The sequence below is a fragment of the Oreochromis aureus genome, linkage group 12 (assembly GCF_013358895.1).
Source record: "Oreochromis aureus strain Israel breed Guangdong linkage group 12, ZZ_aureus, whole genome shotgun sequence".
NCBI classification, from domain to species: domain Eukaryota; kingdom Metazoa; phylum Chordata; class Actinopteri; order Cichliformes; family Cichlidae; genus Oreochromis; species Oreochromis aureus.
The window spans coordinates 36,334,432-36,622,789 of NC_052953.1; the positions used below are offsets into that span (position 1 = coordinate 36,334,432).

General features: G+C 43.0%; 8 protein-coding genes across 15 annotated transcripts in view; 4 read left to right on the plus strand and 4 right to left on the minus strand.

Annotated features, from left to right (window-relative positions):
* Positions 1–11,258: 11,258 nt before the first annotated feature.
* On the minus strand, positions 11,259–35,010 carry ccdc125 (coiled-coil domain containing 125). Of its 2 annotated transcripts, none has more exons than XM_039620269.1 (12): positions 34,796–35,010; positions 30,123–30,391; positions 29,649–29,707; positions 29,479–29,565; positions 27,874–27,951; positions 24,033–24,118; positions 23,870–23,952; positions 23,680–23,792; positions 22,429–22,533; positions 13,958–14,108; positions 12,571–12,689; positions 11,259–12,218 (listed from the first exon to the last, which is right to left on the minus strand). In XM_039620269.1, the coding sequence occupies exons 2-12, from the start codon at positions 30,373–30,375 to the stop codon at positions 11,994–11,996; spliced, it is 1,359 nt and encodes a 452-aa protein (XP_039476203.1). In that variant the 5' UTR covers positions 30,376–30,391; positions 34,796–35,010; the 3' UTR covers positions 11,259–11,993. The 2 variants fall into 2 exon arrangements, with proteins under 2 accessions (XP_039476203.1, XP_039476202.1); XM_039620268.1 differs by having other exon boundaries at positions 30,123–30,396.
* Positions 35,011–36,989: 1,979 nt separating this feature from the next.
* Positions 36,990–61,495, minus strand: rad17 (RAD17 checkpoint clamp loader component). Of its 2 annotated transcripts, none has more exons than XM_031730405.2 (17): positions 61,354–61,495; positions 60,991–61,094; positions 60,192–60,401; positions 58,226–58,297; positions 57,828–57,963; positions 53,487–53,623; positions 52,020–52,072; positions 50,554–50,679; positions 49,304–49,373; positions 49,104–49,224; positions 48,844–49,020; positions 45,835–45,938; positions 45,597–45,743; positions 42,406–42,534; positions 39,441–39,561; positions 38,257–38,314; positions 36,990–37,640 (listed from the first exon to the last, which is right to left on the minus strand). In XM_031730405.2, the coding sequence occupies exons 2-17, from the start codon at positions 61,030–61,032 to the stop codon at positions 37,451–37,453; spliced, it is 1,893 nt and encodes a 630-aa protein (XP_031586265.1). In that variant the 5' UTR covers positions 61,033–61,094; positions 61,354–61,495; the 3' UTR covers positions 36,990–37,450. The 2 variants fall into 2 exon arrangements, with proteins under 2 accessions (XP_031586265.1, XP_031586264.1); XM_031730404.2 differs by having other exon boundaries at positions 60,991–61,097.
* Positions 61,496–61,499: 4 nt separating this feature from the next.
* ak6 (adenylate kinase 6) lies at positions 61,500–68,028 on the plus strand. Its single transcript, XM_031730407.2, has 6 exons — positions 61,500–61,615; positions 61,693–61,767; positions 63,176–63,268; positions 63,954–64,012; positions 64,887–65,032; positions 66,703–68,028. The coding sequence occupies exons 2-6, from the start codon at positions 61,731–61,733 to the stop codon at positions 66,890–66,892; spliced, it is 525 nt and encodes a 174-aa protein (XP_031586267.1). The 5' UTR covers positions 61,500–61,615; positions 61,693–61,730; the 3' UTR covers positions 66,893–68,028.
* A 135-nt stretch (positions 68,029–68,163) lies between these two features.
* Positions 68,164–113,494, plus strand: ydjc (YdjC chitooligosaccharide deacetylase homolog). 5 transcript variants are annotated; one of them, XM_039620986.1, is made up of 7 exons: positions 68,164–68,264; positions 91,675–91,755; positions 102,174–102,349; positions 108,026–108,185; positions 109,715–109,814; positions 110,430–110,607; positions 112,438–113,494. In XM_039620986.1, the coding sequence occupies exons 3-7, from the start codon at positions 102,186–102,188 to the stop codon at positions 112,766–112,768; spliced, it is 933 nt and encodes a 310-aa protein (XP_039476920.1). In that variant the 5' UTR covers positions 68,164–68,264; positions 91,675–91,755; positions 102,174–102,185; the 3' UTR covers positions 112,769–113,494. The 5 variants fall into 5 exon arrangements, with proteins under 5 accessions (XP_039476920.1, XP_039476919.1, XP_039476922.1 ...); XM_039620985.1 differs by lacking the exon at positions 91,675–91,755 and adding an exon at positions 76,915–77,154 and having other exon boundaries at positions 68,179–68,264; XM_039620987.1 differs by lacking the exon at positions 68,164–68,264 and adding an exon at positions 68,785–69,135.
* Positions 113,495–134,306: 20,812 nt separating this feature from the next.
* Positions 134,307–140,536, minus strand: ube2l3b (ubiquitin-conjugating enzyme E2L 3b). Of its 2 annotated transcripts, none has more exons than XM_031740058.2 (4): positions 140,385–140,536; positions 138,497–138,592; positions 138,228–138,414; positions 134,307–135,663 (listed from the first exon to the last, which is right to left on the minus strand). In XM_031740058.2, exons 1-4 carry the CDS (start codon positions 140,409–140,411, stop codon positions 135,509–135,511), a joined length of 465 nt encoding a protein of 154 aa, XP_031595918.1. In that variant the 5' UTR covers positions 140,412–140,536; the 3' UTR covers positions 134,307–135,508. The 2 variants fall into 2 exon arrangements, with proteins under 2 accessions (XP_031595918.1, XP_039476513.1); XM_039620579.1 differs by lacking the exon at positions 140,385–140,536 and adding an exon at positions 140,327–140,362.
* Positions 140,537–143,611: 3,075 nt separating this feature from the next.
* On the plus strand, positions 143,612–165,220 carry pias2 (protein inhibitor of activated STAT, 2). The gene is made up of 14 exons (XM_031740056.2): positions 143,612–143,857; positions 149,020–149,185; positions 153,337–153,424; positions 153,512–153,562; positions 154,574–154,664; positions 154,750–154,884; positions 155,510–155,615; positions 156,133–156,206; positions 156,978–157,138; positions 159,303–159,436; positions 160,131–160,314; positions 160,454–160,590; positions 160,670–160,707; positions 163,358–165,220. Exons 2-14 carry the CDS (start codon positions 149,074–149,076, stop codon positions 163,577–163,579), a joined length of 1,533 nt encoding a protein of 510 aa, XP_031595916.1. The 5' UTR covers positions 143,612–143,857; positions 149,020–149,073; the 3' UTR covers positions 163,580–165,220.
* A 26,712-nt stretch (positions 165,221–191,932) lies between these two features.
* arid3c (AT rich interactive domain 3C (BRIGHT-like)) lies at positions 191,933–253,953 on the minus strand. The gene is made up of 8 exons (XM_031740055.2): positions 253,461–253,953; positions 252,667–253,260; positions 239,602–239,674; positions 214,337–214,520; positions 213,467–213,711; positions 196,232–196,480; positions 194,329–194,418; positions 191,933–192,115 (listed from the first exon to the last, which is right to left on the minus strand). The coding sequence occupies exons 1-8, from the start codon at positions 253,497–253,499 to the stop codon at positions 191,949–191,951; spliced, it is 1,641 nt and encodes a 546-aa protein (XP_031595915.1). The 5' UTR covers positions 253,500–253,953; the 3' UTR covers positions 191,933–191,948.
* Positions 253,954–277,438: 23,485 nt separating this feature from the next.
* ptar1 (protein prenyltransferase alpha subunit repeat containing 1) overlaps positions 277,439–288,358 on the plus strand; it is a 16,638-nt gene continuing 5,718 nt past the window's right edge. Inside the window, exons 1-5 of the mRNA XM_031740060.2 lie at positions 277,439–277,594; positions 282,337–282,506; positions 282,750–282,816; positions 285,788–285,892; positions 287,411–287,654. Of these exons, the coding sequence (XP_031595920.1) occupies positions 277,509–277,594; positions 282,337–282,506; positions 282,750–282,816; positions 285,788–285,892; positions 287,411–287,654 (672 nt within the window). The 5' untranslated portion in view covers positions 277,439–277,508. The remainder of the gene's footprint in view (positions 277,595–282,336; positions 282,507–282,749; positions 282,817–285,787; positions 285,893–287,410; positions 287,655–288,358) is intronic.

The window sequence follows — 288,358 nt, forward strand, 5'->3', positions numbered from 1 at the left end:
CTCAAAGGTCGTGGGTTCAATCCCACCTTGGTCAACATTTTTTTTCACTACAAATTTATACACTATCACAGACCTGTAATTTATATTGCTAATTTTTTTCACTACAAATGAGTAGTGCAAAAACATACTATGTCTGCAACATCACAGTATATCTGTTATGTTATAGTATTACTACTAAATCACAGTATTTCTGCCAATTCAAGGAGGCTGACTGTTACTAAGTGCATCAGTGTACATAGGTCATCTCTTGTGTTGGAGTGCCCTCTTGTGGCGCCTTTTGGGTAGTGCCTTAGTAAACGTGAACACTGCAAAGAAGTGGTATCAGACTGGTTTGTAGTGGAGGAATTTGTTGCCAGTTTCTTTCATCTTTAATCCGTATTCATGTTGTAATGTAGTAGTACCACAATATGGCAGAAACACTATGTTTTGGCACAAATACGTAAAAACGCCTGCACCTGTTTTGGCGGGAAAAAGTACACAGCCTCTCTGATTGGTGGATTCAAATTCAGCAGCTCCCAGGCTGCTTGACTGACCTAGAAAGTTTCTTCTCTCTCCCTCTGTGTGTGTGTGTGTGTGTGTGTGTGTGTGTGTGTGTGTGTGTGTGAGAGAGAGAGAGAGAGAGAGAAAGCCTTTTCATGGGATGATCTCATTGTAAGATTCAAATTCAATATATTTAGACTGGTTGACTGAATTGGATCTTGTGTGTGTGTGTGTGTGTGTGTGTGTGTGTGTGTGTGTGTGTGTGAGAGAGAGAGAGAGAGAGAGAGAGAGAGAGAGAAAGCCTTTTTATGGGATGATCTCATTGTAAGATTTAAATTCAATATATTTAGACTGGTTGAATGAATTGGATCTTGTGTGTGTGTGTGTGAGTGTGTGTGTGTGTGTGTGTGACAGAGAGAGAGAGAGAGAGAGAGAGAGAGAGAAAGCCTTTTATGGGATGATCTCATTGTAAGATTTAAATTCAATATATTTAGACTGGTTGAATGAATTGGATCTTGTGTGTGTGTGTGTGTGTGTGTGTGTGTGTGTGAGAGAGAGAGAGAGAGAGAGAGAGAGAGAAAGCCTTTTCATGGGATGATCTCATTGTAAGATTCAAATTCAATATATTTAGACTGGTTGAATGAATTGGATCTTGTGTGTGCGTGTGTGTGTGTGTGTGTGTGTGTGTGTGTGAGAGAGAGAGAGAGAGAGAAAGCCTTTTTATGGGATGATCTCATTGTAAGATTTAAATTCAATATATTTAGACTGGTTGATTGAATTGGATCTTGTGTGTGTGTGTGTGTGTGTGTGTGTGTGTGTGTGTGTGTGTGTGTGAGAGAGAGAGAGAGAGAGAGAGAGAGAGAGAAAGCCTTTTATGGGATGATCTCATTGTAAGATTTAAATTCAATATATTTAGACTGGTTGACTGAATTGGATCTTGTGTGTGTGTGTGTGTGTGTGTGTGTGTGTGTGTGTGTGTGTGACAGAGAGAGAGAGAGAGAGAGAGAGAGAGAGAGAGAAAGCCTTTTATGGGAGCATCTCATTGTAAGATTCAAATTCAATATATTTAGACTGGTTGACTGAATTGGATCTTGTGTGTGTCTCTCTCTGTGCATGTGTGTTTCCATATGTGTCCATATTTGTGATTGTGCGGCTGTTATAATTTTTTTTGCCGATTTTTTTCATTTAACAAGTACATTTGAAGGATCCTTAGCATGTACAGCATTTTTTCAGCTGTCCATTTTGCTTTTCCAATTTTTCTGTTTAAGTTGTTACTATTGCGCTAAATCATAGCATTTCTGCTGTTTTATAAGATTTGTGCTAAATATGGTATTTCTGATTAATTATAGTTTTCTACCAAATCACAGTATTACTACTAAAACATAGTATTTCTGCCAAATCTTGATAGTTCTGCTATGTTATTGTACTTGTAATTAATTATAGTATTTGTGCCAAAGCATAGTATTTCTGCCAAATCTTAGTATTATTGCTAAATCATAGTATTTGAGCAAAATCATAGTATTTGAGCAAATTCATTCTTTTTGTGCCATAGCATAGTATATTTGCTGAATCACAGCATTTCTGCTATGTTGTAGTATTTGTCCTAAATCACAGTATTTGTGCAATGTTTAGGTATTTTTGGTTAAATAAAGTATCCCTGTAATCTTGTACCATGTTTGCTAAATTCCTGTATTTCTGAGAAGATATCATGTTTCTGCTAAGTTACAATATTTCTGCTAAGTTCTGCTAGGTTATTTTATTTCTGCCAAGTATTATGTTTTCTTTACATTATTGTAGTTCTGCTAAGTATTTACATTTTTGCTAAGTTCTTATGCTTCTGCAAAGTTATTACAATTTTTTGCTATTTTTCAGCTTTTTCAGCTAATTTTAGCAGACAGCTTCAGCGTTACAGCATCCACACTGCATTTTCGCAGGAAATGCAAATTTTTCTAGTTTTAATTGTATTTTCAATCACAAAACACTGATGATAGATAGATACAGACATATCCCCACCCTGTGTGTGTCCTCGAGTCACAACAGGTAAATACGTCTTTATTTCAGACCTTTTCTTCACGTCATCCACTTGTTCCTTCAGACCTGATACTTTGAACCTATTTTCTCATGCACCGCCTTCTGATGCTGCTATACTTTTCTGTTGAGTGGGATTAAGGCAGTCACCCCAGCCCAGCCACTGGAGGCTGCCTCTCAGTGTACATGGGCCCAGCTTACATGTGTTGGAGAGTCTTCGGGCCCTTGGCACGGCCTGCAGCCTGTTTGGTGCTTAGGGCCTGTCCGTGTGCTGTCCTTTACACCAACCTTTTCTAGCTACTGGTAATTTTTCTTGATGTCAGCCACCAACTGTTTTTGTCGATGGTACGTCCCATGGAAAGGGTTGGTGGTCTGTGTACATCCTCTTCCTGTTCCTTATCACGTCTGTAAGCCGAGTCATTACTGGCTCAGCTCCAGCCTCCAGGCCTGTGGCACTAACACACACTAATTACTGATTATCACCCTTCCCTTTTTCTGAATGACATCACAGCGTCCTCACTCTAGCTCCTAGTGACGCGGATCAGTGGGTCAGTCTCTCTCTCACTGCTTGTATACAGCTTAATGTCACCCATGTAGAGGAGGTGGCTGATGGGAACTCCACTCCTAAATCTGTATCCAGTCTTAGTGATGAGTTGGCCTGGGTGCTTGAGGCGTATGCAGAACAGCAGCTGGGACTTTATGTTCCACACATGATGGTGACTTCTGTAACTGCCTTGGAGTTGTTGTCGTCCACAGTAGATGTTATTAGCATACACAGTGCCAAACACATGACCAACACACCAAGTACGAAAGAATATTTTGCATCAGGTTACATTCACTATGGGCATCCCTGTAATAACCACAGCAGCAGGATTATTAAAAACCAACGTACTGTTGAAGCAGAGGATGGCAGTGGGTGGTGGCACTCAAAGGCCAACTGCTAGAATAAATCCTTTTGGGAGCAGGGGTACCACACCCGACGTCATGACATCTGTGAGTGTCACTTTGGACACATGAGTCAAACATCAGTGAGGTGGAACAGCTCACAGCTTACTGTTACTGAGGCAAAAACACAGCTAACAAAAAGGATTTTAATGCTCAAATAATAAATGCAAATTTATTGCAGTTTTCTCCCGGATAGTCAGATAGGAACGTCCTCGTCTTTAACTCGACTGTCCAACATGCAACATTTAACCAAAAGCCAACTTCTGTGTGGGCACAGTTCTCGAAGTGTCTCCATGTGGGATCAATAATGACGTTCACTCAGCTGGAAAATTCATTCATGTCACATGGAGACAGGATTTTAGACCGGCTCAACTAACTTGTCATTTCAGTTTAATCTTTAATCTGGAGATTCAGACACTGGTGAACATCAGTCGCATATGCACATTTATTTTATTTACATTTAAATTTTAACAGGTATGCTTTAGTATGTGATCAGTTTGAATGTGGTTAAATCCATTTGAATATTAAATATACAAATCTTAAACAGACCAGGAAATATTCCCAATTCAACTGCATTTGTGTCAAATAATCACTTTTAGATTATATTTTAAAATCTATGTCCTATGTACAAATATTAGAGCACAGAGGTTAGACAGTTTTAGAAACCAACTGAACGAATGACATTATTTACTGTCCTTTTTGCATGTTGCTTCTGGTGTTTATTCCAACATTAAACTGTACACACATGCTCTGCGTGCATATTTCACTTATTATTTATTATCAAAATTATTCTTCAAGGACCCAAATGTTGCTACGCGTCAATTATCACCATTGAATCAGTGACAGAGGTTTCTTTCAGCATACAGCACTGTTTGCTAGTCATGTTTACAAGTGATAATAGTGAAACCTTGATGCGTGCTTTCAGAGTCAGATCCAGTAAATCACAGCTGACCTTTATGTTTACCTGTGTTTTAGCTGCTTTTAGTAAAGTGCTATAGTAGAAGAAGCACTGCAACTCTCACCGAGCTGCTCAGGACTGATGCTGAAGGTTTCTGGAAGCTGTCCAACCAACCAGCTTATTAACGTTTAAAAAACAACAACCTTAATTAGTCTTCAGCTTCATTTAAGGACTCGTACGTGTTTGTCCCATTTTCAAGTCTTTAAAGCAGACACACACAGTTCATTTGAGCTGTGAACAATAGGTCAGCCTGTGTTTTAGAGTCAAAGGACATTTAAATAATATTTTCTGCAGCTTGTTTGTCGTTTATTAAAACAAATGCAGTTTTAATTTCACTCTGTAAATACGAAGCTGTTATTCTTTGTGACACTGCTGTATGAAAAACAACAAGTAGATATTACTACAACACAAAAAACTCGGAATTTAAAAATATTGGAAAAACTAATTGTTACGTATAGCTGTGTGTGTGTGTGTGTGTGTGTGTGTGTGTGTGTGTGTGTGTGTGTTTTCAATTCCCAGTCATTACCACAGAAGCTGCTGCAGAGACGAATCATTTCATCTTCTTCCTACATGGAGAAAATTCAAGAGAGATGCCTCCGAGGGGAATGTTTCAAATCCACTCAAACATCCTCCGGTGCATTAGACGATAAACATGTGGCAACCATTTCTTTTCTCTCACACGCAGAGTTACAGCACATCCCAGGCGTGGGGCGCTACTGCCCCCTCTCGCTTAAATGTGTTAGTGCAGCATTGCCTGCAAAGGTGAGCAATTTGCTGATGAACAAACAGCATGAACATAAACTGCAGCCTCCCTGTGTGTGCATGCACTCGGTTTCTCTAATTACTGTTTATTAGTTTTCTTGCCTGAGCTAGCCTGAAAACATCAACAGCAGGATACACCAAGGAAGGTACTGACCAATCACAAACAACCTGAAACTCCATTAAACGAATAACCAACAGAGCATGCTGTGTGTGTGTGTGTGTGTGTGTGTGTGTGTGTGTGTGTGTGTGTGTGTGTCTGTGTGTGTGTGAGAGAGAGATTTTCAAGCTTAGCTCAATTAAATAATCTCATCAAGATGTTCATAACATAACACATCAGGACTGCTGTATACATGTCAGCTTTTACTGATGTTGTTTGTTTTATCGATGTTGTTCATAACAACTAGTTTGACAACAGTTTAATAACATTAAGTTACACGAATCTGTGACAGAGAAGCACATTTCAAACATCTCTGCTGCTGTATGTACAGACAGTACACACACACACACACACCATCAGCACATACACTACAGGTCAAAACATGTCCTCATGTTGTTCCCCTGTGACTGAGGTTACACCTCGGCTGGTTCTGTGGAGAACAGCTGGTTTATTCTGCTGCCTTCGAGCTCTCTGCCTCTTCCAGCAGCTGACCGAGGCTGTGGGTCTTTGGCACGGCCTCAGGTATGGACAGCTTGCTCTACTCCTTGGGCACGTCTTCCTGCAGCTCTGATAGTTGGCTAACTTCCCTCCTTCTCCATGGACTGCTCATCTTGTAGCCGAGCATCTCCCTGGTCACTGCTACCGAGCTGTAGATCAGCTGGTTGGTTCAGTGATGGTCGCAGTAGATATTGTCCATAATACTGCGTTCACATGTCCTAGCAGACATTAAGTGGGTACCCAGTGTGGTACCAATCTTGTGTGGGGGTTATGACATCTCCCCCTGACCTTTTGTCCTGGCTCCCCCTTGCTGTAGTCTGTGCTACTTAATTCAGACAATGTCTGGATAATAATAAATAATAAATAACCTCCGGGTTAGCTTATTTGTCTGTCAGGAGGGATTTTCCAATTTTAATTTTCCAAGTTTATGTACTTTTCTAAGGATAACATCAACAAAATGTACCCGAAAAAATAATGTAAAAGAGATTATTTCACCAAAAAAAGAAAAGAAAATACTACTAATGTAACCAGAACATTCATAGATGTCTAATGTAACAGATCTTTAGTATAATATACTAAAGATTACTATAATATGAACATGACTATAATATTAAAATAATGAACATTAGTATAATATTCACCTGTTTCTATAGCAGCAACAGCAATCAGCAGTATGTATGGGGGTTCGGGTGGGGGGTGTTTTGGTAGTCCTGTCCTAACACACACACCCTCATCTCATTCATCTGTTTGCAGAGAGGTCAGGACTCGGTGGAACTGTTTTATTTACTGGACCTCTCTGCTGTTCCTATTGATTTATTAATCACTCCAGCAATGAACTAACAGTTACTGACCTTTCATAGTCCCTGGTTACCCTCACCCCCCACCCCAGCCCCAAACCAGCTGAATCGATCATTTAATGGAACATCAAGGCCACACAGATTATATGTCAGCGTTTTGTCATGCTTGCCCCATATCCAGATTGGTCAATACATTGACCTTCGCTAAGAAGTGCGTAAACAACAACAGGCAGGGACGAATTCCATCATAACCTTTTAGGCCTATTTAGACTGTGGGCTAATGGGTGGTGGGGGTGGGGGGGTACTCAAATATACTCCAGATATCTGTACGGTGGTGATGGTCACAATTACAATACAGTCAGACTGCGTTTAAAACAGGAAGTCAGCATTACTTCCTGAGATCATGGCTTCTGAATGCAGGCCCAGTTTCATACATATCACAGTTGTTAAGGCAAAGATATTGGATAGAATACTAAAGCATATGCAGTATCCTTATATGTACATAGAAAAAGGACCAAACAGATGGTAAATACAGACTTATTTCTTATATTTGCTGAATTTCTAATAACTTAAAAGGCTTCAGGATTTTTGTCCTTAAAAACATCAACTCCACATCACAGCTTGCGTGACATGAACAGTCTAAAGTCAGGTGGTAACCCCAGCTCACTGTACCCTGAAAGAGTAAAGGAGGCCAGCTGGAGCGCACTGTGCAGTACAATAGCTGCTTTGACATTGTGGAGGTTGCAATATTGTCCTGATTACTGCAGGCATGAACGGATGAACAAGAAAAAGAGGAAGGCCTGGAAACAAAACAACAATGTGGCTTCATCGTAGCCCAAGAACACCACGCTGGCCCCATCAGCTGGCCAGTGTCAGAAAGCACCGGCTTCCTCAATGGATGTCAGTCACTGCACCACTAATAGCAGATGACATGGAACATAATGCAGCAACTAGGAGAAGGAGTAATGGCTCATGAATTCAGCAGCCCTGAAGCAGGGATCTGTCAAAACTCAGCAGTGCATTGTGGGTTAATGTGTTTCATACACCTCCCCTCACCCTTTAGCCATCGCAGTACGCCACTCATGCGTGTGTATGCGAGCAAACGTGTCTATATGTAATGCCACGTCCCACCATGTCGCGGCTGCAGCCCGTCTGTGTATCCAGCCATGCTAAAAACCATTTTCTTTTTAATTAATCACGCCAATAATACGAAGCAGCTTTGGTCAGAGTCCAGCCGTGAGGCTTAAGCGCCAATCAATGGTGCCGTTTTGAAAGCCCAGGGAGTGTCAATATTTTACAAAGTGCAAAACATGAAAGTCCTGGAGGCTCGGGGTGCCCCACATACAGTGCCCTGGGGATGCAGGCGGCCCATAAAGCTCCTGACTGCATCTCTGCTTTTGTTCCCGTGCAGAGGAGGGCAGGAGGCTGGCTCTGCGACCCACAGCTACAGCCTGTCATTACGGGAAAGTTCATTTCTCACAAATACACGACAAAAGTCATTTTAATACAGGAATCCACATCGAGAATGTGGGATCTGGGATGTTAGATTTGGAAACATTAACAGACATTAGCAACATGTTGAAGTGCAGCCATGACCTCCGATCCATGAGTCTATTAAAAATGTGGACATGGGGAGAAAACACTCTCATAGTTTCAATTTTAGTCACATCACAAATACGGGCCCAGTGAAACAGGACCCCACGTCAGGAACTGTTACTGCAATAATTCTGCATACTTTATAATATGGATGAACTAATACTTACTTTAAAATGTAAAAGTACTGTGTTCATGTGTTTATATGTGTAAAATCATATCATACAACTGACTGTCCCAAAAATCTGAACAGAATGAGGAAAAAGGCTTTTAGATACGCTGTTTCCTGGGATAATGTTACTGTGGAGGAGTTTAAGTCCACCTTAAAGGAACGAGGAAGAACTCTGTTAGTCAGTGTGAATGTTTCTAATGTCTCTTAATGATCTGTTATTGTGTATTGTCACGTTTGTATGTGGTGCAAGTGTTTTTGAGTTTTGCTGCCATGATGTCAGGTCTCTGTTAGAAATGAGATTTTTACCAGGATAAAAGAAGGACCAATGAAAGAATTTTAAAGATGAACTTGGTTCATTTCAAAGGGAAACATGTTATTATAAGTGTGTAGCAGATGGTTCAATAGAGGATAAAACGAAGTGACATGATTATTTTCACAGTTGTTTTTTAAACAGGGTATTTTTGTTGTTTTGTCTTGGATGTTTTCAGTTACAAATAAACGAATAAATAGAAATAATAATGACTAAATGTTGCAACATGCTGATTTTCTTTCACTTAGAAGTTGTCATTTTACAGCGTGTTTGTTCCATAGCATTACCTCCTATTGCAATTCAATTCTCATTCCATTTATTTGGTTGCTGTCAGTCCAATTCCCAGAATGCCTGCAATCAGTGATGCTTAGCGCTCCAAGGCTGTGGGCCAGCCTCTGTGGAAAGCTTTGCCATTATCTAAAGCTAATGGGGCAGACACAGGAGGTGGAAATGACACAGTACAGGAGTTCAGATGCTAGCTATCACTTCAGGAAGTAGTCACAGGCTGATTAAAGAATCCAGTCACTGTTATTGTCACTGGTGAACTGTGATGACTGACATTCGTCTTATTGGCTTCATTTGCTGAAGCAGCAGCTGGAACTTCGAGCAAAGAGTAAAGAAAAACATTTATTTTATTGATTTACTTTGTACACAAACAAGTCTTGTGCTGTGAATGTATCAGAGACATACACATACACACATACATATATTTATACACATAACATCTTTTGCACAAGGTTCATATCACCATGTGTGAAAGATGTTTGGTTCTAACCCATGAAAGGTTTTTTATGTACTTCTGTGATTCTTTCTCTGTTCAAATCATTTTATTACAGATTTGGAGATTACAGGTTACACTGCTCGTTCTCCAATTCTTCAAAGTTTTACTTTAACAGTAATTAATTTCAAAGCTGAGACATTTTCTCTGAAATTCACTCCACCGCGCTCTTTGTGAAGACATGCATACTTCATACAAATGTAAAAACAGGGAACTTCACGTTTAAATGGTTAAAATCCACAAAGTCGGTTTGTACTGGTGTATACTGAACTATGTGCAAGTCGATATCAGCAAAACTGAGAAAGCAGTGAAGCAGTTTGAGAAATGATGAGAAATCCAGGCTGTAACTCCTGAGAAGAGATAGTGTGGTATAAATGTAAATTTAAAAAACAATGAAAAGGAGGGAGAGTCAGCTGGTACTCTGGTGTAGTGACGGGTACCTCAAAGTATGTGGCACCATGATGAGGTACTAAACAACATGTTCATGCTGTCATGAACAAACGTGTGGTTGAGTATCACATAGTTCACTTATCATTTTTGGAAACTATAATAAAAACATTTTGACTGTTTTTTAGTTTAGAAATCCACCATATAAACGATTTGCATTAAATTAAACAATAATGTCGATATCTCTGGGTTACAGTTCTGATATTTTGTAAAGATGAACAAAAATGTCCATCAGCACTAAAATAACACAGTGTTAGCTCAATGACACAAAGCTGGAACCTGCAGGTACCACAGCCATGAATGCACAGAAACACACGACTCACACACACACACTGCCCTCTGCTGGTTACTTCCTGAGCTGCAGTTTGCAGGATTTGTAGGAATAACAGCAGTTTCAGGTTAAACGACAGATGTAATCTTCCAGATTAAAAATATAAAACCTGTCCTTCACCTGAACAGGTGATCCAGCAACCCAAACACGTGTTTTAGACTGTAGGAATAACAATCAGTCAAAGTCCAGATCTCATCTGCCAATCATAATCGAGTTTTCATGTATGTTCATTTTACTTGTTTGTTTTCAGTGCTTTAACCTACACTGATCAGGTTTGAACCACCTGCCTCATATTGTGTGGGTGCCTCTCTGTAGCTGCCTGTCCTGACGAGGCATGGACCAGACTAGATCTGTAGTTCAGGGATGCTCGACTGGATCCTGGATGTGGGGACTTTGGAAGCCAAGCCAACACCTCGAGCTTGTTGACACATGGTCTGTACAACAATGCTTAAGTAGTTGGTGAGTGTCAAAATAACATCATAGCAGGACTGAGTGTTTCCCAGCAGACCTTTGTCTGTCAGCAGAGAAGCCACAGATGCAAAAACTGTATGGACAACAGTACAGAGCTTACATGTCACACCTACAGCAGCTATGTGTGCCATTACACTCCTGGCATGTTGTTTTTATGCATGCCAGGAGAGCTCACCGAGTCACTGACACAGCAACGTTCACACAGTATGCATCGCAGCACTCGCTGAACCTGCTCTGTAACTTCCTGCATGCTGTCATTTCATGACTGTGCGGTTCCACTTTCACTCTGCAATTACACAACTTACAGCTGATTAGAGAACATTTAGGAGGAAGAAATTTCACAAAGCCCCTGATCATGGATCAAACCTGGATCGTGGCTCAAGAGTTGGCAGTTCGCCTTGTAATCGGAAGGTTGCCGGTTCGAGCCCCGGCTTGGACAGTCTCGATCGTTGTGTCCTTGGGCAAGACACTTCACCCGTTGCCTACTGGTGGCGCCATTGTCCGGCAGCCTCGCCTCTGTCAGTGCGCCCCAGGGCGGCTACAATGTAGCTGCCATCACCAGTGTGTGAATGGGTGGATGACTGGATGTGTAAAGCGCTTTGGGGTCCTTAGGAACTAGTAAAGCGCTATACAAATACAGGCCATTTACCATCATCCTCAAATTCAGTGAGAAAGACTCTAGAATGAAATATAAAGGCAGAGGGCGTGGCTAAGATCTGGAATGGAATACCTGAATTCAAAGGCAACGAGGTAGCCCAGTACTTTTGTCTATCTTAGTCCATAGCTCTATGAGGCTGACTGCATAATCAGACTGCCTGCCTGCCTGGGATGGCATAGCTTTGCTTAGGAGACATTAACGTCGCTCTGGGCCGTCGCTAGCCTTGGTTTCAAATGCTTGCAAAGAGCTGATGTTGTGTTATGTGTTGCATAAGCAATTGATTTTACAGACTAAGATAAAATTATAATATTGGATAAACATGCAATACAACATATAATGCAACTCCAGCCATTAGAGGACTGGGGTATATTCTGGACAGGTCACAATTTAGAATCACAAATAAACCTCACAGTCACAGTTTTGGACTTCAGAATAAAGCTCGAGTGCTCAGACAGAACCCTCAGTGTATTTCCTCATGTGGGGAGATCAGGACGGCTGAAGCTCTGGTAATTAGCCAGTATCTTACTGCTAGTCTTTGATGAGCCTCACACACCCTCTGATTCTGTCCTGGACTCGGAGAGATGTGGTGGACTCTGGAGTTTGCACTCTCATGGCACTTGAACCTCAGGTTCTGATGTCTCAGATGTTTTCCGAGACTGGCTCTGGTTCCCCAGTGGACCTTGGGGTTGCCTCTGTTGAATCCTGGGTTCTGGTGGGTCCTGCAGCTGGCAGCTGGAACCCAGATGCAACTGTCTCTGGAGCTCCTCAGCGCTGTGGGCTAGCATGATGCTCACCTTCCTCTGGTGGGCCAGGGCCTCCTCCTTGTCGTTCAGCTACACCAGAAAACACAGTATTAAAAGTAAAATAACATTTGTTACAAAGGCCCACCCACAGAGACACCAACCAGCTTGTTGCACATCACTTTGTTGCAGACAGTTGGTCACTAGTGGACTTTTGTTGTTGTCAGGTTACAGCTGAGCATTTGTATTTATTTTTAAAATGTGAAAATTGGAGTTTTTCTATAAATTAACATTTCTTGATGATACCGTTCTATCACAGAGAAATATTTTTGCCAGACGAAGCTGAGCAGTGGTGACTACAGAGGCAGTGTCCCAGATAAAGCCAAAGGGCCTCGATCTCTTTCTTTCTCGCGATAATGCTGAAGATATTAGACGAGATACTAACCAAGTCCAGCAGCTTGTAGAGAGTCTCTAAATGTTCATCAGGCATTTTCATCTCCAGACCAGAGGGAAGCAATGCCTTCAGCCTCTTACTTACACTTATTAAAGAACTCTTGTTGGCACCTGTAGAGAAAACGGATTAAGAAGCATCTGTAACATGATTTGTTTACATCGTTTTCACTTTGCAGTGCAAACTTGCATTTCCTGTGCCAGCTTCCTTTAGCTTTGATGTCCGAACAGACAAATGAAGACAAGTGAGCGTAACGTCCACTGTCCTCTGCATAATTACTGACTTTGAAAACAAACTGCTTCCATCAGTGAGACTGTGTCTGATTTGTCCAAAGTTTTTCCACGAAAAAATCAACATTTTCATTGAATGGAGGTCAAATTTGCGTGGCTTCATTACACAAGTTAGTTTTTGCTTTCCCACCAGCGGCGCATCAGTGGCAGCTTCTTTTCTGAGCTTTTTAGGGTTTTTAAGTGTTTGTCTTTGTACTTCTTTGGTACCTTGTTAAAGTATTTGTGCACTATTTTTTACTTTATTTTTTGTATTTTATTTTTCACCTTTGCTGCTGTAATAGGGAATTTCCCCAGTGTCAGATTTAATAAAGTCTATGTGTATCTTTAGTTATTGTAGCCAGCTTATTCTGTGTGGGTCAGGGGAGAGTTGTTTCTCTGAGCTGCTGTGTGAACACCTAATAAAGGGCAAATTCAAACAATGCTCAACATACTTCCCACAACACTGTCTGGAATTATGGTGACCTGTGCTCTCAGAAATTACAATCTTCAATTATGAAACTCGACTGTAATTTGAAAAAGAAAGAACATTTGTGTTTGGTTGGTAGATCTACATCTGTAAAACCCTGACACAGCTACTTTACCAACACCAAGCAGCTTATCCTGTTGTTTCTTGGTTTGGATCATATAAATCTGAAGAAACAAGCCTCATTAGCATTTTAACAGTTTATTCATTTAATAATTAAGGGCCTTGTGTGGGCCCCACCTTCCTGTCTACTCTACACCACCCATTTTTGGGCAAAAAACCTCAAAATTAAATCTTTAAAAAAATATGAGATGAATTCCTTGGGGTGGCTGTAGCTCAGGCGTCTACTGATCGGAAGGTTGGTGGTTCGATTCCTGGCTTCCCCTAGTCTGCATGCCAAGTATCCTTGGGCAAGATACAAACCCCAAATTGCTCTCCGATGGACCCATCAGAGTATGAATGTGTGTGTGAATGTTAGCGTGCGAATGGGTGTGAATGGGTGAATGCACAAGTTGTGTAAAGCGCTTTGAGTCCTCAGAAGAGTAGAAAAGCGCTATATAAGAACCAGAACCAGTCCAAAAGCAAACGATCCGGTTAGTGTAGGATGTTATGTTGACAGCAGACTTGCCTTCAGCTTTAGAGTGATTGGATTTCTTAATATTGGCCTCGGCTACAAGCAGGAACTCCTCACTTCGCTTCCTCAGCTGTTGTTCAAAGGCGATGCGAAAAGCGTCTGCAACCATCAAGGCCTCTTCTTTCCTTAAACGCTGAGCATCCAGCTGTAAAACATACAAACACTAACATTTCATGCCATGGTAAACATTACAGTGGACACAGATGTGTATGTGGTCCACAGGGCTTCACCTGTTTCACATTGTTTCATATTTCCAAAATGGAGTATTTTATAATAATTAATAAAATAATTACACATTTAAATGAAGAATAATCAATCCTGCACACAATATTCCAAAGTGATAAAAGTTTTGTTATGATTTAATGTTGTCAGTGTTTTGTTTTATGTTATGTTTAAGGATTTGTTCTCGTTTCCTGTTTTATTGTGAAGGTCTGCGTCTCATGTGAGTGTGTTCAGTTTTACCTCTGTCTCGTCTTGTTGATTATTCCCAGCTGTGTTCCCCACCTGTGTGCAATCTCCCTGTGTTTCCCTGTGTGTATTTAAGTCGCGTCCTCTGTCTTTGTAGTTTTTTGGGCTGGTCCGTCTGTGTATCCACCATGTCTCATCCGTGTGTTTCCCTGCTGCCAACCGTCATCTGTTTTCTGCTCGTGGTTATTTGTGTTCAGGTTTGTGTTTCTGTTCAGGGTCAGTTTAGTTTTCCCAGTATAGTTTAGTTCTCCTTTCACCATTTTGTCCATCTCTTTTGTTGTGTTTGCCTTAGTGGCACCAGCCATTTTTTAGCCAACCTGGTTGTCCAGTTTAAGATAAAGCCTCTTCTCATCCCACAATCCAGTATCCATCTTCTTTTATGTTGCGGCTATGAGCCGGGTCGTAACAGTTTGCTCAAAATTCTTGCAAATGTATTACAAATAACAAAAAATATAACATGTACATAAGTATTCATTACACTGAGATATAAATAAAGCACTAAAGGTGAATGCTATATATTTTCAAACAGCCTACACCAAAGTATAAATCCAGCACAAAGATGGAGTGAACAGCTATGACCCAAAGGAAGCAGCTAACGAGGAATTACACTTGATGTGCCGAGAACACAGAAGACTGTAGGCTGAGGACAAACTGAGGCAATCCTGGGAATGCTGTATGTCAGTGGTCCCCAAACTACGGCTCGCGGGCCGGACACAGGCCGCCTCCACATTTGACCCAGCCTCCTGAGCAATATTAGAGACACATTATTATTTTTTTCAGTCTGGCCACGCAATCGACACTAATGCACCCATAGAACACTGGGGTGTAGTGGGCCTGCCCGACTGAATCCCTGGAAATGTTTCCTCATGTCAATAAAGCTCATTTGATTTGAATTGTGAACCACGCTAAAAAAAAAAAAATTGCCACTACGACCTCACTTTGCCCAGAACATGAACGTGAGAACCAAATGGGACAGACAAAAAAAAAAAAAAAAAAAAAAAAAAAAAAAAAAAAAAGAATGCAGTGTATTTAACCTGCAGTGGACACACGATTATTTTTTTGTTCAATGCAAAGAAAAGGCTGTTTGTCTCATCTGTCAAGAGATGGTGGCGGCATTCAAAGAATACAATCTGCGCCGACATTGTGAATGCTGTCACAAAGACAAGTATGATAGCTTGTGAGGCCAAATGCGAACAGACAAAATCTCAAAGCTAAAAAGTGGACTGTTAGCTCAGCAGGCTAAACTCAGCTGAACCAGTCATCAGTTCGGGCCAGCTTTCGTGTTGCTCAACTGATAGCAAGCTGCGGTAAACTTTTCAGTGAAGGAGAGTTTGTCAAGAAATGTTTGAATGTTGTCGTGGAGGAGGTGTGTCCCGATAAGAAAGATGTCTTTAATGCTTTGAGTCTGTCGGCGAGCACAATCACCAGACGCGTGGAAGAAATAGGGGGTAATGTATATGCCCAGCTGCAGCAGAAGACGAAAGAATTTGACTTTTTTTCATCAGCACTGGATGAGAGCACGGACGTGCAGGACACAGCGCAGCTTCTTATTTTTATTCGTGGAGTTAGCGCAAACTTTGAGATGTGCGAGGAGCTGGCAGCCCTCCAAAGACTGAAAGGCACTACGACGGGGAGGATATTTTCGACAAAGTATGTCAAACAATGGAAGAGTTGGATCTGGACTGGGCAAAGCTCACGACTGACGGGGCTCCTTGTATGGTGGGCGCATCTCGGGGCCTAATAGGACGCATGAACCGCAAGACGGAAGAACGGGGTCTCACCGCCCCGCTACAAGTCCACTGCATAACACTGTATTCACCAGCAAGCGCTTTGCTGCAAAGTGTTGAAGTGGGATTCTGTCATGAAGGTTGTGGTATCATGCATAAACTTCATCAGAGCAAATGGACCTAAACACAGGCAGGTCCAACAATTCCTGTCTGAACTGGAGTCTGCGTACGGAGATGTGCTGTACTACACAGAGGTCCGATGGTTGAGCCGCAGCAGAGTTTTGAGGCGTTTTTACGAGCTGCTACCCGAAATTAACGCATTTCTTCATTCAAAAGGCAAAACGGTCCCAGAGCTGATCGACCCAGAATGGAAGTGACACCTCGCATTTTTAACAGACGTGACAGAAATGCTGAACGGCCTTAACTTGCAGCTACAAGGCCAGGGGAAACTCATTTGCGACATGTATTCCCACATAAAAGCATTTGAGTTGAAACTAGCGCTGCTTTTGGAACAAGTGAAAAAGCACAACTTCAGCCATCTCCCTGCTACCCAAAACCTTTCTGCAGAGAACCCAGCAGTCCGTTCCCAGCTGAAAAGTGTGTGGAAGCACTGGAAATGCCAAGGCAGAGTTTGTGTGCGATTCCGTCAATTACATGTTCATGCAAAAGAAATCTGTCTTTTCCAAAACCCCTTTGTTGCCGACATCGATGAAGCCCAGCCAGTTTGAGCTGGCTGAGTTACAGAACTGTGATGTTCTGAAAGACGCATTCAAGCCCAACAGTCTCGTTGACTTCTCTGCCGCCCTCCCAAATGACACGTACCCTAACATAAAAAAAACACACAATGAAGATGTCCACACTTTTTGGCAGCACGTATATCTGCGAGCAAACCTTTTCACGCATGAAACTCCTGAAAACTCTGATGAGGTCAAGATTGCCAGATGAACATCTGCATCAGTATTTGAGACTGGCTGTGACTAGAATGGACATTCAACTTCTCACCGGCCAGATGCAGGCCCACAGTTCACACTGATGAACATACAGTACATAGGTAAGCTCACTTTTGTGACTTGAATTGAGTCATTCTGAGTATAAACAAATATAATCATGAGAAAATCTACTGGGATAAAATCCATCTCTACAACCATACTGGTATTGAAATGTATTGTGCTGTGTAGGTGCTGTATCACTTAGTTGGGTTTCTCAGCCTGCTTGCTTTGTGGTTTTCAGAGGGAAGTTGATGAGAGAGAGCAAACAGTGGTGTCTACTAGGCTAGCCTACTGGAACCTACAAAACTGGATTATAAGGAAAGAACACAAGAACTTTGAGAGACTGCTCATATGAGTCATTTAAGAGATTCTGCTCTGACAACTGAAGCTTAACTTTTACCTAAGATTGTGCACAGGACAACAGAAACTTTATTTCTGTGAAGAACCCAGAGAGGGTTATTTGATTATTTATTGATTTCATAAATAGTGTTATTAAGTATTTCCTGAGTTAATTTTTTCTGTGAAGAACCCAGAGAGGGTTATTTGATCTCGGAAAGGGTTATTAATATTTGGTTATGTGTGGCTTTCTGGAAAACAATAAATGTTTACATTTCGGCAAACCTGCGATCGTCACACTTTTTCTGTTACAAACTGACCCTGGCCCCCTATCAGAGAAGGGAAAAGTTATGTGGCCCTCACTGGAAAAAGTTTGGGGACCCCTGCTGTATGTGAAAGGCAGTGATCCTGAACACGGTGCACCAAGTGCAAGAGAAACTATTTAATGACCAGTGTTGGGGAGTAACGGAGTACATGTACCGCCGTTACGTATTTAAAATACAAAATATGAGTAAGTTACTTTGCTGAAATAAAGGGATTACACGGCGGTATTTTCCTGTTTCATATGTTCGGCTATGCCCTCTCTATTCTTGGTCTCCACGCCCCAAACAAAACACGCATTAATAGAATAGAATAGAATAGAATAGAATAGAATAGAATAGAATAGAATAGAATAGAATTCAACTTTATTGTCATTGCACATGTCACAGGTACAGGGCAACGAAATGCAGTTTGCATCCATCCAGAAAGTGCTTTAGTCGTGATATAGATATATTACAATATAAATTAGCAATAATAGAGATGTGTAAGTATATTACAGAAATGGGTCTATTATGGTATGTTATAATGTACACAGTGTGAAGTATGTTATGAATATTCTATAACTATAAGTATGTACAGGCTGTAGTGAGTACAAGCTATGTACAGGCTATGAACAGGATATAAATATGAAATAAAAACTATACAGAAATCTGAGATATACAGTTATACAGAATGTGAACTATGTAAGTTATAAACAGTTGTGGGATTAAAAATTATCGTATGTACAGAATGATTATCTACACAGAACTATACAGTAGTGGTAAAGTGCTAGTGGTTGTGGGTGTGTGTATGTTCAGTCCATGAGTTTAACGTGGGTCAGATGTCAGGAGGCAGAGTTCAGGAGTCTGATAGCTGTGGGAAGAAGCTGTTCCGGTACCTGGTGGTCTTAGTCCGGAGGCTCCTGTAGCGCCTCCCAGAGGGCAGGAGGGTGAAGAGTCTATGTGATGGGTGACTGGGGTCTCTGATGATTTTCCCAGCCCTTTTCAGACACCGCTTCCTGTAGATGTCCTTTATGGCAGGAAGTGGTGCTCCGGCGATGCGCTGGGCAGTTTTCACGACCCTCTGCAACGCCTTCCGGTCCGAGGCAGAGCAGTTCCCGCACCAGACTGTTATACAGTTGGTCAGGATGCTCTCGATGGTGCAGCGATAGAAGTTCACCAGGATGTATGAGGACAGGTGGTTCTTCCTCAGAGTCCTCAAGAAGAAGAGGCGCTGGTGAGCCTTCTTGACCAGCTTGGAGCAGTTGGTCGTCCAGGTGAGATCTCGGAGATGTGGACTCCCAGGAACTTGAAGCTGCTCACACGCCCACAGCCGTCCCCTTAATGTGGATGGGTGGATGTGGGTCAGCATTCCTCCTGTAGTCCACGATGAGCTCCTTAGTCTTCTCGGTGTTAAGCAGCAGGTTGTTTGTGTCGCACCACTCAGCCAGACGATCCACCTCCTCCCTGTAGGCGGCCTCATCGTTGTCACTGATGAGGCCAATCACCGTGGTGTCATCTGCAAACTTAATGATGGTGTTGGAACCATCAGCAGGTCTGCAGTCGTGGGTGAAGAGGGAGTAGAGGAAAGGGCTCATCACACAGCCCTGTGGTACACCGGTGTTCATTGTGATGGTAGATGAGCAGCGGTTATCCAGCCGGACATGTTGGGGCGGTTGGTCAGGAAGTCCAGTAACCATTTGCAGATGAGGGAACTGATGCCCAGGTCTGTCAGTTTCCTGATGAGTTGTGAGGGTGGATTGTGTTGAATGCTGAACTGAAGTCTATAAACAGCATTCTGGCGAGGTGTTGTTGTTGTCCAGGTGTGAGAGGACAGAGTGCAGTGCGATGGAGACTGCATCCTCTGTGCTCCTGTTCTGGCGGTATGCAAATTGGTGGGGTCCAGGGTGGGGGAGACAGGATTTGAAGTGTGCTAAGACCAGCTGCTCTAAGCACTTAGTGATGATGGGGTGAGGGCTACTGGGCGGTAGTCATTGAGGCTAGATGGGTTGGAGTTTTGGGTATCGGGACGATGGAGGTGGATTTGAAGCAGGCGGTACCACAGCGTGGAGCCAAGGACAGGTTGAATATGTCTGTGAGCACTCCTGCAAGCCCCAGAACACGCTCTGAGAACACGCCTGGGATACCATCAGGACCTGCAGCCTTGTGGACATTGATCCTGCTCAGCACCGCTCCTACATCGGTGGGGGAGAGAGTCAGAGGTTGGTGGTCTGGCGTCATGTCTGTTATGGTTGTGGTTGTGGGGTTCCCTCGCTCAAAACGAGCATAAAAGTTGTTGAGCTCGTTGAGGAAGGAGGCATCAGAGGATGTGGGGAGGGTTTGGTGGTCCTGTAGTCTGTAATGGTCTGGAGTCCTTGCCACATGCGTCGGGGTTGGAGTTGGAGAAGTGTTCTTCTACCTTCTTTTTGTAATGGTGTTTGGCTTTTTGATGCCCTTCTTTAGATTAGCCCTGGCTGTACTGTAGGCGTGTGCATCTCCTGACCTAAAGGCGGTGTTGCGGGCCTTCAGGAGGAGACGAACATTCCAGTCTGTGTTTTTAAATCTGTCCTGGAGCACTGCGTCTGTCCCCTCTGGCCACACTTTAATTGTCCTCACAGCAGGTTTCACACGTTGGATGAGTGGTGAATACCTAGGTGTGAGGAACAGGAGAGATGGTCCGATTGTCCAATGTGGGGAGGGTGTTGCTTTGTAGGCTCCAGCCAGGTTGGAATAAACATGGTCTAAAGTCTTGTCTCCTCTGGTGTGGCAGGAGACATGTTGGTGGAATCTGGGAGGACTGTCTTTAAGTTGGTGTGGTTGAAGTCGCCAGCAACAATAAAAGCAGCCTCGGGTGTTTATTCTGGTGTTTGTTTATGGCTGCAGAAAGTTCTTTCATGGCCAACCTAGCATTAGCGTCAGGGGATATATACTGCAGTGAGTATGATCAAGTGAGTTCTCTGGGGAGATAATAAGGTCTGCATTTGACCATTAAAAACTCCGCATTAGGTGAGCAGTGACTCTCAGTAGTAGTGGAGTTCATGCACCAAGCATTGTTAATATAAATGCACAAACCTCCACCTCTGGTCTTGCCGAGTCATCTGCTAGCCTGTCGGCTCGGTGTGTGTGGCGCCCTGCTAACTCGATAGCATTGTCCGGCAGCTGTTGTTCAACCATGTTTCGTGAAAAACATGACATTTGAGTCCATAATCCGTCTGTTGTTAGTGATGGAGAGCCGTATCTCATCCATTTTGTTTGCCAGAGAACGGACATTGGCGAGGAAAATACTGGGTAAAGGCAGCCGATGTGGTGTTAGCTTTAGCTTAGCCCGTAGCCCGTAGCCCTCCGCGCCTACCTCGCCTTTGTTTACGTTCTCGGCACCGTCTGCGTGCACTTCCGCCCGGCCGGGGAGAGTGGGCAGCCTCCGGTGTTCTGGAGATCTCTGGGATGAGTCGGAGATCGGCGATAAAACTGTTGGAGTTATGAGTCCAGATGTCCAGAATCTCTTGTCTGCTGTAGGTCAGCAACGCACAGCAATTCTGGATGAATAATCCGGTTAAAAGTAGATAAAAAACCGCTAAATAGCAGATTCTGGAGAGACACTGAGCCTCGCGTTGTTCACGCGCCGCCATCTTGGTCTAATGCCAAGAGGCTCTAATGCCTGTGTCTCAATCTCGCGGCCCATGTCACCTCTACTTGTCGGGCATAAACCGGTCCGTGAGGCAAAAAAGGTTGGGGACCGCTGATCTAAGAGGGTGTGTTTGAACCATCCTGAGATGAACTGAAGTCTGTTGGCTAAGAAGTAGTGTTGAAAGTTATGCAGATCTAGTCCTCCTTCGTCCTTGGTCCTTTGTAGTGTTTTAAATCTGATACACAGGGGTTTATCTTTCCAAAGGAATGTAGAAATATACGAATCCAGAGATCTGAACCAGTCTGGTGATGGTTTACTTGGGATCATTGAAAATAAATAATTGATTCTTGGCAAGACCATCATTTTTATTGCACCGACCCTTTCCATGACTGATATGGGTAGAGATTTCCATCTAGCCAGGTTGTCTTCTACTTTCTTTAGAAGTGGGATGTGGTTTAATTTAGTTAAATCTGCAAGCTTAGGAGAGACATTAATGCCTAAATATTTAATATATCCAGATTACAGTGGGGTAGAAGAAGAATTATGGAAGGAGCAATTAACTGGAAGAACTGTAGATTTTGACCAGTTTATTGAATAATCTGAAACTCTTTTTCAAGAGTTTATTAATGTAATTATCTCAGAGTGGTTTGTGAAAGCAACACATCATCTGCACAGAGACTGACTTTATGTTCTACATTCTTGCAGCTTATGCCCTTAATTACTGCAGCCTGTCTGATTGCTGCTGCTAGTGGTTGGATAAAAACTGCAAACAGTGAAGGGGAGAGTGGGCATCCCTGCCTGGAGCCCCTCAGGAGACAGAAGCTGGAGGATGTTTGGTCATTTGTTCTGATACAAGCTGTTGGGGAATTATATTTTTAGCCAGTTCCAAAACCAATATTTGATTATTCAGAATTTTTTAATTCATGAATCAAATTGAATCGATGCATAGACGATAATAACTGATCCGAATAGAAAAAAAAGTTGGAACTTGGTGCAGTGATAGTTACATGACGTTTACCTCCTGTTGTAACTGGACCAACTGCTTCCTGCTGGCAGCAGCAGTCCGACTACATGGACACGGTTCAGTATCAAACACACACTGGCAGGCTCCCAGTACAGTCAACTGGAAAACAGAGATTAGAAAGGATACTACTGAGTACAAGTGCAAGTTAATGATAATTGTTTTGATATATACTTTACTGTAGTAAATGCCATTAATTATATGCTATTCTTTGCATTTGATTTTCAATATCTATAACTATGACAGTGACAGATGCTGTAACCAATAACCAGGCACTAATACCTTTAACCACACTGTGTTAATAGTTTTAAACATGTTTGGACCCAGGGGGGGGGGTAACCCAGCTGTGGCAGAGTGGTTCAGGGAGTGATCACACACCAGCTCCTAATAAAATATTCCTCTTATTTAGTGAAACACCTGGAAACTGCTCAGCCTGGTTAGCTGTTGTATGTGTACAGGACAGGGATAGCTCAGTAGGTAGAGTGGTGGCCCCATGATCCGAAGGTCAGGGGTTCGAATCCACTGAATGGCTACCCTGAGGTACCCCTGAGCAAGGTACTGTTCCCCAGGGCTGCTTAGTGGCTGCCCACTGCTTCACTGAGTGAATGGGTCAAATGCAAAGAGAATCATTTCCCCACGGGGATCAATAAAGTATACATTATCATTATTATTATTACAGAGGTCTATCTGTGGTAGTGTAGTCTCCTGCCACAGTTACATTTATAACAGCCTAACTTTGCTCATACTGTTTGTTATTTTATCATTATTCACTGCATAACAACTTACTTGTTCTATTTGATCTTATTTATTGCTTTAAAGCATTAAGTGAGGGGCTACAAACTTTATTTTATCATAGCTGTTCAAGACAAACGACAACTTTCAGTGTAACAATACATACAATCATACAATACATACAATCAGTAAATAAGCTTCAGGTAAACAGTGTGAAGGTCTTACTGTTTCTGATATGGCGTTTGCGCTTGCATGGTGTGGATTCCTCAATAATGGCTTATGTTGTCCAAGTATTTAAAATATTACCTGTGCTACCCCTCACCCTCCTAGTAGACACACCTATGGTATCATTTCAAATCACCTCATTCTCGAGTCATTGTATTCACAAACTTTTCAGATAATTTGACCTTGAGGTCGAGGTCACCGAGATTCTAACTGCTCCTAGATTCTTAGTGTTGCTGAGAATGACAGCGTGCCATTCCACCCAGCGACCTCCACACCCCCGTCGTTTCTCACCTCGAGAACACCTGACTCGGTGTCTAGGCTGTACTGAGGTTTGGTGGCTTGGTAAATTCTCTGCTCCTTCACATTCAGCATGGAGAGAAGTTCCAAGTACTGTCGCTTCAAGGCTGCAGACAGACACATGTTAACCCTCTGCATTAAATATAATGCAGCATCTACATGTGTTGGCCTTGGACTCATTTACCAGAGTTTTCTGCTCGGAGCTGCTGGCTCTCACTCTCCATTTCCTGCAACTTGTCAGTCAGAATCTTGTTCTCACTTGACATTCTGATCATAACAACAGCAGCGTTAGGGTTATAATACAGTTAAGAGACCAGAGACAGAAGTGTATGCAGAGTAAATCTGACCGGTTGTACTTGTGCTCCCAGGACTGCTCAGATTTCTTCATCTGAGCCTGAGAGAAGCTGAGCTCCCACTGCAAACTGTTCACCTCCTGCAAGTGATGAAAGATTTATCTGCAATTTCTTATCAGTTTTCAAATTTACAGTCTTATTGCCTACATTTCATACACTTTCTGATACTATGATGTTGTCAGTGTCTGTTACAATAAACACATTAACTCTGTTGTCTCCTTGACTCGGTTTCATGCTTGCTTTGACAACCTAAAAATCCCCTCAGAGTGCAATTCCCATTTAACTAACATGGAGATTTTAACAAACGTTGGATTGCTAGTACACTGTTGAAAAAAGGAACACTTCAGATGTCAGTAGGGGAAAAACATCATGCTGATATCTATACTGACATGGAGTGAATAATGTGTTAAGAATGAAAGGATTAACATCATTTGATGAAAATGAAATTCAACCTGTAGAGGGCAGATTTCAAAGACAGCTCAAAAATCAAAGTAAAAAAATGATGCAGCAGGATAGTCTGAAATTTCATTGAGCAACTCAAAATAGTACTCAGTATTTTGTTTGGCTCTCAGGTGCTTTGTGCATGCCCAATGACATCCAGGCATGCTCCTAATGAGATGATGGATGGTGTCCTGCAGCATCTCCTCCAGACCAGGGCCTCACTAAAAGAGTAGTCTGAGATGATACCTGGTGATGCTGGATGAACTGAAACAATGTCCCAGAGGTGTTCTACTAAATTTAGGCCAAGCGAGCGTGGGTGCCAGTCAATGGTATCAGTTCCTTCATCCTCCAGGAACTGTCTGCACACTCTCAGCACATGAGGTCGGACATCGTCATGCACCAGGAGGAACCCAGGAATCATTGCACCAGCATATGACAATGTCTGTGGATGCAAGGATTTCATCCCAGCACCTAATGGCAGGGTGTTGCTGCCTGGCTTGCAGAGGTCTGTGTACTCCTCCATGGATATTCCTCCCTGACTGACACACCACCAAACCAGTCATGCTGAACAATGTTACATAAACATATCATTCTCCATTGCTTCTGTCACATGTGCTCAGGGTGAACTTCCTCTCATCTGTAAAAACCACAGGCCGCCAGTGCTGGACCTTTTAGTTCTGGTGTTCTATGATAAATGCCAAGCAGATTCTACGGTGCCAGGCAGTCAGCTACTAGATCAGCGGTCCCCAACCTTTTATGTACCACGGACCAGTTTATGTCCGACAGTATTCTCACAGACCGGCCTTTCAGGTGTCGCGGATAAATACAACAAAATAAAACCAATACTGGTACCAGAAAAAGAAGATTTATTAATAACACACGGGAAAAGACCCAGGGAAACCAAGTTCATGATAAAAACGATGAAAACCCTGAAAACCATACATTTCACATCCGAGCCTCAACTCTTTCCTGGTACCAAACGACTCACAGACAGGTACCGGTCCGTGGCCTGGGGGTTGGGGACCGCTGCACTAGAGGACGTCATGAAGTTTGGTCCTCATTGTTATTATTATTAGTAAGAATGTAAGATTCAAACCGACACATTCGATTGAAGATTCTGGGTCTTTTGTGGCAGCATCTTTTAATCTTTTTGACACCCCAGTTATGCTGAGGAGTTTCTATGCCCCTGTCTGGGATGACTATAAATTTGCTTTTTACTTACCAACCCTAGATGTTTTTTCTTGGTGGAAATTTCCCCTTTTTTCAGATAAATGATACCCCTGATATTTTGAGAGGCATTTTATGGGAGGCTTGTAAGGCATATCTGAGGGAGCAGGCCATCTGTTTTCCCTCTCACCAGAAAAAAGGTCAACACAGACAAAACAACTAGGCTTTTGAATCAACCATTGGAAATGTACACACAATATGCCAAAAGCTCCCTTGATAACATAACCTCTGGGATCCCTGAGAGGCACAAACCCCTCCACTACTCCATGTACAGTTAAGCCCATAATTATTCATACCCCTGCCGAATTTTGACTTAAAGTTACTTTTGTTCAACAAGCAAGTTCTTTTTTGAGCAGAAATGACACAGGTGTCTCCCCAAAGATAATAAGACGATGTACAAGAGGCATCATTGTGGAAAAAAATATTTCTCAGGTTTTATTTATATTTTAGCAAAAGTATCATGTCCAGAATTATTCATACCCTTCTCAATAATCAATAGAAAAAGCCTTTATTGGCTATTACAGCAATCAAACGCTTCCTATAATTGCAGACCAGCTTTTGCATGTCTCCACAGGCATTTTTGCCCATTCATCTTTAGCAATGAGCTCCAAATCTTTCAGGTTGGAGGGTCTTCTTGCCATCACCCTGATCTTTAGCTCCCTCCACAGATTCTCAATTGGATTCAAGTCAGGACTCTGGCTAGGCCACTGCAAAACGTTAATGTTGTTGTCTGCTAACCATTTCTTCACCACGTTTGCTGTATGTTTTGGGTCATTGTCGTGCTAAAATGTCCACTGGTTCCCAAGGCCAAGTTTTTCTGCAGACTGCCTGATGTTGTTGTTGAGAATCTTCATGTATTGCTCTTTTTCATGGTGCTGTTTACTGTGATTAGGTTCCCTGGTCCATTGGCTGAAAAACACCCCCAAAGCATTAGGTTCCCACCACCATGTTTGACAGTGGGGATGGTGTTCTTTGGGTTGAAGGCTTCTCCATTTTATGCCAAATGAAGGAAACATCATTGTGACCAAATAATTCAATTTGTGTTTCATCTGACCATAACACTGAAGACCAGAAACCTTCTTCTTTGTCCAGATGAGCATTTGCAAAGGCCAAATGAGCTTTGGCATGCCTTAGAAGTGCCTGGAGAAGTGGCGTTTTCCTTGGTCTGCATCCGTGGAACCCAACAGTGTCCGTTGGACTGTCTGCCTTGAGACATTGCCACCAGCAGAGCCCAGATTCACCAGAATGGCCTTGGTGGTGATCCTTGGATTCTTTTTCACCTCTCTCACTATTCTCCTGGCCAGCACAGGTTTCACTTTTGGCTTCCGACAACGTCCTCTGAGATTTTCCACTGTGCGGAACATCTTGTATTTTTAATAATACTTTGCACTGTAGCCACTGGAACTTGAAAACATTTGGATATGGCCTTGTAGCCCATTCCTCACTTGTGAGCAGCCACAATGCACAGCTGCAGGTCCTCACTGAGTTCCTTTGTCTTAGCCATGAATGTCCACAGACCACCTGCAGAGGGCTGCTGTTTTTCACCTGTTGAGTTGATTAAAACAGCTATTTCCAATTAATCAGGGTAATTAGGATGCTTTAGAACAGCTTTGACTATTTGGAATGGTATGGAACTTTGGATTTTCCCAGAGACTGTGACAGTTTGTAAAGGGTATGAATAATTCTGGACATGATACTTTTTGCTCAAATGTAAATAAAAGCTGAGAAATATTTTTTTCCACAATGATGCGTCTTGTACATCATCTTATTATCTTTTGTGAGACGCCTGTGTCATTTCCAGTCAAAAAATAACTTGCTAGTTGAATAAAAGTAACTTTAAGTCAAAATTTGCCAGGGGTATGAATAATTATGGGCTTAACTATATCTATTTTGTGGTCTTTCCCTGCCTGCAACCTTCATACCAGCTGAAATTGCTCAGCATTCAACTGTAAATGGAGAAATATCTTTTTACACCACTAACTCTTCTGGAAGAGTTGTGTTTATGTTAAACAGGAATAGGTTAGTTGGTTCATGAATGCTGAGCAGGAAAGAAGAATTTTAGCACTAATAGATCGATTCCTTACAACCTTATCTGAGTTTCTTCTATTTGTTTTTATTTATGTACTTTTAATTGAGTTGCTTTTATAAAAACCAGAAATGACGTTACCTTCTCGAGTGCTTTGGCTTTCTCCTCAGTTTTCTGCAGCACACTTTTAGTGTGACTTGTAGCTTTGTCAAGAATGGCCTGTGAACAATACACACAATAGTTTTCAGTCATCAACTGATTTCTGTGGGATTTAATGCAGTTTATAACTACAGAAACTAGTTTCAGTTTGACTAAAGGAAAATGTTTTTACGCCTCATGAAACGTACGGGTCAGTCTTACATTAAATGCATTACATGCACATACTTTTTAATCAGTGGTGTTCTATGAGGGCACACAAGGCAGGCACTGCTTGTACAATGAAATTTAAAATAATTTAATTCAAAGTCAATCCTTCCCCCTTAATTTCAAACACAGGAGCCATAAAGTTTCTCTAATTGCGTTTGGTTATTCTGGATAAATCTGTGGGCTTAAATAAGTGTTTATATTTGTTTCTCTCTCTCTCTTCTCCAATGACAGTACTTCAATAATTACTTCCTCCAAACCATCAATGTGTGTTTTAAAGGAACTGTGATGCACTGGTTTGAATTCTGTCTAATAGACTCCAGTTTTTGTATATTAATCGTGAGTCTTCACACAGGAATGGTAATCATCTGTGCAAACAGATGACACAAACGAGTTAAACTACCAACATGTCTTAAAGACATAAAGGCATGGATGTCCCAAGATTTCCTTCTTCTAAATTCAGACAAAAATTTGCAGACTGGCAGATCCAGGGCCAACTTCAAGCCAATAGCACAAGTAGCCATGAAGTTCGGGATTTAGCAAGGAGATGCTCTGTCCCCACTGCTGTTCTGCATAGGCCTGAACCCCTCACTAAGATCACCAACAAGACTCGTCTACATGGATGACATCAAGCAGTGTTCCAGAAGTGAACGAGAGGTCGATTCACTGATCCATACCAGTACGATCTAAAGCTATGATATCGAATGTCATTCAGACTGGAGAAGTGTAGTTGGATTGTAACGAAGAGAGGGAAAGTAGTCAGAACCAAGGGGATTGTGATACTTAATATCTTACAATTCCCCTGCTCAAGAAGACACTTCACAGCATCGACAGGCCAATGGATGGGGGAGTGTACTATAAAATTTTGGACGAGAACCTCCTTCCCAAGCCCGAACACTATAGATCAGTCAAAGATGGATCATCTAGCATGATAATGACCTCAAACATTTTGCCAAGGCAACAATAGAATGGCTACAGAAGAAGCATATTAAGGTCATGGAGTGGTCTAGCCAGTCTACAGGCCTCAATGCTACAGAACAACCTATGAAGGAAGCTGAAGCTTCAAGTTGCCACCCAGTAGCCAAGAAACCTAAAGGATTCAGAGAGTTTCTGTAAAGTGGGCCAGAATCCCTTCTAACATATGTGCAAACCTGGAGACCAACAACAAGAAATGTCTTAATGCTGTTCTTGACAACAGGGTTTCTCCCCAAATACTAAGTCATGTTCTCCTTTAGAATCAAATTTTTATTTCATTCCATTTTCTTTTTATAATTTATATTAAAACTTAGTTCAATCTGGTGTAATGTCTTGCCAAAAGTCCTAAAAGTAAATATTGTTAATAGAGTCCAAAGAAGTTAACCCAGCTACTATAAGTTGCTCTACCTTGCCTTGCAGAATCTTCAGAGCTTCATATTTTCCTTCAAAGTAACGGTGTGCTACATCAAGCTCACAGCATAGTGCATCTATCATCTGCCAACAAAGAAGCAGCACTTGTTAGTTTCCAGGCTACAATTAAGTTAACATTAGTTACATTAGCTATACTTTTCTCCTACCTTAGTTGCTTCCTGTAGTCTTTCCTTGAGTTCACCTTTAGACAGGTCAACGAGTGAGCCTACACAATCACAGAAGACGCTCTTTTATCAAGACAACATTGTCAGTGTAGTCAAAGACGTTCAAACTGAGCAGATGCTGCAGAACCCAAACTAGCTAGCGTAACAGTGTAACTAGTGTCATATGATAACATCTGAAACACTATGTAAAATATTTTTTAAAAAGCCAGAGATATGAGTCATAGAGACAAGATGTTTAAAAAACTGCTAAGTTGACTGAAGACAGAATGACAAGATTTCAGATGTTCTTTGTATTTCATTGCTGATCCAAAACGCTTCTTCATGTCCAACTGAAGAAATCCAAGGAGTTTAAATTGTTAGCTAGTTATAAATAAAAATGATGAAATGTGCTGATATGGTGTATATTCTTTGGTGTCCTCTGTACAACAGTAAGAAACACACATTAGAAACTCTTACCAAAGTGTGAAAGCTCCCGCTGGGCTCTCTGCTGTGTCTCTGCAGTTTTTATTGTAGGTATCCAGACGGCCTCTCCTGCTCGACTGCTGCACTGCAGCGGGTCTGTTCTGAGCAGCCGACTCTCTGAGCGACCGCTCACTCTTTCACTCTTCATCCTAGTGGAGCTGAGTGCTGTTGTGACTCCTATCCCATCACCCAGGTCCCCATCCACCATATCATCGTTCAGGCTGCAGTCCTCACTGAGCTCCTCCATCTGAAAAAGGTCCCCACTAAACTGGACACAGGCCACATACTGGTTTCACCACAGGTAGTTATGTAAACACAAGTATTTAAATACTGCTTATAGACAAGTAGCCAGTCCTTAGATATTTCTACGTACACCAAGTCTGAGTACAGAAGTCTGGATGGGATTTTTATGATTTTTGCCTGAATGTGTAGAAATTTTTTATTTGCATTTTTTCTTGTTTCATTGTAAATGAGGTACATGTAATCATTATAATATAACATTAAAATGCATGCCACTCTATTGATAAGAAGCTCCAGGAACATGAAATACAGCCTCGTTTTCTGTTCAATGAAGTAGATGAGTATAACACGGACAGTTGTTACAAAATAACACATTGCACTTGTTACAGTAATGGGTGTAACTACAGCTGAAAGTAACATGTTCACAGATGGAAGCAGGTTCACTCTGAGACAGATGTGGAAGGAGGAGCCACTTTATGCTGCCTGTAACATCGTTCAGCATGACTGGTTTGGCAGTGAGTCAGTGATGGCCTGGGGATATGTCCACGGAGGGACACAGACCTCTACAGGCTAGCCAATTCAATTCAGTTTTATTTATATAGCGCCAAATCACAACAGCAGTCGTCTCAAGGCGCTTTATATTGTACAGTAGATACAAGCCAGTAGCACCCTGACTGTCATTAGGTATCGGGATGAACTCCTTGGACCTGCTGTCCAAGGTGCACTGATGAAGTGGGTCGAGGGTTCCTCTTGGTGCACGACGATGGTCAACATGAAGTATCCAGGCAGTTCTTAGAGCAGGGGTGTCCAACTCCAGGCCTGGAGGGCCGGTGTCCTGCAGGTTTTAGATCTCACCCTGGGTCAACGCACCTGAATCACATGACTAGTTCGTTATCAGGCTTCTGGAGAACTTCAGGACATGTTGAGGAGGTCATTCAGCCATTTAATCAGCTGTGTTGGATCAAGGACACATCTAAAACCTGCAGGACACCGGCCCTCGAGGCCTGGACTTGGCATGCATACAAGCACATGAGTGACATCAAGACCCATCGAGATCTGATGTGTTTCAACATGTTGCTTTATTTTTTTAACTGTATAGTAGATACTTATAATTGTGCCTATGATGAAGTGCTTTTTCAAAGTCTCCATTCCACATACAGCACAGAGTCAAACACCATCACAGATACAAATGCTGGCAAATACACTGAATGTGACACATCAAACACATGCAGACAGAAAATGTGACACTGCACTGTGAGGGTGGATGAAGAAAGGAACATAATACATACAGAAAACAACAGTGTTAGGATTTATCAGAAATGATTTTTTAAAAGGAGATTTGTGCTACTCTCCCCAGATAAATATGGCATCTGTGTCTTAATCCTCAGAGCCCTTTGCACAGTGCACACAGACTTGTATCTGAAGCTATAAGAAACATCTTCCTTCATCATCCTCTCATTTATACACACTGCCCTGCTGTTTTCACAGGGAAACAGCAACCTGAGCTTACAGCAGATTATTCTGGAAAGGCTGACATCACTCCCTCATCAGGTCTGCTGATTTTCGAGCTGATCATTTTTCCTCTTGGCAGAAAGCTGCTTATCACTGAAGTGAACTGGCTGCATCTTTGTCAGTAAATTATTATTATTGTTGGTAGATCACCCTGTGATTGCAGCACCGCAATAACTTTGAGGCAAAATCTGTCAGCAGTTTGTAGCTTAAAATGGAAACTGCAGCGCAATTGAACAGCCAGGGACATATGCATGGCTGCTGCGTGTGCTTTTAACACCACCCTGTACAGCAGGCTTCTTCAAAATGTCCAACTTGGGCAAACAGACCAACATCTGCCTCTGGATGAAGCACTTCCTGACTAACAGTCTGGATGATCACCAATCACTCCCCCACTCTAACACTGGAGCCCACAAGGTTGTGTATTAAGCCCTTTCCTGTACACACATGACTGCACCCCATCACATAGTAATGGTGTAATGTCAGTGTAATGGTCAGATTTGCTGATGACACAACAGTGGTGAGGCTGATCAGCACAAACAATGAGTCTGCCTACAGGGAGGAAGTGCAACACAGCTGCAGTATGGTTTAAAGACAATAACCTTACACTCAATATGTGTTGTGTACTAAGCCCACTATTCTACTCCCTCTACACATCTGACTGCAGTCCCACCCACCCAGATAACATCACTGTCAAATTTGCTGATGACAAAACGGTGGTGGGGCTGATCACAGGGGGAAAGGAGGCGGCCTACATGAAACTGGGAGAATGGTGTGCATTACACAACCTGGCACTTAACATCACCAAGACCAAGGAACTCATCCTGGACTTCAGGCTGTGTCCCCCTGCACATAAACGGTGAATGTGTAGAGCAAGTGGAGTCCTTCAAATTCCTTGGCGTCCACATCTCTGCAGACCTCTCCTGGTCAGCTAACACCACGGCGCTAGTCAAGAAGACCCAGCAGCAGCTACACTTCCTAAGGGTGCTCAGGAAGGAGCAACTAAACCCCCCGCTGCTGGTGACCTTCTACAGGTCCACCATCGAGAGCCTGCTGACCTATGCAGTGACAGTGTGGCACACCAGCTGCACAGAGGCAGACAGGAAGAGACTGCAGAGGGTGGTGAACACAGCACAAAGAATCATCGGCTGCCCCTTCCCTCCTTCTCTGCCATTTATAACTCCCGTTGTCTCAGCAGGGCCAGAAACATCCTGCCCTCCTTACCCACCCCGGCTACCATCTTTTTAACCCACTGCCCTCTGGCAGGCGCTTCAGATCCATGTGGGCCAGAACAGACTGAGGGACAGCTTCTTCCCCAAAGCTATCACCATACTCAACCTTGCACCTGAAATATCTCTGAACTCATGTCTGTGTTTTAGACTGTCGGTGCTCAAACTGTGTCACTCTTGTACTGTGTATTTATATTATTCTTACGGTTATTTTATTATATAGTTTCTTATAATGTGCTAGCATATGTGCACTTTTATGGAGCTGCTTTTTAATCTTGTTATACTACGTACAATGACAAGAAAGGCTTTCAACCTCCACTCCTGTCTCGATACCCACCAGTTTGCTTACAGAGCAAATCAGCCTACAGAGGATACCATCACCATCAGCCTTCACAGAGCACTGAGCCATCTGGAGAACAGGAAGAGCTCCATGAGGATGCTCCTCGTGGACTACAGTTTAGCGTTTAACACTAAAATCCCAGAAATCAACAAACTGGACCACCAGAACATCCCCTCTGCCAACTTCTCCTGGACCAACTGGCCCCAGTCAGTCACACCTGTGACTGTACTCCAACCCACCCAGCCAACGTCATCACTAAGTATACCGATGATACCACCATGGTTGGTCTCATCTCTAACAGAGATCAGACAGTGTACAGGGCAGAGGTAGCGACTTTGTCCTGCTGCTGCTCAGAAAACCACCTGAAACTGAACATCCAACGAAAGAACTCATCATGGACCTCAGGAGGCAAAGACGAGACCACTCCCTCTCATTATAAATGGAAAACAGGTGGAAACTGTCTCCACCTTCAGATTTCTCGGCACCTACATCGCCACCAACCTCACAGCAGTTGCACTTCCTCCGTGTCCTGAGGAAGAAAAACCTGGACCAGGAGCTGCTGCTGGCCTTCCACCACTCCTCAGTGGAGAGCGTGCCTTCCTCCTGCCTGGGTGTTTGGTACAGAGGGGCCAATACAGAGAACAAGAAGGCAGCGCAGAGGCTCATTAACACTGACCAAAATCAGTGGCTGCCCTCTGCTACCCCTTGAGGTCATCATCAGCTCCTCCTGTCTCAGGAAAACTAGGGCCGTTACAGGTGACCCCTCGCATCCCACTCACCACCTGTTTGATCCCCTGCCCTCCAGACGGCACCTCAGGTCAATCAGGGGCCACACCTCCAAACGCCCAAACAGCCTAACTCACACAGGACGACTCCTGAACAGTTTTTACTCCGCAGCCACATCCACACTGAACTCAGAAACTACTACTTGACTGTTTTTTAATATTAATACATAGTCTTATTTATTTCTTTATTATGTGCAATATGTATCAATGCTACTTTCTAATTATTACCCCTGCATACATTTATATTCCTTTGTTGTATTTAAACTGTTGAGTCTGTATTTCATCTCATCTTTTTCGTTGCTCATCTTGAAATCACGTTGGCCAGATAGCCGCTTTTATTTTGAAATCACTTCTCTTCCTGCAGCACGTGGGGGCTAGCTTGACTACATTACTTTAAGTGGAGGCTAACAAAAGTATCATACAGCAGAGACTAGATTAAACACACAAAGCAAAAGAATACAAATAATTATTAGAAGACACGTGACAGAAACAACGTGCATTAAAGATATGAAGTGTTTTTAAAATGTCAACATTTATTCGGTTTTCTGAATAACTTCCTCTTACCTGCAAGCCTGAGACAAAGGTAAGCCTTTGAGTCTGCTCCGACCCGGATGAAGATCTGTTTTAATGAAACTTTAGTTTCAGAGTGAAACCTGCGAAGTTAGAGCGGGGACGGAAAAAAGAAAGTCAAAATACACATTAAGAAGTCCAAAAACAGCTTTTCGCCCAGCAGCGAGCAACCGCGTCTGAAACCTCCAGCACAGTGGAAGCGCCAACACGAAACTACTTCCGGTGTATCAGATTAACTGGTTTTTATATTAACTGGTAATGTTTGCCTACATATTCCAGTCTTCTTTCATCGTTTTTAAAGAGTAGTCGCATGAAGATTAAATACCTCACCACAGAAATAAAAGCTGCACTCTCAAGTTTATTTGTGTTAACCAGCATTATTATCATGCATTGTTTATTATAAGTCTACACATTGATACCTTAAAAACACCTCTGAATATAATATGATCCATTTACAGAAGTCAATCAATTAATTTCTCATCTTAATTTACATGATTTTCACGGTTGAGGCAACACACAGCTCTGCTCAGGAGAAGCAACGTGTTGCTGCTGTGCACTGAAGTTTCTACCCTAATGTAGAATCAGCATAAAGAAAGAAGTTGTTATTAAAAGAAATATTATTCTTCTCTAACAGTTTTCACTGTTGAGTGTATCAGATGGCTGTGTGTCAGACTCTCTGTTGATTGTGCAGTAAAAATATTGCTAGAGATATTGTTATAGACTTCTTTAAAGGGGGGGGGCGGGCACTGTAGATAATCTGCCTAAGAATTTTTCTTCATATACATTTTTCTTTCTTTGCTTCCTCTACAATAACAGGCATAACAACATGAGTTAAGAGTAAACTGTACCCAGAGACGCGAGGACCAAACTAACATCCCAGTTAGTTGTTTCCCTGTAAATGGTGCTGATATGGCGTTTTTCTACTAGAACACTCCTCACTCACCAATTCAAATAGAAGCACCTTTTCTAACATTGTCACACATTCAGTCCCATTAATGCACCAGAGAGCAATTTGGGGTTAGTATCTTGGAGACTGGAGTAGCCGAGGATCAAACCACCGGCCTTCACATTGGTAGGTGACCTGACCCAGCTCCTTGTGCTGAACTTACCAACAATCATCATTAGATCTGAACAGGTCACATTTGCAAATGAAGTTTAATGAACACCCACCATTATTTGTAAAAAAGATACAGAAAAAAGTTTTATTTAAAACAAAACACTTTTTCACAAATATTAAAGTCTGTGGTTGCAACTGACGTTTTTTCTGATGAATCAGCCAGTAAACTCCAATGATGACCTGGCTCCACTTCCTCTCATCATATAAAAACAAAGCCAAAGTTTCCCGTGTGTGGCAGCTGCCATGTTGCACTTTTGGACCCTGTTAGGTCATCCATGTTTTCATAAACCTTTTTCCAAGACTTTCCATGGCCCGATCCATTGGGCCCTCAGTGTGGGGAAGTATCGCTGTGCGGTTCTGTGATCACTGAGGAACTGACCTCTCAGCCCATTGTTCATTCAGTGGTGCTAGTTTCAGTCATTGCGCACATGTCTTGTTTCTAAGGTTGGAAACAATCAGCTGACACTGAAGAAGTCACCTGATGATGATGAAACATTTCTCCCATTGAAACGTCCACATAAACAGAATCAACCTTTGGATTTCTTTACCTGGATGATTGAGCATCAAGACGTCTCCTAGTTCTATCCAACACAACCTGAATAAATCAAAGTGCAGCACTTCTGTCATTTCTCTACAACAAATGTACTAACAGGTAATCAGATGTAGCACTCAGCGCTGGATTCTTCAGCCTACGATAAACATGACATGAAAATACATCGACGTAAAGGCACATCCATGATGCTAATAGCACCGTGTGACTGACAGTGTTGCTCAGGTGAAACAGGTACTGTTGACAGGTGTGTAGGATGATCACAGAAGTTTGTGATACTGCACATTATACTGTGTTTTTATACCTGCAGATGTTTCTGTAATAGTTCATATTCGCTTTCAACACTATCACACTCTAGTTGTTTCATTCACGTAGTCAACTTTATGATGGAGTAGTTTAGTGTGTTGGTCCACTTGTAGACAATGAGTCACCATCAGCAGATGGAGCATGTTACAGAGCGTCACTAGAAACTGTTGAGTAAATATTGAAAGAAGGTGTGTGTGTCCAACAATAAGACCACATTCATTTTCTTACATTTATTCATACACTTGATCCTTTACTAAACACAGACTGTAATGGGGAACAGTCATTGGTCCTGAACAGTCAGGTTAGCCCAGGGTGAACAGTCACTCAGCAAAACCAATAAATAATAAGTTTAACTGACAGAACCAAATAATTTAGCTTCACTTGGAGAGATTTTTAGAATTATTCTAAAGATGAATGATCCTCAGGATTATCAGCCTGTGTAAAACTACAGGATGACATGCAGGCTCTGTGGGACAAACGTTTGTGCAGATGATGATACCCCAGAGGCAGAAATACTCATCAACAGACTGTGGAAGGAGCTGGGTCTGCTGGGAGTCACGCTTGGGGCCACGGTGGGTTTGTGACTTAGAAAAGTACCAACTTTAACAACTTATTCACAAAGCAGAGAACTTCCTCTAGAACACACAAACGTATCAGTGGATACAGTACAGAGGGCTCAGTCACTGATGTATTCCTCTATGATCAGGTCTTCGTCCTCTAGGAGGACTTGATTTAAGGTGGGCTGGGGTTGGCTGGCTGGCAGACCCTCCTCAGCACCACCTGCCTCTTTCACCTCCTTCTCCTCCTCCTCACTGTCCATTTCCAGCTCGCCTGATTCTTTGTCTGTCAGAGCCTCTGGTTTTAATCTGGACACACAAGAACAAACCAAAGGTCAGAGGTCAAAGATCAGGTTAAAACGTAAGGTCACTGACGCAGGACACCACTATGATGTGTTAAAGTATCCACAGTAACAGCCAACAGGAGCACAACCAGAACTTTAAAGAAACAAAAGAAGAAAACTCTTAAAACATGTACGTTTGTAACAATAGCAAATATGAATACTGCAGTAGCTGTAGTAGTACTGACATAACAAAGTTCTGTTAGCATTATTATTGTTTTGTCAGAATACATTGTTACTTTGTTAAAAAAAACAGCAAAACAGAAACACTTGTTCTTCCGTCTCATCACAGCTCATCACAGTTATGATGACCTCAGCTTGTTGTAGCTACACAAACAGAGCTGATAAAACAAGCGCACCACGTCCAACCTACAGACATGTTCCAGGAAACTAAAGGAAGAACAGCACCAGCAACAAGGACCAAACAGTCACCGAGGAATAGACAGCTGGAAAAGAAAAAAACAGTCATCCAACCCTCAGTCTAATTACTCCTGTTCTACCTGCTCCCCTACAACTGTATAGTGACAATAAAGACATTCTGTTCGGTTCTATTCTATTTGACAGTAAACAATAGTGTGTGGTACCTGCTGGAGAATCTTCTCAGTGACATCTGCCCCACATCCTGGATAAATGTTATTTGGTCTGTAGGAACAGAGCAGCACAGACATGGGCATGAGTCCACACAGCTGTGCTCAGTGTGACGGCACAAAGGCTCATTAACATTATGCCAGGTATGTGAGTGATACCTAAATTCACTGCAACAACTACGACTGAGTCAACATGTCATTCTCACAGTGACGATGCTCAGCCTGCCACAGACTGACTCCGCTGTGTCAAACAGCTCTGTAAGGGGGCTACACAGCTGTGCTGTCTGTGTCACACTGTGCACTCTGTGAGAACATCAGTAATCATTTTTACACGAGTCACAAAAACAATTAAATAAATCATATTGAGTTATGGATACAGTGATGTGATGTATTAAAGGTGCTCAGCACACCAGCCCAGCAGTGTCTGAGAGCAGTGAGCTGATGAGCTAACAGCTAACAGTGGAGTTACTCCAGAAACAACAACACTTTAGAAACGAGAGCCGTCTTTGTAAAGGTGGAAACAACAAACCTGCTTTGCCCTTTAAGGCAAAAACTACAACCAGCCCAGCTGAACATCACTGCTGCACCTCTCTATGACTGGAACTGAGCAGTGGCACGGATGTAAAGCAGGGCTTTAAGCAGCTGGTTAAAAAGATCGAACAACATCCCAGGAAGGATATTTGTTCACTGTCAACGTGCTCAGGTAACAATACTGTGAAGTTCCTTCAGTTATTGTTAAACTGAAGCGTTATACTGAAAGGTTCCAGTGAAAACAGGACCCAGGTTTGACTAACGCTGTGTCACTACTATTACACTACATGTGTCACTGCTATGCTCTGGAAAATATTGACAGCACTTCATGTGTTGCACATTTTCTCATGTTCCAGCCTTATTCCATCATTCTGCACAGCACGTATGATAAAGGGAAACGTGCTTGAAACTGTGAGTGAATTTAATCCATTTTAAAACTGGAACCTGACAAACTGTGGAACAACTGGAGCGCTGTCAGTATTGTTTGGATCCTCTGAGTGATGCTGCAGAGTCACACTTCTACTGAGATGCTGTGACATCAGTGACAACAGCTCATTTTGTTGGCACAAACGACCATCTGTCTGCAAACTCCACTCCTTAATAAAACAGGTTTTCCCTGAAAGTACCCCCCGTGTACCCGTGGGCCTTACCTTGGTTCCTCATAGGGTTGGTGAGTTTGGCCAAGTATGGAAGCAGCTCAGTCTGCAGGCTGACCGGAGTCAGGCAAAAGCTCCGGAACAAGGACTGGGCAGCCACACAGTTCTCCCAGTGCTGCCAGGGACAACAGCAGAGTTAACACACCATCACTGGTCACTATCTGCAGTTTGGAATGATTCGCATCGAACTGCATCACCTAAAAAAATACACTCTTATTGTACAGGAGCAATGATCCGAATTAGAAACATGACTATGACGTTCCAAACTTTACAGGGAATTGAAGCTGTGTGTGGCTGAGAGGTTGTTTCAGAGAGAGCCATTGCAGGACTGTAAGGGAGCGAGTGTTTGGTGGGTGAAGCCAAACTGTCCAACTGAAAACTGTACATGGACTGACAGATTTGAGGGACCACAAATTCTGCTCAACTGATGGCAGTGAGCTTTGGGAAGAGCTGGGCTCCATTACGTCTCCACCTCACTGCAGCAGCCACAGAGGGCTTTCAGCACCATCGTCCTGAAGCGAGGGTAAGGCGGCTGAATTTGTTGTTGTTCTTGAAAAAGGAAAACTGTGACATCTCTGATGAGTGCATCCAGGCGCTGGCCTTTTTGGGACCACCGTTGCCACGGCACCGTGAAGTGAAAAAGAAAGAGGGAGACGCCGTGCAGCTGTGCCTTCATAGACCCAGGCCATGCCCACACCTCCACCCACTCGCTGCATGTCTGTCCAGGTCACTGGGCACCAGCCAGCATGCTGACATTTAAAATCCCCTGCAGCCAGCTCCACAGGTAGCAGCCCGAAGTCAGACAGGATCACAGTATCCAAAACCCACTTGCCTAGAAAACACATCCCACCTACTGCCACTCAGGGTCCCCCAGAGGAAGAGGACGACCTAGCATCTTCTACAAGAGAAGTGCCTCAGCGGTGTCCAGCCACATGACATCTGGTCAAACATGTGCCGCCCATGCCTGCATAGGCTGCACATCCCCTGGACTGCAACACCCCGCTCCGCCACAAGAGGGAGCCAAACACCTTCTACTGTGGCATTGGGTCATCTCTCACCAAGAATACAGAGACGGTAGGATCATGTTGCACTCCAGTGGGTTGGGAGGACCTCCCACTTACAATCTGTAATCACCCCTCCATTAATTTAACATAGTGGTTTTCTCCCTTTCTAGAGGAGAACTGGAAGGAACTCTGCACCAACAAATATCCTCCTTGTTATCAAAGAGAGCGATACAAGAAACAACCCGAGAGCAGACCAACGCCGCTCGTATTCAGCATCTCAGGTCATGGTGGTGAAAAGAGAGCACACCAGGGCGTGGATTACCTGATGGCTCTGGTTCTGACAATGAACTACCAAAGAGTGTCCTGGAGCTAACCCAGACCATCTCCTTCATAGCAAGCTCTCTAAATTTCTCCCACTCAGAGGACACCTGCAGATACTGGGCTTAATAGCATCTTCACTGGCAGTCGTCCCACTAGACAGACTGCAGCAAGAGCTGCCATCAAGCCTTTATGATAAGTCACAGTGAGTCTTTCACACTGATGTGGAGAAGTTTAGGCCAACTGTTCTTTACAGAATCGTTTGAATTCAGCCACATTGGAGGGTTGTTAAGCATGAACAGCCTGTTTAGGTTCATGTTGATGGGATTTAGGTCTTTTTAAAAAAAAAAACTGAAGGTCCTGGAGTGTCTTCGTCAGTCATTTAGAGGTGAACCTGCTGGTTTGTTTCTGACTGTTTTGGGGAATAACCCGAGTCTATCTGGTAGAGAGCAGATTTCATGTTTCATTAATTACAGTAAGTCATGCCGGTCCTGAAGCAGCAAAGCACACCGCCACCATGTTTGACTGGTGTGATGATGTTTTTATGAAATGCCATGTTAGTGCTACACCAGCTGTAACTCAAACCTTTCAAAATAAATTGAACTCTTCAGAATATTTTTCCAGACGTTTCGTTGTCACTGTGGTCTTTGGGCAAATGGGGGGCAAATACTTTTCCACACAGGGCCAGATATGGTTTGGATGGTTTATTGTTCCCATTCCTACCAACAGCTTTGAGCTGAGCTGCAGTGATGGCTGACATCATGTTACTCTGTGACAAATCCCTCTTACTGAGCCTGGTGCAGCCATCAATGGACTGCTTCTAAATCCAGGACACTAACCAATGGTTTTTAAACTGATTCCCAAGAAGTTCTACAGAAACGTATGTTTGTTATGTTCCTGATGTCAAAAATGTGATCATCAGAGGACTTTAAACAAAAACAGGGTCTGCCCTGCTGTTCAGACAGACTAAAATATGTCTCCCTATGATTCAGTTAGAACGTACTCCTCCTGCTTGGATGCACTTTCATCAAAATGTTTACATTTGTTAGTTTGGAGAGACGAGCTATTTGAAAGAAGAGCTGTGGATCTATGACTTGTGGGTAAAATTACGGCTGCAAAATATGGGCTCAGCAGCAGATGAAGAGGAAGGATGAACTCTATCATTTCTCCTACTGTAAGTGCCAAATTCCAACACACACTCATTATAATCTCTGACTAAAGCTGACATGAAGCACAAACTTAAACTGGAACACTGTCTTGTATCAACTTTGAATGGTGCCTATAGCTGAAAACATGTAGAAGCATTTAGAGTCGCGTCATGAACCTCCATGAAAATACTCTGACAGATTTTACTGACACAAGCTGAATCGTTTAAATAGTACAAAAGTTAGAAATGAGAAAAGTCACAGCACAAAAAGAAGCTGATGAGTGAGTGAAGTTTGGGAGTAGATGTTGAACTAGTTACTGATAACTACAGAATACATTTCATGAAGACAGTCCAGTGTAAATTCATGCTACTCATTTGAAATGTCACAGATAATAAAGTAACACTAAATGTTTCATGGTGAACGAGTTTAGTCCTGCAGAGAACAGCTGAGCTCCACTGATGCTGTGACCATCTGATCTCAGTCACTCACCTTCTTGTTGACGAGCAGCCAGCTGGGTTTGTGCAGGGCTCTAAAGCCAACAGACACCTGCTGAGAGTTGGAGTGAAGGAGGCCTCTCGTGGCCACTGAAGACCCATAATCCCCCAAAACGCTGCGATTCTGGAAACAGTACAGACAGCCATTCATACAGGTGACACAGATACAGCATACCAATACAAATAAAGACAGTTCACCAGTACACTACAGATTACTTACAGCTCTGCTGTAGCAACAAAAACAGAACAGTTTCCACTCTTGGACCTGAGAGCAGGTGTAATCCCCTCTTACTGAGGGTTAGGGGAGGTTGGATTTGCCATTGTGACCTCGCCTGTTGGTTGTGTGCTTTTTACCATCACCATCATCCTCTTGGTGTTTTAAAACATAATGTGAGAACCAAAGGATGGACCTGAGGACCAGTGTTTGCTCCTTGGCATGTCTATCTTTCTGAAGTAAATTACTAAACTAATTTACTTCTTCTAACTAACTTTGTGTTGTGTTTAATACAAATTAACCAGCTGAGGCCATAAAATCATCCAGACAGCATTTAGTGAGGTTACAAAGCTTCTTTACAGCCTTTATCTTTCTGCAGTCAGAGTCGCACTCTGCCGACTTTCAGGTTGTGTGGTTGTCGTCATGGCAACGTGTCCAAGCGTCCTGCAATGGAATTAATATGGAACACGAACGCTACAAAAAAGGTGAACGTTGAATCAAGGATACACCTGCTGCTCAGTCTGTGGGTTTCGTCACACTCGGGAAAAAATTAAAACTCGGGCAGTTTTAATTTTTGTAAACGAGAGGTTCTCATTACTCGTCAACTGACGCTACTGACCAGCCAATCAGTGGCATGCAGTCTGATGATGTCACATTTTACTACCTGCTCAGGTTCTAAAAAAAAGACCTGGTAACAGGTACAGTGACCTAATGGAAAACCCTGAAGAATGTGGTGAACCATGCCGAGTCGATCGAGTAGTTACTCTAGGAAAAGGGCCTTTAGGTGAAGAGATATGGGTTCTTCCCGTGGTTTTCTGTAATATGAACAGTCCAGATTATTGGACCCAAGATGTTCACAGTTAAACTCCAGCAGAGACGATAGAGGGATCAAACCGCTGCCCAAACTGTGAACCTGCAGAGTGTATGGAGCCTGATGGCTTGTGGGTAGAGATGGTCCCTGAATCTGCTGGTGTGGATTCTCCTGTAGCTCCTGCCTGACAGCAGGTGGATGGTTTGGGTGGCTGGGATCAAAAAGGATCTATTGGGCCTTCCTCCCACAGCGCTGCCTGCAGAGGTCCTGGATGGCTGGTAGCTCAGACCTGGTGAAATACCAGGTGAAATACCAATACTTTGCTGGTGCATCGACAGAAGTTGGTGTGTACTCTGGAGACCATGCTAAATCTCAGCCGACGCAGAAACAACAACTGCTGTTTCACTGTTTTTGTGACCACATCCACGTGATGTGATATGGTCAGATCCTCACTCATGTTAATCCCCAGGAACCATCCGACTCTCTCCACCTCTGTCCCCTCAGTGTAAATGGGGGTGTGCCCTCCACCCTGCAGTTTTCTGTAGTCCACAATGAGCTCCTTGGTCTTGCTGACGTTGAGCAGCAGGTTGTTGTCCTGACACCACGATGCCAGGGCACTCACCTCTGCTCTGTAAGCACACTCATCTCCACCTGGTGTGTGGCCGCACACAGGGCTGATTGTCAGGTTAGCCCTAAGTCAACAAGAAGCTTCTGGTAGGAGAAGATGTGGCACTGCCGATCCGTGATCTGTCTGTCAGGAAGTCCAGGATCCAGGTGCATAAGGAGTCATTGATGTGCAGATTCCAAAGTTTGATGCTGAGCCTGGATGAAATCATAGTACTGAAAGCAGAGCTGTAGCCAATAAACAGCATGTGTGTTCTTATGGTCCAGGTGGGAGAGGGCCGTGTGCAGAGCGACTGATCTGTTTGGCCTGTAGGCAAACTTTAAAGGACTGAGTGTAGCGGAGAGTGAAGATGTGAGCTTTGACTATACGCTCAAAGCACCTCATAATGATGGCGGCAAGCGCTACTGGGCGATAGCTCACATTAGGTTTCTGGGGGATGATGGTCCATCAAATGAGGGGACTACAGACAAAAGCAGTGATATGTCTGTGAAGACAGCTGCCAGTTCATGAGCGCATGCTTTGAAAGCACGGTGTTATCTGGCCCGGAGCTTCCTTTGTAGGTGCGTGGGAACACAATCAGGATGTTATGGTTGAGCGATGGAACGTCTACCTGCTGGGAGAACACTGGCAGAACTTTCTTTAGTTTGGCTTTGTTGAAGTCGCCCGTCACAGTGAAAGAACCTTTAGGGTGTAGTGCTTCCTGCCGGTCGATGACATCATACAGCTCGTCACGTGGCAGCGTTGTGTCGGTGTGGGAGGGAATATAAACAGCAGTACAGAACACAGCTGTAAACTCTCTGGTCAAGTGTCCAAGATCAAACTGTACATCCAAACACCATCGCTTGGTCATTGTGCACACGTGCATACTCCTCTCCACGTCCCCCACACCTTCCTGTCCTCGCAGTGAGTGGAGAGGCCCGCAGGAACAACAGCCAAGGCAGAGACTGAGGAAATAAGCCATGTCTCTGTAAAAATAAAGACATCCAACTTGTTTTCCAAAGTTTGGACTTTAGCTAGAAGAATGCTGGGAAGTGCTGTCTGTTCATCAGCCATCAGGCTCTTCCCCTGTTCTCCAGGCGTCATTTCCAATCACGTAGCCAAGACAAGCCTCCATTCCAGTCTGCTGGTGTGGTCCCAGATTGTGAACGCTGTGGGCTGTCTAAGAGTCTGTCTGTCGTAGGTGATCAGTGCATCACGTTTCCAAATGACTAAAAAAAAAATAGTGTTAAAAACATACGAAAAATGCAAAAATGAGGAGGACGCCAACTAACGGCCACCATCCTCACCAACACCATGTTATTCATTCATTTAGTTCACTTTTGAACTCAGCACACAGCACAGAGATGAGCACATCTTCGGGTTCTCTCTCACTATCTGATCTCTGTACTGCCCACTGGCCAGGACTCCAAGGATCAGGGACTGGGACTGGTTAGAGTCAGTCCTGAGCTCCTGCATCGGGCTGCTGGTTCCTCACATTGACATGTTACAATAATATGAAATTCCAACCACAGAAATAAGAATGATGTTAGGACTGACCATCCAATCAGCAGTGAGAAGGTCAGCATCAGACAGATACTCGCTGGCTCTTTCCACATCCTCCACCTCACAGAAGAAGTCCAGGTAGTTCTGATGAAGGTACAGGCTGAAGAACTCTCCAGACATGTGAGAACGCTCAACAACCAGCTGACAAGAAAAGAAAAGACCAAAGGAAACTTCACCAGACTGTTTATGCTCCTGTAAGTAAAGATAAATCAATACAACAGCTGATCAGCACCTCAGGGTCAACTAGTAAGGCTGCTCTGTGATGATGCAGCAGGTGGGATGGTAGACCACGCCCACAACCACCCTCAGCTCCGTCAGCACGTTCATGTTTCTCTCCTGTCAATGACAATCAAAGGCACAGTGCACTAGCAAAAGTATTCACATGCTCATTCCTGCAGAAGACTGTATAAAGAGATGAAACAGCAGGTGGACTGACAGAAAGCATGCTCTCCTAATTACACACAGAAAACCACGGTTCTTGTTCTTCATTAATAACATGTTTCAAACTGACTGAGCAGATTTAGATTCTTGCGATTTATTAAGCAAAGTCCGAGCGGTCTGTGACTGAAGTCACAAGCAGCCAGTGGTAAAGTCAGGCTGTCAGACAATGCTCTGTGATTACGCATATCCTAAAATCCTCTCGTGATATTCCTCCTCCTGTGTTTCACAGCTAGAATCAGGTCCTGGTTTCACGGTACTGTGCCTCTTCTCCTCGAAACATAATGTTCTGCATAATCTATTTTTTCTTACATTAAACATTAACGTGTGCCTCCCTCTCGTTCTGTACATCTCCCTCTTGATTGTACATATTTCTCCTGTTTGCCATTTATTCCTGCTGTCTATCATTTATATTTTATTCCAGAACAGTTGGTGGAGCACCTACAATCTCATTGTAAATGTACAATGACAATAAAGAACTATTCTATTCTGTTCTGTTCTGTGGTAGGACCTGGTACTACTCATCACTGATGCGAGAACAACCTCAGGTTTGTCTTCAGCACTGATGAGCCAAGCTCTCCTTTAAACTTAATCAATGACTTCATGAAGTTCTTCTAATAAAATGTTAAAAAAGATTCAAAGCACGGTCCGGACCGTACACCACCAGGACCCAAACAAAGGGAAGGGTTGGGGGCTTATGTACTCCAGGACTGGTGTCCTTACAGCAGACTTAGAGGCCATGTCCATTCAGCGCAAGCCTATTTATCTACCTTTGAGACAGTCAGGGACTAATGGTAGCCATAGTTACCATAGTAACCATAGTTTACATCCTCTCCAATGCTAACGTTAGCTCAGCACTCAACCACCTCCAACTTATCATCAGCAGACAGCTGAGGGAGCACCCAGCAAGCGTCCATATTGTTGCTGGGGTCTTTAATAATGTTGGAAATCTGCACGCCCCTAAACTCCACCAACATGTTAACTGTCCTACCAAGAGGGGACAGGACACTGGACCATGTGTACAGTAATCTCAGGCCTCTCTCTGCTCCTCATCCCTGCCTTCACCACCCTCAGGAGCCCCTCCACCCTCCGGCTCATTAAAACATGTCCAGATGATGCTCTCCTCAGGACTGTTTCATCTTCACACTCAGTCTGTGCTGTGTAGACAATGTGACAGTGACCAACACTATCCAGATTTTTCCAAACCAAAAACCTGGATGATGAGAGAAGTCCAGGCTCAGAACTGTAACTCAGCCTTCGGTCTGAGGGACAGCTTCATGTACAGCACAGCCAGAGCCAACCTGAGGAGGGGGCATCAAACAGGCCGAGGAGGCCTGCAGGGGGAGGACAGAGGGCTCCTTCACAGACAACAACCCCCACCGGGTCTTCACAGGCATCCAGGCCTTCTCCAACTTCCAAGGCCAATGCCCCCCAACCCCCGACCGCAGCCTCACACTAGCAGAGGAGCTCACCTGCTTCTTTACCTGGTTTGAGACCACCCCTCCCACACAGCCCCAGCCCTCCCAGTTGGTCCAGATATTACTGAACTGGGCCAACTTCAGATCCCTCTGCCACCTGCTCTTGGATCTAAGATAAGTCAGAGTTGGCCCTCACCGTCACTCAGCACTGGATCCCTGCAGGGCTGCGTTCTCAGCTCCCTACTGTTCACTAAAGTTAGTCACAGAGTTCCACACCAATTATATTAAAAATAGAACAACAAACTATGGCAGAACATAAGCAGGTGGACAAAATCATTGTCAGCATGCTTGTTTTATTTTAGTGCACATGCCATCCAACAGCATCCCAGCAGAGGAGCTGACAGCGTGAGCTCAGAGCCGGCAAGTTGAATGTGTTCTTCAACACTGCAGTGAACGCTCAGCTCCCGCCCCACACCGAGTTACCTGTAGTCAGCCTGCAATCCACAGCCACACCACTCCCTCTCCACACTGCACCTCCTGTCAAAACCCTGACACCCCTCCCACACCTGTCACTTTCACTCACGACCATGTTTAGAGACAAATGAGAAGACTCAGGCAAGTCCACGGGACCAGATCAGGTGAGTCTCCGAGTCCTCAAGGCCTGTGCCCCTGTGCGGGTCTGTAGGCAACCCCACAGGTTGAGGGTCATGACTGCCAACACCCTCAAACTGATCCACAAGGCCAGTAACACTGTGGGCATGGAGCTGGACCTTCTTAAGGTGGTGTCGGAGATAAGGACAGAGCTGGACAGTACCTCCCACCCTTTACTATCTCTGCATGTGCTACAGAGGAAATATGGTACAGTATGATACACCTCAATGTATACATTTAATCTGTGTAACATACTGGGATTTTGATAATTACTACTCTTTGTATCTATTATTTTGTTATATTCTATAACTTTGTAATATATCATATTATTTAATAGTTTATTTAGTGACTGTCTTGGAGGAGCTGTGACCTCATCATCTCCTCAGGGTTTGATTAAATGATTTTAATGTTTTGTAAATGTTGTTGTGACTGAGGACTGGCTCACACCGACTGATCTAGTATCTACCTAAAATTATACAGCGGGGCCTCTAAATGACCCTTAACTGAAAATGTGACTCCCAGCCACTGTTACACCCTGCTCCACCCTGCTCCACCCTGCTCAGTGGGAGAGTCAGTGGGTTAAAGACATAAAAAAGAAAATAGTGGGTGTTTATTAGCTGAGTTTGTTCACTTGGATAAATGTGTTAGTTTTGACAAAGATCAGACATTTTGCTCTTGCCACTGCAAAGATGACAAAAACAGCGAAGAGGAAGTTGGAAGTGGGTGCGACTAACGTTTGCAGTGCAGGATCTTTCCCAGTGCTCTGAACAGGAAGAGAGAAGCATCCTTCCCTCCAATGGCAAGCTCCTCTTCCTGTTTGGACTTCTTCTTCCTTTGACTTGTTGTGGAACCAGCTCTGCACAGTGACCTGTCCTTCTTTGTCCTCCATAAACCCGTTTCCACTGACGTGCCTGAGAAGTTTCAGTGAGAATAAACTGAATCATTAAGATCAAAAGTCATTTCCAGTAAATTTAACATGTATTTGTATACTTACAGCTATCAGTGGACAAACAGGAGAACTGGAGGCTGTTGATGGCACTGCGAATATCTCCTGAGCTTCCTGAACACAGCGTTTCCAACAGCGTCTGGTCTGGGACGCACACGCTTCTACAACTCTGCTTAGAACAGCACACAGATACAATGCAGACAACAAACAGAGACGTATACAAATGAATGTGAACAGAGTCGTCTCACCTTTGCTGCCTCCTGGGTTGAAATGCAAGTGAGAACCTTCATCATTGCAGTTGGAGCCACTGGATTAAAGCTGGAACACACACACACACACACACACACACACCGATGTTCAGGAGAAGTCAGTGTGAAATGGAATCATAACACAAACATGTACAACGCTGTTACACAAACAGCTCTCTGAGATGCACACTGTGTAATTTGTGGAGAACATTGTGTTACACAGTCACGATCGACTCTTTCAGGCCTGAATTCAAACATTAAAGCTGCAGGCAGCGATGAAAGCTCTCCTACGCCACGGTGCACGTGTGGACACAGGTCAGCAGAGTCATGTGGTCACGTGGTTGTTTTCACAATAGCACGCTAACTGAGTGCTGCGTGGTTTACATACTAAACATCTATGCACACTGATGTGTATCACCTGTGGAACCCCAGCTAAAATCATACGTAATTTTACGTATGCTGCACGATTATACATACATACAACTGTATGCATATTTAATGTTGCCACTAGGTGGCGCCTTAATGTGAGCTCATATTGGTACATAGATGCCTCCAGAGTCAGACTCCCAGTAAGCATATAAAGGTCTGCGCCTTCCTGGCTGCTTCGCCCACACTGGGAAGTCTGGTCTGCGGTTCAGGGGCTCATAGGTGTCCACAGGCCCACTGGGTGGGGCCTCCAGGTGAGAGAGCAGCTGCTGCTTTGTGCAATTTGTCCCAGATCCAGACCAGTCTGTCTTGTCCCTTTACTGTGTGTCTGTTGTAACCGAGTGGACGACTGGTGTTGGGACACAGTCTGCAGATGGGCCAAAGTCTTGGGTCATCAGTGGGTGGGGGGGTTAAGTGTGAGTGACTGAGTAACTGAGCAAATGGCCTTTGTGTGTGTAGCTGGGTCTGGGCCTGGGTCTGGGCCTGGGGTTTGCCCCCCCCCATGTGTTCACTGCTGCCCCTCCCTGGGATGCCTATAGGTGGCCTCCCGCCCCATCTTTTCCTGCTGCAATGGGCGCGCAGATGTCACTGAGACGTGTGGTCTGATTTCATTGCACTGTGCATCCACATGTTAATCTTCCCAAGTTTCATTTCAGGGTCTGAATGCATAATTAGCTGCTCATTTAATAAATCGAGCTCTGACTACACAATGTTCACAACTACAAACTCAGTGAAACCAAGATCTGAAGATCCCTAGGACTAAAGTGTATGTAACAGCTGGTTATCAAATCATTTTCACAGTTTGCAGTGGCAGTTTCCAGAACCTGATGCTGCTAATGCCCAGCTCCTCCTGGATGTCTTTGGGAAAAAGAAAGCGTGAACTGCTGTCTCCACTCAGGCTGTCTGACACTATGAACACCAGGGGGCACTGACTGGTCCTCACAAAACCCCTGAAAGACACACAAGGACAGAGTCTGAGAGCAGGAATCACACAGCACTGCTTTGGTGACAGAAAACAAACTTTACAGTGCAGTCGGTGTACAGAGCACTGCCATGCAGCAAGGCTTCAATCAGGCCAACCTCTTCCTAAATGTAAACTGGTACTGGTGTAACTAAGTATTTACCCTGTAATCCTACCTTCAACACTGTATGTTCAAAGAAATCATTAAAAGGACAGAAGCAGATTCTTGTTTGCTGTGTGAAAACAAATGAACTGTGAAAAACTGCAGGTATAATAAAAAGAAAGCACACTTTCTGTCAGCACTACGAGGGATGTGACTTGACTTTTTCAGAGTATTTAATACCATCAGGCCAGCCCTCGTGGGTGAAAAGCTGACAGTGATGCAGGTGGATGCCTCTCTCGTGTCCTGGGTTGTTGATCACCTGACAGACAGACCACAATATGTGCGTCTGACAGCGTGGTCAGTACCACAGACACACCACGAGGGACCGTCCTCTGTCTGTACAAGCCCTCCATCTAGAGCACAAGTACACACTGCAATACACGCACACCCTAGTGTCACATCCTCTACTGAGAAAGTAAGTCAAAATGATATGAGGGGCACCTCAATGTCAATGTTGTCTATATTCAAAGGAAGAGATTTTAGGCAGAAGAAATACCAAAGGTGATGTGCAGAGCTGCAGTGACTACAGGGAGATAAAGACTGGACCCTGAACACGCTGAGACAGAGCTCTGCAGATGTGATCTTTGATGTGAGAGTGTTGATGCAGAAGTAGAGAAGGTCAGAAGGTCAGTGTGTCTTTGTGTTGTTTACATGATGCTCTGGATTCATGTTGGTAGCACAGATACTCACTGGTAGGTTCAGCACTGGCTCTCATCCTGGTTCACCTGAGTTTAAAAAGCCTCAGCAGTGGCTTTGTAACCTTTTCTAGACTGATGAACATCAACGACTTTGTTTTTCAGCAGGTTCTTCTCATTGTGGCACGATGATGATGATGATGATGTTCTACTTCAGTGACCTTATGATTCATCAGGTCTGTCAATAATCACACCTCGATGTTGAAGCTGAACTCAGCTGTCATATTAATGCGGTTAATCACAGTTAATCCATGATTTAACCAGTGGGGGCGATTCCTTCCTCTACAGTGTGTGTAATGTGTTTGGATAGTTTTCACCCCTAATAAATAAAATCATCATTTAAAAACTGCAGGTTGTATTTATTTGTTGATGTCTCTGTCCAACATGAAAATGTGTTTGATGATGTAAAACATGTAAAGCTAACAAATGCGTTGTCATGGCACTGCATAGAGCCCCGTGATCAGGTCTTACCTCAGGATCTCATGCAGGGCTCCGGGCTGCCTGTAGAACTGGTTTGGCAGATCCTGAAGAGGCACACGTGAGTATAAATGTACGCATGTTAAACACCTGCTTTACACCACTATATAGTTTATATGCCACAGTTAATAACAATAATGATAATAATAATAATAATGGATTGCATATATAGCGCTTTACAGTTCCATTATTCATTCACTCTCACATTCACACACTGGTGGAGGCAGCTACAGTTGTAGCCACAGCTGCCCTGGGGCAGACTGACAGAGGCGAGGCTGCCATATCGCGCCATCGGTCCCTCTGGCCAACACCAGTAGGTGGTAGGTAAAGTGTCTTGCCCAAGGACACAACAACCAAGACAGACAGAGCTGGGGATCGAACCAGCAACCTTCCAGTTACAAGATGAGCTTCCCAGCCCCCTGAACCACAGTTGCCCGAGTTAGGCAATATTGCCTTAAAGTAAAAGAAAGCCACAACATTAAAAATGAAAACAACATGACACAGATCACCAGGGATAATATGCAGCACTGTGTTGTCTATGGGACCTTTCATTTAGTGGCTGAGCCCATGTGGGCTCCACGAGTCCGTCTGCAGACATCGACTGTGGTGTCTCCATCTCTGCTGAAGTGCAGCATTGAGCTCAAACAGCGATCTGCTGTTTGACTCGTCCACGTGTCAGACGTGTCTTACACTGCACATGTCCTCAAACACTTTGGCCCAACACTCATTAAAGAAACAATGCAACTCGAATGAAGCGTTTCTGGCGGAGCGTTGTGTGCCAGAGTCGAGTGTTTGTGTAACGTTTGTGTTGTAACGGCTGCTCGTGTCTCTGTGAGTCTTTGTTATGTGGTGCACCGCGGGGAGTCTGATGTTGACTGAGAGTGTCTGATGGCTCTTTTTGTTTCTCATTAGTAACTTCTCTCCTTACTCTTTCACACGACTCATGGTTAGGTGGTAGAAGAGCTTTGTGGTGTTGGTGTCTGTACTGGGACCAGTTAGCTGCACTGTACAGTTTTCTGTTTTCATAACTGAACCGTGTCCATGTTATAGACTTCTATTTAGGAACGAGCTCCTCAATTTGTTAGTGACCACTGCAAACTGTCAGTGAAAACCTACAGTAGTGAACTGTAAACTGTGCTGTGTGACAGCACAAAAGCAATTCCAGAGCATAACATGATACGATGTATCGTCTTATTGCGCAGCCCTGTTTTCACACCAGAGTAGTTTTGTTAAATATGTTACATGTACTGAGCAGTCCACTGAAAGAACAGATGCCTTCGAAATCACCATGAATAACGAGGGATTTCTAACGCTGCCTTCCAGCCCTAAGCTATGAGGAAAGGAAGCAACAATCAAACTGAAATACAGACCATAATATCTTCCCACAGCTGTACAGTCGTATTGAAATGAACAGCAGTGAAACACTGAGCTAAACACTGGAGCAGTCGTTATGTGTCATACCTCCACTAGGATGAGCTTGCTGTGTGTGACTCCTCCATCACCTGCCATCTTCAGGCAGTTGTATTTGTTGGCTCTGAGAAGGAAATCCTGGAACTGTGACGACTGAGAGCTGGAGGAGAAGCCGTTCATTCGCCACTCTAGTAAAAGTTTAGAGTATTAGAGACGAGAAGGAGAAGCCTGTATGCTACAGTGTAGGCACCGTGGTCTTCTGTTAGTACTGGGATGGTTACAAGAACAACACTGTCACTAGGCCCCCACACTGAGGAGTAATCACCTCCACATATGAGAACACAGACTCTGCATGCAAGACTTTTGGTATGATGTGCTATCTGGTTAACATTTATAGACTTCCTGATGAGCAGCAGTTTGCTCAGTGCAGATAAAAACACACATGCAGAGCAAGATAGTCTAACTTTGCTCTCCATCTGGTACATCTCACATTTGCCAAAATGTACACAAGTAAGGAAATAAGGAGATGTGTCTTTGGTCAGTTACTTTGTTGTTGTAATGCTTGTATAAATCTGATACAGCTGGAAAGCCTGTTTATGTCGCTTTAAATGGTGCCGATGGTGTTATAAGGAACACACGTTTGTGGGTTAAGCAGGATAGCAGAGTATGTGGATTGCACACATGGAAAAGTTTCCAAATCTCTGCCAATTCCAAACAGCTTATCCTGCTATTGACTTTTGTTTAGTGCAGTTTATTGGATTGGACGATGGAAGTCTGAAGAAACGAGGCATATCAACAACTGACAATTTATTAAACACACAGGCAGCATGTGGAAGACCCATACACAGCTACAGCAGCCTGGGACCTGCCTCTGTGCTGGTCACACACTGCTCCACTCCATGCTCACAGGTGCTGTTACTCAGGCACCAATCCTGGGGCACCTGGGGCAGAATAAGCCATTTGGCTGACAGAGAAGATTTGGCAAGTCTAAGTTGGAACCCATAGATGTATTTTCCTAACAAATGAGGCCCCATGTAAGCCCCAATAAACAGGCTTTCCAACAGTAATAACACACCGAACACATTTATTTCTTCATTGTGCCAGTTTAGACAGAAACTGGTTATTATCCAGAAATGATCTGACTTATTTTATACTTGTTAAATGAATTTGCATTAGTCAGGGTTCATACACCTTTTTCAGGGTCAAATTCAAGCACTTTTTAAGCACTTTCAAGGTCCCTTTTCAAGCTTTTCCAGCACATAAAGTGTTTGTGCTAATAACATCATGTACAGTCAGACAGGCATGGAGAACAGCACTGACTGGGAGGCTTTGAATAGATCACATAGTTCAATTCAACATATAAGACTTTAAGAATACACAAGCATCTACTTAAAATTATTTATTTAATCTATCATCTATGATATTATTATGTACAATTTAATGTATTTTGTTCATCTCCCTTAAATAAACAGGCAGCCTTAAAGTATGAAATATTCATATACAAATACATATAAATGTGTGTACTGTCTGAGTGGCTGATAGTGCCCCACAGGCCTCAGTGTGAGCTTGAAGACATTTATAATGTTTAAGTAGTTTAATGTGTCGGTGCTGACCATAAACACATTTTGATTGAAAGCCGGGGAACTTTGGTAGCACAGAAACGAGTGGCTATTCTTTGTGACCATATGGATCACTCATATCACCATTATTTCACCCAAAGGCACCAAGTTAATACTCAAAAAAGCTGCAGCAATACACACAAATATAAACAGTACTTGGTGACAACTTTGCTTTCAGCCTTTAGCCCTCTGGGGTCCAGGGTATAATTGACCGTTTTTGACTATTTTTGATTTGGCCTCTATATTTCACCTTTAAAAACTGTTTATCTTGCCAATCTGTTATTTTCTCATTCTGACAGACTGTATCAGCACAATTTATCTAAATTCAGACAAAATTTAAAATACAAGTAGAAAAAAAGTGATATTTTTGACTGTAAAAACCACAAACATGCCTAACGAATCATTTTCATAACTTGAAATGCAAATACAAATTGGACATTTTTAAAAAATATGCACCAGTTTTGCAAACAACAAAGTTATCTGGTACTATTTACCTAAAAATGCAGCCAAGGCTCAGACGTTTTTCATATAACCATTTCAAACTATTTACAGAACAATCAGGTGTTCTGCATCAAATAAGAAGGCACACAAATTATTTATGCAACTCCAAAATATAGTTTGTGTCCACTATAAGACAGATGAGAACAGCACAGGGATAAACCTGCAGGTCTGACAGCAGGTGTGTCACTCAGCGTTTACACTGCAACCTGCCTTTGGTGGCTTTAAGGCAGCAACTGTGACGTTCACTAGTAGAACTGACACACAAACCACAACGACGACTACACCACACACTAAGTACACAAGGCAACACACTAACTTGAGACTCCAAACACTGTAAACGTCACAAATCTACCACGTATCAAAACTCTCTCTCTCTCTCTTTCGCTCACTCCTAAAACTCCCCCCTCTTCCCAACAACCAAATGCCACATGTTGCCATATCATTTTTTGATTGGTGGACATGGTACATTTTTCCACCAATAGGGAAGGAGTGTTTTTTCTTTTTCTTTTTTTCACTCCCAAGCGGAGAGTGTTTGCTAGCGCTGTCTGTAGAAAACACCGTTTTTACTGTTTCAGAAACAAACATCATGTGTATTTTTTAATCATAACTCTGGTTTTACGTGGCCTATCACCACAATTTAAAAACTGGTATATAGTTGGAAGTCCGCACTTTCGACCCAAGTTGAAACTGAGACATCTGACCCCAGAGGGTTAATCAGAAAGCCTTAAGTTAGCTAGTTCGTGACAACAGCTGTGTGCAGATCAACAGTGGATAATATATCGAGTGCGGAGAGAGTATGAGCGTGCAGCGTTTAAAGCGTGGAAGTACTGACCTTACTTTGAGTTTGAGTCCATAAAAAGTGACAAAAACATTAGTGTCCACTGTTCACTGCGTGGGAAGAAAACTTCTTTTTAAACCCCTAAACTTCCAAGCAAGCAGCGAGTGCGCTACGACGTAATGTGAAATTCACAGAGAAACTCCCGGATTCTTCCACTGACCGCTGCGGCACACCTGCACCAGGGTAAACCTCCGCCTACCCCAGTCCTGCTTTACAGGTGAAAATAGAGCAACAGGACCGCTAGTCTTTGATTTTATTTATTTTCTGCTGTGTTTTACTTTCATCTATTTGAAAGAGTGAGTGTAAACACAAAACATATTTTATTTTATGTGCTGGAATGTGCAGAAAATAGGTTTAAGTGTTAAACAAATTTCTTCCAGTCAGAGAATGTTGCATATAATTTAATTTTTGCTTGATGCATAAAGTTAAAAGATTAAAACTAATAAAACAAGTTTTAAAAAGAGACTTTTCCATTTGATTACATTTTGTATGATGGATTATGCAGAAAAAGTAGAATTGGGCTGAAAGATCTATCGCTTTATCACCTATTCAGGTTGTAAATCATGTTTTTAAAAAGTAACTAAGTAACTAAGTAATTAATTACTTTTGAAAATAAGTAATCAGTAAAGTAACGGGATTACTTTTTGGGGGAAGTAATCAGTAATTAGTAACTGACTACTTTTTTCAAGTAACTTGACCAACACTACTGCTAAGTAATGTTAGCTAAGGTCACAGCATATTCCATAAATCTCCATGCCATAACTAACTGTATAATAGCGCTGCCATACTGCATCACACTCAGTGCATTTCAATCATTTCTCCAGTGAGTTTAATAGCTAGCAAAATAATCATAATTTTAAAAAATAGCATGTGTAACGTTCGCGTACTGGAAAATTATTTACTAGCACTCACCTATCATGCGACAGGAGAGCGCAAACTCCGCCATTGTTGTTTTCCATCAAACACTCATTAAAACAGCAGCCTACAGGTATGTTAGCGCACTCATCCCTGACTGTCCGAGGGAGGGGCGGGGTCACACGTTGAAACAGACAGAGGTGCGAGGCAGCCCAGGCGGGGAAATTTTGCTTTTTTTTTTTTTTTTTGCATTTTGAGACTCATTTTATTTCTCTATCTGATAAGAAAACTATTCACCACAAATAGTTATTTGTACAGTTACACTTTCAAGCACTTTTAAGCACCACATCTGAAATTCAAGCACTTTTCAAACCTTTAAAAGACAATATTAAAATTCAAGCATTTTCAAGGATTTCAAGCACCCGTACGAACCCTGATTAGTAAGCACAGGTGAGGGCAGTACACTGAAGTTTAGTCATCAGACTTCAATGAATTTCTACAGGTAACATCTTCATGCTGATGACTGTCCCACTGACACATGTAAGGATAACACAGGTGGACAGACAGATGTTTCCTCACCATGACTGCTGCTGTATGCTTCTAGGTTTGTGGGACTAATCCATTCCTGAACCCTGAGGCCCATCTCCAGGGACAGCACACGGACTGTGGCCGTCTTTCCACAGCCCGACGGCCCCGTCAGCAGCAAAATACCACTCTGTAGATGAAAAGCTCAAACTGAATCTTCAACTTTACAGCCTCCCCACACAACAGGGCCTAAAATGATCAGAACTCAGGCTGTGGCTGAGCCACATGTCTACACAGGGAAGGTCTGGTTTTCCACCAGATCACTTATTTTCTTTTTGTCAGGGAGGATGGAGTATTGTTATCTCTGTTACTCAAAGCAAAATCAGACTCAGAGCATAAACTGCTTGAACTTGATTACTTCACTCAGTATAAGAATGCAAAAACGTAGTTACCTTTGTGTTGGTGTGAACCCTGATCCACTTCTCAACTTCCTCAATCTTCTTCTTGTGGACAGCTAGTTCAGCCTACACAGATGGACACACTGTAGCATAAACCGCTCAGTACACAGTCAGCATTAATACCTCATCACAAACACAGGACGTGATCGTTCATCTTCCACACAAACACAATCAAACCTTCAACCTGCAACAACTGATAATAAACATTAATACAGATTTAGTCTCACAAGGCCTTTAAACTTCAAATGAACTTCTCCCAAGTGCTGATTGGCCAAACCTACAAACATACTGTTCAAAAAAATGAAAGGAACACACTGAAAACATCAGATCTCAATGGAGAGAAATGATCCTGGAGATCTACACTGACTGTGTAACGTGTTAGGAATTAAAGGAAGTCAAAATCAGTCTATAGACACCCCAAAGTCAAAGTGCATGTGACAGGCTAGTTTGTAATGGCCCTTGTAGGCAAACCTGACAATGTCACAGCATGCTCTTAGTGAGATGGGAGATGAGTGGTGGGAGATCTCCTCAGACAGGGCATCACTCAGCTCATGGACAGCTGCTAGCTGGGAGCATCAGGTGGAACAAAAGCATAATGTCCCAGAGGTGTTTCTATTGGATTTGTGTCATTTAGCATAGTCAATACTACGACTTTCTTCATCCTCCAGGAGCAACTGCATACTCTCACCATATCAGGCACCAAGAGGAGCCCACTGCACCAGCATACAGTCTGACCATAGGTCCAAGGGTTTCAGCCCAGCACCTAATGACAGTCAGGGTGCTGTTGCTTACCCTGCAGAGGTCTGTACGTCCCTCCATGGGTATACCTCCTCAGACCACCGCTGAACCACCAGCAAACCAGTCATGCTGAACAACTTTACAGGGATGTTCTCCACAGGTTCTCGAGACCCATCATGTCTACCACATGTGCTTTCAGCTCTGAGCCTGCTCTCATCTTTGAAAATGACATGGCATCAGAGGTGGACCTGCCAATTCTGGAACTCAATGGTAAATGCCAATCAGGCTTCACGGTGCCAGGCAGTGAGCACAGGGTCCACTAGAGGACACCGGGGGCTCAGTTAACCCTCAGAAGTCTAATTCTGATTGTTTGGTCAGAGACATTCACACCAGTGGTCTGCTGGAGGTCATTTTGTAGCTCTGACAATGCTCATAGATACTGGCCCTGCTGATGGGTTAAGGCCCTTTTCGGCCTTGTCCAGCTCTCCTAGAAGAACTGCCAGTCTCCTGGAGTCTCCTCCAGCTGTGCTGGGAGATGCAGCAATGGTAATGTATTGATGTGCCATCCTGGAGCATGACTACCTGTACAGCCTCTGTAGGGTCCAGGTGTCCCCTCATGTTATCGGTTGACACAACGACCCCAGAAAAATGCAAAACTAGTGAAAAAACAAAAAAGATGAGGAGGTAACTATCAGGGACCTCCACCTGTAAAACCACTCCCGTTTTGGGAGTTGTCTCTGTTGTTGCCCCTCTGGCACACCTGTTACTAATTTCACTAACACCAAAGCAGTTGAAACTGATCAACAGATCAAAATTTACTGTCCTGATGCTTTATTCCGATTAAAAAGTGTGTCTTTCTGTGACTGGACTCTGTTCCAGTCTAAAGTTACCCCTGGTGAGAGGCGACCAGCATCACTGGGTACACTCGTACCCCCTGAGTTCTGCACCTGCATGCTGGAGTTTTCCCCAGTGTATAACAGTGGTGCTTCACTACACCTCCTGGTCAGGGAATGGCTCTTGTGGGTCCTGTGTGCCAAATGACAGCTCAGAGCAGCTTTCTTGGAGACCCTGAGTGGGTAATAGAAGGTGTCCCATCTGGGGACTCCAGTGTGCTATGCAGGGCCTTAAAAGCTCATGACAGCATGCCAGACTTGAACCTGAGCTGTTGTTGGTGGACTGTGTTGCGAAGGGCAGTTTGTACATGACAAGCAAAGATGCTGACCTGTGAGCGGGGTGAGTATTTCTCCACCCAGGGCTCATTCTGGTCCAGTTGAGACGACTCTTTCAGCAGGTAGGAGGCGCTAGCCTCTCTTTTCCTCTTCTTCTTCATTTCAGCCTTGGAGCATAAAACAGGGTTGCCTTTTCTTCTTCCAGAAAGAGAAGAGCATTCCTCTCTCAAATCAATAAAGGACGGATCCACCCAATGGTTTGCCTGTTATATATATGAAGTACAAAAAATACATAATTTATTGATGCAAAACATGACAAAAGAGGTACTTGGCTGCTCTGTGCTTAATGGAGAGCTAGTACCTCAATATAATGGTACGTGAATTAGGTCGGGGAAAAATTACATTCCTAAATAAACATGTGAGATGTATTAGGTGATACCTGAACAGGTATCCATGCAGTCCTCTGACATACTAAATACAGAACATTTGACAATTTGCTGGTCTTAAGTATTTGAAGTGTGTATTAGCACATCAGAGTGATTATTGTACGATCCTAAATAACGGTTGGATCAGTGCTGGTTGGGCTGTATGAAAGAAGTATCAGAGTTTTATGAAGTTTAGTTAAATAAATATATTTAAACCAAACAGAAATCAACACTGAAACTCTACTCTGAACACTCCTCATCCAAACAACGTCATATGGACGTGGATTATGTAAATGGGAGTACTTTGTAATAAAGTAACTGTTTCTATTCTTCCTGTTTGCACAGTAGTTTGTGACCCCACTGATCCCGGGCTCCCCCCCTTCAAATCCGAAATTCAGTCACTCAGCTTAAGTATTGTGTTACTTACCCTGCGCTCAGTAGCTTTATCTGCCACAGAAAGCTTGTTCATCCTTAAAGCTGCTGTTTCCCATAGAGAACAGTATATTAATGAAGGACTGGAGACCTGAAGAACTGCTGGCGACGAAACGAGAGAGAAAACACAGCCCGTAAATATGGCAGTACTCGGATAACAACATCTTTAACTCACTGCCTCTGTTAGTTAAGTCGCATCAAGCGGACTCCAGGAACTCTGCCGAGTGTCAAACTCATAACAAACGTCTCTCAGAACCAGGCTACTGTTGTTTAGCTAATTACACATTTTACAGTTTATATTCTGACTGCAGCTTCTGTGATGCTAATATAATATCGCTTTACCGCGTAGGAAACGCACCTGGGTTTTCAGAGATTCGCACTCTTGTCCGGGTACAATGAAACTTCAGTTTAAATCAATCACAGATATGTTTCAGCGCTACCACACACTTCGTGCGGAGCTGTAAAATTTAAACTCCGACAACTAATTTTCTAACTGTCGCTAACTGACTGTTCACTGACGTAATATTGACGTAAAGCTTCAGTTTACGGCAGTGGAATCAGTCCGGTTATAGCGTACAACAAAACAAAGTTTTACATCGAATTGGTTCCCAGTTTTCCAGGTTTGTTTGTTAACTTTGGCCGTTACTGGTCTGACTGGAATGACATGGAGGAATAACAGCACTGGTCTGACTTTCAGGTGTCGATCATCAAACACGTGTCTGCTGCGAGCGAGCTATGAAGACGAAGAAGCAACCAAACATTCTGCTAACAGGTTTTGTACATTTGTATACCTGATTACTCTCTGCAGGTTACTCCACTCTAAATGTGAAGCCTGCGCTGTGGTTAAATGTGGGGTAGTTAGTAGGTGTTCAACATGTTTGTAATGATGGGAGGTGAGTCCATGTGATCTGATTTCAGCCATCACGTCCTGTGAAGCTGCAGCTGCGATAATAACGATGATAAAAAATGGTGTACAGTGTATTTACGCCGGATGCTGTTAGATATGTACCTGTCCCACGCACACAGAGGGGTGACATGATGAACAACCCGAGTAATTATGTCGCGGGGTATACTTTTGGAGCGTTTGCCCCTTGGACCCAAGTGTCACCACACCAAAGTTATTCTGACTGATTATACGGTGAAACGTTTCTGTTCGCGTGGAACTGCTGTCTCCCACAATGATAGAGCCTCCGTGCACACAGGGGGAGGATGGGGATGAAGTGAGTGCTGTGCTGTGGCGTATTTTGGAGCAGGGCATCAGATTGTGCTTAGTCTTAGAGTGAATGCCAGAGCACACTGAAGGTGTTCCAGCAGCCAAGTCCATTTAGCATCTATTATTTATCTTTACTGTGCTCTTTACTATAGTTCCACCTTTAAACATGTGAGTAACCTACTAACCCGTTATATACAGTTGGGGTCAAAGGTACAACAACCATGGGCATTAATGTCCATGGGGGGGGGGGGGCTCGTGTGGACCTGATTGACCTGAGGCACCAACCACGGGGCAGCGGGGTGCGAGGGCTCACCTCGGATGGCCCTGGTTTTCCTGAGACAGGAGGATCTGGCGATGGTCTCCAGGGGTGGCAGAGGGCAGCCAGTGACTTTTTTGGTCAGTGTTAATAATCCTCTGTGCAGACTTCCTGTTCTCAGTAGTGGGTCTCAGTAGGAGAGCAACACGCTCCACTGAGGAGCAGTAGAAGGCCAGCAGCAGCTCCTGGTCCAGGTTCTTCTTCCTGAGGACACGGAGGAAGTGTAGCTGCTTCTGGGCCGCCTTCACCAGGGTGATGGGTCCAGCTGAGATCAGCTGAGATGTTGGTCCCCAGAAACCTGAAGGTGTTCTCCATTTCTAATGAGAGGGGAGTGGACCTGTCTGTGCCTCCTGACATCAGTTATGAGTTAAATGGGTAAAACAGATGTATGGTCAACAGAAGATTAAAATATCATCACCATCACTACTTTATAGCCTTGTGTCACAGCAGAGATGGTTCACAGCAGCTGAAATCTCCCAGTAGCACCACTATCACTGTATTTCTTACTCCTACTGAATTATTAAATGTCAGGTGGGTAGTTGAAGAACAAAACTGAGCATTTTTACTGCAGAATGAATCGGATGCTCATCACCAGATGGGATAAAGTCAAATCTTTGAATTTGAATTCAGCTGTTAATCTTCTTCCTACAGGGACTCCCGGAGTTGGAAAAACCACTCTAGGAAAGGAGCTGGCCCAGCGCACAGGGCTGACCTATGTCAACATAGGAGACCTGGCCCAGGAAGGTAAAGGAACTTTGGGAACTAATGGACATTAAGACAGAAACATCTAGCATGTTGGGGACAAAGTGTTCCTGATCATTCTGAGAATAAAGTCAGAATTTTGGGATTAAATTAAATACTGTTTTGACATAACTGTGGAGATGACAGCTGTCACAGCTGCCGTGCCCTCCACAGAATTCCTCTGGTAGATGAGTGAAACAGACTGATCTGATTGTTTCTTCTGATATCACATACATGATTTGTGTTCCACGAGGGTGGAGCCATCAACATCCTGGCATGTTGCCCCATTCTGTCAGTCTGCCCCAGGGCAGCTGTGGCTACAACTGTAGCTTGCCTCCACCAGTGTGTGAATGGGTGGATGACTGGGTATGTAAAGCGCTTTGGGGTCCTTAGGCGGGGCTAGTAAAAGCGCTATACAAATACAGGCCATTTACCATTTTACCATTTACCATTTGTACCCGTCCACTCTGACCAGGTGCAGCTGTCTGCACCATCTTTTCCACTTACAGTACACTGTGTCTGTGACCTAAAGCAGAAATCATGTTCTCATTACAATTATTACACTTTCCCTAACTCATCTACACTAAGTGATTTAGACGGCACAGCCAATGATTCTGTTGATGGTCCTGCTTTCAATCACACTGAATCTGAACTCTGTATATGAAACATGGATATTTTTTTTCCCCAGGACAACTGTTTGATGGCTATGATGAAGAGTACCAGTGCCCCATTTTGGATGAGGACAGGGTGAGTGAACTTCCACACCGGACTGTAGAGCAGAGAAATACAAAGATGTCTGAGGCAGAGAGATTATATTTAACTAGAACTTAACTAACATTTATATTCACCCCTTCTCCACTACGTGGCTCAGCTCAGCTCGCTGTGGTTTGATCTTTTTCCATCAGGGGGCAGTACCTGCTACCTGGTACTTTTTCAAAGAGCATGCCACCAGTTACCCAGTCAGTGACATCACTTGATGAGTCATGAGAGCGACTCCTTCATGAAAATCAAAACTGCCATTTCTTTAAAATGCCCAACAATGAGCACAAACACAGCACTGTGGTCCCTGAGTCTGACAACAGTCCACAGACCAGCTGCAGGGAGGTTTTTGAAAGAGAAAATTATCAGATTTGTGAGCTGAAGGTAATAACTGTGCATAAATGATCAGTATTTACTCAGGTTTGGATGGATGCATTTGTAAAATAGTTTGTGTGGTCAGATTGCTTCTTATTTGTGTGTGGATGGGAGCGTGTGTGTGCATGTGTACATCTTAGTTTACACCTGTGGAGCACATTGTAAGCATCTGCAACCCTTTGGAGGCAAATTTCTCTCCATCATTAAAACAGGGGAAGAAAGAGGGCCTCTGAAACTGTTCACAGCTGTTAGATGTGTTTATTAAATATCATTATTACAACAAATGATAAGTGTCTGGATATTTTGCCACAGTAGACTTTGATGGTTTCCCCTCTCAGAGCCCACCTCTCCACTAAGTTGATGGATTTGTTTATTATTTCTAGCAGAATTTTGCTACTTGCAGACAAAACAAACGTTTTGCTAACAGTGCAGGTAGACTGAGGGAGAGTATCGAGTGTCAGTGTTGGAGCTCGTTGGTGTTCCGCAGGTGGTGGATGAGCTGGATGAAAAGATGAGTGAAGGAGGCGTGATCGTGGACTATCACGGCTGTGACCTGTTCCCCGAGCGCTGGTTCGACATCGTTTTTGTCCTGCGCACAGACAACACCCAGCTGTATACTCGACTGGAGGCCAGGTAACAACACCTGGGTTTGTTTCTGCTTACAGAGCATTCATCACAGCGCTGTCATGTTACAGGCTTACTCCACAGTGGACTACAATCAGTGTTCACATAAGACCTCATAATGACAAAGTAACAAAAGCTGAAATTCTTGCAGATTTATTAAAAATAAAAAACAAATATAACATGTACATAAGTCTTTGCTCAAAACGTTGTTGAGTCACCTTTGGCAGTATGAGTATGATGCTACGAGCCTGGCGTGTCTATTTCTGGGCATTTCTCCCAGTTTTCTTTGCAGAGCCTCTCGAGCTCCATCAGCTTTATCAGGTCTGTGCAGAGATGTTCAGTGGGGCTCACTGGGCTCCAGATGGGTCACTCAATGACAGCATGGTCCCAAAGTCACTCCTTTGTTATCTTGGCTGTGTGGTTCACTCGTTGTTTCATCAGACCAGACACTTCAGTCTGAGTCCTTCAGGTGACACTTGGCCAATTCCCGGTGGGCTGTCATGTACCTTTAACCAAGGAGCAGCTTCTGTCTGGCCACTTCAGGGCTGATTGAAGGTTATCCTCTCTCCACAAAGCCGTGCCGGAGCTCTGTCAGAGGGATCGTCGGGTTCTTGGTCACCTCCCTGACTAAGCCCTTTCTGAATGAATCGCTCAGATTGGAAGAGTCCCGCTGGTTCATTTGTTGGTTGGTGCAGATACAGTCCTCTCTGAGGTCTCAGACAGTTCCTTAGACTCCATGGACTGGTTTGTGCTCTGACGTGTACTGTCACCTATGGACCTTATATAGACAGGTGTGTTTCCATGTCCAGTCAACTGGATTTCAAACAGGTGGATTCAGCCAACTTACAGAAACATCTGACAGATGATCAGTGGAAACAGGATGACTGTGATTACTTATCTACATGTTTTTGTTTTTAATACATTTGAAAGAATTTAAAGCAAAGCCTTTTCACTCTGGGGGTACTCTCTGCAGAATTACAGGTGCAAAGGGAATCTGAATAGTTTTGAAATGAGGCTGCAACATGACAGCGTTTGATTTGGAGGGAAATACATTTGTTGCTGAAGTGAAAACTATGAGATTTATGATTCATGAATTAATCATAGTTAAATAATGTGATAGTTCCTCGCTACAGTGTTAGCCTCCAGTACACTACACTGGTTTTGTCATTTAATTATTACGTAGCATATGGCAGCTATTAACAGTTTTAATTTAAAACGGTGCTTTTCAAGTTGTGACACAGTCTGCTTGGACAAACACATGATGCCTCTGTGGCTGGGAGCTAAGACACATGGCCGGAGATTTATTTAGAGATTTTCATGGAGAAAGGGTTAGGCTGACTGCAGCTCCAAGCTCTAACGAGCCTCAGCACCTCCTGCATACAGACGAGAGCAGAGCTGTCACTGCTTGTGGTAAATCTAGCTCTATCATAGGCAACACAGTCATTCTCTACTACTGGATAATGACTGTGAACATGTGGCTGAGCCATGCAGGTTCCAGAAATAGCAAGTGCCGTGAGACTTGTCTTTGTTTGTCTTTCTGTAAGAAAGCTGTAAAATGAGAACTTCCTGGAACTTGTCTGCAGCCACCGTGTCTGGTTTCCTGTCTCTTTGTGTTTGAGTGATAATTCATCGTTTTAACCATTAAACAAAGTTGTCCCTGTCGTCTTTGTGACTGAAAGGGGCTACACGGGAAAAAAGCTGCAGGACAATGTGCAATGTGAGATCTTCCAGACCATCTATGAGGAAGCCATGGAGGCCTACAGTAAGGAGATTGTCCACCAACTTCCCAGCAACACTCCTGAGGACATGGAGCACAACCTGGAGCAGATAGTGCAGTGGACTGAACAGTGGATGAAGGACCATAACTAGGAGGTGACCTCATTGGGTCAAAAGAGTCAACAATTAAAACCTGAATTGTATCATTTCTGAATCTGTGTTTACTGTCATATTGAGCAAAGGTTTTGAATTTGTTTGTATTTTGTTTCCAATGAACCCGACTTTCTTGTAATTGGTCTTCAGCAATAGTTCGACGGACTTTCAAGGTGTCTCGTTGGACAGTGCCTGCTTTTTCACTCAGTTTTTATCCAGTCCTTGTACAGTTTTCAGAAGGCATGTTGTTTAGCTGCATAACACTGACCTATGAATCAATCATCACCTAACTGAATGAATGAATCAGTGTTGTCTAGATTTAGATGGAAATCTATAACAGACACTGGCAAATAAACCATTGTAATTGGATCTTTAGGCATTTTGCTTCTAGCCACACAGTTTGTTCCCATGTTGTTAGTTCAATCTGTGATAAAGGCCAAAGAAAGCAGCGTTTGACGTAGGTACTCAACCATTTGTGAAGTTCTCCAAGGAAAGATAACCAGCCCACCAGGATTCCTCTGCCCATAGACACCCCAGAGAAGCCTGGCCTCTGTGGCCTGATCCCACAGAACAGCTACTGGAGCACAAGCAGCTGAAAGCTATAGACTGTCTGAAAGCATGCTGGGTTGTATAGGGGCAGACCAGTCCAAGTGCTGATCCCTGTCCACCACCCAAATAAACTACAGTGGACATGTGAACATCACAAGTCAGCGTGGTGGGATATGAATGGCTGCTTGGATAAGTTTACCTGGAGTAGCGACAGCATCGGGACATATTATGGGGAAAAGCAAGGCAGTGAAGATGGTACCACCATGCTTCCTTTGGGTAATATTCTGCTCTAATACTTGTAAGGTTTCACCTGCTAAACATCTCACTGGAAAGACCATGTGCAGTTACCCTGGTCTGACTGAGCATCTCTAGGTGGCGTTGTTTAAAGACCATCTCCATTTCTGCTGTTGCCTTTGTAACATTCAGATTGTCAAACTATTTAGCATCATGTGAAGACTTGTATTACAGCCTGAAGCGTTTTATTTTCTCATTGCTGGAGTGTTCCCACTGTTAATGTAGGCCTGTTTAAACCTGTGTATTAAATGTAATAGTTGTTCTCACAGGATTAAAAGGAAATCATGTTTTTATGACGTGTTTACATTTTTACGTTGCTTTACATCGGAGGGTATTTTTTTTAACGCACTGAGTTTTTCCCACTTCCAGGCGTATCTCCGGTTTCTCCAGCAGGGGGCGACGTATTTTCAGTAAAGTCTACCGGTCTATAGAAACTCATTACTACTAGCTTACTAGTCGGAAGTACAGTGTTGTTCCACCGTGCGTGGGGCTTTCGGACTTACATGAACGCCCGTGTGTAACACAATGGGTAAGATTCATTTTGTATTGTCATATAATAGGATTCTATGTGCTCGTGTTGTACTGTACACTGGGCGGTGACACTAGCAAACAGAGAAGCCGTTTATCCCGCAGTCACGATGACGTCTTAGATGTGTGGTGTTAGTATGCTTGGCCGGACAGGAGACAGCTGGCGTGTGTCCCGTCTCTGTACCTGATGGCGTTTTAAAATACTGACTCTGTAACAGACACACAGCAGTGACTGGGGCTGGAGCTCTCCCACGGTGACCCACGGTGAAACTCATTTTAGTCGCGGGTGATTTATTCGTCCTGCCGGTGCAGTAGATTCCTCTCCCAGTCGTGAGCACCAGGTTACAGGCTGGTGTGTGATGATTCACTTACCGTAAATTTTATGGTCACGCAAATGTGCCCGCCCACTTACACGTTTCCCTTCGAACAGGACCGGGATTAACGCTTACGTCATAGCTACGTCGTAAACGCAAATCCCTCCCCCATCGCAAATATTTGATTGGCCTGTACGGTAATTTTCCGTCATTTCCGGTAGCACTGAGAGCATCAGCATCGTTAGCCTGCGGTGTGTTTTTGGATTAGCGTAAGATTAATGTTTATCGGTCGAATCACATTTGAAACGGATTTTTGTGACCAACCTACCTTAATAGTATGAACCAGTCACAGCTGAGCATCCAGGCGGCGGGTCCCACGTAACGTCAGGGCCCGTGTTGATTGGTCCGCGTCCGACAAACGTCATTCACCAACCAGTGTGACTGTAGCAGCTGTGCTGCAGTCTGCCGGTGGATAACTCGGCTAGCTGATAACTATGAGCGTAACAGCACTGTGAGAGGACAAGGAGCTGCTGCTGCTGGGACAGGGCACGAACTCAGGTCGGTGAATTCAACGCCGTGCATAGTTCCTCTATCGGAGTATGTGCACAGGGGATGGTGGGAAACCATGGTTACAAGGGGAAGCATCCCAATAAAACACCTGAGGCAAAAGTACAGACATTATTTACTGAAGTAAAAGTACAGATCCTAGTGCTAAAATACTCCAGTACTGGTTGAACAGTATTTTCTTGGCCTCCATCAGTAACACGCTGCACTGTCTATATTCAAGAAATATTAAATCATTACAAAATACGAAAGGTAACGTACTTTTAAATATATGAATTATATTATTTACACTGTAAAATTTTAAGCTCTAAAATGTTCATATACCACTGTCCTGGTTCTGTTATTTTTGTACTTACAGTTTATTGTAACAAAGACTCAAGTCCAACAACAGAAAACCAAACATGCTGTGCTCTGACACAGTGATCCAGGCTCTGCAGGCTCTCAGTCGGGCAACACTTTACCAGCTTCCACACTACTGTCATGAACACAGTGTTGTTCAGTACCTTAGGATGATTGTAGTAGGTGTAGTGCATAGATCATTCATCAGCAGTTCTTAGGAGAACTCCACAAAGTCGCTCTGAATGACTTTCACAGGCTGGTAATGAACTGGGTCGCTCACATGGATCATCTCAGACTCATCCTGAATGAATGAGAGAGAGTGATCACAAATGAATCAGCTATTTCAGATGATGATTTTGTGACTAATAATCATCATCTTCATCAGAAAGGTGGCTTACAGTAGTCGTGACCCAGAGAATTCTGCATATTGACATAATATCTGTATGTGTCACCCAGTGTGTGGGAATTTTGTTTGACAGCACTGCTGCAGGGAGGCTGACACACCGGAGCCCGTACTGGGTCCTGACTGAGTTGTTGTTGTTGGTGTGTGTTCAGCTGAAAAGCTGCAGCTGCGTGTAAAAGAACGACAACCGGAATAAAAGTGTGTTTAAAATTGTTAGTGTGGTCAGGTCTGCCATGGGTTTGTTACTATGACTTATTTGAGTTTTTTGAAGTTATAGCATAAGAGAAATCAGTAACTCAATCATAAGAAAAAAATCTTAGTTAAAGACATTGCAGTGCTGTAGCTTTGACACCTTGCCTGTGACAGATGAAGGTGACAGAATTATACCAGTGGAGGGTGGGCTTAAGTGTATTCTGAATAATTACCTGTAATAATAAGACCTTAGTCCAAAATGTCTCAGCTCATATCTACAAATAGAGAAGAGTGCGTCAAAGTTAATGGAATAAAATCAAGCTTTCAAAATTGTGTGGGAGTTCCACAGGGGTCCATTTTAGGACTGTTGCTTTTCTGTTTCTACATCAGTGACTTATGGACAGTTGTAAAGGTGTCCAGTGTCAGATGTATGCAGATGATGCTATTACATATGTATCTGCAAAGACTCCACAACAGGCAGCAGAGCTGAACAGAGGTGGTGGGAGTGTCTCAGTGGTTCAACGATCACTCTTTGACTCTGAACTGTAACAAAATAGCCTCAGTGTGTTTTACAATCCAGTGTAAAGTCTGGAATAACTTTTCCATTGAGATAGATCAGAGAGAAATCCAAAAGGTGGATGAGTTTGAATATCTGGGTATCATCTTGGATTCATGCCATGATTCTGTCTCATCCCTCATACTGTGTCACTGTTTGGAGTCGATCTGCTTTCAAACCTCTGATGCTGCTGTATAAACAGCACTGAACGTTTTAGACAGAAACCAGTGAAGTGGCACCTTTGGAAAATCTCACTCCGATGGCTTAAGGATCTCTTACGCTTTGATAATTTGGGGGATTTCTTTAAAACTGACTTGTAAATGCATTAATAGCCTTGTGTCAAGGAGTGCAGTGTGGCAGGCAGGAGTAGGACCCAAAATGCAGGCGCTCAGACTCAAGGTGTAAACTCAAAGTCACAACTTTATTGGCTGGCAGGGAAAAAGGCATACAAACTAAACTAAACTGGGAAATAACAAACTAAGACTCACAGGAAGATCCACACAGCAAGAGGGACGACGCAACACTGACTCAGAGAAACACAGGGTTTAAATACACTGGGAAGTAACGAGGGGAATGAGACACAGAAGGAGAGCACAGCTGGGAGAAATCAGGACTGACGAGACGAGGGAGCAAAGTAGAATACACTCACAAGAGACATGGGGCGTTTATCAGTATGCGTACTTGTGCGTACTTGCGTTCTCGTGTACTCGTGATACGTCATCAGTCGGAGACCAAGTACTGTTCCAATTGGCACGCATCACGCCGAGAACGCGAAAAAGTCCCGGATGTGTTCTCGATCCGCCCATTTTATCGAGCATGCATCGGTGTAGACTTGGGACAGCTATATATCCCAGAATGCATTTCGTCCAAAACTCAACAGCGGACCGGCACATCGCCCCCGCTCGCGGTCTTCTCACTACTCAGGTTAAAGAAACCCCAGCAGCTGTCTATAGTATTGAGTGTCCACTAGAATAGAAATAAAAGCGTTCTAACATCTCACCTGCTTGTTTTTATTAAGGTATGTACACGTATGTACATGTACACTATTTTTATTAATAGAGGTTTCACTACTGAGGTTAAAAATGATATATAAGTCACGTAGATCACTTCTAAATGTTAATGTTTGGTTTATTTCAGTGTTTTATTTGTTCCTGAGTAAACCGGTTTGGCTGTGATTAAAGTTAAGCTTCATAACATGTTACTCACAGTTACATTAGGAGGGGACGGCAGTAAAAACTCCGGACCTGTGACATCATCACGCACGCTGGTGTTCCGACTGTACAAATCACGAGTCCGTGCTCGCGTGCCGAGAATTGAGAAAACGCCCACGAGTCCGTGCTCGCGTTCTTGGCGGGTACGTACTCCCGTGCGTTCTCGGCGAGTACGTACTCACCGAGCACGCGAGTACGTACTCACGTACTTGGGCATTGATAAACGGCCATGGACCTACAAAGTAAAACAGGAAGTAGCACAGACGCAAACTAGACTAGGGGAGACAGAGCAACTAAGAAACACAGAACAACAACAAAGAGACACAGAGGGCAGCTATTAAATACTCAGAGAACTAAAGAGAATACAAGAAAGCCAAACTAAGACACTAGACTAAAGAATAAACTGGGGGAACAAAGGGAACTAAAATCATAATACAAAACTCAGAGACACAAGAAACTCAAAACACTGGGTCACCGACCCAGGACCGTGACACCTTGTCCCAGAGTTAGTGAGCAGAATCATTCTAAAAGTCAGCAGCAGTACAGGAGCTGGAACCAGAGGATCATGGAGACTGCAAACTACCAAAGTACAACACATTATTTGGTCAATCAGTTTACCATCTGCATACACATCATAACAGATCCTACAGTTTTTCATTCCCAGGTGGAACAAAAACAGGTCTGTGGACACTGATGTAAATCAGCCTGCTTTGCTGTGGCTAGATAACGTGCCATTTCTAACATGCATGTGTGTGTGTGTGTAGCCTCATTAGATTGATCTTTGCTGTATTCCTTTAAAAACGTCCAACCAGGGACTGTGTTTGCAGATGTGCTGATTGCAGATTTCCCCAACACTATAAACAGTTCATATGCATAATCGAAACTAGGACAACCGGCGAACAATGGCCTTGGGAACAATGGGAGTTTTAACTCCTTAACATGTTCCACCCTCTTTTTAAAGGGACCAAAAGTAATTGGACATTTGACATTGGTAGATGTGGGCAATTCCTTCATTATGTCATTATCATGTAAGCAGATAAAAGGCCTGGAGTTGATCTGAGGTGTTGTGCTTGCATGCTGTCAAAGGAGCTCTCCATGCAGGTGAAACAAGCCATCATTAAGCTGCGAAACAGGAGAAGAGACCAAAAACAATCTGAGAAAGTAATACAACAGTGCCAAATATACAGTTTGGCATATCCTGAGAAAGAAACTGACCATGAGCACCACAGCCACTGTGCAGTAGTCACTGGTCCATCCATCCATCCATCCATTCGCTTCCGCTTATCCTTTCCAGGGTCGCGGGGGGCGCTGGAGCCTATCCCAGCTGTCATAGGGCGAGAGGCGGGGTACACCCTGGACAGGTCGCCAGTCTGTCGCAGGGCCAACACACAGGGACAGACAACCATTCACACTCACATTCACTCACACATTCACACCTAGTGACAATTTGGATTATCCAATTAACCTATCCCCTCACTGGTCTTTACTTTAAATCCATCACGTTATGGCAAACTGACGTGTTTATCCTGCACTGACCTGTAGTGCAGCGTTTTCATGCACACTTTAAATAACACAAAGTTAGTAAGCTGTGTCTCAGTTTGTTTTGCAGCATGTTTCACAATATGAAGAACATAATGTCACATGTACACATCCAATATCTGATTTAAAAACATAAGTGCTTACATGTAAGCTTTCAATTTCCAGTTTATCTGAACAGTCTTTGCCTTTAAATATAAGCTCTCTTCTTCCTGTCCCGGCTTTCTTATCTTTCTCCATCTCTGAGTGAAGTTAGCTCTCTTTCTTTTTTCTCCCAGCGAGATTCAGCAGCTGGACCTTTTGCTGCAACACACTGTGTATAAAACTGCACACAAAAAGTTTGTGTGTTTGCTGTGTTTGTTGAGCTGATAGAAACATTGCATTTAAAATTGCATGCCAATTAAAAAAACATCCCTGCCTATACAGTGGCTTGCAAAAGTATTCGGCCCCCTTGAACTTCTCCACATTTTGTCACATTACAGCCACAAACATGAATCAGTTTTATTGGAATTCCAGGTGAAAGACCAATACAAAGTGGTGTACACGTGAGAAGTGGAACGGAAATCATACATGATTCCAAACATTTTTTACAAATAAATAACTGCAAAGTGGGGTGTGCGTAATTATTCAGCCCCCTGAGTCAATACTTTGTAGAACCACCTTTTGCTGCGATTCCAGCTGCCAGTCTTTTAGGGTATGTCTCTACCAGCTTTGCACATCTACAGACTGAAATCCTTGCCCATTCTTCTTTGCAAAACAGCTCCAGCTCAGTCAGATTAGATGGACAGCGTTTGTGAACAGCAGTTTTCAGATCTTGCCACAGATTCTGGATTGGATTTAGATCTGGACTTTGACTGGGCCATTCTAACACATGGATATGTTTTGTTTTAAACCGTTCCATTGTTGCCCTGGCTTTATGTTTAGGGTCGTTGTCCTGCTGGAAGGTGAACCTCCGCCCCAGTCTCAAGTCTTTTGCAGACTCCAAGAGGTTTTCTTCCAAGATTGCCCTGTATTTGGCTCCATCCATCTTCCCATCAACTCTGACCAGCTTCCCTGTCCCTGCTGAAGAGAAGCACCCCCAGAGCATGATGCTGCCACCACCATATTTGACAGTGGGGATGGTGTGTTCAGAGTGATGCGCAGTGTTAGTTTTCCGCCACACATAGCGTTTTGCATTTCGGCCAAAAAGTTCCATTTTGGTCTCATCTGACCAGAGCACCTTTCTTCCACATGTTTGCTGTGTCCCCACATGGCTTGTGGCAAACTGCAAACGGATTTCTTATGGTTTTCTGTTAACAATGGCTTTCTTCTTGCCACTCTTCCATAAAGGCCAACTTTGTGCAGTGCACGACTAATAGTTGTCCTATGGACAGATTCCCCCACCTGAGCTGTAGATCTCTGCAGCTCGTCCGGAGTCACCATGGGCCTCTTGGCTGCATTTCTGATCAGCGCTCTCCTTGTTCGGCCTGTGAGTTTAGGTGGACGGCCTTGTCTTGGTAGGTTTACAGTTGTGCCATACTCCTTCCATTTCTGAATGATGGCTTGAACAGTGCTCCGTGGGATGTTCAAGGCTTGGGAAATCTTTTTGTAGCCTGAGCCTGCTTTAAATTTCTCAGTAACTTTATCCCTGACCTGTCTGCTGTGTTCTTTGGACTTCATGGTGTTGTTGCTCCCTATACTTTGTATTGGTCTTTCACCTGGAATTCCAATAAAATTGATTCATGTTTCTGGCTGTAATGTGACAAAATGTGGAAAAGTTCAAGGGGGCCGAATACTTTTGCAAGCCACTGTATGCGCACTCATTTTTTGTAGATGCTGAAGTACACCAACCACAATGTATGAACATCTGCAGCTGTGCCACAAACCTCACTGACCCACCCCAACCTTGACTATAGATCTATGTTTTTCCTCTTTCATCCCTTTTTTGGAACACCCCTGATGATTGTTACACTAACAGTATTACCTTTAATGTGTTACTGTTTGATGTTTGAACAGCGACATGAAATAATAACTCACCTCATGTTTTGTCCAGATATTTGTTTTAAAATGTAGGGCGTAAAAGTAAAAACTACTAAAGTAAAGTATGATACCTGAAAATTATACTTTTTATGTCTATCCTTGTCTGTCATTTATACACATTCAGACAGGACTCGAACCACCAACCTTGTGGCTGTAGCTGAGGTGGTTCGATCCCTGGCTGCCCCGGTCTACATGCCAGATATCCTTGGATAAGATACTAACCCCAAGCTGTCCTCCGATGCAGCCATCTGAGTGTGAACGTGAATGTTTGATAGAAAACATACAAAGAAGTGCTTGTATGAATGGGTGTGAAGGGGTGATTGAGGCATGTTGTATAAAGCAGAAGAATCAGTCCGTTTACCATTTGAACACACAATACAGTCTAAGTATTAAATCTGAATACTGAATGCAGAATTACATGGGAAAAAACGTGTTAACTAAATAGGACATGATGTGGCTGGAAAGACAGATGTCATAAGATGGAAAGGGCACAGAATCCAGCGCGATTAAATGGGAATGAAATGCTGGCTGATGTACCCTACCAGTCAAAAGTTTGGACACACCTACTCATTCAGTGATTTTTCTTTATTTTTACTACTTTCTACATCATAGACACAAACTGAAGACATCAAATATATGAAGCCAGATATATGGAATTATGTATCTGTCAAGAGATGTAGTCTAAGACACTTCTTCAGCTTCGAATCAGAGAGGAGAAACACACACTGCAGTTAGTTACTTGCGAGCAAGGGCAGCCACAGAGTACTCGCACAGAAGTGAGGGCTCTGAGACTCGCACCCTGCCACTGCCCTGCTCTTTATTTATACATCATTGGGTGCGTGTGTGTGTGTGTGTGTATGTGTGTGTGGGGGGGGGTCAGAGTGTGACCCCATAAAAACTTCCCTAAACCTGCTGGTCTGGAAGTCCAACAGTTCATCTAAACAAAAAGGCACTTAGCCTAAAACAGACATATATACGTTTATCCTATCATAAAACAATAAGAGAAGGTATGCCCTTTTCCCATCCTCGCAGGATGTGGGTTTGAATGCCAGAACACTCTGGAATGCACACAAAGCCTTTTGCAGCCTACTAAAGATCACACATCCTATCACTACACAATCGATTATACACCTCTAAGCATATATGGAAACTTGTATCATTAAAAGATTATACTGACTACTAAGTACAATTTCCCATTGACAGTATCAAAGAAAAAAAATCATAAATAACTCTAAATATGTCTTATATTTAAGATTCCTGAAAGTAGACACCCTTTGCTTTGTTGACAGCGCTTCAAACCCTCAGCCTTTTCTCAGTGAGCTTCATGATGTAGTCACCTGAAATGGTTTCACCTCACAGGTGGGCCTGTGAGGTGGTGGAATTTCTTGCTTTCTTAATGAGGTTGGGACCATCAGTTGTGTTGTGCAGAAGTCATGATGGGACACAGCTGACAGCTGTATTTGACATCCCATCTGGTTTGCATTTAGTTGGACCATCATTTATTTTATTTTTGACAGGACAATGAGTCCAAACACACCTGCAGGCTGTGTGAGGGCTATTTGACCAAGAAGGAGAGTGATGGAGTGCTGCACCAGATGGCCTGGCCTCCACAGTCACCTGATCTAAACCCAGTGGAGATGGTTTGGGATGACCTGATATGCTCCTCGACTGTCCAAAGAAAAAAAAGAGAGAGACAGACAGAACTTTATATACAGTGAATGAGTATATACAAGGAGGACATTATGTGCAGCAAGTGGGTGAGTTATGTACATTATATAAATAGAAATAAAATAAGATAAAACAATCTGGAAATTTACAGCTTGTGTACATTGCGTGAGGAGGGTGTTAAAGTGTCTTGTGCTATAGTGAGGCCAGAAGGATTCAGGATGATGAGAATGAGGTAATGAGTCCTGTCTCAGTCACTTAAGGATGATGGGGGGGCTGATTCAACACACAAATGGCCTGAGGATAAAAACTCCTCTTGAGCCTCTCTGTTCTTGTTCGGATGGTGTGGAACCTTCTGCCTGATTTCAGAAGCTGGAACAGTTCATTGCTGGGATGGGATGGGTCCTTCAAAATCTGAGTTGCTCTAGTCCAGCATCTCCTGACGTAAATGTCCTGTAGGGAAGGGAGAGCAGTCCTGCAGAAGCGTTCTGCCATACAGATCACTCTCTGAAGAGCTTTTTTATCCTTGACACAGCTGTTTCCATACCAGAATGTGATGTTCTGTGTGAGGATGCTCTCCACAGCACCTGTATAGAAAGTCCTGAGGATCTCTGGAGAGACCCTGAACTTCCTCAGTTGTCGTAGGTGGTACAGGCGCTGCCTAGCCTTTTTGGTCTGGACCTGAATGTGGGCAGACCATGTCAGGTCTGAGGAGATGTGGACACCGAGATACTTGAAGGACTGCACACTCTCCACTGGAGCTCCATTAATGATAATGGGCTTGTAGTCTCTGTGCTGACTCCTTCTGAAGTCCACCACCAGCTCCTTTGTCTTGTCGACGTTCAGCTGGAGATGGTTGTCCCGGCACCACGATACCAGATTCTTCACTTCATCCATGTAGGCCGCCTCATTGTTGTTGGAGATGGCGCCCAACACCACTGTGTCGTCACCAAACTTCACGATGGTATTGGAGCCGTGGGTGGCCACTCAGTCTGAAGTGTAGAGGGAGTAGAGCAGTGGCGAGAGGACACACCCCTGTGGCGCTCCCGTGCTGATGGTGTTGCTGTCGGAGACACAGCTACACACCTTCACCACCTGAGTTCTTCCAGTGTGGAAGTCCAACAGCCATGCACACAGATGGCTGTTGAGTCCCAGATCCCTCAGCTTTGTGAACAGTCTACCATGAACTATTGTGTTGAACGCTGAACTGTAATCAACAAACAGCATTCTCACATAGTTACCCTGTTTCTTGTCCACGTGGCTGAGGGTGGTGGCAGGACGTGGGCGATGGTGTCCTCCGTGGATCTGTTGGGTCGGTAGGCGAACTGGAGCGGATCTGTGGTGTTTGGGATGGAAGAGGGGATGGTTTTCTTCAACAGCCTCTCGAACACCTTCATAACCACCGAGGTCGGTGCAACTGGCCGGTAGTCATTCAGGCACGAGGGCTTGTTGTTCTTGGGGACAGTGATGATGGTAGATCTCTTGAAGCATGTGGGGACCACAGACTTCGCCAGGGACTGGTTGAAAATCGAAGTGAACACACCTGCTAGCTGGTTAGCACAGCACCGCAGCAGACGGCCGGTGATGCCGTCTGGCCCCGCCGCTTTCCTTGTGCTCACTCTCCTCAGCGCCGCTCGGACGTTGTGCTCTGCAATGCTGATCGCCGGTCCCTCTCTGATGATGTCACCGTCCTCAGTTGTCAGGCAGTCGTTAGAATTAGCCGCCTGGCTAACCTCGAAACGGGCGTAGAACTGGTTCAGCTCGTTGGAGAATGTAGAGTCAGCATTGGTCGGCGCAGTGTCCCTGGCTTTGTAATCTGTGATTGTGCGTAGTCCGTGCCACATGCTCCGTGTGTCACCCCGGCTGAAGTGAGACTCCACTCGCTCCCGGTACCGGCGTTTGGCATCCCTCACCGCGTGCCGCACATCCGTATTAGGCCGCTTTGTAGGCGCTCATATCACCAGTGTCGAGACCCGCATTGTAGGTGGCAGTCCTGGCGTTCACTGCAGTGTGGATCGATCTGTCCACCCACGGTTTCTGGTTCGGGAACGTCACGACTGTCGCAGTGGGGATGATCTCATCTAGCATGTTTACGAAGCTTACCGCTACATCCGTAAACTCATTGATGTCGACTGCGCATGCTCTGAACATGTCCCAGTCTAAGTAGTTGAGCGCGTCCTGTAGCGTAGCTTCTGATTGGGACGACCAGCATTTCACCTCCCTCGTAGTTACTTCATCCCTCCGAATGTGTTGTTTATACTCCGGGATGAGGAAAATGGCGTTGTGGTCAGACTTCCCAAAGGCCGGGTGTGAAACAGCCTTGTAGCCCTGCTTGTATGGCGTGTAGCAATGGTCCAGTATCCTATCTCCCCTCGTCAGACACGTGACATGTTGGTGAAAGGTCGGCATGACTTGTCCGAGGTTTGCTTTATTAAAGTCTCCTACTACAATGAGGGCTGAGCCCAGATCCCTGTTTTGAAAGGCACTCAGCACATCATGTAGTTCGGATAGAGCCATACCAGTGTCCGCTTGGGGTGGGATGTAGACCACTGTAGCGATTACCGAGGTGAACTCACGGGGCAGGTAGAAAGGGTGACACTTAATGCTCAGGTATTCCAGATGTGGCGAGCAGCCGGTGGAGAGAGTAGAAATGCTCCTGAGGTCACACCACTTTCTGTTTACCATGAAACACACTCCTCCACCTTTTGTTTTGTTCGACTCTGCCGTTCTGTCCGCACGGAGCACGAAGAATGAATCTGACGGAGTTATGGCACACTGTAAAATCTAATTAGTTTCCAGAACTCAAAAAAATTATGGAAACTCGTTGCCTCAAAAAAATTGAGTAAAGCTTAGCTAAAAATGACTAAGTTAGGACAACTTATTTACTTTGAGTACTCTGTACAAGCTCATTTGTTCCCAGAACTCAAAAAAATTGGATCAAGTTTACGTAAGATGACCAAGTTAGGGCAACTTACTCATTTTGAGTACACTGTACAGCCTTGTTAGTTCCCAGAACTCAAAAAAATTATGGAAACTCGTTGCCTCAAAAAAACTAAGTAAAACTTACTTAAGATGACTGTTAGGACAACTTATACATTGCAAGTCTGCAGTATTAACAATAACTTGATATTTCTGACTGTACAATACTAATTGTTTACCTACTGACAAACATGTTAAGTTCAACTAAATGAAAAAACAATTTGTGGTAACATGAATATGATTAAAAATAATTAACAACACTTTTTGTAATGATGTTAAAATGAGCCCAACTTTTATTTTCAAACACAACAAAGTATAACAGCCAACATACTGGACACTGTTCTGCTGAACAACAAACAATTATATTGCCATCACTGTTATAATCTTACAATGAAACAAAGTCTCAGATGTAATTATTCTGAAAATAAGTTTAGGCCCACCACAGTTTGTTTTGTACTTACATTACTTATATAATCAAAATAAAATATTTATTGTTCTGTCACAAGTGCAGTCTCTAATTTAAACAACACATTTGTTTTCCATTCCAACACATGAGCTGGAATGTTGTATTATTTTAAGGATGCTTGTTTCCAGTCCAGGCATTACTGCCTGAATGACTGTCATGGATCGAGGTGATCCAAATGTAGGTGCAGAAGAAAGTCTTTAACTTCCCTTAAGTACAGTGGCAGTGGATGTGGGTTGGAGATGCAATGAACTTGAACCTGCAGGCGACCATCTTCACTGACCACACCATCTGTGACACTCTCCTGGTGTCCTGCATGCAAACAATCATATTTTTTGGAACATGAACTTAATTGCTTTCTTAAAACATTTTTTTCTGCATTTGGTATAGAACAGACTCCAATTTAGACGATCCCAGGCTCCCTCCCCACCGGAGAGGTGACATTCAATGTCCCAAATTGTCAGTCTGCATAGCCCTGACCACCACCCAACACACAATAATGTCATGAAAGCATCATTTTAAAAAAGGGCTATGCAAACATGGCCAATAACTTTCATTCTAATGATGTGCAAAATGATTTTGGGCACAAAACAGATTTTGCTGTTAGAAAACTTGCAGACTTCACTATATACAGTGTAGACCCTCTAAACTAAGTTTGGGGGATGTGATCTTTCAAGAAATGCAGACCAAACTGTTGTTGTTTGTTTACTTACACAACATGTCTTGTAGAATTAACTGTGGTCACCAGCAACAGCATAGTGCAGTCATATCTCAAGTCTAACTAGAAAAATTTGCATTTCCTGCGAAAATGCAGTGTGGATGCTTTAAAGCTGAAGCTGTCTGCTGAAAAAAGCTGAAAAGTTGCAGAAATTGTAAAAACTTTGCAGAAGCAAAGGAACTTTTCTAAAATGTAATAACTTAGCAGAACTGTAATATCTTAGAGGAAACATAATACTTGGCAGAAATACAATAGCATAGCAGAACTTAGCAGAAATATTGTAACTTACCAGAAACATGATAACTTCTCAAAAATACAAGAATTTAGGAGAAATAGTATAAGATAACAGAAAGAATATATTTAGCCAAACATTCTTAAACATTACAGAAATACTATGATTTAGAAAAACAGTACAACATAGCAGAAATGCTGTGATTTACCAGAGACACTGTAATATACTATGAACATTGTAATTTTATATAAATACTATGTTTTAGCAAAAATACTCCAGTTTAGCACAAATATTATAATATAGCAGAAACACTATTCTATAGCAGAAATGCTATATTTAGAAAGAAAAATATAATATAGTAGAAATACTATGATTTAGCAGAAATCCTACAATATAGCTTAATAACAATGATTTAGAACAGATACTATGATTGAGCAGAATAGTAATAACTTAAGTGAAAATATTGGAAAGGTAAAATGATAAGCTAAATAAAAAGGAACATGGTTAAGTTCGCTCAAAACGAATTTTTGTTCACCTGTGAAAAAATAAAATAAAAATACATTTAGAAAAAAAAAATAAGAACAGCCAACAGATACACAAAATCAAATATGGATACACACACACACACACACACACACACACACACAGCAGCAGCAGCAGCAAGTGAGCAGGGGCTGTTAACAGCATGTTTCTAGGTCAGTAAAACAGCTGTGAGCTTCTCAATTTGAATCCACCAATCAGAGAGGCTGTGTGCTTTTTCCCGCCAAAACTGGTGCACCAAGTGCAGGCTTTTACACATGCAGCACAGAGAGAGACAGGATTTTTGCAGTGTATTTCTCATAGTGAGGACTCCCCTCAAACAAACAGCCATAAATTCCTAACCGTAGGGGCTAAAACAGTCATTCTTAGACCGTTTTGTTCAGAAGACATGGGGGAATCTTGAAATGTTGACCATTTAAAATACAAATATGAAATATTAAAGATATATGACATAGATGATTGGTTGTCTCAGAAGCCATGAATGCCCCAATATGCAAATTTGAATGTGCCAGGCCTCAGATATGATTGGTTGTCTTAGAAGCCATGAATGCCCCGATATGCAAATTTGAATGTGCCAGGCCTCAGATATGATTGGCTGGCTGGGAAGCTATGAAGGCCCCAATATGCAAATTTGAATGTGCCAGGCCTCAGATATGATTGGCTGGCTGGGAAGCCATGAAGCCAACAATATGCAAATTTGAATGTGCAAGCCCTTAGATATGATTGGTTGTCTTAGAAGCCATATAAAAAGCAATAAAACTGTACTATGATTTGGTAGAAAAACTATAATTAATCAAAAATACTATATTTGGCAGAAATACTATTTTTTAGCAGAAAAACTATATTTAGCACAAATCTTATAAAATGGCAGAAATACTATAATTAAGCAGAAATACTATATTAAGTACAAATCCTATAAAATGGCAGAAATAGTATGATTACTGAAATAAAAATAAATACTGAAAAGCAGCAGAAATGCTATGACTTAGCACAATAGTAATAACTTAAATAGAAAAATTGGAAAGTAAATGGACAGCTGAAAAAATCCTGAACATGCTAAGGGTCCCTCAAATGTAATTGTGAAACGAAAGAAAATCAGCAAAAAAAAGTATAACAGTCACACAATCACAAATATGTACACATATGGAAACACACATGCACAGAGAGACACACACAGGATCAAATTCAGTCAACCAGTCTAAATATATTGAATTTAAATCATACAATAAGATGCTCCCATAAAAAGGCTCTCTCGCCCTCTAATTCTCTTTCTCTCTGTCACACACACACACACACACACACACACACACACACACAGAGCAGCAGCACCAGCAAGTGAACAGGGCCTGTTAACAACATGTTTCTAGGTCAGTCAAACAGCTGTGGGCTTCTCAATTTGAATCCACCAATCAGACAGGCTGTGTTGTTTTTCCCGCCAAAACTGCTGCACCAAGTGCAGGCTTTTACACATGCAGCACAGAGAGAGACAGGATTTTTGCAGTCTATTTCTCATAGTGAGGACTCCCCTCAAACAAACAGCCATAAATTCCTAACCGTAGGGGCTAAAACGGTCATTCTTAGACCGTTTTGTTCAGAAGAGATGTAGGAATCATGAAATGTTGACCATTTAAAATAAGAATATGAAATATTATAGATATATGACATAGATTATTGGTTGTCTTAGAAGCCATGAATGCCCCAATATGCAAATTTGAATGTGTCAGGCCTCAGATATGATTGGCTGGATGGGAAGCCATGAGGGCCCTGATATGTAAATTTGAATATTACACTCCTCACAGAGGATTAACTCCCTGGGGAGCTGGCAGAAATATATAGAAATACTATGGTTACCCAGAAATACTGCATTTATTAGAAATACTATGTTTTAGCACAAATACTTTAAAATTGCAGAAATACTGTAATTAAGCAGAAATACTATATGAAGTACAAATCCTATAAAAAAAACAGAAATACTGTACTATGATTTGGTAGAAAAACTATAATTCATCAAAAATTGTATATTTTTTAGCAGAAATACTAATTTCTGCACAAATCTTATAAAATAGCAGAAATAGTATGATTTAGCAGAAATGCTGTATTTAGCACAAATCTCATAAAATAGCAGAAAAAGTATGATTTAGCAGAAATGCTGTATTTAGCACAAATCTCATAAAAAAGCAGAAATGGTATGATTTAGCAGAAATGCAGTATTTAGCACAAATCTTGTAAAATAGCAGAAATAGTATGATTTAGCAGAAATGCTGTTTTTAGCACAAATCTCATAAAATAGCAGAAATAGTATGATTTAGCAGAAATGCTGTATTTAGCACAAATCTCATAAAACAGCAGAAATAGTATGATTTAGCAGAAATGCTGTATTTAGCACAAATCTCATAAAACAGCAGAAATAGTATGATTTAGCAGAAATGCTGTATTTAGCACAAATCTCATAAAATAGCAGAAATAGTATGATTTAGCAGAAATGCTGTATTTAGCACAAATCTCATAAAACAGCAGAAATAGTATGATTTAGCAGAAATGCTGTATTTAGCACAAATCTCATAAAACAGCAGAAATAGTATGATTTAGCAGAAATGCTGTATTTAGCACAAATCTCATAAAATAGCAGAAAAAGTATGATTTAGCAGAAATGCTGTATTTAGCACAAATCTTATAAAATAGCAGAAATAGTATGATTTAGCAGAAATGCTGTATTTAGCACAAATCTTATAAAATAGCAGAAATAGTATGATTTAGCAGAAATGCTGTATTTAGCACAAATGCTGAAAAGTAGCAGCAATGCTATGACGTAGCACAATAGTAATAACTTAAATAGAAAAATTGGAAAAGCAAAATCGACAGCTGAACAAATGCTGAACATGCTAAGGGTCCCTCAAATGTAATTGTTAAATGAAAAAAAATCTGTAAAAAAACGTATAACAGTCACACAATCACAAAGATGGACAAATATAGAAACACACAAGCACAGAGAGACACACACAGGATCAAATTCAGTCAACCAGTCTAAATATATTGAATTTAAATCATACATTAAGATGCTCCCATAAAAAGGCTCTCTCTCTCTCTCTCTCTGCGTCACACACACACACACACACACACACACACACACACACACAGGGAGAGAAAATCAAATTTCTAGGTCAGTCAAGCAGCCTGGGAGCTGCTAAATTTGAATCCACCAATCAGAGAGGCTGTGTACTTTTTCCCGCCAAAACAGGTGCACCTGTTTTTACACACACGCAGCACAGAGACAGGATTTGTGCTGTCTATTTTTCATAGTCAGGATTCCCCTCAAACAAATGGCTATAATTTCCTAACCGTAGGGGCTAGAACAGTCATTCTTACACCGTTTTGTTCAGAAGAGATGGGGGAATCTTCAAGTGTTGACAATTTATCATTAAAATATGAATTATTGAAGATATTTAACTTCTAATGCACCATAACTGAGTAGAGGCGAAGAGAAAACTGCCCTGACTTGCCCTCGAACAAAGCTTTGTAACTCTAAATCTATTTGGAGTATCGATATCATTCTTTCACTGTAAGAGACAGCAGGCTTTGGTGAACAGTCATGGAAATTTTCAGGTCTCTGTGGGAATCCAAAAAAAAGATATGACGAGAGAAATTTCCAGAGTTTGAAATCTGAAGAAATCTGAGCGAAGGACGAATTTCCTACCCTCAAACAAGTGTAACTCATCTCAGAACGGTAATAGGTGAGAAAAAAATTCTTGAATTGTGAGCGTCAGGAGCGTCTGAAGATATACTGGGACAAGCCTCATGTTTTACCTTCGCTTCGTTAAGGAGATATGACAATTCGAAAATGCCTCTCATGACAGAAATCAAGCGGTGATTTTGAACAAACTCTTCATTGACTTTGTATGGAGACTTTTCCGACCTTGTGTTGGTCTGAGGAGATTTGGCAAAATTCTATAAATCCCACAACAATGACAGTGACATTTTCTGAAAGCCAGCAAAAATACCTACGTTTTGATGTATAATTTGTGGGGGTTGAGTGAAAATTGAGCAAGTAGCAAGAAGTTGTTCGGACATGAAGAGAAGACTGCGAAACTTACAGTGGCTCACTGAAAGCCAAGTGCATAGCAACCATAACAACGCATGTATTTTGTGAAAAATCACAATTTTGCAACTGAAAACTTAAAAAGGGATAAGATGAAAATGGTAACAGATATGAAAAAGCTGAATCATACATGAATAGCCCAATAATTTATGAACATTTTAAAGTTTGAATGGTTGTTCTAGGTGAAAGTATGAGGAAGTAGTTAAGTTTCAGAAACAGGCAAGTTTTAGCAGAATTTTGGAAGTTTTCCATTCATTTCAATAGGACAAAAAAAAGCATAAAAAGCTTAATATTTTAAAAAGTATAATAGCAAAAAATACCAAAAGTCATAGCCGGAATTAGCAGAAATAGCAGAATAGTTTAAAATTTGAACGGCAAAAATCGGCTGAAAATTGTGGAAGTAGATAAGGTCCAAAAAACGTACGGAAGCAACTATAAGAATAAAGTATAAAGTATAAAGAACTAGAAAAATTTGCATTTCCTGCGAAAATGCTGTGTGGATGCCTTAACGCTGAAGCTGTCTGCTGAAAAGCTGAAAAAGATGAAAAGTTGCAAAAAGTTGTATGGTGGTGAAAAAAAAAATTTCACCCTAAGCAGGATTCAAACCTGGCCCTCCTGGTCTCAAGGCAGCTACTCATCTCACTGAGCCAAACTCATTCTCACAAACAAGAGGTGGACAGACTGACCATTCTGCTGAAATTAGCAGAAGCTGCTGAGAATTGTGCTGATAAGAGGCGAAAAGGATGAAAATTTTGCAGAAAAGAGGTGAATCAGCAGAATTTCTGCAGAAAAGAGGTAAAGAAGCAGAAAGTTGCGCTGAAAAGAGATGAATCAGCAGAATTTCTGCTCAAAAGAGGTTTTTTTCTGAAAACAGCTGAGATTTGTGGTAATAACAGGTGAAAAGGCTGAAAATTTTGCAGAAGAGGTGAATAAGCAGAATTTGGGCTGAAAAGAGGTGAAAATTCTGCTGAAAAGAGTTCAATCAGCAGAATTTCTGCTGAAAAGAGTTCTGCAGAACTCTTTTCAGAATTCTGCTGAAAAGATGTTTTTGCTGAAAATAGCTGAAAAAGCTGGGATTTGTGCTGAAAAGTGGTGAAAAAACTGAAAATTTTGCTGAAAAGGGGTGAAAAAGCTGAAATTGAGTTGAAAAAGTTTAACTGTTAACTGAAAGAAATGTTGCCATAAGCGGGATTTGAACCCGGGCCTCCCAGTCTGAGAACGGATGCTCATCTCACTGAGCTAAAACACAGGTCAACACGGCAAGGAAAATCAGTGACGCCACTGATGATATGGCAGAAATGGGCAAAAAATATTGCAAAAAAAATTCAATATCTCAAAAAGTATAGAAGTTATGAGCACCAAAAGTCATAGCCGGCATTAGCAGAAATAGCAGAATTTTTTAAAGTTTGAATGGCGAAAATCGGATAAAAACTGTGGGAGTAGTTAAGTGCCGAAAAACGTACGGAAGCAACTAGTAAATAGTGGAATAAAGAATAAAGAGAAACAGGAACTCAATAGTGTGGAAGCCCTTTTAGGGCATCCACACAATAAAGAGAAACAGGAACTCAATAGTGTGGATGCTTAAAGCATCCACACAATAACAGAAGACAGGAAAAGATCAGTAAACTTCCCCAAACCAAAGCACAAATAAAACAATAAGTAAAACAGGCTGATCTAAAGTATGATTAAAGTTCAGCCTGATTAATATAAATGTCACTGACAGTTGCTAATATATTGGAAAACCAAAATACTTACTGAGGTCTTTCTGTCCAACAGCAGGAGTGCTGGTCCCGAGCCTCAAAGACAGTAAGAAGCAAGCAGAGGGAGAAAAAACAGAACATTTTTCAGAAACTGATTTGATCCTTAATGGCTGTGCAATCATTGTAACATAGAGTTTGCTTATGTTGTTAAATAAAGGCTAGATTTGACATTAATAGATGCCACAGATGTTCTAAAGCTGCCACAAAGCATGAAAAAAAAATGGACGTCTCCGGCGTCGGAACATTTTTGCAAATATGTGATGTCTTGATAAATCGAGCAGATATTTGAAATTTACACAGCTACATTCTCGCCTGAAAACATCTTAAAAGTTTATTATGTGACCCAGAAAAAGTAATAAGTTTTTCAGCGGCACTCCTCCGCCATTGCTCGCTTACAAGTACGCACAGGCTCCGACAACCGTGGCCGACAAATGCGATCCTCCTTTTCCCCAGACTACCCTTTCTGGGTCACAAAATAACCTTTTAAGATATTTTCAGGCGACAATGTAGCTGTGTAATGCTCAAATATCTACTTAATTTATCAAAATATCACATATTTGCAAAAGTGCTTCCACGTTTTCAGAGAGCTCTGTTATCCACACCCCACACCTACCCCACCCCTAACGGTTGCACCTCCCGAAGAATTTTGTCTGGGCTCTTATCTCACTTATTTATTTCAAACAATCAACAGAAAATCTCACCACATAGTTTTATGTAAGGTTTTTAAGGCTGTGGTGTTAATTTTTAAGTAACATGAGCCCAGCAACAGCAGCAACGCTAGGCTAATACTAACTAGCTAGCAAGATTTTAAACCTGGTGCTAAACTAAGAGAAGCCACAAAATCAGTTTGAATAAGAGTAAACATTTACTCACCAAGTCAGTGTATCAGGTAAAGATCCACAGCAATGACAACAATAATATCTTGAGCTGACGCTTCTCCAGGTTTGCTCAACATATTCCATAAAAATGCACCGTGAACATGCGGACTGATCCGAGAAGGGAGGAGGACGGTAGTGACGTGGCATTTTCAAAACACATCTTTCATCCTTCCGCACTGAGAAGCAAAACTTCCAGCTTACTTAGTTTTTCTAAGTTAAGACAACTCAAATAAATGGAGTTTATCAGCGTTTTTGCATAAAAAGTACTGGTAACGTATTTAAATCGAGTTCTGATAACAAATTGATAAAAATTGAGTTCAGCCTATTTATTATTTTTAATTAAACACAATATTACATTTTACAGTGCACGGTGGGGGTCAGCCATGTGTCTGTGAAGCACAGCATGTTGCAGTCCCTCATGTCACGTTTGGAAGGTAACTCTTGCCCTCAGATCATCTAGTTTGTTCTCCAACGATTGTACATTAGCCAGCAGGATACTGGGCAGTGGTGCGCGGTGCGCCTGCTGTCTCAGTCTGTTCCGAACGCAAATCCGAAAACTAGAAGTTCCTGGAATGTATAACAAGGTAATAAACAAGTAAAAAGCTAAAAAGGTGCATAGTCTGTGCGGAGCGGTCAGGAAGGCGTCTGGACGTGGCTGTGCCATCTTGTGATCTGTGACATCTTGTGACAAATAAAGAATCTTGAATCTTGAATCTTGAATGAGATGGAGCGCAGAGTGAAGGCCAAAGGCCCAAGAAGTGTGTCTCTGGGAACTCCTTCAAGACTGTTGGAAAACCATTTCAGGTGACGACCTCATGAAGCTCAGAGAGAGAATGCCAAGAGTGTGCAAAGCAGTAATCAAAGCAAAGGGTGGATATTTAGAAGAATCTAAAATATCAAACATGTTTTGAGTTATTTCACACTTTTTTGTTTACCACATAATTCCATATGTGTTCATTCATTCAGTTTTGAGGCCTATAGTGAGAATCTACAATGTAAACAGTCGTGAAAATAAAGAAAAACCATTAAATCAGAAGCTGTGTCCACACTTTGACTGGTAGTGTATATTAAATATTAGCCTGTAGTCGGTATTCATTAGTGACTTGGTCTTATGAAACAGAACCATTAGTTTTTTGCTTTTAATAAAATCTGATATGTTAAATATATGCTAAAATCTGTGTTTAAAATATAAAGTATGTAGTAATGTATAGAGCAGGGCAATATGACCAAAAATATTTATCACGATATACATTTGAAAATTTGCGATAACAATATTACTGACGATATAATTGACACTAGACAAAATACTTTACAACTCCACAACTTTATTAGTGCAAAAAAACCCCATCAATGTATTTTCACTTAAACAAGCGGCTGTTTTTTATGTGCATTAAAATTATATAAAAATGCAACAGTGCAAATTCCTTGCTGACAGTTTAACCAAAAGGCATTTCCAGTGGAAATTGGCCGACATATCCTCAGCATAACCATGTATAATATCCACAAAACTTAAAAAGAGGTTATACACACACAATACGGTAATATTATGTTGAAGCACAGTACGTATCACTCCGCGAGGCTCCTGCCTACGTTAGCCGTAATGCTCCGACAATCCATCAAGCGGTGCGGCTTCGTAGCTTAACAAAGTCGTACTAAAACATTTGACAGATTTTCGAGTGCCGTGTACCACATAAAATCGTTTCGAGGTCAGTAAACACAACCAGAATTCATACCCAGAATTCATACATAAGGCACGCGGGATTATAAGGGACACTGTCGATTTTCAGAAAAATCAAAGGACTGATTTTAAGTGTGCCATATTTTCCAAACAACACGGTAATAACGACGGCCCGCTAGCATGCGCTACCAAAAATAGTGCTTTGTTGTGTATCTGATGGACGAAAGCTAAACCAGTTCCACACCACTGAAGTTGCAGCATTTTTACAAACCAATTCTGGTTCATCCATTTCATTCAACGATCCACTTTTGCTCTTCTCATTCTGCGTCGCCGCCATGTGCGTATGTAAACATAGGCACTGCGCATGCGCGTTTTACCCATATTCTATCGCGATAATTCATTTTCCTATCGTTGCCCAAAATTACACCGGTATTACCGTGAACGGTATGATATGGCCCAGCCCTAGTAATGTAGTAATACTAATCATCACATCAAAAAATTTGCAACATAGATAGTAGGGCTGTTCGATATAACGATATATATCGGATGACGATATAAAAATGTCTATCATTTCATTTTACGCTATCGTTTGTTTCGTGGTGTCGCAAAATAAACTGTTTACGGCAATATTTTTTCATTGTTTTGATGGTCACTGTAGTGGCTATATTAATTTCTTAATTTCTCTCTCTCTCTCTTATATTTAATATAACCACACTACGGACGGACAAGCGCACGACAACGTTGCGGTTAGCAACAACGACGGTAACACCATTGCGTGTCCGCTTGTTTATGTTCCACATAAACCTTTCACAATAAAGCTCAAGATCCTGTTGAGACTTTTCAAAATAAACTCAATCACGTGAAAGATGCAGAGTATTTACGGATGAGAAGCAAAAAAGAGCCGCCAGGTGCTAAAAAATAAACCTTAGACTCAAACGTTAGAACAGGCTTTTCCCCGCAGCACGCCGTGTAATAAATACTCACAAAGAAAATGGCGGCCGTTACCACTTATGTCTAAAAATGTATAGTTTCATGCATCTGTTAAAATACTCGACTCCAGGTACATGACGCGCAGCTGGAAACACTTCCCGCAAGTCGAGCTGCCCGAGATTCACAGAATTTACAGAAAATGTTACATTTTTGTGATTTATATCGTTATCGGACGATAGATGTCTTAATATCGGGATATGAGATTTTGGTCATATCGCACAGCCCTAATAGATAGAGTTTGTTTGATACATCCTGATTGCATTATTTGTAACAACCAGGACAGAAGCGAGGAAGGAGGAGAGTAGAGGAAATTAAGAGTGCAGCAGATTGATGAGACACCAGGTGAAGGTGAAGAAGAGGTGAGTACCCAAAAGACCAAACACAGGTAACAGAGTTTAAAATGGCCATTTTGGCAGAATAGAAGCAGATACATTGAGACCAGAGCTGGTAAAGTTTAAATATGCATATAACTACTTCATCAAGTTTTATGCTGCTGCTTAAAATAATAAATAGTAACAAAGCTGAAGAACTCTTACTGCACTGATAGTTAATCTTAGTATCATTCTGTGCGAGGGCCAGACCTGGCACGGGGGCCTGCATGCACCAACCCACAACCCTGGTGACACCCCAGCCATGACCCAGAACCCAAACTCCCAGGCCCAGCCAGAACACCAAGTCCGCAAGCCTGTCCTGGACTCATTCAGGATCTTCATCCTTGGTCCTTTGTAGCATTTTTAAGATAATACACAGGTTTATTTTTCAAAGCAATTTAGAAATGTTTGGTGATGGTTTACTCGGGATTATTGAGAATAAATAATTGATTCTGAAATTTCTACCTAAGTACATTAATGAAGTATTTGTACTTTGTTGCTCCCCCCGGTAAATGCCACTATTCTCTTAGTGAGTCTTTATTACATACCGTGCTGCAGGGAAAAGCCTGTTCTCACCTTTGAATATATTTTGAATAGACAGCTCTTTTTTGCTTCTCATTTGTAAACTCTCTCCAGCCGACACATGAAAACAACAACACAAAGTAGTCACTACAGAGCAAGGTTTAGCCTATTCAGAGGCTGACTGTCTGGCGGATACTCGATGGCACAGCTGGTCCTTTTTTACTGCTGTTGTTGAAGTAGATGACAATCAGGTATGTGCAGCTAAAGAATGGGAAATCCAGTCCTCCATCCAAAGGGGAGGAAAGTACCTGCGGTGTGATCAAGTTGGAGGAGCAAGAGGAACTCAAAACAAACCAGCCCTCACTATGACATAAGTGCTGTTAAATAGAGCAAGGAATTTTTAATGCAGCTTTTATAAACATCCTTATTTCATTTGGATTCTTACATTATTTTACTTTGCCCGAGGAATGTTGGGGAAACCTGCAGTCAGCTGAGACTGAAGAAGTCACCTGGTTGGGTGACAAAATGTTTCTCCCACTGAAAACGTCCAGATGAACAGAATCAACCTTTTGGGATTTAGTTACCTGGATGATTGAGCATGCATCAAGATATTTTACTTTGCCCACAGAAACAAAATTATTTTACAAATACCAAAACTACCATGGAAATAAATGATTAGCTCCTCTGAGAGCAAGCCCAGCCCATTCTTCTTTGGTAAATCTCTCAAGCTTCTCTGGCATGGACTTTGCTCTTCAGTTCACCCCATAGATCTTCAATAGGAGGGCTTTGTGGAGCCCAGACAGTAATGTTCACTTTGGACTTGTAGAGGAAGTTTTTCATCAGGAGTGTCATATTTTTTGGGATGTTGTCATGTTGAAAGACAAAACAATGACCTAGATGTAGTTTTGCTGCTGACTTTTAAGGTTTTCTGTCACATATTTTGATTCCTTCCATCTTGATAAGATTCCCAGTTTGTCAGTCTATTCCTGTTTAGGATTCTTGTAATTTTCATCTTTGAGACTACAATTCCCAATTTGGCGAAGTCATTCACTACTGTCTTTTGGGGTCTTTAAACCTATCTCTCAGTAGTTTGTTCAGTACTTTCAGCTCTCTTTGAATTTCTTGATGATCCTTCTCCCTCCAGCTTTTGGCACTTGGAAAAGTTGTGATAACTTCGTATATCCATTTCCTGCTTTGTGAAAATCAGCAATCAGTGTGTGTGTCAGGGAGCTGATAATATTTACCCACTGAGTTTTTTTTTGTTTTTGTTTTTTTATTCTGATATTATGTACAAATAGAAATAGAATAGAATAGAACAGAAATATCCTTTGTTGTTCCTCATTGGGGAGATTCATGTGTTCCAGCAGCAAAGATAGACAGATGGAGTATGCAGGGTCACACAAAAGTCCAGAATATAACATAAAAAACAAGAAATAAGAGACCGTACAGTGCAAATTTACAACATAAGAAAATAAATGAATAAATATGTAATTTATGATTAATTTAAAAATAATTCGTGTGTTATACAAAAAACGAATATAATTAGAATGTGAAAGTGTTGAAAAACTTTCATTATGGGTTAATACATTTGTCCTCATTTGTTCCAGTGTGATATCATGTCAGTTTAGGAGTTTAGTGAAAATTCTAAAACCTGTCATCATGCAAGCTTAGACTAACGTTCATAAATACCATTGTATTCACTGTAGTTGTAGATATTGAAATCAAACATCTACAATATAGCTAATAATATATAATTGCTATAATATAGCAAGGCAATCAATAAATTATGGTCTACCAATGTCACAAATCTGTTATTAAAGTTAAAGTCTTGAGTAGCAGTAAAGCTGCTGTTGATTATTGTGATTCAATTCAATTCAATAAATTCATTTCAGTTTTATTTATACAGCGCCAAATCACAACAACAGTCACCTCAAGGCGCTTTATATTGTACAGTAGATCGCACAATAATAAATACAGAGAAAAACCCAACAATCATATGACCCCCTATGAGCAAGCACTTTGGCGACAGTGGGAAGGAAAAACTCCCTTTTAACAGGAAGAAACCTCCGGCAGAACCAGGCTCAGGGAGGGGCGGGGCCATCTGCTGCGACCGGTTGGGGTGAGAGAAGGAAGACAGGATAAAGACATGCTGTGGAAGAGAGACAGAGATTAATAACAAGGATGATTCAATGCAGAGAGGTCTGTTAACACATAGTGAGTGAGAAAGGTGACTGGAAAGGAAAAACTCAATGCATCATGGGAATCCCCGGCAGCCTACGTCTATTGCAGCATAACTAAGGGAGGATTCAGGGTCACCTGGTCCAGCCCTAACTATATGCTTTAGCAAAAAGGAAAGTTTGAAGCCTAATCTTGAAAGTAGAGATAGTGTCTGTCTCCTGAATCCAAACTGGAAGCTGGTTCCACAGAAGAGGGGCCTGAAAACTGAAGGCTCTGCCTCCCATTCTACTTTTAAATACTCTAGGAACAACAAGTAGGCCTGCAGTGCAAGAGCGAAGTGCTCTAATAGGGTGATATGGTACTACAAGGTCATTAAGATAAGATGGGGCCTGATTATTTAAGACCTTGTATGTGAGGAGCAGGATTTTGAATTCAATTCTGGATTTAACGGGAAGCCAATGAAGGGAAGCCAAAACAGGAGAAATCTGCTCTCTCTTTCTAGTCCCTGTCAGGACTCTTGCTGCAGCATTTTGGATGAGCTGAAGGCTTTTCAGCGAGTTTTTAGGACATCCTGATAATAATGAATTACAGTAGTCCAGCCTGGAAGTAATAAATGCATGAACTAGTTTTTCAGCGTCACTCTGAGACAGGATATTTCTAATTTTAGAGATGTTGTACAAATGGAAGAAAGCAGTCTTACATATTTGTTTAATATGTGCATTGAAGGACATGTCCTGGTCAAAAATGACTCCAAGGTTCCTCACAGTGTTACTGGAGGCCAAGGTAATGCCATCCAGAGTAAGAATCTGCTTAGATACCATATTTCTAAGATTTTCAGGGCCGAGTACAATAACCTCAGTTTGATCTGAATTAAGAAGCAGAAAGTTAGCGGCCATCCAGGTCTTTATGTCTTTAAGACATTCCTGCAGTTTAACTAATTGGTGTGTGTTACCTGGCTTCATGGATAGATAGAGCTGCGTGTCATCTGCATAGCAGTGAAAATGTATGCTGTGTTTTCTAATGATGCTGCCTAAAGGATAAATGTCTAACGTCCACATGGCCTATACATGTAGTGAACTGTAACAGTGTTCATTGTGTGCATTTGACCTTTACTTAGCTTTAACTTAGAAAAACACATTAAGACATTAACAAAATCAGCTTACTATCACCTCAAGAATATTTCAAGGATAAAAGATCTGATGTCTCAACAGGACCTGGAAAAACTAGTCCATGCATTCATCTTTAGCAGGCTTGATTACTGTAACAGCATCTTTACAGGTCTACCTAAAAAATCAGTCAGACAACTACAGCTCATTCAGAACTCTGCTGCTCGAGTCCTCACTAAGACCAAAAAAGTGGACCACATCAGTCCAGCTCTGAGGTCTTTACACTGGCTGCCTGTCCGTCAGAGGATAGACTTTAAAGTTCTGATGCTGGTCTATAAAGCTCTGAATGGTTTAGGACCAAAATACATCAGTGACCTCCTGACCCAGTATGAACCTTCCAGATCCCTCAGGTCATCTGGATCCGGTCTGTTATCAGTCCCCAGAGTCAGAACCAGACACGGAGAAGCTGCATTCAGCTTTTATGCTCCATATATCTGGAACAAACTCCCAGAAAGCCTCAGATCAGCTGAAACACTCAGTTTATTTAAATCCAGGTTGAAGACTCACCTATTCTCAGCTGCATTTGAATAAAGCACCAAATCCACACTTAAGTTTAAATTTCAAAACCTACTTTTTAACTACTGATTTTATCTACTGTTCTGATTTTATCTACTGTTTTGATATTTGATTTTATATACTGTTTTGTTTGTTTGTGTGTTTGTTTGTTTGTTTGTTTGTTTGTTTGTTTGTTTGTTTGTTTGTTTGCTTGTTTTAATCAAATTTAAATCATGCTTTTTATTTGTTTTTGTTTTTAATGTCTCTGTAAAGCACTTTGAATCACCTTGTTGTTGAATTGTGCTATATAAATAAACTTGCCTTGCCTTTAACACAGTGGACACACCTCATACCAGCTGCCATGCATGGTAGTGAATTTCAGCTGTTATGAGACTTGTCGTCTTTTTCTTTTGGCTGCTCCCGTCAGGAGTGACCACAGCAGATCAGTTGCTATCATCTAACCCCATCTCTAGTATATTCATCTGTCAGACCAAGCCCTGCATGTCTTCTTTCACTACATGTATAAACCTTCTCTGTGGTCTTCCTCTTTCCCCCTCCCTGGCAGCTCCATCTTTAAATGTAATGGTATCTTGGCTGAGAGATGTAGAACTTGTGTTTGAATGTCTGGATCAGCACGTGAGGGAGTTTCTTTCTGTCTTTCACAGGAGCTTTTCAGTTGCTTCTGCCAATTTAGTTCATGTTCACACTTGCATTCATCCTGAATAACTCTGTGCCCTTTTCATCTTCATCTTTCAACTTCAGTTTTCCCCACTGTGAGAAATCTGGGTGTCACCTTTTATCAGGCGTTCAGTTTGGAAAAACATGTTGGTTAGCTTTTACAAACTTAAATACACTGTGTCTCAAAGTGAAATCAAAGTGATTGTACATACCTTTATTTCATTACACATTGATTATTGTAGTTCATTTGCCTGAGCAGGTCATCCCTGGATCACTTACCAGTGTTTCAGTATTCTGCTGTGAGGCTTACCACTGGGTCCCCTTAAGGTGGACAGATTATGTCTTCCTGCCTCCACATAAAGTTTGGGGCTCAGTTTAAAAGTGTGCTGATCATTTTGAGACCCTCCATGATCAGATGCCTCCATATATCAGTGAGCTGCTACATCCATATGTGCCAGCTAGATCTCTGAGGTCTGCTGATCATTGTTGGCTGTACCTCGATCCAGAAGACAAAATGAGACTGCCCTTTGGAGGTTGTGGCCCCCAACTTCTTCTATTGGACCAAACATCTGTGGACACTACTGTTACCATTTAAAAAGAAACTTATGACCTACCTGTGCAGGCTTTGCTTATAATTCAGGAATAATGGTAAACATGAACCTGTAGAGCAGAATATTGTTGGGTTAATAGACACGGGGGCTAAGATTAACAGGAGTGTTGTTCTGGGTGGTTTTTTTGGCTTGTTTGTTTTTTCAAACTTGATCTAAATAGTAAACACACCTTAGATGTTTGTTAAGGTGTTACTGTTTGGTTTCTAGGTGGCTCCTGTGTTTGCCCAGGTAGATCAGATAATTTTACACTGTAAAAACCAGCAGCTCCGTCTGGCTCATCATGCTCTGTACTTACCTGCATGGACTGAAGCTGTTCATATTAGAAAGCAGCCCCAAACTGAAGATCCAGAGACACTGAGAGACAGAGCGTAGTAACTCAGCAAAGAAGTAAGTGAAAGATTTTCCAGCACTTCTGACAGGGGATTTCTTTAAATCACCCTGCCGTTCTTCAGTTGAGACGTCTGAGTCAGAAAACACACAAACACTGCAGAAGTTTTTCACTCGCGAGGGGCAGTCATAGAACGCACGAACTGCGCCCCACGACTGCCTGCGACATTTATTTATACAAGATTGTCTGTATTGTGTGTGTGTGTGTGTGTGTGTGTGTGTGTGTGTGTGTGTGTGTGTGTGTGTTTGTTACATAGATAACATCATCACTCCAGTAGCGGGACTTTCCCTTTTCTACATCTAAATGTTCTCTGAAGACAGGAAGCGGTTAGTAGCTGCATCGGTTCATCACACAAGTTACTAGGTAAAAAGTCATTTAAACATGTGCTTAATAAGAATATAAAAAGATACATTTCATATAGCTGATCATATTATACAATATTCTCTTAACATTCCCTCCTGTTGATCATGAAATGAAATGTACAATTCATCAGTGAGTAACTACTTGTTTCTCACATTTTCAGTTACTACATCATTAGTTACACTTCATCTTCATCTGAAAAATAGGAAAAGAAGTCTTCATCGGTTTTGGTACATCTGCGTATGCTGTGAATGACAAACTAATCATCTGTGAAATTACAGCTTTAAACAAAGAATAACATACGTAAAGAAAGGCAAAATAAAATCAAGAAAAATTCAATGACGATCAACAGTCTCTTTAAAACTTGTTAAAGTTCAGGGCTTCTTCCTGGATCAGGATGTTGATGATGTTGTGCACCTTACAAAAGTCATTAGATCAGATTTGGTGCACTTGTTCCAGGGTGTTTCCCATACATGGCTGTGTTAATATGCTCGGCATGTGCGAGCAAACATAACAGTCTTTCTCTGTGGTTTTGTTAAACACATATCTGTATCAGTCACCTTTCATCCAAGGATGGATGTGATCTTGTGTCATGTCCATTAGGTGTAAGTTGTCGTGCGTCCATCTTCTCTGTCTGCCTTGTGGCTCGGCTGCTATTGGCATCAGCTGGGATCCTGTAAGGGTGAGCTTTTGTAGTCAAGGTAACCAGCAGGGTTCCCCTTCACATTGTTGCACATAGGTCCATCACACCTACACCTGGCTGCCCTAAAGTTGATCGGATGGAGATTAGAGTGCGGGCTCACCCCACGGGACCCAATCGCACTGCTCCCCTCACCCGAAGCAACCAAGCGTAAGTGAGGCTTCCTAATGTGCTTCCTCCTTGGTGTCGGGGCTTCTCGGGACCTCAACCTTTTTGCAGTGGCTCTGATGTATCCAGGAGGGTCTCTCTGCAATTTTACAGGCTGTGGGTGTTGTCAATAACACTTGGTATGGACCCTCCCAGCGAGGCATACTCCAATTTTTCCTCTGGAGCACCCGTAACAGGATCCAATCGCCTGGTTTCAACCTGCAAGAGACTGGAGAAGATTCATACGGCAGTTTACTGTTCAAAACAATATCCTTATTTTCTAGTAGTTTTGCCATCCATTCTGCCAGAGTTGTTTCTCTGACGGATTTTTCTAAAGGTTCGCTTGTCACTGGCAGTGGAAAAGGTCTCCCATGAACAACCTCAAAAGGTGTCAGTTTTTGAAAAGTTTTTTAAACCTGAATGCTGTCTAAAAACTGGACGCAGGCGGTCCAGAAAATCAGAAGCTGTTTCGGCTTCTTTTTGTTTCACCTCTCCTATTTTTCCATAGTCAGCCCTTGGGGCCAACCGTACTCTAATTCTCTCATATAAATTTGTTAGGGCATTGATTAGGTCGGTGCTTCCTGGTGCGTATGCTACACCCCCAGCATTTGAGCCGGTAAAATCTCCTCTAACTGTTCCTATCTTTAATCCTAATAAATCTTGCACGACCTGAAGCATTTCATGACCGTTTAAATACCATTGTCTTCTGATCAGTTCTACAGCATCCCTCCATGGTATAAAACCTTCATTCAGTGGAGGAACGTCTTTCAGGACATTTTGTCTATCTTTTTGTGACCACGGACGAAAAATATGTATGTTTGGACGGTCATCTTGCTCTTCTTGTCCTTCTGGCCCTATTATTAGGCCAAATCTGGGGTTAGCTACTGCTACCATTGGGTAGATACCAGTGGCTGGCGGGTCGACTGTGTCTCCCCAGATGTCGGTCCCAGTGGGATCACGACCTATTTCTTCTTGTGGGTTATTTTTGAGTGAAAGTTCGTTTAGCATTGTCTGTGCTTTTACATAAGGATGATGATGTGTGTGTGACCTAGTTCTTCCTGATATGGGTGAGTGTATAGTAAGTGGTGCTGTAGCTGTAGCTGTAGTTGCAGAAGCTGTAGCTGTAGTTGCAGAAGCGGGTGCTTCTGCAGCTGTGGCTGCAGAAGTGGGAGGTGGCGGTGCATATGGTGGTGGATTAATACGCATATTGCGAGCACTGCACAGTGTCTCGTCTTCTGGTTTTACTAAACTGGCGGTTAAGTTCTGTTTTTCTGACTTTTTATCTTTTTTCTCTTGTTTTTTCTTTTTATTCTCCTCTCGTCTAGCTGCTTCTTCTTTCCAGGCCTGGAAATATTGTGATTCCTCTAGCGTTTTCCTTTTTTTTAAGTTTTTGTTTCTGATATTTCTTGCAAAAGAGCTTCTTTCAACTGTGTAAGTGCTGAGGGGCTGCATTTCCCCTCCCAAGTGGGACATTTTGTTTTTAGGATTTCTCCATCTACAAGCACTGATTTGTCCGGCGCCTGGACATTTCTTTTCTAACCACTGCTCGTCAGCAGTGAGTTTTGTGGGCTGATTCCCCATTATCACAGAACTGCAAAGCTTTCTCTGGTACTAGACTCGGGGGTGGTTGCTGACACGGCCTCCTACTCCGGGCTATTCCTGGAGCGGTGTCAGTTTTATGAGACAAAGCCCAACCTTTTCCCTTCGTCACCAGTACTTGAGCTTTTGCAGGATACACAAGGAAAACAATAAAAACAATGGAAGTAGTTCAGCAGCTTATTGTGCTGTAAAATCAACTTACTTCCAAACACATACACAAGACAAATATACATACACACAGATAGACATTTGCGCGCTAATTTGTCACGAAGTAATTCCGGCTACTTCTGAAACCAGTCTAAATTTAGTTCCTTCCGGCGAACTCAACCTATTTCACGTGTTTTTCCGAAGTAATTCCGGCTACTTCCAACCTTTGCGCATTTCCTGAAGTAATTCCGGCTACTTCTAACCTATTTTGCGCATTCTTCTAAACCCTTCCGGCGGTTTAAAACCAAAAAGTGTTTTCTCACCCTCAGTCGTCTTTTGCTGGTTGTTCAGGTCATCTGGCTGGACCCCAACGCCGTGGACCAGGCCCGGCCTGGATACGAATTTACGCCCAGGGCTTTCACCTCTACCTAGAGAGGGCTGTCGACAGACTTCGGTTCTGGCTTTCCCACGACGTCAGGATGCAGCAATCAGACCTTATTGGAGTCACAGAAACGTGTCTGGTGTTTCCATCTCTAGGCTTGAAGGACCAATTTAAATGACAGGGGATTTCTTTAAATCACCCTGCCGTTCTTCAGTTGAGACGTCTGAGTCAGAAAACACACAAACACTGCAGAAGTTTTTCACTCGCGAGGGGCAGTCATAGAACGCACGAACTGCGCCCCACGACTGCCTGCGACATTTATTTATACAAGATTGTCTGTATTGTGTGTGTGTGTGTGTGTGTGTGTGTGTGTGTATGTTACATAGATAACATCATCACTCCAGTAGCGGGACTTTCCCTTTTCTACATCTAAATGTTCTCTGAAGACAGGAAGCGGTTAGTAGCTGCATAGGTTCATCACACAAGTTACTAGGTAAAAAGTCATTTAAACATGTGCTTAATAAGAATATAAAAAGATACATTTCATATAGCTGATCATATTATACAATATTCTCTTAACAACTTCGTTGATTATGAGCTGGCAGCTGCATCGGGCAAGTATATCACCACAAAAGGGCTAATATAGACTAACTTTGCAGTTTTATGTGTTTTTAATAGTCCAGCTGGCAATGTAATCTTAAAATGTGCATGAAAACTTAAGTCAGACCATCATCTACTTTAGAAACGTGGCTGGTGTATTGACTGACTGCCATGGAAAAAAATAGATGGCAGATATGTGTGGTGTGCTTATGTTTGCTGACGTACTGCTCTTTTATGTTTTATAGCAGCAATGAAAGATACTGATGAAAACTGGAACAGTTTGGTGTTTAGTGTCTTTCTTATCAATAAACCATGTGACGTGGAACAGTCGGAGGATCCAGGGACCATGTTCACTGATAATGGACAATGATCATTGTTAGCCATAGACACCATAATGATGAATGTTAATCTGTCCCCTGTGTGTCGCCAACAGAGACCAGCAATAATGCCACAGCCCAGAATGATGCTGGTGGTGACAGGAGATGATTTTGGCTACTGTCCCAGGAGGAACCAGGGGATTGTGGATTGCTTCCAGGCTGGAGGCATCTCCAATGTCTCGTTGCTGGTTAATGGCTCAGCTGCAAAACAGGCGGCAGATCTGGCTAAAAGGTAGCGTAGTCTTACACTGTATATATAAAATCTAACACACTGCAAAAATACCATTTATAGTAGATCATGTAATGGCTATGAGACCAGACATCTTTCACTTTTTCTTGCTAGTCCTGGCAGTTTCTGAAGACTTACTTTATGTTTTCCATGTCTTTTTGTTTTGTAACTCTGGTATTATTATTTTTTTCTTTCATTTTCCTTCATTTCTTTCCTTTGCACTACACCCTGCACCGGTAGCAGAACTCTCTCATATATCTCTTTAAGGTCTGCTGCCAGAAAGACACATAAAGAAATTCTTTACCACCTATTTTAACTTTTGGGGGTTTTTTTCTCTTTTGTATTTAGCTTTTCTCATGCTTTTTATATATTTTTTTATTTTTACTGCTTTATTTAAATTTTTTGTTTTGCCATATAGTATTACTTTTATATTATTAGTACTATTCTGCTTCAGCTTCATTTAAGCTATTTTGTTATGGATTGTGTTTAATGTTTCGGCTGCTGTAACACAATAATTTCTCAGTTTCAGGGATAAATAAAGTAGAGTTAGAGCCATACTTTTTTTTCCTTCCTCTTTACATGACCGCAGTGAATTTCAAAGCAAACAGTGAAGTAAGACTTTGAGCTTTAATTCAAGAGGTTTAAAAAGTTGTGCTGTCAGCGTTAATCTCGTTAAAATGATGTTAACACCATAACCGTTAACGAGCTAACCACGCTAACGCATTAGCACCATGCAGCCCCTGCATGGGGCGATCCGCGTTAACTCGCTAACGGAGATTTGCCCCGTTAATGCGGTTATGGCGTTAACGTCATTTTAACGAGATTAACGCTGACAACACTATTGAAAAGTATATCAAAAAAAACATTTTTTAAATTCCCCTCTCGCCCCTGCGGGTGGTCTGTCCTTCAAGCTCGGGTCCTCTACCAGAGGCCTGGGAGCTTGAGGGTCCTGCGCAGTACCTTAGCTGTTCCCAGGACTGCGCTCTTCTGGACAGAGATCTCCGATGTTGTTCCCGGGATCTGCTGGAGCCACTCACCTAGTTTGGGAGTCACCGCACCTAGTGCTCCGATTACCACGGGGACCACCGTTACCTTCACCCTCCACATCTTCTCCAGTTCTTCTCTGAGCCTTTGGTACTTTTCCAGTTTCTCGTGTTCCTTCTTCCTGATGTTGCTGTCATTCGGTATCACTACATCTATCACTACGGCCGTCTTCTTCTGTTTGTCTACCACCACTATGTCCGGTTGGTTAGCCACCACCATTATGTCTGTCTGTATCTGGAAGTCCCACAGGATCTTAGCTCGGTCATTCTCCACCACCCTAGCGGGCATCACCCATTGTGATCCGGGACCTCCAGGCCATACTTGGCACATATGTTTCTGTATACTATGCCGGCCACTTGGTTATGGCGTTCCATGTATGCCCTGCCTGCTAGCATCTTGCACCCTGCTGTTATGTGCTGGATTGTCTCAGGGACATCTTTACGCAGCCTGCACCTGGGGTCTTGCCTGGTGTGATAGACCCCAGCCTCTATGGATCTTGTGCTCAGAGCTTGTTCCTGTGCCGCCATAATTAGCGCCTCTGTGCTGTCTTTTAGTTCACCTTTGTCCAGCCACTGGTAGGATTTCTGGATGTCATCATTTCCTGTATTTGCTATTGGTACATACCGTGCATGGGCCTGTCCTTCCATAATGGTTCTTCTTCTTGCTTGATGTCAGTGGCTTCTATCTCCTCCATTGGCCAGCTTATCATCCCAGCAGGGTACCTGATTAGCGGCAGGATATAGGTGTTGATAGCCCGGATCTTGTTCTTACCATTCAGCTGACTCCTCTGGACTTGCCTGACCTTTTCCAGGTCTGCAAGTTTCTTAACGGCCTATTTGTGGTTCCTTTTGGGAGTTCATAGGAACTTGTAGCTGTCCTCTATGTCTGCATTGTTGCCTTCTGGTAGTTCGATCCCTTCAGTTCTGACTACCTTCCCTTTCTTTGTTATCATCCGACTCCAGTTCTCCAGTTCCAATGAACTGGGTGCGACCAGCCCAGACACAGCCTGCCACCGCATCCATCCCCACTCCTTGGGTGGGAGCGGCAGGGGCCTGCACCCATTCCGGCGCCCCGGAGGATAGCAGCTGAGCATCCTCCACTTCCACCACCACCTCACCCATCTGCTCAGCCCGAGCTGGAGGTCAACACACAGAGGAACCTGTCACAACATCGCTGGAGGTCAGGGTGAGCGAGGGACCTTGGCAGCTGGAGATGGAGGTCGAGGCGCGCAAGGGTCCTCACCAGCTGGAGAAGGTGGTCGCCACGCCGGTGGAACCTGTTCTGCCTGAGCTAGTGGACAGAGCGTGGGGAGGACCGGCTCAGATTGAGCTGGGGGTCGGGGCACAGGAGGGACTTGCTGTGCCACCCGGTACAACGGCGTCCTCACCCGTGGCTGGCGCGCCATTGGGACCTGCTTCGTCGGCGGCAGAGGTCGGGGTGCTGTCCGGTCCACCTCTTGTGGTCCTGCGTGCCGTCGAGGTGCCTTTGAACCCCTGGCACACGTCTTACCACATACGGGACGTGGTCTGTGATGCCTGAGCAGCATCCGCAATCACGCCTCGGCGGCATAAAGAGTCAGTACTGGGTCCTGTCCTGGGTCATGTTGTTGTTGTTGTTAGTGTATGTGGCTGGGAGCTGCAAAATTACAGCCAAGAGGTGTGTAAACAGCAACCGTGAGAAAAGTGTTCAATAAAGATGCTGAAAAGCAAGTGAACATCATCAAGTCTGCCGTGGTATGTTTACAGCCACATCCCCACTGAGTTCCTGATGAAGGCTCTTAGGTAACTTTTTAGGCACTCCAGGATCCATGTGTGGAGCACTGAGTCATAGGCCTTCTTGTAGTCAATCCAGGCGATGCGCAGGTTGGTCAGTCTGGTCTTGCAATCTCAGGTAACTGCTCTATCTACCAGCAGGTGGTGTTTCACTCCTCTGCTATTCCTGCCTATTCCTATTTCTATGCCCCACTCATGTATTTAGCCACGTGCCTGTTCATCATAGCCGGAATGATGTTGTACAGGAGCTTCCATGTGGTGCTGAGGCAGCTTATTGGCTGGTAGTTGAATCAGGGTGGCCTTTGGTTAGCCATTCTGGGTGTCTCTGATCAACTAGCACCTGGTTCATTTGTGCTGCCAGACGGTCATGGAGTGCAGTCAGCTTCTTCAGAATATATCGACAAAGAAAAAAATTGCCCCATCGGTGCCCTTGGCCTGATATGCCAAATTACCAGTCCAGCACAGTTAAGTAGAACTCTCAATAGTAAGTACAGAGATGAAGTGAAAGATACGATCATTAGACAGAAAAAACAAAATAAGATAATAAGAAAAATAAGATAACTTTAGGATGAGCCAAATTTAGAATCTGGTATAGTCTTTAAAAGAAGGAAGCACCTCAGTCAGGTCATCTTCTAATTAGAAGGTTGGTGGTTTGATCTCCGGCTGCTCTAGTGTCCATGTCAAATATCCCAAGGCAAGATACTAACCCCAAGTTGCTTTCCGATCCATCCATTGCTGTATGTGTGTGCTAGTAAATGGTAAATGGATTGGTTCTCATATAGCACTTTTCTACTCTGAGCAGTCAAAGCACATAATAAATAATACATAAAAACATAAAAAAAATAGAAGTGCTTGTCTGAGTGGGTGAATGAGGCAAGTTGTATAAAGCCCTTTGAGTACAGTAGAAAAGCAAAGAACTAAATAACTAAAGGGAATGATTGCAAAATTCTTTTCTTGATTAATAAACAACTCTTTCTCAGTATCTAGTCAAGTCAATGTGGTGGGGTGTGGTTTGTGGCTCAGCTACAGGCGAGGGGTGTGGTTGACCAGAACAGCTGATCTCCAAGATGATGGAGACCAGCTGCCTGTTTTGCGGAAGTCCGCTGGGGGACTATGGACCGACTGGGCCTTGTGCTGGAGAATCGCCGCTGCCACTTCTGATGAGGCCCTTTCCATACGCCAAGCAGCTTGGCATATGGAAAGGGCCTTGCATAATATGCAAACCAAAAGCTAGAACCTGGTCCCAGGAAAGGGGAGGCTTGGCTGGCAGAGCTCATGGTGATGGAGGGGGGGGGGAGGAATGTGTGTATTCATGATCGTTTATGTTAATGAGAGTGTGGGGAGTGAGTGGGAGGGTGGGGTGGGGTGGGCTGCTTTTAACCATGTAAAGCACTTTGTGCTACATTTTTTGTATGAAAAGTGCTATATAAATAAAGATTGATTAATGTTGGACCACCTGTTGGCATGGCCAAGAGTCGGTGGAGTGGATGCAACTGATGGACCAAGTAAACGGCTCTGGGACCCATCACCCTTCTCCCTCTACTATTTCTGCTCAGGTCCCAGTGGCCATAGACACTACACCTCAATAGCCGATGGCTGTTGAGGACAGGGACACTTCCACAGACGGTGACCGTGCATGCATGTGGGACAGGTGTTTGGTATCTCCAGCCCTGTAACACTTCTCCCTGGTCTGCGTGAGACATGCAGCGTACCAGTAAGGTGCCAAGGGGGTATATGCCACCATGCAATGGTGGACTCGGGCTGCACGCAGATCCTGGTTCACCACACCCTGGTTCAGCTGGGGGCATTAGTTGTGTGGATGAGGATATTGATTGACAGTGACAGTTGATCTCACATGTAACAGTGGAGCTGCACTGTGGTCAGGTCATCGTACAAGAGCAAAGTAAAAGGCCACTGGAAGCTATGGGGATAGTGTTCTTTAGGTGAACCTCAGCAATTCTGAGGTTGAGTTTATTTTAGTTTCTGACCACAGCACTTTCTTCTAACCCTTCTCTGAAGCATCTAGATGTTCAGTGGCAAACTTCAGACAAGCCTGTAAATGTGTCTTCTTGAGCAGGGGGACCTTGTTGGCCCTGCAAGATTTCAAGCAATTATAATGTAGTATGGTACCCATGGTGTTGTTGGTGACTGTGGTCCGAACTGCCGTCAGATCATTAACCAGCTCCTGCTATATGTTTTTGGACTGATCCACCACCTTTTCTATGACTATCGTCACTCTGTGAGGTACGATCCTGCATGGTGCTCCAGACCAAGGGCGATTGGTGGGACAGTCTGGGGGGATGATTACAGCTTGTTTTGCAGCCATAGGACCTGGGTATCTCACTGCTAGTTGACCATGAACTCCATCTGAACGCCATCTGTCCCTGAATAAAGCCTGGCTGACATTGTATCTTACAAGTACTCTTTCCATGTACACCATCAAATCAAAAACAGAATATCTACAAAAAAAATGAACCAAGGTGTTACAGTGGCTGACTCTGGACTTGGACCCAACTGTGACGGGACCTTGAGAGAGCTGTGCATAAACATAAGCCCCCAAACCTCAATGAACTAAAGCAGCACTGTTATGAAGAGCGCAGTAAGATTCCTCTGTGATGATGTGAAACAGTCATTGAAAAAACAAAAAGAATATCAAAGAAGGAGTGGATTCTTTTAAACTATGTCCTGATTCATAAAACCTTAAAAGAGAGTGGATTTTCTTTTCACAGCTGTATTTGTGATAGAGATGTTATATGTATTTATAATCAAGAACAGAGTAACTGTGCCTTTGAACATAGACAAATGTTTGCCTGTTTTAGCCAGCATCACATGGTTTACCAGAGCTGTCTTGTTCCTGTGTCAGACACAACATTCCCATTGGCTTGCATGCCAACCTGTCTGAAGGCATACCAGTGTGTCAGAGCCTCCAGCAGTCCTCCACGCTCATAAACCAGCATGGCTTCTTCCATGGGAAGATGGGCTTTCGTCAGGCATTGAAGAGAGGAGAAGTCAGCATGAAACAGGTACAACATTAAAAACTAGAATTTCACTGTGTCACTGAAAAATAAAGATCAGTATAAAATATATAATGTTACACATTTTCATGCATCTTTATATGATCTTAAAATATCTGTCAAGATACAGGTAAACAAATGTTACCGATATCTGAGAACAGGTCACATGGTGTGACAGGTGGGACGGTTTTTCCCACCTGTCAAACAGAATGGTGGAGTGTGATAGGAGTGTTAGTGGACCCTGTCTTCTGCAGACATACAGAAACTGAACATTTAATAGTGTTCGCTGAAAAACAGTCTCATCTGATCATTTCTTGACAACATTTCAGTTTACAATAATAGATTACACAGCAGTGGGGATACATTTGATTACAGGAGATTACTTCATCCTGAAAGTGCTGAAACTACATTTAAGGATAACATTCCTCTACTGCTACTCTCTTCATTACTGTATGCAAACACAGTACAGAGTAGCTCCTCCCACAGAGGTCGATTATCGCGTAGTGTTACCTCCTCACTGTGTACACCTCTGGGTGCTGCAGCTCCTCTGCAAACGAAGGCCTCACATCACAGGTACTTGATTCCCAGGTGTAACTCTCAGACACGCACATTAAAGCAGATGACCTGTAAGCTGGAGAGGACAAAGCGTCTCATTAATTTAGAAGATCTTTATTTAGCCTGGAAAAACAGGTTGTTGCTTTATTTAAAAAGAGCCCTTTGTAAAGTAAATCTTACTATTCACTGACTCAAGAAAATAACAACCACAGGTTTGCCTTCAGCACTGAAGGAGAGTCTGAACTCTGTTGAACTGAATATTCCTTTAACATGAACTATTAATGACTTCATACATATACAATTACTTCTTACAAATACAGTTTTACAGTTACAGAAAAAATGATTCGAGACAGTAAATGGACTGGTTCTTATATATACTTATTATGTCTACTCTATCTGAGCACTCAAAGCGCTTTATACAACATGCCACATTCATACAAGCGCTTTTTTCTATGATTGTAAGTGCTTCCTAACCAACATTCATACAACTTAGGGTTAGTATCTTGCCCAAGGATTTTTGGCACGCAGACTGGGGAAGGCAGGGATCGAACCACCAACCTTCCAATCAGTAGATGACCCGCTCTACATCATGAGCTCCACCAATACTGACCACAGTATTTTATTACAGAGATTAGAGCGTTGCAGTGGTTTGAATAATACCGAGCAGCTCTATCAGACTCCAGTTTGTTCGTGGGAGTTTTTCCTTCCCTCTTGTTTGATCGCTGGCGGATTCTGTTATTTAATTTTTACCTTAATATATTAAGCACTTTAAGGCGACTGCTGAGATTCAGCACTGTATGAGTGAAACTGAACCATCAGACAGTACTAATTTGAACTTGGGTACAGCTGTCACATTGTTATTGCTGAGTTGCATATTTTGCTTCCAGACAAAAACCACCAGGCTGAGATTTTAAAATAACTTTGTCTTTGAAGTCATGTGTCTCCATCACAGCTGTTTCCAGGTGTGTTTTGTTTCCTCCAAGGTGGAGCTGGAGTTGAGGGCCCAGGTCGGGCTTTTCGTGGAGCTGAATGGTCACCTACCCGAGCACATGGACGGACACCAACATGTTCATGTCCTCCCAGGTAAGAGGATCAGAGGATGAAGAGAGACAAAGCTGTAACTGCTGTTTGTTGGATGCTGGTGCTCGAGTCAACAGCATTTACACATTTATGACTGATTATAGCATGTTTCAGATTATTTCCAACACTTCCCCATGGAGTTATGGTACAGATTAACCATGCAAATGTGCACATGTGTGTCTTTGCTTTTGAGTTAGCAGGTAAATGTGAACTGAAGGGAGGAGACCATTAATGTTTGTTTGTACTAAGGCAGCCAATTTTGGTTCTACAAATCAGATTCATTAATTTAAAAAAATGTTTTTATAATATAAAACAAACCAAGCAGTGGTTCACATCCTTTCATCTGACCAGCGAAAAAGTTTGAATAGTTAATAATATGCTATTTAAAAGAACAATGATTATATGGACAGAAATATAATTTACCTGAGAAACAAAGAGAAGTCCTGCTGTGGTCCAACACAGAGCTTTCCTATTAGTTATTGTCTGGTTATCAAAATAGTTCCACTAATACTTTTCTTCCATATTTAGGATTCAGTTCAGTGAGTGCTTTGTCATTAACCGTTGGCTCCATTAAGAAGATGACAGCAGTGAAATGTTCGTGTTATGTCGTCTGTGCAGAGGTCCGTGAAGTGTTTGCAAAGGTTGTCTCAGATCTCAGGATCCCCTACACTCGTGTTCCCGTGGAGCCCGGTCTATACAGCTGCCCGTGGATGCCAGCACACCTGCACAAATTCTACAAGCAGGTGGAGAAGGATGCTCTGGATGCCATCCCAGTTTTCAGACGCCATGGAATCAGGTCTGTTTGTATGAAACTGCTGGGACTAGACCAGGCTTCAAATTAAACCACTTTCACTACATAGACTATAGACCACACACATGCAGTGAGTGTTAGTTTGAAGTGTTTGTGCAGTCTCCAACAGACACACACCATACCCCTGAAATTCAGGCTGGTATTGATACTGATCCCATACTGATACTGTGTACTTTTAAACTGCACCTTCATGATGAATACACAACATTACACTTCTCGGTCTTATTGTTTAATTGTCCAGAGTTATCACACAGGAAATAGAAATCCTAAAAAAGTCATTGTCAACATTTCAAAATATTCAAGTACCATTAAAAACAAATGTAACTGAAAATAATAATGATGCTGAGAAACATTTTACACACGTTATTGTTTATTTATCTATGAAATATTTTGAGTTGTACTTTTATTTTTTAAAGCTTCATGTACGCTGTATATTTAAAGGAGACCTACTCTGTATAATGAACTTTAAATGCTCTACAGTTTGAACAAATGGGACTCTGTAGTTATAAGGATGAGTTGCTGGAGCTGAACTAGTTCCACACATGACTACAATCATCAGCTGAGTGAGTTGCAGTATGGATCTGCACAGCACTGCTCTCCAGAGCACATTGTGGTTTTTGCAAACCTGATCCATGCTGCTGTTCTTTGGGCGACTCTTCCAAACAAGCTGTACTTTTTCAGTCTTTCTCTAATTGCACCATCATGAACATGTAGGCCTGTAGAGTCTGAGTGTTTTTGCAGTGACGTCCACTCCTGGGATGATCTTTGTCATGATGGCTTCTGTGTAGAAAAGATAAGCAGCAGTGATTCATGATCTTTAAGATCAGTGCTGCTGTCTTTGCCTGTATTTCTATACTAACACACACCTGAAGGGCTGGACTTTAGCTCAATGTCTGTTAGATAAACAATGGCACAGCTCAAGACTTTTGCACTTTACTGTATTAGAACAAAGACAGATTTACTTAGTCTGCTACAAAAACAGGAAATAAATGCAGCAATTAAACAAATTTGTGAGTATACATGAAAAACACACCTAAGGCAAAACCAGAGTTCACACAACGCTAACCTGAAAATCAGTATTTGGTGTGACCACCTTTATTCCCTGACTCTGTGGGGCGCTTGTATTTTCTTTAAGTAGTCCTCAGAAATTATTCTCCAGGTTTCATCAGAGCTGGGTACTGGCTGCTCTTTGTCCTGTTGTCTGTGCAGATGATCCCACACTGCTTCAATAACGTTCAGCTCTGAGGCCAGTCAGCTCTACAGTTACTTTGAGTTTCCTTAAAGCATCAAGCTTAAGTTGCAGTGGTTGTGTTTCACAGTGCTGTCCAAAACTCAACACACTTTCTTATATTTTATATTTTGCTTCCAGATTTCCAGCGTCATTTTATGAAGTCTCCACACTGTCTGAAGTCTTTCTCTGAACACTGGCAGCGGTTCACTCATTTGTTCAGTGTAATACTTGTTTTCAGAGGAATTTGTTTTTTATTGTTAAGCTCCTCAACACTGACCTGTGACTCAGCCAAGCACAGGAAAGACATCTGACTCAGGACACAACAATGAACCAGTGTTTCTACACATAACACTGAAACTTAGTAAAGAACTTAACTGCCTTTAGCAAAAACTTCAATATCTTTGCTAAGATGTTGTGACAGGTGTAAAACTGTCTCATTAGAGTTTCCAAAGAGCTGTTGGGCAGAGTGTGGAGTGTCTTTAAATAACGGAAACTAGACAATTGGAGGACAAAAGAATTTGTAGAGAGTTTCTGATGTTGCACATATGATAATCATGAATCATAAAGATTTTCCCCCTCCACAGGTGGCCAGATGTGTACCTGGGACTGACCACCATGGGGCAGAACATGTCCATCCCAAGCCTGCACAGGGCCCTCAGCTATGCCTTGGCTGCGGACCCTTCATCCTCTACCTCCAGCTCTGTACAGGGTTCACATCAGCCTGTGGTCACAGCTGAGCTCATGGTCCACCCGGGGTACCCCAGTCACCCCAAGGAGGGAGGCTGTGGAGAGGGCCCCGATGACTTCTCCCAGTCTGCTGACAGGCAGCACGAGCTGAGTGTTCTCAAAGATCCATCTGTGCTGGCTCTCTATTGCCAAGAGAGAGTGCAGCTCTGTGCCTTCAGAGACCTGTGACTGCTGTCAGCTTCCAAATGTTACTCAGTTACCACTGATAGTGGTAGTAACACGACTTTATGCTGCCCTGAGACTCTGATCAAATGAGCTCTTAGCAGCCTTTAATGAGTGGGACTGTCCATGACCGGGCTCTGAGTCTAGTGTGGGCTTGGCTGTAACAGCAGCACATGATACACTGTGTAGAAATGTCTAATGAAGGCACAGTGTTCACTGCAACACTGTTTTAAAATGGTAACTAATAAATCATTTTACTACAATAATTAGCAACATTTGCTCAGAACTCTCATCATAAATCTGTTGTTTGGTAGTTTTCAGTCTGGCACATTATAGAATAAAGGTGGAGGAGATGTATGTGTGTTCGTGGCCCTGGTTTCCACCTGCTTCACTGGAGCAGGGATACTTTTGAACTATCTCAGGTCTGGATGTGTGGAACTACAGAGAGCTTTAGTGGTATTTATAGATGTTTTCTTTGTATTTCAAAGCTTATATTTTCAGTTTATGTTGAAACAGTTTTATGTGTGCTATAATCAAACATCAGAACTGAACAGCTTTGGGGAATAAATGATGGTAAACTTTTTTTTCTTTGTTGTTTCTTTCAAACCACTTGCAGAGTAAACCCGATCACCAACAACAAATGCCTTAATTATCTTAAAGTGCCAGTTTTTGACTTACTACATCCATCTGTGGGAAGCTGCACAAAATCCAAATAAAGACAGATGCTGTGTTTGTCTGTTTGGGCTGTTTTTTGTCAGGGTTTTTTGCCATGTTAAAAACCAACTGATGATGAAATGTCCTGTTACACAAATTGAAGTTTATAATAACTGTGTGTTATTTAGAGGGTGCATGACTCTGCAGGTAAACAGGTGAGTTTGCTGTCTGTGAGGGATTTAAAGTAAAGCTGTTTGGGACTGGAGCACAGGGTTTGTGTTGCGTCGGTCAGCTGTGCACCTCTTGATTTTTGTAAGGTGACACATTGTGCACGGCCGTCACAGCTGGATTAAAGGCGTGAGTGTGCGATGGTGCCAGTTTTTACTACAGTTTTAATGATAGGCAAGGCAAGGCAATTTTATTTGTATAGCACACTTTCAGCACAAGGCAATTCAAGGTGCTTTACATGATTAAAAGAAAACACAAAACATAGAACATAAAACACTATAAAAGTAAAATACAAGAAAACATTTACAAGAAAGCATTTACAATAAAACAATAATCAAGACAATAATTTATATGAAAAATTAAAACAAACAAGTAGAGAGCCATAATAGGATCAGTTACTCATAAGCAAGTTTAAATAAGTAAGTTTTAATTTTAGACTTAAAAGAGTTCAATGTCTCTGCAGCTTTGCATTCTCCCGGTAGTGTATTCCAGATATGAGGAGCATAGAAACTAAAAGCTGCTTCTCCATGTTTAGTTCTGGTTCTAGGGACGGTCAGTAAACGAGAGCTGGAGGACCTAACTGATCTGGAGGGTTTGTACCATGATAGCAGATCCCTAATGTACTCTGGTGCTAACCCATTCAAGGATTTATAAACTAATAAGAGCACTTTAAAGTCTATTCTCTGAGCTACAGGGAGCCAGTGTAATGACTTTAAAACTGGAGTAATGTGCTCTATTTTCTTGGTTCTAGTGAGAACACGAGCAGCAGCGTTCTGGATCAGCTGCAGTTGTCTAATTGATTTTTTAGGTAAACCTGTCATGATACTATTACAGTAATCAAGGCAGCTAGAGATAAAAGCATGGATGAGTTTCTCTAGATCTCCTTGTGTCATCAGTCCTTTAATCCTAGAAATGTTCCTCAAGTGATAGAATGCTGACTTTGTTATAGCTTTTATGTGGCCCTGGAGGTTCAGGTCTGAGTCCATTATTACACCTAAATTTCTGGCCTGGTCAGTAGTTTCTAGTTGGGCCAGTTTGAGCTGATTACTGATATTTAATCGATCTTTTTTGGGTCCAAAGATAAGTACTTCAGTTTTGTTATTGTTCAGTTGAAGGAAATTATGAGACATCCAGTTATTAATTTGCTCAATGCATTTATTAAGGGTTTGGATAGGTTCAACATCACCTAGTGACATTGAAATATAAAGTTGAGTATCGTCTGCATAATTGTGGTAATTAATATTATTGGTGGTTATAATCTGGCTTAACGGGAGCATGTAAATGCTAAATAAGAGGGGCCCTAGGATGGAACCCTGGGGGACCCCGCATGTGATTTCTATATTTTGTGATGAAAATTGGCTAATTGACACATAGAAGTTCCTGTTCGTAAGGTAGGACTTAAACCAGTTGAGTGCTGTACCAGAGAGTCCGGCCCAGCTCTCTAGACGTTCCAGTAATATATCATGATCAACGGTGTCAAACGCCGCACTAAGGTCCAGTAGTACCAATACTGTGGATTTCCCACGGTCAGTATTTATACGGATGTCATTAAACACTTTGACAAGGGCTGTCTCGGTGCTGTGGTGCCTACGAAAACCAGACTGATAAATATCAAAACGGTTGTTCTTTGTGAGAAAGCTGTTTAGCTGCTGGAAAACAGCTTTTTCAATAACTTTACCGATAAATGGAAGATTAGAGATTGGTCTGTAGTTTTGCATTAATGTGCTGTCTAGATTCTTTTTCTTAATCTCTCCACTGTAGCAAATAATGTCCTAGCATTATTGTTGTTTATATGAATAATCTCAGAGAAAAATGACTCCCTTGCATCCTTCAGGGCTAGTTGATACTTATTCAGCCTCTCTTTATATATCTCGCAGTGAACCTGGAGTCGAGTTTTCCGCCATTTTCTCTCAGCATGCCGGCACTCTCTTTTTTCATTACATACCAGTGGATCACTTCTCCACGGAGATTTCTTTTTACTAGAGACAGTTTTAACCTTGAATGGTGCAATCTTATCCATCATGTCTAAGATTTTGGATAGAAAATCATCTGTCAGTTTGTTTACTGAATGTGTGTTGGTGGATGTTGGTGATTTAAATAAGGTAGAAGTGTACATCAGTTTAAAATATTCAGCTGAGTTTTCTTTAAGGAAGCATTTTCTAACAGTGATCTTACTCTGATTAGGTATATTGGCTAAGATGTTGCTATCAAATGAAATGCAAAAATGATCAGATAATGCAATATCAGTAACAGCAATGTTAGAGATATTTAAATCTTTGCTAATAAGTAAATCCAGAGTGTGTCCTCGATTATGCGTTGGCTCACTAATGTGCTGGATTAGATCAAAGTTATGGAGGACATCATTTAATGCTTTTGTTCCGCTATCTTGAGGCTTATCAGAATGAATGTTAAAATCTCCCACAATTGCTATCTGGTCATAGTCTAGACATATTGCAGAGCAAAGGTCATTGAAATCATTAAAAAAGTTTGTATTAGATTTTGGTGGTCTATATATGTTTAGAAATAAAACTTTGTTTGGTTCATTTATTTCAGTAGCTAAATATTCAAAGGTGCTGAATTCACCTAGAGATGCCTTTTTAAAGTTTAGTGATTGGTGAAAGATTACAGCAAGACCGCCACCTCTTTTGTTTTTTCTGATCTCACTAATGAAGTGATAATCAGTTGGGCAAGTCTCTATTAATACAGCTTGTTCTGAATTTACATCTAACCAAGTTTCTGAAAGAAAGAGAACATGTATATCATGTGTAATGATGTAATCATTGATTAGGAGAGACTTCCCTGATAGAGATCTAATATTTAGTGCAGCAGCTTTAATATTTCTTTCAGTGATTGAGAGATTATTTTTGCACAGTATTATGTTCAGATTCTGTACTGTTCGATTATAAGTACTTTTAGTGTGTGAGGATCTGTTGCTTATAATAACTGGTATTTTGCTTTCAATATATGAATGAGAGTGACTGGACACATTTTGGTGGGAATGATGCAATCTGGTAACGGTGTCCGGTCGGTATCAAATATCAGGCTCGGTTAGGTGGACTGGAGAGCCATATTGTTTATAATTAGTAGGTGGGCGTGGTCCCACCTTTGGTGTCAGACGAATCCCTCTGTTTATTTGGATTTGAAGGGGATCGGGAAACGATTTAAATGGTGATATGATCACTGATGAGGATGATGATGATGAAGGTGTACGGGCATCAGCTGGTGAGTTTCTGCACAGAGTTGAACCTTCATATTTAGCTGGAGTCTCTGTAATCTCTGCTGGAAGTGAAGTTGTCGGAGGCTGGCATAGTAACTCAGCTGTTTGAGCTATGTCCACTGATGTGTTTCTACACAGCGTTGCTGAAACACTGTGTTTCTTTCGATAGTCGTTGGGCGCCGTTGTTTTTGGGTCGGCTGATACATCTCTGGCAGGCTTATCACTGAAAGGTGCAAGTACGTCGTGGTCTCTGTGTGATACAGCTGGTTGGCGTCCACTGTGTGTCTCGGCTGATACTGACGTCCTTATCTCAATTTGAGAACAGGGCGGTAAGTTCACATGAGACAACAAGTTCAGAAGATAAAGCCTCTGACCTTTCTTATTGATGTTACGTTCATTTCTTGTAAACAGGTGCTTCCTTCCACAAAAAATCTTAAAATTATTTAGATATGGAATTGACCTTTCAGCAATGATAATCCTGCACAGAAGCTCAGAGACATACTGACACACAGAGGGGCGTGTTGGAACTGTTGTTGTTGTTGGAACTGTTTTAAAAGTTGAGTTTGTGGAAAGAACTCTGCCAAACAGTGGGCATAAATACAAGAGACTGAAGGCCCCTTCACGCAGGACAACGCTGCACTCTGAGACATGAATCTGTTTCAATCATCCAGGTAAGTAAAAGTTGATTCTGTTCATCTGGATGTTGTCAGTGGGAAAAGTGCACTTTGACTTTTGTGTTTGATCTATGAATCTTTATTTTCATGACTTACATTTTATATATCAAGTATACCTCGTGGCTTAGTTTGTTGATCCTGCTGGGACCTCTGGCACTGGCATCATTGGTACTCACTACCACAGACTGGTAGAAGACCTCCCAACATCTTTCTGCACACATTATAGGATCTGAGCTTCCTTAGAAAGTAGTCTGCTCGTCCTCTTCTTAAAGACTGTAGGTCCTCCAGTTCAGTCTGTCATTCAGGTGAACGCTCAGTTACCTGTAGCTGTCAACTGTTTCCACATCCTCACCCATGAAGTTGATGCTCCGAGTCACAGTTTTTTACTTCTGAAAGTCAACAACCATGTTTTTTGTCTTTTGGGATTCCTCACCAGCTCCCTGTAACCTGACTCACAGAATAGAACAGAATAGAATAGAATAGCATAGAATAGAATAAGCCTTTATTATCCCACGGATGAGAAATTTCGGTGTTACAGAGCTCTTACAGCAAGGGAAAATAAAATATAAACAAAAGACACAAGGTGGTCCTATAAACATAAGCAACTGAAGTTTGTATATACAGGTAACAATGTACAGAATATGTATTGAAAACTTGTATGGAGATATGTATGAAATGTACAGTGAACAAACAAGCTGATGAGTAGGATAACTATGTTAAACTGTGTTATAGAGTCTGACAGCTGCTGGTAAGAATGACCTGCGGTAGCGCTCCTTCCTACACTGTGGGGTAAAAGTCCACTGCTGAAGGAGCTGCTCAGTGTTCAGTCTCATGCAGGGGGTGGGAGGTGTTGTCCATGATGGATGTTAGCTTAGACAACATCCTCTCCTCCCCAACCTGCTCGTTGGACTTCAGCGGACAGTCCAGGACAGAGCCGGCCTTCCTGAGCAGTCTGTTGAGTTTCCCCCTGTCCCTCTCTGCCATTCCACCACTCCAGCCAACAGGCTCCCACAGCATAGAAAATAGCAGACACCACCACATTGTCGTAAAACGTCCTTAGGAGTGTCCTGTTCAACCCAAAGGATCTCAGCCGCCGTAGCAGGTGGAGGCGACTTAGACCCTTTTTGTAGAGTGCCTTTGTGTTTGTGGACCAGTCCAGTTTGTTATTGAGGTGAACACCCAGGTATTTGTGCTCCTCCACTGTTTCAATGTCCAAACCCTGGATGTTCGCTGGTGTAATAGAGGGTGGCTTCTTGCTGATGTCAGTCACCAGCTCCTTCGTCTTGCTGGGATTGATGTGAAGATGGTTCTGTTCAGCTGACGAAGTCATTGATGACCCCCCTGTATTCCAGTTCGTTTCCCTCCGACACCCGACCCACAGTGGTGGTGTCGTCTGAGAACTTCTGGAGATGGCAAGTGTCTGTGTTATAACTGAAGTCTGCAGTGTACAGGGTGAAGAGGAAAGGGGCGAGTACTGTTCCTTGTGGGGCCCCCGTGCTACAGACTACCACCTCAGACACACAGTCCCATAGCCTCACATACTGGGGTCTACTGGTAAGGTAGTCAATAATCAACGAGGACAGCTGATGGTCCATTTGCGCTCCCTGCATCTTCTCCCTTAGCACTGAGGGTTGGATTGTGTTGAAGGCACTGGAGAAATCAAAACACACGACTCTCACAGTGCACCTGGAGCTCTCCAGATGAGAGAAGCCCCGATGCAGCAGGTAGGTGACAGCGTCATCCACCCCAATGTTCGGCTGGTAGGCAAACTGCAGCGGGTCTAGATCTCTCCCGACTAGTGGGCAAAGGTGGTGTAGTATGATGCTCTCCATGGTCTTCATCAGGTGTGAAGTCAGGGCAACGGGTCTGAAGTGGTTTGGCTCCTTGGGGTGCGTTGTCTTTGGGACTGGCACCAGGCAGGAGGTCTTCCACAGAATGGGGACCCTCTGCAGGCTGAGACTGAGGTTAAACATGTATGTGATAACCTCACAGAGTTGATCTGCACAGTCCCTCAATAGTCTGGAGCTGATTCCATTGCGACCCGAAGCCTTCCCGGTTTTCATCTTCCTCAGCTGAATTCGCACCTGGTCAGTTGTGATGGAGAGGCTGCAGTGTAGGGTGTGGGTGGGTGGCTCCTGATGACTGGCGTGGGGGGAGGAGGCAGTAGAGTCGTTGAAGGAAAAGGAAAAGGGGGGCAAGTGAGGTGCATTTTATGTCCCCGGTGCTATGGGGGGGTTGCAGAGAGCTGTGAAGGAGGTGTGAAGAGCTCTGGTGGATGGGGGAAGGAAGGGCTACTGAATCAAACCTGTTAAAAAACTGCTTCAATCTATTAGCCCACACCTGGTCTCCAGACTCTGGACCCCCTCTGCTCAAAGTGCTCCATCCAGTGATGGTGTTCAGTCCTCTCCACACACCTCTGGTGTTGCTCTGCTGGAGCTGCTCCTCCAGCTTCCTCCTGTAGCTGTCCTTTCCCCTCCTTATCTCTCTCCTTAGCTCCTCCTGGACTCTCCTCATTTCCTCTGTTTCCAGATCTGAAAGCCCTCCTTTTCTGCTCCAGCAGGGTCCTCAGATCTGGAGTCAGCCATGGCTTGTTGGAGTAACACCGTACTTTCCTGGTCGATACAGTGTTATCCACGCAGAAGTTGATATAGTCTGTTATGCGGGTGGTTAGTGTTTCGATATCCTCCTCATGTGGGCTGCTTAGCACCTCCCAGTCTGTAGTTTGGAAGCAGTCTTTCAGTGCCATGCTCGCCTCTTCAGACCATGCTCTCACATACCTTGTGGTATGTGAGAGCATGCCCACTCATACCCACATACCCACATACCCACCACACCTTTGTTGTTTACACACCAAAGGTGTGTAAACAACAAGGGAACCAGATGGACCAGGTTGGACCAGGTTATGGTCTGAGCGACCCAGTGGGCTGATGATGTATATGCATCCTTAGTATTTGCATACAGTAAGTCCAGTCTTTTGTTTTCTCTGGTAAAACAATCCACATTCTGGGTGAAAGTAGGGAGAGTCGAGGACAAGGAAACATGATTGAAATCTCCAGAGATGAAAAGGAAGGCTTGGGGGTGTGATGTCTGCAGCTGGGACACTACTGTGTGGTTGTCTCACATGCTGCTGCCGCATCTGCCGCTGGCGAGATGTACACGGTTATCGCGATGACTTGCGAGAACTCCTGCGGTAGGTAATACGGTCGGATGCTAACCGCTAATAGCTCCACATCTCGAGTAAAGCGCTGCTCCTTAACACTGATGTGCCCCAATTTACACCATCTGTCGTTCACATACATCACAATCCCCCCACCTTTCCTCTTGCCGGTCTCCTTCGCCTCCCAATCCACTCTCACCAGGTGAAATCCCGGAACAGTCATGTGAGAGTCTGGAGTGAGGTGTGTTAGCCACGACTCTGTGTAGCTAACCTTCCGGTACTCCTGGAGCCTAGTCAGCCTCGCCAATTCCTCGATCTTATTGGGGAGAGATCTGACATTTCCCATAATGATCGAGGGTACAGATGGTATGTACCGTCTCTTCCACTCTCGACACTTAGCTCCAGCTCTAACACACCCAACCACTGCAGTGTCATCAGAGGACTCATGTTTCATTGTTATACTGGAAATCTGAGGTGTACAAGGTAAATAGGAATGGTGATAGGACCAGTTCACTGTAGTGCCCCAGTATTACTGACCACCACAACACACAGGGTACCCACCAGCCATACAGCCAGACAGAAAGACAGCGATCCAGGAGACAGTAGAAGTGCTGACACCCATCCTGATCAGCTTTCCACTCAGCAGAAGGGGTTGGATGGTATTAAAGGCACTGTAAAAATAAAAAAAACATGATTCTTACACTGCCACCATCCACCTGAGACTGAGAATACTGGAACAACAGGTAGATGAAAGCATCATCCACCCCCACAAAAGACCGGTGAGTAAACTGAAGCGGTTTCACCTGCAGGCTAAACTGGGCAAGAACAGCTCTCTGCAGCACCTTCATGACATGAGAACCAGTCTGGTCTGTCTTTCTTTAGTATTGGCACTAAACATGATGTCTTCCATAATTTGACAACTTCTGCTGCAGGAGTCTCAGGTTGAATAGATGCTGAAGGATAAAGGCTGGGCGTCAGAGATCTCAGGACCCTGGGACTGATGCAATCAGGGCTTGCAGCATTGTTCTGTCTCCCCCCCTGAGGAAGAGGGGGGAGACAGTCCCAAAAAATCATAGTTTCTCTTCATATCTTTGCTTTTCCCTCCATGAGGGTAGTGAATCCATCACATGACTGAAAACTACGAAACACAAATACACTGCCTCAAAACACTTCTAACAACACAAAGTTCAGCTCTGTACCCTCTTGGTTTATTACAAGCAGATATTCTCGGTTTATGATCCCAGTCCCAATGCAGGGCTCTAGAGCAGGGTGTCACTGACTTACTGAGTGCACCTCCTCTACTGCGACATACTGAGGAGTTAACAGGACCAGGCTGTGGTTGGATCTACCTAATAGGCTCTGTCACCTGTGCGTTTGCTCACAGAAGGTCCAGAGTTGTATTGTCCTGTGTTTTACAGTCCACATACTGCTGGATAGTTGGCAGAATCACTGGAAGTGCATGGTGTGAGCGACTGGTGGCTGGTGGGCCCGAGCAGAGCAAGGAGTGATAGCTGATCCTAAAGGTTGATTCTGTTCATCTGGAAGTTTTCAGTGGGAGAAACGTTTCATCATCATCAGGTGACTTCTTCAGTCTCAGCTGACTGCAGGTTTCCCCAATCTTATAAACAGTACATTTGCACAATTATTGAAACCAGCCCACTGAAGGAACACTGGGCTGTGAGGTCAGTTTGTTGATCATTAATAGGCAAACTGTCATGATCACTGATTAACAACACTGATCAATGATCAATGGCCATGAGTACCATTCACATGGCAATCCTCCTGGCACTTAACAGAGTGCACTACATTACTCTGTTTGTGTCGGGGGACCCGATCCTTGGGGTGGACCAGTTTTTGGCCACAGAGATGTGGCGTTTAGAGAAAATGTGTCTCAGCTGTTCCGATACTCCTGACACATTAGGCGTCAGTAAGATAAGATAAGAATAACTTTATTTATCCTGAGGGAAATTCTTTTGTCATGTACATGCTCAAAGCAGCAAGAGAGACAGAGGAACAGATGAATAAGATATACAATATATACAAAAAGAATAGTACATATGGATACACCGTAATAACATGGGAATGGTTGGTGATATTAAAGTCCTGTTTGTGGCACATTAGTATATGTGAGGGGGCAAACTCCTCAAGATGGGTGGTGACCATGGTGGCCATTTAGAAGTCGGCCATCTTGGATACAACTTTTGGTTTTTCAATAGGAAGAGGGCCATGTGACACATCAAACTTATTGGTAATGTCACAAGAAAAACAATGGTGTGCTTGGTTTCAATGTAACTTTATTCTTTCATGAGTTATTTACAAGTTTCTCTTTGTTCACAGCCATTGACATGTCGAAGAGGTTAACACGTGAGGAACGGATCGAAATTGTGTTGATATCTGGCGAACGCAGTAACCGGGTCATTGCAGCAGATTTCAATGCAAGACACCCTACGAGACCACCCATCTCCCATGCTACAGTTAGCAAACTGCTTGCTAAGTTCCGTGAAACTGGTTCAGTGTTGGATTTGCCAAAATGTGGACGCAAGAAAACTGTCACTAATGAAGAAACAGCGGCTGTCCTAGCTTCATTCAGCAAGAGCCCACAGCGTAGCACTCGCCGCATGTCACTGGAGAGTGGCATTAGTCGAACATCCCTTCGGCGGATATTAGCTACTCACAAATGGCACCCTTACAAACTCCAGCTACTGCAGCATCTCAACGAGGATGACCCAGATCGGCGCACAGAATTTGCAGAATGGGCAAAACAAAAATTGGAACAGGACCCTCAGTTCACGCAGAAGATTTTGTTCAGTGATGAGGCAAACTTTTATGTGAATGGTGAAGTTAACAAATAAAACCACCGCTATTGGTCTGACACTAACCCACATTGGATGGATCCCTCCAAGACTGCTGGAACAACAAAAGTGATGGTTTGGTGTGGTATATGGGGTACAACGATAGTGGGTCCATTCTTCATCAATGGAAACCTCAAGGCCACTGGATATTTGAAGTTGCTACATGATGATGTGTTTCCCTCTTTATGCACTGAAGCTGGCACATTCCCTGAGTTTTTCCAGCAAGATGGTGCACCACCACATTATGGGTGCCAGGTCCCAGCATTCCTAGATGAACAGTTTCCTGGAAAGTGGATTGGTCGTCGTGGGCCAGTTGAATGGCCCTCAAGGTCTCCCGATCTGACCCCCTTAGACTTTTATCTTTGGGGTCATCTGAAGGCAATTGTCTATGGTGTGAAGATACGAGATGTGCAGCACCTGAAACTACGGATACTGGATGCCTGTGCTGGCATTTCTCCTGCGGTGTTGCTATCAGTGTGTGAAGAGTGGGAGAAGAGGGTTGCATTGACAATCCAACACAATGGGCAGCACATTGAACACATTTTATATGTGGTCAGAAACTTGTAAATAACTCATGAAAGAATAAAGTTACGTTGAAACCAAGCACACCATTGTTTTTCTTGTGACATTACCAATAAGGTTGAGTTTGCCCCCTCACATATACTAATGTGCCACAAACAGGACTTTAATATCACCAACCATTCCCATGTTATTACGGTGTATCCATATAAATGGCCCACCCTGTAGTATACCGTAATATACAGTAGGATAGTGCAAGACATAGTATCAAATAACTCTAACGAAGTAATATATATGACTGTATCCTAGAGAATAAATAACTTAACTATAGAAAGTGACATAGTATTGTGCAATAGAATAAAGGGAGTAGCAGCGTATGATGGGGGGATGAAACAACTATTCAATAAAGTACTCTTGGGTAATATTGCACGGTCTGAAAGGGAACAGAATAACATTGGTAATAGTCTCAGGAAAATCTCCTACAGAGTGAGGAAGAGTTAAACAGTCTTATTGCCACCGGTACAAAGGATTTACTGTGGCGGTCAGTTCTGCATTTCGGGGCAATGAGTCTTTTGCTGCGTTTGCTCCGATGGTCCATCATGGGGGCGTGCATGGGGTGGGAGGGGTTGTCCATGATAGAAAGAAGCTTTTTTAGCATTCTCCTCTCAGACACCTCCTCCAGGTTCTCCAGTCTGACACCCAGGACAGAACCGGCCTTTTTAATCAGTTTGTTCAGCCTGTTGGCATCAGCTGTCTTCACCCCACTTCCCCAGCTCACAGCTGCAATGAACACAATGCTCTCCAACACCGAGTGGTAGAACATGGTCAGCATTTTCCTACCAACATTGAAGGACCTGAGTTGCCTCAGTAGGAAAAGCCGACTCTGCCCTTTTTTTAAGATAGCATTGGTGTTCTTGGTCCAGTCCAGTTTACAGTCCAAGTGTACCCCCAGGTACCGGTAGTCCTCAACGATCTCCACATCAGCCCCTCTGATGGTGACAGGGTTAAGAGGAGGAGCCTGCCTCCTAAAGTCCATAATCAGTTCTTTTGTCTTTGTGATGTTAAGTTGTAGGTGGTTTAGCTCACACCACTCGACAAAGCTGTCCACCACACTCCTGTACTCCTCCTCCTGTCCATCCCTGATACAGCCCACAATGGCAGAGCCATCCGAGAATTTCTGCAGATGACATGACTGAGACTTGTACCTGAAGTCAGATGTGTAGAGGGTGAAGAGGAAGGATGATAGGACCGTCCCCTGTGGCGCCCCTGTGCTGCTCAGGATGCTCAGTAAAGGTTTTCTCAGTATTCAAACCTTAAATACTGATTTGTGTGCGTAGGTTTACAGTACACATCAGCTTTTAAATGTCCCCCATTACTGATGGAGTGATAGCAGAGTTCACTGGGAACAGGAGAACTGTGAAAAAACTTCAAAGATAAAAACATAAACCATGACAAGCACAGACACTGGATGCACACTTTCATTAACACTGTTTGGCTTCAGCTCTTTGTATGGTGTAACTTTGCTCTCTTTTGCGTCTGGCTCACAAACCAACAACAGCACGAGGAAGCCACAGCCCGGCCACCTACTCTGCACACTGACAGCAGAACACGCTGCAGGCAGACGGGCAGGCCCTGGAGAGGAGCAGACACCCTCCGTCTGCTTTATTTCATTTGACAGACAATATGGGATCAACAAGAAAAGATTTTTAGAATATCAACAAATTAAATCCATAGTAAAAAAGAAATTTAAACCGGGTCAAGTTGAATTACAAACACCACCAAGTGTGGTTTAATTTCTTACTCTTAAAACCCCCAAATTACTGTCCAAAATATACAGAATGCTTTCTAAAACAGATGAATCAATATCACTTCCTATTGCAAAATGGGAAGCGGATTTATCAGTTAACTTAGACCAAAACTTCTGGTCTCAGATTTGCTTAAAAACCTTTCATCTAATTAGAAATCCCAGTCTTCAATTAATTCAATACAAAATACTACATAGAGTGCACTATACAGGCCATCGGATGTTCAAGATGGGCTTTACGTCTTCCAACAACTGCTCAGACTGCCAAACCAATTCACCGGACAATTATATCCACGCTCTTTGGTTCTGTCCACCAGTTCAGAAGTTTTGGCGCGAGATATGTGAAGACTTATCAAAGTGTCTGAAATGTAACATTCCAACTTCGCCTTTAGTGTGTTTGTTGGGCAGCTTAGATAATGTCACTTCAGAAAAGAATATAGCCCATATGGTTTTCACTGCCCTATGCATAGCCAAGAAAACAGTCCTCATGAACTGGAAAATGCATATGCCCTATGCACTGCCCTATGCATAGCCAAGAAAACAGTCCTCATGAACTGGAAAAATAAAAATAATCTTAATTCTAACCAATATAGAAATTATCTATTAGATTACATTAGTCTTGATACAGCCTCTGCCACCACATCAGATCAATTGCTCTGGGCTCCTTTGATCAGCTCCATCACCTGGTGGGGGTGGGGGGTCATAGTTTGGTCCCACCTTCACTGTTGTGATTGGTGTGGGGGTAGGGACAGGCTTAGGGCGTCGGGGGGTTCCCCAGGAACATCTTCCTTGGGGGGCTCAACCCGGGGTAGCGGTCATGGCCAATTAAGGGCTCTGTTGGCTCTTAGGTGACGGTTTCCTCGTGGGTGCGTGCAGCGGGGCTAGGGGAGGGTCTGTGCTGACGGACGTGGATTACTGACCTGGTAGCCTGGCTGCCCCTGGGTGGGTCCGGGACGGACGTGAGGTTCTTTGGGCGCTCCGTCTCTGGGCTGGGGCCCTGGCCGGACCTCGGGGGCTTGGGTCCTGGTTGGTGTGTTGCCGGGGTTGTGGGCGGGTGGGTGTATGGGGGCCCAGCCCTGGCGCAGGGTGCCACCAGTGCATCGAGCCACCTGGGGGGCTCTTCAACTGGTGGAGGAGGCTGTTACATCTTGCAGGAGCTTTCCTCTCTTCAGGAACTCACTCTGTAGGAGGGGGAGATACAGGAGAGGTGGAGGAAGCTCTCAGCCTGGGCGTCTATTGTCTTGTGTAGTCTGGAAGATGAGTGGATGATGGGGTGGGTGCAGTTTTCTCTGTGGTGGGGTTGGGTGGGCTGTCCCGGGCTCTGTGGGGCCTGGCGGCGCTGCTGCACTGGGCCCCAGTCTGGATGGGCCTGGGCCCCCTTTCCCTGGCGGGTTGCAGAGTATGGGGGTGCCTACTGGGGTCAGCGGGGGAGCTGGCCCCAGGGAGGGGTTACTTGCCCCTCCCTTCCTTCCCTCCCCATCTCCAGCTGCCTCCCTCTTCCCGCTCCACTACAATCACCCACACATGCAGGGCCTTGGGGTGCAGGTGTGTCACCAGGGTGCAGAGGAGGCACCCCCCCTCTGTCCCCTTCTGGCTGCCTGTGCCTCAATTTTATCCCACAACTTAGACATTCACATTACTCACACTCTCATTACACATACATATAGGATCTTGGGGGAGGGCACGCAACACGGACTCCAAATTACCATCAGGGTGTACACCTCACCCCTGGCGTCGTTGCCCACCTCTCAATTTTAAATACACGTAGACATTGAGGGCTAGCAGGAGGGGCTATACGCTTACCTGCTGCTCTCTGGCAGGTAGCTCCATGCCCTCCTGGGTTTTAAATGCACCTTAGAACACACATACATCAACACTACATATGAGCGGGTGGAGGGAGGTTTGAGTCTTCACACACCCCGTTCTCTGCGGCCTGCTGGAGCGGGGGGCTAGGAGGAGGAGTTGGCCGTCCGACTGGGGTCTGGAATGTGGGGCCTCCTGCTGCTGCTGCGGAGTCGGGCGGTCTGCTTCTCCCACCGCAGGGAAAAGGGTAACACCACCTGGGTCTGGGTGCAGTTTCCCCCTCCAGGGGCAAGGGTACCTAGACCTGGGGCTTAGAGTTCGCTTGGGGAGTGTGATTGTGTGTACAGCGTCTCTTTATGTCTGTCTCCACGTTGGTTGAGTGTAGAGTAATTGCATATGAGAGCATGAGGGTGAGAATGGATGTTTGTATCTGTGTGTGCCTGTATGTCTGTGTCTATATGTCAGGTTGGGTATCAGACGTCACCTCTCTGGGGCCATCTCAGGCCCTCCAAGGTTTGGAGGCCTATCTCCCCCCACCACTTCCCCTGCCGGTGGCAGACGCCCTCAGACATCGGTGCGTTGGTGGTTCTTTGTGTCCAGGGATGGGCGTCCAGGTACGCACCGGCTCACTCCTTGGTGGCTGCTTGTCGGGGACTTGAGCCTGGGGCTCGCTCGGGCCCCTTCGGAGGCGGGGTGCCCTCGGCCTCTCGGCCTGGGGCTCGGTCACTCTGGCACAGCTGGCTGCCAGCGGAGCTCACGGGCACGTCACTGCAACCCCCCCTGGCTTCTGCTCCGCGGCTGCTGAGTGACCCCTCATCTGGGACTCTCCTCAGCTCTTTCTGGGATAGTGACGCGGCTGCCCCTCTGTTGGTCTTCCTTGGTCTCTTGTGCTCTGAGGGCCTCTGGATGTCTGGAGTTTTGATCTCCTCCATACCTGCTTCATGCCCTGGAGGACGGGGCTGTGGCCCCCCACACCCTCTAACAGATCATTACATGAAGGAACCTTTTTTAAAACAAGCGTCCATGCTCACAGGTGTACACACGGGTGCTCACACACACAAACTACACCCTTTTTGGCTCCTACCTCAAAGCACACTGTGCGCTGTCGATCTTACGTGCTGCACCATAATGTTTAATATTTAGTATTTACTGTCATATTCCCATATATCATCGTGATGTTGTTTATTATGTTGCTCTTTTTTTTCTTCTGCTTGTTTTCTCTTTTTTCTTTCTCAACAGGTGATCCAGGTGATCGATATATGTATTTTTTGTCTGCTTATTTTGTTGGTTTTTGTTTTTTGCCCTTTATCACAGTTCCTCTTCCCCGCTGTTTTTGTTACGGTCCTGAGTCTGTGGACTCAGTGTTTTTCTGTTTGTATTAGTTTTCCTTGATTTCATGATGTGTTTTGATTTCTGTCGCTAGTATCCCTAGTTCCTTGGCATTTCTTGTGTTCTAGTTCTTAGGTTGTGGTTCTGTGTTACTTCTGTTCAGTTTCCTGTTTTACTTTGAAAGTCTGTGTACTATGTCAGTGTGTTGAGTTTTGCCTCCCCTTGTCTTGTCATGTCTGATGAGTCCCAGCTGTGCTCTCCTCCTGTTTCTCATTCCCTAATTACCTCTGTATGTATTTAAGCTCTGTGTTTTTCCCTGCCAGTTGTTGCGTCCTCCATGTTTGTTGTGTGTGTATTCCTTTTCGTCTACCTTCAGCATCTCCAGTCTAGTTAGTTTAAGTTGTTGTTTATGTTTTGCCAAGCGTGACTCACCAGCAAATAAAGCTGCCGTTTAAGTCAATGCTTTGTCTCCGAGTCCTGCATGTGGGTCCAGCCACTGACAGCCACACAACTCATCGTGACAGAAGGACGCAACCATAACATGAACCCAGCGGACTCAGCTCACCTCGAGAGAGAGGTGGACCTTGCTCGCATCCTCGGACTGATGACTCGCATTAGCCACGCCTCCAATTTGCAGACATTCTCAGTCGGGTTGAATGCCATACAAGCCATATTCGACAGAAGTCCTCAACTGCACCAGCTTTCAATTGTCTCAGAGTTCAGCCGTTCGCTGACCCAGGCTAAGGAGGCAGTCAAAGCCTGGGAGCTGGCCCAATTCACCCTCATCTCCTCATCCACACCGCCTCAGTCACAGCGAGCAAGCCCTCTCACGCCGCCGCAGCAGACGGAGCGTTCTACAGCCCTGCTGCAGCAGCTACAGTCGCACCGTCGGACTCCTTCCTCCCTCACGTCTGGTTCCGACCACCCCTCACCTGCAGCCAGGTGAGGGGTGATTGCAGCCATTCCCCAACTCTCTGTGAATGGTACTCATGGCCATTGATCAGTGTTCTTTGATCAGTGGGTTTTGGTCAGTGATTGTTGATCAATGGTCATGGGAATTTGCATAATTATGATTAAGGAACTGACCTCACAGCCCATTGTTCCCTCAGTGGGCTGGTTTCAGTCATTATGCAAATGTACTGTTTATAAGGTTTGGGGAAACCTGCAGTCAGCTGAGACTGAAGAAGTCACTTGGATGAGTGACGAAACGTTTCTCCCACAAAATGCTACGTCCAGATGAACAGATTCAACTTTTGGAGACCCCTCACCTGCCTCATGCCTGGCAGGAATGTGGTCGGAGGATGAGGGGCCAGTCACTGTTGCTCCGACACCCTCCGTTTTTTCTGTCGCTCCCGTTTCCAAGAGAAAGCAGCGTTCTCGTCGTCGCCATCCCTCACCGCGACCGGAGTCCAGTTCCTGCTTTGAACAGCTGGACGTGGTGAGTGAACGGAACAATTTTTACCCAGCTCCTTCCACGCTGGGAATTTTAGGCCCAGAGCCAGTAAAACATGAGTTTGTTAACTCCGAGGCTGTTTACTCTGAGTCTGTTGAATTAGAAACTGATGGTCCTAAGATGGCTGACTCTGAGGATGCCTTTCAGGACTCTGAACATTCTAACGGTTTTCCTTTTGTTTCTTCCAAGTTTGAGAAAGTTCAGGTGTCAGATGACCTTATTTCATTAGAGTCGAACGAAGCTTTGTGTTCAGTAACTGAGAAAGGTGTGTCTGAGTTTCATTCTGAAAAGACTGGAGTTTCTGTTTTTACTTCTCAGCCAAGTTATGTCGATCCTGAGCCACCTGTTTTTGGATCAGTTAATAGTACAAGGATGGCTTCGGGAGCACTAGTTAATACTGAGCTTTCAGATGTCATGTGTGGATCTGTTATGGAAATTTGTGACCTTGACAATAATAATCTCACTCAGGATATTAAAAGTCCTGTCCAGAAGACTGTTTGCTGCTCCACACAAAAGACAGTCTTTCCAACCACTGAACTAAACATGGACCGCTTAATCTTCCAGCTAAATCCTTTCAACACTGTTCAGGCTACACCTCTTGAAACTGTTGTTGATGTTGCTTCACCCAAGTGCTGTGCGGCTTTCCAGCCAGTTCATTCTGTGACTACCTGTGACAAATTTCATGTTCCTATAACCTCTCCTGAGTTAAAAATCACTAGCCCAGAGAATGCGAATTCAAAGTCTGTTTGTATAACTCACTGTGAACTCTTTAACACTGTGCATTCTGTGACTGTCCAGGCTAAGAGCACCAAGGTGTCGTCTGCTATAAACAAGCTGGCAAAAGAACTTGGTTTAAATACTGCAGAGTTGGTTGCTCTAGTTAAAGTCTTGGTTCCCCGATCTTGTCTGTACAACTCTGTGCGCCATGCCTTTCAGCCAGTAGCCCTGGACACTGTGTGTGCAACTTCCCAGGCTGCGTTTTGTAAGACTGTTTAATGTTGATTCACACCCAGTTTCTTCAGATACCGCTTGTATGATTTCTCCAGCACCTGTGACTGCCTCTGAACTCATCTTTTCTAAGACTGCTAATGTCAGCCTGGACAATTTAAGAATAGCAGTTTTACCAAGGTCAGCCTGCCATAAGTCTCGGTTTTCTAGAACCATGTCTGGTACCATAAACCTGGTTTTCCCTGTGACTGTTACAGCTCCTCTGCTCTGCTCTCCGCATCCAGTTCCAGTTCCCAGGCAGACTATGGCAAGGCAGCCAGAACACAGCTCTTCTCTGGACCTGTATCTGTTCTTCAGGTGGGGATGGCTGAGGTTCGGCCAGGCCCAGTACCCGTCCCTGTTCCCCGGAGAAGAGTTGCTGAGAGTCGGTTACCCGCTGTGTTGCAAGTTCAACAACCATCACTACACCCAGCACGACCATCATCACGACCACCACTACAACTTCTGTTTCAGTCAACCGCCCAGCCGGTAACTCAGCGATTAGTGCAAGCACCAATTCAGCTACCTATGCAGCCAGGGGTCCCAATTGCCTCTGGCCCTGCATCTGCTCCAGCTGGAGGGCCCGAGTCGCCTGTCCAGCCTTATGCCACGTCTGCTGGTGGGTCCGAGGAGCCCACCCAGCACCACACCTCGTTAGCTGAGGGTCCTGGAGGACCCAGACAGCACATCCTCCCGTCTGCTGGCGGGCCGGGGAGGTCTGTTCCATTTAAGTCAATGCTTTGTCTCCGAGTCCTGCACGTGGGTCCAGCCACTGACAGCCACACAACTCATCGTGACAGTTTTTCTTTCCCTCTTTCTTTCTCCCCTTTCTTTCCCCCAGTCAAGTCTGTCCCGTATTTAGCAAGTGAAAATAAAATAAACAATAAAAGCAAAGGTGAATCAAATAGACCAATACGGCAAGGCTGGGATGGTCCATTTGGTAAAGTAAATCTGTTGGGCATCTTTCTTCGCCTTTAGACAATAATTCTGATGGCAAAAGAGCCAAACGGGACAGGCAAAAAAGAAGAAAAAAAAAAAAACCACTGTTTGGCTTCAGCTCTTTGTATGGTGTAACTTTGCTCTCTTTTGCGTCACAAACCAACAACAGCACAAGGAAGCCACAGCCCGGCCACCTACTCTGCACACTGACAGCAGAACGCGCTGCAGGCAGACAGGCAGGCCCTGGAGAGGAGCAGACACCCTCCGTCTGCTCAAACATAAATCCCACTTCTGGGTGTTTACACTGTAGGTCAGCTGAGTGTAATACTGCTGCCTCCATCAGCTGGTGGTGATGAGTAAACCCTGATCAATACAGCAGAAGAGGGTTCTCCCAGTAAATAATATGTGTGAAACTCACAGCTCAGTTCATTGTCAGGTGAGCAAAGACAGTCACAGGAACATGTTCTGGACTGCACCACCTTTTTTCTCATCGCTCACATTGCCGTCTCTGTCAGCCCGAGCAGTGAAGAAGCTGAGTACTGTGCTTTCAAGTTTTACATTTGGCTAAGACCAGCATGCCTGGACACTACAGATGCTGTAGAGGAAGTCCAACTCTGTCTCCAAGCACAGTCTCAGGAAGAGATGGGCAGACCTGCAAACGGTCCTGAACCCATCAGCAGGACTGGTATTTGTAAGGAGGAACAGGAGGAGCACAAAATGACCTCCAGCAGGTCAGTGTGTGAATGTCTCTGATCAGTCACTCAAAAGCAGACATGAGGCTGGCCTGGTGGCCCAACGTTAACCCATAATACTCTTCAGCAGTAACTGGACTGGTTCTTATATGGCACTTTTCTACTCTACCTTACTGCAACACGCCTCATTCACCCATTCAATGACTTTTTACTATGCTTAAGTTCTTTCTAACATTCACACTCTGATGGATGCATCGGAGAACAACATGGGGTTTATATGTTGGCGTGCAGACTGGAGCAGTCAGGGATCAAAACACCAACCTTCCTGTTAGCAGACCTGCTGTTGAGCTGCAGCCACCCCACCTGCACAGAGGTGAGGTGCAGCAGGCGGTGCACTGTTGAGCACAGCTACACGCCTTCATTTGGATCCAATCAAAGTTTCAGGCCATCTATTGTAACTGTGACGTGCTTACTGAACATCTCAAAGCCTGCAGCTGCCTGTAGTAACAGTAGTAACCCTTACATGTATAAAGTCTGCTGCATGGAGCCAAAAACTAGTCTCAGGCCCAAATAATGTCATATTAGCCATAAAACCTCCATTTGCACTAAATCTCCACTGTTTGAATACCCAGAGTCATTGAATGGAGCGTGTCCTGGTTTGAATATATTTATCCAACTTTACCATTACAGTTAATATGTCATAAAACAGCTTTATTCTCATATTGGGTCAAATGGCAGATATTGTCCAGCTAAGAGTCCCCTCGTCTTTCATATGTTTTCACCATCTAAATCTAATAATGTGTTGGTAGATGCTACCATTACTATTGTATGGCACAATTTTATCTGTATGTGCTTATAGCATGGAGTTTAACTGCTAACTGTCAGGACTACTGTGGGCCTCCATTATTCACCGAGTTGTAAATAAAAGGTCCGTTGGAGTGAACGGAGATTTGATAGTTTGACTTCAGCTGTTTGTATGTTATAACTTTGCTTTTCTTCAGACCTACAGCAGTGAGCTCTCTGCAGCCCTGGACTGACAGCAGTGTGTTACCTCTGTTAGCCTGTTTTTCCCCTCGCTGCGCTCACTAAATACCTATGTGTGGTTTAATTTAAACACCAAATCCCAGTTTATACTGGAACAAAATGCGAGTGAATCTGTCCCTCTGTAATCCAAGTATTCAGTGCTCATTAAGCAGCACTGGATCCCCACAGCACCAGGAAAACATGGAGGCTGAATGGTAAGCCATCATCTTTATTATGAAACAATATTGGGACCAGATCAAATAGCTGTTACATGGTGTCGTTTGGCCGCTGCAGTCCCTTTCCATGTCCCGGCACATCCCTGGACGGCCAGCCCTCTCCCAGCTGCCTTCTAGGTTACTGTTTCTCGGACGATCTCCAGGAGCTGATCCAAGCTTCAAGCTTAGTGTCTCCTTCCCCCAGCGTGATAAGTTAGGCCCCTCTCAGCTGGGTAGCTGACTATGTGAGTATGTCTCAGTGTACTACAGGTTCCTGGTTCTAAACATGGTTATACTGGGCACCCAAAAGGAGGAAAGGGGACATGCATGGAAATTCAAATCAATCCAACACATTCTTGCAGATTTTATACACAAGTGTCAATCAAAAAAAAGAAGTTTGGGAGCCAATGGCTGTTGAGGAGGGCGGGTGAATGGCTAACCATCTGTGATGCAGAAGTTTTCAGCTGCATGTTTTTAGTGTTTGAAAATCTTTAACACTCGGAAATCATCTCTGGCATTTCTACAATAACTCGATTCATGTACGGCCTAACATTTTCAACTGTTACAGACTCTGGGGGAGGAGATGTGAGATGGACTGTTCCACACAGTACAGTGCATTTCTACAAGCAGTAGAGAGATGAAGGAAACATTGGCCTCGGGTCTGAGCTACGGCAACTCTCATCTGTTTCAGCTTAAAACGGTACACAAGATGGGCCAAATGAAAACCAACAAAACCAAAAACAAACACACTCGTCTTCTGCTTTTCAAAATAAAAGAATCAAATATTTATGACAAATCATGTCTAAGTGAGATCCATTTAAAACAGGAGCTGTTTCTACTGAGGAAAAGCCAAAAAAGCCCAAAGAAAATTAACACATGTTCCCTTAGCATTTCTTTTTTCCATTTTTCACTTTAAGAAAGAGTAGAAAGTTAGAAATGGTCTGGAGATTTACGGCGAGGAGGAGGAGAGAAAGCGGTCTGATCCACAGAGAGTCCTGCTTGGCTGTCGCTGCCTGGCCTCAGCGGGGCAGCTCCAGGGCCGTTTAAAGGAGCGCTATGTGAAACGAGGGGGCCGAGGAGGTGACGAGCTGCTGGTGGGGGACGGAGCGGGGAGGGCAGAGGAAGATCAGTATTTGGTCGGACACGTGAAACAGAAGGGGGCTGGGGAGGGAGGCAGAGGGCTACGCGCTCGTGACGTGATCAGTCCATTGGCCGCTTTTCTCCGTGTTTCTTTGTAAATTCTTCTGCGTTCTTCAAGAATTTTTTACGGTCTTTTGAGTATTCTTCTGCTAGGTCGGCCCTCAGGGGATGCTCAGGCTGGGGGTCGTTCACCAGCGCGATGAGGGACTGAATTACTGAAAGACACGAAGGAGATCAAGTCAGACAAAATGCTTCCTGACAGACCACAGCCTCCACTTTCACAGCACTTTCTGTTTGTCAGGAGACTGCAGTGTACTGTGCCTTACAACTTTTTCACAACTATCGTCATATAAAGCAAAGAAATAGAAAACATTTCTAAAAAGTAATAAAAATATGCGGTTTGTGTACTTAGATAAGTCTTTAGAGTCAGAGTGAAGGCTCGTGAGTTTGTCATGAGAAAGTCCAACCTTCTTTGTCAGTCTCACATCATGCAAACAGACGATGCTGTACACCGTGTATGACTGTAGGTAACGCACACTGACAGTGTAAAGCACCTTCAGGTTAATGTTGCTGTGATTTGTTAAAATAAAACTGAATTGTTTGTGTTGTTTGTGGACGTTTAGGAGACGCGCTCAGTGAATCCACAAACACAATAAACCCAGCATGCCATGATAGACCCGATCACCACATTTGGGTTGTTCTTCTGAAACGTGCACACATCATGTAAGTTCACTGATAAATCCTTGGGACCGTTCTGAAACACTACAGAGGGCAGCGTCCAGCTTCTCCAATCAACAACTTAAACTGGGAACTGATTAACCAATGATGTTGCTGCAATATGTCATGTGCACAGTAGAGGTTAACCCCCATTTCAGCTGCGTGGTTGCATGTATGGTGTTTGTTGAGAGGACAGAGAAGCTCTCCCACGTCAGCAGAGTGAAGCTCAGCTTATGGGCAAACATTTTAAACTATTGAATTTAAAACTGTCAGATTAAAGATTAACCAGGGAGATGAAACCATGCAGTGTGACATATGTAAAGATGTGTTTGACTGTTAAACAGTAGAAACCATTATAACCTGATCTATAATGAAAGGCCTTTTATTCACAATTGTTGCCAAAAGTTTACAGACACTCACAGTAACTTTTCCAGGCTGAAGCGACTGTACGGCACATCTTTAAGGACTTAAAAACAAAGAATTGGATGCACAATTTTAAATCAGTCTGTCAACTCAAAAGTCTCATCTGAGTCTGACTTTTCTCCACGTGGGCAGCTGCAGGTTAACGTGTTGATTTTCCAGCAGGGTCGACACCCTCGAGCTCCTCTTCTAAACCTCAGCAAAGTGCTAACACATCCAGATAACTTGCACTTATGTACAATTGTTTAAACTGGTGATCCCAGAATCTGCAGTCATTTAGAAATGGCTGTGCTGAGCTCCTGGGATGGTCTTAAAACCCCCAACATTAACCCAACTGAAGAGTTTGTAGACTGTGCTTAGAGAACGGCTCCATGACACCAAACCAACTGAAATGAACTCTACCCACTGTGCCCAGAACGGTGGTCAAATATCCTGCCAGAACTATGCTAAAGGCCAAACCCCACTCACTGAGGAGCAGCTTGCTTTCAGTCGTAGTGTTGGTTACTTTTGACCCTGTGTGGATTAGAGAAAATCAATCCAAACTTGTTTTTAAAGTCGTTAAAGATGCACGCTGTACAGTCATGCCACCCTGAAAGAAACAAAGAACTCATTAAAAGACCCAAATTATAATGACATTTATACCCACGAGCACTGTGGGAAATTCTGACCACAGATCTCCCTCGTTTACACTAGCACCTCGTCTCCACTCCACTCTGTTTCCATTACAACTGAGTACCACCCCAACGATGATGGGGTTGTTATAGCAAGGTGGCCCAAACAATGGAGGAGACTGAGGATTATAGCTGCACCTGCACCCCATCGTTGGACCACAGTGTTGGTTTATGTGCAGCTGTTTCCCTCGATGTTTCACAAACACTGGTGGGGTTGATTGTTGTGAAGGACTCAGTCTGATGACATCACACTTTCAGCCCGACTCGGCTTGCTTGAAACCGTCGCCAGGTACTAAAAGCTGTCTGGCAGCAGGTCCTACCAGCTGAGGGAAAACACCGAAAACCGAGTCGAGTTGGTGCTGGATGAAACGATGCTGAGTTAATTCTTGTTTTTCACGTATACTTTACCCTGTGATAAACTCTGCTGGTTTTTGTTTGTTTTTTTCAAACTGAAATAACACTTGTTCTTTTAGTCAATGTTTAAGATTTAGGGAATAAATGTTCCCTAAATCGTGAGTAGGAGTGATCTCTGTGTCTCTTGCTTTGCTGATAAAACAAACAGGTTAGCAGCTGTAGTAGCAGCGAGATAAAAACACAGAGCCGTCTAAACGATGTGACTCTTTACTGAGTCACAGAATCGTCAGAGCTTCCTGTTACTATAGCTGTGCTGTTCAATAAATACAAAACATTTTAAACACTGTGTTTTGGATTATAATTACACAACCATGCGTGTGGACAAAACATGTTTTCTGCTCTGTTAGCCACACGGAGCACTTTGTGTGAAAATGCTTTGAGACTGAAAGACGGACTGAAGGTTTTGAAAAATGTCACAGTCACCGAAACAGGACAACGTTTTATTTTGGACACAGACTTTTTTTCCTGCAATCATCACGTCAGACCAAAATCAAAAGAACCTGCAACATGTGCACTTCTCCACCTCGAGCAGCCCTGTGTAAGACTTCAACACCAACCTTGGTCAGTTTTGGTGGCAGGCTTCCAGTTCTCTGCACTGATCACAGGCAAGCACACCTGGCCCTTCTCATCAATGTTGGGGTGGTAGATCTTTGTCTTGAATGTGATCTTGGGAGGCTTGAAAGGGTACTCGGTGGGGAAAATGATTTCAATCCTGAATGCACCTTTGTCATAAGGAGGGTTGTCCTGAAAGGGAACCAACAAGGTTAGTAAAGGGAACTTCGGGCCTACGTATCTCAGACCAGCCAGAGAAGGAACAGCAGCTTACAGGAACAATCAGCCCTTGCCATGCCAATAAGTTTGATTCCTCAACTTGAATGTTTCTGAAGTTTTTCATTCCAGACTTGCGAATCTCATCAAGTTCCTGAAAGAACAAGCACACAGTTGATATTAGAAAGGTTATTACAGTCAATACAAGAAAAATAAAACATGTAAGATTTTACAGAGTTAATCCTCTGGAGTGGACAGATGCACCATCTAAATGACACCACCAGTTTAGGACGGCATAGCAGGAAGACGCAGCCTCGAGTCTCTGTTTCAGCCTCCAAACTATACACCAGGTTTTAAATTATTTACACCACGCTCTTTCCTGAATGTTGATGTGAAGTCTAAGCAGAAAATAACAGTAAAGAAACAACAAGCTGATGTTGGTTTGGTTCCTGTTATCCACCTCAGAGGTCCTCAGTACTCAGCAGTACCACCTCCAGTGTTTTCAGGTAAAGAAAATCAAAGCTGATATACAATGAAACATCTCACTTAAAACAAATGACAAACCAACTGCAACAAACAAAGACATCTCAGCTTTGTAGAGTAGTATCAGTGAATTTGAGATCTGAGGATGTGTTCAGCGCTACAGGTTTTATTCGCAGTACGTGTACAGTGACCTGTTAAACTGCTTGGATTGCAACTATTTTGTTGCATAAAGTAGCAGCGTTGCACTTCATCTTGTCCTTATTCATCAAATGCTAAACAAACCCAACCCTTACAGCTAACAGGAGCGTTTCTCTTTCATTTCAGTGCAGCAGGCCAACAGTGAAAGTGAAAGTGTGCAGTATGTCCTCGAGTTTTTAAACTACAACCTGCATCCAGCAGTACCACAGTGAACCTGCTAGTTTTCCATCAGGTTACTGGTTCTGTCACTAGTTTGACTTACATTAGATTATGTTAGCTGTTAGCTGAAACCCACCCAGTGAGTGTCACATTCTGACCTGGCGCTTAGAGCCAGCCTCGCCGACGTGGTTCCATCTGTGACAGTTTTTTGTTGCACAGCTCGACGGTGTAAATGAGTCTAATACGTTTTTAGGCTAACGTGATTATGATTAATAAACAGCGTATGCCCTGTTTATGGTCCAACAGCACCGACGTTTGTTTCTCATGAATGAAATCCTGTTATTGTTAATCTGCATGTTCGCATTGAATCATTACACCCGTATCAGTGAGCCGGTTACAGCTCAGAGGCCAGCTTTGTTACTCCGGGTAAAACTTCCAACACACAGCCTCCTGCAACCGCAGTCATTCAGCGGAGTGTGCGTTTAAAGGCAGAAACGATAATCACGGAAACAAACGTAGGTTAACGCGGACCTTACGCAATATGCTACGACCACTACACAAAACGAAAGTAGCATTTAGTGTGTGTCGCCTTCAGGCCGCATTACTGGAAGTGTAACGCTGCGCTGTAGTTCACCCACACCCACTTCCTAATGGCGAACTTCAAAGTCTGATTAAGTTGAAGTGTAGCTAGCTGAGATCTGGGGATAGCAACTTAGCTGATTAGCAAACGTCTTATGCCGTGGAAATTGACACGATCTTGGGCTGCCCACTGCCGGATTGACTCCCTCTGTCACACAACTCAAGTGTTCAAACTGTAGATAAGAGACTTGAATGAGGTTTTTGGCAGCCCCGGGCAGGATCCCTGTAGATCCTCCGGCCTGATTTGCGACTGCTTAGTTGCCTAACGTTAATATTTGGTCGGCTAGGTGGTCAATGCTGACCTCTTGTTTCTGTTGAGCCTACAGCTACAGCTGGACACTGACGGTCACTTAGTGCAAATATACTCTGTAACGTGAACACGAGCCAAAGGACGGACGCGTGCACTAACCGTCAATACGTCCTTAAACATTAGAAACGATCAAAAAGAACGGCAACGACAGATTTACCTTGGCCAGCCTCCTGCTCGCCGCCATCTTGAAACTACTGTGTGTTCCCAGAATTCACTGCGCTGGGAATATGGGTCTGTTCCTGCGCTGAGGCTGATCAGGTTGGACATCCGCCTGTTTGTGAACATCCCGACGTGTCCACGACAGGAAGCGATGTGTTTAAATGCGGAATATCTGTAATTATATACGTTACAAACATGTTGGGCTGTGAGCCGGAGCCGCAGGAGGAGACCTGAACCCAGCTGTGTCCGCTTCACACGAGTTTTATTTTTTATTATTAATGCAGGTGTTCGCATGTGGACACCTGAAAACGCACCATGAGTTACACCTGTATGAGTCTGCTTGTTTAACCCTCAGCTCTGCTGTCAGTCTGTTGTAAATGGCTCATTCAACAGTCATGTGGATGGCAGAGAGCAAAAAGGTTTTCCATGTGCTTGTGTAATACTTTCAACAATAAAGTTTTATTTGAGTTCATGTTTCTACTTTAATATCATGTGTAAATTCATGTCCTCCCTGCACTTTCATTCTAAAGCGTGCCTCCACCTGCTCCATATGAACATCTGTGAATCTGTCCATCAGCACTGCAAACAAGTAGGAGCTCAGAGCACGTTTCTGATTTGGCCCCCCACTCTGAGCCCTCTGTCACTCCCACTGCACACATGGATGTGCTGCACCACCCTGCTGTAGAATGACCATCGTCTCTCTCAGTACAGGATGATGTAGCTCTGCAGGTCATCCTTGTACCTGAAAATTGAAAAGCAGTAGTCCACCTTCAGTTTGAATATTCAGACTGCATCGTCGCGCCTTATTTATAAACATATGTAGACTGTGTTATTAGAAATTATTAATTAACTTTAGTCTGATGGCATTTTGCTAGTTACCAGCTGAGCAGCTGATGTACTTTGTTATCTGAGTTTGTTAAAGTTTTCTAATCAGATCACAGCTCTGGATCCTGGTGGCCTTGAGTCTGTCAATATGCCTGTAAATGGATATAGATGGATTTATGCTGTTTATGTGGTTGTAAATTCTGTTTCACTGTTACACTTTGCTGTGACAGCACTGAGAGAGCAGGACAGAGAGGGTGAGAAAGAGACAGAGCGAAAAACAGGGCAAGATCTGACACGTAGTGAAAAATAATACACACCAGGGAAGCTTCTGTTTCACTGATGATGATTTTATAGAACTGATCAGTGTGTGTGGACCACAAACCTGCTCTTATAGAAAGTATTATAGATTATGTTGATCGTCTGCAGTGCCACAGCGTGTGGAGTGACAATGGTGACCCAAACACAGACGACCAGACGCAAAACTAGATTTTGACAAATGTATGTCATTCATTATGGCCGATAACAAAACATTAACCAAAAAAGAAACTCCTTTCTTTCCCTAAAACTACAGACATGAAACCTGGAACAGTCAGAAATACCTGGACACTTGCATCAACACAGGACTGAGGACGGCAGGAAGAAGAAGGTCTGCAAATGTGCACGTTAGGTGGAAAATCATCAAGGATTTCTTCGTTATTTGGTCAACAGATTGAAATGATGCTGTGATTCTCTTCTTACTGCTCTGCTGTAAGCCTACTGTGGAGAGTTCTGGTGAACACGACCGAGCTTTGGTTTGGTAACTAACGAGTCTTCACTCTGAATCATTCCTAACACTACATTAGGTCATACATGGCTTTTAAAAGTAACATTGTCATGTGTACCCAATGAGGTTTGCAAACATGAAACATGTAAGCATATTCAGTATGTCTGACATTATGACTGTGGGAGAGTCCTCTTACAAGTAGACATGACCCCGCATGTTAAACAGTAAGGTTGAGAAGTCCACTGCTCCCTCTCAGACATCTCCATACCTCCACAGGTGTGTCACCTGGACCAGCTGCCTTTCCACTCCTCATCCTCTTCATAGCTGCCCTTCCCTCCTCCTTCCTAAGTCACTTCCTGACTCACTCACTGTCCTCCATCTGTGCTCCTCGATCTCTCATTTTCTGCACACTCCCATCACCTGTTAGCACATCTCCATTCCTGTCCCTAATTATCTCCAGCTGCTGCAAATCCTTTTCAGCTCCATCTGTCAGCGTGTAGCCACTCGGCACTGTTCTTTCCCTCCTTCTTCACATACAACTCACTATAAGGCTTTTCCTTTGCCACGTCTGTCTTTCCTGTTCGCCTAGTTTCCCAGTACTCCTGTCTGTTTTTTGCACCTCCTGTCCCACTTTTATTTGCCAATCTCTTTGGTAATCTCTTCCTTTTAATATTTTCTGCACTTCCTCATCCCTCCACCAAGTCTCTGCCTCTTTCCTCTGGAGGATACACCCATCACCTTCATGACAGGTTCCTTCAGCCTATAGCTGTACTGTCCCAGTCATGTTTGCTGCCACTCGGAGCCTGTCTCAGCTCTGCCCTGAAATCTGTGCAGCATCTTCATTTCCTACCATTGCATCTGTCTGTGAAGGTTCTCAGTCATCCAGGTCATCGTAGTCTAAGGAGCTTGGAAAGAAAAGCGTCTGGACTTCTTTAAGTTGCTTGAAGACGTTTCACCTCTCAGCTTCTTCACACCTTGGCTCATGTGATTAGGTAGAGGATCATCAGGGGGGTCCTTTGTCCCTCTTTGGGGGGAAACTCCCACTGGGTTTAAATCTGGGACTCTCCACCATTGACCCTTAGAACTGAAGAAGCTTCTCGGATGAGAGGTGAAACGTCTTCAAGCAACTTAAAGAAGTCCAGACGCTTTTCTTTCCAAGCTCCTTAGACTACCATTGCATCCTTGCTTCTGCCTTCACTTGATTTCTTGATTTCTAAAGTCGTCCTCCAGCCTACCATCCAATGCTGCTCCAGCTGTCACTCTACGCCCCGCCCTTGAAACACGCCCACAACACAAAATCACGGCCTAAAGATCCGAAACTGATAAAAAAAAGAAGAAAACAAATTAAAGTTGTAAAAAAACAACAACACAAAACAGATTCGCACGAAAACAGATAATTTATTCAAAATAATTCATCTGTTTGTTTGTTTTTTGTTTTACTTTTTAAATATCAAAAACAGATGGAAATCACTTTTCCAGATGAATAAAGCTTTGGATCCCAATTTAGCTCCATAGCAATGCGCCACATTTGACACGGCAGCAGTACCCACACAGGGTGTACCCACGGCAGGCTGTACCCAGACTGTCCCAGGGGCCCACAGTGGGACCCATATGAGCTCTGTGGTACATCCTGCTTCGGTGGCCTTAAAGAGCTCTGTCTCACTCTCTTAATCTATATAAATTAGCGAGGATTTGACACGTGCTGTGGGACCATTTCCTAACACATGTTAAACAACAGCAGTTTTCAGACTCGCGTGGTTGTCGTGACACGGCTTCACTGTGAGTTTCCTTGTAGCTGCTGTAAAGTGAACCGCACTGTAGCTTCACCTGGAAGTGATCACACTGACCGGAACAACAAGATGGCGAGGACTGTGGTGTTTCGGGTAGGCGAAAACAAAACACAACCTGTCACTCGTGTTGACGTTGAAGCTTGTAACGAAGAAAACAGCTGATGTGTGTTTGGGTGAGCGATGGGCGAGGTGGGCGCCCACAGGCAGGGATGAGCGTAGTCACGGGGATCGTGGACGTTTCACTATGTAGCCCTGATGCTAACACAGGCTAGCCAGTCACTGCTAGCTCCCAACAAACAGCTGTTATTATAACTGAATGCCTCTAAAGTCCGCACACGGTCTTAATGCACGTACGTGTTGTATGTGGCAGACATCATGAGTGTGAGGTATGGTGTAATAAACATAATAAATAGCTTCTGTGGGAAACTTAAACCAAACTGCTAATCGAAAAAACTACATGCACCCGATTAGCCAAAAGTTATCGCGAGGCTGTGAGTTAAACACGATGTATACAAACATGTTAAAACATCCGTTTTTTTTATTTTATTAGTAACGAGATTACAGAAACTCTGTTTTCATGTCGTGTTAAATATTCCTGACCCAGCGCTCAGCCACCGCGTCTGTATGTGATCATCACACTGTCGTGGGTTCACTCACCGTGGACGTGACACTGAAACAAGATCCCAGATCAGATAAAGGACAAAGGAAAAACTAAGATGGACACTTGGCCGTGCTGTGTTGTTGTGTATCATGTGTGTATGTTGTGTTGTAGAATCAGTTGTGTTTGTTGTTCTCCGTCTGTGACTTTCATTCAGAGCGACAAACATTTAAACGTGTCTGGTTTTTAAAAGTTCAAATGGATTCATTAAAAACATAATGAAATACACGATTGAAGTACTTTTGTTTCGCTCTAGTTTTCAGTTCAAACATATAACAAATCCACATTGTAATAATAAACTTTGACATTTGTCATCTTGCAAATTAAATCCTCAAAGTTAAACTTCATCAAATCCGTTTAATTCAGTCAAATAGTTTGAGTTTTGTCAAACACACCAACACTGTATCTGTCATAAATGTTGCCATCAGAGTTAGTCTGTGACTATATGAGGTCAAGTTTGAAATTATTCCTGATGATACAGCAGCTGTGATAAATCACTATAACATGTTGTTGTCACGTAGAGACAAATTCATATGAAGATATTACTGCTTATTACTGCTGTGAAGCCTTCTTATAACCAGAGCACCTGGCAGCCCGCTCAGTCGAATCCCTTTGAGTTGTCCTTGTTGATAAAGACTCATTCTTTGGAAATCTGCCTGCATTTATAAATTAGACCTTTAACCTTTAACAACCTGTTTGAGTGACACAGTCAGTCTAAGCAGGTGTGTCCAGAAAGGTTGCCTCAGGTGAGATGGGCCCGCTCATTTAGTAGTCAAAGTCAGCTTTATTGTCAAAGATCATATGTACAGTTGTACACAGGAATTTGGAATTGCAGTGCTCCCATGGCCCCCAGTGTACACTAAACATACAAAGATAGAAAAGGAAATAAAAACAAAATAAAATAAAATAAAAAATCTTATGTACAACACAATACAATACTACACAATTATTTAAACAGCAGTGTCCCACACAATCATAGTGATTGTGGGCAAGTTCGTGTGCAGTGGGAGTGGGGCAGTCAATGAAAGGGTGATGGTGGTGGGTCAGAGTTTGTGTGTTTGGGGGGGGGGCTCAGAGGGAAGAGGTGGATGCAGGTCTGGAGATCATGTGTGAGAGCAGGGAGTGAATTCAGCATCCTATTGACCTGTGGCCTGTCTGTATCGATGGAGTTAGTGTTGCCACACAAAATATCACGTGACCTTACTTTAAAAGAAAAAAAAAGGCTGGTAGGGTATTGTTGTCATCCCATCGGGTGGGCGGGACACCAAAGTGTGTGAATGGAAGACCTACAGAATGAAGCGACGTAGCATTTTCATTTTGTACCATAAGTGTATCTACTCAACATCTTGTAATGAGTTCCGACCTCGGTGACCTCGACCTAAAGGTCAGAGTACGTTATCTGGGAATCTTGGGAATGTGATAACTTGAGGACGAGGTGATGTAGGATGTTTTAAAGTTGATACCATAGATTTGAGGGGAGACACTGATGGATTCCAGTAGATTTTGTAAGAATGTGTTTTAAACGGGAGACTAGATGAAGGATGATCAGCATGTTTAACAAACAGAAAAAAGACAATTACTGTGTGGATGTCACCTGCCTCTAGGGATGGGAAACGAGGATTCCTTGGAATCGTTAGTCTGTTTGCCTATAGATCCCAGTTATCAGTTCTTGCACCCTCGCTACGATCAGCTGATTTCAGTTTGTGTGTTGGAGGAGGAACACAGCAGCACAGTCTGCAGCGCGGACATGACTTTTATTTTTGTTGCACAAAAGGATGAGAGCATAAAGTGGAGACTGCTCCAGGACAGAATCACACTGTTAACACAACTTCAGCTCTTTGCAAACAACTGATGAGCAGTCAGGCTGCAGGTTTCTACCTGATCATGTTTCTGCAGTAGAATCACTTTGAAGTGTCTTTGTGCAGGGGCCCGTTCTTCGTACCTCGCTAAGTAAGTTAGCCGGATTTAAATGTTGACGATTTCGCGTGATCTTGGATCGTTCGGTTCTCCGAAGCTCATCTGGGACTTGCTGTCATAGCAACAGATCCGTAAGCGTAAACCTGCTCGGGAGCAGGTTTACTTTATGTAAACAGGATTAGATCGCGGCCACTCAGGTATGTCCGCTGCAGTTATACGAAAGCAACAGCGATATTTCCCCACTGTTTTACCATAAATAAATATTATCAATGTAACTAAAGATAATGCAGCATTTGATTCTTTTATTGATTTCATACAGATACATACAGGTCATTTCCGAAAAAAAGCGAAATGTACTATTAATCATTCTATTTCATGTATTTGATCATTTCAGATGTAATTCATATTTTAGAGTAGTAATAAAAATTACTTCGTGTAATCAAGATGACAGACCACGGCTATAAAAGCGAAGGTGGATTTGGGAAGTCTGTCGCAGCCATGTCCTGTCCGTTTGTACGCGAGCAAGGAAGGTGCAAGATTGATAAGGAGAGTTTACAGAATTCAGCGGATATTGCGGGATAGACAGGATCCTTTAGCTCAGCGCGACAGTGTGCTCATAGAGAGATATCGATTCTCCCGTCAGGGTATTATTTACTTTTTCCTTCTCTCTCTCTCTCTCTCTCTCTCTCTCTCTCTCTCTCTCTCTCTCTCCCTCCCTATAAATATATATATGTGTATATATATATATATATATATATATATCCCAACTTACTGTGCATGCTTCAGTCACCCTTGCATGGGAACAGGTAAAAGTGATGGAGTGTTATGTAAAACTACACACAAAAAACCCACAATGTCAATAAATGTCACAGTACAAAAAGCCGGGTGTGACGAGGGGTGCAGGACCACCACCTGTCTTTATTTGCTCTGCCCTTTTCTTGGTTGCTGTTATAAACAAACAAACAGATTATTTCAGGGTCTTTTTCAAGAGACTAAAAGCAATATAAGTGATAAATATTACCATTCTGTAGAATATTCTTATATTTCACTTTTACTTTTTCCCATGTTCTAGTGGGTCCTGTTGTGGCTCTAATGTGAAAGAGGATATGATGTAATATAATATAATAAATTACTTACGAGTTTAATTTGTCAGCAACTTTCTGCCAGCCCTCTCTCCTTGCTTTTGCAGCCTTTGCAGTGTTCCCCTGCGTTTTAATTAAACTCTGAAACTCCTGAAATCCTCAATCAAGAGTTCTTGGTCTGCTGCCGTGAAATACTGAGCGCTCCTTCGACATCTTCGCCGACCAATCACAGGGTTGCCGATCAATGTTTCTACTATCGATGCGTAGCCCCTTTTAAGCCACCCAGTGATCTCAGATTACTTCATCCAGCTATACTAATCGTCAACAACAGGTGTGTTCGGAGAACCGGATTAGCGAGCTCAAAGTTAGCGCGATGATTTGATCTTGGATGTGTCATTTGATCTTGGATGTAGTAAGCGAGGTACGAAGAACGGGCCCCTGGTTTCCTCTTTGACTTGTGCTCATACATAAACACTCAGAGAAAGATCACGTGTGTCCTCATCAGGATAGGACCTGTGTTGGTGTGTGGGGCTGTAGCCTCAGCTTATATTGTTAAACTGTGATTATGAGACAGTGTTCAGATCATTTTACAGAGTAACATGAAAGTAATGTTATGAGTAGTATATATGAGATTTGTTATATCCTGATCAGCTCCCGTCCCTCTGCTGTGGGATCGTGGCAGAAATGTCCTGTTTTGTCTCTGCTTGATAACCATGTAAACTGAAGCTTACTGTGTGTCAGTAACCCACATGTTGTCATGTGACAACATGTGACTAGTTTAGTGACACAAACAAACACTTTGTTCAGTAAAAACAAGCTGGTGTTGAATTTGTTGGGAAAATGTTTGAACCAGAGAAACTGTGGCGTCCTCTCACAGCAGCCGGCTGTACATCAGCTGATATGAATGAATTCACATTATGACATTATTATTCCAGTCAAACCCTGAGGCAACAACATGTTGTTGCCTCAACAGTTATATGTTGGTAAAACACCTGCAGTTATAATATTGTAAAGTACTAATAAAAGGGCCTCTTTTTTATGCAACATTATTCTAAAAATGTTACTGTACGCTCAGAGCTACATCACACAGTTGTGCTTTTTTCACTCAGTGCATTAGTATAGAATAGAATAGAATTCAACTTTATTGTCATTGCACATGTCACAGGTACAGGGCAACGAAATGCAGTTTGCATCCATCCAGAAGTGCTTTAGTCGTGATATAGATATATTACAATATATATTAGCAATAATAGAGATGTGTAAGTATATTACAGAAATGGGTCTATTATGGTATGTTATAATGTACACAGTGTGAAGTATGTTATGAATATTCTATAACTATAAGTATGTAAGTATGTTTGAATATGTCAGCATGACTGTAGAAAACTTTAATGTGTTTTTATTTTATGCTAATATTCAGTCATGTACCGTGGAGACGTGTTACTGGGCTCGGTATCAGTCTGTCACTGCTTACGTATGAAGGAGCTGTGTTACCAGTCTGTCTCCAACCATGGAGGTCCAACCATCACTGCTGCTTGTTCTCTGTTGGTTGACAGCTAACCGTAGTAAATACTCATTCATTTCTCTATGTTAAACAGGAGTAAGTTCTGTAACACAGACGGGTGAAGCAGCCGTGTGTCCCCACATCCACCATGAATCTCCAGCAGCCAGCCCCTCTCATCCCCCCTGTCCACCCTGATGTGCAGATGAAGCCTCTTCCCTTCTACGATGTGCTGGATGTTCTGATCAAACCTTCAAGTCTAGGTCTGCTTTCACTTTGTTTTCAACACTGAAAGTCAAATGTTTTATTAGGTTAGTAGGATAAGAAATGTCGGCTTTTACTCGTGTAAACTGAGCCCAGTGTAGCCCAGATAAACCATTACAGGGGTGTCATACTTCCTGTTCCATGACATTTTCACAGCAGGTGGATGAACTGCGTCATTTCCTTCCTCTGTGAATTGGAAGCTTTGTCGAGCTTCTCCAGTGTTAGTGCTGCTCATGGTCAGTTAGGTTACATCGAGGGTAGCAGGGATGATTTATGGGGCCCTCACGCTCACCGCGCCGCCAAGTTTGACATCACATCATGTGTCACAAACTTTGTGGTGTGTCGACTGGTCTTGATTTTTTACAACCAGGTGCGTTGCCCAGCTGGGTGGAAGAGTCTTTTACCCCCATGTTAATGATGCTCCAGCACAGGAGCTCAGAGATGTGCAGCTACACAGAGGGAGACGCTGGAACAGTTTGGAAAGAACAAAAACACTCGGCAAAGTCTTGACTTCCAGTTTTGACTTTTCCTCGCCTCTATCAGCACTGATATGGTGATATAGTCTGAGTGGTGACACCTATGGCTCAGGAGAATACTGCACTTCCTGTGAGGCGAGGTTGGGTAAACTGGGATGTTTAGAAGGTAGGCTGATAATTCTTAGATCAGTTCACTGAATTTAACCTTCATACCAACTTTAAACCGTCTAATGTAAAGACAGCACTGCAGAGGATGGAAATCAGCCAGGACAGCTCACATCTGGTTGAATTCAGGTGCGTACATCCACAGAGAGCAGCAAGTCAGCTGATCACAGCCTGAACACTAAGGAAATCTACTGGAGTATTGTTACACACTGACGCCCACCTCAAACCCTGACTGTACTCATTTAGCTGTGCAGGTGTGGAGTCACCTCTACAACAGGAAATAGAGCTCATTTAAAAAAATCTTCCTTGTCTCTGCTCATGTTCTACATAACTGATTCAAACTGACTACGTTTATTAGAATTCAGACTGAGATGTAACGTTTGCATTCCTATATACTGATATCATTTTACTGTTGCATGACATTCAGGTAGCTTTGCACAAGAACAGCTGGTAGAAACAGTACTTTAACCAGGGTACTTTCTTATTACGAGTATGTGCACGTCTGCTTAAGTAGCTTGTGCCACCTCTGGGTATGAATGTGGTCAGACTGGATCTGTGTTGATCTGCATGCCTGCCTCAGATGGCAGACCTGACTTACAGTTCAGAGAGGTACTGCAAAAATGAGTGCATCAGGTCTCCAGGTGTTAGAGCAGGGCGATATGGCCAAAAATATATATCATGATATATATTTGAAAATTTGCGATAACGATATAACTGACGATATAATTTCTGCGACACAAAATACAACTCCACAACTTTACTAGTGCAAAAAACCCCCATCCATTTATTTTCACTTAAAAAAGCTATATAAAAATTTAACAGTGCAAATGCAAATTCCTTGCTGAAAGTTTAACCAAAAGGCATTTCCAGTAGAAATGGGCTGACATATCCTGAGCATAACCATGTATAATATCCACTGAAGTTAAAAAGAGGTGCTTTGCAACATTAAACTGCAGTGTGCCAAATAAAAAAGTCAAATCTGTATTTTTCGGACCATAAGGTGCACGGGATTATAAGGCACATTAAGCGAAACAAAGCAGTCAGATAAATCAAACTTTATTCAACTCATTCTTCTTGCTTCCTCCACTTCTGTACCATTGATCATTAATGCTGTATTCCATCACAGCTGCTCTATTCCCATGTTGTTGCAGTATATTAGTGACTAACCTCGTATTGTGGATGGATTATCTCAGTTGTTCTCCTGACTGAAGTTTGGTCTGTTTACAGCATCCTGCCATGCGATTGCATTTGTCCCTAACCATCAGGAACCCTCACGTTAACTTTTATCAAGTGGAAAAAAGTTAGCGTTCATCCTCGAGCTTCACTGTGTTTATGTTATGCTAACATAGCTGTGTCGCTAGCGATCACGTAGCACATCATTATATACCAGCTAGCCCAACTTCAGTAACCCTACAAACGTCACTGCTGTTTAGTTTCCTGTCTTCATTTATGTTGGAAGTGATAGCAGAGCTGTACGTTTGAATGTTTCAGAAATCTCTCAGTCAGAACATGCTATATCATGCTTAGGTGGAAACTAGCGAGCTAACTTCCTGCTAACTTCTAACTCCGTTAAATGTAATAAATTCTGTTGTCATGGATGCCTGGATGTTAAACTAGATAGTTACACCTGGTAAAGCAGCAATGCTGATCGTTTTATTAAAGATGAAAGAATTTAGACAGTTTTTTACTCTCAGTGATGCAGCAGTGTTCGTTTGACTTTGGGACCTGAAGCAGACGGAGTTTAGGACCCAGATTACTCCCAGATTTACGAGCACCTTAGTCCGACAAATACGGTAATAACAACGGCCGGCTTGCATGTTCTACAAAAAAATGTGCTTCGTTGTGTATCTGACGGACAAACACCAAACCAGTTCCACATCACTCAAGTGGCTCCATTTTTACAGACCAATTCTGGTTCATCGTTTCACTCAAGAATCCACTTTCGCTCTTCTCATTCTCAGTTGCCGCCGTGCTTTTTCGGCCATGTGCGTATGAAAACAAAGGCACTGCGCATGCGCGTTTTACCCATATTCTATCGCGATATTTCATTTTCTTATTGTTGCCTAACATTGTACCGGTATTACCGTGAACGGTATAATATGGCCCAGGCCCTACCAGGTGTTCCTCTCCACAGTGGGGTGTAATCTAGACCTTATCTACATGTTGCAAGAATGCGGGAAAAACCTTTGAACCTTCCAGTTTTGAGTTTCCTTCCGTACATATAAAGCGCCTTGAGGCGGCTGTTGTTGTGATTTGGCTCTTTATAAATAAAACTGAATTGAACAGCAGTGCTGATGTGGGCTTTTAGTGTGAGTGGTGACTCCTGTCGTTCAGGAGAATACTGCAGTGAGTATTTTATACCCTCAGTACTAGTTTAATTGGTCCCAACATGACTGATGGAGTGAGTATACTTGGCTCATAATTGTCCCGTCTGCTTGACAATCAGTACACAACGTTGCCATCTAGAGGACTGAAAAGGTAATTAATTTGATTGTCCTAGTCCCAAAAATCTATTTGTAATTTCAGTTAATCACACATCAACAGCATCAAGGACACAGGTGTTTAAATCCAAAAGTGTGTTTTTATATACCCAGAAATATGAAAAATGATGAACAAATCCAAAACTTGGACAGGCAGACCAAGAAAAGACGTCAGCTCAATAAACTCAACTCTAAATATTAGCTACAAAAACAGCATGTATTTGCATGTACAGCAGTCTGTAAGACAGATTCTGGATGCCCTGGTACCTCCTTCCCAAAGGCAGGAGGAGTGTGGAGGCTGGGAGGCGTCAACAGCAATGCTGGTGGCTCTGCGGGTGTTGAGGGTGGGGAGGGGGGCGGAGGATCTTGCTGCCTGTGTTCACTATGCCTCTCTGGGGCTTCAGGCAGATGGATGTTCAGCCTGTGTACCACACAGTGATGCAGCCATTAAGGAAACTCTTAATGACATCATGCGGGGTGGGACTCGTGATGCGAGGTGGGACTCGTGATGCGAGGTGGGACTCGTGCTCTCCTGCTTACAAAGTAAGCACAGCTGAGTTTGAGCCTTCTCAGGCCACCAATGCACAGCAGCAGCTTGGATAGTCTCAGTGACCTCAGGTCTCTTGGTGTTCTCTACATTCAGGAGGAGAGATTTGTTTTTACACCACTGGACCACATGGCTAACCTCACTCCTGTGGCCCACTGTTGCCATGTCATCTGGGAACCCAATGATTTGGTTGGTGGATCAGCTGGGTGAGGAGTAGTGGGCTGAGCACACGCTGCTGTGGAGCCTTTTGCTCAGCATGATGGTGTTGGAGGTGTTACTGCTGTTACCATCATGGAACAGGAACTGAAGTGCAGGAACAGCATTAGCACATGAGTTGTTTGAGAGCAGCAGAGAGGGCGAACTTTAAGGATGCAGACTGAAACAGGTCGGTGTGTGTGTGTGTGTGTGTGTGTGTGTGTGTGTGTGTGTGTGTGTGTGTGTGTGTTGTAACCTGACTTGACAGCCCTGCTTTCTGTTGACAGGAGCGAGTACAGCACAGAGGTACCACCAGGAAAAATATTTTATCTTTGCGTTGACGCCACAACAAGTTAGAGAAGTGTGCATCTCCCGGTAAGCCTGTTTCCTGATTGGTCGGTTCATCTGCAGTAACTGAAAAAAGTTTTTAAAATCGACTTTAACTGATTTAAACTTTTTCAGAGACTTTCTACCAGGTGGGAGGAGAGACTATATGGTTCAGATTCAGCTGAGGTGAGGATGTTCACAGTTTTCTGTAAACACTTATAGTGACATTTATAGAGCCCGTTACACACCGAACACAGTGCCTAAAGACAACATGACATTCCAGATTTGATCAATCCAAACTGATGTGTGACCTATAAACACTGAATTTTGAGGAAAATTCGTCCTCAAAAAAGGAACGGTTTGAAAAAAAAGAAAGAAGCTGAAGCGATGATGAGCTGGTCCTGATGTTCCTGAGGGAGAAAAGGAGGAAGCAGAGATTCCGAGTTCCTCCAGTTCTCACAAGCAGGCAGCAACATGGAGAATATCACAGCGTAGTTTGGACACTGAGGCTGTGTGCTGGCTCTCATACATGTTTCAGGATGGCAGTTTGAGGTCATTCACATGGACCCAGAGCAGCGTCTAGCTGTGTCTGAGCTACAAACTGTATTTCCATATCATTGAATATTCATACCAGTGCGAGATTTGAGCTACGAGTGCACCTGTTACCAAATGCTGTGATCTGATTGGTCAGATCTGTTGATTTGAAAGCTCCAGCTTGGTTCATATATATATATATATGTCGGGTGAGATAGCGCGGTCGGTGTGAAGAGGCCTTTACATTAGAGCCTGACCCCCGTTATATCGTCCACTGTGAGATGTTAGTGTTAGAAACATCAGCCCGCTGATCTGAACACACTGGGACTGATCCCTGACTTCCTGTGACAATAAAACCAGATTATTTCTGTCATATTATCACAGTAAACATTCATAAATAACTGCTTGTAACAAATCTTGTTCGCGTTTCAGAAAAAACATTATTGTCCAGATTTTTAAATATAAATACAGCTCTGTCTTATTTCTCCTACACCGGTTAGGCTCAACTCACTTCTCAGTTACGAGTAATGATGAAGTATCAGTTACCTAAATAGAGTATATCTGTGTATATCTGACTATATCCGAGTATATCTGAGTATATCCGTAGTTGCGAGTGATCTAAAGTTTCGTACTGGGCTCTGAAATGTTTCTGTGTGTTTTCAGGTTTTGTTTATCAGAGACGAGCTGCCCTCAGGAGGACAATTACCCCAACAGTCTTTGCATAAAGGTCAATGGAAAACTGTTTCCTTTGCCAGTAAGTGCTTGTTGTACTGCAGTCAAACAAGAAGCCAGGCAAACTTTATACTGTGAATATGCTAACGTTGGATTTCTGCCTGCAGGGCTACGCACCGCCACCAAAAAATGGCGTGGAACAGAAGAGACCAGGAAGACCACTCAACATTACCTCCCTTGTTAGACTCTCATCTGCAGTACCCAATCAGATTTCAGTGACATGGGCACCTGAAATTGGAAAGGTAAGAGAAAAAGCTCAAGTTTGAAATGTTTTAAGCATGCTTATGTTTATGTGCTGTGATGTGTGGAGGTAGAACAGCAGGTCTCAGTCAGCAATACATGTGCAGAAAATGAGCTCACGTGGAAAATTACTGTCAGACTGAAGACATCAATCCATACGCCGGGGGGAGGAGCTCTCTGAATTCACAGGGTTGTAATCTGGATACTGCCACACACACACTTCTCTTTAAAGAAACACATTTACAGTCACATCGTTCTAGTCTCATCTCTAAAGCAAAACAGCAGAATTGGAAGAAACACCAATCAGGCTCAGGCTGCAGGGACTCACAGCAGGAAAAACCTGTTAAAGAGAAACTCACTGTAGACATGAAACAGACAGATATGTGTATGTGATGTTGTCGAGACGCGAGACTTTATCTGATGCCAAACATCAGTGATCCACACTGTGTATGAAGTGTCTCTGTTGTTATTATTAGTGTGACAATGAGAAGCATCAATAGCTAAAGCCCTTTTTTCTCATTGAACATCTATTGTTCTTTACTGTTATTGATGTCATTTTAATTCTGAGCGTGTGTTTGACTCCTGCTGTTTCACACTGATTATGACCCACCGCCCTCTTTGTTTCAGACCTATTCCATGTCTGTGTACTTGGTGAGGCAGCTGACGTCTCCCCTGCTCCTGCAAAGACTGAGGATGAAGGGCATCAGGAACCCAGACCACTCCAGAGCACTGAGTAATAATGAGCTTGTTACTGTAACAGTTACAGAGCAGCAGGATTTCACAGAGGACGCCACAGTGGAACAACATTAGTTTGTTACTCACAGAGTAACCCCCCCCCCCACACACACACAGACACAGTACAGGTCTGATTGTAATCAAATCTAAAGACAGTGATGCTCTGAAAGGTCTTCACCCAAACATGAGCTGCATGAGCGACTACAACACTGATGCCTCAGCTTTACAGTCTTACTACGACTTCATTCACCCTCCTCACACTTATGTTTCCCGCGTATACTCAGGTAGATACTCAGGTAGATCACATGACATCAGTGAGGTCATGCTGACAAACAGTAGAGACATGACAGTTATGTTCTTAGTTATCTCCTGCCTGAGCCTGAGATGTTCTTGTCCAGGCAGGAGACAAAGCTGAGTATAAGACCAGGCTCATAGTGTAGAAATGTGTTGAAGCCCCTGTCATGTGTGTGTTTTAACCAGTGTCTTTGCATTTTGCCCTCCTCTCCGTGTTCCAGTCAAAGAGAAGCTGACAGCAGATCCAGACAGTGAGATTGCTACAACAAGCCTTCGAGTGTCTCTTATGTGCCCGGTAAATAAGCAGCCATGCAACATGTGACACGTTTGACTGAAGCTCCCTGAAGTTTGAACACTGTGTGTGTTGAGTCCATGAGTCAGAACGAGGTCTCTACATGTAGTGTTACTAACAAGCTCCACAATAAACCCTCCTCACTGTAGAACTGCACTGAAATAGAACTGCAGTCAGACTCTGTTTCTGTTCTATTGGACGTTATGTGGCTTTGGACATGAACATATTTGGACCGCAGCACAAACTAAAACAGTGCTGCCATAACACGTTCATAACAAAACAGTCAACATGTAAGTAGGGTGCAGAAAAATGACATGAACCAAAAAATTAACAGAAATCTGGACTTGGCTCATATGTAAACAAATGATAAATGTCATTCATGGCTCTATAGCTTGGAGCCCACAGACGTGTCCACACTGTGGGCTTCCTGCTGTCTGGTTGGCCCGAGGTCAGGTGAATGCCATAGTGTTAAAGAAAACCTGCTCAGCTATAATTATTAAACTCTGTGTTCGTTTGAGAGGGAATTCCCTTCAATTCCAGTTGAGGGTGTATGTTTGAGTCTCCCTGCAGCTTCAGTGTTATGCCAGTGTGCACATATGCACGTACACTATGAAGAAACCTGCTGATGAATTGACTCTTACATACGTCACACATGTTGACACATGAACCTATAACGTGTTACACACACTCATATTTCCTGTTTCATGTATGAGCTGAGTGCTGACCCACTGTGTTTATTCATCGGCCTAACTTCAGCTTTGTTTTGTCCTGCAGCTGGGTAAGATGCGACTGACAGTGCCATGCAGGGCTGTGACGTGCTCCCATTTGCAGTGTTTTGATGCTGCCCTCTACCTGCAGATGAATGAGAAGAAACCCACCTGGATCTGTCCTGTGTGTGACAAGAAGGCTGCATATGAGAGCCTCATCATTGATGGGTAACTGAACAGGCCATCGTCACAGAAACATGACATCTGTAAGGCCTTCCCCAAACTGCAGCCTCATTCTTGCTCATCCCATCCGCCATTATCTAATAGAAATGCTGTGAAGCCTAAATGAGGATGTGGTCCAGCTGGTGAAACACTGAACAATCATCCATGTGTGCTTTATGCACCTTTTGGTGCCCGTATGTGTCAGATACTCAGGCGGACTGATGACTGAGGTCCACCTGTTGGTGACTTGGATCAGGCCTGGGTGGGCTTGGCCAAATTTATAGTGAGGCTCAGCTCAGTGTTATTTACCTACCTATCTACCTTACAATATAAAGCACCTCGAGGCGACTGTTGTCGTGATGTGATGCTGTATAAATAACACTGAATTGAAGCTGGGACCATGAATGTGACACTGAATGTGGTCAGTCCGTCTGCCCCACAGGCTGAATGAAACTCTGGGGTAAGTGTGATGACATGTTAGTGTCCCCAGGGGAGAGAGGTTAGTGACTGGAGAAGATGTTAATGAAAGGAACAGAGGTGATGAGAGGTTAGGTAGGTTTGATGTTAAGAAGAGAAATGCAAGAGGATGGATCGTGGTGGATTTTGGAGAAGGATGGAAATAGCTTTGTTGAACAAACACTTTAATAAGATGGAGGTAATATATGAGGAGAGCCAGGTTCACACAGGTAGATTACATCTTATTTAAAGGTACCTTCTGAAGAGGTAGGACACTGTAAGGTGGTGGCCAGAAAGAGTCTACCTAGGCAGTATAGGATGGATGAAGGCGGAGGCAAGGATTACGTGGTGGAAGCTGAAGGCTGACCTTTGCAAAGAGTTGGGGTCCGGGTTGGACTGAAGCACTACAGCACAACTGCCAAGAAGGTGTTTGGGATATTATCTGGATAGAGGAAAGAGGACAAGGAGACTTGGTGGTGGAATGAGAAGGTATCCAAAGGAAGAGCTCAGCAGATAGTCTGGGAGGGGATGTAGACAGGAGGCTAGGTGTGCAGCCACGAGAGGAGCGGCAAAAGAAAAGGCTTCATCTGAGGCTGGAGAAAAGATCCATTGGCTAGGACGAGAGATTGAAGGATAGAGATGGGAGTGCAAGTGAAGGAAGTGTATTGAAAACTTCTTAAACAGGAGCTTACTGTCTCTGTGGAGCCAGAGACAACATACTGAGAGCAAGTGTGGTCCTACATGAGGGTGGAGCAGGACATATATGAGCACAGCGAGGTTTGTGGTAGGAGTGACAGGGCAGAAGAACCAGAGGAAGACCACAGACAAGGTTCATGTATGTACTGAAGGAGGACACGGAGAGGGCTGGTGTGACAGAAGAGGATGTTGGGCTGAGATGGAGGCAGACCTGTGGCAACAGGAGCAGCTGAAAGAAGGAAGAATGTTTCTCTTTGCTGCAAATACAAGACATCCTTCTCATTTTCCCCCCTCAGCTATAAAAGACTGATGGGGTAATGTTGTCATTCGACGTTTACACCCAAGTTTGTGAAACTGACCTCAGCCCAGTTTTAATCTGTGCTGCTGGTTTCAGTCATTACACAAATGTCCTGCAAACCTGCAGTCAGGTGAGACTGAAGGAGTCACCTGGAGGATGACGAAACATTCCTCCCACTGAAAACATCCAGATGAACAGAATCAGCTTCCTGGGATTTCCTGACCTGGATCATTGAGCAGTCAGTAAGACTCCAGAGAGTTATTCCTGAAGACTGCTGAAGGAATTACAGGAACGCTTTCTAAGAGAGTTCACACTGTCTGAGAATAAATGTGTTCATACTAAATATGAGTTTAACTATAAACTGTTTTTGCTTTTTATACAATGTTTAGATTTTTAGTGCACGTTTGAATGACTCTCTGCAGCCATTTATCTTCCAAGCAAAATATCAAAGCTGAGGCACGTCTTTAGCCTTCTGCACAGCACTGTATTCCACATATAATGAATATACATGTAATTTTCACTGTGCATGCATAGATGCATATTTAATCAATACCGATGAAATCAGATTGAACTGCCATAAAAGATGTTTGGACATCTCTAATACTGACACAGTATTGTCAGCCTGTGTAACAAGTTAATGTAAAGTTACTTTGCATCAGTGTTTTACCTCTCTCTCTCTCTCGCTCTCTCTCTCTGTGTCTCTTTATCTTGTACTAAAAGTTTGTTCTTGGAGATCCTGAATGACTGCTCGGACGTGGATGAAATCAAGTTCCAGGAGGATGGGACGTGGTGCCCAATGAGACCAAAGAAAGAAGCTGTAAAGATCCCCACTCAGTCCGTTCCAAAGGTGGACAGTAAGTATCATCCGCTCCACGCCTGGCAGCTTTGATTTGATTCTAATAGTGTGGTGGATTCATGTATATGCTACTCCTATGGGCACACAGTACTGGCCTATAAGATGGTCAAGGCTGCAGAGGTTTGTGTGTTATAACAAATGTCAGTGACTGCTTTGAAAATTTAGGAGCTTTGTTAAATAAATAAATTAAATATTTAATTCAATTGTATTTATATATCAGCAAATCAAAACATAAGTTATCTTAAAGCGCTTTATATCGTAAGATAAACAGTCTACAATAATACAGAGCAGGAAACTGCTGAAACTTTGAATGTGAATGATGAAGAAAGGAGGATAAGGCCTGGGACGGCTGAGGAGACATACGAGGGGGGTGGGGGGGTGGAAGATGAGGCAGCAGAAACCCGACTGTGTGTCCAACAAACCTCCAACGAGGATCAGTAATAACAGACCATCATCTTCTCCCAGTGTCCCAACCTTTAAGTCCACTAATGGACTAAAGAGCTTCCAGAGTGGCCTAGCTCCATACATGCTGATGTAGTTTTGGTTTTTAACCATAAACCGTCTGTTTGCTGAAACCTCACCTGTAGTAACCAGATTAAAGTCAGCTCTTTGAAAGATGTGAAAATTATTGCTTTCGGTCTTTTCTTGGGACGGGGCGAGAAAACTCATGTCAGGTGACCTTTACCTTTCAGCCTCTGCTCCTTTGCGTCAACCATCGGTGGCCCCTCATTCTACTGAGCCCAGCTACACCAAGAGGGCGGATGTGATTGATCTGACTATAGAAAGCTCTTCTTCTGATGATGAAGAGGACAAAGACCCTCCACCCAAGAAACGCTGCGTTTACATTTCCAAGAATGAGGAGATGCATGCAAAGGGGTGAGCCATCATCTCCATGTGTCAGTTTTACCATGAACCATCTGGTCTGACAGCGCTGTACACCAGCATGTCGATAATTACATGTCTGCTCATCAGCTGTGTGTTTGTCTAAAGCTCCTCATTGCTTTGATGTTCTCAGAGTGTTGAGCTACCAGCCCACTGTGCGAGTGCCAAACGTCCAGGCCCTGGACCCGTCATATCTGAACTCCACACTGGCTGACTATGCAGTCCCCTTCCATCCTTCTGCCTTGGCCTCCATCCCCACAGATATGCAGAGTGAGTCAGAGAAACACTCACTGACTGTCAGCTATGTGCACATGAATACTGTTCAAAATCTGATTCTTCTGTCTTACAGGTCTGGATCTGTTTTCCTTAATTCAAACTGATCCACAGGTATGTGTTTTATGTTTTCCCCCTTTTTTAAATGCTGTCTGAACTGAATGTAGCAGCAGATCGACAGAATCTCATTATGTTCCTGACATGTAGACTTTTCTGTTTGTTTCAGTTAGAGTGGATATGACAGCGGTGGCAAATGTTACAAAATTCCAAGATTCAAAGCTTGGCTCTTTTATGTAATGCACAGATTTAGATGATAAAGCAACTGTCTCCCAAAACTGTAACTACACTTCATGGCAACAGCTTTTACTGGTCAGCTTGGTAGCAGTGAAACAACTCTTAATCTGTACAAATGTTTCTGTGGAAAACAGAATAACATGTCTCAAAATACAAACATAGTAGCCACATAGTACGTAAATGAAGAGGTTGGCAGAGGCACTATGCAAGAAACATCTCCCGGCACGCATCTTCAGTGATGTATCCTGGGGTCATCAGGTGTTTCGGGTCTCGCAGCATCATACACCCTCGCCCAGGCGACCCAGCTGGGGGTGATCAGGCCCCGACTTGCGCACAAGTAGCTACCCACAGATCAGCCCTCTTAATCCACAGCCACCCTGTGGCTCTCTCTGCCGCTTCGCTCACAGCCTGGACGGCCCTCTTCCTGGCTGCCCCAGCCACACCCAGCCGACCCAGGACTTTGCAGAGTGATTGTCCTGCACAGCCCCTACATCCCACGTCTATGGGCTCATAGAAAGTCTTTCAGCCCCTTATCCTGCACTCCTGCAGTAGTTCCTGGTACTTGGCGTGTTTCCCAGGGCACTGTGAGTTCAGCATGATCAGATGTTTTGAGGCCTCAGAAATGATGATCATGTCTGGCTGGAGGGATGTTTTTACAATGTGCTGGGGGAACTTTAGCTGTTTACCCAGGTCAGCCAATTAGAGGCTGTGTCTGGGGGCCCGATGTTGAATGTGGGCGCACCTGGGCTTTCTCTCCAGCCTTAATAAAAGAGATTGCCTTCGTCAGAGCGTGATGGTGCTTGCTGGTACTGATTGCTGAGGCAATCTTTTCAGGAACTACTCTGAGCACCTGGTCGTGTTGCCAAGGACACCGACCATTGGCCAGGGCCTTTGGGCAGCTGCTGAGGAGGTGATCTATGGTGCCTCTTCCAGAGCACAGGGGACAGGCAGGTGTCCCGCTCTTCCCCCACACATGGAGGTTTACTGGGCTTGGCAGAGTGTCATATACTGCCTGCACGAGGAATCGGATCCGGTGGAAGTCTGCCTGCATGATGTTTGCCTAGGTGACCTTGTGCTGCAAGGTACTCTCCTACCTTGTCCACGCTCCCTGCTGCCTGAGACCTCCGGCCCTGCTCTCTCCTCCTCCACACCTGCTCGGACCTCTTCCTGGAGTAGCTGGTGTCTCTCCTTTCCCTGTGCCCTGCTGACCTGGGCCTTTGGGAAGTACCCCAAGCCTGCTCCCCGTGTTGCTGAGACCCCCACCAGTGTCTTCTGCCTTAGGCGTGACTCTGCCACCTCAACTGCCTTCTCGGCCTTCCACGTTCTTCCTTACCTCCTCACCTCGATGCCTGCTGATGTTACCTTGCAGTCTTTGGAATCTCTGTGCTGTAGGGCTTCTCTTGTGCGTGCCACCTTGAACTCTTCTGTGAGACCACTGAAGGCAAAGTGTACTGGAAGAGTAGATGCAGAGCGAAGACAGGTGGCAAATGCACAACAAGGGTTGTGGTGAGTCGTATGGGAGGCTGCACACTAAGGAAGGAGGAAAGGACTTTTATTATGTAGATGAAAAGAATGAATAGGACAGGATATGGAGCTGTTAGGGAGCAGAGCTGTAGAAGCTCCACACCACGGAGATGTGGAAGTCCAAATCTTTTTAATATGCCACGTCAATTAGTTTTAGTGTTTTTTTTCTTTGACAGATGTTATATGCAGTAAAACGTGCTGCATGACCAATGAGCAGTTCATTCTGGGTTTTTCCTGTTTTGAATATTTATATTTACCTTAAATATGATCACCTCTGCTAATAGGACACGTGTGGCTGGCAGTAGTTAAACCACTACGTAAAAGCCATCAGTCAGCTAATGACAGCAGGCTTTAGAGCCCAGCACAGAAACAGCTTTAGTGAAGGTTACAAATGATCTTCTTATGGCCTCTGACAGTGGACTCATCTCTGTGCTTGTCCTGCTAGACCTCAGTGCAGCTGTTTTCCAACCCTCACCCATCCAAGCTGGTGGTTTCTCCCTATTAAAAGGGAGTTTTTTCTTCCTGCTGTTGCCAAAGTCCTTGCTCATCTGATTGTTGGGTTTTCTCATATCAAGGTGACCTTTCATTCACCTTAATACAAGTGTTATCATTTGTGACTGTAAGTACCATTTAAATTGAACTGGACGAGGACAGCATCGACAGGCAGCGCCTGAAACACTGGTCTCGTTGCCTTGTTTGCACACCTGTTGTCACTTTCACCAGGTGCAGTTGATCCACAGCGACTCAGGTTTAACTGTCTTTATGTTACACTGTGATGACTGAGTGATGTCTTAGTTTTACCAGCAGTGCAGATTCAGTGTAAAAGTTTCATGTAAGAAAAAGTCAAACACACTGAAGTGGAAACGCGTTTTTTGAATTCCTAACGACACGTTTAGACTTTTCATTCACTCTGATGTTGATCTGACCAGCGTGTCTCTCTGCGCAGCATTACCCGCCTCAGATGTTCTTGGATAACCTGACGAGCAGCATGCAAAATGCAGCTGCAGCAACCAGCAGCGCAGCCTTGGTTTCCTCATCCAGCAGCCACTATGACGCCATCAGCCATGCTGCGAGCTCCTTCCATGACACTAGGGTCCTCACAGGAGGGGGGGGTGGCACGGGAGGAGGGGCTGACGGCGGCACATCGGATATCATTTCACTCGATTGAGCCACGCCATACTGGACCTGATGGAGCCTGGTTTTGTTTTTAATGTGAAATATTGTAAATGTTCAGTTTTCCACACGAGCACTCTGATGATGGCAGAGCCCTGTTTTTAACAATGCTAGCATTAGCATGATAAATGCCATGGACCACATTAACTGAAGATATGAGAGTTAATCATGTCACGTCATGTTTGCTGTTCATGGTCAGGTCCTTTAATAACATGCATACAGATGTACATAAAACAAAAATGTCATTTTTTGTTTTAGTCGATTGTCTGAACTTTGTTTTCTACACGGTGACACGGACAGTCTTGTGTCCATACATGGTTATATTTTCAAAGGAAAACCTTCAGCCTGAGCTCTGTGAACGTCGTCCTGTCACACCAGGACTGGAAACATTTACAACACCGAGCTGTTGTAGCGATTTGTTTCCTTTCATGTAAATTGGAACTGTGTGCCTCGTCAGTGTGGAGTGGACTGAGAGTGGACCCACTGCTCTGGGCTGGACTAAGAAGACGCTGTCACAGTGAGTGGGTGTTTCCCCACACAGACAGTGGACTGAGCTGTTTCCAGCTCTGGTGGTGTCTGTGGACGTTGTTACAGGGTGGATTTCATCTCATACCAACACAAACTGTGTGTTCTATTATACAGTAAATGAATCAGAGCAATAAGAATTTAACAGGTTTCAGTTACACAGAGTTGTAATTAAAGGTTCCAGCTGCCTGCAACTCAAACTTCACTGTAATTTAATGAACTGCTTTGTGTTTGTAAAGGAATCAGTGACGTGCTCTCAGAGTGAGGTGTTCAGGTGGATGTTAATCTCAGGGCTACATGTGATGTATACACCTTCACTATGTTCACAGTGACGTCCTGACATTCTTCACATACTCTGTCTGTGTTTCCCGTTTAATAGTTTCCATAGTTGAACACACAGAAGACATGTCGCCTTGTCACAGCAGGCAAAGCATCGATGTAATCAAAGCTCACGTCTGTGCCTGTTCTAATGCTGCTGTGTTGCTGCCTCATTAACATTAGTCCATGTCACAGACGTGCAGTTATTATTGGTGTCATCATCACGTACGGCCGGCTGTTGAATCCACACCCTCAGCCATGCTTCTGTTTGTCCGTCAGTCCCGCCCACATCATGAGTCATTTAAATGTGAAAACAAACAGTGATGATGTCATCATTCTCACAAACTAAATCCAGACTTTGAGCCGTTCCCGTGTTTTTAGTGTGTTAACACGTATGAACAGTTCAGAGGATGTGATGTGTCAATGAAATGTTTATGTGTTGGTGTAAAACTTCAGGTGCAGACATTTCCTGTTTGAGTCCACTCATTGAACCTGCAGTGCGCGCGCACACACACACACACACACACACACACACACTGTCTCCCAGCCACAGAGCAGCGACGGTCCCATCACAACATTAATCTGCTTTCTGTTCATTTCCACACCCAGCCAGTCTCAGGGAGTCTCTCAGCTTTCTGAAGTGGCTGCATCTTCAATTCAAAGATAGCCACATGAAATTGTTAAAATTAAAAAGACAAAAATAGAGGGACGCAGAATATTTTTAGGTCACTTTGTACTTTTTCAATTCAGAAACTGAATATTGTGCTAATAAATGTTGGTGTGGACACATTAAGGCTGTGTGAATCCATCACAACATGAAACAAAGAAAAACTTCACTTTTAGCAACAAAGATACATTTTTGAGCAGGTGTCCTGTGACTCTCGCTCCAGAAATGAGGATTTAATTGGAACTATTAGGATATGAGAGAAAACGTCATATGAACGATTATAATCTCAGAATACCATTTTCTGTATAACCGTAAGAACGGTGTGCTTTAAACCCATAAACTTCCTGCCTGTTTGCACCTTTATTAACGCATTGGAGCGTTCATAAAGACGACTGGTTCCCTGTAGGCAGATGGTAGTGGATCCACTGGTTTCTGTGTTACTTTATTTTATACCTGTACCATTTTTCTTTAAACACAATGTTGACAGAAAACGTTTGTTGTGTTTCCTGTATTCATCAGCGTCCAGAATTGTGGTACGTGTAGTTGTTTTTTATTAAATATTTTCTTTTGTAAACAGAATTTGTTGGTTTTGAAAATGGGTGAAAAAATGTAATTCAAGGAAATGATGGTGTGTCAGTATGTCTGTGTTACATTCAAAAGCAGAGCTGCCCCAGTATGACCCGTAAGTTCAGAAATATAGATAAAAAAAGTAAGACGTGCTTAAGAAGTAGTTTTGGTTTTCATCCTGATGTGGCTGCCAATAATAAGTCACCGCCTGGATTTAACTGTGCCTCACATTTCATGAAAGTACTGAAGAGACTGGTCCATTGAACACCTGAGGTGAAAACATCCTTTGACCCTCTAAGTTTACTTAGACCAAATCTGGGAATATGTCAGGCAATCATCTACATCAGTCCTCAAACTGTGGTACACGTACCACTAGTGGTACTTGGGCTCTCTCTGGTGGTACGCGGGAAATCAACAATTTTTTTTTTTAAGACTCCGGCTCCCAGGCTGATCTACATGTTGCAGAGAGCTTGTGCTCATCTAGATAGTCATGGCTCATTGGTGAGGATCATTCTCTTTCATTCAAGGTAGAAACACAGGGAGGATGAATGCTTTAGCAAAAAGGAAAGTTTGAAGCCTAATCTACACACACACAGACACAGAACTGTCCTCTATGCATCCTCTGTGCAAATACCACTTGATGTACTTAAAGATGAACAAAAAGCCGCACCAACTACAGAACAGAAGAAATGGTTAAAGTATGGAGCACAACTAGAAGATGATCTAATGACTTGTGAAGGTAAACCAATACTCCCAAAGTCCCTAGACAGAACAGCAGCATTGGTGACCCATGGGGTGACCCATGTTTCAACGGGGGGAATGGTCCAAGTCATAAACACACACTTTTATACTCTAAATTTTGAAACTTCAGCAAAGGAATTTGTGAGGACATGCATGATTTGTCAAAAACACAATTCACAAGGCAATCTGAGGACAAAAAGAGGACATTTCCCCACACCACCTCATCCATTTCACACCATTCACATGGATTTTATTGAATGAAGTGAAAGTCAAGGCTCAAGATACGCTCTAGTGATTATAGATGTATTCTCAAAATGGTCAGAGATTTATCCAGTGAAAAAAGCAGATGCAATCTCAGTTGCAAAATGTCTATGCAATCATTTCATTCCAACATATGGCATCCCTACTCTGATAAGATCAGATAATGGGACACATTTTGTCAATGATGTGATCAGTAAAGTCTCTGAAGCACTAGGATTCAGCATAAAAAACCATTGTGCTTATCACCCACAGAGTGCAGGATTAGTGGAGAGAACTAACGGCACCATAAAACAGAGACTTAGAAAATGCGATTGGGTCCTAATACGGGTGCTCCACAGGAAAAATTGGACCTTGCCTCGCTGGGAGGGCCCATACCAAGTGTTATTGACAACACCCACAGCCTGTAAAATTGCAGAGAGACCCTCCTGGATACATCAGAGCCACTGCAAAAAGGTTGAGGTCCCGGGAAGCCCCGACACCAAGGAGGAAGCACCTACGCTTGGTTGTTTCGGGGGTGAGGGTGGCAAGTGCCGATTGGGCCCCCGTAGGGTAAGCCCGCACTCCAATCTCTATCCGATCAACTTTAGGGCAGCCAGGTGTAGGTGTGATGGACCTATGTGCAACACAAGCGCATACAGAAACCATGCTCCACCAGCAGCCCACTCTGTCACTGAAAATCTGCATGCAGACGTCTCCCAAAGATCAGATTTACTGGGGTGTGACGACACACAAATATATTCAGTGGAATCCAACCCCTTAGGCTCCAGGCTCTGCAAAATGTCAGCGTCAGTTAGCAACAATCAGAAAGTCGTGCAGTGTAAAGATACGTTAAAGCCTGATGCTCGCTCGTTACCTAAGACAAACTCAAAGCTGAAACACCTCGGTTACTCACACAGTCCTGTGTGGACGAGTAACTTCAGACTTCAGGTTGAAAGTGGTTCTTCCACACTTATGTTAATTTGGGTTGAACCCAGGACTGTATAGGCGTTGGCTGAATAGCAGTGGTGTTCACCTTGGGGTGTCGGTCAGAACACACTGGACGCACGGTTAAAGGTTATACCGTCTTTACTGTGATTCCTTAGCTTAACAGCACAGTACAGCAACACAGTAATGCAACCGCAGGCTTACAAAGTGGTGAGGGGTGTGGGTGTGGTCTGTGAACAGAACATATACAGAATACTGAATGTAATAAACATCTGAGTCATGAATTATGATTCATTAGCTTTCTTCAAATCTAACCAGAACTACAAATGGGAATTCCTATATGAACATTTACATGCACAAGTTTCATACACTACCCCCAAACCCTTACAGTACATGACATTGATTGCCAATACACCCAACAACAACAATATATCACAAAACACCAAATGGGTTTAGCTTACAGCTAGCAAGTATGTAGCATAACAAGTAGCATTAGTAGCATGAACTAGCCACCTAGCAAACAGGTCAATACACATTGCAGTTCTACATTCACTAAATGTCTAAATGGCATAAAAGACTAAAACTGTCCTTTCCAGGCAGGGCCCCACAGCTACTCACAATTCTTTAGTGACGCACACGACTCACACCGTGTGTAGACATCCCCTGCTGAGTCAGTCTGCCAGGTGGCCTTTTGCTCTGTGTTAGCTCAAGAAACTCTGATCACTGGGACATGTGCTCAATAGTGCAGCTGTGCACTCTCGCCACAAGGGGGCTCCCCTCCCACAGCTGACAGCCTTTCCAACAGTTTGAGTACTAAAAAGAAGAACAACCCAGAGGAGCCTCTTCAAAAACTGTTGGGGAGTGCAAGTCCAGTCCCTGCAGATACAAAGGCTTCCTTCAGACAGTCAACAAATCCACCAGCTGTGGTAACCAATAAGATTTTGAAGCCCACTAACCAGCCTGATGTCAGGAGTTGCCTAGCTTTGGCTGCAGCAGGTGACACAAAGCAAATAATGACGGAGCATGGAAATTCAGATGGAGCTTTGCAAACTGTGCAGCTGCCCAAAAAAGATATGCACGTAGGTTACGAAGCAAAAGCTGAATCACATTCACCTGCCACTCAGAGGACATTCATGGAAGTGCGACTGTCTTCATCATCAGGATCAGCAGCAGCAGCAGCAGCAGCTATGTCACACAGAGACAAAAAGGTTTCAAAAGAAGATAAACACAGAAATGATAAAGATGCACGATTAGCAGCAATGCATTCATCCACTGTCACCGCAGAAGAAAGAACAGCTGCCTCGGTCACCAACACAGCATTTCATTCACTGTCTTCTACAGCAGCTCATTCAACAAGTAAAGGTTTAAAACCTGTGACGGTTATGGAGACAGAAGAGACAGTGAGACTGTTCACACACACTGCCTCGTCTGCAGATTACAGTCCTTTCTCTGTCCGACATAAAATCAAATCCTTTGAGAATCTGGCTAATGTTGACAAGTCCCTGGTGAAAAGCAGTGATCCTCAGCCGTATGCGCTGGCATATAGAGCCCCGCTGAACCAAAGGATTGCAGGTTATATGGAACTGGTTAATGCTGCTGACTTCCGGACACGCCAAAGGAGTTTTAGCTCTTATGTGGAAAATCTGCTTCCAGCCACATCCTGCTCTCTTAGTAAATCTTCTGAGAATGAAGTTCACAAAGCTCCAGATGGGGCTGCACCACAGACTCCTCCAGTGCTGCGCAAGAAACATGGCAGACTTCTCTACAGTAGGTTACGGCAGCTCAGGGCTCTCAGCATGCCAGAGCTGGAAAAACTGTGCAAAGAGGACGCTGCAGGAGGGCGCAGCACTGCAGATAAAACAGACACTGACACCCAGTCTACTATAGCCCCGGTGACTGACAGCTTTCCAACCTGTGCAGCTCCAGTGAAAGCAGATGTGAACAGCGTTAACCACAGTGAGGCTGAAGTCACTGCAGAGACTGCTCAGAGGACCCGAGAGACCCATGGCCGGCAGCTCGGCTGGTCCATCAGGTGAGACTTTAAAGCAGTCATTGTAAATCACAGCTGCTACTTTGCTCCAAACATTACTGTGAAATGTGGGTGAAATACACGTCTTTACTTGTAATCAGGCAGATAATGATGCAAACTAACCGTTCTCCAAGCTGGACAGATAGCATCAGGCTTCACAGCGTGTGCAGTCACGCACAGCAGCACACATGTATTAAATAAGTCCACCCTCACACTGGCTCACAGCAGTTCCTTCACACATCACTGCTCAGAATTATTGAATATTTTCCTAATAAAATGATGCACATTCTGACTTTGTTGCTGAGCAGGATCTTTTGTGAGATGAAGACTTGACTGTAACAGATTATCACAGCTCTGAGCGAGACCATCTAAACATGATGCCCTACCATCTCTCTGCTACATTCATTTGATGCCATATATGACAATGATTATGCAATAAGCAGGTTATAATAAGCACTGGTGAAGAACATATTACTGTTGAAATATTTCAAACATCTCAGATTAAACGTGGGAAACAGCTGCATTCTGAAATGTGCCATTTTATTATAAACAGGAGTTTTCTTTAAAATGAGAAGAAACACATTAAATGTCCTGATTCGATGACCTTTTCTCTGCAGTTTAGACGAGCTGTCAGCTTCACCTGTGAGTCGGTGTAAACTGCAAACACTGCTGTCCTCACTAACAGCGAAATCTTACATATCAACCCTGCTTCAGCAAACCAAGGTAATGCCTCACTGCAGATACAGCAGAGTCCAGCTGAGTTTGGGTTTTCATTATTTGTCACTCTCTGTGTTTTGCAGGTTAAAAGAAATACTCGTCTTGTTGTCCTGAGTAAAGGAGAAAGTTCAGGACTTGGTTTCAGTATTGCTGGAGGAGTCGACCTCGAGCAAAAGGACATAACTGTAAGTACAAGATGTTGAATCTCTGTTCAGATTCACATTGTACATCCTTCACATTTAAACAATAATGTACAGTAACTGTTGCAACAATTGAAAGTTTCTTGCACATTAGTTTACTTGCCTTGGATGCCTCACTAAGATATAAAGATTCAGTTACTCCAGAAAATCTCAAGAAAGGTTTCTTCAAGACTTGTAATTTGTAACTTGTAATTTCAACCGCCAAAGCAAATGAACTCATTTAAAGGACAGATGTTCTCCTGTATTTCGTTAAGGAAAAACTGAACACGTCACAGATTCAGCTCTGACTGTGTAGACTGATCAGTCTACACATTGGTAACTATCAACCACAGTATTTATCATTTTAGTTTGAAATCAACATGAATCTGGTGCTAATCAAAGAAGCTCCTTTTAATGGATGTCATTCAAAGCTTTAAATTGACTTTAACAACGTGACAACGTTGTTACGTGACAAAGACTTTTTAGAAAAGTCAAATGTTCTCATCCAACACACTGAGAAAGAGACACAAACATACCTTCATCTCTCTGTTGTGTCTGTAATCAAATAAAACCAGTGTCAGAAAATCTGATGATCCAGTAAATCAAACAGCTTTTATCATCCTCACCTGGATTTAGACACAAACTTCTTCTTCAAGTTCAATAATGGGCGTTATATGAATGCTTCATTTACTTGCCACTTGCTGTGAGTTTATAGTATTTTGTATTTTGTGATGCGAGTGGTATGTTTGTCTGACTGGATGGATGAGTTTGTGTTTCCTTGTTGAAGGAAGCAGAATAAAACCTGCATTCGAAGCTGTAAACTATGATCTAATTGAATATACAGTAGCAGGATTTAGGATCACAGCCCTCCCTGACACCCACCAGGCCAGAAGGGCAACACTTGAACAGCTCCTTCTCATATCTTCATGGTGTGGATCATCAGCTTTATCCCTCTGTAGTTCCTGCAGCTCTGCACATCACCCTTGTTCTTGAAAAACAGGAACCGGTGCACTTCTTCTTCATCCTCATCATCCTCTCACTCTCCAGGATTGTGTTAAGCAATCTGCTTCAAACGTCCACTGCCCTCTTTTAAACATCTCTATACCTTTACACTCCTCATCCTCTTCATAGTTGCCCTCCCTTCCTCCTTCCTCATCCTCTGCACTTCCTCATTCACTAACTGTCCTCCATCCATCATCCACTCTCATCTTCTTCATCCATCAGCTCCTCAGTCCTTCTTCCATCTCCTCAGCACTCTCTTTACTTGTTGCTACATCTCCATCTCTGTCCTTAGTCACTCTAACCTGCTGCACATCCTTTCCAGCTCCATCTCTCAGCCGAGCCAATCAATAGCAGTCTTTGTCCTTCCTTAGTGTCCAGCCTCACATCCAGCACACTATAAGCCCTTTCCTTTGTCTTTGCCACCTCCCTCTCTGCTGTACGCCTCCCAGTACTCCCATTTTCTTCCTCCACCGGCCTAACTATCCCACTTTTTCTTTGTCAACCTCTTCCTTTCAATATTTTCCTCGTGTGTTTCCTCATTCCTCCACCAAGTCTCCTTGTCCTCTTTCTGTCCAGAGGACACATCAAACACCTTCTTGGCAGTTTCCATCAGCACTTCAGCTGAACTTTCCCATCATCTGGTCACTTTTCCCGACCACCCGGAGCCTTTCTTAACTCCTCCCTGAACTCTGCACAACATTCCTCCTTCTTCAACTTCCACCATCTAATCCTCGCTGCAGTCTTCACTCGCTTCTTCTTCTCCATGTCCAGATTCATCCTACAGACTCTACAGATCATCCAATGACACCACTTTGCAGTCTCCTATCTTTCAGTTGATGTAGTCCACCTGTATGCACAGTCCTCCACTCTTATACATGGCCCTGTGTTCCTCCCTCTTCTTAAACTCAGTGTTTCTCACAGCCATTTCCATCTTTTTCATCAAATCCACCACCCTCTGTCCTTCTGCATTTCTCTCCTTAACACCATAGCTATTCAACACCTTCTCATCTCCTCTGTTCCCTTCACCTACATCTCCATTAAAGTCTTCTCCAATCACCACTCTCTCCCTCAGTGGACACTCTCTACCGCTTCATCCACTTTACTCCAGAATACCTCTCTCTCTTCTATCTGACCTCTGACCTGTGGGTCGTACACGGCCACAACATTCAGCATCACTCCTTTGATTTCCAGCTTCAGACTCGTTATCCTGTCTGAGCCTCTCTTCACCTCCACAGCACTGTTCAGATACATTTAGAGTCCAGCTCTCACCTCCACTCTCCTGCCTTTCCTTCTCTACCATTGCCTCCTAACACTAGCTTGTGCCCCCCTTTTGCCAGCTTTAGTGCTTTACTCCTTTCTGCAAATCACAAATCACACTTTTAATGTTACGATTAAAACAAGAGTAAGAAAATGTAGCTCTCAGAACAGAAAATAATGTTATCTTCCTTCTTTTGTCTTTTTAGACTTAATGTCTGTGAAGCTCTGTCCTCAGTTTTCAGCTCACAGTCCTGTAGTCTGAGAGAGCTGGACCTGAGTGACAACCTACAAGAATCAGGAGTGAAAGTCCTGATTCTGAGTCCACACTGTAAACTAGAAGCTCTCAGCTCATATCAAGTGATTTCAATGATTTTCCGTGATTTAGGAAAATAATCACTAAGAAATTGAACTTCTTTTTGTGTTTTTCAATTTTTATGATTTTAGTAAAACATTATTAAAACATTTCTAACTTACTTAACGTTAAATAAGCAGGTGAGTAGTCAAGACAGAAAAAAACTACAATTCCTCACTGCACTATGCATTTACTCCAGTGTTATTTCTCTGAGTTCATAATCCTTCAGACTGAGTGGCTGTAAACTCTCAGAGAGAAGCTGTGACGCTCTGTCCTCAGCTCCCAGTCCTGTAGTCTGAGAGAGCTGGATCTCATTATATCTTATTGAATGTTTCTTGTGTAAACCTGGCTCACAGAGGATGGTGTCCCAGTTATAAATGAAACCTGCCCCCAAACATTAGTGCTTTCCAAGCTGTGAGACACCATCAGAAAGGTGGAGGCATTGCACTTCTTCACTCAAACCAACCTGTGTGTAAAAGCTCACTACTTTGACTTCATCTGAATACTTAGCTGCTGATTTACAAATGAAACCAAGTCTCCTCATTATTAGAATCTATAGAGCACCAAAGACAAACACTGATTTCCTTCAGTATCAAAATGATATCTTTGATATCAAACTTCATTCTGTCTATGATGATGACAGAGTGGTTAAATTGATTCAAATGACTCTTTTCTCCAACTCACATCAACTGTTTAATTTTGAAACTCTGAGTTTGTTGAAGCTGTTTCCTGGAGCAGGACCCTGAACAATTAGAAAAAGCAGATTTAAAAACACTTCATGTCATCTGTGTTCATGAAACTGACATCATGCAGTTCATCTTCTCACCAGCAGAGGGCCACAAATCACCATCAATGAAGAGTTCAAGGAGATGTTAGTGACATCAGAGCTGTACGTATTGATCAGATCAATATGGAAGTTCATGTTTCTTTGATTGGATCAGTTTTTAAAAGCAGCTGTTTTTATAGAATGACAGAAACATGAGAGATGCTGAATGTCTTTAATATTTGATACACTGAGTACTATTGGATGTTCAGTTATTCAGCCATGATGGAAACATCCCATTAAGAAAGAGAAATCAAACATTTGGATTCATTTTAATGAGCTCACACTTGTTGAAAATGCAGAGGAGCTGGTTGTGAACTGAGCTTCAGAGAAATACAACATATTGATATTCACTGTGAAGCTTTGAGTGGAAAAAGACAGACAAACAACATATGGATCCTGGAATAATGGGAGCTTCCATCTTCAGGACTGAAGAGGAAGAAGTTTACAAGGAATCATTTAGAACAGTTTCAAACATCAACTGATTGAATCCATGAATCTGAAAACGTGTTTGTGAGTGAAAGAGACAGACATGTACAGACTGAACTATCTGTTCAACAGTCAGAGTGTTTCTCTAACAGGAGACACTCTTTACACTCCACTCAGCACAGGGACACTGAGGGACCAGAGTCTAAACCCAGGATAAAGAGTTTGAGTGAATGTGGTGTTGAAGGTGTGGAGGTGGATCAGAGTGTCAGAGGAGACTCTGTAGAAGGTCAGAGTTATTAAAATATTTTAATAGCTTTATGCTGGGAATTCATATTCACAACAGAACCATATGATTAGAGTAGGCATGGAGCCCATTTCTTCATTTTCAGCCAAATGAAAGTAACGTTTATGGAAAGAAAAGAAGACACGGAAGTGCTGTCAAACACTTTGTCACTGCATACCATGCGATGCTGCAGCTCTTGGAATCTTTACTGTTACAATGAAAGAACTCAGGCTGCATTGTTTTTATCACTGTACAATTCAATTAAATATAAAATAACACAGCTGAAACTAGTTTTGAACTATGTTCCAAATAGTTCTTTCTCCTTGTGTTGCATTATTTAGATAACAGCCAAGACATTTTTACAGTATTTCTGATCCCACAAAGCAACAAGCAATTACTGGAAAAAGACAGTTGTTTTTAAGTTGCTTGTGATTGTGTCTGGTGAGACCTTCAGGCTCCGCTGGATTGACAGCATTCCTCTGCCTTTCATCTTCCCATGGCGTTAATACGATGTCCATACTAGATATTTTTTTTTAACTCCTGAAAATATGTTTCATTGTACGTGTCTCCCTAAAGTTATGCTCAAGAAAAATAAATGTTTTAAGAGTCAGCTGAAGACATAAGAGTTTACTTGGGCATTTCAGTATCTTTGGACCTGGGGTCCGGGGGGTCCCATCCTGGGCTTATCCCAGGATCAGCTGCTCGCCAGGCCTCTGGTACCATGGCACTCTTGCCCTTTGGCTGTGAGAGCTCCATCCGGGGCCTCGCTCTTGACCTCGGGGATTCAGCACTCCTGGGGGATGGCTGGGGTCTCCTGGGTCTTTCCCTGTCTACCTCTGGATCTCATGGGAAGGGCGTACCTCCTTTCATTCTGTCTTTCAGGTGCAGTGCATCCTTTGAGTGTGTTTTGTTTCATCCTCAACTCTGCTTAAATAAGCCTGCCACTACAGACTGATCATTTCTTTATTAGTGGGCAAACTTACAAAATTAGCAGGGATTCAAATATTTTTTTCCCTGACTGCACAGGACATGTTGGACAGTCTCAGTGGTAGATGAGGGGAGAGCATACCACCAAGGTTTCCTTGATGAGGAGCCGACCACTCATTGCATTCATCACTCCATGGGGACTATACCAATGTATGAGGATTCGCTTTGGTCTGAGTTGAGCACCTGCTGAGTTCCAAAGAAGTGTGGAGGAGTGTTTGTGGGGCTTACGTGATGACATTTGCCTGCCTTATCTTGGTGATAATTTGGTCCACAGAAAGTCATTAAGTCGATCACGTAGGAGATGTAAGGGCAGTTCTACTTTATTACCAGTAGCATTGATCGAGGTCACAGCAAAAAAATTTTAAAAACGATTTAGTCCAAAGTTTTGGAGCAGAATAATTTCAAAAGATGCTCACACCAAAGACCCTGCAGAAGTGGCCCCTGTGCAGGCCCTCAAGGGAAAACATCCTAGAACAGTGGGTGACGTTAGACAGCGTCTCAATTTCTTGTCTTACTATAGATCATTCACGACAGTTCTCACATAGCCACGCCCCTATATGAAGTCTTGGCAGCATCATCCACTTCTTTGTCTCCTCCTCAGAACCTCAGAAGGTGTTGAAGAACAGTGAGGATAAAAAGAACCTCTTGTTTTTGAGATATACATAGATGTGCACTAAGTCTGTTTGCAGAGCAAGTGAACAGGGCAGCTTGGTATAGCAAGAGGAACGAGGTCTATTCCTTATTGCAGTCTCATTCAGTGCTCCAGGAATGGAGGGAAATGACTGTCTACTTGATACTGTTCAGTCATTGTCCAGAGACTTGATCCAAGTAGCTCAACAACAAGAGGCCCACTGCACAAGAACTGAAGGTTGAGAGCTTTGAATTTAAAGCTTTAGTATGGGAGTGGGGAAAGCTAAATATCAGCGCAGATGGGACCATGCCCTGCAAATGACAAACAAAAAAATCTTTTCATCGCTCCCAGAAGTTTACTGTTCACTCACTTTAATTGAACTGCATAAGAAAATGGGCCATTTGAGCACAGAAAGACTTTAAATTTGATTAGGGGCCATTTCTTTCAGCATAAAATGCAGAGGGGCACAGGACATTTTGTAACAGATGTGACTGCCTCAAGACAGAAACAGAAAGCCAAAATATGGCACGATAACTTTCACTTCTCGAGTTCTTACTAAATGAATCATGGTGAAGGCTCATTGAGAGCGCTGGTCTTATATGGAGGCAGCCCAAATTGTCAACAGGTGCATTTCTACACCTGCAGGTAAAGGTGTAGAAATGACTGAAAAACATGCTGTGAAGTTGAAGATTTATTAGGCTGTGTTTTCGAAAAAGAATAACTTCATATAAGAAAAAAATATATATCACATATGCAGGACACCTTAAACTAGTTTTTTAATTAAGCAGCAAGGCAGAACAAAATCAGGGCTGTATCAAGACACGAGGACTAAACCCCAATTCAACCAGACCCAGAACTGATCCGGAATTAAAACAGGACTACAACAGTTCAAAATCAGGACTACTTAGGACTTAACCAAAACAGAACCAGAATCAGAACGAGATGATAGTAGCACTAAAAATCATAGACCTACACTGACACCTCTTTATTGTGGTAATATGAGACTGTATCTTCGAGGCTTGATTTTTGCAAACCTATCAATGACATTTTCAGGGTCAATATTATTCAAGTATTCCTTTTCCATAGATAATATGATGAGTTACTAGTTTGTACCATATTATTTTTTAATTCTACCAAAGTACACTATTTAGATTCAGAAAAGTTTATATAATTATTTAGCCTTGTTGTGCAAACAAGCCAGCATAACTTAATAAATATAGAATTTGAAAAGTAACAAACCTAAAAAGATACACTAGGTACTGGATACATGTTCTGATGAGTTTTGGCAAAAAACTATTTGACTAACATGTGTGTCTCACCTGGCTCTCTCTCCCTCTCTGCTCCTCTCTCTCCCTCTCTGTCCCTCTCTCTCCCTCTCTCCCCCTCTCTGCTCCTCTCTGTTACTCTCTTTCCCTCTCTGTTCCTCTCTCCCTCTCTCTCCCACTCTCTCCCTCTCTGTTCCTCTCTCTCCCTCTCTCCCCCTCTCTGCTCCTCTCTCTCTCTCTCTGTTCCTCTCTCTCCCTCTCTCTCCCTCTCTCCCCCTCTCTGCTCCTCTCCCTCTCTGTTCCTCTCTCTCCCTCTCTGTTCCTCTCTGTTCCTCTCTCTCCCTCTCTGCTCCTCTCTCTCTCTCTCTGTTCCTCTCTCTCCCTCTCTGTTCCTCTCTCTCCCTCTCTCCCCCTCTCTGTTCCTCTCTCTCCCTCTCTGCTCCTCTCTCTCCCTCTCTGTTCCTCTCTCCCTCTCTCCCCTCTCTGCTCTCTCTCTCTCTCTCTGTTCCTCTCTCTCCTCTCTGCTCTCTCTCTCCTCTCTGTTCTCTCTCTCCCTCTCTCCCCTCTCTGCTCTCTCTCTCTCTGTTCCTCTCTCTCTCTCTCTGTTCCTCTCTCTCCTCTCTCTGCTCTCTCTCTCTCTCTGTTCTCTCTCTCTCTCTCTGTTCCTCTCTCTCTCTCTGTTCTCTCTCTCCCTCTCTGCTCCTCTCTCTCCCTCTCTCCCCTCTCTGCTCCTCTCTCTCCTCTCTGCTCCTCTCTCTCCCTCTCTCCCCTCTCTGCTCCTCTCCTCTCTGTTCCTCTCTCTCCTCTCTGCTCCTCTCTCTCCTCTCTGCTCCTCTCTCTCTCTCTCTGTTCTCTCTCTCTCTCTCTGTTCCTCTCTCTCCCTCTCTGCTCCTCTCTCTCCTCTCTCCCCTCTCTGCTCCTCTCTCTCCCTCTCTGCTCTCTCTCTCCTCTCTCCTCCTCTCTCTCCCCTCTCTCCCCTCTCTGCTCCTCTCTCTCTCTGTTCCTCTCTCTCTCTCTCTGTTCCTCTCTCTCCCTCTTTGTTCCTCTCTCTCCCTCTCTGCTCCTCTCTCTCCCTCCCTCTTCCTCTCTCTTCCTCTCTCTCCCTCTCTGCTCCTCTCTCTCCCTCTCTCCCCCTCTCTGTTCCTCTCTCTCTCTGTTCCTCTCTCTCTCTCTCTGTTCCTCTCTCTCTCTCTCTCTGTTCCTCTCTCTCCCTCCCTCTCTCTCCCTCTCTCTCCCTCTCTGCTCCTCTCTCTCCCTCTCTCTCCCACTCTGTTCCTCTCTCTCTCCCTCTTTGTGCTGACAATCAAGCCAAACACCAACATCATCAAATATACAGTTGAAACCAGATATTTATAAACTCTTCAGATAAAAACACAAACACTTTTTTAATTGTAACATCAAATCAGACTAAATGTTTATTTTTTTAGATTGATAAATATAAAAAACATATTTGTTAACTTTAAGAGTAAAGAGAGAAACTATCTGTATTTCTTAATTGCAAATGGCACCAAATTGTATTCAAAACTGAGCCACACTTATGGAGCTCCACAGTTCTTTTCCTGGTGTTTTGGTTGATATCTCTTGACTTTCCCATGTCAAACAAACAGGCTCTGTGTGTTGGGGGTGCCTTATATGCATCCACAGGTGTGCCACCAGTTTACTCACATGGACTCTACTAACCTATCAGAAGCTTCTTCAGCTCAGAATGGAATCGTCTGGAGTTTTCTTATTAATTAACACTAAACTTAGTGTATATACTCCTAAATTTGATGAAAGTGATAAAAATAGACAGCTCCCTCTTTTTATTCTGACATTTAACTAATTCAAAAGATATCTCAACATTTATTTATCTAAAGCAAAACAAGTTTACACGAAATTGATGTTTAACAGTAAAAAAAATGTTTTTATGTTTTCTCCCTAAAGTGTAAATATCTGGTTTGACCTGTGAATATACTGCTGTGTATTGAAAATTCTCTTGTTTTGCATAGAAATATACTGAACAACATACAAAGCATAATATATAAAATAACATCTACCTGAGTTTTTTCTTTGAAAGAAGCTCCTTATGTCCATTGCTGTGTACATCAGTACATAACTGAAACCGATTTAGAGAGTTTGTTTAGCCGTGGAGGGTAACAACTGAAAATATGAAATAAACACACATGTGAGCTAAGACTCTCTAAAAAAACAGCGTTGTTGTTGTTCGGCTTTTCATTTCGCCATTTGTTGATTCACTCGAAGAGCAAGTAACGTAATATGGGTCAAGTGATCAGTTTATATCAATCTTTTGTGATACACCGTCATATTCACATTATTTGTACAGTACGGATGATTTGCTTTGGTTTGCACTTCTACAGCAAACTCTCAGGCAGGAGCTTCTCCCCACTTGCTCACATGCGTAAGTGCAGTGCTCAGTCTGGGTATGATCCCAGCTCAGCCCAGTGCCTGAGCTGGGATCATACCAAAATTAGGGGGAATTTTGGTATGAATTTTCTGTTCTTTGAATATTGTGTGTAGTTTTTGTTTTATACAGTTGTCAGTCAGGCATCTAACTATGAAACAAATTACACTTCAAAGACCCCAGGGCTTCTGAAACAACAACCTGGGCTTAACCTCAGTAAGCCACTACCCCGCTCCGCCGATGCTAGAAGGAGGTAGAGCGTTACAAGTTTGTAGCATCAAAACTGTCCCTAGAGGGAGATAGAGCATCATCAACTTCAAAATGAGCAGTAGGGGAAGGTAAAGTGTTACAATCATTGTCAACATCAACCAACCACTAGAGGGAGGTAGAGTGCTGCAATCACCAACAGCAGCAGCAGCACAAACAGAGTTAAAGTGACCTGCAGGGTGGGGCAGGCTCAAATATATGCATGCTAACTATGTATAGTGGTCATCTAATCTTGCTGTCATTTCTACTACTTTATGATTAAAGACATCAGTGTGAAAGCATATATATTCTGTGCTCTACTCTAGGAATAATTATTAACAGGTCAACCAAACCCATCACTCTGTTTGAAGATTTACTACTGCATAAGAGACGTTGCGCTGCACTTGGTGATGTAAAGCACTGATGCAGCTGCTCGGCCATTGAAACGGATTCCATGTGCTGTTCTTGAGCTAATCTGAAGGCCACGTCAAGTTCGGAGGTCTGTAGAAACTGACTTTGCAGAAATTCGGCAACTTCTGATCCTGCTCTATGATTTTACATTTCCCACCACTTTGTGGCTGAGTTGCTGTCATTCCCAAACACTTCCACTTTGTGTTTCCACAGTTGACTTGGGATAGGATAGTTCATGAATGGGTTCTTTCCATAGGTGGTATTGTATCGTGGCACAGCGCTGGAATTCACTAGGATTCTGTGACCCATTCTGTCACAGAGGTTTGTAGAAGCAGGCTGCATGCCTAGGTGGCTGATTTTAGACACCTGTGGACATGGAAGTGATTGGAACATATGAATTCAGTGATTTGGAATGGTAAGTGAATACTTTTACTCATAGCTTATGTGCAATATATAAACATGCAGCACAGATAATTATACCATTAGAATAGAATAGAATGCCTTTATTGTCACTATATGGTTGTACAATGACATACAGAGCATCTTCTCTGCAAACATGGTGGTGGTGGGGGGGGCAGTTCTGCAGCACTATATACATATGGACAGTATGAACAGAGGGAAAAAGAAATATATAAAATGTACTGTATTAAATAAGGAAAAATGTGGAATATGGTGCTCCTTTCAGCACATTTGACTGAGGAATACTTAATAAAGTGCAATGATGCATCGAGACAATAAAGACATGAACTTCAACCCTGTTTGAGATCTTTTATTACACAGATGTGGGAAACAACACAGACTCTTCTAACGCCAACATACAAAGTGTGTAGATGCCAACATATGTTTGCATTCAAGGGGCTGGCCTACATGAAGGCCACTCTGTCCATATAGACTCCACACATCTGGGCCCCAGTGTTGGAACACGTATCCTACAAAGGGCCCACGTGTCCGTTACTATAAGTGACTTCATGGACCAAGAAGGTAAAGAAACCAGGAGCTGAGTTTAAGTGTACTTATATATATGTGTGTGTGTGTGCATAAGAAAAACCTTCTAACAGAGCTGTTAGGCTTTAGAAAGTTTTGCAGCAAATGTAGGACTTTTTGTGTTTTTTGTTTTGTTTTTCATGTTTCTTTCTTTAATTAGTTAAATTATAAAACTGTTTAAAAGGATTATAAGATAAATGTATCTTTCCGTTTGAATGAAATACACCCAAACAAATCACAAATTAACAATTAATTTAATACAACTTTATATTCATTGTTTGATGCTTCTCAGAATGGACTTCAGTTGTGCTCCTATTCTGTGAAATACACTTGTTCTGTCAGGTATCATAAGTAAAACAGAATCATTTCCAGGATAGGCAAGATCAGGATATTATGAGTGACCAGTCTGCGGCTGAGTCATTCTCTGAACCACAATGCCTGGCTGAAGGAAGCCTTCAATCTTCTGAATCCCTCTCAGAACAATTACTGAGACCTGCAGCTAACAATGCAAAGATGCAACATGCTTTTCTGGATAGTAGCTGAAACTGTATAAAAGATGTTTCACATGATGTGTATTAGTAATCTGACACTTACAGAACCTGCAATGTCTGATAATTAGTTATGTGTGTAAAACACTTTGGTTTACTAACTTACACAGTTCAGTTCTGTTAATGTTATTTTGCATTTATCATTTGTTGCAGATGTTCATGTTTTTTACAGTTAGTATTGAGTTAGTCTTCTTATGTCTCTGAGTTTATTATTTCTGGTTTGTGGTCTCCTGTCTATTAGGTCCCTTTGTGCGTTTGTCTTCGTCTATGTGTCCTGTGTGTGTGTCTCGCTTCCTCGTTCTCTGGGTCCTATTGTCATGTCCTTGTGTTTCGTCCTTTGTCTCCCCACTCTGCCATGTGCTTCCATGTTTGTCCCCTGTTCTGTTAAGCTTACGTGTACTTGACATCACTTCCTCTGAGTCTCCGGGTTTTTCTTCTTTTTCCATTGCACACATTAGCCCAGTGGTGTAAAGTTCCTTACTGACTGAATATGGTGCTAAACATGTTCCAAAAGCACTGATTTCTTAAATCCAGCTTTACAGACTGTGTTAAACAATGTAAGCTTTTGAGAGCAGGGCTCCATGATGTAAATGAGCCTTTATACATGTAGTGTTTCATGTTATCTTTAAAGACCTTTTAGTACCGTATGACCCCAATAGAGCTCTTCACTCTTAGACTGCGTCTATAGTTCAAAGTTTATAGTTAGGGCGTGATCAGGTGACCCTGAATCCTCCCTTAGTCACCCTACAACATGCTTGTCTCACCCCTTGACCGTGTGCTTATACACCACTCTGTATTTAATCATTAGTTAAGCCAAGTTCTTGCTCGAAGGGAGTCATTTGATTGTTGGGGTCTTCTCTGTATGACTGTAGGATTTTTACCTTACAATATACTGTACCATAGAAACATGTAGAAATGGAGATGAAACTATCATCACTACGTTTGTTACTCCTGAAGATCAGAAGACCTGGCTGCTTGGCTTTAATGTGTCTACCTTTGTGTTAGCATGTTGTCTTTACAGATGTTACAAAGAATGCTTGGCAGCAGCTTATGTGGGTGCAGTTTGCCCTTTATTCACATGCTCGTCCTTCAGTAGCAGAGACGAGCTCTTTCCTGCTGTGTAACACCGTGCACAGGAGGAACGCCGAAAATACTGCCAGAACGGTTTTTTCTGTTCACAGATCCATCCAGCACCTTCAGCTCAGAGTGATGCTTCACCTTATTTTATAGTGTTGTTATTGATTACCATTGTGTTTGTCAGTGGTGCATAAAATTAACACTGTGTTATAGGGGCATGGATTTCTGTCAGCCCTTGACAAGATAACCCTTTATTGGATGACTGCTCCTAATTTGTTTTTGTTTATTCAGAAGTATAAAGTAACATTCAGCAAGCCCCAATAATAAACCTATTACTGCAAATCCTAGCTGCACCATTGACAACCGCTAATCTTTGCTGCCCCTAATTACATCAGGATTCTCAGTCTTAATTAACCAATCTTTACAGCATTTTACCTGCTTAATGCTGCACTCCACAAACTGCAAGCATTTGCTGAAAAGGACGTTGCAGTTTTCTGTTTCTGAAACAAATGTTTTCACTGGTTTTTTTGCACTAGAACAAGAAATAATAAAAAAGTAATAATGAGAGTGTTTTCAGGATGCAATCACAACTCAAGTTTGTCAAGTTCATTTAATCTGCAAAACTTTCAAAACCCAAGATACTGATTGTGGAGTATTGTGTGTATATAAATGCATTTGGTAACACAAACATTTGTACAGAACAGATTGTAGAGAACAATAGAAAGGTTACGTTAAACGCATATTTTTATTTCTAAATGCACCACAACTCAAATGGTAAACCCAGAAAATCCATCACAACTCTTTTTGATACATTTTTACCCCTGAGCACCACAAGCCAGTGTTCCATAATCCACTGGAAGTATTCAAACAAAGGGAAACGGGAAACATTTACAGCTTTATACACAACTCATAACGCAGTCATTGTCTAAAAACTACAAGCAGAGCATATCATAGATCAAATACAATACATGTTATTTGGTTACATTTTTTCTGCATGCAGAGGTGTCGCTTTCTCTTTGGTTCTCTGCTCTCGATGAGCTCAAAATCAAGTGAGTGTGAAATGTTTCAGCCACACAGTTATCTGAGCTGCTGAAGCACCTCGAGGCCATTGTTGTTGTGTTGGATGTAAATAAAACTGAATTAAATTATGTAATGGGCATCATCCTACAGGATGCTAAGGAAGAGACAGTTTAACTGGTCCTGGAGCGTCACGTGTCCGTGGCTGCGATTTGTTTAATTACAACAGTTAAACGACAGCAGGTAGCAGCGAATGTTCTTAGACTTGTTAAGGTGGAAAACAAATGATATTTTTGATTCAGGACGCACAATTAAACATACAGTGATATTATACTTTTGATTTAATACAAAGTATTGATTGCAACATTCCATTACCTTCCAGTGAGTCACATTTTTCTGCTTTTGTGTCTTTGCCATTTTTGCCATTATTAAATCTGAAATATAGACACAACTCGGTTACATGCTTACATGTCGCTTTGAAATGAATGTGGAGGAATCTGAGGGGAATATTCCTAAATGTGATGGGACTGAAGTGCATATCTGGGAATGTTAGCTCAGTATAAGCAAACAGTATGTGATGTGATGTACTCAAAAAGAATAATGTTACTGCTGTGATGATTAATGAGGACAGGCAAAAAACAACAAACACAAAAATGTTCTTCATCATTGTGCATTTTGTTCATGTGTTTGTTCAAAATATTTCTGTTGTCTGTGGGACGTTACTGAAATGGCACCAAATCTGTAGCATCACCCAGCCTGGTCTGTACATAGAAATAAATGACGTACATACTCCAAACTGTTTGTTTTTGCTCGGAGCCTCAGAGTAACTCAAATGTTCTCTGATCGTTTTTGAAGCGAATGCATCGTAAATGATAACTGAGTGAATCTAAGATAAACAACAAAAACATTTTATGAGAGTGCTGTGGAGTTTAAGTAATTATACCATTTCATGATGTCTTTAGTGTTTCTCAACAGTGCAGTAGACAATTTCATGGTTGCTTAGGTTAAATTATAACAATTTCCCCTGCTATAATGATAAATGTAAAGCTGTGTACCTCCTGGGTCATTTTGAGAAAGATGCAAGATCCCAAATTCATTTCTGCAGTTCAGTTTCTTACAATCAGTCACAAAAAGTATCACATGAACACATATTTCTATCTAAAAAAACCCTTTTACACTTGTACCACCATCATTTCTTCTTTATGTTCATTTTCATGTAGATTCTTTTTGTATAACGTAAAAAAGCACTGTAAACTTGCTGGTTCATAAATACATGGATATGAAAGTTGAAACTCTGCCATGTAGACATGATTGTTGGCACATTGTATAATAAATGAGGTAGATGTGTGTTTCTTGTATAATCATATAAAATGTGAAAAAAATCCAGTGATCCACTGAACTAAAACAGTAAATATATGAGGTATATTTGGTATTAATCCTATCTATATGTAGGTGGTTTGGTGAGGTATTGCCAACGAGCATTCAAGAAGATTCAAAAGAAGCAGAGTGATGATACAGGATCAAACATACATGCGCTTTAACAGGTGTACTAGAAACAAATTTAACTTAACGTGGCGTCCACTCCCTTTCACGATGAAGAAAGAAGGTCTTTATGAACCCAAGAAGAACAAACAGATGTTCTCTGATGTTAGACACCATAGCATTATTTTAAAAAACAAACCCAAAATAAAACCATGTTTGACTCATGACCGGTCTATGTTACTACATACCTGTGTATCCCTCCTGTTCACCTACTGCCTGCAAACTGAACTGCTGCTCTTTCTTGTCACAGTCGTTTCTCAAGAATTCCTCTGAGGACTTTCCACATTCAGTCAGCCCGACAGCATCACACCATCTGTGCATCTACAGTATATCTACTGAACTCTGCAGTCACACATCAACCTCAGCACAGACTTTACATGTATGGTTGTGGTTACTCAGGGTAAATATCACACTCAACATAAAGTGCAATATCTGCCCTCAGAACAACACTTTCATTACTTTAATCTAAGCTGTGTCAAATGTTGAACACCCTGAAAGCAGAGAGGACATAAAACTCTTTTTTAAAACAAGCCTGCTTTCTAATTATGTTTACATATTTTTTAAACAAACGATTAATCCCATGATGGAGACATGTTCTGAATATGGTGAAGACACAAACACACTGAACAGCAGCTCTTTGCACTTGAAAAGCTACAGTGGGATTTCCCCCAGATTTGAGGATCTCTCTAGTGTCAAGATGCAGCTTTAATATGTATTGGAGTGGTTATTAAACTTACATAGTACACACCTTAGGCAACTATCATATTATTATACACTAAGGGCAATACAGCAAACTCAGGCTACTGGTAGTTTGGTACTAGCTGGTTTGGGGAAACCTAACAAACGAATTATTCAAATTAATTAAGTTGTGTAGTTGATAATATTTGTGTTAGTGAACAACATGGCTTTGAGACACGCTGTGATTATAGGACTGTTAACGGGAGCAGGTGGACAGAGCCATGCACAAGAGAGGAAAGTAAACTTAAAGAAATCTACACATTGCTTTAACTCCTAGTGTGTGAACGAACACCTGCGCCAGTCTTTGTGTATCTGTTTATGTAATGAACCATTGCACCTCGGATGGTTTTCACCTCTGATGTGCTTTTTGTTCTTGGATCAGTCCCTCATGTATCCACTGTAAACAGTCAGTTTCTGAGGTTTGTCACAAAGCTTACAAAAATCAAAACCATGGTTTCAGCTGTCACATCATTTCAGCGCGGGGGTCTTTGTTTGGCTCACTGTGGTGGTATCTTGAGTTGATGAGTGACCACTTCTGAACTTTTCCACACTAACTAGATGTGTTTGAGGACATGAACAATGTTTTGTCACACAGGTTAAAAGTAACCTGTCACTTGGTGTTCGCTTGCTTTGTGGTAGAGTATCACTTCCTGTTCCTGCTCAAACACAGTGGTGTTTCTGAGTAGCTTTTCTGCTTAGCAATTTAATTAAAATCTTCTAGATACATTCCTTTTTTTATAGTATAATCTTCACGTGCTTCATCTGAAGCACCCTTTCTGTGTACTCACTACCTAATTTATAGCCAAAGTATTCACTCACTCTCTCTTTCCTGTTTCGCTAGCTTAGCTTAGCTCGTAGCCGACTCGTTAGCACCATGGCTACTTCACCTGTCCCTCCTGCACTTTCCTGCTCATTGTGCCAGATGTTTAGCTACTCCTCGGCCTCCTTTAGCAGTAATGATACCTGTAACAAATGTAGCATATTTGCAGCTCTGGAGGCCAGGATTACTGAATTGGAGACTCGGCTTCGCACCCTTCATTCACCCGTAGCTAGCCAGGCCCCTGTAGCTGGTGCAGCCGAAGATAGCGTAGGCCCTGCTAGCTGTTCCCCGGCAGACCCCAAGCAGCTGGGGAAAGAGGGCGGCTGGGTGACGGTGAGGAGGAAGCATAGACCTAAACAGAAGCCCCAGGTACACCACCAACCTGTTCATGTGTCTAACTGTTTTTCCCCACTCGGCGACACACCGCCGGGGTCAAACTCTGGTAATTGGTGATTCTGTTCTCAGACATGTGAAGCTAGAGACACCGGCAACCATAGTCAATTGTCTTCCAGGGGCCAGAGCAGGCGACATTGAAGGAAATTTAAAACTGCTGGCTAAGGGTAAACGTAAATACAGTAAGATCATAATTCACATCGGCAGTAATGACACCCGGTTACGCCAATCGGAGGTCACTAAAATCAATATTGAATCGGTGTGTAACTTTGCCAAAACAATGTCGGACTCTGTAGTTTTCTCTGGTCCCTCCCAATCAGACCAGGAGTGACATGTTTAGCCGCATGTTCTCCTTAAATTGCTGGCTGTCTGAGTGGTGTCCCAGAAATGATGTGGGCTTCATAGATAATTGGCAAACCTTCTGGAGGAAACCTGGTCTTGTTAGGAGAGACGGCATCCATCCCACTTTGGATGGAGCAGCTCTCATTTCTAGAAATATGGACCAATTTATTAAACCCCCAAAATATGACTATCCAGAGTTGGGACCAGGAAGCAGAGTTGCAGTCTTACACGCCTCTCTGCAGCTTCTCTCCTCCTGCTACCCCCAAAACCCATCTCCATTGAGACTGTGTCAGCTCCCAAACAGACAACAAAAAAAACTAAAACCAGCAACAAACAACTTAAACATATAAAAATCACAAAGAAAGAACAATACAGTATCCACATCTGAACCAAAGAGTAAAACAGTGAAATGTGGATTATTAAATATTAGGTCTCTCTCCTCCAAGTCTCTGTTAGTACATGACTTAATAATTGATCAACAAATTGATTTACTCTGCCTTACAGAAACCTGGTTGCAGCAGGATGATTATGTTAGTTTAAATGAATCAACACCCCCGAGTCATTCTAACTACCAGAAACCTCGAAGCACAGGCCGAGGGGGCGGTGTGGCAGCAATTTTTCACACCAGCCTATTAATTAACGAAAGACCAAGACAGACTTTTAATTCATTTGAAAGCCTGATGCTTAGCCTCGTCCACCCCAGCTGTAAAACTCAGAAACCAGTCTTACTTGTTATCATCTATCGTCCACCTGGGCCTTACACAGAGTTTCTCTCTGATTTCTCAGACTTTTTATCTGATTTAGTGCTCAGCTCAGATAAAATAATTATTGTGGGTGATTTTAACATCCATGTAGATGCTAAAAATGAATGTAAAAGAACCCACCCACCACTTTAGTCACACTCTAGATCTTGTTTTAACATATGGCATAGAAACTGAACATTTAACAGTGTTTCCTGAAAACCCTCTGCTGTCTGATCATTTCCTGATAACATTTACATTTACAATAATTGATTACACAGCAGTGGAGAGTAGACTTTATCACAGTAGATGTCTTTCTGAAAGTGCTGTAACTAAGTTTAAGAATATAATCCACCCACTGTTATCATCTTCAATGCCCTGTACCAACATAGAGCAGAGCAGCTATCTGAACGCTACTCCAACAGAGGTCGATTATCTTGTTAATAATTTTACCTCCTCACTACATGCGACTCTGGATACTGTAGCTCCTGTGAAAACTAAGGTCTCAAATCAGAAGTACCTGACTCCGTGGTATAATTCTCAAACACGTAGCCTAAAGCAGATAACTCGTAAGCTGGAGAGGAAATGGTGTGTCACAAATTTAGAGGATCATCATTTAGCCTGGTGAAATAGTTTGCTGCTTTATAAGAAAGCCCTCCGCAAAGCCAGAACATCTTACTATTCGTCACTGATTGAAGAAAATAAGAACAACCCCAGGTTTCTCTTCAGCACTGTAGCCAGGCTGACAAACAGTCACAGCTCTACTGAGCCAACAATCCCTTTAACGTTAACTAGTAATGACTTCATGAACTTCTTCACAAATAAAATTTTTATCATTAGAGAAAAATTACCAATAATCATCCCACAGATGTAATATTATCTACAGCTACTTTTAGTACCATTGATGTTAAGTTAGACTCTTTTTCTCCAATTGATCTTTCTGAGTTAACTTCAATAATTACTTCCTCCAAACCATCAACGTGTCTTTTAGACCCCATTCCTACAAAACTGCTCAAAGAAGTCCTGCCATTAATTAATGCTTCAATCTTAAATATGATCAACCTATCTCTAATAATCGGCTATGTACCACAGGCCTTCAAGCTGGCTGTAGTTAAACCTTTACTTAAAAGCATCTCTAGACCCAGCTGTCTTAGCTAATTATAGGCCAATCTCCAACCTTCCTTTCATATCAAACATCCTTGAAAGAGTAGTTGTCAAACAGCTAACAGATCATCTGCAGAGGAATGGCTTATTTGAAGAGTTTCAGTCAGGTTTCAGAGCTCATCACAGCACAGAAACAGCTTTAGTGAAGGTTACAAATGATCTTCTTATGGCCTCTGACAGTGGACTCATCTCTGTGCTTGTCCTGCTAGACCTCAGTGCTGCGTTTGATACTGTTGACCATAATATCCTATTAGAGCGATTAGAACATGCTGTAGGTATTACAGGTACTGCGCTGCAGTGGTTTGTATCATATCTATCTAATAGACTCCAATTTGTACATGTAAATGGAGAGTCCTCTTCACACACTAAGGTCAATTATGGAGTTCCACAGGGTTCAGTGCTAGGACCAATTCTGTTTACATTATACATGCTTCCCTTAGGCAGCATCATTAGAAGACATAGCATAAATTTTCACTGCTATGCAGATGACACGCAGCTCTATCTATCCATGAAGCCAGGTAACACACACCAATTAGTTAAACTGCAGGAATGTCTTAAAGACATAAAGACCTGGATGGCCGCTAACTTTCTGCTTCTTAATTCAGATCAAACTGAGGTTATTGTACTCGGCCCTGAAAATCTTAGAAATATGGTATCTAAGCAGATTCTTACTCTGGATGGCATTACCTTGGCCTCCAGTAACACTGTGAGGAACCTTGGAGTCATTTTTGACCAGGACATGTCCTTCAATGCACATATTAAACAAATATGTAAGACTGCTTTCTTCCATTTGTGCAACATCTCTAAAGTTAGAAATATCCTGTCTCAGAGTGATGCTGAAAACTAGTTCATGCATTCATTACTTCCAGGCTGGACTACTGTAATTCATTATTATCAGGAAGTCCTAAAAACTCACTGAAAAGCCTTCAGCTGATCCAAAATGCTGCAGCAAGAGTCCTGACAGGGACTAGAAAGAGAGAGCAGATTTCTCCTGTTTTGGCTTCCCTTCATTGGCTTCCTGTTAAATCCAGAATTCAAAATCCTGCTCCTCACATACAAGGTCTTAAATAATCAGGCCCCATCTTATCTTAATGACCTTGTAGTACCATATCACCCTATTAGAGCACTTTGCTCTCGCATTGCAGGCTTACTTGTTGTTCCTAGAGTATTTAAAAGTAGAATGGGAGGCAGAGCCTTCAGTTTTCAGGCCCCTCTTCTGTGGAACCAGCTTCCAGTTTGGATTCGGGAGACAGACACTATCTCTACTTTTAAGATTAGGCTTCAAACTTTTCTTTTTGCTAAAGCATATAGTTAGGGCTGGACCAGGTGACCCTGAATCCTCCCTTAGTTATGCTGCAATAGACGTAGGCTGCCGGGGATTCCCATGATGCATTGAGTTTTTCCTTTCCAGTCACCTTTCTCACTCACTATGTGTTAATAGACCTCTCTGCATCGAATCATATCTGTTATTAATCTCTGTCTCTCTTCCACAGCATGTCTTTATCCTGTCTTCCTTCTCTCACCCCAACCGGTCGCAGCAGATGGCCCCGCCCCTCCCTGAGCCTGGTTCTGCCGGAGGTTTCTTCCTGTTAAAAGGGAGTTTTTCCTTCCCACTGTCACCAAAGTGCTTGCTCATAAGGGGTCATATGATTGTTGGGTTTTTCTCTGTATGTATTATTGTGCGATCTACTGTACAATATAAAGCGCCTCGAGGTGACTTCTGTTGTGATTTGGCGCTATATAAATAAAATTGAATTGAAATTAAATTGAATTGAAAATTGAATTAACCCTGCGGAGTGGGGAAAGGGGGGCAGGTAGATGTCTATATGCAACAGTTGCTTTTTAATCAGCAGTTTGCTCACCTGTGTAGAATCATGTGGATGTCGAGTAAACCACAACTGAAATAAACTGCAGTTAATCTGATGATTTAGTAAAATGGTTCTTCTTACTGGGACTGGAGGGGGAGGTGAGAATAAGTGGAGGGTCAGGGGGAGGTGTTTCGGTGTCCATGGAGAGAAGAAGCAGAGGATGAGGAGGATGAGGAGGGCTGGAACTTTGTAGGGCTGTTTTTTCCCTGAGTCTGACAGCCATGATGTTTCCCATGGTGTCCTGCCATCCCTGCTATGGGCGACTGCCGAGCAAACAGGATGCCTGTGGAGAAACATCAAGCCTAAGTTAGCCTTGAACTCCGCGCTGTCCTAACATCAGATTTCAGAGTGTGTTTGTTTCAGATGCTTAGGACCACAAAAGGATTTATTTTGGTATCCCTCAGAGGTAATATCAGAAAAGATAAAATGGGTCTTGGATCTGACCAGGGAAATGAAATTCATAGGCTGACAAAAAACATAGTTTTGTTTGTTTGTTTTAACAAGCAAAAGGAATAATCTGACATAAGACACACTTACAGCAATAGTATTATAGAGTATGAATGCAAAAACTGTTTTTAATGGGCATGTGTGGCATGTTCACTTATTAACCCCGACAAATTAACCAGACTAAAGACCCTAACATACATTTGGTAGCTGTTCAATGGAGCACTCAATATGAAGTCGAATGAAGGAGGTTCATGAGGAAAAATGTTGAAAAACCAAAAAAACTGAAACTTAAAAAGTGGCCAGATCAACAATCTAGTATTTTTTTGTAAAATAAGGAATACCCAGCTAGCTAAGTAACACTAAAATGTTTGGAAAATCATGGATGACAACTAAAGTGGATGAATTATGGGAATTGGGAATTGATTACACAGCAGTGGAGAGTAGACTTTATCACAGTAGATGTCTTTCTGAAAGTGCTGTAACTAAGTTTAAGAATATAATCCACCCACTGTTATCATCTTCAATGCCCTGTACCAACATAGAGCAGAGCAGCTATCTGAACGCTACTCCAACAGAGGTCGATTATCTGGTTAATAATTTGACCTCCTCACTACGTACGACTCTGGATACTGTAGCTCCTGTGAAAACTAAGGCCTCAAATCAGAAGTACCTGACTCCGTGGTATAATTCTCAAACACGTAGCCTAAAGCAGATAACTCGTAAGCTGGAGAGGAAATGGCGTGTCACAAATTTAGAGGATCATCATTTAGCCTGGAGAAATAGTTTGCTGCTTCATAAGAAAGCCCTCCGCAAAGCCAGAACATCTTACTATTCGTCACTGATTGAAGAAAATAAGAACAACCCCAGGTTTCTCTTCAGCACTGTAGCCAGGCTGACAAACAGTCAGAGCTCTACTGAGCCAACAATCCCTTTATCCTGTCTCAGAGTGATGCTGAAAAACTAGTTCATGCATTTATTACTTCCAGGCTGGACTACTGTAATTCATTATTATCAGGAAGTCCTAAAAACTCCCTGAAAAGCCTTCAGTTAATCCAAAATGCTGCAGCAAGAGTACTATGTGTTAATAGACCTCTCTGCTGAATCATATCTGTTATTAATCTCTGTCTCTCTTCCACAGCATGTCTTTATCCTGTTTTCCTTCTCTCACTCCAACCAGTCGCAGCAGATGGCCCCGCCCCTCCCTGAGCCTGGTTCTGCCGGAGGTTTCTTCCTGTTAAAAGGGAGTTTTTCCTTCCCACTGTCACCAAAGTGCTTGCTCATAGGGGTCATATGATTGTTGGGTTTTTTCTGTATCTATCATTATAGGGTCTACCTTACAATATAAAGCGCCTTGAGATGACTGTTGTTGTGATTTGGCGCTGTATAAATAAAACTGAATTGAACAAGATTTAGCAGAGTGAGACTGCAGTGACACATTCAACCTGTTCAGTGCTGAAAAAATGGCAAATTTGTGCTCCTCATTCGAAGACACTGTGGACACTGAAATCTACTGGTAATTGCAAATTACCAGTTAGCAGGGACCCATCACCAGCTATGATCCTTCAGATAAGGTAGAGGCCAGTTTGAAACATACATAGTCTTTGTACAAGTTTGAGGTCCAGTGGGTGAGTGCCTTCTACAGAGTGATCTGAGAATAGCAGCTGGAAGCTCTGTGGAGATGCTTGAGAAGAGAGACCTGTTCTGAACTTCAGAGAGAGCTTAGAGATGATAGCATGATGATATGAATGGGCTATGTTAAAGGACAGATGCAGTAATTACTACAAGGCACAAGCTACTTGTATCCACACACACACACACACACACACACACACACACACACACACACACACACACAGAAAATAAACCTTCAAATTCACAGGCCCAATTTTGAGATATTTAACTTTTTTAACACTATTGGACTGCCACTTCATTACGATGGATTTTATAGCAAAGACATCAAATTGTGTAGAGGACTAAGCACCAGGGTGCTCCTATAACTTATTGAATTTCCTGCCTGCAATTACATCAGCAAACGGCCCCTCTATTTACCTGTGTAGACAACTCCATTTATTTCTATTGACATGTTGATGCTGCTAATGCCGTTGGTAGACAGGTTCAATGCAGTCTCTTGTCTATCATCTGTCAAGAGAAGGGGCACAGAAGGAGAGAGAAAAAAACTCAATATGAGCATTTAGAAAAGGAACAGAAGAAGCAAGAAGAGTATTGGTGATAATTCAGAGAGTGACAGGATAAGGAGAGCTTTATTAAAGAGTTCTGGGGAGAAAGAACTGTCAAAAGATGGCACAGCTATTTCTGCATGTCAATTATGGATGAATCCTATCACAACACACAGTCGGAAAACTTGGCCAGGTTCTTAAATGACAGAAATGTCGTTAACTTTTGCCATTTCAGAATGGAAACCAGCAGAAAGAAAGCGTAGCGTGTCAATAGTACTCTAAAACAAAACATGAAAGCAAATAAAATAAACTTTTAACTGAACAAAATCATCCTAAGAGAACGGACAAGCCGTGCACACAGTGATCTCAGCTGGTGGCTGCTGCACTAAAACATCTGTAAACACACATTTATCCATTTAAGAGACAATAATAATAGTTTTTCAGTGTAATCTTAAATAACAGGGTTTGTTTTTGACAGAGCCAGATGGCCAGTGTGGGAATTAACCTCATTCTTCCATCACCTATCAAATTCAAGGCAGCTATTATGACTAATATGTGCGAGGCACTGGTGCACACAGAAATGATATCACACTTGAGTAGCTGGGCCTCTCATTCTTCCTTTAACCGCTATCATTAAGTCATATGTGACTTATGGATTTTCATGAGCTGTGCTGGCTGCAGCCAAAGCCCCGGCAGAAGGGCGCACTCAGTCATGATCAGCATGAAAAAAACATCTCTGAGTCTGATGAGTCTTTAATGACATGTTACATGATGAATTCTCTGTATGTTACTGACTGTTTGCTGTTTGTGACACATTTTTGAGTCAGGCTCAGATTTACACTCAAATCAGCCTTAAATGTGTTTATACAGACATAAAGTGAACATATTTAGTCCCAGACCATACTGTATTAGTAATAATAGTTAAATTCACATGTGAATGAACATCTGTTCTGTGAAATGTTAATTCATGCTAACCACCTCTTACGTGTCTCTATGTCCAAGGTTCAGAAATGTTCTAAAACAGCTGAACTCAATAATTCCTGACAAATGTTAATAAATGTGTTTGTTTGGGGCTACTTCACCTCCTAGTGCCACAAAACACCTTTAACAGCAACACCATCTGAGTACAACCCTGCTCCATGTTAAACACTTTATTACTAAAATACTTCAGACTGTATCAGGATTTTGTAAAATGACACATTTAAATGTGATCATGAAGCACTGAACAGATGATGAAGTAGGAGCTTAAACAGCACATCTAACTTCGTTAAGGGAAACAGCATGAACAAGACTATAGAAGAAAAACCTTCTTAGTAGACAAAATTAGTGTGAATGGTAAGAAACGGCCTAAACAACTAAAACATCTAATTGTAGGATTTCTTTGCAACAATAAAAGGAACACAGGCTGCAACAGTGCTAAGCTATAGGAAAATCTATTTCTTTGTCCATTTAGGTTCTAGCAGAAGCTTCAGTGGACACCAGATTACATTAGATAGTATCATATCCATGAGCATCTGAAGACTTTCTGTTAATTGACCCTTTTTAATGTCCTCAGAAGTTTCATTGCCAAAGCCATGCAAAGAGACGGCTGTGTCAGGGCTACTGAGTATACAGAGGTCATGCCCTCAACACTGTTTTGGAAATTTAGAAGTTTACATTGTGAAATTAAAGACTTTACTTAAACTAGTTTGAACTGGAAAATGAAATGAAGAAATGACAAAGATTCACATACAACCCCAACCAAAGAGCATGCACTCAAACCTTACTGTCTTTACCTCTGTTGTTAAGTTTGATGTTGAGGGGTAGCTGGGAGGCCATTGCCAGCAGGTTTTGCTGCAGGGCATGCTGCATGATCCTCTGCTGCTCTATCATCGTCTTCTTTTGTGGCGGCTCACCACTGTCCAGTTTCTCTCTCAGCTGTTCCAGAGCGGCTGTCTGGACGGCCATGGCTGCAGCAGGATGGCTGCTGGGAGACATGGGGAGAGCCAGCTGCCTGGACAGGCAGCTGGCAATCATGGGTTCCTCTGTAGGAAAAAACAAACAAAAAAAGCCAATATATTACCTGTCCCTGCTCTTATACAATATTTACATTAATATACATACTCATAAAAACAGGCTCCTCTAATCACCTGTCCAAAAATCAGTATGATATTAGAGTGATTTCATTTTAACACAAAAATGATTTGACACAATAGTTCTTATAATAAAAATGTTATCTATAAATATATCCTTTTTGGTTCCTCACATAAAGAACAAACATTTCATATTTTATACAGGGTGGGCCATTTATATGGATACACCGTAATAAAATGGGAATGGTTGGTGATATTAAAGTCCTGTTTGTGGCACATTAGTATATGTGAGGGGCAAACTCCTCAAGATGGTGGTGACCATGGTGGCCATTTAGAAGTCGGCCATCTTGGATACAACTTTTGTTTTTTCAATAGGAAGAGGGCCATGTGACACATCAAACTTATTGGTAATGTCACAAGAAAAACAATGGTGTGCTTGGTTTCAACGTAACTTTATTATTTCATGAGTTATTTACAAGTTTCTCTTTGTTCACAGCCATTGACATGTCGAAGAGGTTAACACGTGAGGAGCGGATCGAAATTGTGTTGATATCTGGTGAACGCAGTAACCGGGTCATTGCAGCAGATTTCAATGCAAGACACCCTACGAGACCACCCATCTCCCATGCTACAGTCAGCTAACTGCTTGCTAAGTTTCGTGAAACTGGTTCAGTGTTGGATTTGCCAAAATGTGGACGCAAGAAAACTGTCACTAATGAAGAAACATCAGTGGCTGTCCTAGCTTCATTCAGCAAGAGCCCACAGCGTAGCACTCGCCGCATGTCACTGGAGAGTGGCATTAGTCGAACATCCTTCGGCGGATATTAGCTACTCACAAATGGCACCCTTACAAACTCCAGCTACTGCAGCATCTCAACGAGGATGACCCAGATCGGCGCACAGAATTTGCAGAATGGGCAAAACAAAAATTGGAACAGGACCCTCAGTTCACGCAGAAGATTTTGTTCAGTGATGAGGCAAACTTTTATGTGAATGGTGAAGTTAACAAAGAAAACCACCGCTATTGGTCTGAAACTAACCCACATTGGATGGATCCCTCCAAGACTGTTGGAACAACAAAAGTGATGGTTTGGTGTGGTATATGGGGTACAACGAGAGTGGGTCCATTCTTCATCAATGGAAACCTCAAGGCCACTGGATATTTGAAGTTGCTACATGATGATGCGTTTCCCTCTTTATGCACTGAAGCTGGCACGTTCCCTGAGTTTTTCCAGCAAGATGGTGCACCACCACATTATGGGTGCCAGGTCCCAGCATTCCTAGATGAACAGTTTCCTGGGAAGTGGATTGGTCGTCATGGGCCAGTTGAATGGCCCCCAAGGTCTCCCGATCTGACCCCCTTAGACTTTTATCTTTGGGGTCATCTGAAGGCAATTGTCTATGGTGTGAAGATACGAGATGTGCAGCACCTGAAACTACGGATACTGGATGCCTGTGCTGGCATTTCTCCTGCGGTGTTGCTATCAGTGTGTGAAGAGTGGGAGAAGAGGGTTGCATTGACAATCCAACACAATGGGCAGCACATTGAACACATTTTATATGTGGTCAGAAACTTGTAAATAACTCATGAAAGAATAAAGTTACGTTGAAACCAAGCACACCATTGTTTTTCTTGTGACATTACCAATAAGTTTGATGTGTCACATGGCCCTCTTCCTATTGAAAAAACAGAAGTTGTATCCAAGATGGCCGACTTCTAAATGTCCACCATGGTCACCACCCATCTTGAGGAGTTTGCCCCCTCACATATACTAATGTGCCACAAACAGGACTTTAATATCACCAACCATTCCCATGTTATTACAGTGTATCCATATAAATGGCCCACCCTGTACATTGTTTCCCTTTCTTTCTTCTAAGGATTTACATTATAAATGAATTTACAACAATCTGACACGTTTGTATTTGTTTGTTTCTATTTACTGAAGTATATTTAAGTAAAAGATTTGGGCTTTGCATTATGTGGCAGAATATCACAGGAAAGCCATGCAGCACATAGCCCACCAACAGTCTGCAGCTAAAAGCAGTGTAGTGAAAAAGTATTTTTAGTATTATATAGGAGAAGAAGAGAGTCTTTAGATCTGGAGACAAACAGGAGCTGAGAGTTGTCCAGAAGAAGCTGAAATGGAAGATAAGGCAAGGAACGGAAAACTACAGGAGGAAGATGGAAGAGCAGCTGCAACAGGACAACATCAGAGGGGTTTGGAACAGCCTGAAGACAATCTCAGGACAAAAACCAACCCCCCAGGCTGCAGGAGACTTGGGGTGGGTGAATGACCTAAATAAATATTTTAATAGGGTTTGATCAAACACCCACCCCTCCCACAGCATCGTCCCCCCTGCTGCAATCTCCTTCATCTTCAGGGACTGCCTGTCCTTCATCTCAGGACTTCACACCTCTCAGCTTCACACCTTCCAGCTCCCAGTCATTACACCCTCCCCCGGCTTCTGTGGACTCCAACATACACACCCCTCCCCCAAAATCCACTCTTTCTATCTCAGCACTTCAAGTGAGGAATGAGCTTCGCAAGATCAAGGTGCGGAAGGCTGCAGGTCCAGATGGCATCAGCTCCAGGCTCCTGAGATGCTGCGCAGATGAACTGTGTGGCATCCTAGGTTATCTGTTCAAGCTGAGCCTGTCACTGGGGAAAGTACCACAGCTGTGGAAGACCTGCTGTGTGGTACCGGTACCAAAGACCTCCCATCCCAAGGACCTCAGCAGCTACAGGCCGGTAGCCCTGACATCCCATCTGATGAAGACCCTCAAGAGGTTGGTTCTGAACCATCTGCGCCCCCTGGTGAGGTCTTCATTGGATCCGCTGCAGTTTGCTTACCAGCCTGGCATTGGGGTGGAGGACGCCATCATCTACCTCCTGCACCGAGCTCTGACTCACCTGGAGAAGCCTGGAAGCACTGTGAGGATCATGTTCTTTGATTTCTCCAGTGCTTTCAACACCATCCAGCCACGACTTCTGAGAGACAAGCTGGAGCTATCGGGAGTGGACCACCACATGTCCCAGTGGATACTGGACTACCTCACAGAACGTCCACAGTATGTGAGGTCACAGGGCTGTGTCTCTGACACGCTGGTCTGCAGTACGGGGGCCCCACAGGGAACTGTGCTGGCACCGTTCCTCTTCACCCTCTACACTGCAGACTTCTCCATCAACTCCCCACGCTGCCACCTGCAGAAGTTTTCTGACGACTCTGCCATAGTCGGCCTCATCACAGGTGAGGACAACTCGGAGTACAGACAGTGGACTCTGGACTTTGTAGACTGGTGTCAGCAGAACCACCTGCTGATCAATGCCGGGAAAACCAAGGAGTTGGTGGTGGACTTCCGGAGACGCAGACCCACCACACTGACACCGGTGAACATCCAGGGAGTGGACATTGAGATAGTGGACTCTTATAGGTACCTGGGTGTTCACCTGAATAATAAACTGGACTGGAGCCACAACACTGATGCTCTTTACAGGAAGGGTCAGAGCAGACTCTACCTGCTGAGGCGGCTGAGGTCATTTGGAGTACAGGGAGCGCTTTTAAAGACCTTCTATGACTCTGTGGTGGCATCTGTCATTTTTTACAGTGTTGTATGTTGGAGCAGCGGTTTATCGGCAGCTGAGAAGAAGAGGTTGGATAAACTCATCAGGAAGGCCAGCTCTGTTCTGGGATGCACCCTGGACCCAGTGCAGGTGGTGGGAGACAGAAGGACTCTGGCCAAAATAACATCTCTGATGGACAGAGTCTCCCACCCCATGCATGGAAATGTTGCTGAACTGCAGAGCTCCTTCAGTGACAGACTGCTGCATCCTCAATGCATGAAGGAGCGTTTCCGCAGGTCCTTCCTCCCTGCAGCTGTCAGACTGTACAATCAGAGCTGCTCCCAACAATCATAGATGTTTACATCTGTGCTGTAACTGCAATAAGTTAATCAACCGATTTGCACTACAACCTGGTTTGCCTCTTATCTGTAGTTATTTATATTTAATTTAATACAGGGCTCTAGAGTGCGACCAATTTGGTTGCAAATGCGACCAAATTTTTCAGTGGTGCGACTAAAAAAAAATATTTGGTCGCACCGGTGCGACGAAATATTTTCGGGTAACAAAAAAAAAAAAAAAAATCTCTGCAACTCTCCGTGTGGTCAACAACAGACACACATTATGCCCTATCGTGGACTAAACCAATCAGAGATAGTCAGGGGCGGGACCTCTCTGATTGGCCGTGGTCCAGTTGAAAGTGCAGGTGGATAGAGAGAGGTGAGTAGCTTGAATAAAGCGATATCAATTCATTAACGGATTCCACACAAAGACGTAAACACAGAGCGGACCCGACGCATCAGAATCAGCTTTGTCTTTCTCGGCTTTCTCACCCCACGGTCCGAACACGGACACGCTGTCGGAGCTCAGCGATTCTGATGCGTCGGGTCGGCGCTGTGTTTCCGTCTTTTTGCGCTGATTCTGAGCTGCAGGTTTTGTGTCTCCAACCAAAATTCGCCGAGCCAGCAGCAAAAGAAGCAGCAAACTACGCTTCACATTTGATCAATGTCGTCATGAATTCCCTCTGACTTTTGCTGTTTTGCTTCCACCACGATAAAAATCACACTTCATGCACAGCTCCCTCTCTCTCTCTCTCTCTCCCTCTCTGTACATCAAGAACAGTTTCCCGTCTCAAATCTCTGTTTTCTGCATTATTCATTCGCTTATTACCCACCAGTCTACCGTTGTTTACAGCGCTGTCGGCCGCTGTCTTTTTCTTTTCTTTTTCTTTTTTTCACTTAAATGACCTCGGACAAGAAAGCCTAATTTCTGCTGTTCAATACTGAAGAAATTTAAACTTCTTAAAATTATGCAAAATTGCAGAATATCTTTAAGGTTATCTGCTATAAAATGCCAGACCAGGAAAATCTCCTTCATGTTTTTCTGTGTTTTATTCTCAGTTACTTTGACACAAAGGCATCTGCTGTGATGTTCACAATTCTGATGAAGTCTCATGTGTATCAGTACTGATAAATGATCAGAATTATAATATTTCTGACTGTCTGAGGCTAAATTGAATCGAATCAGGACTTTGAGAACCAGAATCGAATGGATTATAGAAATCAGTGATGATACCCAGCCCTAGTGAGCAGCCTAGGCCCGACAGAAGTGGATGTAGCTGTGGGTAATAAGAAAAGATGAAAAGAACTATTGATAACTTTTGTGTTAAGTTAAGGCCTGATCCGTCTGAAATTCATAGCCAGCTCTGATACGGTGCCATCAATCTTTGAATGCTGAAAAAGCAGCAGTGTATCCAGAAAACACATTATATGCTGCAATAAATGCACTGCCCAAGTGTCCCCTCTCCCCACTGCCTTTCAGCAGCAGGCAGCAGTAAACAGGTCGTCAGAGGAGCCGAGATGATGATTAAGTTTAACATCTTCCACAATATTGACAAAGCAATTTAAGCACAAGTTTGTTAGTTAATAATTTAGAAATGAATATTGTCTGTATGGACTTCCCCCCAAAGAAAGTGCACATGTAAAACTGCCCATGTCAAAAAGTTAGTCTAGAGCCCTGTAATAACTGTACAGTACTCTCTGTATAGTTATTACATATTTACATTGTCCTTAATTGTCCTTAATGTAAATATGTAAGAAAAATATGTAAGAAAAATTGTGTATGTTTCTGTTCTGTGTCCTGTGTACTGTTTGTTTGTTTGTTTGTATATGTGTCTTTTTGGCTGCTGTTACAACCAAATTTCCCCTTGTGGGACAATTAAAGGATTATTCTATTCTATTCTATTCTATTCTATATCAGTTATTACAGTGTATGTGTAGTATAAAACTGTCTAAGCTGACAGGCAGAAAAAAACAGGGAGAAATAAAATAAAAGGACTGAGAGAAATAGGAAAACACGATGTATCACCGACTGCTGCACCTGTAAGAAAAAAACAAAGAAAGAAAAAAGCCACACAGTACCTGGAAAAGAAAACGATGAAAATGCACACATACACAAATCAACAGTCTTCTTGTGGTGTGTGAGAGAGTGTGGGAAGCAACAATAACCCCCCACCGACGAAGCCAGAGGCACATAGACAAAGATCCAGGACTTCTCGACCTCCAAGAGTACCAATGTCTAAGATGCACATAGCAGTGAATGGGTGAATACTGCAGCAGCCCCACCCACCAACCCCTGGGTAATGAAACTTCCCCCCAAGGCTCCATATTTATGGTGATATGTTGTGAACCACAGTGACTATAGTTTAATTAAAAAGGCTGGGCGAGTCATTGGGCAGTACAACCAGCAGAGGCATGTGAATGTCCCTGCCCACTATGGCCCAGTAATATTGTAAAGCCTTTCTCAAGTCAGGATTTGGCTCCAGGGAAGGGAATCCAGGAATCTGCGTAAGAAAAACACAGGGGATGTTTCTAAGGGAATCAAACGCAGGACAAACGCATGGAGGAGAAAGAGCCACCGTTTAACTGTGTAGTTCAACAATCCAGCAAAGAATGGCAGCCATCCACTACTTTAAGTAGTGGCTGCTAATAAGATCATTGGGATCAGAAGGGTGACTGCCACAGGTGTGCCAGGTCAAAGGTGGGAACTGAGTCTCACCCATGCACACAGACAGCAACAAACAAACACAGACAGAGGAGAGAGAGAAAGCTGAACCAGAGAGACAGGTAGAAAACAAACCCCAAAAAATCAGTCAGGGAGGACTGAGGGACCGTGACAGTACACACCCCGCCCTCGGCCACCCAATAGGCTTGTCATGATGCCGGCAGTGGAACTTCCTAATCATGTTTTTATCCAGAACTGGGGCCTGCGGAACCCAGGACTAGGAATGGGTATCGAAACCCGGTTCTTGTTGAGAACCGGTTCCCACTGTTTCAATTCCTTGGAATTGTTTGCCATTTTTCAAACGATTCCCTTATCGATTCCAGTCGCCCCGAATGACGTCACCACGTTGCGGAGCGTCATTTCCCTGGCAGGGCGCCTAAGCGGCTCAAACGCTCAAAAGTTTGGTTATACTTTACGAGAACAGATGACAACAGGGCAACTTGCAATACTTGCAAAGTAGATATTTCATTTAAGGGATTAAACACTACGAATATGCAAAAGCATTTGCTCACAAACCAAACGATGACCTTAAATGAATGTTGTGTTTTTAATTCCACTCCGGACTCGTGAATCTCAACCCAGCAGCAGCGGTAACGTTTGCACGTCCTCTCCCGTTAATACGGCAGGTAAATAATCAACTAACAGTGCATATTATGTTAGCGCGATCTGCCTTATTACGAAACCTGCCATTACTGTGCATTTAGGTGACCATGATGAGAGAGACAGAGTCTGGCTGGCAGTTCTCGCTGCAGTCTACCGGTAGCGTCTCCTTTCAGGCCAGGATAGACGAATGTCACCGAGCAGTGACTAAGTTTGTGGTCAAAGGCTTGCACCCATTTGCCACAGCAGATGCCCCCGATTTTCGGTAAGTGAATGTGTTTAATTGTAGGCAGGGACATTACTGGATATTCTTGTGTAATTGCTACAGAATAATTTATGTTATACTTTGTTATTGCTACAGAAGAATATTTATTTTATTATTTTACATTTACAGTTTTTTTTCCTGGGGACCCTGTGACACCCCATTGAAGAGCCGTAGGCTGTGGATCTCTTAAGATCTCACTGTTGGGTTTGTAAGGCCATGTTACTCCTAAATTTCTATCTTGTTCAAAGAGAAGATATAAAACAAAGTTCTAAGCTAATCGACCTTAGTGCTCTCCTTTTTTAAAAAGAATCGATAAGAGAATCGAATCGTTAAACAGAATCGAAAATGGAATCGGAATCGTGAAAATCTTATCAATACCCATCCCTACCCAGGACTGAGCTGAGCTGTATCCCTTCCATTCCATGGATGCCTCTCCCATGGTGTCTGAAATCCATAATCCATGTAATTGAGAAGGCAGGTTGCCCATCAATGACTCTGCTAGTGGTAGCGGTCTGAAGGATGGGCACAACGGACTGGAGAAAACAAATTTTAATTGGGTGTCATTAAAGACTTTGTGGATTTCTATGTTCTGGGGTAACTTGATATGGGCAGACACATGGTTAACCATGGAATCTAACTCTAAAGGCCCAATAAATTTAGGGGGCAGTTTTTTGTATTTTGAAAAGACGGGTAAAAACACGGCAGCACGGTGGCACGGTGGTTAGCACTGTTGCCGCACAGCAAGAAGGTCCTGAGTTCAATTCCAACATCAGGCCGGGGTCTTTCTGTGTGGAGTTTGCATGTTCTCCCCGTGTTTGCGTGGGTTCTCTCCGGGTACTCCGGCTTCCTCCCACCGTCCAAAGACATGCAACTTGTGGGGATAGGTTAATTGGATAAACCAAATTGCCACTAGGTGTGAAAGTGCGAGCGAATGTGAGTGTGAATGGTTGTCTGTCCTTGTGTGTTGGCCCTGCGACAGACTGGCGACCTGTCCAGGGTGTACCCCGCCTCTCGCCCCATGACAGCTGGGATAGGCTCCAGCGCCCCCCGCGACCCTGAAAAGGAGAAGCGGAAGCGAATGGATGGATGGATGGATGGGTAAAAACACGAGTGGAAAGCCAGGACAGTAGATGGGTGCTGGGATTCTGCTGCGATCGGCTAGGTGCTGGTGGCACAGGTGGCTTTCAAGAGGCAGCGGCATCTGCGGAGATGCCGTTGGACTGAGTGCTCACCTTCACCAGATGAAAAGAGTGGAGGCTGGTATCCGAGAGATGACTCAAAGAGACATAGTCCGGTTTAGAGCTGGGCGATATTTCGAGTTTTTTAAAAATATCGATATATTTTTATATGAGATATAAGATGTGACAATATCCTTTATATCGATATAGTCTATGTTACGTTATAACTATACTTGTGGAGCCGCAAGTTTGCCTCTCTTTCGTCCACTTTTGTCTTTACGCAACGTTACTCGACCTCGCCTCTCCTTCACTGAACACAACTCCCCCTCCTCCCCCATTGCTTCACCTGCAGGCAGCGACAAGATGGACAGGGCAAATCTCTCTTAATGAGTTACTGCGCGCATCGCCCGTGCGTGGGGCTGGACGGCGTCAACGTGTTAACGAGCTAGCCACGCTAACGAGCTAGCCACGCTAACGCCATGCACGGCCTGAAATCCTTTCATTCTCTCAAAAGTTGACTGCGCGCCTTTTGTATGAATTCTGGTTGTGCTTGATGACCGCGAACCGATTTTTATGTGATACAGCGCTCAGCAATCTGTCAAAAATGTTTTAGTTCGACTTTGCTAAGCTACGGAGCTGCACCGCTTGATGGATTGTCGGAGCATTACGGCTACCGAGGAGCCTCATGGAGTGATACGTACTGTGCTTCAACGTAATATTACGTAGATTGTGTGTATAAGGACCATAAATGGCTCCTGTTCAGAGACATGGTTACGAAGCTCCAGGCTGTCAGTCACGCAGTAGAAGTTGGGAACAGTTGGTTTTTGGTTTTTGCCCTTTTTCCCCGTCCCTCTTCTCAGCTGTTTTTCTTTCCCTCTTTCTTTCTCCCCTTTCTTTCCACCAGTCAAGTCTGTCCCGTATTCAGCAAGTGAAAATAAAATAAACAATAAAAGGTGAATCAAATGGACCATTACGGCAAGGCTGGGATGGTCCATTTGGTAAAGTAAATCCGTTGGGCATCTTTCTTCGCCTTTAGACAATAATTCTGATGGCAAAAGAACCAAACGGGACAGGTTAAAAAAAAAAAAAAAAAAAAAAAAAAAAAAAAAAGAAGTTGGGAACAGAGCAGCTGTGAAATCTGTCTTTGTTATTATGCTCAGCGTCTATTAGTTTACATTTTGACTGCACAATTGTGAGCTCTTTGTTATGCACAAAAACAACATAGTTTTCTTTTATTTATGGAGCATCATTATTTAATAAATGCTCATAATTTATTTTTGAGTAGTTTTTTTCATGTTCATCTATGCTGTATGTTAATAAAAGTGCCTGTGTGACATCTGGGACACAGCTTTGACTAAGAACTCTCTTTTTGTTCTTACTTTATGGCTTTAAAAAAATATCAAGATATATATCTTATATCGCCATCCAGCTAAAAAATATCGAGATATGAATTTTGGGTCATATCGCCCAGCCCTAGTCTGGTTGATGAAGAAGGTGTGGTATGGGCATATTCTATTCAGGCCAGCTGGGAGCTCTAAGTGGACTGATTAGAAGAAGCAATGCAGCACAGCGTGGCCTCCAATACCTGATGGGTGCTTAGCTGTTCGTCTGAGGATAAAGCCAGAGAACAGACTGACCTTGGCATTGAGTGCAGTGCAGAACTCTCATCAGACTTGTGAAGCGAATGCAGAAGTATTCTGCAGTCAGACACTATGTCCAGAGGGAAGCCGGAAAACATGGTCGGGGAGGAGTTGCATGATCTTTAATGCAGAGGGAAACTTGGGCAGAGCAACAAAGTGAGCATCCTTGGAGAAGTGATCAATAGTAGTAAGTATTGCTGTGTTATCTGCTGCGGGGAGTTGACCAGTGACAAAAGTCAAGAGCTATATGGGACTATGGGTGAGCGGTGTAGGTAGAGGCTTTAAAGAGGACATGAAACACTAAGCCATATAAAGACTTGTTTACATCATGGAACCCTGCTCACAAACCGAAATAGATGTAACTTTTGTAGCTATTTTCTGTTAACCGGAACCGGCCAGTCGATCACTACTTGAACCTTAGCTGGTTCAGGTTTGAGGTGTTCCTTCTCAACAATGTACCGGAAGAAAGAAACTGTGTCAATGTGAAATCTGCACTTCTCTCACTTAACCAGTTTGTTTTTAAGGAGGCACTCAGGATATGGGAGTCATGCTCTTGGAGGGACCAGGAGAAGATCAGGATTTTGTCTACAAAAAAACTAAATGGTTGATGAAATTCTGGAGGACATTGTTCACCAGGGCCTGAAACACAGTGTTAGCATTACCAGATGCTCAAAGTGGCCCAGGTGGATGTTAAGGTTGTCTTCCATTCACCCGCCTCCCTAATCCACACCAGATGATAGGCATTGCAAAGTTCTAGTTTGATGAAAATGGTGGCTCCCTGTAACAGCTTGAAAGCAAATGCCAGTAGAGGCGGTGTATATTTTTTTAACAGTTATTTTGTTCAACCTGAGGAAGTCAATACAGGGCTGCAGGGCTTTGTCTTTCTTCCTGACAACTAAAAATCAAGAACCTAGGGTAGAGGAAGATGATGCCTGCAGCTAATGAGTATTTTTTCATCGCCCACCCCCCGTTCAGGTTTAGACAAGCTATACAGCTGTCTGGTGGAAAGTGAAGCACTGGGAAGGAGGCCTATGGCACAGTCATATGGTCTATGAGGGGGGAGAGATAGTGCCAAATCCTTTCAAAGAACTTCAGCCAGATTGTGTTAAATGGAAAGAGCAGATGGGTCTGGAGATGAGGATGGAGGATCAGAAAACAGTAGGGTTGACCCAGAACCAGTGGAGTAAGTAGTTCTTCAAACAAATATAAACTTTCTTCCTCGGTCTGGTCAACACGCAGAGATAGAGGCGGATCTTATAAGTTATATCAGGAAGTCCATTGAGTGTTACTTGAAGAGCTTCAGAGCCAGAGCGTAAAACTTTGTTCTACCATGGAGTCAGTGAGTGGAGTGTGTGAGAGCAAGTGTATAATGAGAGTTTTGAAGGTATCATGAGCCATGATAGGGAAATGTATTTATTATTTTCGCCTGTCTCCACCATTCCCACCATTACAGACGAGCGCCATTTTTTGGCTGCCAGGGACAAGAATCAATGAAACTGCCTTTCTGGCTCCATTAAAGACGATCACCTGGTGCTAACCTGCTTCTGTGCTCAGAGGGAGAGAGGCAAATGCCACCATGCTCCCCATTTGTCATCGGGTCCCTCTCTCTGCCTCCGGCCATTTCCACAGTATTTCTGCTGAAGGAGAGAGTGAGAGAGTTTCTGTTTCTTCTTTGGTCACAGATGTAGCCATCTTCTCTAATGCACATTGCAATAAGACAATCCAGCGAGGCGGGTAACTCCTTAGCAGCTAACTCATTCTTTAATTCATCGTTTAAACTTTGTAGAAAAACTCTAAAGAACTCTTGTTCTCTAAAGAAATGAACTGGTCCCTCAATGCAATTGACACTCTCTTCTTGACGAGGAGTCTGGGTTCGGGAGTGCCCGATTGTCCTGGAGGGACGTTCCCTGCCGGATACACTATGGATGGGTGGCACTGGGCGAAAGGACACTTTCTCAGGCTGAACACAGGACACACATCCTCACACAAACACACACATGTACACTGACACAGATACACACTCCCCCTCCCCCTCCCTGAATCCCAACGCCTCCCATCCGATGTAGACGGATGTTCAGCATCACTTTAGGATGCGCAGAGTTTACAGCTGTCCTTGATGCTGCTGTGTACATTGGCATATACCCCTGTTGCTTGTATTGTGTTTTATGGTGTTGTGAAGATACATGTGCTTTTCAGTGCTGAGGAGTTTTGGTTTTCTGTTCTCATCCTCATCCCCATTAGAAATCAGGATGAGCTGAGTTTCTTTTTCCTCCTCGACTGCCTTTTTGTGTTGTACATTTCATTGTTTTTATTATGCTACCTGTTCTGACCTGTCTCCCCATTGTGATGTTTGTGTATTGTATTTACGGTCGGAGGAGGTCCAATTTCTCTGGCAGGCAACTGCAAGTGACAAATAAAGGCTTCAATCAATCAATCAATCAATCAGTCAATCAATCAATCAATCAATCAAACTCTTCTGTGGGTCTTCTCCTCCCACCCCGCTTCCTCAGCCACAATCAAAAAATCCAAAAAGTCGGCTACAGTCCGCTTACCTTGTTTCAGGGTAAAAAGACGATGAGCAGCCAGGTCAACATTCAACTCTTTATCAAAAATATTCTAGAATTATGAGATGAATTCTTTAATACAGAGATTAGGGTTATTGTTTAACACAGCTTTAGCCCATTTAAGCACCTTGTCGCAAAAGAAGTCCACAATCTGGAACATGATCATCGTCATGGTAAGCAGGTAGGACTGATTCGCAGGACTGTAATAATAATAATAATAATAATGATAATAACAATAATAAATTTTATTTAAAAAAGCGCCTTTCAAAACGCTCAAGGACACTGCACACAGCAGAATAGAGATAAGCAATAACAACAACAGCATAACAATTTACAAAATTATAAAAATAAATAGTAGAATGGAAAAGCTTATGTGGAATAGGTTATTGTGAACAGGTGGGTTTTGAGTCTAGACTTAAAAAGAGGGAGGGAAGTGATATTTCTTAAATCAGGAACAAGGGAATTTTATGGACAGGATTTCTAGGCGCAGCCAAGTGGCGGAGGGCTTTCACTTCGGTGGCCTCAGAATCTCATCTCTGCTTTTTGCGGATGATGTGGTTCTGTTGGCTTCATCAGGTGAAGGCCTCCAGCTCGCACTGGAACGGTTCGCAGCCGAGTGTGAAGCAGCGGGAATGAGGATCAGCACCTCCAAATCTGAGGCCATGGTTCTCAGCCGGAAAAGGGTGGAGTGCCCACTCCGGGTCGGGGATGAGTTCCTGCCCCAAGTGGAGGAGTTCAAGTATCTCGGGGTCTTGTTCGCGAGTGATGGGAGAAGGAGCCGGAGATCGACAGACGGATTGGTGCTGCGGCTGCAGTGATGCGGACGCTGCACCGGTCCGTCGTGGTGAAGAGGGAGCTGAGTGTAAAAGCGAAGCTCTCAATTTACCGGTCGATCTACGTCCCGACCCTCACCTATGGCCACGAGCTGTGGGTAGTGACCGAAAGAACGAGATCGCGGGTACAAGCGGCAGAAATGAGCTTCCTCCGAAGGGTGGCTGGCCTCTCCCTTAGAGATAGGGTGAGAAGTTCGGCCATCCGGGAGGGGCTCAGAGTAGAGCCGCTGCTCCTCCACATCGAAAGGAGCCAGTTGAGGTGGTTCGGGCATCTGACAAGGATGCCCCTGGGCGCCTCCTGGGTGAGGTGTTCGGGCATGTCCCACCGGGAGGAGGCCCGGGGCAGACCCAGGACGCGCTGGAGAGATTATATCTCTCGGCTGGCCTGGGAACGCCTTTGGTGTTCCCCGGATGAGCTGGAGGAGGTGGCTGGGAGAGGGAGGTCTGGGCTTCTCTGCTTAGGCTGCTGCCCCCGCGACCCGACTTCGGATAAAGCGGATGAGGATGGATGGATGGATGGGAATTCCAAAGACGAGGAGCAGAGCAGCAGAAAGCTCTGCAGCCCATGGTGGCTAGCCGAGGGGAAGGGACGGAAAGTGAAAGAGAGGAAGAGGAACTGAGACACCGAGAAGGAACGGTGATCTGAACCAGGTCAGAGAGGTATGAAGGCGAGAAATGATGAATAGCCTTAAACATATACAAAAGTATCTTGAAATGTATCAATTATTTGATCGGAAGCCAATGAAGCTGCTGCAGAGCAGGGGGGATGTGGTGCATAGGAGCCCGTTCTCACTCCCGAGGCGTAACATCCTGACGTTTTGTCACGTCCTGCGGCGTTCCTGAGGAACGCGAAAGGTGACCTTCCACGTTGTTATGGTACATGGCGGGTTCCAGCCTTGTATTGCAGCCCTAAACCTAACCTTATACCTAAGCCTAACCATAATCTTATTTGTAACCTTATCCATAACCTTATGCCTAACCATAACCATATTCCTAACCTTAACCATAACCGTATCCCTACACCTAAACCTAACCTTATCCCTAAACCTAACCATAACCTTATCCCTAAACCTAACCATGACCTTATTCCTAACCTTAAGCAGCACTTTAGTGACGTGAAATAGTGTTTTCCCAAGCGATTTCTCATGTGTCTGCAGTTTTCCGATGTCGTCACGTAGGAACGCGTTGGGTGGCCAAAAACGTAATATGTTGACGATTTGTCACCTAGCGTAAAATGTTACGCTTTGGGAGTGAGAATGTGTTGTGCATAGAAGGGGTCCCGGTGATAACACGAGCAGCAGAGTTCTGGACACGTTGAAGCTGATGGATAGATTTTTGACTAAGACCAAAAAGAAGAGAGTTGCAGTAATCGATCCGTGAAGTGACCAGGCTATGAACAAGAATGGCAGTGGCATGTGGGGAGAGAAAAGGACGGAGGCGACTAATGTTACAGAGTTGGAAATGTGCAGACCGAGTGATGTTATTGATGTGTGAGTTAAAAGATACTATCAAGGATGACACCCAGACTTTTCACACATGGAGAAACTCTTGGAGTTATTGATTGTAATAGAAACGCTATTAGTTCTGGATAGTGTTGATTTAGTGCCTCCCAGGAGAAGCTCTGATTTGTTACCATTGAATTTGAGAAAATTGGAAGAGAACCATGAATTTAGTTCGACTAAACAGAGGGTGAGGGAGGACGGGAGGAGAGCAGAATCAGGGTTAGTGGACAAATAAAGCTGGCAGCATAACAGTGAAACTGAATACTGTATTTACGAAAAATGTGTCCAAGCGGAAGAAGGTAGATAATGAAAAGAAGGGGCCCAGGACAGATCCCTGAGGCACGCCCGCGACCAGAGGGCTGAGAAGTGAAGGATTTGAGTCGAAAAAACTGAGTGCGATCAGACAAGTGTGATTTAAACCAGGGTAGTGGAGTATGGGAGAGACCGATGGAGGCTAGCCTACTGAGGAGAATTGAGTGAGAGATAGTACGAAAAGCAGCACTCAGATCGAGGAGAAAAAGAATGGAGAGTAAACCAGAGTCAGCTGCCATGAGAAGATCATTGGTTATTTTTATTAGCGCTGTTTCAGTGCTATGGAAGGGGCGAAAACCTGACTGGAACTGTTAATATAAATTATTGTTAGTTAAGTATGAGTGGAGTTGTGTGGCAACTATCTTTTTGAGAATTTTTGATAGATATGGTAAATTGGAGACAGAACAAAAATTATCAAAATTATTGGGATCTCAGCCTGTTTTTTTCAGCATTGTGGTGATTACAGCAACTTTGAAGATGGCAGGAACAGTTCCAGTGGTAAGTGTAGAGTAGATGATAGCAAATATGAGGGGAAGCAGAGAGGAATGGGGTCTAGCTGAAAAGTAAAAGGTTTTGACTTACAGATGAAATATGAAATATCAGTGACAGAGGGAAGTTGGAAAGCAGAAAAACACTGTAGTTCAGTGCGTTTATTTACAGTAAATATATTCACACATCACTCTCTCAAGTAACGGTTGGCTCACCACACACTAGGGAAGGAAATCCAAGAATCTGCGTAGGCGAAACACGTGATATGTTTCCAGGGGCATCAGAGGCAGGGCAAACAGAAAGAGCTAGAGATGCGACGCACTGTGTCGAGGTTTCAGAGCATGTGTCGAGAAATCCAGAAGTAAGAAGTTACGAAGTATCAAGGTTTGCTTTAAGGGCAAGTGACGTCACTGATGATTCCTGATGCTGTTTCAGAAGGTAGCCTAAGTGTTGGCGTGATTTATGAATCAAACCCAGTGGATTCACAGTAATTGTCTGTGGTTGTGGTTGTGTTGGCATTTCAACTGGAGCAAAGCATGTAGCATGCTTTCTTGGAACCTAATGAAAGGACAACAGTTTCTCCTTTATGGCAACACTTTGAGCTGATCCCTCTCAATAAACATATAATATAATACTCACAAGTTGATTTTTTATTTTGTGTTTTTGTGTGTGTGTGCTGGGTGGGGGTGGGGGTTTGTTGTGTCAAGCAACAACACCAGGTGTATGACTGTGATCCAGACAGATGTGCATATAAGAGATAAACATCATAGCATAACAAATTAGGAAAAGAGCACATGAAAAAACAGCAACATCAGGTCCTTGAGCTATAACTAATGTTGAATAAACGATGCAGTAGAAAGCAGGAAATAAAATGTATAAAATGACGGTAAAATCTAGTTACCATCTTATACCTTGCTGTTGTCTCTTACCTTTCTTGATCACAGGAACCTGGGAGATTTGGCCACTGTTGTGAGTAGGAATGGGTAGGTGGGACATCTGTATCTTTGGTGAGGACAGAAGGCTTTGGCTTCCCACAAGAGAGCAGTTCAAGATGGCTGAGCCATAACTCTGCCTTCGGCCTTCGCGGCGGTTGCTGTCAATAGCTGCCTGAAGCTCGCCAGGGGAGCTCAATCCCCGCTTTTCACATTCATATGGGTAGAGGTACTTCATATACCTGCAAAGAAGATGCTAATGATTTCCTGATTTTTTGTGACTATTTTTTAAATTGTTTTTGTTTTAATGTTACATATTTTGTTGAGAAAGGTGGGACTGAATGAGACTGAAGTCCCCCCAGCTTACCTTTCATTACATCTGAGAGAAGCTCAAGGACCTGATGTCCTTTTATTTTTACAGTGATACAGAGTGTGTGTGTGTTTGTGTGTGTGTGATACAAGGACCGGAGGGGGGAGTAAGTGGGACATTAAGGATCCACTAATCTAAAATAATCTCTGAATTTAACATATTTGATTTTAAAAAGACGTCATATTGACTATATTTTGATTGCAAACACAAAGTTTTATAGAGGAAAAGTGAGAAGAGGTGATTAAGTAGATAAAAATCATTTTGAAATGAATATGAATGAATATTCTTGTTGAGGCAACAGTGTATATCACCTGGCTAAACATTTATGACCAAATAATCCTTTTTTTTTTCTTTTTATCAAGGAAAATAAAAAATACACAATAAATCTAAAATTCACTTGTTAAAATAAGCAAAAATAATAAAAAAAAAAAAATATATATATCATGAATTGGTCATCCAGAGTTCCCAGATGACCGGTAAGCTGTTCTTATACTCACTGTGTTCGGAGAGTGAAAGCTGCACTGGTAATAGAGGTAGGGAGGTTAAGGCCTTTGGTGATCTCCCGCCATATTTTCTTATTGATGACTTCCACTAAGCCGCCTTTTTCTGTAACAAGCTTGTAGAGCATGTAGAGATCCAACACCTGCTTGGCCATGATAGGAATCCGATTCACTGGAGTTCCTGCAGAAAGCAAACACTATTTTCACAATCAATTCCATTAACTGAGGTTCCTACTATCGATACGTGTCTGTACCTTCTTATTTATCACAACCCAGTAAAATGTCTGACAGGAACATGAAATATAACATAAAAGAAAGGTTTTTTTTAAAGTCTGATATGTGCACATTCACTCGAAATGTAACACTGTTTTAGTCTTGCATACATGGGAACAAAGTGTTTGATCCCCTACTGAGTTCATAATTTTAACTACCTACAAAGAAATGAGCAGTCTATTATTTCAACAGATGGAGTTCTTAATCATGAAAGACATTCCTGACGGGACAAAGACAGGATAAAGACATACTTTGGAAGACAGCCACAGGTCAGCAATAACAAATGATTAAATTCAAAGAGGAGTGGTCAAAGGAGTTTGCAAAGAAAAGCATCTGGACTTCTTTAAGTTGCTTGAAGACGTTTCACCTCTCATCCGAGAAGCTTCTTCAGTTCTAAGGTCAAATGGCCGAGAGTCCCAGATTTAAACCCAGTGGGAGTATCCCCCCAAAGAGGGACAAAGGACCCCTGGTGATCCTCTAATCACATGCGCCAAGGTGTGAAAGCGGTGTGGTACCTAATCAGCCAGGGTTTCGGGTGAGCTCATTGTGAAACCTGGCCCCACCTTGTCATGTGAATTCCTGAGGTCAGATGGCCCAGGATGTGAGTGGGCGTTAAGGCGTCTGGGGAGGGAACTCAAAACTGGATTATAGATGGCAGACAGTTGGTGTCGTAAACCACCGCCTCTGTTCAAAGATGGTCGCTCACAGTGGACATAGATGGCCTCTTTCACTCCTCTTTCAAACCATCTGTCCTCTCTGTCCAATATGTGAACATTGGCATCCTCGAAAGAGTGACCTTTATCCTTAAGATGCAGATGGACTGCTGAGTCTTGTCCTGTGGAGGTGGCTCTTCTATGTTGTGCCATGCGCTTGTGGAGTGGCTGTTTGGTCTCTCCAATGTAGAGGTCCGGGCATTCCTCGCTGCACTGTACAGCATACACCACGTTGTTCAGTCTGTGTTTTGGAGTTTTGTCCGGTAAACTTCGATGTTGAGGTTGCCATTATCTTCAATGTGCACGGCGCAGTCCAGGAAAGGCAAACAGTTATCCTTTGTGTCTTCCCTCGAAGTTTACCTGAAGCCCACACACACAGACCAGTACCTCCTCTTTGACTCCCATCACCCTCTGGAACACAAACTTGGAGTAATTAGGACCCTACACCACCGGGCAGAACATGTTCCCTCTAAGCCTGAAGGGAAAAAGAAGGAACACACACATGTAAAGGAAGCACTCAAAACATGTGGTTATCCTAACTGGGCGTTCATAAAGTCAGCAAAGAGGCACAGAAAAGAAGATCAGACACCAGCGAGGGAGGATAAGAAAGACAGACGCAACAACGTTGTCATCCCCTATGTAGCCGGTGTATCAGAGAAACTCAGGAGAGTTTTCTCCAAGCACGACATCCCAGTGTACTTCAGACCCAGCAACACACTCAGACAGAAACTGGTTCACCCGAAAGACAAAACTCCAAAACACAGACTTAACAACGTGGTGTATGCTGTACAGTGCAGCGAGGAATGCCCAGACCTCTACATTGGAGAGACCAAACAGCCACTTCACAAGCGCATGGCACAACATAGAAGAGCCACCTCCACTGGACAAGACTCAGCAGTCCATCTGCATCTTAAGGATAAAGGTCACTCTTTCGAGGATGCCAATGTTCACATTTTGGACAGAGAGGACAGATGGTTTGAAAGAGGAGTGAAAGAGGCCATCTATGTCCACTGTGAGCGACCATCTTTGAACAGAGGCGGTGGTTTACGACACCAACTGTCTGCCATCTATAATCCAGTTTTGAGTTCCCTCCCCAGACGCCTTAACGCCCACTCACATCCTGAGCCATCTGACCTCAGGAATTCACATGACAAGGTGTGGCCAGGTTTCACAATGAGCTCACCCGAAACCCTGGCTGATTAGGTACCACACCCGCTTTCACACCTTGGCTCATGTGATTAGAGGATCACCAGGGGGTCCTTTGTCCCTCTTTGGGGGAAAACTCCCACTGGGTTTAAATCTGGGACTCTCGGCCATTTGACCTTAGAACTGAAGAAGCTTCTCGGATGAGAGGTGAAACGTCTTCAAGCAACTTAAAGAAGTCCAGATGCTTTTCTTTGCAAACTCCTTTGACTACGATGACCTGGATGACTGAGAACCTTCACAGACATATTCAAAGAGGTGTATAAACACAAATAGTAAAAAGAGGCAAGCGGAGAAGAAACACTCATTATGGGAATCCCCCAGCAGCCGAGGCCTATTACAGAGGGCTCAGGAAAACCTGATCCAGCCCTATTCCACTTTTATTGACATGGAAAATTTTAAGATTAAGCTTAAAAATAGAGAGGGCGTCTTCCTCCCGAATCCAAACTGGGAACTGGTTCCACCAAAAGGGTCTGAAAGCTGAAGGCTCTGCCTCCCTCCTACTTTTAAATATCCTAGAATCAATAAGTAAGCCGCAGTGTGAGAGCAAACCTTTTTGTTGGTGTGATATGAAGTTTTAAAGAAAAGATAATTATTTTATCTGAGCTGAGCACTAAATCAGATAAAAAGTCTGAGAAGTCAGAGAGAAACTCTGTGTAAGGCCCAGGTGGACGATAGATGATAACAAGTAAGACTGGTTTCTGAGTTTTACAGCTGTGATGGACGAGGCTAAGCATCAGGCTTTCAAATGAATTAAAAGTCTGTCTGGGTCTTTGGTTGATTGATAGGCTGGTGTGAGGATTAGAGCCACTGGGGGAAAAAAAATTGGGATGACTTTTCCCCCCCAGAATCTGAGAAAAATGTCAGACTTTTTTTTTCAGAATTCTGACTTTAATCTCAAAATTCTGAGAATAGGATGTCCTCATTTTTTTATCTTTCCAGTGGCTCTAATCCTTGTCCATAGAAATAAGACGGTATTTATAAAATTGAATACACAGGTAAGGTAACCAAAAACACCCCTGTGTGTTGTAACAGAAACAGGAAGTGATACTGTACCACAAACACAGCCAACTCCCCACCATCAACCGGATGCGGTTGGCTCAGGACAATCTCCTGGGCAGCAGCTAAGGATGGCTAAGCTACCTTTGTCCACACAGACTGCATGGGCTAAGCTATTAGCCTAGGTGTTATCTTTCTGCAGCTGCACTGCTTACAGTAAAGCTATTGAATCCATAAAGATGCAATGAGTAAATATTATAAATAGAATCTGCAGGTGCTTCTGTCATGTGTAGGCTGTGTGCAGGCAGGAGTGGTGGTAAGGAGGACCCAAAGTGCAGACTCACGCAGGCGAAATAATGCAGTCAAAATAGCTTTATTGCTGAACATAAAATAACTAGACTGAAAATACAAATAAACTAAAGTAGCAGGCAGACAGACAAAACACACAGCATGGGATGATGGCGATCACGACACAAACAAAGGAAAACACAGGGCTTAAATGCACAGAGGGAGCAATTAGGGAATGGGAAACAGGAGGGAAACACGGCTGGGGCAAATCAGGGCTAACGAGACAAGGGAAGCAAAACCTGATACAATAACCTGAGTCAATTAAAGTAAAACAGGAAACACAGAGACACGGACTTGACAAGGGGATACAGCAGACAGGGGAGACAGAGCAACTACAAAACACAGACAGAAACCAGAAAACAAACACTAACAAAGAAGCCAAAAGACTAGAAATGATAAATAATATCAAAATCAAAGTTCAATAATAATTAGGGATGGGTATCGAAACCCGGTTCTTGTTGAGAACCGGTTCCCACTGTTTCAATTCTGTGGAATTGTTTGCCATTTTTGCAAACGATTCCCGTATCGATTCCAGTCGCCCCGAATGACGTCACCACGTTGCGGAGCGTCATTTACCTGGCAGGGCGCCTAAGCGGCTCAAACGCTCAAAAGTTTGGTTATACTTTACGAGAACGGATGACAACAGGGCAACTTGCAATACTTGCAAAGTAGATATTTCATTTAAGGGAGGAAACACTACAAATATGCAAAAGCATTTGCTCACAAAACACGCGATGACCTTAAATGAATGTCGTGTTTTTAATTCTGCTCCGGACTCGTGAATCTCAACCCAGCAGCAGCGGTAACGTTTGCACGTCCTCTCCCGTTAATACAGCAGGTAAATAATCAACTAACAGTGCATATTATGTTAGCGCGATCTGCCTTATTGCAAAACCTGCCATTACTGTGCATTTAGGTGACCATGATGAGACAGACAGAGTCTGGCTGGCAGTTCTCGCTGCAGTCTACCGGTAGCGTCTCCTTTCAGGCCAGGATAGACGAATGTCACCGAGCAGTGACTAAGTTTGTGGTCAAAGGCTTGCACCCATTTGCACAGCAGATGCCCCGATATTTAGTAAGTGAATGTGTTTAATTGTAGGCAGGGGCATTACTGGATATTCTTGTGTAATTGCTACAGAATAATTTATGTTATACTTTGTTATTGCTACAGAAGAATATTTATTTTATTATTTTACATTTACAACTTTTTTTTCCTGGGGACCCTGTGACACCCCATTGAAGAGCCGTAGGCTGTGGATCTCTTAAGATCTCACTGTTGGGTTTGTAAGGCCATGTTACGCCTAAATTTCTATCTTGTTCAAAGAGAAGATATAAAACAAAGTTCTAAGCTAATCGACCTTAGTGCTCTCCTTTTTTAAAAATAAGAATCGATAAGAGAATCAATAAAGAATCGAATCGTTAAACAGAATCGAAAATGGAATCGAAATCGTGAAAATCTTATCAATACCCATCCCTAATAATAATGCAAAATAGAAAAAATCATTCTAACTACCAGAAACCTCGAAGCACAGGCCGAGGGGGCGGTGTGGCAGCAATTTTTCACACCAGCCTATTAATCAACCACAGACCCAGAGAGACTTTTAATTCATTTGAAAGCCTGATGCTTAGCCTCGTCCACCCCAGCTGTAAAACTCAGAAACCAGTCTTACTTGTTATCATCTATCGTCCACCTGGGCCTTACACAGAGTTTCTCTCTGATTTCTCAGACTTTTTATCTGATTTAGTGCTCAGCTCAGATAAAATAATTATTGTGGGTGATTTTAACATCCATGTAGATGCTAAAAATGAATGTAAAAGAACCCACCCACCACTTTAGTCACACTCTAGATCTTGTTTTAACATATGGCATAGAAACTGAACATTTAACAGTGTTTCCTGAAAACCCTCTGCTGTCTGATCATTTCCTGAATGATCCAACCCTGTACCAACACAGAGCAGAGCAGCTACCTGAACGCTACTCCAACAGAGGTCGATTATCTTGTTAGTCTTGTTAAAAAAATTACCAATAATCATCCCACAGATGTAATATTATCTACAGCTACTTTCAGTACCATTGATATTCATTTAGACTCTTTTTCTCCAATTGATCTTTCTGAGTTAACTTCAATAATTACTTCCTCCAAACCATCAACGTGTCTTTTAGACCCCATTCCTACAAAACTGCTCAAAGAAGTCCTGCCATTAATTAATGCTTCAATCTTAAATATGATCAACCTATCTCTAATAATCGGCTATGTACCACAGGCCTTCAAGCTGGCTGTAGTTAAACCTTTACTTAAAAAGCATCTCTAGACCCAGCTGTCTTAGCTAATTATAGGCCAATCTCCAACCTTCCTTTCATATCAAACATCCTTGAAAGAGTAGTTGTCAAACAGCTAACAGATCATCTGCAGAGGAATGGCTTATTTGAAGAGTTTCAGTCAGGTTTCAGAGCTCATCACAGCACAGAAACAGCTTTAGTGAAGGTTACAAATGATCTTCTTATGGCCTCTGACAGTGGACTCATCTCTGTGCTTGTCCTGCTAGACCTCAGTGCAGCGTTCGATACTGTTGACCATAATATCCTATTAGAGCGATTAGAACATGCTGTAGGTATTACAGGTACTGCACTGCAGTGGTTTGTATCATATCTATCTAATAGACTCCAATTTGTACATGTAAATGGAGAGTCCTCTTCACACACTAAGGTCAATTATGGTGTTCCACAGGGTTCAGTGCTAGGACCAATTCTGTTTACATTATACATGCTTCCTTAGGCAGCATCATTAGAAGACATAGCCCAAATTTTCACTGCTATGCAGATGACACGCAGCTCTATCTATCCATGAAGCCAGGTAACACACACCAATTAGTTAAACTGCAGGAATGTCTTAAAGACATAAAGACCTGGATGGCCGCTAACTTTCTGCTTCTTAATTCAGATCAAACTGAGGTTATTGTACTCGGCCCTGAAAATCTTAGAAATATGGTATCTAAGCAGATTCTTACTCTGGATGGCATTACCTTGGCCTCCAGTAACACTGTGAGGAACCTTGAGTCATTTTTTGACCAGGACATGTCCTTCAATGCACATATTAAACAAATATGTAAGACTGCTTTCTTCCATTTGTGCAACATCTCTAAAGTTAGAAATATCCTGTCTCAGAGTGATGCTGAAAAACTAGTTCATGCATTTATTACTTCCAGGCTGGACTACTGTAATTCTTTATTATCAGGATGTCCTAAAAACTCGCTGAAAAGCCTTCAGCTGATCCAAAATGCTGCAGCAAGAGTCCTGACAGGGACTAGAAAGAGAGAGCAGATTTCTCCCGTTTTGGCTTCCCTTCATTGGCTTCCTGTTAAATCCAGAATTCAAAATCCTGCTCCTCACATACAAGGTCTTAAATAATCAGGCCCCATCTTATCTTAATGACCTTGTAGTACCATATCACCCTATTAGAGCACTTTGCTCTCGCATTGCAGGCCTACTTGTTGTTCCTAGAGTATTTAAAAGTAGAATGGGAGGCAGAGCCTTCAGTTTTCAGGCCCCTCTTCTGTGGAACCAGCTTCCAGTTTGGATTCAGGAGACAGACACTATCTCTACTTTCAAGATTAGGCTTCAAACTTTCCTTTTTGCTAAAGCATATAGTTAGGGCTGGACCAGATGACCCTGAATCCTCCCTTAGTTATGCTGCAATAAGTGTAGGCTGCTGCATTGAATCGTACTTGTTATTAATCTCTGTCTCTCTTCCACAGCATGTCTTTATCCTGTTTTTCTTCTCTCACCCCAACCGGAATACCTGGTAGAGTGCTCAGAGCCTGCACCGACCAGCTGGCTCCTGTTCACCAGACTATTCAACCTCTCCCTGACACATGCCTCTGTCCCTCACTGCCTGAAATCATCAACAATAGACCCAGTCCCCAAGTCCACCACCATCAGCAGCCTCAGTGACTACAGACCCATTGCACTGACTCCAGTGGTTGCAAAGTGCTTCGAGAAGCTGGTCCTAAAACACATAAAGGACTGCCTCCCTCCCAGCTTCGACCCCCACCAGTTTGCCTATAAGGCAAACAGGTCCACAGAGGATGCAATTTCCACTCCGCTCTGCATCACCTGGAGAATCCTGGGACTTCAGTAAGGATGCTCTTCATTGATTTCAGCTCGGCCTTCAATACCATCATCCCAGACATTCTTATAGACAAGCTGGTAAACTTGGACTCCCCCCCACCTCCACATGTGCATGGATCAGAAACTTCCTCACAGACCGTTCACAATCAGTCACGGTTGGCAACCAGAGATCATCCATCCTGTCACTCAGCACTGGCTCACCACAGGGATGTGTGCTGAGTCCACTCTTATACACCATCTACACCAGTGACTGCACCCCCATGCACCCCTGCAACATCAACATCATCATCTAATTTGCAGACGACACCACTCTGATGGGGCTCATCACCAACGATGATGACACTGCCTACAGAGATGCGGTCCAGCGACTGTCAGAATGGTGTAGCTACAATAACCTCAACCTAAACACCAAGAAAACAAAGGAAGCGGTCATGGACATCTGCAAGACAAGAACTGATCCCCCTCCCCTTTCCATAAAAGGTGACTATGTGTCCTCCTTTAAGTTCCTCGGCCCCACATATCTGAGGACCTATCTTGGTCCACAAACACATCATCCCTAGTGAAGAAAGCCCAGCAGCGCCTCCATTTCCTAAGGGTTCTGAGATGGAACAGGCTGCAGACTGAACTCCTAGTGTCCTTCTACTGTGCCACTATCGAGAGTGTGCTGGTGCACGCCATCCCTGTGTGGTACCCTGGTTGCACAACAGCTGAAAAGAAGAGACTACAGAGGGTCATCAGAACTGCAGAGAAGGTGACTGGCTGTCCACTCCCCTCCCTGGACTTAATTGCCAGCTCAAGATGTCTCTCCAGAGCCAGGGCAATTATAAAGGACCACCTATGTCCTTGATCATCTATGTGCAATATCTCAGTCTTTCCATGTTCTGTGCAATATATATATATATTTTTTTATTGGCTCATGTGCAATATCTTTGGTATGCACAATATTTTTCGGTCCTGTGCAATATTCTGATCTCAGTAGAATTACCATCTCCACCCTAAAGGACCATAGCCCCTCCACCCTTATTTATTCATTTATTATACTATATAACTGCTCTTGTATACAATGTTTCTGTTTCAATGTTTCTTATGCATACTCCATGTATATAGTTTCACTCACATATATGTATACATATACACCTTTGTGGTCCAGCTACCCAATTTCGCTGAGCAAGAAACTGCACAATGACAATAAAAAACTCTAAGTCTCTAAGTCTAACATGGGGAGAAAATGACAACCAGTGCAATTATTCACTGGAAGTCAAATAAATTTACCCTACACAAGAAAAAATGGTAATGATGTCATAACTGCTGGGCCCACAGTCACCAAGAAAACCAGTGTTAACACAATAAGCCATTACAGTTTCAAATCCCACAGTGCCAGTTAGGTACTCCTGGTCACCAATCCCAATATTCAGGTTTAATAATTTCAGGCCTAAATTATTGTGACGACACTTGGAAAAGTATAATGTGGTTAGACGACATCAAACTCTAACATTTACCTCTGTGGTGCAGCGTACACTCCTTTAACAACACTAAAGACACATCGATTGTGAAATGTTAGTAATATTGTCATAATTAACATATTTATTTATTTATATTTATTTGTGAGATGTTTGATCAGGAAAATAGGTTTTAGATTACTTTGACTGATGCTCCTTTTTCATTTTTTTTTTATCAATGTTTTACACAATGTTACAACTTTTCGGGGGAAACAGTGTTGTATGTAATAGGCATGAATTATAAGAAAAAAACATTAACATGAGAGAAAAACAACAACAGAATAACAGATAAATGAAAACTTTACAAATATACTCCAGACAAAAAGCAACCTGTGCCCTTATTAGCAAAATAAAAGGGCTCTGATAATAATTTCTATCTGCATTTATTGTTGGGTGTAAAGAGAATAGCTAATTCTTTGTAAAGACTCCAAAGTGGTTGACCCTGAGATAATTAACCTGCATTTTGCTGACAGAGTTCCATTGTGGCCATTGGATTTACCATAATAGTGATCAATAGCTGCAGAAGTATAGTGCAAACAACAGCAGTGGGCCCTATACAGTGAAAGGGAAGAAAGCTCTGAAGTATCATCTTAGGTGGTAAAGCCACATCAATTAAGGCCAGTAATTACGGCTTCATTTTGTGTTGATGGCATGTGAATGAATGAGACACTATTAAAGAAAAGATTGATGTTTCCCTCTCCACACAAGACAATAGTGGCAGTAATTCTGAAAGGTGCAGAGCCTGGAGATCACTCTGAGTTAACTAAAGTGCAGAAAAGGCTTCATGCAGACAAAAAGTGATTTCTATATCAAAGATAGCTCAAAATCAGGACTCTTTGTTTGGCTAAAAAAGCAGAATCAGCGCCTCGTGTATGAGTAAATGTTGACTCACCCAGGGTCGTTTTTACTTTGAAACGTAAAACACAAAACGTCCTCCGGATTCACTGATTCTCAGCTGAGATGTTTTATTTCCTGAGACCATCACGGCTATGTGCTCTGATGTTGCAATGTTACATGAGGTGTTTTTCACTGGTTTATGTGCCTTTAAAACAGAACGATGCTGACTCTATACAGACTTTAACTGAGTAAAGGAACTAAAAGCATGAATGGCTCCAAAGTTCCTGAATTTTAATTAAAATAAGAAAGAGGTGATTGTGGTGTCACTGGTGGGTGTTGTCCTGTACACAGGGAGCCTCTGGCACACTATTTAAAGCCTGTCACCATTTAATGTCACAAAGCTGGATTTTAGGATGGACAGTGATGTGATAGATCAGTGCGATGGTAACACACAGCGTCTTTGACCTGACACAACCGGTGAAGACAAAAAACATGTTGTCAGATCATTCTAAAATAGTAATCCATGCCTTTATCATGGTAGGTAGATTACTTTGTATTGGTGTTAGCCACACAGCTGTGAACTGCTACACAGAAAAGGAAACATATTGGTCCAGTTTAATTCTCAGTGGATAACTTTAGAATTCATTTTAAAATTGTTTACAAGTCATTGAACAGCCTTGCCAACCCGATCTCTTTGGGCTGCGACACCTGAGCTTCTGTTCCCGGTTGGTCAGATCAGCTGACCGGCTGCTCTTGAATGAGGACACAGCAGAGATCCAGATTCTTCCGTCATGGTGCCGTTACACATTAGAGAGGCCTCCTCACTGCTGATTTATCTTAAGACCCACCTCTTCTGTGTGGCTTTGGTGATTTTTGTTATAACGTTGATTCTATTTATTTAGAATTTTTTTTATTTATTTCATTTTTATTTTATTCTACTGTATTTGTATTCCTGTGTTCAGCCCTGTGGTCAGGGGTTGCTGTTTTTAAATTGCTGTATACATAGCACTGGCTTTGCTTGGCTACACACTCCCCTACATCTATATACACATATGTGTTTCAGTATTGCAGTAATACATGAATACATATTTCAGAGGGGATTTATAACACAATACAGTTTACACAAAGAAGCCCACAGTGTAACTTCACAATAATTTCTCTACTCCACAGTGTGTATGTCGCCCCGTCTCGCTCTGCCACCTCTCTGAATCAGACAAGTTACATGAAACACTTTGAGGATTCAGGTAGAGAAGAAAAGCGTTATATAAGAACCACTCCATTTACCATTTACTTACACTTCCTGTAAGTTGAACACTGATTTATTAAAATGTGGGTTTGAACATAAAGTGGGTGGTAGTGGAGTTGACCATGAGGGTGAGATATATATATTAAAAAAACCCATCTTTTTGTGTCATAATTATTGTGCAGTAAAACTTTATCTCTGTGTCGCACTGAAGGACCAGCAACAGTGTAAGACTTGACCACAGACATATGTTTTTGACAGAGCCCCTTGGTGACAGCACACAGCTATAATATGTAGATAATCCATAATACTGAAAGCACAACCAGCGAAGAGTTAAAGTACTTTTCCCCATCATTGTTGTCGCTGCTGTCGTTCTTCTGTTCTGAGTATTCAAAGGTTCAGCTATTCACATTGTGTTTCAGTTGTTTGTGGTGTCTATTCTACATATTGTGTTGTGCGCAGAGTTCGCAATAAAACTCTGAATCCAGTCCATTTAAGATTTATGATTTTGTATGATGAGATCCTTGCAAGACAAAGACTTTGCTGTGGCGCTGCAACTAATACATGAATGTGTCTGTTAGTTAACTTGCAATATAATATTTAACCAGATAAATAAAAAACTTTGCAGTGCAGATTTAGCTTGTAAAATCAGCAAACTTTTACAGTGCAAAAAACCCAAACCATGATATATTGTACTGTTTTCATACAATACACGAGTTGCAGAGGGAATTGAATTCTATAGTTAAAAAAGTGCAGCGACCAGCACTAGAGCCAAGCAGGGCTCCACGTTCCCTCTGCAGCTTTTCATCACTTTATCACTGATTAAAACATGTATCAGTGCCAATCTATAAAACTATTATTTTGCTGAAGACATAGCTAACCAAACAAAGATTGAGGTAATAAATAAAAGCCTCGCCTTTGTCTGAGGCACAAGCCTCTTAAAACAAGACTTATGTGTTTTCAATACTGAAGGTGTTACATTTGTCTCTCTGATTCCCTGAAAGAGATATAAGGAATAAAGGAGTGTCAATGGAGGCCTTTTGTCAGCACAAATAATCTTTTCAGACTATGTGTCATTATAACACTGAGCAATGGCAGAGAGAGTGGAAGAAATCCACTCTGCACACAGTCTGACAGTCATCTTCAGTTAATCTCTCAGCTGCTAAGAGAAGAAGAATTTGTAATTAGAACAATGTGGCCATACAGGGGCCTGTAGTAGTGCAGTAATCATCTTTATGCTTGACTTCATTGCTTAAGCATTCACTATGCACCTCTGAGCCAATAATGGAGAGAGAATTTCTCCTGTCATTGACTTTGTGCTTTTAACCCTTGAAATGAATGACTGATGTCGGGACACAGGGGAAGCAAACTGTTTATCTACTTCTGCTCAACTCCATAAATGAAGGCAGGAAGGAAAGTGTACAGCACAGTCGTCATCGTCAGCGTATGAATGATTTAGTTTAAAGAGGAGGTTGTACGCACTCTTGTAGAATGTCCCTGACTGGAACACAAAATATTGGTATAATGATATTCTATGCTTTTGTTTGATCTGAACATTTTTACAAAAGAGAGGACAAAAATATATTTCTGTTCTACTATTATTGCTGCTTAAGCATTCTCACACATTAGTATTTTAAGGATTCATCATTAGGATGTGGGCTTGAAGATGACAGCATAGGGCAGACACAAAGTGCAGTTAGCTCAGTTATTAGTTAAAACATTTCTACACTTGCAGCTCTGTGATACTGCCTAATTGTAAGATGGATGATAGCTGAAATCAAGTGTTTGCTCATTAAGAGCTATAATTGTAAAAACTTCTTAATGTTAATAGAACAAAAATGGAGCAAATGCATGCAAAAGCACAAATATAAAATACTAAACTGCGGAATCTTGAAGTGTTATAAAACCTTAAAACAACTTACTCAAATGATGCAATAAAACACTGTGTGATGACGTTAACACAGAAAAATGTGAAAACCAAGTGAAGCCAAAGGGAGTGGCAGGGTAAGCATTATGACAAATCAAAAAGTCACAGACACAATCCTTTAGGGTAATTCATTAAAAGACTTCTTCTGATTCGTCGAATTAATCTGTTTGGTGATAAAAGTTGGTCGAATCTTTAAATTGTGGATTGACGAAGCATCAGTATGATTCTGCTAGATGATTCAAGGTATTTAACTTCCTCTGACGAATCAAAGAAAACCTTTACTGTAATAGATGGTGTAATAGTGTAACAAAATAATATTCATCTAGAATTCATCTACACAAACTTTGGCATTGGGTTGTTAACTAAACCTTTTAAAAGTTAAAAACATTTAAAAAACTGTAATGTTTTTAGAATTCTGACAGTGTTTGAAAAACTGTTTCAGACATACAGGTGAAAAGACACATAATGACTGTAATATGACTTTACCAACAATCTGAGGCATGCATGTAAGGTTTAATCCAACATTGAGGTTATTTATATTAGTCTATTTTGTTAGCCTTGTGACAGACTGGCAACCTGAGGTGTGCCCTGCCTCAGGTATTCACTTACCCATGCAAATCATTCAATTTTGGTGTTATAATCACTTTTGTCACCTCAGGTCCATAAAATCAAGCAACTAGGCATGCAGACTGCTTCGTCAAACATTTTTGAAAAAACAGGTTACTGTCAGGAGTTCAGTAAATTCTACCTTGATACCACCTGTGCATTGAGCCCAGTCATGAAATTTCCTCACTACTAAATATTCCAAAGACAACTGTTAGTGGTATTATAAGAAAGTGGAAGTGACTGGGAATGACAGCAACTCAGCCACAAAGTGGTAGACTGCACAGAGTGGGGTCAACGGACGCTGAGGAGCACAGTGTGCAGAGCTCGCCAGATTTCTGCAGAATAAATAGGTACAGACCTCCAAAATTCACATAGACTTCAGAATATCTCCATAGCAGTGGATATCTTCATGGAGCAGGTTTCTCTGGCCAAACAGCTGCATTACATCACCAAGCGTAATGCAAAGCATCAGAGCTCTAGAGCAGTGCAGACATGTTTTCTGGATTGATGAATCACACATCTCCATCTGGAATTCCAATGGACTAGTCTGGATTCGGCAGTTGCCAGGAGAACTATTTGTCTGACTGCACTGTGCCAAGTCTAAAGTTTGGTGTAGGGGGTATTATACAGGGTGGGCCATTTAAATGGATACACCGTAATAACATGGGAATGGTTGGTGATATTAAAGTCCTGTTTGTGGCACATTAGTATATGTGAGGGGGCAAACTCCTCAAGATGGGTGGTGACCATGGTGGCCATTTAGAAGTCGGCCATCTTGGATACAACTTTTGTTTTTTCAATAGGAAGAGGACCATGTGACACATCAAACTTATTGGTAATGTCACAAGAAAAACAATGGTGTGCTTGGTTTCAACGTAACTTTATTCTTTCATGAGTTATTTACAAGTTTCTGACCACTTATAAAATGTGTTCAATGTGCTGCCCATTGTGTTGGATTGTCAATGCAACCCTCTTCTCCCACTCTTCACACACTGATAGCAACACCGCAGGAGAAATGCCAGCACAGGCATCCAGTATCCGTAGTTTCAGGTGCTGCACATCTCGTATCTTCACACCATAGACAATTGCCTTCAGATGACCCCAAAGATAAAAGTCTAAGGGGGTCAGATCGGGAGACCTTGGGGGCCATTCAACTGGCCCACGACGACCAATCCACTTTCCAGGAAACTGTTCATCTAGGAATGCTGGGACCTGGCACCCATAATGTGGTGGTGCACCATCTTGCTGGAAAAACTCAGGGAACGTGCCAGCTTCAGTGCATAAAGAGGGAAACGCATCATCATGTAGCAACTTCAAATATCCAGTGGCCTTGAGGTTTCCATTGATGAAGAATGGACCCACTATCGTTGTACCCCATATACCACACCAAACCATCACTTTTGTTGTTCCAACAGTCTTGAGGGATCCATCCAATGTGGGTTAGTGTCAGACCAATAGCGGTGGTTTTGTTTGTTAACTTCACCATTCACATAAAAGTTTGCCTCATCACTGAACAAAATCTTCTGCGTGAACTGAGGGTCCTGTTCCAATTTTTGTTTTGCCCATTCTGCAAATTCTGTGCGCCGATCTGGGTCATCCTTGTTGAGATGCTGCAGTAGCTGGAGTTTGTAAGGGTGCCATTTGTGAGTAGCTAATATCCGCCGAAGGGATGTTCGACTAATGCCACTCTCCAGTGACATGCGGCGAGTGCTACGCTGTGGGCTCTTGCTGAATGAAGCTAGGACAGCCACTGATGTTTCTTCATTAGTGACAGTTTTCTTGCGTCCACATTTTGGCAAATCCAACACTGAACCAGTTTCACGAAACTTAGCAAGCAGTTTGCTAACTGTAGCATGGGAGATGGGTGGTCTCGTAGGGTGTCTTGCATTGAAATCTGCTGCAATGACCCGGTTACTGCGTTCACCAGATATCAACACAATTTCGATCCGTTCCTCACGTGTTAACCTCTTCGACATGTCAATGGCTGTGAACAAAGAGAAACTTGTAAATAACTCATGAAAGAATAAAGTTATGTTGAAACCAAGCACACCATTGTTTTTCTTGTGACATTACCAATAAGTTTGATGTGTCACATGGCCCTCTTCCTATTGAAAAAACAAAAGTTGTATCCAAGATGGCCGACTTCTAAATGGCCACCATGGTCACCACCCATCTTGAGGAGTTTGCCCCCTCACATATACTAATGTGCCACAAACAGGACTTTAATATCACCAACCATTCCCATGTTATTACGGTGTATCCATATAAATGGTCCACCCTGTAGTTTCGGGTTGGAGCTCGGCCCTTAGTTCTAGTAAAAGCGAACTCTTAATGCTTCAGCACCAAGAGATTTTAAACAATCTCATGCTTCCAACTTTGTCGAACTGTTTGTGGATGGGCACTTCCTGTTGACTGCACACCAGTGCACAAAATAAGGTCCTTAAAGACATGGATGTTTTTTTCCTGAATACTATCGTTGTTTATATTTACTGAGTGAAGGAACGATAAAAACAGCGTTTTCTTAGGCAAGCACTAGAAAGCACTCTGCCTCTGGGAGCGAAAACCAAAACCAAAAAAACCCCACCCTTTCCTATTGGTGGAAAAATGTATATGATATGTGATATGGCAACATGATATTTGGTTGTTCAGGAAGAGGGGGAAGTTTTAGGAGTGACAGCAGCTAGAGAGTGAAAGAGAGAGAGAGTTTTGACATGTGAGAGTTTAGCGTATTTGGAGTCTAAAGCTAGTGTGTAGTGTAGTCAATGGTTTTGTTGTGTGTGTCAGAACAACGTGGCGACCGCTGAATGTCACAGGTGCTGCCACAAAGCCACCAGCGGATAGTGAGGACAGCAGAGAGGATCATTGGAGGCCCTCTCCCACCCATCTCCCAAATGTACGACAAACCCATCATCCGACGTGTGAACAGCACAGTGAAGGGCACTCTCCACCCCTCACATGCACTGTTCTCCCTCCTTACATCTGGCAGACGGTTTCACAGCATCAAAACCGTAACGAGCAGACACTGCAAGAGCTTCTTCACCCAAGCAGTCAGAGCCCTCAACTCACTACCACCAAAGAACTGATATACACAAACACCTTTACAAACACCTTACAGTCCTCACCAAAAGACTCAAAAGCAACACAAACTTCCACAAATCCACCTGGGAACAATATGCTTATTTGCACACTCAGTCACATAGTTACTGAACACACATCTACATAATCCTATATCTGCACATTTTGCATCTTGCACATGTGTTCGTCCTGTCTTTACAATATCCTGACAATAACTCAAACCTGGTATTCAATACCTGCTGCACAATCCACTTCATATTGGCTCTGTCCTGTCTTTGTTTATCGTACAGTTAGTATTGTATAGTTATCATTATAGTATTGTATAGTTAGTAATTAGTACTTTTTTACCTCTTAATTTTACAGAAATTTAGCACGTTATATATTTGTAAATCCTAGTTTTCTATCTTTTATATACTTATGAATGCACCATGAGGGGCTTGTGGTGAAACAGAATTTCGGTACGCTGTATACTGTGTATACTGTGTATACTGCTGTACTGACAATAAAGCTCTTGAATCTTGAAAGACTGATTACAGACACACCTGCTGCTGTCAGACCTGCAGGTATCAGGCTGTGATGTTCTCCTTTATCTCATAGTGGACAGAAATTCTTTTTTGGAGTGGCACAAATAATTTGTGTGACTCTTATTTGATGCAGAAAACCTGATTGTTCTGTAAATAGTTTGAAATAGTAATTTAAATAACTGCCTTGGCTGCATTTTTAGGTAAATAGTTGCAAATAACTTTGTTGTTTGCAAAACTTAGCTACTTTTTTAAGACGTAACTAGTAAATATTATTATTTACTTTTTCAAAGTAACCTGCCCAACATTGGTCATTATATTCTGTATTTTGCAGACAAAGAGTTACAGGACTCTCTCCCAGACCACAGAAGGAGCTTCACACAGACTCATACAAGTCAGAGCTCTATGTGTGTTTTCAAAATTAGAGTTCAAGTTATTTTTACTTCCAATAGTATTAACATACTACATGAACAAGATTTTTGTCATTTTCATTGTAAGTGAGCTAAAGCAATTAATTAAAAGTATTCTAACAGAAATGTAAATGCTGTAATTTGATTCTTTTAATAAACCGTGTAACTTGGATGGATGTGATGCTGGTGTGACCACAGTGCACACATCTGATGTTGTCTGAAAACAGATGGTTTGAAAGACTGTCAATCCACTCTGAATGACTAACCCCTGAACAGAGTAGGGGCAGGCGTTATATACCTCCACCATCTGCTTTAGGAACGGAAGAAGTACTCTTGGATGAGAGCTGAAAATGTTGTAGATTCTCACTGAAGGCATCAAAACTATGAATGAACACATACAGAATTATGTAGTAAACACACACACACACACACACACACACACACACACACACACACACACACACACACACACACACACACCATCACTCCTCCTCCATGCTTCTCAGTGGGAACCATGCATGTAGAGGCCATCTGTTCACCTTTTCTGCATCACACAAAGACACAGCAGGTGGAACCAAAGACCTCAGATTTGGACTCATCAGACCAAAGCACAGATGGTCTAATGTCCACTCCTTGTGTTTCTTGGCCCAAACAAATCTCTTCTGATTGTTGCTTTTCCTTAGTCGTGGTTTCTCAGCAGCTATTTGACCATAAAGGCCAGATTCACACAGTCTCCTCTGAACATGTAGAGATGTGTCTGCTACTGGAACTCTGTGTGGCATTTATCTGGACTCTAATCTGAGCTGCTGTTAACTTGTGATTTTTGAGGCTGGTGACTCGGATGAATTTAAAAAGTATACAACTAAGCTATAAATATGTATTAATATTCTTATTTTTTTATCAGATAGTAGTGGTAGCAATAGTAATAGTAGTGCCAGCTAACAACTGCTTAGTAAGCCGAGAGAGCGTAGTGATACACTGTAAAAAAAACATCCTAATATAAAAGTATTTTACTGTGTATTTTACAGTTTTGTTCTGTTCTTCTAGAATATCATTAAATTTAAATAATTAGACTGTGATTTCACATTTCAAATGTAAATTAACGTAAAATCACTGTAATGTAATAAAACATAATTTTCTTGTTTTTTAAATATATCTGTCTGTACATATGGTAAATGGTCTGTATTTATATAGCGCTTTTATGGTCCCTAAGGACCCCAAAGCGCTTTACATATCCAGTCATTCACCCATTCACGCACACATTCACACACTGGTGATGGCAAGCTACGTTGTAGCCACAGCCACCCTGGGGCGCACTGACAGAGCCGAGGCTGCCGGACACTGGCGCCACCGGGCCCTCTGACCACCACCAGTAGGCAACGGGTGAAGTGTCTTGCCCAAGGACACAACGACCGAGACTGTCCGAGCCGGGGCTCGAACCGGCAACCTTCCGATTACAAGGCGAACTGCCAACTCTTGAGCCACGATCGCCCATATGCATATTTAGATTGTTAAAATACATTCACAAATGTATCATGATTTCACAAATATCTGTCTGTTATTTGAAAGATTGAACTGTTAAATTCAAATGTAATGCTATGGAAAAATATATAAAATGATTCTCATAAACTTTTTTTTACATCAAATAATTATTATTATTAGTGCTATTTAGGGCGACCGTGGCTCAAGAGTTGGCAGTTCGCCTTGTAATCAGAAGGTTGCCGGTTTGAGCCCTGGCTCGGACACTCTCGGTCGTTGTGTCCTTGGTCAAGACAGTTCACCTACCGCCTACTGGTGATGGCCACTATAGTATGCTCTGATCGGCTCCATCACCTAGCAGGGGTGGGGGGTCGTGGTTTGGTCCCGCATTAGCTATTGTGGTTGATGTAGAGGTTGGGACGGACTTAGGGCATCTGGAGAATCCCTAGGGATGTTACCCCTGGAGGGCTTAACCCGGGGGTTGTGGTCATAACCTGGTTAGTGGCTCTGGTCACTCTCAGAGGGTGTTCTCCTCGTGGCTGCGTGCAGCAGGGCTGGGGGAGGGTCTGTGCTGGCGGACGTAGGTTACTTGCCTGGTAGCCCGGCTGCCCCTGAGTGGATCCGGGGCAGGCGTGGGGGCTTGGGGTTCGGGGGTGCTTCGCCTCCATGCTGGGGCTCTGGCTGGGCCTTGGGGGCTTCGGTCCTCGTTGGTGTGTTGTGGGCGGGTGGGTGCACGGGGGCTCAGCCCTGGCGCAGGGGGCCTCTGGTGCATCGGCCTAACTGGGGGGCTCTTCAACTGGCAGGGAGGTTGTTCCATCCTTGCAGGAGTCCACTCTGCAGGTGGGGGAGAGACACAGGAGAGGTGGAGAATAAACTTAACCTGGGTGTCTATTGTCTTGTGTAGTCTGGGTATTCAACCCTCCCTCTGGCGCCGGTGCCCACCTCTCAATTTTAAATCCATGTAGACATTGAGGGTTCTCGGGAGGGGCCGTGCTAACACCTGCTGCTCTCTGGCAGCAGCACCATGCCCTCCCGTATTTTAAATGCACTTTAGAACAACACGCAGCAACACTACACATGAGGGGGAGGAGGGAGGTATGGGGTCTTCACACCCCCCCATTCTCTGCTGGCCATCAGGGCGGGGGGGCTGGGAGGAGGTGTTGGCCATCCGATTGGCCTCCCTGCTGCTGCAGAGCCTGGGGCGGTCTGCTTGTCTCCACCCTGGGGGAAAGGGTAACATCTCCTGGGTCTGGGTGCCGTTTCCCCCTCTGGGGGCGAGGGTACCTGGACCCGGGGTATAGAGTATGTTTGGGGAGTGTGATTGTGTGTACATGTCCATTTATGTCTATCCTTACGTTGGGTGAGTGCTGAGTGTTTGTATATGTGTGCATGAGGGTGGGAAAGCATGTTTGTGTCTGTGTGCCTGTTTGTCTCTGTCTATATGTCAGGTCGGGTCTTACACTCCACCTCTCTGGGAACTCCCAGGCCCTCCAAAGTATGGAGGCCTATCTCCCCTCACCACACTCCCTGCCGGTGGTTCTTGGTGTCCAGGGCTGGGCGCTCAGCTATGTACCGGCTCACTCCCGGTGGCTACTTGGCGGGGCCTGGCACCTGTTGCTCGGTCAGGCCTCTTCCAGGGAGTGGGGGGCCCTCGGGCCTCCGGCCTCTGGGCCTGCGGCTCGGTTCACTCTGGCACAGCTGGTGCAGCCCCCCCTGGCTTCTGCTCTGTGGCTACTGGGTGACCCCTCGTCTGGGGATCCCGGGTGTTCACTGTTCGTAGACATAAACTACACCTTTCTTAGCTGCTACTTCAAAGCACATCGTGCGTTGTCTGTCCTGCGTGCTGCACAACAACTTTCAATATTTAGTATTTACTGCTGTTTCTTCTTAGCTAGATTAATGCGATGGTGTTGTGTTTAGCATGCTGCTTTGTTTTGGGGTTTTTTGCTTGTTTTCTCTTCTTTTTCTCTCAACAGGTGATCCAGGAGATTTTTCTTTCTCTTTGTCTTTGTAAGTGCCCTTTCTCACTGTCCCTTTTCCCTTCTGTTTTTCTTTTCCTTCCTCGCTTTCTTTCTCCCTTTCCTATCCCCCAGTCATGTCTGTCCCATCTGTAACAACTGAAAATAAAATAAAATAAATAATAACAACAAAGGTCGATCAAATGGACCAATACGACAAGGCCTCGATGATCCATTTGGCAAAATAAATCCATTGGGTATCCTTGTTGGTCTTCAGACAACAATTCTGACGGCTAAAGAACAAAATGGGACAGGCAAAAAAAACCAAACAAACAAAAAAAAACAATACTATAGTATACAATTGTTAAAAATAATAATACTGAAAGTAAAGGGGAAAAACAATATGTAATGAATGATGATATTGACGGCAAACACAGTGGCAAATGCTCTTTTTTAATGTAGATGTGGGTGGCTTTTGTCCTCAGTGTCTAATCCAAAAAAAAGAAAGAGTCCCATTAAATGTCAATGAACTGTCATTCATTGAACCTATATTGTTTATTAAACTATATTAAACTATATTGTTATTGCCATGTGTTCTTTAAGAAGATTGATCCAGTAATTAAAATGCAAATATTATTTTGATTTCAATATGATTATGTCGAAGCTTTGCTGCAGTGAGTTATGTGATTCTTGTAGATCCAAAGGAATCAAAACATTTGGGGAAACTAGTTTGAGACAAAGATCACCTTTGTCTGACAGAGCACCTGCTCACCTGTGTGTGTGTGTCTGTGTGTGTGTATGTGTGTGGCTTGGCCTGGGTCTGGGGCTTGCTGACCTTTGGCCCCTTTGGGAGATTTTTGAGTGGGGTGGGGGTTTCCCATCTGTACTGCTCCCTGCTAGGTGTTACTGCCCATCCCCAAAATGCAGGTTCCTGGTCCTGTGACTGGATGTTGATCAGCCTATGGGGGGCTGCCCATTGCCTCTGGCTCTCTGGGACTTGCTGTTCGGCCTTCAGCTGAGCCTCTGGCTTCCCTCTGCTGGAACGGCACATGGTTATGGTTGAGATGTGCCGCCTTGGGTCTTTAGTACTCTTGGGACTGTGGACAGACCCAGGAGACATTTACTGGCTCCTTGGGGGCATTATTATGACTTCCCACCCTCATTATTAAGTGTATTTTGTGACACACACACACACACACACACACACACACACACACACACACACACAAGATTTTTCTTTTCTTTCTCTATCTGTTTTTTTTCTTTTGTTATTTGGTTTATGTATGTTTTTTCTTACAGGGACAGGAGTTGGCGAGCCACTGAGTTTTTCTACTTATGCTCGATGATTTAATTATGTTGTCTGTCCTTTTTCTTTTTTTATTTTACCATGTTCTTTTTTCCCCTTTCCTGACTGTCAGCTTTGAAACTGTTGTGTCACACTTTTACTGTGAGTATTATTAGAAATAATAATAATGGAAATGAATGAATAAAGAAAGAAAGAAAAAGGAAAACATGAACAGTTATGAACAAACTCCTCCACTTGGGGCAAAATTGAGACCAAAACAAGACATTTCTCATTTCTGTATGATTTTTTTCCCCTTTTTTCCCCCTGATTTTTAAAAAACACACACTGAGACTCTGTTTGTACTTTACATGTTCAGTTCAGAAACACTTTACTTAGGAGGTGCTCAGGGGGCATTGTGGCCAAGATGCCCAAACCACCGCTAGCCTCCATCTCATTGTTTTAATCATGACCCACAGTTTGTGATGACAGGAACGTATATCGACTTTCACTTCCAGTTCATGCGTAGTCCATAATTTTGCCGTTGAGAATCATGGTCTGAGACTTGGATGTGCTCAACATCACAGCTGGATGTAAGAACTGGATGAAGCCAAACGGTGTTACTTTTGCATTAGATGTAACAGGACACACACCTTTCCACAAAGTTCAACCTTTGTCTCGTCGGTCCACAGAGTCGGTCCCAACAGTTTTGGGGATCATCAAGATGTTTTCTGGCAAACCTGAGACACACCTCTATGTTCAGGCCATAGTTGCCCAGTCTCTTTCTTATGGTGGAGTTATGAACACTGACCTTAGCGGAGGCAAGTGAGGCCTGTAGTTCTCTGGATGTTGGTCTTTTGTGAGTCGTCACTGCACTCTTGGAGTAATTTTGGTCAGTCAGCCACTCCTGGGAAGGTTCAACACTGTTGTGTGTTTTTGCCATGATGGGTCTCACCGTGACTCACTGGAGTCCCACAGCTTTAGAAACAGCATTATAACATTTTCCAGACTGATAGATCTCAGTTACTTAGTTTCTGGTTGTTCCTAAACTTCTTGGATCACAGCATGATGTCTGGATCTTTTGGTCTACTCTACTTTGTCAGGCAGGTCCTATTTAAGCCATTTCTTGACTGAGAACAGGTGCGACAGTAATCAGGCCTGGGTGTGGCTAGAGAACTTGAACTCAGCTTTCCAAAGATGTGTGACTATACACCACAGTTAATTTATGTTACAAAATTAATACATTAATGTTTAAATTTGTTTGATTATCAGAAACATTTACGTGTGAAAAATATACTAAAAATAGGAAATCAGGAGGGGGGTAAACACTTTTTACACCACCAAGAGAAGTATTTAAATTATGAAAATAGCGCACTCGAGTCATTGGAACTGGTCCCAAATCAAAAACAACTAAAACATGCTATGATAGTTTCCAAAGTAACCTCTGGAACAAGTATTAATATGGGTGAGAATACTAAAGAAGCATGCAGCTATGTTTGACACTTTCCATTAATATGGTTAACGAGGCTGTCTGAGTGACATTTATTTGTCAGTACAGAATGACAATGTTGTTTTCAAGAAATACTGACTGGGACATTTGAAGCAGTCCACTGTGATCAAAGTTGTCACAAACAAGCAGTGCAAACAAGCTGCTGCTGATCTGCTCTGCACTGACAATATCTCCCTACACTAAGTCGAAAATCAATTCTAATTGAACGCTCCACAACAATCCATACTATCACTAAGCCCAAGTGACCAGCCAACTACATCATTACTCCATCTAAGGCTGCTCTGCAGCTGTCTCAGCATACAACCAGACTCTGATCAAAGAGGACTTTTACTTGAGGAAGATTATAATTATAATTTTATACTTTTTGTTCTGTAGTCATTTATTTACCATAATGATTACACGAAACCAAACAGCAGAATCTACTGTGGTCAAACTGGGAAATAATGAAGCTGATTTAAATCACAACACATAAAAATAGACCATTATGTGCTATTATTATGGAATATGTATGAACTCAACAAAATATCTATTTTTCCATTCTCGCATTGTTAGGTAAGGACATCCAGAAGAGCACATAAATACCTACACGTGCATTGTGTTTACAATAATAAACACAAGGTGCGCTAACCCTGTGTTTCTAAAACTGACAGTCATTGTAACTGATTAAGCTTTTTATTCTCTGTTAGATGATGGACTTCTCTCCATGTCATTTGGGGCTTTTGCTCCCTGGTAGGGACTCTCAAGGCAAACTGGCTCTGTTTAAGGGGCCACACAAACAGCAGACGACCCCTTTGAAAGGAAGGAAATCAGGGGACCAGTCTACCCTGCATGGGACAGGGTTACGAGAGAGAGTGCTTGGCTGCCGGGCTGAAGAGGAGACATGCCCGCACCTATCCCCATGAGCTGTGTTCTGTGAGAACAGCTTTGCCATCTTAGCTGCTAACACTACTGGTGACATTAGGAAACTTGTGCAGACAAATAGTTTAATAGGCCTTGTCTGGTTTAATATGACAAACCAAACACGATCTTTCTGAGGGATTTCATTTCCTGTTTGGCTTTAAAAGTCATTTATCTGGAAAACACAGTCCCAATCTGCAATACACAGAATGACTTCTGCTATGAGTAAGTGGAACTATAACATTAGCACAATAAAGCTGTTTATAGACCCCCAAGTGTTAATGTGACTGTGAGGGCCACGTCTCTTACTCCCAGGAAGCCACAACTGACATATCAAAGAATGTTCTACTTACCCCGTTTCTGCATGAAACTGAAAAGGTCATCGAGAAACTCTTTGCGTTTTTCATCATCATCCAGTTCGTATAACTGAAAAAAAGAAAGAACAAAATTACAAAATCATTTGTTCAACATTCATTAATCGTTTACAGATGGTGATGCCTCTTGAACAGTGAGGACAGCTCCATCAAGAAATTCTGATTCATCCTGAACACAGTGAGTGTATCTCATGGGTTTAACATGCACCGTCAATAAAAAAGATGCCACTCCTGCACAAGAACAAGTTATTATTTATGGCCATAAACAACTTCCAGCTCTACAAGTCCCAGATCTACACTAAACAATATGTCAGGTTTTTCTGTTATGCTTAAATATATTTAACTGAGGCTGTATTCTTCCTGTGTTTCTATTATTTCTAATGTTTTGCCCTATTTATTTCCTTCTCTCACCTCAACCGGTCGCAGCAGATGGCCCCGCCCCTCCCTGAGCCTGGTTCTGCCGGAGGTTTCTTCCTGTTAAAAGGGAGTTTTTCCTTCCCACTGTCGCCAAAGTGCTTGCTCACAGGGGGTTGGGTTTTTCTCTGTATTTATTATTGTGCGATCTACTGTACAATATAAAGCGCCTTGAGGCGACTTTTGTTGTGATTTGGCGCTATATTAATAAAACTGAATTGAATTGAATTGAATTGAATTAGTGAGATTTATTGAAGCTTCTTCAGTTGAACTGAAGAAGCTTCTCGGATGAGAGGCGAAACGTCTTCAAGCAACTCAAAGAAGTCCAGATGCTTTTCGTTCCTCGCTCCTTAGACTGTCATACTGTCAACCATCCATCCTGAATACTGAGCTAAACAGTGCTGGACACACACACAAACATTAACACCATATATAACAATTTGAAGAAAAATATCTAAATCTTCACCAAAGACTTTAACAGGGTCGTGATTTGCTCATTCACAGGAAGGAATACCTTAACTGTACTAGATGACACTCAAAGACGACATTCTCCAAAGTCTCATTTGTTAAGTCGAAAGCATAATTAATAACCAACCTATCCTAACTCAAGCCTCTAACACCTAAGCGGGGCTGGTAACAATGGCGCCTGTGGTCGACGACATTTAATCTACTTTTAGACTCAATTTGCTTTTCTCAAAATGCAAAACAACCCACCCACCACTCTGCACTCTCTGAAGACCCCATTTTGTCTGATCATTTTTAATAAAATTCACCATAATGGATTACAGAGCAGTGGGGAACTAAGTTTAAATGTGTCATTTCTCCAGTGTTACCTTCTTCAGTGCCATGTGCCAACACCGTGCACTGAGCTCTGCTTCCACAGAGGGTGAATATCTTAATAACAGCATTACATCTTCACTGTGTGACTATAGATACTGTGGGTTCTTGAAAAAAGAAAGCCTCAGATAAGAAATACTTGACTCCCTGGTATAAACAGATAAAAACAGATAGTAAATAAGCAGGAGAGGAAATGAAATCTTCATTTAACCTGGAAACGTTGTTTGCTGCTCTATAAAAAGCCCTCCGTAAAGGTAGAAAAAGAACATGTGTTGTCCTGATACTGACGTATTGGCAGTTGTTATGAGAATTCAGTCATATTAGAACAATAACTGTGTACATTCCACCCAAGGAAACAGCCAAAATCCCATGTCATCCAGTTCACTCTTCATAATATCAAGAGACTGCAATCACATTTCCCTCTCTCCCACCTGACTGGATTCACACGATTGGTTGTCTGCCCTGCCAGAGAAAATAAAATAGCTGACTTGTCAATGTCAAAGATGCTTACAGAGCTACTGACATAGCACCACTGAGAAGTTCAGACCACAACTCGTTTTTTCTGCAGACGTGTTAAAACCCTGTCTTCAGAGACAGTCTGCAAATAAACTTACAGTCCGAAAACGGACACCTGATGCCACTGAAAGCTCTAAGGCCCTGCTTTAAATGCACAGATTGGACTGTATGGACAGTAAGAAGAGTACAGACATGTTCTTTTACTGCACATCAACTTCTGTAGAGACACCGTCATACCTAAGACTGTACCCCAAGTGACATAAAGAACATCCTCAACCAGAGAAATGTAGCTTTTAGAGATGGTGACAGAACGGCTCAAACAGGTACAACATGAGCTGCAGAACGGATTGAAAGTGTGGAGTGGGGAGGAATCAATCCCATTTCTGGCTACAATAAAAGGAAAAGACAGCCACTGTTGTTTGATGTGCAAAGAGCTGATGAGCTCAACCAGTTCTTTAATACATCTGATTCCATGGTCACACCCACTCCCACTGCTGCTGCTTCTCCTCCTCTCCTAATTTTCCTCCAATGTGGGAATCATGCAACTCCATCATCTCCTCCACAAGTGTGCTTCTGCACCACAGCTTCTTTTTTTTCCTAGTGTCCATAACAACAGCACCATTCCCATAATCACCATTAAAAGCTTTACTGGGAAAAGGCTAACTGGAGTCCTTCTTTAAACCACCTGATCAACAAACTGACGTGAAGAGAAGTAAACCTCACACCTGCTCCATCCACCGCTCTTTGTTTTACACAGTAAGAAAGTAAAGCGACATAAGTAAGGCTATTTTTAAATGAGGCACTGTTAACTCAGCCTGACACAATATTTAAATTGGGCCTCTTGTGTACTAGACCATATTTATTTCAAGGCTTTTGTAACATTATTTTTCAGATTTAAAGTTAAAAAATATCAAACATTATATTAATGAAATGTTATCAGTATTTATAAATGATTGGTCAGTGAATCATTATTAACAATAATTATTAACATCATCATCGTCGCTGTTTACAGCAGATAAATGTTCTGCATAAAATCACAGAGCAAACTCCATAATGCTGATATGCTTGCTTTCCTCCATTACAGCCACCATGTACTCTTTTAAAGGCACACACACACACACACACACGTATTTCTGCTTCCTACTAATGGAAGAAAGTCGTCCAAGGAGACAGAGAACAGCCAGTTTTGTTTTATTTTATTTGACATTACTGCACTTGGTACCATTTATTTACTTTTGCATTTAAATGGTTTTAATTTTTCCTATGGCATTAGATACCAGATGCTGTTTTTTGACAGATGATGGTACATATTATTCAAACATGATCCGATGAGCAGTTCATTTTCAAACACCTGTTTTTTTCTATTTTGAATATTTATTATGCCTCATTAATGAGGCAAAAGTATGTCTTATCCAATTACTCAATTAATTGATGGAATAATAGAATACTCCATTACTAAAATAATCACAAACTAGACTATGCTTAGATAACAAAGTAAACTAGTTCCTGAATACAGACGAACTATACGGGGGCAAAGTCGCCTCTTTCTGTTAAGGAAACTAAGATCTCTTGACTTTTGCGGTGCATTGCAGCAGACGGCCTCTCTGTTATCAGTGTGCTGCTCTGTGCTGCAGTCCATTGGGGAGGCAGCATCAGGGAACTGGACAAACTAGCTCTGTGACTGGAGCCAGACTGGACTCACTGGGAGAGGTGGTGGAAAGATCCTGAATAACTCACTTTACATCTTCATGAAAACAAAAAACTATCAGTACTGGAAGACTACTCTGTCTTTGTTGTAAAACAGAGACACACAAAATCACTGCCACCCACAGCCATCAGGCTAGCTGATTCTCATACAAATAGCAGATGGGCCATGTTAACTTTGGGATTAACAAAGTTATTCTTATTATTTCTAAATTCAGATAAAACTGATGTTATTGTACTTCACTCTAAAAACATTAGAGAGCTGGTGTCTAACCAGATGTTTACTCTGGATGACATCAGTTGGTCCTCCAGTAACACTGTGAGGAATCTTGTAGTTGTTTTTGACCAGGATGTGTCCTCTATGTGCACATTAAACTGATTCCAAGGTCTGCTTTCTTTCTTCTGCGCAGTGTCTTTAACCCTTTAAGACCTATCATAGAACCAAGTCTGCCAGAGCCTATCTTTATATTTTTACATGCTGTAGTGCCATTTTTGGGAGCATTTCAAGCTGCTACACATCAATACAACCGTTGTAGCCCAAATTTTAATAATATGTATGCATTAAGTCCATAGTAACTGCCTAAATTGCAAAAAAGTGCAATATACTGCAAAAAAATTGAAAATAGCTTTTGTTTTTGTTTTTTTACATATATTTCTAGTTAGAGAAATCTCAGAGGTTTAACATGACTTAAAAACACCAGTATAGGTCTATAAGGCCCTGAAGGTAAAAAACTACATTTTCTGCGGAAACTTCCGGTTTCGGACAGGTAATGGGGGACATGCGATAGTTTGTGCTGACGTCTATTCCAATGTAGGAAGTGCTATGAACTGATCAGATCGGCAAAGCCTGTTTCTGAAATATTGTGTTTTTTGCTGCAAGTGCTTTTTATGCAATTTTTGCAAAGCTATATGTGGAAGGAAACTGTGACTTAGGACAAACAAGTGGCATAAGATGTAAGTACAACTCCTCTGGTTTCATGTGCAAAAAAAATTATTGCTCTAGCTTATGTGGTTGCAGTTTTACAGGGATTTAAAAATAGTTACACAAAATGGAGCATACCCGCTCCGACTGGTCTTACAGTGAGGCCTCGCGTTGTGCGCCTCAAACATTCTAAAACCATTTTTGCTTCGTGGCACGGTGCATTATTCTGCTCTAATAGTCGAGTGCAGGGGTGGAGCTAGAGAAATTTTCTAAGGGTGGCATGAAAATCAAATGGGGTGGCAAAATCAAAGCCTTTTTTAAAACACATCTGCAGGTGCTACATATGGTTCAAATGATTCAAATGCAGTAAATATACACGTTTCATATAAATATAGTCTATAACTTCATTATCTTTTGTGGCCCATATAATTAAACATTTCAGTTACATAACACATATGAATTTTGATTCTATGTACTGTATAGCCTGTACAGTAAAAATCACACACAAACATAAAATCCTAGTCGTAGTTATATTTGTTTTACTGTAAAAACCACAAACATGTTTAGGGAATGATTTTCATAACTTGAAATGTAAATAGAAATTGTACATTTCAAAACTCATGTACAAATTTTGAAAACAATAAAATTATATACAACCATTTATCTAAAAATTCAGCCAATGCATCTGGTGTTTGTTGTGGTTGTTTTTTTTGTATAACCATTAAAAATACTACTGTATCTTAAATGGGAGAACAATCAAAATTCTCCCCTGATAACAGCACTGTTGTCAGAACTCTTGGGTCTTGGGTCTCCAGTGGACCCACCTGGAGCCCATTTCCTGAGGGTTCTGAGATGGAACAGGTTGCAGACTGACCTACTAGTGTCCTTCTATCGAGCCACAATCAAGAGTGTGCTGGTGCACGCCATCCCCATGTGGTACGCTGGTTGCACAACAACCGATAAGAAGAGACTCCAGAGGGTCATCAGAACCCATTGTGTATATAGTGTACATAGTGTTCTTATACTGTTCTTCTTCTTTTCTTGTATATTGTTTTTTTTCCTTTCACACCTTTGTGGTCTTGCCACCTAATTTCATTGTGCAAGCAACTGTATAACGACAATAAAAGTTCTAAGTTCTAAAACTTTTATCTGGGAAAGCATAAAGCTCTCCACTTGCTTGCATCCACGTTTTTTACATTACTGCCATCGTCTGCAGGCTGCTGCTCACTGTGCTATCACTGCTCTGAGCTCAGTTACCATCTGCGCTTTGTGTGGAAACAGCTAGCAATAGCAAGTAAACAGGCTTCAGTGATTTATCATCATAACAGCCTTTCCTCTTGCTAACCACCTTGGCCACCATGTATGATGTAGAGAAGCGTGAAGAAGTTGTTAACTGCTCATTTAATAGATTAGCAAGAAGAGCTCTGATGAAGCTGGGACACAAGCCATATCTGATCTAATAAAACAGGCAAGTCTACCTGGTGCAAGCATCACCAGTGCTGTCAGATTAGCATCTATGAGAAGGTCTAATAAGTTTGACCGGGTGTTGATATTAACAGTTAACCATGTCAAATGCTGCTCAAGTCTTTGTCTGATTCATCTGATATTTTGTTTTTGCTACTAATATGTTTTAAGATACTTTTACAGAGTCAAGATGTAGTCCTGTGTTTCTCAGCTCTGGGTGACTGTAGCCTGAATGGTAGAGCATCTACTGTAATCATGGGAAACTTGGTGGTTCGATCCCTGGCTGCTGCTTCAGTCTGCATGCCAAAGGATCTTTGAGTAAGATCCTGAACCTGAAGTAGCTCTCCCAATCATACAAATACATCAGACTGTAGCTGTTAGACAGAGAACACTGAGGCCTAGATAAAGGTGGTGGTGTGAATGGATGAATGTTCTATACACACTTTGAGTTTTCATGTAGAGTAGAAACGTGTTTTATAAGAACCATGGTTTATAGAACACGGACATTGTTGGACATTAAATCGAATAAAGTATTTAAAATGAGCTCAACCTTAAACATAAGCAGCAGTAATATTAATCCATTTAATGCTGATGAGGAACATTTCTGCATGCCAAATATCCTCGGGAAAGATACGAACACCAAGTCACTCTGCGATTCGTCCATCGGAGTGTGAGTGGTTTGGACCTCTCTGCCATGTGGTGAGGGATACTGTGGTTGTCAGGCAGATCTCTCGAGGTCCTGGGGATTCTTCGACTTCCAGCTCCCTCTGGTTCTCTGGCACTCCCGCAATTTGACTGTGAGCGCTCCATCCGGGGCCTCGCAAATCCCTCTGCTGGAGTGGACGCAAAGCTGTCACAGAGATGTGTGGCTTCAGGTTTCAGCACTCCTGTTTTTTTAGTGTGTTTTGTTACAGATGCATCATTTGGAGACCCAGCATGTCTGATGGCTTCCTCCTAGACTTTTGTCCCTCCACCACCCCCTTCCTTTCTCTTTCTGTCACGCGTCTTTTTCTATTGCTCCTTCCTCTTTTCCTGTCTCTCGCCAACCTAGCCTTCACCACCTTGTCCACTCTGCCATTATACCCACTCTGATAATAACATGAAACATAAAATAAATACACAAAACATAAAGATTAACAAGAGGAGGATACAGACAGTTGATAACGCTGCTCTTGGCAAGACCAATGTGTTTGGCACAATAAAGCATTCAGACCATTATTCTACTCCCAGACAGGACATGTTATTAATCAAAACAACCTTATGTGAAAGTAAAGGTAAAAATCAGACTCTTAATTCACATTAATATAAACAGCTGTTAGGTCAAACCTGGAGTCGGGGTTACTCCAGCCTTTTTAAATTAACACATCCTTGCAGCTTAGTTTTCCAAGCCAGGATTGCATCACCCTCGAACCGTCATTTTTCATTCCTCCACTTCCCATCATGACTTCTCAACCCTTTTAGCTCCTAGTTAGGCTGCCTAGTAAATTTGGCTATTGCCTGATATAAAAAGGAATATGCCTTTTTTCAAAAAAGACAAAACCTAATTTAAACTCAATTTCAGTGACCTTGTGGTAAAGAATTTTTAGTGTATGTATATTTTAAATAGTTCTGTAATCTTAAAAAAAAAAAAAAAATCCTGAAGACTTCCCGCGTACCACAGTTTGAGAATGACTGCCATAGAGGAGCTGGTGAGCAGGGAGGCTGACCAGGAGACCAGCATGGAAGGCCTGGTCCACTATGGCAGTGAAGTCGAGGTGAGTGATAGAGCAAACTCATGGCCCTGTATTGACTCCTTCAAAGCAACTGAAGACCAGGACAGAATGGAGACTGGAAAACCGGAAGAGTTCTTGCTAAGAATATCCATAATTGCCAGTCCAAGAGAAATCATCCTTATACCTGTGGTCCTGTGAATGCAGCTGGAGATCTTGAGCAGTCTGTTCAGTTCCTGCCTGTACTCCAACAGCTTTGAGTTTAAAGGGCCATGTTGTTCTGTCACTGTTTGGCTGTGTGGTAAGCTGGTGGTGTCACAGGCAGACTGTATGAATTGTGAAGAGTGAACCCAAAATGCAGACACAATGGAACATGGAACACAACTTGAATATTAACAAAAGGCGAGTTGTTTTATAAGGCTGATGAAAAAAGGGTACAAAAACAAGAGGGAGTTGCACAATGGAGAGAACCTAAGTAGAACTAAACTGGGAAAACTACACACTAAATAAAAAAGACAAAGAACAAGACCTTGAATGTGATTTAAAAAAAAAAAAAAAAAAAAACCTGAACATGGAAAATCCTGGCAACATGGAGGCATGGAAACATGACGAGGAACAACAGACGACCTGCCACTGAACAAAGGAGGACAGAGGACTTAAGTACACAGAAAGATAATGAGAGGATGGGGAACAGGTGGGAACACAGCTGGGACAAATCAGACCTAACGAGACAAGAGGAAGCAAAACTAAACACACGGACAGAAACTTTCACAGTAAAACAGGAAACACCGTGGAACGCAGACATGAAAACACGAAGTTGACAACATAAGACATGCAGACATGAAACACATAAAGGGTGAGGGAAACTTGAACACAGGGGTAGAAAACACAAGGGGAATCTAAAAAACACTGAACTATAACGGCAATTTAGGTATAGTAGAAATGAGCTTAAATAACCTAATGAACTTAAATATAGATCGAACACCTCAAAATAAAGTAAAACTGGGAAAACACAGCTGAACAGAGTCTAACTAACGAGAAAAGAGGAAGCAAAACTGAACATTTCAAGGGACCTTAGGGACTATAAAAATAGACATAAATCCCTGCTTCAACCCAAAATAACTCACCAACTTACAAAAAGCTCAAAACCCTGACATATGTGTATTGTGTATACTAAAAAATATGCTAAATATTATGTTAAATACTATAAGGCTGTTTGTATTCAAATAAGTGAAAAAACTGGAAAAAATATGGTGAGAAACAAAATACACTAATTGTAAACAGAAAGGATATATTTAGTAAGTTCTTTTCAAAAATCATGTCGTCATTGTAAAGAAGGAATACTTATTTTTTCATCTTGGCTGTTTTTATGAATTGTGACTTAAAGGTTTTATTCACATTAACAAATGGTCAGAAGATGGACAGTTTTATGGTTGATTTAAATGCCAGGAAGAGGGGATTGAAATTATATACAACTACAGATGGAGCTCGTTCTACAACCACCACCCTACAGCTGTTTATTTATTCATTTATTTATTTATTTTTAAACAACAACCCGAAGAGGACTTCTCCAAGCATTAAGTAATACATAAGTCATTATTCACTTGTTATTCCTAATTAAATTAATGCCTTTTGTACATGTAAATATTTTGAGCATGAGAGTTTTAAAAGAAAGGAGAAAAAATTGTGTTGCATTTTATCGTTTCCTTCCTTATTACTTTAGATAAAAGTGCAGCACAAACTGAGTTACATAGAGATCTATACTCACAACAGCAGACAAGTTTCTTTTTTGTTTAGTTCAAACTAACTTTGTCACTGCTTTTCATATAATACAAATGAAATTTGGTCAAACAGGTAAGAATAAATCAATTTTTGCTGTGTTCAAATAAATCTGTAACAAAAACGTCACACCAACTCTTCACAATGTAAGCTTTAATGCAGCTGGAAGAGGAAACATTCAGAAAATGTACTTCATACATGTTTTTAATTCTAAGATACAAAAACAAAGGAAAGCTTCCCCAGATCAGATGAATACTTCTTGCTGTTTTACCAACAGCAGTCTGTCTATAGCAAAATGCATAGTGGTCGAATTTGTGGACATGAGGAAGAAAAAGACAATAAAACCAGAACGTCAATATTCAGCGTCTGATACATTAGATTAAACATTTATCTGATGTATTGTGAAAAAAATCAATGATCAGTTTACTAAATCAGATATTAAAACAAGTCCCGAACAGTAAACAAATGATTTTTAAAAATCCGCAACAAACGCATTACATATTATGATGAATACACAAATAAACACAAAGATTTTTACAAATGTATTCCAGAGATGCACCGAGAAACAAAATGGACAAAACTTCAACACAAGCTTTTTGTCCTCCGCTGGTGCACGTGCCACAAAACTCCAGACCCAAGTAAACTGGGAAATATGGTTTTTATCGTACGGAGCATCCTGCAGCATCCTGTGAAGTTTTGGTTTTCGAGTGCACTGCGTACGTGTTTCTTCTTTAGGTCTTTAGGTTTTTAATCATTTTAATTTAGGTTTTTAGGCGCCCCTCAGCACTAGATTTAGATTCAAAGAAACTACAGGAAAATATGCTCTGCTGGTTCAGTCATCATCATAAGTTACTTTTTCAGAACAAAAGGAGTGTTTTTAACATCTCTATAATGTGTGTAATGCTGTGAGGAGTCTATTTGAAACCAAATAATTCGAATATTTTAAAAAATAAACAATTTTTGTATTACACATACAAAAACAGTAATCTATTGATTTTTTCCATGTGTAATACAAAAAGTAATGATTACTCTTTACTTGTTATTTTTATTGAAATAATGCAGCCTTTTGAGCCAGAGTAACTCATGGCTAAGCCCACTCTTCACTGTATGCCTTCTCCCACTGTCGCACTGCACACTTTCCCGTCCACTGTCTCATAAAGTCAAATGTCTCAAAACATAATATGTCAGAATTAATGCAGTGAGTTATATACTTGACAGAGATGGTTGTTAGAGTACTTTGACTCCACTCTGTAAAATGATGTGAAAATGCACTGTGACATAATCACTGGTTGACATTAGGCTACAGCTGCACACAGCAACACTTTACTGATGATGAGCTCTTCCTCTCAGCAAAGATGGAAACGAGAGTCTGACTGCTCACCGCTGCTGCTGTTACCTGCTCGGCTGCGATCGGCACCCACCCGGCTTTAACAGCATTCTCACTTCTTGACTCGATTTGTGTGTCCGTGCTGATGCTTTTGCACGATAAACGTACACTCCTCCAAAGCTGTACTCCATCATGTTCCACCTCTGAGCACATGACCTGACATCACCTGGTTGTAGCCAAAGGAAGAAATGTTTTGTTCTGTTTGTGTCAGCGTGCAGAAGTGTGACGGTGAATTCATGACTGACTTCAGTGCAGTAACACAGTACTACTTTAGAAGCTTGTGTTTATATCAGCACATATAAAATTGTAGTTGTTGCAAACAACACAAGTTTTAGGATTATGACAGGACCACCAGGCAAAAAAATCATATCTCACATTTTTTTCAACTGATACTGATTCTAAGGCAACACACTGTTAAATACTGTGTGAGCATTTAGAAGAGAAAGCCCAGCGTGTCATGTGATTTTCTTTCTGTTTTGTAACAGTGTGGCAGTGACTCGACTCAGCTTCCAGACGGGGAAATCCCAGAACTTTTGTGTGGGAGCCAGACGGGAATACTCCAAAGTGCAGCTTTTGGCACGTCTGAGTTTCTGCCTAAACTTTGTGCGACATCTCTCTCTTTCTGCCTCAAATCTTTTTATTTCGGCACTGTTCAGCAACTTCTTGTGTCTCAGGAATTTCTTTTATTTTTCTGACTCATCTCTATAGATTCTCCTTCATGTTGTCTGCTGTTGTGTAATTAAGAGTTAAAATAAGCTTGAACAGCTGCCCGGCAGCATTGTTTGTGCTAAACATTTGGGTCATGGTTATTGTATGATATCATCCAACAAGTCCAAACACTATTTAAAGTAAAACAGTACAAATATAAGTGATTAGAAGGATTTTTGGTTCAGATCACGTTGACCTTTCTCCGTTATATTCATCCCACATCTTGTTCCTATTTTCAAAGATTAATTTAACGCCTGTGGTTCTGTTTTGCAGCTTTGAGCACACTGAATATGCTGGCTCCACTCTGTCTGCTCAGCACACACAACCATCGGTTTATTGTCCCATAACTGAAAGATTACAAATGAATAACCTCCACAATAATGAAACAACACATACATGGATCACGCAGGCTGTGGCCACACATGCATGAATTTACAGATAACAATGAATTACTTTATAACAAATAAAATATTCAAATAAAATCTGTAGTCATTGGACCATAAAGCTGATCAGAAACAAATCATAGAAAACAAAAACTGAATAATGAGTGTCAGGTCACCGTCCTCCACACACAACTGTCTTCATACAGACGCTCTTGGTTTCAGTGTATACGTCCTTTAATGTGAAGCATAACGCAGTCAGTAATGTACACGTCACATTTAGGGAAAACTGTGGATGATCCATTGTAAGCAAAAGATGACCTGGAACATCCACAATCGATCAATCCATGATTGGGAGAGTATAGATGTGTCTGAAGCAACTGGGAAATACAACGACTCACCTGTAACTGCATACACACTCTTTAATATTCTGCACAATCTGATGTCTTATATCTAACAAGAACTGATTTGTTAGTTACTTATTAAAAAATTATTTTCATAAATTCTGCAGAATCAACTCATTTAATAAAATATGAGGACTTAGAATAACTGTGGTTAAAAACCCATCTAACCTATCACTTACTGTTGTTTAAACGTGTGCTGATGCAGCCTTTTTCTGACAAGCTAAATGGTTGGATATTATTCATATTATATAATGTTATTATTTTCAAAGTCACTAAATGTAAATGTAATAAATCCTGTAACCATCCAAAACTGTGGGTTACTTCCAACTGTGGTTCAGAACAAACTGTGTAAAACACCTCAGCAGGTGCGTGTGCTCTGTGAAAGCACACAATTCTCAAAGAAACAGGTATGTCTAGGCTTTGGTCCACATGTCTAAAACTGTATGTAACCATAAAAGCATGTCACACCACGACAGTATTATAGTAAGCACCTAGTTCATGTTTAGAACAAAAAAAGCAGGTCATTCAGTGTTCCCTTAGTACGTGTGCTTTCACAGCATAAACTGTGAAGTTTAAAGCTCTGTCGTGCAATACGACACTACAGAGTAGAACATGTTCCGAGCCCAAACAACCACACACACACACGCACACACACGCGCGCGCGCATTAAAGTCTTCTATTTCCATACAAAATAAATCAAACGTGTGTTCGTTTCAATAAATGAAAACATGTCGCGCTTACAAACAACTGAAAGCTCCAGAGAGGCCAGAGCGAGCTCCGACAGGAGGGCGATGCGTTCACTGGGTCAGTGCTGGCTTACCTGTTTGAACTGCTCCTCATAGGTCCACTCGTGTTGCTGCGACGCGGCGTGCGACGATGGAGAGTCTGCGTGACCGTGGGTAGCGAAGACAGCTGGGACTCTGAGATGCTGAGACACGCACGCTTCCTGCAGAGAGGACTGGTTTAACCCAACATCGTCCCCGTCCTCGTCTTCGTCCATGAGATCCTGTACTTCCGTGTCATCTCCCTCCCCGTCCCGGTCTTTAACGTAGATACCGGGGTTGGAGTTCCCGTCTTCGGCGCATATACGGACTTCCATGTGAGGAGGGGTCACTCCTGGGGGTGAGCTTTCAGCTCCGGCGGAGAGGGCGCCTGGCATCGCCAGCTGATAGTGGCGGAAAGCCAGAGCTTGTTGGTGGATCTGGGACTCTACCATACAGCGGAGCTCTTTCTCTTTCTCCGCCTGCCGGAGCTTCTCCTCCAGGGCGAGGCGCGCTGCCTGTTGGCGCTGCAGGTTTTCCATGACAGCCTCGAGTTTCATGCCGCCGCTGCCGAGCTGGTGAGACTGTGCGCCGGGATACGGGCTGTGGGGTGTTTGGCGTGGAAGGCTGCTGCCAGAGGAGAAACAGCTTTGCTGCAAGGAAAAAAGCGGTTGGTCGTAAATATTATCACATCAAATGCTTCCTTCAGTAAGCCACGTGGTCGGATATCAGATTGTCATAAAGAGCATAGCACGCGACACATGTTAGCCGCAGGTGAAAAGTTCTGTGAGCGCTGAAAACATGGACGGAACTGGGTGTAAAGACAAAATGAACAGAAAGTCCGGACGCTTACCAACACAGACTTAGTAGTTACACTTGAGTTATCAACCATGTTGCCGAAACAGCCCAATCACGAGTCTTCTTTCAGGTGCAACACGAACATACTCAGTCATAAATGCTGGAGCGCCCGCTTTCTTTAGGCAACAAGTGGCAAATGTAGTGAGAATGACCTCTGGAGGTAGAGATCAGCGCGCCTGGTCCACCTGCAGCAGCAGCGCGTCAGTACTGAGACGCTCAGCAGCTGACCGCACGCTGTGATGCAACCACTGAGACCTCTGCTCAAGTAACGCTAATTTATTTATTTAATCAGATATCCTGGAGTATGTTTGAAAACTGCTTTGTGCAGTTTTATTGCGTTTGTACTGTATTTTTTGTAAAGCTGAACTTCAACATGACATGACAAAAAAAATGACTCAAACATACAGTCACCGTGTACATCCAGAGAAACAGCAGCTCGTCCGTAAAGGCATTTAAAACCCAGATGTGTTAGTTTTACTGGGATAATAATCAGCCTATAATTTCCATATGATTAAGATACAATAATATTGTTTTGATATTTTACAACAGATATTTATTTTTAAATTATAAAAAAAATAATTTAAAAATAAATTATAAATTATATATAATTGTTAAATTATATATAATTATATATTTTCTGTGACGTATTTTCCGTTCTCACCTGTGAAACTGAGATATAAATTTACTTCATCACATGAACCAGTCATGTGAAATAAAATCACGTCTGTTTCCATAAACCTTTTTGTCCAGTTCTGAATTCAGAATTATTCATATTTATTTTGTACCAACAGGACAGTTTTTGTTTGACAGTTTTAACAAAAAAACTTTAAAAAAAAAAAAAAAAAAAAAAAAGATGTTGAGTTTCTGGATATTTCTTTTTGTATTTAAAAATTAAGTTGATTGAAAAATAATGACATTTAAATGATTCTTTTTAATTTATTTTTACAGTTACATTAAAGTTATGTTTTCATTACTAGTATTTAATCCCACCCTGTAATTACATTTACCCAGATGGACTGAACCTGTGTTTCGTCAGTACAGCACAGAGACACTACAGAAAATGCTCCAGTGCAATGCAAGCTTTCTCTTAACATGTTAGTACTGTGTTATGGAACGAGTGCTTTTACACACTTGTACAGAAACACGGAGCTACAGCTTTAAAATAAAAATCCTGATATGACCACCATGTTGTACAGTGATTCACTGAATCCTCCACTCAGTTTAAAGAGTTTGTCTATAATTTATATTGTTACTGTTTGAAGTTGAGTGTTACACTCATTTTATGATAAGTATATTGGAATCAGGCAGCACGGTGGCACGGTGGTTAGCACTGTTGCCGCACAGCAAGAAGGTCCTGAGTTCAATTCCACCATCAGGCCGGGGTCTTTCTGTGTGGAGTTTGCATGTTCTCCCCGTGTTTGCGTGGGTTCCCTCCGGGTACTCCGGCTTCCTCCCACCGTCCAAAGACATGCAGCTTGTGGGGATAGGTTAATTGGATAATCCAAATTGCCACTAGGTGTGAATGGTTGTCTGTCCCTGTGTGTTGGCCCTGCGACAGACTGGCGACCTGTCCAGGGTGTACCCCGCCTCTCTCTCCCGCCCTATGACAGCTGGGATAGGCTCCAGCGCCCCCCCGTGACCCTGGAAAGGGGAAGCGGATGGATGGATGGATGGATATTGGAATCATTAATCCTGTGGGATATTGTAAATATCCAATAAAGATAACCGTCAACCTGAGAAAGGCGGTGTTAATGTCACAGTTAGGAACAGGAATAGGTATTCAGTTTTCTATTTACAATCACTTATTTTTCTTAGTAATGTATTTAAATGTATCTTTTTCTCATCACTTTGCTTTGGGTTGAGAAAAACCAAAAGAGTAGTAAGACTTTACAGGTCCATTCATAAAGTAAAGCTGTCACTGGATTGACTCTAAAAATAATATATTGACACATTTCTCTAACAGAAAAAAAGATGCACACTTCTTCTCTTGATTTAATGCATGTTTGTTCAATGTGGTTGTTTATTTCTTTTCGTAGTATCTATCAGCTGTAGTTCAGAGCAGCCCTGAATTCAGGGCAGAGGGATGGCACAGAGATTTGTAGAGCGATTGGCGACATTGAAACCCAGGTTCTTCAGGTGGAGTCTATTGCTCCACCCTACATATTCCATATATATGGGGACTGGGCCCCACAGGCCACATGGATACTCCTTGAGACACTCCAGCTGTGGTGGCTATAAACCAGTTGATGCTGTTATTATGTAAGAGGCAATTTCTTTGGTTAATCTTGACTGAAAAGGTTTGTGAGTAACCTGCTGCAGACACAGTGTTTCACTCAGAGAACCTGGGTTACGATCCAAACAAACCATTCTCTATTGTATTGCGGTGCCTTCTGATACATCCTACATATTACATATGTAAAGGGACTCTATAAGACAACCACAAGGAAACCATGCAGGTGCATGGAATAGCAGTTGAACTCAACCTCGACATCAATGATAGCGCTCACCTGTGTGCTCACTACGTGCCCGTCACCACAAGGACTATTTACAAATATGTACAGACCCACATCCTGGGCATAATGTCTCCCACTCCATGCATGAAGCTGTTGCAGAACTGCAGCGCTCCTTGACTGACAGCCTGCTGCATCCCAGGTGTACAAAGTAGCATTATCGCAGGTCCTTCCTCCTCTTAGACTTTGTAACCATCACTGGTCTCAACACAACACAATAAGTTGTTTATATCCTTGCTGTTATTTGCACAGTTTTTACATTTTCTGTAAGCACAAGTATACAGCTAATTTTGTGCATTTAAAAAAAAAAAAAAAAAATCCTAATCAGTTGAATATTTCTTTAAATCTGTTTTTTGAATCTGAGTAAACTATTTTGAATAACTGTATAGTATTTTTCATTATCTTGTAAATTCCCCTCATTTACTGTACAGCCTCTTATTTCTTATTTTTTATTTTTATTTATTCTTTACTTTAGTGTGAATCTACATGCTCGATCTGCCTGTTACTTTGCTGCTGGAACACCTGAATTACCCCACTGAGGGACAAAAAAGGGCTATTCTATTCTATTCTAAAGCCGAGGCGTATCTGGCCACACCAGGCACTAATGCCATCAAACAATGGGTTGGAAGCCACCTAGCAGGGGTTGGACTGGTAATCGGGCGTACTGATTACCAGTCCACTTTTGGAGCAATGGATTAATTGGAGGGCTGCTGTGTACGGACCCTATATGCACTGAAAGCAGCCCATTCCTTCATTTTCATTACCAACCCTGTATTGCCCAATCAAATCTCTTCGGTCGCAGAAGATGGCCACTCCTCCCTCAGCCTGGTTCTGATGGAGATTTCTTTCTTGATTTCCTGGTATGACTCTCAAACACGTAGTCTAGAGCAGAAAGCTGGAGAGGAAATGGCTGACAAACAGTCAGAGCTCTACTGAGCCAACCATCCCTTTAATGCTAACTAGTAATGACTTCATGAACTTCTTCACAAATAAAATTCTTATCACTAGAGAAAAAATTACCAATAATCATCCCACAGATGTAATATTATCTACAGCTACTTTTAGTACCATCGATGTTAAGTTAGACTCTTTTTCTCCAGTTGATCTTTCTGAGTTAACTTCAATAATTAATTCCTCCAAACCATCAACGTGTCTTTTAGACCCCATTCCTACAAAACTGCTCAAAGAAGTCCTGCCATTAATTAATTCTTCAATCTTAAGTATGATCAACCTATCTCTAATAATCGGCTATGTACCACAGGCCTTCAAGGTGGCTGTAGTTAAACCTTTACTTAAAAAGCCATCTCTAGACCCAGCTGTCTTAGCTAATTATAGGCCAATCTCCAACCTTCCTTTCATATCAAACATCCTTGAAAGAGTAGTTGTCAAACAGCTAACAGATCATCTGCAGAGGAATGGCTTATTTGAAGAGTTTCAGTCAGGTTTCAGAGCTCAGCACAGCACAGAAACAGCTTTAGTGAAGGTTACAAATGATCTTCTTATGGCCTCTGACAGTGGACTCATCTCTGTGCTTGTCCTGCTAGACCTCAGTGCTGCGTTCGATACTGTCGACCATAATATCCTATTAGAGCGATTAGAACATGCTGTAGGTATTACAGGTACTGCGCTGCAGTGGTTTGTATCATATCTATCTAATAGACTCCAATTTGTTCATGTAAATGGAGAGTCCTCTTCACACGTTTAAAATAAATTTAAATTGTAAGAAATAAATGTGTAAAATTACAGTAGTGATAAAACCCCCCAGAAATTTCTTTAGTAGAAAGTGAAAAAAGAAACTTTTCTGTCATTTAATTGTTCATTCTGTAATTACTTTGTGTAGTATGAATGGAAGGAAGATTTTTGTCAATAAGAAAAGCTGTAGAATATACTGAAATACAGATAAAGGCCAAAATTTATGCTTGTGCTTGTTTGTGGTGAGGAGCAGATCAAACAAGTGAAGAATTATAAATTCTTCAAGTGCACGTTCAGGCCTGTGAGACTCATTTAGACACTCAGACACTGAGCCATGGCTCTGTGCTACATGCACACATTTCTGCATCTCTGTCATTCAGAGACACTTTCTACACAGATTGTAGATGCTGCTCATTTTATGTTTTCACTTGTTTCTTCACTTTTTCCTGACACACTTGCATTTAAATCCGGCTCCCCTGTGTGTCTGTGTACCTGGCCTGTAAAACTACAATTGCTCTCTTGGGAATATGAGCCCCTTCCTTTTTTCACATAATGATATGATCCCTGTCTTTGCATGTGATTAGCTGCATGGTGTGCCCATCAAAATAAAGTCCCGCCCCTGTCTACACGGATTCTCAGCAGCACTGATTCAGCTCCCACTTACCTACGGGCAGTGTTGGGTAAGTTACTTTAAATTAGTAACTTAGTTACATTACTAGTTACTTCTCTAAAAAAGTAACTCAGTTACTTCAAGTTACTCGTTACTTTCAGAGCAACTAGTTACTAGGGAAAGTAACTTTGGTTTTACTCAGACTTCTCTTGTTAATGTGTTGCTTCCCTAACTGGATACCCAGCCAGATTGCCAGTCTTCTAGCTTGCTTACTTGCCACAAGTGCACTGTGCCACCTACCAATAGAAAGGAAAAAATAATGTGCACATTTCCACGAGAGAAATTCCACGCCTGGACCGTCGTTGACCGCCGCCATGATTCTAGCCTGCTTTTTACATCCAACACAAAAACTGCAGTCGTGGTGCTTTTGATTGTACTCAGAACTTGGAAATTCTGCCTTCTGAATAGGAAGATGTAGGTAACACCAGACTGCAGATGAGCTGCATACAGAGCTGGACTGGGACAAAACAATCGTCCCGGGCATTTTGACTAGAGACCGGCCCACCATTATAGGAAAAATCAGAAAGCCTTTGAATGAAAACAAACACTGTTGTGACAGTGATGTACACTGTTCTGATGGTATATATGTATCAATCTATCAATCGTTTGTTGTAAGACTCAGATAATTTTTTTTTTTTAAAGCGAGACATTTTAAATGAGAATAATAAAGAAAAGTATTTCTTTGTGCCCCCTTTCCTGTTAATGCCCTACCTGCCCCCTGGCAACACTTTGCTAGATCCGCCCCTGCACAGTTACCAGCTGTCAGCTACTTAGAAAAGGATCCTGGTGTTATTTGTCTCTCAGAAACAGTTCATAACTTCCTTCAACTCATTCATGTCACCTAAAAGGTAAACCTGTTTCTCCATCACCTGTTCAGCTCTGATGATTCAGTAAGGACATCTCCTGGTTTCATCTGCATGTTTCCCTCTCACCAGATAACCAAACCGATATCATGACCAGCAGCTTTACAGCTGTGGCTCCAGCAAACATCAGCTGATACTAGAAATTAATATTAAATAAATTCTAACAACAGCTGATCAAGCTTAAACTTGCTGCTGTTGTTTAACGCGACATCCGCTGGTTTCCTCTTTCTGGCGCAAAGTGGGCGATAAATAAACAAGAGAGAAAAGCCGATCAGCTGATCATTGATCAGTTTCGTGATTGAAGTAGAAACAGGAGAGAATGAGAGAAGAAGAGGCAGCTGTGCAGCTTCAGCTTTGTGTCTTTTTCATTGTAGCTGAAGTCCGGGACAAACTGTGTTCCTTTTCACCTCAGTACGAAACGCGTAATATTTTCTCTGAATACCAGACGATTCTGTTTTTTAGGGGACGGTTGGAAACTCTAATAATTAACCGAGTAACGCGTTCCTGGTTTTGGCATAATAACTAGTTACCGTGCTCGTTACCACAATAATAACGTAGTTACTGTAACGCGTTACTTAATAACGCGTTAGTCCCAACACTGCCTACGGGCCATTATTAATTGACATATTATATCGCGGGTCGGATGGTGTCCCACAAATTTGACACCCCTGATCTAGACCGATGGCGGAACAACTGCTATCACACCTGGAGATCGATGAGGTACAACACAAATGCTATGGCAAGGCGGAGCCAGGACGTTAGGTCAGGGGAGAGATATCGTGACCTCCACCTGAGATTAGGTACCAAGCCCCAAGTACAAATATTGGTTACATTATTTTTATTAAATATTTTCTTTCTTTTTTTTTTCTGAATGTATTATTGTAGGCTCTACCTTACAATACAAAGAGCCTTCAGGCGACTGTTGCTGTGATTTGGCGCTGTATAAATAAAATTGAATTGAACTGAATTATCGAGAAAGCGAAGCTCATAGGGCCAGATCCAGGTGGCTGGAATGGGCTGGCTTGACCTGAGAGACATGGAAAGAGTTATGGAATTTCATGATCTAGGGCAGTGGTTCCCAAACTTTTTTTTGCCAGGCCCCCCTTTTTTACAAGAAAAATGTTCGCGCCCCCCGCACAAACACATCCTCCAAACACACACACCCATATTTTGTTTACAAACTCCATTGCGGTTTATTTCACACCTCAAACATTTAGTAAACAATTAAGCAAATACAAGTAAACGGCAATAAATTACAGGCAGTAATAAAATATACTACTAACTCTTTTACGCTACGTCCACACCTACACGGGTATTTTTGAAAACGCAGCTGTTTCTATGCGTTTGGGCTTTTCGTCCACACGTAAACGGCGTTGCGATTCACCGAAAACGGAGATTATTTAAACTCCTTTTTTGCGTTTACGTGTGGACGAGGATTACAGAGTTCGTCACGCAACGTCAAAGGTATGTGCCTCTTTTCACGTCACGCTGTGCGCCACGTTATTGTTTACATGAGATGAATTGCAGATAGAGACAAAATACTGTTAATCTGACTATCTTCAGGTTTTACACGCTTACATACACACGCAGTTACTGTCCCTGCATTTAGAAAGGCAGAGGCGTCACGGTGTAATTATTTTACCTGTAGTTGTTTTTTTTCCCTGTGTAATAATATTCAACATTGCTGTCAATACATTTTTCAAAAAATGTCTCTCTGTGCAAAATGGGTTTAAACACATAAACAGCTGTGGGATCTTGTTTGTCCGTGATTTGGAGAGCCCAGCGCTGCTCCCGACGCAGGGAAACTAATTTTGCAGGGGAGACCTACCTCGGCACTTGTGCAGGTGAAGCCAAAGGGAAGATATGCTTCACCATATTTTCCTGTCTTTGGCTTGGAAGGAAGTTGGTTTGGAAACATATTTGGCGATGCTTCATCTCCTGCTTTGCGTTCGTGTGGGAGCCCCGTCAAAAACCTGTCCACAGTGTCCAAGCGCTCTTTTTTTTTTTTTTTTTCCTTTTCATACCGCGCCCCCCCTGCAATGGCTCTGCGCCCCTCCTAGGGGGCGGGCCCCACACTTTGGGAACCTCTGATCTAGGGTAACCTAAGAGAGATGATGATGGGATTAATGACAGATTGAATCTCAAAAGGACCAGTGAAACTGGGAGAAAGTCTCCTTGACTCAGTCTGGTTAACCACAAAACACATAGCCCTTGATACTTTCTGACATGGAGAGTACTGAGGTGCAGAATGGTGATGCGATCAGTGCATTGTTAGCTCCATGAAGCAGTGTTAAGCAGCGCGGACCTGATCGACCTCCAGAGGCATCAACAGCAATGAAGGTGGGCTAAACTGAAGGAACACTGAGTTGAGCCTCCTGGAAGGGGAACAAGAGGGCTGGTAACCCCTTATCGCCTTGACAGGAGACAAACCACTGGCAGAGGAGAAGTGCAAATTGTGGGAATATTCCATCCATGCCAGGTGGGAATTCCAGGTGGACTGGTTAGAGGATGCCACACAATGCAAAGCTGTCTTAATTCATCCACTCTGTCTGGCCATTGGTCTGAGGATGGAAACCAGAGTAGAGACTGACCTGTGCTCTGTGTGACAACTTGTGGCCATTTTTGTTGAATGTTTATGAATCAAAATTTGTATTCATTTTGCTATGTAAATTTGTAATTTATTTTACTTTTGGAAGTTTTGGAAAAGTGATTAGTTTCTTAACTTCTGGACCCTCCCACTAATTAAAGTATTAAGAGCACCCTGCAGGGGTGTGGTCGAAATGTTTTTTGTTTGCCAAATGTCAGATGGGATGCAGGAGGGTTCAAAATGATTTTGTCGCAACTTTTTGAACTTGTTAAATCAGATTTTTGTTTATATTTTTCCATGAAATAAACGCCATATAATTTTAAAGAATGAAGTCGTAAGTGCGTTCTAAAACAAACCACCCATTGCCACCCACAGGCTTTTCTTGGACTATTTTTGTGCTTTGGAACTTAAAAGACCGTGATACAACTAAACTTAGTGGTGTGAGCCCAATGCATTATCTTAGACTAAGTGGAAGATGGGACTCAGATGACTCAGTCTCCCAGGTACGGTAGCCAACGACACATGAAGTGGGTAAGCTTTTGGCCACTCTTTGTATGCCACAAAGAGTGGCCAGATGAACGCATTTTCTTGTTCACATGAAAAATATATATCAAATATATTATGTATATATATATATATATAATTTTTCTTTTGTTGACTATACATTTAATTAGACGTGTCCGCTCTACTGAACTCCGGCCTGCCTGGCACTTCCTCAGCCTTGGACTGCTCCGTCCCCTCCAGGCCCCAGGAGCTACTAAAATAAGAAGAGGAAGAAACAATCAGTCCGAACAGCATCAGCTGTCTCTACTGTGACACTGTCCCTTGAACCCTGTGACATATCTCCATCGTCCAGGTACCAATTGGTGATTTGGGCGTTGGTATTCTTCAAGCGATGGAGTCACTGAAACGGGGCATGATCCAGGGCAGCACAGGAAGTAATAGCAAAGAGAGTCAAGCGCTGGATCCCCAAGCACTCCTGCTCCACCGTGCTATAGCGAGCTTCAGGTTCTGAGAGCTTACAGCTGATATAGACCACGGGGTGGTTGACCCCCCTTACGTGCTCTGACAAAAACACCCCCAGCCCTCTGCTCGAGGCGTCAGTCCACAGAATAAAAGGGAGGGAGAAGTTAGGACTGTAGAGCAGGGGTTCCCCACAGAGAGCCTTCTTTACCTGCACAAACGCCGCCTGGCACAGCTCCGTCCACTGGAACGTCCCAAGATCTGTCTCACTTCTTTTTTGGTCTTGGGACGTGGGCAGGATGCGATGGCGGTTGTTTTATCCATATGCGGACACACCTGCCCGCCTCCCAAGTGGTATCCCAGATACTGTACCTCCCTCCATCCAGCCGCACACTTCTTCAGGTTGGTCGTGAGCCCCGCCTCCCTCAGGGACTCCAGGACCACAGCCTCTCACCACACATGCACCACCCAGGTGTCACTATGGATGATAACATCATCCAGGTACTTGGCAGTATATGCGGAGTGCGGATGCAGCACCCTGTCCTGTCCATAAGGCAGTGGAAAGGGGCTCGAACTCCTAACCAACCGAACAGAACTGTGACACAATTGGTACAAACCATACAGAGTGACGAAGGCCATTTTTCCCTTGGAATCTGCAGACAAGGCCAGTAGCCCTTGGTTAAATCTAGTGTCGTGAAAGAGCTGTGCCTAACCAGTCCAGGAGCTCGTCGACCCGGGGCATGGGATAAGTATCAGCTGTGACGGAGAACTGGTTTCAGCCTTCTCCATGCTTTAAGAAGGTAGAGCTGATAAAGTGCTGCCTCCCCTCTCCGACCGTACCACTTCGTAGTCAACGTCCCCCACTTGGCGTGTTACGACAAAGGGTCCTTGCCACTTGGCAAGTAATTTTCGAGCTAGAAGACAAACACTTTATCCCCCAGTGCAAATTGCCTGAGTCCCTCTGTTATACAGGCACTGCTGACGTTCCTAAGCCTGGAGTTTTTCCTTTCCACTTTCACCAAAGTGCTTGCTCATAGCAGAATAACATGTAATTGTTGGGGCTTTCTCTGTATTATTCTAGCATTTTTACTTTACAATATAAAGCGCTTTGAGGCAACGGTTGTTGTTGTCTTGCACTATATAAATAAAACTGAACTGAACTGTATGAAGAAAAGCTCCACCAAGATCCAACAAGTAATCCACTGGACAAACAGCCACTCTGGTAAGAACCATGCAGTTTCTTTTTCTTGAGCATGTGTTTTGGTGGCCCACTGTAGTCTGGAAGTTCTGCTCGGTTCTCAATGCCCAGGTGAGCCTTTGCTTTGGTTTTCACATCCAGATTAATGGACAAACTTAAAGGTCAAATCTAGAGTTTGAAGCATTCCTCCGGGGCTTCTTTGTGGAGTGTGCATGTTCTCCCAGTGTCTGCGTGGGTTTCTCCGGGTACTCGGGTTTCCTCCCACAGTGAAAAGGCATGCAGTTAGTGGGGTTGGGTTAACTGATGATTCTAAATGAACCATAGTTGTGAATGTGAGTGTAAATGGTTGTGTGTCTCTCTGTGTTGGGGCTGCAAAAGACTGACGACCTGTCCAGGGTGCTGACACACACACACTCTCCCAATGACAGCTGGGCTCCAGCCCCCCATCCTGAATTGGATAAGTGGAGGAGAGTGAATGAGCTCATCGCTTGAACGTTGAATACCTTGAGTTTGTGCTTTTGGCTCTCTTTCTAAGTTAATAAGTGGAAGAGAAGGGATGGAGGTAGATCTACATTAATTGCATTCTAGGATTAAATAAATTACCCCCACAAATAAAAAAAATATCAAATTTATAATAATATCAAACATGAAAAATATAATATCTTTACAGTCTTTATGTTTATAGGAGTGTAATACTAAAAAAACTTCAAGTTTGCCAATATACTGCTGTGCAGTTCTGTTCACGTTTTTCGTTTCTTTTCTCCTGTCTATACTAAAACAGTCTGTACCAGGTCAATTATTGTCCAACAGTACAAAGTAGGAAAGAGTGCAAACATACAGCTACAAATGCATCACTTGCAATTCAAAAGAGAAATTTGAATTCAGGCAGCAGATATAAATCAAAGTCAGACACTTTCTTTGTATTTACAATAAAAAGAAGAAGAAAAGTTTTCCCCCCTTTTAGACAACAAGTGGGGAAAACTCGTCTAATCAGGGAGAACACATTCACCCAAATCATTCTGGTCACTGTGTGCATGTGTTAGATTAATCACAAGACCTATAAATTACAGACATAACTGTGCATTTCTACTCGTCCCTATCATGTCAGGCCATCATCATCATCATCATCATGGTCTGACATTAGCTAGGTAACATCACATAAGCAGTGTGATTAAAACAATAAATATGGATGAACAAACATCACTGAAAATAGACAAACTGGTGATGACCTCATATCCATTTAGAGAGAAGGAGACAGATGTTATCTTACCTTTGTGCAGGTGGTTTGAGATCATGACAGAATCTAAAACATGTTACAAATCTTCAGTTATTAAAGTTCATGTGAATCATAAGTGATTTAATTACTTTCATCTGGAAAAATACTTTTTTGTGTGTAGTATGAGATGTTAAGGCAACCAAACACTCTTAGGATGAGCTTTCATTGTAAGCATGGTCTTGCACATTATCACTCATACAACAGAGACAAGTGGAGACCTCCCATCACTCAAAGTTCAACTCAGTGCACCGTGTGAAAGAGCAATAACCATTGTCGAGTGTTCTTTTCTTTCTAGGATGAACAGATCTCAGGTCCAGTTCATGTTAGGATGTATCAGATTTCTTGCCTCAAGCAGTTCAAAGAATAATTCATGTACACAAATCTCCAAAATTTGATTCTGTTCATCTGGACGTAGCATTTTCAGTGGGAGAAACATTTCGTCATCATCCAGCTGACTTCTTCAGTCTCAGCTGACTGCAGGTTTCCCCAAACCTTATAAACAGTACATTTGCATAATGACTGAAACCAGCCCACTGAAGGAACAATGGGCTGGGAGGTCAGTTCCTTAATCATAATTATGCAAATTCTCATGACCATTGATCAACAATCACTGACCAAAACCCACTGATCAAAGACCACTGATCAATGGCCATGAGTACCATTCACAGAGAGTTGGGGAATGGCTGCAATCACAGCATTGTAAGATGGTGAACGTTTCATCACTTGAATGAGTGACGAAACGTTTCTTCCACTGAAAACGCTACGTCCAGATGAACAGACTCAACTTTTGGAGATTTACTTACCTGGATGATTGAGCATGCATCAAGACCATATACATAGATCTCCCTTTGGTTAGAAAACCACAGTCTGCAGCAGTTTTCTGTGGCCAGCTACCGGCACAGAGATCCCCCTACCTTAGTGGTACCCATATTTAGAAAAGAGAATGTGCATCTATCTGATTGGTCAAAAACAGTTGAGAAGTGGGCGTGGTTTAGACTTAGACACACACACACACACACACACACACACACACACACACACACACACACTCACCTTGACCTGTTACCCACTTTCATGAGTCTGAGGCAGCATCTCTGTGAGAGCTATTGTTTCTGTTCACTACTGCATTCCTGCACAAACAACTGTCGATCATGGGAATGTATTTTATTCTGAGAGCTTAGTAGTGCAATTAACTATTAAAGTAATCTAAAATTATTTATTGTATATATATAAAAAAAAAAAAAAAAAACACCCAGCACGCCCCTGCGGGCGGTTTATCCTTCAAGCTCGGGTCCTCTACCAGAGGCCTGGGAGCTTGAGGGTCCTCTTGCAGTATCTTAGCTGTTCCCAGGACTGCGCTCTTCTGGACAGAGATCTCCGATGTTGTTCCCGGGATCTGCTGGAGCCACTCGCCTAGCTTGGGAGTCACCGCACCTAGTGCTCCGATTACCACGGGGACCACCGTCACCTTCACCCTCCACATCCTCTCGAGCTCTTCTCTGAGCCCTTGGTATTTCTCCAGCTTCTCGTGTTCCTTCTTCCTGATATTGCTGTCATTGAACCGCTACATCGATCACTACAGCCGTCTTCTTCTGTTTGTCTACCACCACTATGTCCGGTTGGTTAGCCACCACCATTTTGTCCGTCTGTATCTGGAAGTCCCACAGGATCTTAGCTCGGTCATTCTCCACCACCCTTGGGGCATCTCCCATTTTGACCTCGGGACTTCCAGGTTATACTCGGCACAGATGTTCCTGTACACTATGCCGGCCACTTGGTTATGGCGCTCCATGTATGCCTTGCCTGCTAGCATCTTGCACCCTGCTGTTATGTGCTGGATTGTCTCTGGGGCATCTTTACACAGCCTGCACCTGGGGTCTTGCCTGGTGTGATAGACCCCAGCCTCTATGGATCTTGTACTCAGAGCTTGTTCTTGTGCTGCCATGATTAGTGCCTCTGTGCTGTCTTTCAGTCCAGCTTTGTCCAGCCACTGGTAGGATTTCTGGATATCAGCCACCTCCTCTATCTGCCGGTGGTACATACCGTGCAGGGGCCTGTCCTTCCATGATGGTTCCTCGCCTTCCTCCTCTTTCTTGGGTTTCTGCTGCCTGAGGTATTCACTGAGCACTCGGTCAGTTGGGGCCATCTTCGCGATGTATTCGTGGATGTTTCTTGTCTCATCCTGGACTGTGGTGCTGACACTCACCAGTCCCGGCCCCCTTCCTTCCGCTTAGCATACAGCCTCAGGGTGCTGGACTTGGGGTGAAACCCTCCATGCATGGTAAGGAGCTTTCTTGTCTTTATGTCAGTGGCTTCTATCTCCTCCTTTGGCCAGCCTATTACCCCAGCAGGGTACCTGATCACGGGCAGGGCGTAGGTGTTGATGGCCCGGATCTTGTTCTTACCGTTCAGCTGACTCCTCAGGACTTGCCTGACCCTCTGCAGGTACTTGGTGGTTGCAGCTTTCCTAGCGCCCTCTTCATGGTTCCCATTCGCTATGCGGGATCCCCAGGTACTTGTAACTGTCCTCTATGTCTGCAATGTTGCCTTCTGGTAGTTCAATCCCCTCAGTTCTGACTACCTTCCCTCTTTTTGTTACCATCCGACTACACTTCTCCAGTCCGAGCGACATTCCAATGTCATTGCTGTATAGCCTGGTAGTGTGTATCAGTGAATCGATGTCTCGTTCACTCTTGGCATACAGCTTGATGTCATCCATGTACAGGAGGTGGCTGACAACCGCTCCGTTTCGTAGTCGGTATCCGTAGCCAGTCTTGTTAATGATCTCACTGAGGGGTTCAGGCCTATGCAGAACAGCAGTGGGGACAGAGCATCTCCTTGGTAGATCCTGCACTTGATGGTGACTTGTGCTATGGGCTTGGAGTTGGCCTCTAGTGTTGTACGCCACATCCCCATTGAGTTCCTGATGAAGGCTCTTAGGGTCCTGTTGATCTTGTACAATTCTAGGCATTCCAGTATCCAGCTGTGGGGCATTGAGTCATAGGCCTTCTTGTAATCAATCCAGGCAGTGCACAGGTTGGTCAGTCTGGTCTTGCAGCTGGTTCATTTGTGCTGCCAGATGCTCGTGGAGTGCAGTCAGCTTCTTCAGCCAGTAGGCGTGAACCATGTCGGGCCCTGGTGCTGTCCAACTCTTCATACTGGAGACCCTTTCTTGGATATCTGCCACTGTGATGGTTACTGGACCCTGTTCAGGGAGGTTGCTGTGGTCTGCCCTCAGATCCACTAGCCACTGAGCATTGCCGTTATGGGTTGCGTCCTTCTCCCATATGCTCTTCCAGTATTGCTCCGTCTCCAGCCTTGGTGGTGCTGTTCTCTTATTGTTCCCTTGCCACTGAGAGTACACCTTTGCTGGTTCTGTGGAGAACAGCTGGTTTATTCTCCTGCCTTCTCTCTCTCTGGTGTACCTCCTCAAGCGGCTGGCCAAGGCTGTGAGTCTTTGCTTGGCAGTTTCCAAGGCCTCAGGTATGGACAGCTTGCTGTATTTCTTATGCACCTTCTTTGTCGCACCTTTCTGCAACTCCGTTAGTTGGCTAACCTCCCTCCTCTAGCCTCCTTCTCCATGGAGGGTATTGCCCCTTGTGGCTGTTCAACTTGTAGCCAAGCATCTCACTGATCACTGCTGCCGTAGTGTAGATCAGCTTGTTAGTGTCGGTAATCGTGGTTGTAGGTATCATCCGTAGTGCTGCGTTAACATCATCTAGCAGACCTTCTGAGGGTACTTCACGTAATCTTGGTAACCGCCACGGGGATCCAGGTTTCAAGCTTGGCCATGATCCTATCCTTCAGGTCAGTTCCTCTGGCACTCAACGATCCTTCTCTTATCGCACTTGGGGCTATGTACCCAATCTCGGGTGGGGGTGATGATATCTCCCCCCTGACCTGGCGTCCTGACTCCTCCTTGCCGTAGCATTTATGTTGTACCTCGTCAATCTCTAGCTGTGAGAGCAGTTCCTTCTTTCGAATGTTGGAACACTGAGCTACTAGTTGTTTCGCCGTCATTGTGGATGTTGGGTATCGAAGAATCCATAGGTCCCTCATCCTATTCATGTAACCCCTTCCGCCAGGGTTACTTGCGTAGAAGCATTCCAACAACGCCCTGTTTTCGTCTCTTGCCCACCGATGCCTTCTTGTTCCAGTAGCCCACTTGTCATCAGGGTGCCCTGGTTCCTCAACACCTGACGCGGACCTTGTTGATCCGGGCGACGTCCGAGCCGGCATGCCTTCATATTTATCTGTCTCGCTCATGTCTGCGGTAGGCTCGCTTAGCATAGGGGGTCTAGCCTTAGGACCCTTACTGGATACAGACGCCCCAGGCAGGAATCGAACTTGCGATCTTCTGCTCCAAAGGCGTGTAGTTTAACCACTACGCTACAACCACGATTACCGACACTAACAAGCTGATCTACACTACGGCAGCAGTGATCAGTGTGATGCTTGGCTACAAGTTGAACAGCCACAAGGGGCAGTACCCTCCATGGAGAAGGAGGCTAGAGGGCAAGATCAAAGTAGCACGGAGGGAGGTTAGCCACATAAGGTGCATAAGAAATACAGCAAGCTGTCCATACCTGAGGCCTTGGAAACTGCCAAGCAAAGACTCACAGCCTTGGCCAGCCGCTTGAGGAAGTACACCAGAGAGATAGAAGGCAGGAGAATAAACCAGCTGTTCTCCACAGAACCAGCAAAGGTGTACTCTCAGTGGCAAGGGAACAATAAGAGAACAGCACCACCAAGGCTGGAGACGGAGCAATACTGGAAGAGCATATGGGAGAAGGACGCAACCCATAACGGCAATGCTCAGTGGCTAGTGGATCTGAGGGCAGACCATAGCGACCTCCCTGAACAGGGTCCAGTAACCATCACAGTGGCAGATATCCAAGAAAGGGTCTCCAGTATGAAGAGTTGGACAGCACCAGGCCCCGACATGGTTCACGCCTACTTGCTGAAGAAGCTGACTGCACTCCACGAGCGTCTGGCAGCACAAATGAACCAGCTGCTAGTTAACGAGAGACACCCGAATGGCTAACCGAAGGTCGGACGGTCCTGATCCCCAAGGACCCCAAGAAGGACCAGTCCCATCCAACTACCGACCAATTACCTGCCTCAGTACTACATGGAAGCTCCTGTCAGGCATCATATCGGCTAAGATGAACAGGCACATGGGTCAATACATGAGCGGGGCACAGAAAGGGATTGGCAAGAATACCAGAGGCGCAAAACACCAGCTACTGGTAGACAGAACAGTCAGCCGAGACTGCAAGACCAGACTGACCAACCTGTGCACTGCCTGGATTGATTACAAGAAGGCCTATGACTCAATGCCCCACAGCTGGATACTGGAATGCCTAGAATTGTACAAGATCAACAGGACCCTAAGAGCCTTCATCAGGAACTCAATGGGGATGTGGCGCACAACACTAGAGGCCAACTCCAAGCCCATAGCACAAGTCACCATCAAGTGCAGGATCTACCAAAGAGATGCTCTGTCCCCACTGCTGTTCTGCATAGGCCTGAACCCCCTCAGTGAGATCATTAACAAGACTGGCTACGGATACCTACTACAGCATGGAGCAGCTGTCAGCCACCTCCTGTACATGGATGACATCAAGCTGTACACCAAGAGTGAACGAGACATCGATTCACTGATACACACTACCAGGATATACAGCAATGACATTGGAATGTCGTTCGGACTGGAGAAGTGTAGTCGGATGGTAACAAAGAGAGGGAAGGTAGTCAGAACTGAGGGGATTGAACTACCAGAAGGCAACATTGCAGACATAGAGGACAGTTACAAGTACCTGGGGATCCCATGAGGGCGAATGGGAACCATGAAGAGGCCGCTAGAAAAGCTGCAACCACCAAGTACCTGCAGAGGGTCAGGCAAGTCCTGAGGAGTCAGCTGAACGGTAAGAACAAGATCCGGACCATCAACACCTACGCCCTGCCCGTGATCAGGTACCCTGCTGGGGTAATAGGCTGGCCAAAGGAGGAGATAGAAGCCACTGACATCCAGACCAGGAAGCTCCTTACCATGCATGGAGGGTTTCACCCCAAGTCGAGCACCCTGAGGCTGTACGCTAAGCGGAAGGAAGGGGGCCGGGGACTGGTGAGTGTCAGCACCACGGTCCAGGATGAGACAACGAACATCCAAGAATACATTGGGAAGATGGCCCCAACTGACCGAGTGCTCAGTGAATACCTCAGGCAGCAGAAACCCAAGAAAGAGGAGGGAGACAAAGAACCATCATGGACGGACAGGCCCCTGCACCGTATGTACCACCGGCAGATAGAGGAGGTGGCTGATATCCAGAAATCCTACCAGTGGCTGGACAAAGCTGGACTGAAAGACAGCACAGAGGCACTAATCATGGCAGTACAAGAACAAGCTCTGAGTACAAGATCCATAGAGGCTGGGGTCTATCACACCAGGCAAGACCCCAGGTGCAGGCTGTGTAAAGATGCCCCAGAGACAATCCAGCACATAACAGCAGGGTGCAAGATGCTAGCAGGCAAGGCATACATGGAACGCCATAACCAAGTGGCCGGCATAGTGTACAGGAACATCTGTGCCGAGTATAACCTGGAAGTCCCAAGGTCAAAATGGGAGATGCCCCCAAGGGTGGTAAAATGGTAAATGGCCTGTATTTATATAGCGCTTTACATATCCAGTCATCCACCCATTCACACACTGGTGATGGCAAGCTACATTGTAGCCACAGCCACCCTGGGGCGCACTGACAGAGGCGAGGCGAGGCTGCCGGACACTGGCGCCACCGGGCCCTCTGACCACCACCAGTAGGCAACGGGTGAAGTGTCTTGCCCAAGGACACAACGACCGAGACTGTCCAAGCCAGGGCTCGAACCGGCAACCTTCCGATTACAAGGCGAACTCCCAACTCTTGAGCCACAATCGCCCTAAATAGCACTAATAATAATAATTATTTGATGTAAAAAAAAGTTTATGAGAATCATTTTATATATTTTTCCATAGCATTACATTTGAATTTAACAGTTCAATCTTTCAAATAACAGACAGATATTTGTGAAAGAATGACCGAGCTAAGATCCTGTGGGACTTCCAGATGCAGACGGACAAAATGGTGGTGGCTAACCAACCGGACATAGTGGTGGTAGACAAACAGAAGAAGACGGCCGTAGTGATCGATGTAGCGGTTCCGAATGACAGCAATATCAGAAAGAAGGAACACGAGAAGCTGGAGAAATACCAAGGGCTCAGAGAAGAGCTGGAGAGGATGTGGAGGGTGAAGGTAACGGTGGTCCCCGTGGTAATCGGAGCACTAGGTGCGGTGACTCCCAAGCTAGGCGAGTGGCTCCAGCAGATCCCGGGAACAACATCGGAGATCTCTGTCCAGAAGAGCGCAGTCCTGGGAACAGCTAAGATACTGCGCAGGACCCTCAAGCTCCCAGGCCTCTGGTAGAGGACCCGAGCTTGGAGGATAAACCGCCCGCAGGGGCGTGCTGGGTGTTTTTTTATATATATATATATCTATATATATATAGATATATATATATATAGATATATATGTTCAGAAAAAATGTATTTATTTTACAAAATAGTGAAACATAACATTGTGCGGTCTTGCAGTTTGGCACAAATCCTGTTTTGACTCCATAAAAATGAACAACATTTACAACATATCTGTAATATCCTGAACATTCAACACATCCACACATGCATTTCAAGAAGCATCCTGACCTTCCAAGTCACATTATTCAGTGCAGACTGTGCTGCATCCAACCCTAAACCAGTAACCAGGCAGAACTACAGAACAGTGTCACTGGTAGCTGAAGACCAGTCAAAGGTGGCTTGTGCGTGTATTTGTTCACAGAACATGACTTCTAAATATTCAAACTAAACCTTTAACATTAAATAGTTACACACATGTAACACAGCCAGTGGGCTGAAACGCGTCTTTTTTAAACAAGTTTATCCAAAGAGCACCTCTGACAAGCAAGAATCCAAGAAGCACTCCTTTACAAACCCTGTTTTCAAGTTACACTTTCAGAAAATGTTTCTCAACAGTTAATGTAATAGTTTTGTTAACTCCTTGAATTAAAGCTGATAGTCTAAAGTTTTTAGTCAGATGTTGTTTGTTTGATTCAAAGTCCAGTGTGGTGATACACTGAGGCAAATGGCAAAATAATGTTTAATGTGTGAAACACTTATGAACTTGACAGAGATCAGAGGGAGTAACCAACCAATAATGCAAAAGCACAAATGTAAAGGGAATACTACAGAAGACTGTTATATAGTTATTTTAATTTAATGGCTGATGTTGTGATACTGTTAGACCTGAAGCCGTAGGTGTTGGGCGCTTGGGCAAAGAAATGAGATAAGCTGTCACCACATCACCACCTAGTGGTGAGGTGGATCAGGTGGTGGGGCGGGAATGATGAACAGATGTGGTGTACCCAGCAGCTGTCACAGCTCTGGTCTGTGGTGGTCTGAGAGATCTTCAATCCCACCTCCAGCATAATGCTGCAGATCCTCTGTAATATGTCGGGTTTATTTCAGCCTTGCAAAGCGAGTGCTCGTGTTTCACCAATAGAAACATGTGACTTCCGTTTTTTATTCTATTACAGGTCTACTAATGACCATGGGCCTATTACACTAGATTTTGGGGGGGGGTTCATGAAAAGAAAAATCATTATTCTTATCTGAATGAGTTGTGTAGTTGTAGTTGTGTAATTTTTACAAATGAACTTAATTGTGGAGGAAATGGAGTCTTCACAGTGTCCAGGGTGAACATATATGAGGAGACCGTTAATGTTGGCACCCAGGAGGTGGGACTCATGACCCTCATTTCTATTAGCAAGCTTGCAAATTAAATACAGTTTAGTGTCCACTCTGACTGATCAGAACATTTTAATTATCACATAAAACTCTGCAGGGTAATGCATGGACAGCAGTGTGTGTAACAAAGTTGAGTTTCCTTAAACCATTTTTAGCCCATGGTAATTCTGAAAATGAGAGACAACGAGCATAAACACAATAAAGGAAATATAGTACCTACTTTATTTTAACAAATTCAAAATGAAACCTCTCTCTCTCCTAATTACTCCATTATTGTTAACATAATTGGCAAAGCTCATTGTTTCTACTATTGGATCCAAGTCTGTGAAAGTCTGAAGTTCATTACACACAATCCATTCAGCAGCTGGGACAAAGTAGTGTTGTAGTGTTCAATGGGAGACCTGAAACAAAACTCTAATAACACTTTTTAAAATCACATACAACATTAAGAATGGTCTGTTACAACTCTACAAGTCAGCATGTTAATTCTGTCAGCCAGTGTAATAAAACCCACAGTATGCTGGACTGTCCCTGTCTACTGTAAACCTTTTCTGTATTTATAAAATAAGAACTTCACAGCTCACGTAGCACTTCTTATCTTATCATTGTTTCTCTTTTCCCACTTACTCTAAGCATGGGTGGCAGGGTTAACCAACGATGTGAAGCATTTGTTTTTGCCTGCCATTGTCCTTTATCCAGGTAAAATCCTCACTGAGATTAAAATCATCACAACATAAACAATCACATAATCATATTCAGTACAGACAGGTGAACACATAAATGTGGATCATTTGCAACAACAGTCATTAAAAATAGTTACACTGATCAAAGCAGTGATTCTCTCACTCCTTTAAAATGGACTTCAGCTCCCCATCACAACCACTGCAGCCTGCAGTGAACACTCCTGTGTTTTATTTAAGAGCAGGTCCTGATGACACAGTAAACCTAACCATGCTCTATAAAGGACTGGGCAGACCATTACTCACAGTAGCTTCATAGATGCATCATGTTTCTGATGATTAAAGATCAGAATAAATTACAACAGTTAAAAGTATGAACTAAGATCAGCTTAAAGAATAAACAGATCATTTTTCTATGATCAGTACTTTCAAATGCTTTACTGTGTATTCAGCAATAAAAACAGCCTGTCAGTATTCATTCAGCAGGCCAGACAGAGACAGGATAACAGGGCCTGCAGTTTAATAACATCACATTATGCAGTAAAAGGAAATTAAACAGAAGAGAAGTTCACAGATGAAGCCACAAAAATGATTTTCAGTTGGACAGAGATTAAAGGTGTAGTAAGGGTGCTATTGTAGAGTCATCACCTTACGACACCTTGAGACAACTGTTGTTGGCGCTATAACAACAAAATTGAATTGAATTAAAAAAGGTAGAAGATGAAGGAAAGGTGCCAAAAGCAGTGGGAGAAGAAAGAAAAAGACTTACAAAATCTAAAGAAAAGGTGCAGGAAGGAACCGAAAGAGGAGACGATAATATCACAGCTGTTTCAAATAGAAGGAAACACGTACGGGGAAATGTGACTGTGCTGTAGAAGACGACACCATAGAACAATGTACTTTACTGCACTGTCACAAACATGAGACAGCTGATAAAAACCTTAATAATGTGAAAGTGAAACTGGGTCATATTTATTTTAAAAGAACACAAGAAATAAAACTATGAGGCCATATTTACATATTTGTTTTTTAGAAAGACAGATAAATGTTTTGAGTAGAATCTGTAGTTTTATTTATTCGTTTTGTTTTTTCTTTATTTGTTTGTCTTTGTGAACGAGAGTTTATTCAATAGTCATACCAGTGGGTGGCAGTAATGCACCTTTTTTGATATTTACGAGCCGCCAATAAAAATGACTAAGAAAAAGGAGTCGGTGCTCTGGGAGCAGCAGTTTGGCATAAACTGGTTTGTGACTGGACTGGAATGGCCTCCTCATTCTGCTGAGGCTGTGAGGAGAGTGCAAGGGCAGTCTAGATGGAGAGAGAAGACTGTTCAACCAAATTCAACCTCACCCTGTGGACAGAGTGGGAAAACAGAATCTACAGTTACAGTTGACAAGATGTTGTTGTTAGTTGTCACTGACTGTGCAACTTGATTAAAATACAAAACTGTCACGGCTGCGCAGCAGTCGTGCGGTGAATTGAGAAAAGGATCCAAAATGCAGGCACTGGCTGGGGTGCGAGTGAATGTTTATTTACAGAGGTGATAAGGTGACAAAAACAGGAGGAGCAGAGCGGGGAGTAAACAAACCTAAACTGGGGAAAACTAAAGAACTCAACTTAAACCAGACACTCACGGGAGGAGGAGCAAAATGCACAAAGAGAGATGGCAGAGAGACGTGGAATGACTACCCGGTAACATAGAATAATGCAGACTGACATGGAATTAAACAGACAACACGACAGAGAGCACAGGAAAACACAGGGCTTAAATACACAGGGGAGTAATCAGGGAATGGGCAACAGGAGGGAGACACAGCTGGGAGAAATTAGGCTAACGAGACAGAGGAGAGGTAAAACTGAACACACTGACATGAGACATGAACTTTCAGAATAAAACAGGAAACACACAGACACAGAGAACCCGACAGGACACTGAACTTGACAGGCAGACTCATGAGCAGAAACAGTGACACCATGGACAGACAGAGGGAACACAGGCAGGCATGAAACAAAAACACTAACACATAGCAAACCTAAACAAAAGGCAAAACAGAATAAACGAGAACAAAGAATAATATAAAGAAACACAAAACACTGAGTCCTCAGACTCAGGACCATGACAAAAACAGATCAAATCAAAATGATAATCAAAGGAGCAGAGAAGATCTTTGGTGTAAAAGCATTTCAGAACATATTAACAAAGGACTGGAGGGATCCAGGGACATCAGGAGGGAGGATAATAAGAAAGCTCGACGTTTAATAGCAAATGGACAAGAATTTAAAGGATTCATGAAACCAGAAATGATCTGTATTAAGGAAACTTGGCTCAAACCAACTTTCTGTAATCAGAGGATATAGCAGAATATAGATTATAGATTAGTCCAAGTTTGGAATAGAAAGGACAGCATCAACCCATGCAAAAGGCTTTCATCTGAACCAATGAACTTCATTTCTATTTGAATGGAAACATATTGTGATGTGGCGATTTTAATGCACACATCTCATCATGGTGTACTAATAATGATCACAACAGAACATGAATTACAGCATTAATGTAAAATAAAAAATCATGTTGAAATGATCGGAGGGGCACAAGAGTTAATACGAGAACAGGTTTGGAATCAGCGACTGATCTGAACTATAATATAAATGACGGTCAACACTCCACACCAGTTGGTGGCGGTAATGCACCAATTCGTTGTTTGCTAACCGCCAATAAAAACAACGAGGAAGAAGAAGAAGAAGCAGAAGAAGACGGTGCTCTAAAAATGGCGGAGTCGGAGGAGGAGGTAGACGTCTTGGTCCAGAGAGTTGTCAAAGACATCGCGAATGCATTCAAGAAGAACCCCAGCATGTGAGTACAGTCGGCTGCGAACAAACAGCGCTGGGCCCGGAGGCCTGTTTCACACCCAGCGGATCCAGGGCTAGGCCACGGCTGATTCAGGGTTTAAATTATGGGCGTGGACTCTTACCTGGAATCGGAGCTGTCTAGATGAAGTTTACATTTTAGACACTTAGTTTTGTTTGTTCTGTTCAGTTGTGAGACATGATGTCGTGGGGATTACTGTTTACTTACAATTAAATAACTTAAAACATTGCTGCAGCGGGATATTTCACGACTTTACCGAGCTGAGCTATGCAGCTTTGAAAATGCGACATTCCGATCATGTTGTTTCATTAATGGTGTTATTATTTATTTCGCCGGTGAATGAACTGGGATGCTTAACATTTGTGTATATGGTGGTACCGAATATTTGCATGCCATGAGAAGCACGTGATGTTAGGACAATCATGTGTGATAGTATGTTAAGAATTTTAAGGCTGCAGCTATCAGCTATTTTGGCAATCAAATATTCTGATTATTCTATCGATTAATCGAGTAATCTGATACTTTTGTCGTATTAATGAGCACTAATCAATATTCCAAACGGGAAAAAAATAGGGCTTTCAAAACTACTCACTGGTTTAGAATTTGCTATGTTTTAAAAGGACTTTTTCCCAGTAAAGGTTTTAATGGTGACTACAGGAACAAGTGTCGCTTTTTGAGATGCTGGGAAAATGTGTGTAAAATGCTCGACAACAGAGCGCTGCAGACATGTGGCTTAAATAAGATATCAAAGTACAGAATTTGAGACAAGGATTTTTAAAATTTACTCGATGAATCGTTGTAGCTTTTGGTTTAGTGTGATAACCACAGATTTTCAGCTGCTTTGGGTTTTTGCTAGCCTTTGGAAAAAGAATCCCCTCAGTTTGGATGTGTTTGGTTCACTTTTAAGTTTTCTGGGTGTTAGTGTCAGAATGGATGACAGCAGTAACACATGTTTTCTTAGCTTTTATTTGTAATTCATTCAAAATAAAAATGTAAAAACTTCCTTTTAACAGGAAGAAACCTCTGACAGAACCAGGCTCAGGGAGGGGCGGGGCCATCTGCCGCAAATGGTTGGGATGGGAGAAGGACTTTTTGCCCATTAGAGAAAACATATTTAAATAGTCATTACTAGTTAACGTTAAAGGGATTGTTGGCTCAGTAGAGCTCTGACTGTTTGTCAGCCTGGCTACAGTGCTGAAGAGAAACCTGGGGTTGTTCTTATTTTCTTCAATCAGTGACGAATAGTAAGATGTTCTGGCTTTGCGGAGGGCTTTCTTATAAATCAGCAAACTATTTCTCCAGGCTAAATGATGATCCTCTAAATTTGTGACACGCCATTTCCTCTCCAGCTTACGAGTTATCTGCTTTAGGCTACGTGTTTGAGAATTATACCACGGAGTCAGGTACTTCTGATTTGAGGCCTTAGTTTTCACAGGAGCTACAGTATCCAGAGTCGTACGTAGTGAGGAGGTCAAATTATTAACAAGATAATCGACCTCTGTTGGAGTAGCGTTCAGATAGCTGCTCTGCTCTGTGTTGGTACAGGGCATTGAAGATGATAACAGTGGGTGGATTATATTCTTAAACTTAGTTACAGCACTTTCAGAAAGACATCTACTGTGATAAAGTAGATGTCTGCTGTGATTGCAGCCATTCCCCAACTCTCTGTGAATGGTACTCATGGACATTGATCAGTGGTTGTTGATCAATGGTCATAAGAATTTGCATAATTAAGATTAAGGAACTGACCTCCCACTGAAAACGTTACGTCCAGATGAACAACTTTTGGAGATTTATTTACCTAGATGATTGCGTATGCATCAAGACATTACTGTTTTTACTTTTGTACTTATATATATTTTCCATCCAAATGAATGGAGAATATCTTCTTCACATGCTTTTCACACCTCCAGTATTTTGAAGCTTAACTAGTTCAGCATAGTTTGACCTAGAGATGGAATTCAAACTTTAAACAGGTCCCAAGACCTTGATCTACTAAGGTATTACTAGGATTTTCTCTTTTTACGGGTTTAGACAGTTTTGTGACATTTTCAGAGACTTTCTGAGAGTACTACAGAGAACCTGTTCAGCTCTATAAATTAAAATTCTCTGAAAAGGTCTTTTTTTGTTTTGTCCATCCATCCATCTTCTTGTGCTTTATCCGGGGTGGTCGCACCAGCCTAAGCACAGAAGCCCAGACCTCCCTCTCCCCAGCCACCTCCTCCAGCTTGTTCAGGCGAACACCAAGGAGTTCTCAGGCCAGCCAAGAGATATAATCTCTCCAGCATGTCCTGGGTCTGCCCCGGGGTCTCCTCCCGGGGGGACATGCCCAGAACACATCCCCTAGGAGGCATGCTTGTCAGGTGCCCGAACCACCTGAACTGGCTCCTTTCGATGTGGAGGAGCAGCGGCTCTACTCTGAGCCCCTCCTGGATGTCCACACTTCTCATCCTATCTCTAAGGGAGAGGCCAGCCACCCTTCGGAGGAAGCTCATTTCTGCCGCTTGTATCCGCGATCTCGTTCTTTCGGTCACTACCCACAGCTCGTGTCCATAGGTGAGGGTAGGGACGTAGATCGACCGGTAAATTGGGAGCTTCTCTTTTACACTCAGCTCTCTCTTCACCACAACAGACCGGTGCAGCGTCCGCATCACTGCTGCCGCAGCACCAATCCGTCTGGCGATCTCCCGCTCCCTTCTCCCGTCACTCGTGAACAAAACCCAGAGATACTTAAACTCCTCCACTTCGGGCAAGAACTCGTCCCTGACCTGGAGTGGGCACTCCACCCCTTTCTGGCTGAGGACCCTGGCCTCTGATTGGAGGTGCTGATTCTCATTCCTGCAGCTTCACACTCTGCTGCGAACCATTCCAGTGTGAACTGGAAGCCACTACCCGATGAAGCCAACAGAACCACCCCATCTGCAAAAAGCAGAGATGAGATCCTGAGACAACCCAAGTGAAAGCCTTCCACCACTTGGATACGCCTAGAAATTCTGTCCACCAAGACAGCCCTACAATATCCAGAGCCTTCAGGAACTCAGGGCGACTCTTATCCACCTGAGGAGCTCTGCCACCAAGGAGTTCTTTAACTGCCTCAGTGACCTCACCCCCGGGGATCGACGAGTCGTCCCTTTTGTCCCCAGACTTTCATGGAAGACAGTGAGATTAAGGAGGTCCTTGGAGTATTCCTTCCACCGCCTGACAATGTTCTCAGTCAAAGTCAGCAGCGCTCCACCCACACTGTACACAGTGCAGGTACAGCACCACTTTCCCCTCCTGAGTCGCCTGCTGGTTTGCCAGAATCTCTTCAAGGCAGTCTGAAAGTCTTTTTCCATGGCCTCTCTGAACTCCTCCCACACCCAAGCAGAGCATTTCTAGGTTTTTTCTATTTTGATTATTTTCTGCATTGTGGTGGAACACTGAAAACATCAAAACTATGAAACGACACATGTGGAACTAAATGGATTTTTGCATTATAGATCACTGATTTTAAAAAGGAAAAAAAAGTCTTGAACAGTTATTGTCCCATCCAAAAGTCTTGGATATGATTGATGAACCACAGAAATTCAAATATAGGTGCTTCTGAAATCACACCCTTTATTTTCTGCCCAGCCCTCAGCTTTGAAATCTGCCACCCGCTCTGGTTTCATGCTTCCAAAAATAAAAATAATTCTGGGAAGGTGGAGTGAGGACTTAGTAATACTACATAACAGTGTTAAAATTCAGACTGGGATGGTGAACGTGAACTGTAGTTTGTGTATGTGGAGACACTTCAGCTCAGCATGAACGTCGCAGATTCAGAGACGGTGTTTGTTTTGCTTGTTGTCAATGCTGGCACTGTCAATTTAAGTTCGTTTAACTCATTTTGATGAGGAAACTTTGAGCAAAGGACACTGGAGAGGCATGACCGGCAGTGCAGTGACATAGTATGTTTAACAGCCCCCCCCCCCAAAGTGTACATTGGGCCCAAGATCAGAAATAAGCAACATGCTATACTTGAAAGAAAACATGAGATCATTTCTTGGAAATGACAAAACTATTCAGTGTGTTTTAAATGGACGACCCTAAATGGCTACAGATGTATACAGGATCAATCATTACATCATTAATCATTCTAATAATTTACCTGAATTCGACCTTGTGTCAGATCTGTGATGTATTGATTGCTATGTTGTTCCAGCAGTGTGTTATTGTTTGTTATAATAGAGATGGATCCCAAACATGGACCAAGCCACTGCACTCTGACAGCCTTGTAGATCTCACTCTATATTACAGCACTACTCACATGTCATAGTATCATCATATGCACATGTCCCTGTTACATGTAAGCTGGGAGATGTGACCCGACTGTACAAAGCTTCTGCAACCTGACCTTGTGTCGTAGGTTGCCATGTTTTTGTTGTACTGCGTTTATTTCAGCACTGCTTCAGTTTGATGAGCTACATTTTTGAAAAGTCAAATTTCAGCAGATTAAGTTCATTAAAGGTGCTTTTTTTGATTTACTCATTACTCAGTTTTTGGCACTGCAGCTTGGTACACTTACACTGGTTGATATTGTGGTAATCTAATCTTTGAGTATTGCAAATGTTTTTAAGCGTTTCAGGGAAATGGTTACATTTTTAGCATTCGCATTTTTTGTCATTCAGAGTCTTTCCTAATTTTAGACTGGTTGGTTACTGTAATGTTTTTCCCTTGTTCACCCTCATTGTCACTCTCTGCTCCCTCAGTGATGAGATCGGTGTGATCCCGTGTCCAGAGGCTCGCTACAACCGCAGTCCCATAGTGCTGGTGGAGAACAAGCTTGGTGTGGAAAGCTGGTGTGTTAAATTCCTGCTGCCGTACGTCCACAACAAGCTGCTGCTGTACCGCCAACGCAAGCACTGGCTGGACAGAGAAGGTAGCTCGATAATAAAAGCAATCCCAGAGGTCGAGTAAAAGGAGTCTGTAATATTTGATTTGTTTATTTAATGTATTTATTTTAAAGTTGATAAAGGTTTGAGCATCCAGTCATGGTCAGTTATAATGGCTGATGACCTCCTTGTTTTATCCTGCTTAGTTTTAAACGTGTGTTTTATGGTCTTGTTGTTTCCACAAGTGAAACTCAAAGTGAAGCAACATCCTGTGTTTCCTTCTGTCTCAGCTTTAGTGGATATCACCTGCACGCTGCTGCTGCTGAACCCAGACTTCACCACTGCGTGGAATGTCAGGTACAGGAATGCTACAACAAAACAACGTTATGTTCTGATAAATGTCGTTATAGTGAGAGCGATGCTTTCCTTTCATGGGTTCCAGCGTGTTTTTTCCCTGACTGTCACACAGGAAGGTTTTCTTGATGTCAGGTAACATTAGCTGACAGCAGAGGTCTCAGGTGAAACCAGACGCCCCACTCACATTGTCTGTCAGGTGATCCCAGTGGGTCACCTATTGGGGTGAGGCAGGGTCTCACAATGGTTTCACCTGAAACTTCTGCTGATAATGACGCACGCCTTCTTTCACACCGAGGCACATCATCAATATCCAACGACCCCCATAAGGAACAATTCCCACTAGGGATTAAATACTGGGACTCTCCACCGCTTGGTTTTAGAACTGAAGAAGCATCTTTGATTAGAGATGAAGCATTTTTTAAAAACTTAAAGAAGTCCAGTCACTTTCTTTCCTTAGACAATCCTGGCAGTTTGGCATCCTCCTGCTGCTGTGTTATCCCCCTGTGTCCATACCACTAATACTAATAATGAATAGCGTCAGGATGTAAGGATCTGTCAGCACACATAACAAAGCTAATGCTTTTAACAGTTCAAGTGTGATAAATTTGTGGGGCGGCTGTGGGTCGTCGACTAATCAGAAGGTCAGCAGATTGGTTCCTGACTCCTCCAATCAGCATTCCAAGGTAACCCTGGCAAGATACCTAACCCACTGACGCATCCATTGGAGTATATAGATGGAGTATATTTGGATATGTGTATGGTTGGAGTGTGGATTTCATAAAGAAGTTAAGAAAAGATGAGTGATGTGTATGAGTCTTTGTGTAATGGGTCAGTGAGACTCTCAGTACAAAGTGCTCTGAGTGCTCATCTGAGTAGAAAGGCTCTATAGTACCAGTCCAGTTACTATTTGACCATCACAGGGCTCGCAAAATTTCAAAATCCCTGGGAGGCACTCTTCAGTTTTTGGTAGCCCAAAATAAATTTAAATAGCTCGGGGAAAAAAAAAAAAAAAAAATGAGAACAATTTTTGATGGATGTTTTGTTTCCTTTACAGTAATATACATTAAAGTATAATATTGTAAAGGAAACAAAACATCCATCAAAAAATTGTTAAAACACAAATTACAACAATTGTATAAAAATCACAATCATCAACTCAAATATTTGGAACTGTGTAGAACATGAATCAGTCTGTGTCAGATCCTGAATCTGCTTAAGTCCCGGGTAAGAGGTAAGTGGAACCAAGATCGAGGACATTTGCTTTTTGAAGTTTGCAAATACGGCTACATTTTGCCAGTGGTATACTCTTTAGAAACACTGTTCTAAACAGCTTTTTCAGGACTTCTTGTTGTGCTTCGTTTATTTTTAGTATGTTTTTGCAATTGGTGTTTGTTCTGGGACAGATACTGCAGACTGGGCAATAATGCATTCCTCATGGATTCTGATGGGGTCTTTCTTAAAATTACTGGTCCCAGTAACAAAGGCGCTTGTCGACTCAGATATCGAGGGAAACTTACAACACACCCGGCAGAACATCATGTTATTTAGCTTGTCATATTTCAGCCACAGAAATTCTTTTGTCCATGAAACCATAAAGCTGCACTTTCTTTTTGCCTCATAGTCTGATTTGTCATAACTTTTCCGTTTTGTGGTCGGCTTTTCTTTGGCTGCCCCTTCTTCACCCTGACCTGTCTTATTTGGCTCAGCAGAACTAAAATTCCTGCGTAAATCCTGCTGCTTTTACACACGTACTTACATAACGGTCAGCGATTCTCTGCGCAATCAACCTCTCACATGTTTAAGCTTGCTGTGGGAGATTTCACTTGTCAGGTTTGAATAGTAGCTAATGAGTGATAAGACGATGTCAGAGGAACTGGTGCGCAATTAATCGTCACTCACCAATCAGTGCTGCCGCTCTCTACACACCGTTCGCGCGATTGCAAAGTGAAAGTGAAAGCCAAAAAAGAAGAAGTGCAAATTCAAACGCGATTTCACATATTGACAGTGGTTCATCGATGCCAATGACATAATTACCCAGCTAGCGCCAGTGTCCGGCAGCCTCGCCTCTGTCAGTGCGCCCCAGGGTGGCTGTGGCTACAATCACCAGTGTGTGAATGTGTGTGTGATTGGGTGGATGACTGAATGTGTAAAGCGCTTTGGGGTCCTTAGGGACTAGAAAGCGCTATACAAATACAGGCCATTTACCATAATTACCCAGCTACATTTGCGAAAGAATGGAACAGCATTGACATACATTTTCCTTCCTGTGATAGCCCGATGGGCAGGGCTGAGTTAGTTTGGTAGCCCGACTGGAAAAATCGCTAGCCCCGGGACGTCGGGCTAGCGATTTTGCGAGCCCTGCATTATCAGTATACTGGTTAAACAGTGTGCAGTGTAACTGGGTTTGAAACTGCTGCATGTCTTCACTCTGCTCTCTCCTGTTTCCTGTCATCTCTTTATACTTTTCCAGGATAGAAACAAACTCCACAGAGTGTTTCGTGTGTCAGAGTTTCAGATCAACACCGACTGTGTGGCCATCTGTTTATTTAGAACAGAGAGACATTTGTAGTTTGTTCAACTCATTTAAACCAATGTAAACAAAACGTGAACAAAAATCATTTCCCCATTTGCAGCTCATCAAAGTCTGTTGCAACAGTTACCATTTTTATATTTAGTCACAGGCATTAGATTATATCCATTATGGAATATCATGGATGGTCTTACTTAAGCATATCCTGCTTTTTAGAAGAGTCAGAATTAAAGCACAGTCAGAGTCGTCCCCTCGAAATGAACTAAAAGATGAAACAAATGATGGAGACAAAATCTGGACGTTGCTCTGCAGAGTGTCAGAAACCATCTTTGGTCAGGATAAAAGATCACAACATGCATGTGCTCTAACTGAATCTGTGGGTGAGAGAGTGAGTCTTTATATTGATGTATTTACTGTCATTGTGGTTTCTTGTTATTGCAGGAAGGAGTTACTGCAGTGTGGAGTCCTTAACCCAGAGAAGGACCTCTACCTGGGCAAGCTGGCTTTGACCAAATTTCCCAAGAGCCCAGAGACCTGGATACATCGGTAAAGCCGCTTCAGCTTTTTTTAAACACTCAGATGTTCCAAGCTGTTTTATTTGTGTGGGCTCGGGAGTTATTCAAACTCCTGAGGTTGCTCTGATGAGCACGTATGGGTTCTTAGGCTACACTTTATTTTCTTCATTGATTTTTTCCAAGTAGTTTTGAACAGTTTTCTAACAGTAGCACTGTTTGTGCTGAGCGCACCTTTAATATCCTGAGATATTAAAGGTGTTTTAATCCCATTGAAAAACAACAACGATGTTCTAGGCCAGGGGTCGGCAACCTGCGGCTCTTTAGTCCTTATAGTGCGGCTCCGCCTGGTTTGGGCAAATAAATGAGAAGTATTTAGCTGAGGTGTATTTTATTTATGTTAGTTCTTTTTAACTCGTAGTTCTAAATTGGAAGATTATTGTGATACTGAAATATAAAAATAAAATTATATTCTATTATTTTTTCATCGCTCAAAATAAGCGTCACACTCGCCGAAGCCGGTATACCCGCCGAAACGCCGTGCATTTATCGAGACTTTCAACCCCAGGTAGGCCAATTATGGATCTTCGGATCCACATTATGTCAGCAGCTGTTCTCCACCGTGAACTATGTTAAAGACAAACACCGCTCACGCCTGACAGATGACAGCTTACAGTCCTGCGTAAACTGACTTCGTACAGCCCCGATTTGCGGACTCTGTGCTCAGAGGTTCAGGAGCAGAAGTCTCATTGTAAACAAATCACTCATGTTTCCATGAGCATGCTTTTGAGCATCTCTTTATTGAGCACTTTTCACACACGGTTGCTGTACGCATACAGCCAGCTGTAGCTTTTCAGCTCACAGCCCGACACACACCACCAACAACACAACAGCACAGATAGCGCAGACGTAAAGGCAGCGAGGCGTGATTGCGGGTGTCGCTCAGGTGCGTCCGCCTCCCCTGCAGCGGCGCTGCAAACCACGCCCGCCGCGACGATTAACCAGGTAAAATACATATTTAGGCAGAATTTTGCAAATATCTATTTTTCATTTTCAGCAGCATAGTGCTTTTTCCAATTATTTTTAAGAGTCAGGTCAAGGCTCCAACAGCCCAAAGGCGATATATAAGGGTGGCGGCTGACAACAGTTTTTGTTTGCTGGATCATTTTAGTTCAGCTGGGTGTCTTTGCTTTTGTTATATTTCTTTAAGAGTTCAAAATGTGTTGATTACATAAATATAATGTAATTTTCTCTGTAGCACTTCATGGATTTCATAAGCAACACACCTTAGTTGTTCACACAAAGCATAAAGATAAAAAACAATATATACAGTGTTATCTTCATTTTAGATGTCAAAAAGTATTTGCGGCTCCCAGTGTTTTCTTTTGCGTGGAAACCGGGTCCAAGTGGCTCTTTGGGTGTAAAAGGTTGCTGACCCCTGGTCTAAGACTTACAATGAGCACCGAGGCTCATGCTGTTCTTCCTGCAAAAGCAGTAACTGTGTACAGAGTGAATGAAGCTTTGTAACCCAGCAGCTGATGTCTTCCTGCAGACGCTGGGTGCTGCAGCAGGTCCTGAATCAGGTCTCTACTTTGGACCACAATAAGAATCAGCAGCAGGCTGAGGCAGTGCAGGCTGACGCTGAGAGAAACGAGCAGCTCAGTGACCGCTTGGCCAGGACGCTCCGCCAAGAGATGAAGGTGTGCTCTGATGCAGCCGGCCGCTATCCCAGCAACTACAATGCCTGGTCACACCGCATCTGGGTGCTGCAGCATATGGCCAGGGGCAATGTCAAGGTAGCATTTCAGCTACTCATTTAGCTTTTCAGCAGTAATTAGATTATTATAGACAACATTTTCTTGCCTCATCACACACATTCTCCCTTTTTATTTAATGTAATTGTATTACTGATGCCTGGTGGTATGAAAGTGATGCTGCTGCTAGAAAAGTGGAGATGCTGTCCATAAACTGTGCAAACCAAAAAAATTATGGTGTAACTAAATAAATACTAGCTAAGAAATTTAAATGAATCAAAATGATCCCAGCTGGATGTCAAATAGCACTTATGGTTGAAATCAGCTGGCACAGTCATTACAGAGGAACTACATGAGTAAGGGAGGTTTCTGTCTTTAAACCAGTGGTTCTCAAAGTGTGGGGTGCAGAGTTCTGTCTGGTGGGGCGCAAGTTACCTGGGAGAAAAGTCATGCGGAACGAATATTTAACATCGGCGAAGCAAAGGTTTTTTTGCAGCAGTTGCGTTAATAATATGCACACCCACTGAAAAGCTGCAGCCGCATGTGTAAGTCGACAGCCGCAATAAAGAAGTGTACTGAAAAGTGTGAACATGTGGTCGGGTCTGTCGTGCGTCGTTGACAGCGGTGCCGACACCCAGAATTGGGGCACGACGGACCCGACCACATGTTCACACTTTTCAGTACACTTCTTTATTGCGGCTGTCGACTTACACATGCGGCTACAGCCTATACACAACAACAACAAC

Bases quoted from the DNA above. Each gene is read 5' to 3' on its own strand.
- rad17 (XM_031730405.2), bottom strand. From the start codon at position 61,032: ATGAACAAGCTTTCTGTGGCAGATAAAGCTACTGAGCGCAGG. The intron at 49,374-50,553 runs GTTCTGGAAACT...TGTGTGTTCCAG, and splicing joins CTGGGCATTAGCAGCATCAG to CTTTAATCCAGTGGCTCCAA. The intron at 38,315-39,440 runs GTAAGGCCCACG...CTGTTCCTACAG, and splicing joins CAACCCTATGAGGAACCAAG to ACCAAATAACATTTATCCAG.
- pias2 (XM_031740056.2), top strand. From the start codon at position 149,074: ATGAATCTCCAGCAGCCAGCCCCTCTCATCCCCCCTGTCCACCCTGAT. The intron at 153,425-153,511 runs GTAAGCCTGTTT...AAACTTTTTCAG, and splicing joins AGAGAAGTGTGCATCTCCCG to AGACTTTCTACCAGGTGGGA. The intron at 156,207-156,977 runs GTAAATAAGCAG...TTTGTCCTGCAG, and splicing joins GAGTGTCTCTTATGTGCCCG to CTGGGTAAGATGCGACTGAC.
- ccdc125 (XM_039620269.1), bottom strand. From the start codon at position 30,375: ATGGAGGAGCTCAGTGAGGACTGCAGCCTGAACGATGATATGGTGGAT. The intron at 29,708-30,122 runs GTAAGAGTTTCT...GTGATTGTGTAG, and splicing joins GCGGGAGCTTTCACACTTTG to GCTCACTCGTTGACCTGTCT. The intron at 12,690-13,957 runs GCAAGTCTGCTG...TTTTCTCTACAG, and splicing joins CAATCACTCTAAAGCTGAAG to GTGCCAACAAGAGTTCTTTA.
- arid3c (XM_031740055.2), bottom strand. From the start codon at position 253,499: ATGGTTGATAACTCAAGTGTAACTACTAAGTCTGTGTTG. The intron at 214,521-239,601 runs GTAAGTAGAACA...TGCTTTCTGCAG, and splicing joins CAGTTTCATGCAGAAACGGG to GAACTCCAGTGAATCGGATT. The intron at 192,116-194,328 runs GTAAATAGAGGG...GTTTCTCCACAG, and splicing joins AAATGGAGTTGTCTACACAG to GCATCCTGTTTGCTCGGCAG.
- ydjc (XM_039620985.1), top strand. From the start codon at position 77,116: ATGAGTATATACAAGGAGGACATTATGTGCAGCAAGTGG. The intron at 77,155-102,173 runs GTGAGTTATGTA...TGTCGCCAACAG, and splicing joins ACATTATGTGCAGCAAGTGG to AGACCAGCAATAATGCCACA. The intron at 109,815-110,429 runs GTAAGAGGATCA...TCGTCTGTGCAG, and splicing joins ACATGTTCATGTCCTCCCAG to AGGTCCGTGAAGTGTTTGCA.
- ak6 (XM_031730407.2), top strand. From the start codon at position 61,731: ATGAAGACGAAGAAGCAACCAAACATTCTGCTAACAG. The intron at 61,768-63,175 runs GTTTTGTACATT...TTCTTCCTACAG, and splicing joins ACCAAACATTCTGCTAACAG to GGACTCCCGGAGTTGGAAAA. The intron at 64,013-64,886 runs GTGAGTGAACTT...GGTGTTCCGCAG, and splicing joins CCATTTTGGATGAGGACAGG to GTGGTGGATGAGCTGGATGA.
- ube2l3b (XM_031740058.2), bottom strand. From the start codon at position 140,411: ATGGCGGCGAGCAGGAGGCTGGCCAAG. The intron at 138,415-138,496 runs GTAAGCTGCTGT...GTTCCCTTTCAG, and splicing joins GGCAAGGGCTGATTGTTCCT to GACAACCCTCCTTATGACAA. The intron at 135,664-138,227 runs GTTGGTGTTGAA...CGTGTCTTTCAG, and splicing joins TGCCACCAAAACTGACCAAG to TAATTCAGTCCCTCATCGCG.